Below are 288358 nucleotides of genomic sequence, written 5' to 3'. Positions count from 1 at the left end.
TCAACATTAGTGTACCAAGTATTGAACAAGATGTTGCCTGGAAAGTCTAATCCAGACAAACTTGTAGGATATCTGTGTAGTGTGCACTGGCTTTCTACTGCATCTCAGACAGTCATGGGTGAATGATATTCATGACTAATTTAAAGCACCTGTTACAGGCATAGTATCTTTAAAAAAAGTTACAACTTCAGAGAAGTACACACTGAATGACTAGTCCTCAATGAGAAGTTGAGTACAAGGGGATTGAGATGCAACCAGTAGTCTTAAACATAAAAACCACATTTTTAAAATCTATTTCTTTGTAGGAGGCAGTAGAGAAATATGATGAAGTAGTACACAACTTAGAATTTGCCAAGGAGCTTCAGAAGACTTTTTCAGGACTTAGCCAAGATGTAAGTATAAAATGCTTTTCCTGTTATTGTCAGGAGGTAATTGGAAGGTTTGTGCTACTCTTCTAATGGCCACACTTATGCCAATACACAGAATACTAGGAAGTTTCTGCCTTGGTACTTGGGGGAACAATGTGCTTAAACTGTCTGGAGTAGTGAGTAGAGCAGAGTAAATGTTGACAATTTTGTCTACCACTCACCTCCACAATATAGTTATTCACTGTGTACTGCTGTAAGAGTTTGTGCTTAAGTAAATTGAGTCACTGGAACTCAGCTATCTGAGATGGCTCCAGTTTGTTTAGGTTTGAAACTGTTAACTGTCTGGCTGAGGTGGACTCATCCCCTGCATAGCTGCAGACTAGTGGGGGAGCAGCTCTACTGGAAAGGTCATGCAGGTCCTTGTGGGCAGCAGGCAAAGTAAATTAAGTGCACCTTTGGACCAGTGAAGGTTAGACTTAGGCTGAGGGCCACTACATTAAGAAGAACTGATTATTTCGTCCTTGTTAACCAGTTGTGTCTATTTCTGGTCACTTGGTACACAAAGGCTGTAGGTAAATTTCAGTGAGTCCAGTGGTGGGCCTTTGCATGGCTGGGGAATGAGACCTGTGAGGAGAGCCTGGAAGAACTGGGCTTGTTGGGCCTGATGAAGTGAAGGCTTGGCGGGAAGTGCAATATTGGCTTTCAAATACCAAAGCAATTACTGAAAGGATGGAGCTAGGCTTTTTGCCGAGAGATGTAGTAGAGGAAGGAATGATTGTAAGTTGAAATAGTAGTTTCTACCTAGATAGGAGGAAAATGGTCACTCTGAGCATAACTGAGCACTAGGGTGGGCTCCTAGAGAAGTAGTAAAGTCTGTCCTTGGATCTTTTCACGACCTGACTGCACAAAGCTTTAAGCAGTCTGGCCTTGATTCAGTGTAGCCTTTGTCCTGGAGGCTGGGCTAGGTGATGTCCCTTACAAACGGAATGTTCTGATGTTTCCAGTGAGGGAAAGTGCTGGGGTTAAATCACTTTGGTTTCAGTGGGAAGTACAGCTCTCAGTATAATTTTACTGAAGCTTGTGGAGATTACAACTTATTCGGCTGTAGTTGCCTCTAATTATGGCAAGTCACAAGTTTAGTGCTTTATTTAGGTCTTTATTCAGAGTTTAAAGCACTACAGAATTTTTCTGTAAGCAAGTGTTTTATCTTTGGAAAAACTGGTCTCTTGGCTCAAGCAAATACTATCCTTATGAAAAGATCTGATCCAAGGTAGTGCTGGGTATGCTAAACATGATTAGTCACTGCTCTGGCATTATTTCTGTCTCTTACAGAATGCTGAAGGACTGGTAAAATAGCTTGTCTCGGTGCTTCCTGGGACCCAAACAATTTTGCTAGAGAAGCTTTTCTTGTATATGTAGTATTTCCAGCTAGTACAGTACATTTCTCAAAGCACTATGAGCAGAGATATAAGAGCCTTTTCATCAGTGTTGCTGCTTTGGGTTCCCTCAGTCATTGTATGTTGAACACACAAACTACTGTGCTGAATGTCAAAACTTGGATTGCTTCCTATTGCTTTCCTCTGTGTAGCTGCCCATAATATCAGAAATGAAGCATTATGACCCAGTGTATACTTCTGTAGGTGTTTTTAATAATCCAGCATTAACTTCTACCAGTTCATGTTTGTTCTTGAACTTATGCTATATTTGAAGGCTAACCCACTTTGGTTTTTCCTTGGCTCTACTTCTACCAGTATGAATTCTACAGCCAATACACATTACTGGGACACTAGGGGACATTCTGGCAGCAACTTCCTTATATCCTTTACAGTGTGTTCTAGTAAACTAAATTTTCATAGATCTTGCAAAGAAACTTAAGATACCCCATACTGAGGCATTTTAAATTCTGCAGTTACTTGGATAGCTTTTGCTGCATAATTCTATTAGTACATGATGAGAATTTTCTCCTCGAATGCTGTGTATGTTCTGTGACTTGTATTGCTTATCTAATGAGTGCTTCAGTCTTCTGCCAACAGAAGTAAGAGTAACTGTAGGATTCTGCTGTATCATTTAAATTGGAGTATTCAAAAGTGAAGAGGCAGTTGTCTTACTAGGAGAAATTTGAGACAACTTCTACATTACTAACTTCATGTGACTGATGTTGAAGGTCAACTAGGCTTGGATTTGTGCATTGGTATAATAACTTCTGCAACTGAATATAAGGAATTTATAATAAGGCAACTAACAGGCATAATCAGGATCTAAGTATCATAAAGGCATATCACAAGTGAAGCTACCAGTATCCAGTTTGACTAAAAGCTAGATGTGTACAGTAGATAAATGGAGAACTCACCCAAGATCTTTCAAGCTCCTCCTCTGGAAATCTGTGGGAATAATTAGGAGCTTCTGTTATCTAACCAAAATTAATGGTGGTTTTGATCAATGTGGGATGATCAGTACTAGAACTCAGAGTGCTTTAGCCTAAATCCTGTTACTAAACCACTGTGTTTAACTGAATTCATGTATTGAAATAGCTGCTGAAAGCACAGAGGAAGGCTCAGCGAAGAGAGAGTCTACTGAAGCTTGAAGCAGAGAAGAAGAAACTGCGCACAATACTTCAAGTCCAGTATGTGCTGCAGAACTTCACTCAAGAGCATGTTCAGAAAGATTTCAAAGGTGGTATGAATGGTGCAATATACTTGCCTTCTAAAGAACTAGACTACCTCATAAGATTTGCAAAACTGACATGTCCAGAAAGAAATGAGAACTTGAGGTAAGTTGAAGATTTTTGTCTTAATTGGTATGCTTCATTCATTATAGTAAATGTCCTCTGTTTGACACTGCCATGTCTTGAAATATGTTTTGGGACACTAATTAAAATTCTATTCAGTACACTTGCTGTAGTCTGAGACTAGGAATGTAGCAGATTTAGCTCAATGAGCATTAAAGGAAAGCTGCAGTAATGAAAGCCTCAGTTGTGCAAGTTACACGCAAGCCCTGCCATCTTATGTCTCCCTGTGTGTTATGGGGAGATAGTCCAATACCACCATAAGCGGGGTGGGTGGTGGTGTGCTGCTTCCCTGAGGTCTCACTGTTCATGAAATGAAAAAAGTGTGGTAAACGCAGAACTTCTATATTCTGGTCACATGGGTGTGCTGGATCATGGATCGCATGGATGATCCTCATGTGCTGCTTTATTCCAGAGGAATGTAAGGGTAGTCCTGAGGCTTTCTTGCTGTTAGCTTCAAAGTAGTTTTAAAAATTTGACTGAAGGTTTTTATACCTCTACACTAAATGTCATACATTTTTAGGTAACAGGTTGTCAACAGATATAATGTATGTCAGTACTAACTTGGGGTTGTGCTTGTACTATGATGGCTTATGTTTAGCATGACAGCCTACCTGTTAAGATCATGTAGTAAGAATTATATTTAAATCTGGTAAAAGTACTTATTTATTAGGTAGTAACATGAAACACTATGATAAGAGTAATTATTTCCATATTCAAACATGACTTAAGTTCCTAAAACTTTGATTCACTTGTCATATACTAACCTTGACTAATCTTTGCTCTTAAGTTAACTTCTAAAGAGCAGAATCACAGAATGGTAGGAGTTGGAAGGGACCTCTGAAGGTCATCATCTCCAACCCTGCCTGCTTGAGCAGGTATACCTAGAACAGGGTGCACAGGACCAAGTCCAGGTGGGTTTTGAGACTCCACAAAACCCACCTGGACATGGGAAGGAGACTCCACAACCTCTCTGGGCAGCCTGTTCCACTGCACTATCACCTTCACAGTAAAGAAGTTTTTTCTCATATTGAGGTGGAACTTCCTGTGTTCCAACTTGTGCCCATTGCCCCGTGTCCTGTCATTGGGCACTATTGAAAAGAGTCTAGTCCCATTGTCCTGACACCTACCCTTTAGATATTTATAGGTATTGATGAGATTCCCCCTTAGTCTTTTCTTCTCCAGGCTGAACAGACCCAAGTCTCTCAGCCTTTCCTCATATGGGAGATGCTCCAGCCCCTGATCATCTTTGTAGCTCTCCACTGGACTTGCTTGAGGAGTTCCCTGTCCTTCTTAAACTGGGGGGCCCAAAATTGGACACAGTACTCCAAATGTGGTCTCACTAGGGCTGAGTAGAGGGGGAGGATAACATCTCTCAACCTGCTGGTTACGCTCCTCTTTATGCAGCCCAAGACAGCATTGGCCTTCTTGGCCACAAGGGCACATTGCTGGTTCAGGGTCAGCTTGTTGTCCACCAGCACTCCCAGGTCCTTCTCAACAGAGCTGCTTTCCAGTAGTTCAGCCCCCAAGCCTGTACTGGTGCAGGGGGTTGTTCCTCCCCAGATGCAGGACCTTGCACTTGCTCTTGTTAAGTTTCATGAGGTTCCCCTCGGCTCAGCTCTCCAGCCTGTCTAGGTCTCATTGGATGGCAGCACAGCTTTCTGGTGTACCAGCCACTCCTCCCAGCTTGGTATCATCAGTGAACTTGCTGAGGTTACACTCCATCCTATTGTCCAGGTCATTGATGAATATATTGAACAGGACTGGATCGGCACAGACCCCTGGGGAACACTGCTAGTTACAGGCCTCCGTCCAGATTCTGCTCTGTTGATCATGGTTGAACAGTTGCTTACAAAAAGCCACACAATAGGAGTCTCTTATCCCAGTGAAAGAACTTTATTTCTAGCTTATATTTGTATCATTTTATTACACTTCTACAGGAAGCATAATCCTTTCGTTTGGGATACTAAATTTCATCATGGTGGACTTTAAAACTGATTGTCTGGAGGGGGTGGGTGGATAATGGACCTATATCAGAGTTTCTCATAACTAGCAGAGTGGCAGGAGGTGTTGGTAGTTGCCCCTGCACATGTGCATCCAATAAACAAGATGATCAGCTGGTTAAACAGCACTCGTTTTCCTGTCTGTGAATCTGGGCTTGGAATGAAGACCAGCCATATTGTCTTGTGGGATAGTACTAGACTGTCTAATCTGTCTTAATTACCAACAGAAGAGTTTACATTTGCTAGATTAGGTCATGTACAAACAGATACAGATGAATCACTTTCAGTAGTGGATAATGGGCTTAGGATTCACTCTGTGTATACAGCCTTAATTTGGAAGGCTAAACATTAGTCAGGGTCTTAAAATGAGGGGTATTTGGATACTACAAGACTTGATGTTGGCTATGAGTCTACCTGGTAAATGTCACTTGTTTTAGTGTGGAAGACCAGATGGAACAATCATCTCTCTACTTCTGGGACCTTCTAGAAGGAAGTGAGAAACCTGTGGTTGGAACAACATGTAAGTGTCTCATCTAGAGAAATAACCTACATCTGAAATTCATTTGTTGTTTAAACATCTCAAATGAATATACATGGAAGGCTACTAAATTAGGCACTTTCAGGTGCTGTGTGTTAACACAGTTATCCAAAGATGAACTGCTGTTTGTTCAAGTTCTGTCTTTAGGTACAGATTAAAATGATAAAATAAATCTTCCCCTGGAAAAAGAAAGCATGTTCTCCTACCAATGTACTAGCACCTTTCTGAGGAACAACGAAGGTAGAAATTCAAAGGCAATGCACGGGTACCTTATAGAACCAGCAGCGGGAAGCTTTTGGATAGTTACATGCAAATGGATTATGGTTGGAACACTGTTCCCAGTCATTAAATGCTTAGTTGGGTATCCTGATGTGTATTACAGATTTTCTGTTGCCCCAGGCTGAAGTCCCACAGCACTGAAGGTTCGTTCTTGTTGTAGGAATTCCAGACTCATACTCACTGCCTGACTACACTGCAGGATACCACACTGAGGAAGGATAGTCATTAATGGAACTTACTGTGATCTCTAATCATGCACAGTGCGGTCTTGCTTTAACCTGTGGCAGATGTCCTCATTTTCAAGCACACAATATGTGGGACTGCACATATTTTCTTTTTTTGTGGCTTTTAGTTTCAGAAACCCTGGTTGTAAGCTAACATATGTTCTGTGTTCCTGTTTAGAATTTGCTTATGAGGGCACTGTCCTTACTGAAGCTGTAGTATCTTTCCTATTGCAAACAGACCTTGCTTGTCCCATTTACTCCAGTCTTGTAATGGCTGTGTGGCAGTGATCTTTTTTTTGTCATTGACAACAATGTTGTTGAAACTGTAAGACGAGAGTACTAATGTACCCTAACTTCCACTGTTGAACTGGTAACTGTTAACTCCTTTCATAGTTGTGGACAAAGTGCAAGCTGGCCTTGTAGAGCTACAAGCTGGTAACTTCAGCCTTGTTATCAGTTGATATGAACTGATAGCTGCCTGGCTACCTTGGACTTCAAATTTCTGTAGCTTTTTTGGCTATCATCTAAACTTTGACTATTTTGTCAGTATCTATATCCCTTCAGTGTCAGTCTTCCATCCTTTTATGTGCAAGCTAAAGTTCAGATAAAGCTGTTATGACTTCTCATTAACATTCATTGCCTTGGATGGCATTTTAAAAATATCTTTAAGTTTTAGCTATTGTTCTTGTTTACATGGTTGTCACTTGTAGGAGTAATCTTTCGCTGAATGTTCTTCCTGTCCTCAAGGCTGCCTTGTCTCTAGCTCCTCTGAAACAACTTCTAGTATCACTCCTAGTTCTGAGGCCTTTCTACTCTAAGCTGCTGTCTGGGGTTTTTTTTTTGTGTAAAGGGCACTGGACAATGCTCATTAGAAAGAGTACATAGTGAAGTTTTTCTTAAAACATGTCAGATTCTCCCCCCCCCCACACCCCCCCGGAACTTCAGAGGATGAAGTTCACTCTGAAACAATCTCTTGCTGTCTTCTCCCCACTTGTTTTTGCAGTTCCTAACTTTTCCTTCTGAGATTTACCATCCTACACTGGGAGGAGAATCTTGTTAGGGTAGTTCCATAGTGAATATTTTAGCTTTACCTATGCTAGAGTCTGCACAATGTGCTTTCAGTATCAATGTTGGCTAATTTATAACAGTAAACAAACCCCTTTCTAAGCATGTGGGAGACCAGGTGGCTCAGTGTTTCCTTGGGTGCATTTAAACACAAACTGCAGTCTTACCTCTGGATTGCAAAGATGTTTTCAGCTGTAATATGTAAAGCAGTTTAACATACTTTCCTTTACTAAAGCATTTTATTGCTGTAACTCAGTAAGATACATGAACTTGGAGAAGTTGCAATTTATATAAAGGGAGGAAGTAAGGAGTCTTGATCTGTAATCTAAATAATCTAAATACTCAATTTCAGATTTTCATCTCTTTATGTTTTTTCCTCTTCAGATAAACACATGAAGGACCTGTTATCCAAACTTCTAGACTCTGGGTACTTTGAAAGTATTCCGACTCCTCGCACCACTGTGCCAGTAAAAGAATTGGAAGAAGTAAATAGAAACTCTGAGAGAACAAGACAGATGTCAAAGGGAGAGTCTGTCAAAGAACCAGGTGGAATATTAGAGGGTTCAATTTCTGTAGCATAATGTTGGGATAAGTTTGAACTGAGCACTGACTTTGCATAGCTTCATGCGAAATCTAATCCTCTGCTATAGCTTACTTGCAGTATAGTAACTAAAACGGAACCTGCAAGGCTTGCAGCCCTCTTCTGGTTAGTGTTGTAGAAAAACGCCTAATTTGTAATGCTTTTTTGCATTCTGAGCAAGCCTCCAGGCTGAAGATGTGATAATTGTCTGGTGTAGGGAACACTACGTATTACAATAACAAAATTATGGATACCATAAAATGTTTCTTGCTTAACTCTAAACTTCTGCAAATGTAAAACCAAATCAGAAAGTAAAAGCTTGTCTAAAAATTGCATGTTGAAGGTCAACCTGAGCTTTCAGAATATCTGGTTTAGCAGTTGGCACTACTCTTTAAATATCATTAAAGACTTGCTGCTATTTGGTCTGCCTTTCTGCATTTGATCAGTTGAAACAAATTAACATCCTTTCTCTAGAATCCATTATGGAGCTTATGAAGTCTGAAATACAGCCACAGGAGGTAAGATACTCCACCACTAATTGCTTTCCTTTAGTATTGTGATTTGCCAGAAACATAACTGCACTTCTGCAGCCCTTTTAACTTAAAAAGGGAGTCTGAACAGCAACTTAGGTGTTGCTTTATGTAGGAAGCATTAAAGGCTGGTTGCATTTCTGTTTCTAACCCCAAATTCATAGCTTCTCTGGGGTATTTTGGGATAAATCGGGCAGGATTACATGAAGCAGTATAGTACTTTAATGCTCTGGCACTTTCCTGAATAAACCAAAGCATCAGCCTTTAGAATGGAAACACACTGATTTTTTTTTTTTGTGTACTATGGGATAGAGAAAATACACATCTACTAAAGCTGTCTCTGAAAGATAAGTTTATTCAAGTAGACTTGATGTTGGTGGGGTTGAGAATGATGTAGGCCTTGCTCTGATTTGACAGAAAAGTAGGGATCCCAAGACAGACTTGTGGGGACAGGGGTGTGTAGATCTGTTTCAACAGCCCTTCAGACTTGTGAGTGAAATATTCAAGCTTCAACTGGCAGTAGCATAAAAAAAATTAGACTTGGTCCAAAAGATGGGGAGGGGTGTCCTTTTGTAAGTGGAAATTATGGTTCTTAAAATGCTGAATCCCTATTTCCTAGGTACCCCACTAAAGGGTGTAGTGTAGAACAAGTTTTTGTAACCTACTGGTAACACTGTTACCTGACTCTAAAGCTTTTCTGGTGACTTGTCAGGAAAAATCTCAGCCACTGAGCCTTGCACATTCTTTGCTTCATATTTACTTCCTGTTTATGACAAAGTAGTAACTTGGGAAAACTTTAGGACATCTCCATTGAACTCTCAGACTTATTGACAGTAAACACAGCCTGGAGCTGAAGTCCAGTGGTACTAAAACTGAGAATCCGGTGGCTTCTTAGTATTTAAACTCCATTAAGAACGATGGTTATCCTTGGTTACTGGAGTTTGAAAGGGTCAAATTTTGGGGGAGATGGTGCCGCTACACTTAGCGGAATGTCTGCTAATACAGTACCACAGCATTTTAGATGCTTAGGGGGAGAGGTGCCTTTATAAAAATCATAATTGACCTTGATATTGTCACTGCCTAGGAACATAGTGAGCATTGAGGATAAGGGTAATAGATTGACTCAGCTCAAGTATGTGTCACTTGTGCTGTTCAGGACTGTTTCATGCTTCTCTGTGGCATGCCAAGCAAAGCTAGTCTGCAGTGTTGTAGGGTAAAGCTGCCCACATAGTTTCTGTGGCTAGTGTGTAAACTGTTTAGGTTCTGCTTCTAGTGAGATACTTTCAGTAGCTGCGTGACCTAACTTAACTCACCTGAACTGTAGTGGCAAAATGTTTTCTTGGGAGCCATTAAGTTTCTTTGGTCTATATAGTTTCTCAACAGGCGTTACTTGCCTGAAGCAGAATACTCTGTCAAGAAGAAGCCAGAAGAGCCCAAATCTTGGGAAGCTGAGTGTGCTAGAAAGCAAGAACCTCCAAAGTCCTGGGAAATGCTTGTTGATGTTGAAGAGCAGGAACAGAAGCAGAAAAGAGAAACCTTAAAGCCTTGGGAAGCTCGTGTTAGGCAGCAAGAACCAAAAAGACCAGATTCTCCAAAGCCTTGGGAAGCTCGTGTTAAAGAGGAGGAACAGAAGCGTGAGTCTACAAAGCCCTGGGAGACCCGTGCTGAGGAGGAAGAACAGAAGAAGCAAGAAGCTCCAAAGGCCTGGGTAGCACGTGTCCGAGAGGAGCAGGAGTCCCCCAAACCTTGGGTAGCAAAGGTTAGGGAAGAGCAGGACCAGAAGAAACAGGAATCACCTAAGCCATGGGTAGCAAAAGTTAGGGAAGAGCAGGAACAGAAAAAGCAGGAGTCCCCGAAACCTTGGGTAACAAAGGTTAAGGAAGAACCAGAACAAAAGCAGGAATCTCCAAAACCTTGGGTAACCCAGACTAGGGAGCAACCAGAACAAAAGAAGCCAGAGCCTGTGAAGTCATGGGAAATGCCTGTTAGGGAAGAGCCAGAGCAAAAGAAGCAGGAGCCTGTGAAGGCTTGGGCTGCACATGTTAGGGAGGAGCCAGAACAAAAGAAGCAGGAGACTCGAGAGGCTTGGGAAAAAGCTGACAGGCAGCAGCAAGTCTCATCACAGCAGTTACAGAACCCTCCGAAGCCCTGGGGAGCTGCAAGTGTTGGGCCAAAGGAGCAGATGGGGCCAAAGAAGTTTGATATGGAACCCAAAGAAGTGAGTTGGCATATGTAGTATTACCTGTCATAAGCTTTTCACGCTAGTGTATTGGACTAAAGCTACCTGCTAGAAGAGGCTTTATAACATGCATTTTGTAGACCTCTATTTAGACTCCTATTTTATTCTTTCTTGGGGGAAATAATTCTGGCAATTAAAGTTTATATGTGAATAGCAAGATGGTCTGCTTTGCTTTTTACATCAACACAGTATTGCTGTGATTGAGCCTTGAATAACTGCTTTAGGCATAAGACAGAAGAATTAACCTAGTTTGTCCCCAGCTATTGGCTCTGTCCACTGTTAACAGTACAAAAAGCAGGTATGACTCACTGAGGGTTCAAATACTTTGTGTGTGGCTGCACGCAAATAGTACTTGAGTAATTTTTTTAGGCTTTTGATTAAAATAGCTGCCTATTCAAGAGAGATCTAACATCTAGATCAAGCAATACCAACTGCACTGGGACTTAAATATGTATTTTCAGATGAATGCATAAGCCATACAGCTGTCCTGGAGAGTCTAGCAATTGCATAGTTTATTGTAGAAATATAAAATGGAAGTTATTGCAGTGCTTACAGCTGAGCAGGCTGCTAGCCTCTGGTTACATTACTTTTTCTCACCTGTGCTTGGGTAGTAACAAATCTGATACTGTGAAAATAGCTAAGATGGTAGGCAGAGCAGAGTTCAATTATGTCATTAAGAGCAGTGTTTAATTTAGAGTTAGACTTTTGTCTTTTGTACACAATGTTGTTAGCACTACGACCTTGTTTCTCCAAGAAAGGAGAAATCAATTCATTCCATATTACTCATAGCAAATGATTAAGCTTAAATTTTGTCAGTAGACTTGGCATAACTGAATTTTTTGTGCCTAGAGGCGGGAGCGCAAACTGAAGGTTGAACATGAAATTAAAAGAGTAGGTAACATGCAGCACTGGGTAACAAAATGGGATTAAGGTGTTCTAACTTGATTCATCTTTACACTCAAGCTGAGTAGAATGTTGCATCCACTGGTGGTGGTGGTACAAGTACAAAACCTGGTTGCCTCACAGTAAGTAGCTCTGAGCACAAGTAGGTGTTGTGCACCCAACTACACATAGTATTACTGTAACTGAAACATCATGTACTGGAATAGTCTCAAGCACTTCAAGGTGCCTTGGAATTTCTGGTGTCAGATTAACTTGAAGCTTGAAGGCAAGATGCTTCCTAATGAGATGGGGCTTTTATTTTTGTATAGGATGGAAAGATGGATGGCTTAAGTGGTGGACAAAACTTAGATGCAGTAAGGAAAAAGGAGGGTCTCCAGTCAGTTGGAGAAACTTGCAAACAGCCTAGAAATCTTCAGAGTAATGTGCAGGTGTGTGTGTCAGTCAGACTAAACTAAACTGAATGTTGGAATGTAAGCTTGCTTAAGCTGGATTCCTGAAATAAGTATACAAAGTGTATTTTTAAAGTATTCGAACTTTGATTTACATAGCAGACCATAGTGAAACACCAGCTGGCTCTATTTCTGCTTAGTAGCTGTTGACAAACCCTAATATCAAAAGTATATTGAATGACTAAAAATAGTGTACTGTCAACCTAGCTAGCTTCCATAACCACTTTAAAAAAAAGTCTTAATTTGATTTGAGATGCATATAAAGAAAAATTAAAATTATATTTTAAACTTACTGGATAATGAAACTTGCCTTGCCTTTCTTTATATGAAGAAAGAAGAGGCAATGCAATGCTATAGCTGGATCCATTTCACTCCCAGGGGGAACCTATAAATGACCTTGTGCAAGGATCTGGGCATGGTAGATAAAATGTGTATGTCACTGCTGCTTTCTGGAGCTGAAATTAACCTTTCTTTACGCCCTGAAATACCTGTTAGAGCTCTGAGACTTTTTTAATAAATAGCTTGGTCCTAAGATCTTAAAATATACTTATTTAACTTATGGTACTATAAGGTGCAATACCTAAGTTGGGCCTAAGGCAGCAGTGAGCTGATGTGCAAGCCTGTTAAACTGCTACTGTATGTAAATGTTTGTGCAACCTGTGGACTAGCAAATGTGGTTAGAGCTGACTTTGTGGCCTGCTATGTGAAAGCAAAACAGTTTGGCTTTTGCTGTCATCCAGTGCCATTTAATTAATAACTGCTGTGAATGCTGCTCTGTGTAGAAAACAAATGCTAATTGTATATCTACATGGCACCAGCTGGTGATCACTGTTGTGATTACAGCTTAGGTATCACTGCTCCAGCTCATTTAGTACTCCATGGCTAACAAACCTGAATTGGAATTGAGGTCGTGTGTAATAGGATGGAGTGTTACAAGTATATGAGCTGGTTGAAATGTGTGTTAGTGTTATGTATAAGTAGACCTTCAGTCTCCTAAAAAAAAAATCAAGCTTTACTAGGAGTACCTAGTATATTGGCACTTTGACTAGTAAAACTCCAAAGTGGTCAGTGCGCCTTTACATTGGTTTATTTGCAATGGTTAACTGATCCTAAAACAAATTCTAGGTTTTTCAACTGCATTTCTAGTTAGTTCTCTGGATATGTCAGAACAGTTTTTGCTGAGTGTATAAGTAGTGTTGTGTTTCAGAAACATTCAGAAACATTGTTATGACAAATTAGACCCTGAACTTGTCAGTGCTCTGTAAAACTAACCAAATGTTGCTTGAACCACCAGTGTTAAGTGATCTCAGCATCTGTAAATTTGGTGTGAGCTGGCCTAACAGGTCAGAATCTACTAAACTCAATCTGCTCCCAGCTTGTAATGACTTCTAGAAACAGCATTTAACTGTAGGCTAGAAAGAAAACTTGGTTTAAAACCATCTTAAGGATGTCAGGTACCTCCTGTGTTTCTTTGTGAAACTCACTAAACCGTGCAAGCTTCTTCCCTGTGCGTGCTATTGGAATTTCTGCAAATGCTAGTGATCAGTTTCAGGTAACTATTGAAAAGGAAATGCAAGAGTGTATTTGGGCTTGTTGTCCTAAAACTGGATAAAGAGCATTTCATCAACTTGTTTTTAATTTAGTGTGACAAGTCAACGTCATGACATTATATGGCAGAAATGTATGTCTTCTAATGACTTTATACAAATACTCAACTATACTGCCATACAGTGTATGCAAGTAGTAACCTCCTATTAAAAGACAAATGTTTGTACAGTAGGAAAATAAAGGCTTTCACGTGTTCCTCTGTCTCTCAACATTTCGGCCATTTGAAGTAATGAAACTACTTAATGTCTTCAGATTTGCCTCTAGCTGTGTAGATAAACATAAGAATAATTCTTTACAGAATTGCTAAAAAACTTTAAAATATGATTTTTTAAAATTTAGTTTTAAAACAAGCCTACCTCTTCGTCAAGCTGCTTTCTGAAGATGTGTTAGACTATCTAGACAGTCTAATATTATTGTCACTCTGAATAACAGGGCTTCTGCTATTTAAGGTGTTCACTATCATGACTTTTCTGATACCTTAGACTTGCCTATTCTCTCATGAATTTCCCTCTTCCAAAGTGAAGTGAGAACCAGTTGTGATGAACTGTAAAGAGACCATCTGAAACAGTCAAGGAGTTAAGGCCCTGCAGAGGTCTTTATTTAGGTACAAGGTTAGGCTCCTATGTGGGAACACAAGTGTATTTTTCATGCCAAACTTTGAAAAGTTTAATGTAATATTTTCTGCAGGAGCTGGTGCAGTAAGAGTACCTGGCTCATTAGTGGAAGCACTTTGGTCTAATCCTGAGCAACCTACTTTTAAGGCATCTCCTAGGTGCAGTTTCTTCAAAATGTTTGGGAATGCCATCCTAATAAGATCTGTATTCACTAACAGGGGCTCTACTGTGAGGAAGCATGTGTCAAACCTTGAGTGACACAGCTTTTACTTTTAAGTTTGTTCTGGCCTTCAACTTAGATATGTGGGTTTCCTTAGATGGTGGTGCCAATTTTGCATTAAATCCAGGCAACTTCTGTACATTTGACTGTACAAAGCTGAATGAAGTGAATTAATTCTGTGGCTTAACTAGTTAACTAGTGGCAACAGTAAGCTGATATTTTTTTTTTAACAAAGTGAAAGCTTGATTCAGCAAATATCAATAACAGCACAGAATTCCTTGGCCCATGGTGTCTGACACTTACAGGTTGCTCTGGAAGTATATTGGGTAAGGCAGCTTGTCTTGCTTCCTGTATTAGATTTAATATCTCTTCTCCTTATTAGGTGCCTAAACCTGTCCATCAGTCAGCTGCAGAGTTTTGCTCTACTTCAACTCTTCCAAAAGATCCAGTATTGAGAAGGGAAAAACTTCAGGACCTGATGACTCAGATACAAGGGACGTACAACTTCATGCAAGTATGTTTTTCTCTGCTGTTGTATCACAAAGCTCCAACTCCTACCGAGTTAGGGAAAACTGTGCTGACAACGTGTGTTTGCACTGAATGAAGGAATCTAGCTCTAACTAGCTAACAGCACCTTGTCAAATGAGAATGTTTCATTTGTATCTTAGAGTTTAATTTTTTCTGTCAACTGATGATTTTTTTTCAAAAGGAGTCCATTCTGGATTTTGATAAAGCTTCACCAAGTGCCATTGGTTCATCCCAACCACCTTCAGTTACTCCAAGTAGTCCCGTAGGTAGGTAATGCTGTAAGTGTAAATTGTATGTATCTTTTGCAAACACTAGCAGGGTTTGCTTGGGCTGTAGATCAGTAGGTGTGGTGAAAGCAGCTCGTCTTGTTATAAAGAATGCCAATGGCTGGCTTTAAAAAAAGGCAGCTTGAGCCACTTAACCTGCTTATTTGTTGCTGGAGGTGGCTTAAGTTGGTGCATCTGCTTAAAAATAGAATGCTTGTATAATCACTGACTGCCATGTGCATCTGAACCCAGCTGCAGAACTGATGTGCTGTATCTCTGTAACAAACTTGTCTAGAGGTGGTATATATAGACAGAAGCTGTGAATGCAGAGCAGTTATCTAGCTACACTTGGAAAACTGAAACTTTCTATAATGGGCCATGTCAAGAAACAGTTTGGGTGGCTCTTGGGCTATAAAACACAATTACCCAGTTTAATAAATATTTAAGTGCTGCTTTTAACCTGTAAAGTGGGTATCTCTATTGTGGTATAAATATTTTTCACTGACATTACCTGTCCTCTTTTACAAAAAAGAAACTGAAGTTTTCAATTTGGTGTAGCTTACTGATGCTAAGTCTAAATATTTGCAGTGCATGCACTAAAAATAGTGTGCATATTCATACACCAAATGTTTTCAAAAAGTAGAACTGAACACTGAAACTATATGTAGTGTTTGAATTTAAAAGTAAATGTTGCTTAAAGCATTCTTTTTTCCAGCTTCAAAAGAACAGAAACTGCCAAGTCAGAGTGATTTTCTTCAACAGCCCCTTCAAGTAAGTTGAAGTTAAGACTGCCCTGAAGAGGCAGGGCTGTAGAGGTTATTCACTAGAATTAGTGTTTTAATTGTTTTTCTCTTTGTCAGTAGCTTTGTAACATTTCATATAACTTACAGCTTGCAAGTCTAAGATTACTTAAATGCTGACAAAGTTGGCTGCTCTGGTGCTTGAAAAGCAGCAACAAACATTTGAATTTTCTTGAAGTAAAACAGTATGTCGAAGGCATGCTGAAATAGTTTGAATATTTAACTCATAGATTCAAGTAATAGCCAGTAATTGTGTGCAGGAGAACATGCTGCTTCTTTACTAGGTAGTGCATGTCTTCATCTTTGAGATCCTCACTTATGCCAAAGATAGTGTCTCAAGCTCTGGCAGCCATGGTTAAGTGAACCTTAAATTCACTTACTGTGCCTGCATGTCTTGCTACTTTGGCTTTGGTTTTCGTGCCACTAACAAGAATTCCTAGGAAACTTGGACTAAGTGGTCAAAGCACTTGGGCTTCTGCTTCATGTGAAGTTTACTTGGAAAAGCCCAGAGTGAGTTTCAATGAAACCAAATGTTTAAGATAATCTTTCAAAACCTTATTTCAGTTTTCTCTTCTTGCCAGGCTGCTGCTGCTGCTTCTTCATCCATGACGCTGCATGGTTCAAATACTTCCCTAGCATCTGCTGATCAGACTCTTTCTGGCTCTGAAACTGAGGACTTGGTGACACCACAGGTAATATATCCTGGGGTTCTCTGGCATTCAAAGATCTGTGCGATAGCCATCCCTAACAGAAAGCTGTGGTGGGGCCTCTCCTGAATAACTATTTTTGAACAACATACAGGGATAGAATGCAAATAGCAGCAATATTATAGTCTATGTTCTGGAATACTTAAAGATGGTTGAAAAAGTCTTCCTAATACTGCATGAATGCAAGGTGAACAGTCTCTTGAGATGGGAAGGGTGTGGGATGAAAGTGGGCTAGAAAGTGTTGTGCATGTTCTTGTGGGAACATAGGAGCAGCATAAATATTTGCTTTGGTTAGTGTAGAATATTCCCTCTAATGAAAATATAGAGGATGCATTGATTGGGACGGATATTGTCATGAAACAGCAGACTTCTGTGTAAGCTGAAGACTGAGATGTGTTCTCTTGAGTGCTAATGGAAGAGATGCTGGGAATCTGACTTTGTGATGTTAAGCCAAGGCCTCAAACTTTGCTTTAATTGTATTTATGTGCAGTTAAATCTTTGACTAGCATTCAAATATTCTTTAGAGCTCAAAATAGTGTTTAAATTTATGCAGATGACTGTCTTAAAGATCTCATTAAGGGTTCCTGTGTTCAGAAACACACCTGGGTCTTACCTGTTGGACTCTCTAATACAGTGCATGTAGATTATAATGGGGAAGTGTAATGCTTTTTTGCTGATGTACTTGCTATCACTATATTGCACACGTGTCACTTTACTCCTTAATATACTGTGCTGTTGAATATAACAGTCTTGACAGGGATATTAGTCTTGCTGCCTCTTGAATCAGCAGTTTTGGCCTGGTTCTTGGCACCTGCTTTTGCTTCTACAGTGTCATAATGCTTCTTGTGCTGACAAGGATTATATAATTTTGCTGTGTAATATGCATCCAAAAGACATTACAGTACAGCATAAGTGGAACATCTGATTTAGTAGAATGTTCTGAGGCTTTTTGCGAACTTACTGTTTGGAATTAGGGTTGCTTGTGCCCCATTTCTCTCTAGTCCCTTAGGCTTGAAGTGTGGTGTCTTTTCCAGTCCTGCTTTTCATGGAAAGCAGTAGATAAGCTTTGTTTGGTTCCAGCACAACCAAGGAATACACTCCATGGTGACAGTGTGCTCTTCTGGTATGCCAGTGCAGTTCTGTCTGTGCCTGTGATGGTGAGAATGGGACTGGTAGTCTTTAGTCCTAGGCTGTGTATCTAAGTATAAGCAACTCCTAAGCTTAGTATTACAAGCATGAGCAAACTATAGAACACACAGGTTTTGCAAAAGCAAACCAAAGTTTGCCGCTGAAACCTCGTTTGACAGAGTTTACCGTAAGTTTAACATCAGACATGTCTTTCCATTTAATCCAATGAGATGGGTGTGTATCACAGACTTCATAGTAAATAACTGCTTGAAGCAATCTACAGTTCTTAAAATTATCTGACTTTGCGGGGTTATTGTACAACCCGTTGTGTAAGAACAGTAATCTAAGGCTGAAACTCTAAAGCTAATTACTTGAAGCTTTTGGTTAAGATGACTATTTAGTACATTTACTTTGGACTTAATGCTTGTCATAGTTTTTCAATAGCCTCTTGTTTCAACCTGCTGTTTCATAGCTCAACCAGAACCTCCCGCTTTCTGCAATACTTCATATAATAGCAGGTGCATGTATGGCTTCTTCTAGGCATCAGCACCGCTTTCTCAAGATACTGAGAAATATACTTCCCAGCCACTGTATCAGACAAGTTCACGTATTTCTGAGCCACTGATAACTAAAAAGATTGAAATTGCCCAGGTGAGCTATCACAAATGGGTAAGGTAAATATATTGGTTGCTGAAATGTGTCTAGAGCCTTGCATTCCTTTTGACTTCTGATTCCTATAAATATTGGTATTCTAAATCAACACTTCGTTTTGCCATTTGCACGGATGAGACTTAATGCTGGTTAATACTTTGTCTGGACTACTCAGCATTGTTTCTAATCGGAAACATAATTGATTAAGTTGGGAGGAGAAAAAACCAAATCCCCTAAACTTCCTGAGTTCCTCTGGAAAAGAGAAGTCACTTTTAATATCAGCCAGAGAATCACCTTCCAATAAATGGAACAGAAGGCATTCTGTTTCCTTAGTGGTAGGGAAAATACCTAATTCCTCTTTATTGTGGAATTTTTACAATGAGTGGTATGTATAGTAGCTCATAGGCACATTTCACTTAATCAGCAGAGACTGCAATAGAAGTACTGTTTGCTGAGGATGCACAGCAAGATTTGAAATTGTAAGCAAAAGCTATTTTGTAGCGCTATGTCCAAATGTCGTCCTGTAGAAACTGCTGACTTCTGTCAGTCTAGGCTTTAGAACAAATTAACTGCTTCTGTTACTGCCTGATAACTATCAAGTGACCTTTCATTACATTTGTTCTTCCCTCAGGCAACTATTCCTCTCCCAAGTGAGCCACAGGCACCGTTGCCTACTTCAAGCACCTCCATGTCGTCAGTACCACCAGCGCAAAGCTTTCAGGCTCCTCCAGCAAGTAGCAGTTCTGTCACAATAACAGCAGCTCCCTTTCAGGCTATGCAGACTGTAAGTATGCAACTTGAGGCCCCAGAAGAATAACTGACAATAATGCGAACAACTTTGCCCTAATACTGGGGAACTGGCTCCTCTTGATATAGAAGAGAACCTGATAGATCATTTTGATGTTTTAATGTTAAAAACCTAGATTAGAACTCTGCTTCTCCAATGCCTTCAAAACTTAAAACAGATAATCTGAGAACAGAGATCCTGGTTTTGCTTTGTATAGTCCCAAAACCTAATACTGGGATATCTTAGAAGCCTCAAGGAACTAAGAGTGAGAAGTCAGACATGAATCAACAGATTTATAGCTGTACCCCAAGGTAAAGTTGACTCTAAGCTGGTCATATGCCTAGATTTCAAATAACGAAGACTGCAGAGGAGAGAAGGAATCCTGAAGTACATAGCTGTTAGGACTAAAAGCGTTCTGAAGCCTGAACCAGTCTTGTTGCTTTTTAAAGTGTTTGCTGTAGTGGAGTAAAACTCAGTCCACTAGAATCATGGAAAATGTGTCCTTGACAAAGACTGGTGTAGCTCATTATCCTACCTTGTTAATAAGTAGTCAATATAGATGTGTAGGGAGCAGTCCGCACAGACTGAGTGGTGCTTCTTGTAAATTGATACTATTTTTTAAGGCTGTTCATCATTACTAATGGTCTGCAATGTTACTAATGTTGCTACTGTCTGGTAATCTGCCGTGCAACCTTAGAGGGTCTCAGGAAAGGTCTCCATCTAGTTTTTAGTATTCCCTTCCCTGTACTTGGTCATATTTACTCCTCTGATACCTTCTTCAGAAGATGCTGGTGACTTTCATTTAATGTTTCTGCTCAAAAGCAAGCTTAGGAAAGAGGTCACTGAGATTCTCCAAAGGCATTGTTCATTTCAACAAATGTACCAGTGCAGTTCTACAATTTGCTGAACAGTCTGCATCTTGCTGTATTGAGACATACTTAGTAGGATTTGGTGGAAGAAGGTAGCTAATAGCCTTCCAAAGCACAGGAATTAATGACTAAAATATCTATGACATCCTGGTTTGGTCTGTAATAAATCACTACCGTTACTTTTTCCCTTTGTTTTCTGTATTTGGAAAAGTTCAGGTAGAACCTTCCTCAAAGGTACAGAATTCTAATATGCCTTACAAGTGGTGGTAGGAGGTAGTTCTTTCTAAGCCAGATTATTTAAATTATGCAAAGTGACTAGGTGGTGGTTTTTTCACAGAAGTGGAGAAATAGCGGCATGTTATGCAAGGAATCCAGAGTCTTTCTGGGAATCCAGTCTGAGATAAACATCTGTCATGATATCAATATAGAGTCTTGGCTCAGTCATTCTGATCATATCTGAGCCTAGTGCCTGTGTTCAGAGTGCTTTTGATCATAATGATACTACTGAAAGTTCACTTGAATTAATACTGTGGTGTTTTCAGAGATGTTAAATGTTCTGAGATTTTGTATTTTTTGGATCAAACTGGCAAGCATCTGTCACTATTGCTAGAATGTTAATTCCTCTTATAGTGGTAGCAATCTTTAACTCTGCAGTGTAGGGTTTTCTTCTTCCCTGTATTGCTTAGATTCTCATTGCTGCCAGGAAAACACAGCCATTGGATTTCAGTAGATAGCCAGGAGTCAGATGGTTCCTTGCCAAATAGTGGTAGTAGAGTGACAGTAATGGAAGCATCTGATTACATGTCCTCAGATGTCTGAGCATCCTGTTGCTGCCATTGTACTCATGGAAGCTTAAGGGCAGATCCTGCCTGTAGCCCTAGTTTTTATTAGAATTCCACTGGTAACCCTCACTGTAGGAAAAAGTAGGCCACTTCCTACAAATACTTCAGGATGTGTGTGTTGACAGCCTGACAGCACAGCATCCTCAAGTTTCTTCTAGAAAGAGGATTGCTTTGGATCACTTTGATCACTTCATCTGGTAAAATTAACACAAGTTCAGGTGTTGGGTTTATTTTATAATTGTTCAAAATTTATACTCAACACTTAAGTATCGAGGTGTTTCTGTGCTGGCTTCCATTTAGAGGCAGCACTTGGTTTCTTGACCCTGGAAAAAGTGTTCACTTCCTGTTTTAATTTTAGAGGCTTCTGCAAATGACAAGAATTATCAAGCTGTGAAGCTGTTCCTTGTATCTAGCTGTAGTTTTGCCCTGGTCTATCTTAAGACTGTTTTAGTCTTGGAAAATTCAGATATGCCTTGACTCAGTAGCAGTACTGCTGACAGCTCTTTATGTGAAATTTAGATCCTCTTACTCAAAATAGACTCCAATTTTTGTCTTGATACTAGTCACTTTTGACAGCATCAGTTCTGTTAATTTTGGGTTATTGGCTGAAAGCAATATGGTCACTGGAGTGACTGAACTCTGGCTGATTAGATTTAACTAGCAGCAATGTCTGCACACCACCCTACTGTCCAGGCTATAACATTAAAATTTGAATTACAAGACTGTTACTTAGGTTGCATATTTACTCTGAAGGAACTTAAAATGAGTAGAAAAATTGAGGCTCAATTTACTAAAGGGGGTGAAGGCTGTCTAATATGGTATTTGAGTGGATAGTAGTGTTGCATCAGGTTCCAAGACACGTATAAAGACCCAAATTCTTCCCAAGTGTGAATATCTCATCTTGGTATAGGCTGTCCCAGCTTCAGGTCAAAAGCTGTAGGACAGGCAGTCAATGAATTTAACAGATTTAGCTTATTGTACGATGGCTGTTCTGTTGATCAAATATGGTAGCTGTGGTCTGTCAAGCTATGTTTCTTGGGTAGCAGCTACATAAACAGGAGTAAGTTTTGTAAGTTTACTGAGAGGGAAGAGGATGGCTTAAAGAGCATGTTCTTGATTATTTCTAAGAAACAGTTGGTGTTCTAGAAACTGATCTAGGCATATGGATTTAAACTGTGGCAGAGAAGGGTGGTGGCATTAGGCAGAGGCTTTAGCTGGTAGTGTTAAGCACTTGTCTTGAAATATGTTGTAGGTATTTAAAGTGAATGCACCACTGCCTCCACGTAAAGACCAGGAGATTAAAGAGGATTCTTCGTATTCGGCAGGATATAACCAGAGTTTCTCTACAGCAAGTACGCAGACTCCTCCTCAATGTCAACTGCAATCTTCACATGTTGCAGAACAAACCTCTCTTTCACAAGAACCTGTGTCTTCAGGTGAGAACTGTACTTGTATCTGTATTTCAAGTAGTCTTTAAAGATCTTCAGGTTATAGTGGTATTTTAATTCATTAACATGTAAAAAGAACTCACAGCACTTAGTGAAATTCTTAAACACTTATGTAGCACCTGTTAACATTAGGGTTACATCAACTCTAATCTAGTTGATTGTATGGTATGGAAACTTAATTTCAAAACTGCTAGCAGCATGAAAAGCTGCTTCAAACTAGTTTTTATACTAGTTGCTTAGACAGTGTCACTTACTGCCTGAATTTTCCAGAAGGTGGGAAATTCAAGTACGCAGTGGTACTTGTCAGTCAATTGTTTGCTTGGAATTGAAGCAATGATGAAATACCCTTATTTAGGACCGTTAACTTGGTCTCTAGTAATAGGCACTAGTGTTGTCCAGTGATGGGAGTTGCTGAATACTAAATAAGAAAGTTGGGATAAGTTTTCAGTCTGACCTGAGGAAAACTAAATTTCTGATAAGTGGGGTCTTGAGTTGCCTTATTCAACACAAAACTGACCTGCTTGACATTCAGATACTGTACCAGATAAATTTATATAGCTGACACTAAATCTGAAATGAAACTAGCCCCTAAATACGCCTCATACAGGTTCCAGGATGAAAGGAAGCTGAAAACTAGGGATCTGGATTTATAAGGCTAATCAATTTACTCAAGGGCATTGTAGTAGAACTGTTGGTTCTAAGTGAAAATTCTTAATCAGGTGTTACTTGACTTTTTTTCCTAGCATGGTTATTTTCTCGATGCTGCTAACAAGCTTTTTTTGACCTAGGCAACTGAATCTTGTTGAATGCATTAGAGGCTGACACTGACAGCCTGGGGCTACCTACACTATGCTTGAACAAGTGTTACACTCTACAGAACAAAGGGGAGGATCCCCACTTATCTGGAGTAATGAAGGGGCACAGGAACAGGATATTCAGAGCAGCTTAATCAGTCTCTGAACTTCCTAATGTTGCCCTTGCTTCTAGGTGTGGTAACTTATTACAGTTATAACAGCTTTTGATTCATCTGTACCTTCTATTTTAAGCAGTGAATTATCAACCTGATGGAGCTGTTCCTGTTAGCAATGGTAGCCTTGCCTTTTATCCAGCACAGACTAATGTTATTCCCAGACCCCCTCAGCCTTACCTTAACAGTCGTGGGTCTGTCAGAGGATCTGCTAGAGGTGGAAGGTCACTGGCTAATTCCTATCGTTCCCCTAGTGGGTACAAAGGTATGTATGTGTCTACTACCACCTAAAGAAAAAGTCTAATGTAGTAACACTAGAACAGGATTTAACATGTGATATCAGATTTAGGTTCTATAGGTGAAACTTAAAAGCAAGACTTTAGGAGAGTGAGGCTTTTCTCTGTAGAACTTCAGCAAGTTCATTCTGACTTTTTATTTGTACTTTGGGTGTCAGGTGAACTGGCAGAGTAATTTCACAGCCTTCTGAAATAAAGTAGAAACTTCCACTAATAGGTTGTTAAGTTACTGACTTGTATAAACTTTTCTCCTTCCTATTTCATTTACCTTTCTGGACTTTTTACCCCCTTTATTCTTCCTCTTAGCATCTGTCTTGTGAACATTCTGAGCAGGTATTATCTCTTCAGATGTCACTTGCAGTATTTGCCCAAAACAAGATAGCCTTTGCTTAGCACTCCTGGCTTTAATATTACGAGCAGAAACTGGGTCTGGGGGAGAGGTTCTCAGTAGTGGAGAACCCTTCTGGATTAATAACGAACTGAAGGGTTTTAAGAGAAGGGTTGTCTGGTCTCTGCAAATTAGTTGCTATTCTGCTGCTAGCTGAAGTACTATGGAAAGCTTCAGCTGACTCTCAGCAGATACCAGCTGAAGATTGTTGATAGCCAAGATCTGTTCCACTTTGAAGTGGAAGGGCACTTAGTCTGTGATAGAAGTTTCAGTTACTGAGCTCAGACTGCTCAATGCCTAGTAGGAACATGTACCGGAAAGTGAGTTATGTAGTTTTAACTTACCAGCAGTTAAGGGTTTGGTAGTTTAGTAGCAAAGGTATTAAATATTAGAGTACTTAAATGTGTAACAGTCATAGCTAAGCATCTGTAATAGCAAAAGAAAGCATTTCTTAGTTCTGCTAAATCCTGTCTCTGGATCTAGCAAGTTTCTCAGCTGTTCTGTGAAGTCCCATTAATATCAAACATGCAATTGTTAAGGTCTGGTAATACTTCTGAAGATGTAATTTTGATGCATACACTGGGTAGTTCAGAGTAGCTAATGAAACGCATTCTTTTTAGGAGTAGTGAAACTCTGAAATAAGGAATAGATGTGTAATTCATGACATAATACATGTGATAATTGCCAAAACGAGCTCTAGTTGTATTCTGGACTTGTACTTGTAAACCAAACCATAAATAATATAGAATAATCAACCTTATTTGAACAGGTTTTGATGCCTACAGAGGCTCACCTTCAATAACTAATGGCAGCTATGGCCAGCTGCAGTTCCCTGGTAGAGACTATGCTGGAATGCCATATTCTCAGAGGGTAAGCATTGACTTTGTTTCCAGGAGCCTTCTTGAGCACTGTATGGGAAAATTTTTCAAATATGGTAGCTCTTCATCATCTTAATAGGTGCATTATTCTTTAAAAGCTAGAGTTTAGTTTTGTTTCCTAGATGAAACCCTTTTTTGGGACGGTAGACAGCAGTTGAAATAGGAACTCGGTTCAGACAGCTAGCATATCTGTATCACAGGCTGAGTTTAGTCTGAAGGGAATCTCCAAATACAAACATGTCAAATAAGATGTGGCATAATGAGTCCATTTTACTGTGGATTTTAAAGCTAGTCCTCAATGCCTCTGTAGTATAAAATAAGGAACTCTAAATGGATTACTGGGGGGTGGGGGTGGTGGTGAATCCAAAAAACCAATGTGTAAGAAAGCAAAGGTTCCTGGTGAGAGGAGGGTTTTCAGCTCTGAAATGAAATATATTATTTTGTTCAGACTCAGACTTGTAACAGACCTCAGATTTGTGGTAATGCTTAATGAACTGAACGACGTATAGTTCAGAAACTAACTTGCTAGAACTAGCATTGAAATAGCTCTTACTTTTACAATAGCTTGTATGAAATTAAACAGCCTTAGTAGAAAATTTATCTGCATCTTAGTTCTGAACTCATCGTTGTCTAGTCTAGAGCTTGAATTGTGCAAATGAAAAAATACTGTATTTGGTAGTCCCACTTGTCTTCAGCTCATAGCAATCTTACTAATACTTATGTCCTTTTTAGGATGTTAATTACCAGCAGTGCTATAAACGAGGTGGGATAACTACTGGCCCTCGAGCAAATTCAAGAGGTAAGGCTAACATCAGGTTTCCAGTGGTATATGTATGTGCTTGGGCATCTGAAGTGAAGTGTTGTTGTTAATAGCGAGAAGCAGCATGCTATCATAGATCAAAATTGGTATAAATTAACCAAGATAGGTGAAAGCTTAAGTACTGTTCTTAGACATTCAGCATTGCATAGCAGCAGATTTAATGTCACTTTCAATTTAGTGTCTTCACATGCCAAAGTTTTGACACAACAGTACCTTACTGAACTTGCTTCACAAATACCCTGACCAGGAAATACGCACAGGCTGCTTGCCTTGTTGGATTTGGCTTCATCCCTTAATTGTGTGGTCTCCCTGACTCTGGGTGAGCTACCAGATCCCAGAAACTTTAAGATACTATTCTTCATAGAAAATTTTGTTTGGGAATACAGGTTTACTTTGTACTTCCATGCTGAAAGAAATACATAAGACTAGCTGTTTCGGTCCAAACATGAACAGGCATGTGTTTTGAAAAGTTGTAAACAAGATGATTTAATCCTGGAAAATCTGCTGGGGAAAAAAGCTGGACTTGCAGTGCTATAGGTGAAAAGAAAGATGAACAGTAACTACAGATCACTACTTTGAAGAACAAAAGGACATTATGGCATATCACGGAAACTGTTTTAGGATAAAGCAGGTCTGCTTTGTCAGGACTCATAGAATATACTTCAGAAGAGAATTAAAAGAAATGTGAGATTGTGGCAAGTTAACAGTAGATATCAGTAAGTCATCAGTAGCAACTTTAGTTTTGTTTTATATCCTAAGGTATTCCTTTCCAGTGGAAATAATAGTGCCTTTGAAACTTGAAGGTGACTGCTTTAAATTTCTTACATCTGTTAATGTTTTCAAATATCCAAGTTCAAAGGGTCTAGAATGAAAAGATAAACAGCTTCATTTTAGGGAGTGGGGTGCAGCAAGCTTAAAAGCAATTCTAGTTTTTCAAACTTAAAATATTCTAGCATCATAAGTTGATATGACCTACTGAGAATGCAGCTCCAGAAGAACAGAAATGAGGTAGCTTGAAGTGCAAATTTGGGTCTTGATGGTGACTAAATGACTACTTGGGTCTTGGTAATCCTGCCAGTTTTTTCCAGAAATTATTTATCTCCACTCAGAAGCTAGCACATGCTTTTTTATGGTAATAGATGTATGTGGTAAATACTAAAGCTAAAACTATTCCAAGCTAGTGCCCTCTCTTACTTAAAAGTATGAAAAGTCATTGCTCATAAGTTATGGTCTATCCTGCTGAATGCTGCAAGTGTGGTGAATTTAAACCAGCTTCAAAGTTCTGTTCTCACAGGGGTCCTCTGACAGCTTCCTGTAGCTGAAGGACAAATCTGTTGCAAAGCTCATATGTTTACTGCTTAAGGTTATGTCTGCGGGTTTAAGGGTCTCCTTCTGTTGTAATAATTATGTATCATTGCTAATGATCTTTAACAGCAGGGTGGAGTGATTCCTCTCAGGTGAGCAGTCCAGAACGAGACAATGAAACCTTTAACAGTGGGGACTCTGGACAGGGAGACTCCCGCAGCATCACCCCTGTTGATATGCCAGTGACGAGCCAAGCTGCCACCATACTACCAGTGCATGTCTACCCCCTCCCGCAGCAGATGAGAGTTGCCTTCTCTGCTGCTAGAACATCTAACTTGGCCCCTGGAACTCTAGACCAGCCAATTGTGTTTGATCTGTTGCTGAACAACCTTGGAGAAACTTTTGATATCCAGCTTGGTAGGTTCAACTGTCCAGTGAATGGTACATATGTCTTCATCTTCCACATGCTGAAACTGGCTGTAAATGTTCCCCTGTATGTGAATCTCATGAAGAATGAAGAGGTCCTAGTGTCAGCGTATGCAAATGATGGGGCTCCTGATCATGAAACAGCTAGTAACCATGCGGTCCTGCAGCTGTTCCAGGGAGATCAGATCTGGTTGCGTCTGCATCGTGGAGCCATCTATGGAAGTAGCTGGAAATACTCGACCTTTTCGGGATACCTCCTTTATCAGGACTAAAATCCAGTGCGATGTTTACAAGAGCTGCTCCAAACACCTTGGTGGAGGGGGGTGGGACTAGCTTTGCACTTCTGACTTTATAGAAGATATGTGGTTCCATTATTATTGGGGGAAATGATGGTCCTGTGGTGCAAGGTGAAATCATGGAGTTGGGGTACTGAATCAGCACTAATTTGGCACTTTATCAGTTGTGATGTAGCCTTGCTAGTAAAGCTGTGAATGTATATTGTTTGCACTTACCCTAAACTGTATTAATGTCCAGCTTACTACACTATTGATTGCCTCAAGTATGGGCTATTCACAATGCCTTGTTGTGCCTCAATAAAACAAGTTAATATGCATTTTAGTATTAATCTTGCCAGTGGTCTTTATTTTTTAAAATACATCAGAGTTTATTCCTGATGTGGGGAGTACCTGCATGCTATTACATAGAACTGGTCTTCGAGTTTCAATAATTCAGGGTAAACTGTGTAGTTTAAACGGAATTACTTGTTTGTTCAGTTCTTGCTTGATGCCATTGTCAAGAGTGTGCCCTTGATCAAAACACAGTCAAGATTTAGTTACCTACCTGCTTCCTTACCTGAAAGATCAAGAAGTTAGAAGTGAAATGCTACATACTTCATTAGGACTAATTATTTTAAATGCAGATCTGGGCAAAGTCTAGGTTTGTCACATTACCTGTCCTTCAGTAGTCATGTAGTTGAAATTCTTAAACCTCAAAGCAGTCACTGAAGGGCTGGTTCACATTGCTACTTAGCTGCAATATATTAAGTTAAAACTTAAACCCTGTGAGGCACAAACATGGATGGCTTCACTTCCCCCATAGGATGGATTGTAATGCAAGTTATCCCCTTCTTTTAGAGAACTGTTGTAAGACTTTGTATTTGTAGTTGAAGCCTGCTGCTTTCATTTTAAATCAAACCTGAATACAAATGCTAGGAAGCATTTATGAAATTCCTTTCTTAAAGCTGAAGGGCTGTGTGACTGGTCTTTGGCAATCTCTTGTGGCCAGAGAAATGAAAAGCTGTGATCTATGTCCTTGTTTAAGCTGCAGCATGTCAAATACTGTAAAGTGTTTCAATATTTAACATGGAGGTATGAACTAGTAAGACTGTAGGTCACTGGGTCTTCCTACTTTTAAAAGCTTCGAGAGCTTGTTTTAGCATAGGAAGTACTCAGTATCTGAGCATGCTAAGGTAGCTAGTGCAAAAACCTGACTGGTGTATCTAAGGCTGAACTAGTACTATGCAAAGTAAATGCAGTTCAGCTATCTGCGTATTTAGATTGAAGTAAGAACTTGAATGGAATATACTTCAGACCCCATATAAAGCTGCTGCTTCTTGGTGACTGATTTCACAACTTCCAACTTTAAACAGCTCTCCCCTGCTACCATGCAGATGCCAAAACAAGTTGTCTGGCATGACTTCATGAAGTTACTGCCATAAAGATCTTTAGTTTTATTCCAAGCTCAGATTTCTTTTGCATACAAATTTCTAGAGGGTGATTGTACTTCAAGTCTTGGTTTAATTCCTTTTGCAAGTTCCAAGATGAGACATTTAAGATAAAGCTTTAGGAAACCTAGGTTTTTTACCACTATGGACAAAAATATCAAGCCTTAACCATTGAATACTAAGCCTGTATTTTGTGTTTTTAAACATGCTAATTCTGACTTTTGCCAATGAAGAGGCTTATTTCTAGATCACTCAAAGGCTAAGTGGCAGGTGTTTGACTAGCACTTTTTTGCTTAAACTGTTAACTCTTCTCGTGTATTAATATGGGAATACAGTAGATAGGCCTAAGAGCTAGGATAATTTTCAGCTTGCAGTAGCTCTGCAGCTGCGGACAAACAGACTTAATAGCTTTTCTGACAAAGCTGCCACTTCTGATTTTTAGATGCTTAGAGCACTGACCCCGTCACTCCTTGCATGCTGTCTGTGTAGGGACTAGTAAATAAATGAGCCTTATTCTGTGTGTAGTAGCAGGGTATCCCTTGTGCTTCACGCTGCTGTAGTGCAGGCTGCTTCATTTACCATACAGCTTCTCCTATGTAGTTTTATTTTATGTATTTGTATGGGGGATTTCTTAGTTTTAAGAAGTTGTTACTGGTACTTCTAAGCGTTGCTAATAAGCTTGGCCTTTGGCAACCTCTGATGTGATTGTTGTGCGCGTGTTGCTTTCTAATGCTCTAGTTCAATCAAGTTTGGACAATTGCTTGGTGGACACATTTGGTTGAGACTCACCTCATTACTTACTGGCAGATCTAGCAAAGCCTTCATGTATCTCTAGCTTGTGTGTGTTTAAGATATGAGGTAAGCGCATCTCAATTTCAGAGCTGGTTGCCCATCTGTATAAGATGGATTTCTTAAATTCCCGGCTAAAGGAATACACACTGTCACAGCAAGAAGCATGAAAATATGATGAAGCATGCAATCTAATCATTACACCATTTCTTGATAGTAAACTTAAATGTAAATTATGTAATGGATGGATGTGTTGTGGTTTAACCCCTGTCAGCAACCAGGCACTACACAGCTGCTTGCTTACCCTCCCCCCTGCAATGGGATGGGGGAGAGAATCACAAGAGCAAAAGTAAGAAAACTTGTGGGTTGAGATAAGAACAGTTTAATAATATAAATAATTTAATAATAATAAATTGTAATGAAAATAAGAGAGAGAAAAACAAAACTCAGGAAAAATGAACGATGCAACTCTTCACCATCTGCCAACTGATGCCCAGCCTGTCCTTGAGCTGTGATTGTTCCCTGCCCCGGCCAACTCCCCCAGTTTATACACTGAACATGCCGATATATGGTGTGGGATATCCCGCTGGTCAGTTGGGGTCAGCTGTCCTGGCTGTGCCCCCTCCCAGCTTCTTGTGCACCCAGCAGAGCATGGGGAGCTGAAAAAGTCCTTGACTAGTATGAGCGCTACTGAGCAATGACTAAAACATCAGTGTGTCATCAATATTATTCTCAGGCTAAATCAAAAGCGCAGCACTATACTGGCTACTAGGAAGAAAATTAACACTATCCCAGCCAAAACCAGGACAGGATGGCTTTAAAAGACGTCATACTTTTATAAGCTTTATGAGCCTGAATTGGAATCACTTCTACAGTACCAGCTACTTTAAAATAAAATATCTGGTTTTCCCCTGATATTTGTTATTTAAAAAAACATAACTGGACAAGTGTCTTCCATACAGTAACTGAATATATGATCAATTTTACCCTGTAGCATTCTTGATTAGCACCTCCTTAGCCAGAACTGTTGGCTTTCACTGCATTTCTAGTTGGAGCTGTGAACACAGCTCTCGCTAACCTGGTACAAAAAGGAACACGGGTACAATTGAGCAGGTGCTGTCATAAAAAAGTTTTTGGACTAGATGTGACTCAAAAGGCTAGTAACTGAACCTTCAATGTTAAGGCTACATTTAAAAAAAAAAATACTGCAAAAGACCAAGCAAAACACCTGTTTTTCATGCCAATATCTGGCCAAAATCCACTGGTAGAAAATTGCTGTTCTGATCTTCAAAATAACTAGAAATATGACTTCACATGGTTTCCCATAATGATAAACACTAGGATATTGAAACCTCAATCCTCTTTCTTTATGTTTCTAGGTTAACACTTGTTTTGAAAGCTTCTCAAAGTATTTCAGTGCATTATTATGAACTGATACAGTTTAGACTACCTCAGTATGTCCAGACTAAGGACCTAGATCCATATTCTACTTCTGGGTGAAGCATTTAACAGGTGAATTTCAAAACTTGAAAATATTTGAGGTAAGACCAGTATAGCCTTCACGTAAATACTGTCTGCCAATACTTTTTGCCTCCGTAGTAGTTACATGAAGTTGCGTGCATTCACTATATAGAGATGATAATCAGATCTAATTAATACTTACAAAGGGGCATTGTAGTTCTTCTAACTTGCTGTTGCTGTCTTTTGCTGTGCAAATGGAATGCCACCTAAATTCTCTCCAGTTCAGTTACCTTGTGCAGTCTGCTGAAGATAAGCTATAAGGATAAGGAACTAGCACTAGGTTTTGATTTGGAGTGAATTTCCATGTTTCTTTCTCCGAGTTCAGTGAAATAATTAAACGCTCCCGAAATAGGAGGGTGTGCTGGTTTTGGCTGGGATAGAGTTAATTTTCTTCCTAGTAGCTAGTATGGGGCTGTGTTTTGGATTTGTGACCACAATACAGTTGATAACACAGGGATGTTTTCATTACTGCTGAGCAGTGCTTGCACAGACTCAAGGCCTTTTCTGCTCCTCACCGCACCCCACCAGCGAGCAGGCTGGGGGTGCACAAGGAGCTGGGAGGGGACACAGCCGGGACAGCTGACCCCAACTGACCCGAGGGATATTCCACACCATATGATGTCATGCTCAGCATCTAAAGCTGGGAGAAGAAGAAGGAAGGGGGGGATGTTTGGAGTGATGGTGTTTGTCTTCCTGAGTAACCTTTATGTGTGATGGAGCCCTGCTTTCCTGGAGACAGCTGAACACCTGCCTGCCCATGGGAAGCAGTGAATGAATTCCTTGTTTTGCTTTGCTTGTGTGTGTGGCTTTTGTTTTACCTCTTAAACTGTCTTTCTCTCAACCCAGGAGTTTTCTCACTTTTCTGATTCTCTCCCCCATCCCACGGAGAGGGAGCGAGCAAGCGGCAGTGTGGAGCTGGTTACCAGGGTTAAACCATGACAGAGGGTTTCTTAAAATTTTCAAAGGACTAACGGACTTGTGACTTTCGTGTTTCTTACAGGTTACGGAAGTGAGAGGAAACCATGAATAATCTACCAGAATTATGATGGCTAACTTCCTGCAGCTAAGGAAACCTCCAACCTGCAGGCTACAGCGGTGCCGCAGAGAATGTCACTGCTCTGTTGTGCTGGTTCACTTTACGTACCTCTTCCTCCCTGACTGCTGTAAATTATCTACAGCTGCTCCGGCAAAACAGTCAGCGGGGGAGATGGCTTCAGATATTTTACTCTGATCAAAATCTTGTATCTGGAGGCCTGGCATACATTTACCTGCTGCAGATCATCCTTGCTAGCTCTGTATCAAATCTATATGTCTTTTGAGAAAATTAAGTTTGAGAGCCTCGTGGAGGATACAAAAAGTCTGTTGTGTATTCTAATTGGAGATGTACGGTACCATACCTTATAAAAATTAATTAACTCTCCTTATGCACTTGTTCACAAGTCTCTGAGCAACTTAATTTTGTGTCTTGTCTCCCAACTATAAACAATTCTGTTAAGAATGGAAAAGCTTATAAATTTTTATCTGCTGACTGAACATTTCCAGGTGGTGTTGTACCTGAAAGAAAAAATATTGTGACGTACTAATTTGGCTGGAGAGTACTCGTTCATACAGCTCATGGACTGTTTGGGTCTTAGATGAGTAAGGGCTGTGGCTGGAATGAAGGCTTTACGCTACATACAGACCCAATCGCTTTGGCATTAGTTTACTACAACGAAGTAAACCCTGTGTTGAAAGCGGTGGATTACTTTTAGCTTGTAGCACATCACGCAAAGGGACGTTGTTGTCCTTCTCATACTTTTCCAGGAGTATCTCTTATTAACTACAACTGACAACCAGATGCTATCCTAAAGGAACTTGGTCGGCAGGATAACGTAGCAGTTGTTCTATGCCCGTGGAAGGTACGCACGGCACTCAGATGAAACACTGCCTGCACTTCAAAACAACCAAAAGTCAAACAACTAATTCTGAGTAACCTGCAACACATAAGGCTTTTCTAGGTTTTTTCCCCATCTCCCAAAGTTCTTCAACTTAACCAAGTTATCTTGATAGCAACTCTGTCAGGAACTTGGACTGATCTTCCTTGAAGTCAAACATACGTTGCTTTAAAAAATCCTTGTTTTCAGCAACCGAGTTTCAAAAATGATTGCTTGTTCTAAATCCTTCATAAAACTGTTGTTTTACTGCACCAGGAGAGTTTTGGAGCTTTTAAAAAAAAAAAAAAAAAAAACAACTTTGCTTTCCCCTATCTCCCCACCTCCCTTTTATTCTCATCTTTTTTTCTGTACTTGCATGCTGGTGCAACTTGGATTTCATTTACTCGTTTCTAGTTTCTTTGTATATCACTTGTCCCATGCACACTGGGTCTTCTCTCAGCAGCAGTGTCAGACAGCTGACAAGAAAATATCAGAATTTCACCTCAGATTCTTTACTTGGCAGAGTAGCAAAATAGATTTAACACCCCGCCCCCTTCTAATTCAGTTCCAGATCCATTATTTTGAAGTAGATGAAGCCCAAAATATTAACAGAATCTTTGCTCTAACAAAAAGCCTTACGAGTTCTTGCTTATAAGGAGTAACTTTCATCCTGAAGTTTTTAAAGTTACACGAAAACATTTCAATTAATGACTAAACTTATTTTTAGAATAACATAGCCACTGCTATCTGTGGAAGTTCATGTTTTACAGAAAGAATTATCAGGCATACATCAAACCCAGTGCATAAGTAGACTAAAATGTTTTGTGTTTAAAAATGCTGTTTTAAATACAAGTGGTAAGTGCAATAAAATTATGAAAAACATTTTGGGAAGATGTTGAAATAGCCTTCAAGCATATTTTGTTCTTTATTGATAGGTTTTACATCCACAAGACTAAAGTCCTTCAATGAACAAATTTCATAACTTTTAAGTTCTCCTGCCACAGATGAATACACAGAAACGGAGTAAAACAGAGCTGCTTTTAAACTGTCCATAAAGCACTAATTTGGGAAAAGGAAGTAGAGATGTAACACTAAAAGTCTTTAAAGTAATTTGGTTTTAGTATGATGCATGATCCAAGATCCCTAAAATGGGCAGTTTTTCACTGGACTAGTCTTATTTACTATCTTAACCAAAATGGGAAAATGACAACAATTTACCATTGTTAACAATACACACTTTTTACACTTGCATTGTTTTTTGTTTATATTTTATGATTACTGAACACACTCTCACCTGCTTTTAAGAAGAAATGAAATGGCGAATGAAAGTACCTACAATTTCTTGCTAGATGCTGGACAGCTGCGTTACTGGGGAACAGGAAGATAGTTCTTGAGTAATAATGATGAGGTGCTCTGCACCACTTCAAAAAGTGATGAAAACCATGAGAGCGCACGATCCCCAAATGCTATGAGGTGTAATTAATTTTTACAGTTATTTATTAATTATAGGCAAACTTATTAAGGGACAATTTTTTAAAAAATGAAATCGGTATAGTATTAGCTGCTTTAACATTTCCCTTGTAAACAAATTAGGAACTTAAGTTATTTACTGGCAGTAAAGATGATGTGGCAAGCATCGCCATATAGTCCCCTTGGTTAGAGAAGGGTATTCCTACCATAAATGGCACTCTTGTGCACTCAGCGTTGTTAGTAAGAGTATTCTTCAGTACAGGTCAGGTAATATTGAGGGAAGTACTGCTGTTTTCTTAATGGAGGAGCAGTAATGAGAAATTATGTTTTATACCGTAATTACAACAAACAAACGATATATTGTCCAATTGTAATCTTAAGGCATCTATATAATGGGTTGATCCCGTAATTGCCCTTGTGTTTGACCCTTCCAAAACACAGCAAATAGTCATTCTGTTCTTTCTACTGGTTAATAACATGCCTCGGGTTTGTAAAGTTATGTAAAACATCACCTGCAGAAGTAACCGAAGGATTTGGCTCACTAAGGTAATATTAGTCATGAGTTTTTTCCGGCATGCTGTTGGTCTGGGAACTGCACCTTTGGTAGTCATCTTACACCTGCATGGATGTTTGAATCTTCCTTTGGTTCACTTGCACATTCTGGGATTTAAGGGGGAAAACAGGAGGACAGGTGTGGAGAATCACAGCGGGGTAAATGTTTGCGGTTTGAAGTGGTGTTTGTATACTCCTGACAACCTGAGTGGTAAGTACCCGTTTTTACACACAAACACCACAAAGATAAGCCAACCGTTTTCAGGGCCTACTAATCTATATGACGATGCCAAGCATCACAAAGAAACATGCTCAGAAGCATAGTAGGAATTATGTGGTCCCCACTGCATGTCTTAAGAAGCTCCTTGCAACAAACTTCTACCTCCCTGCCTGTTACGAGTCTTTCTTGCCCAGCTGCGCATACCTTAGGTACTGGATAACTGTGAATAATGTCAGTTCTCCGCCACAGAAGTGACCTGCCACCAGTGTCGGTGTTCTCGTGCAAACAACACGTGCGGCAGCAAACACACAACAGTCACGCCTGGTACGCAAGTTGGAAAACTACTAGAAAAAGGAGTAAACTACTAAACTTTTTTTTTTTTTTTTTAAGAAGCGCAGTGAAAGCAGGTGCTGGCAAAGACGGATGGCACAGCGGGTCCGGAAGCATCCCATGGGCTGGGCAAACGCCTGCGGGCCTGGCGTGCCTCAGCCAGCGCTGCCGCTCGCTGGAAGGTGCCAAAAGAGGCCCCCCTGCAGCGACGGGCGGGGGTACCTCACCGCAACAGCGGCAGGGGTGCTGCCAACAGCGCTGGGCCCCGGCGCCCCCGGCCCAGCCCTCCGCCCCCGGCCCCGCTCCCCGCCGGGGTCCCGTGCCGCAGGGGACGCCACGGCAGCGGCGGTTCGCTGCCAGCCGAGCCTCCCGTTGGCGTCCTCAGGGTTGAAGCGGGGGGCTGCAGGAGAGGAGCCGGCAGCCACACACGCGGCCTGAGGACAGCGGCCTCCCTGCCCCCGGTCTCTCTCTGAGAGAGAGGGGCGCGGCGGACCCCGTCGCCTGCGTGCCGTACCGCGACATGGCCGCCCCCAGGGAGCCGCGGCCCGATAGCCGCGGGCCGTCCCGGCGGGCTCCCATCCGTACAACAAGATGGCGACTGCCTCTTGCCGACCTCCGCACCAGGCCAGGAGGAGGCGCTGCCGCCGTAAAGCAGCGCCCGCTTCCCGATACCCAGCTGTCGCAAACCGGTGAATGGCTCTGGAGAGGGACGGGGGGGGCTGGGGGATACGGGCCTGTGACTGTGGCACCGGGGGGGCAGCGGCGCTGCTAGGGGCGGCGGCGGCAGCTCCTCGTCCTCCTCCTGCCCCCGGGGAAGCGCTGCCTGCCGGCGAGGGGAGCGGAAGATGGACCCCAACAGGATCATCCAGGCTCTCAAGGGCACCATAGACCCCAAGCTGCGCATCGCCGCCGAGAACGAGCTCAATCAGGTAAGGGGGGCGGACGGCCCCGGCCGGGACCCGCTGGCCGCCCGCCCCGCCCCCGCCCCGCCGAGCCGCGCCGCACGGGGCCGCCCGGCCCCGCCGGCAGGGGCGGGGGGGTGTGTGGGGGGGTCGGGGTGCGCCCCCTCCCCCGCGCCGGGACCGCCCGCCGGGCTGTGGGGAGGGGGTCGTTCCGATGGCGGCGGGAAGCGGGGCCGGCGGCGGCATCAGCCTCCCCCCCACCCCAGCCAACCCCGCCGGTGCGGGCCCTTCCGCGCCGGCTGTCAGCGGCTGCGGGCGCTGCGGGGGGCGGCCCGGTAGGGCCGCCCGGCTCCGGCTGCCGGGACCCGCGGGGCGGGCTCCGCCGCTGCGGGACCTGCCGGCTCCGGCAGCCGCCGGGTGGCGGCCCCGCGCCCGCCGTGGGTGTGCCCGGCGGCCGGGCGGCACCGCCGCCCTCCCTCAGTTCTGTCCTTAATTTCGTGACCCCGGGAGCAGGGCGTCCCCGCGAAGGCGTGACATGGAGCTCCGCGCCGCTCGGCGCGCTGCCCCGCTCCGGCAGGTGATAGATGGCGGCGGCTCTCGGGGGTTCCTTTCGCCCCCTTCAGCCGCACGCCGGGTAAAACTTGGAGAAAGGCACGTTAGCTTTTTGCGGGTGGTACTTACCGCACCATCCCGCGGTTCGTGTGGCGGCAGTTCGCGCCGAATCAGAACCGTGACCGCAGCTGTCGCCGCTGCCCACACCAAACGCTTACAAACGTTTGGAAAAAAAGAGAAGGTCCCCTTGCAGAGCATTAATGAAGATTTAACCTCTATGCTTCGGTGGGATGTTTGCTCGGTTTTATTGGAGGGCTTGGGATTTATTGATTGCGTTGGTGTGTTAACAAAATGGCTAATGAGAATTGGCTGTCAGAAATTACTGCTACTTTAGGGTTGCTACTTCGGCTTGATTCTCTATTTAGGCAACGTAAAACTCCTTTTGAATTAGCTATAGCTAATCCTTGCTTTAGCAGTTGGCAAGTTCCTTTAGTGAATCAGTGGATTAAGTGCTGGGCATTGAGAATGCTTTTGAGGATAGCTAGATAAAAACACAGAACTTTTTTTCTTTATTTGGCATAGTTACTTCAAAAATTCGTCATACCTATTTTTATCCCTGCTATTAAGGACTGAGAGGGAAATTATAAATACTTGTCAGCAGCCTGTTGCACAGGGATCAAAACTACAATAATAAACTGCTATGTTTGGCAGGCTCAGAACAAAGAAGCAGCTGTCTGGATTCCTGGGTCCTGCTCCTAACGCTGTCGTTTTAACATCACCAATAAACACTGTGAAGCTCAGGAAAAGTTTTGAAAGCATTTTAAGACCGAGATCTGTAAAAGAAGTTTTGAGTTCAAGTGACGGGTAGTGCAATTCTCATGAAAGACACAGGTTTTAGAATCAAGAGGGCAAGTATATTAAGAACAGGTTGAGATACAGATTTTTATTTAAAGTAGCTGACGCATTTTCTCTTTTCTAACTATGATAACGAAAGAATCTTGAAATTAAGGCATAGCTATTATTGTGTAGGCTTCCTGTTCCAAAATGAAGCATGGTGTATTTGACTGACATAATGTACTGATGCAGTGCTGGGTTTGATATGATGCTTTGGATGAGTGGAACAGAAGTCCTCCCAAGGAATGTTGATTAACGTGGGCCTTTGACATCTTGAGGCCTTTTCGGTGCTTTTGAAGCAAGACTTCAAAGCGATATGTCAGAATCCCATGTATCTAATGACAGTGTTGACATGTAACTGTGTTCCTACAAGTACCGGAATCCAGATGCTGTTCTAGCTTTTATCTTGCTCTAGCAAAGGAACCAATCCACCAACCAAACAGGACACCCTCCAACAAGAAGCACTTGAAGTGGTAGTACCACAGTTGGCCAAACAGAGCAGAACCTTTATTCTGTGCACTGGTTACAGCGATGCTGCTCCTGATGCATGCGAATGGGTATTGGGGTGAAACTTCTCTTCTCTTAGCCCATCTGCAGTGTACGTTTGCATTTGAGTTTGAATCCAGGTGCTGACAGGAGCTTTCCAGAGAGTATAAATCCTACTAAGCTCACCAAAATAGCACCTCTCTGTTGGCACCTCAGTGCTTGTACAAATACAGAGAGTCCTTTAGAACAGTATCGTAATAGTCCCAGCTCCATAATTTGCTTACAGTGTAGAGTGTGGGGAATGGAGTTAAAATGAATGAAAGCTTGCCTACCTGTAAAAAGTCTCAGCATGTTTGAAAATGCTTCTTTCTCTTTCGTGTGTTCCTGCACCTGTGTAAAGATAGAGGTAAATCACTGAAGTTGCTGTCTGCCTTCTGGGTTATCAACTAACTGCATTCAGAAATGGAATCAAGATTCTTTTTTTCTTTTCCCCTTCTTATATCTACTGGAAAGCTGTTTGTGAATTTTCTTCCTCCCGTAGCTAGAAACATGTGTTACTTTCCAACCTAAATTAATTTATGGTCCATTTATATCCATTTGTGCCAATCTGACTTCTTAACTAGAATAGATTTCTCGGTACCTGCTCTGACATGTTTGTCAAAGGCTGATCCCTACTGGCCTGCTTTCCTAGCCTCAACAGACTGTATTTCCTTTACCTTATCATAAAACTGAGTTTATGAAATCAAATAATATGAGAGGACAGCTTTTCTCCGTTCATGTGTCCCTTTGATTTAATCTTTCCTGTGCAGTCTGATCATTTGTGCGTGCAGCGTTCCAGAAAGTCTCATGCTCAATGCCACCAATACCTCATTTGACACATCCTAGAAGTACAATTATCTTCTTTGTGTCCAACACCTACATGTTTCTTATCACTTAGTATAGCAAGGTCCTTTTATCCTATGGTTGTTCCTCCCTAAGAAACCTTAATCTTTTAGGAGAAATTCCTGTTATCCTTGAGTGTGTGACCATGTACTTTGTCCTGTACCCCACTCCATTTTTGTTGGTGCAGTTCTAAAGATCGTTCAGGTCTTTGTAGGTTTTTTCTGTTCTTTTTTCATGGATGCTGCGTGCTACTTCTGAGTCGTCAACAAACTTCACTTCTCTTGGTGACCTGAACACAGACATAAGTGTGGGATTTGTCTGAAATGTGATTCTTGATGAGCTAAAGCAGCGATTTCCTGCCAGGTCAGTAATCTCTATCATGCAGCTGCTGTCATTTCCCTTTAGCCGGTAGATTTTCTAAGTGTGCACATCTTTCCATCCCCCTCTTTTTCTTTCATTTTTTCCCCCTCATTTTTTTCTTCAGCTCTGTCACATCATAGTTGGTGTGTGCCTTGGGATCATATTTATCAATCACACTGTACTTATTAGAACAGCCAATTATCATACCAAGAAAGATACTCAAATTCTGTGCACCTTTCTTTGATATCTGTTCTAGGCTGTTACTCTTGTTAGGGGTTTAGGGGTGTCTCATGGACTTTGGGACTTTTGCTGTTGTGTTTTTTTTTTTTGTTGTTTCAATGGCTAAATACTGCTTTCATCTGCCAGTTCTTGGAGTGTAGTGGAATGTACTGTCTGATTATGCCAACATACAAAGTCATCTCTGACTCCAGATAAGATTACTGTACAATATTTATGCATTAATCTTTGTTGGCTCAACCTGCTGTAATACATTTCTTTGGCCTGTCACAAAGGGGAAAATAAGAACACAGTTGCAGAAATACAGCTGTTTGTTTAAATATTGAAAAGGAGTTGCAGAATTTGGCTTTGATGGGAACTGAGAAGCAGTGCTGGAAGAAGAGAAAGAGGTGTGGTGAGAAGATTGCCCAAATGCAGAATAACCCGGAATAAAGTTGGCCTTCCTTTCATACCTTCCACATCTTTGTTGAGCTGGCTTCTGTAGTAGGCAGGGGTCTTAAGGCCACTCTGAAAGTGACGATAAGCACCTCGTGTTACCTAGAGGAAGGAATATCAGGTATTTGTATTGAAGACCAATTTGACGAGGAAGTTGACTTGCTTGGTTAAAAGTGCTGTGAAAGTGGAGTTTGAGACTGGACAAGTTGGGCAGCAGAACCCGCAGAGGAAAGAAGGTCAGGTAGATTTCTGTAGGTGTTTATTTTCACTGTGTGCGAAAACACTGTCCATTTTCCCCTCCGTAAACGATGCTTTGCCTGTAGGCAGGGAAAGAAGAAAGTGTCTTTTGAAGTTCTAGTTTGTTATAACAACCTGTCTCTGACTGCCAGTGTGTCGTGGTTTAGCGGCAGCTCAGCCCCCCACAGTCGCTCGCTCGCTCCCCACCGGTAGATGGGGGAGAGAATCAGAAGGGTAACGCTCGTGGGTTGGGATAAGAACAGTTTAATAATGAAAATTAAAAGAAACAACAGTAGAAATGCAATGTAAAGGAGAACAACGAGAGGCGCAAAGCCCCGGGGGAGGGGGGAAGGGAGGGGAGAGGGGGAACGAACCGCCGGAACGAACCGCACGCGCCGCAGCCGCTCGCCGCTCGCCGCCCGCCGACCCAACGCCGCGCCGCCTGCGCGCTGCCACTGCCCCCCCTCAATATACTGGTCATGGTGTCACATGGTATGGAATGAACCTGCCATTGGCCAGTCGGGGTCAGCCGCCCCCACCATGGCCCTGCCCCTCCCAGCCCCCCCTGCCACGCCACGCGGCAGAGCGCGGGAAGCTGGAAAGGTAGCTGACCCCCACAGTGAGGAGAATTAACCCCTTCTCAGCCAAAACCAGCACATTCTCCACCCCTTATTCCATACCACTTACACCATGCCCAGGTCCCATATGATGCAATACAACCGTACCAACCACCACCCCTCCCCTTCCCATCCTTTAACATAATACACAGACATCATTCCCTTAGTTCATGGATCTTCCCTGTAAAATGTCCATTAAAATGTCCATTGAGTTCACGCAGTCCATGACTCTGGGCTCCATCTGTTGTATCAGTCTTTCCGGGTGGGAGAGATGGTGTGTGGCGTTGGGTTGCTGCATACCGAGTCAGTCATCGTTCCATCACTGCTGCACGGCTTGTTTCATAGTTGACCTTCCATGGGTTGGGAGGCTCGTACTCTGATATCATTGATACAACACAGAGGTGACACACAATATTATATAGCAGTTCACATTGTGCCATTCAGTTCATTGACTGTTTTCACCCAAAATCAAATCCCCTTGAGGCACACATCGGATTTCTCCATCCTCCCGCATCACCCACCAAGTGCACCCAGGTCCTCGAGCAAAAACAATCCCACGAATGGGTTTGCCTTTGCCAGAGGCAGGAAGAACCCAGACTGTTTTGCCCAGCATACTTTTTGTGTGCACTACAGGGACTCTATCCCCTTCCACAGTATGTAGGATTTCTGACTGGGCAGGGCCAGCTCGGTTGGCAGATCCCCTCGTGTTGACTAACCACGTGGCTTTTGCTAAATGTGTATCCCAGTGCTTGAATGTCCCACCCCCCATTGCTCTCAGTGTGGTTTTTAACAGTCCATTGTACCTTTCAATTTTCCCAGAGGCTGGTGCGTGATAGGGGATGTGATACACCCACTCAATGCCGTGCTCTTTGGCCCAGGTGTCTATGAGGCTATTTCGGAAATGAGTCCCATTGTCTGACTCAATCCTCTCTGGGGTGCCATGTCGCCACAGGACTTGTTTCTCAAGACCCAGGATAGTGTTCCGGGCAGTGGCGTGGGGGACAGGATATGTTTCCAGCCAGCCAGTCGTTGTTTCTACCATTGTAAGCACATGGCGCTTGCCTTGGCGGGTCTGTGGGAGTGTGATATAGTCAATTTGCCAGGCCTCCCCATATTTGTATTTCAGCCATCGTCCCCCATACCACAGAGGCTTTACCCGCTTCGCTTGCTTGATTGCAGCGCATGTGTCACATTCGTGGATAACCTGTGCAATAATATCCATGGTCAAGTCCACCCCTCGATCACGAGCCCACCTGTATGTTGCATCTCTCCCTTGATGGCCTGAGGTGTCATGGGCCCACCGAGCTAGAAATAGTTCACCCTTATGCTGCCAGTCCAGATCCACCTCAGCCACTTCAATCTTGGCAGCCCGATCTACCTGCTGGTTGTTTCGATGTTCTTCAGTGGCCCGACTCTTGGGGACGTGAGCATCCACATGCCGTACCTTTACAACCAGTTTCTCTACCCGGGCAGCAATATCTTGCCACAATGTGGCAGCCCAGATGGGTTTGCCTCTGCGCTGCCAGTTGCTTTGCTTCCATTGCTGCAGCCAGCCCCACAAGGCATTTGCCACCATCCAGGAGTCAGTATAGAGATAGAGCACTGGCCACTTTTCCCGTTCAGCGATGTCTAAGGCCAGCTGGATGGCCTTTACCTCTGCAAACTGGCTCGATTCACCTTCTCCTTCAGCAGTTTCTGCTACTTGTCGTGTAGGACTCCATACAGCAGCCTTCCATCTCCGGTGCTTTCCCACAAGGCGACAGGACCCATCAGTGAACAGGGCATATCGCTTCTCATCTTCTGGCAGTTTGTTATACAGTGGGGCTTCTTCAGCACGTGTCACCTCCTCCTCTGGTGATAATCCAAAATCTTTGCCTTCTGGCCAGTCCATAATCACTTCCAAGATTCCTGGGCGACTGGGGTTTCCTACTCGAGCCCGCTGGGTGATCAGTGCAACCCATTTACTCCACGTAGCATCAGTTGCATGGTGTGTAGAGGGGATGTTTCCTTTGAACATCCAGCCCAGCACTGGCAGTCGGGGTGCCAGGAGCAACTGTGCTTCAGTACCAACCACTTCTGAAGCAGCTCGAACCCCTTCATATGCTGCCAATATCTCTTTTTCAGTTGGAGTATAGCGGGCTTCAGACCCTCTGTATCCCCGACTCCAAAACCCTAGGGGTCGACCCCGGGTCTCCCCAGGTGCTTTCTGCCAGAGACTCCAGGTAGGGCCATTCTCCCCGGCTGCAGTGTAGAGCACATTTTTTACATCTTGTCCTGCCCGGACTGGCCCAAGAGCTACTGCATGGACTATTTCTCGTTTAATCTGTTCAAAGGCTTGTCGTTGCTCAGGGCCCCATTTGAAATCATTCTTTTTCCGGGTCACTTGATAGAGAGGGCTCACGATCAGACTGTAATTTGGAATATGCATTCTCCAAAAACCCACAACGCCCAAGAAAGCTTGTGTTTCCTTTTTGCTAGTTGGTGGAGACATGGCTGCTATTTTGTTGATCACATCCATTGGAATCTGACGACGACCGTCTTGCCATTTAATTCCTAAGAACTGGATTTCTCGTGCAGGTCCCTTCACCTTACTTTGTTTTATGGCAAAACCAGCTTTCAGAAGGATTTGGACTATTTTCTCACCTTTCTCAAAAACTTCTTCTGCTGTGCTGCCCCACACAATGATGTCATCAATGTATTGAAGGTGTTCTGGAGCTTCTCCCTGTTCCAGTACAGTCTGAATCAGTCCATGGCAAATGGTAGGACTGTGTTTCCACCCCTGGGGCAGTCGATTCCAGGTGTACTGGACGCCCCTCCATGTGAAAGCAAACTGTGGCCTGCACTCTGCTGCCAGAGGGATTGAGAAGAATGCATTAGCAATATCAATTGTGGCATACCACTTGGCCGCCTTTGACTCCAGTTCGTATTGAAGTTCTAGCATGTCTGGCACAGCAGCACTCAACGGTGGAGTGACTTCATTCAGGCCACGATAGTCTACTGTTAGTCTCCACTCTCCATTAGACTTCCGGACTGGCCATATGGGACTGTTAAAGGGTGAGTGGGTCTTACTGATGACTCCTTGGCTCCTCAGTTGGTGAATGAGTTTATGGATGGGGATCAGAGAGTCTCTGTTGGTGCGATATTGCCGCCGGTGCACTGTTGTGGTGGCGATTGGCACCTGTTGTTCTTTGACCTTCAGCAACCCCACCACAGAAGGGTCCTTTGAGAGACCGGGCAAGGTAGACAGCTGTTCAGTTTCCTCCGTCTCCAAGGCAGCTACACCAAAAGCCCACTTGTAACCTTTTGGGTCCTTGAAATACCCTCTCCTGAGGTAGTCTATACCAAGGATGCACGGAGCCTCTGGGCCAGTCACAATGGGGTGCTTCTGCCACTCATTGCCAGTTAGGCTCACTTCGGCCTCCAATACAGTTAGCTCTTGAGATCCCCCTGTCACTCCAGCAATGCTGATGGGTTCTGCCCCTATATAGTTTGATGGCATTAAGGTGCACTGTGCGCCGGTGTCCACTAAAGCTTTATACTCCTGTGGGTCGGACGTGCCAGGCCATCGGATCCACACAGTCCAGTAAGCCCGGTTATCCCTTTCCTCCACCCGGCTGGAGGCAGGGCCCCTCTAGTCCTGATCATGGCAGTCACAACTCACTTCCTGTAAATGTGAATCAGGAGTCCCTCTATTACACTTAGAAATAAAATCTGCGCTTCTACTCCTCTGCCTGGGGACTTGCTCGCTGGAAACTGGAGCAGCAGCTTTCCTGGAAGAGCCTCCCTGAGTGACTGTTCTTCCTTGCAGTTCATGTACTCGTGCCTGTAGGGTCGAAGTAGGCTTGCCATCCCACCTCATCATGTCCTCTCCGTGGTCACGCAGGTAGAACCATAGGGTGGCCCGTGGTGTGTATCCCCTTCTTTGAGCCAAAGGACGCTTATTCCTAACAGCTGAGACACTGCTCTGTCGAGGTGGGGAGTAGGACAGATCTTCTTTGAGTTGCTGGACCTCTTGGGATAGTTTCTCCACAGCAGAGACAAGCGAGGAAGAGATATTTGTGTCATAATCCCGGAGTCTATCTATCACCTCTGCCACCGTTGGTGTCTCGTCATCTTTCCAGGACATCACTGCCAATGAGTTTGCATGCGAAGATGGTGCGCTCCGTACAAACTTCCGCCACATGGGTCGTGTGCACTCGGCTTCATCTGGATCTTTGGATGACCGTTGATCATCCAGGTCACCATAAATCACCTCAAACACAGCTAATTCCCTGAGATACTGGATGCCTTTCTCCATAGTTGTCCATTTTCCTGGGCGATATGTAACATCTTCTTTAAAGGGATACCTTTCCTTCACTCCAGACAGGAGTCGCCTCCAGAGGCTGAGGGCTTGTGGTTTTTTTCCAATTGCTTTGTCAACGCCCCCTTCCCCAGAAAGGGATCCCAATTGTTTGGCTTCTTTTCCCTCTAGTTCCAGGCTACTGGCCCCATTATCCCAGCATCGGAGCAGCCAGGTGGCAATGTGCTCACCTGAACGACGGCTATAATCTTTTCGCATATCTCGCAACTCGCTTAAGGACAGGGATCGGGTGGTCTCTATTTCATTTATTACTTCTCCCTCCTCTCCCCGCGATGGCCCTGGTTCTTCATCATCCCGTTCTAAACGAGTTGATGTCCGCTTCCAATATTTCGTCTTATGTATGGGGGCAACTGATACTGGTACGGGTTTATTTTCTGAGCTAGCTCCGGTACTTGTTGTGGGGGTTTGAGTGGCTGCAGTGCCTGTTGTCAGGGCTGGATTGTCTACAGTGCCAGTCACTTTGCATTTCAATCCAGAGACATTCTCTTCCCCCTGGGGGCACTGAATACTGTTGAGCAGGGCTCGGTATGCATGGGCCAGACCCCAGCACGTTGCAGTTATCTGTGTCTCTCTGGAGTTCCCAGCGTAACAACATACTTTCTCCAAATATTCTACTAGTTTTTTAGGATTCTGCACTTGCTCGGGGGTGAAACTCCAAAACACTGGGGGTGCCCACTGCCCTAGGTATTTGCCCATGCTATCCCACATGCCCTGCCACTCGTAACTATCAAGCCTCGGGGCAGATTTCTGGGTGATATTCTTAAGTTGCTTAGTCAAAACCAAAACAACATGCCCAAAAACTAACAATGACTGCACCTTAACCACCCAAGGATGTTCAAGATACATAAAGGTTGTTGTAACAAAGGCACAGACATCATAGAACAAAGTTGCAAAGGTACAATTCTGTATTTCCTCCATGTAAAATCTCTCAGAGGAGGAGGTATAATTGCTAATTGCCTCAACAAGGTGGTATCCGAAGTACAGTAACGGTTTCAGCAAAAACCCCAAATACCAGATAAAGCTGAAAACGAGTGTTTGTATAACAAATCTCGTAGGCAAAACATTACTAATCACAGCAGAACACAGCAGACTCAAACAACCAACACCGATTTTTAACACCAACTGCAAAAAGGACAACATGGTGCTGGGACCAGCAGCTGTTGTTATCTCCAACCCTCGTGCCCCACGTTGGGCGCCAAAAAGACTGTCGTGGTTTAGCGGCAGCTCAGCCCCCCACAGTCGCTCGCTCGCTCCCCACCGGTAGATGGGGGAGAGAATCAGAAGGGTAACGCTCGTGGGTTGGGATAAGAACAGTTTAATAATGAAAATTAAAAGAAACAACAGTAGAAATGCAATGTAAAGGAGAACAACGAGAGGCGCAAAGCCCCGGGGGAGGGGGGAAGGGAGGGGAGAGGGGGAACGAACCGCCGGAACGAACCGCACGCGCCGCAGCCGCTCGCCGCTCGCCGCCCGCCGACCCGACGCCGCGCCGCCTGCGCGCTGCCACTGCCCCCCCTCAATATACTGGTCATGGTGTCACATGGTATGGAATGAACCTGCCATTGGCCAGTCGGGGTCAGCCGCCCCCACCATGGCCCTGCCCCTCCCAGCCCCCCCTGCCACGCCACGCGGCAGAGCGCGGGAAGCTGGAAAGGTAGCTGACCCCCACAGTGAGGAGAATTAACCCCTTCTCAGCCAAAACCAGCACACAGTGTAAGAAAAAAGAGAGAAAATACTAATCACAACTGCAAAACTATTCCCAAGTGTGACAAATACTGATGGAGTTTCTAAGTAACATGTTTTCAGTGCACAGGAATCGGAAATAAAACTTAGTAAACCAGGTAGTTGAGCATTCAGATCGAATGCATGAAAGCCTTAAAATAATATTTGTAAACAATTAATTGCATACATATTCAAGGTACACCTTTTTTTCTGTACGTTTATCTTTGCAAACAAAGATGTAGTGCCTTGATTTTTCAGCAATTTTTACGTGCCATACATGGATTCAGAGGTACAGAGAAGGAGATATTGTTTACTGCTAGTGGTGAAGGATGGTCTTAGCTTCGCTTGCAGAACCCAAGGGAAGGCTCCAGTTTTCCACGTCCATTGTACTGTCCTAGATTGTCCTCTTGTTTTTCTGCAGAGGAAGAAGCACTTTCCTGTGCCATTCTGCACTCAGCCACTGTGGTTGCTATCACTGCGGTGGAAAGGTTACTGACAGACATGATTACGGAGCAGTTACTTGCTGTGGGCTTTAGATGTGACAGCAGGCAAGACACAAGAATTATACTTGCTGAAATGAGTTTAGTAGTAGCGCATGATAACGTGGAAGCCAAATCTGAATGTTAGATGTGAAAAGTATTTGCTTCAGTTGGATCCATTTGGGGAAACTTTTATGTATTTTTCCTGCTTATCTCTCCTAGTATTCTAGTCCTTTACATATAATGGTGTTCATCTTGCTGTTTTTCAGTGGCCCATCCGAGGCTTTCTTGGATGTCATCTGTTCTATGCCTAATCAAGTGGAAGAGAAAATAGGCAAAAAAAGAGATGTGTTTTCTGATGTTTTGAAGAGTGGAGCTGTGATGCTGAGGTGGGGAAGAATGTCTGTTAGGCCAAAGGTGAAAGGACAGAGTGCAGAAAGCTGTACAGCTGCAGTGCACACATCCTGAGACGGTGGACGCTGGTGGAACAAGATGTGTGGGGACATATGCATCTCCTTGGGCATTGTTGTAAATTTTACTCAGTTGTATCTTACCAGTGCTGGATGCCTCTTCAGTTTAGCTGCTAGCCTTGCACATTGCTGTACCCCATCCTCCTAATCCCAATGGAAATGAAATGAGATATTCCTGTGATCAGTCCTGTGATTCATGCAAGAGTAGTCAGCACGTGTTTTACACAGCTTTAAAATAATTGTTCTTTAGAAGTACTCAGTGAAAGTTTATCTTTTAAAAACTTGTACTTTCTCCTTCAAAGTAAACATATGCCCCCGTCGATCAACACCTTCATAGGAAGTTTTACTGAATCACAACAATGTGAATGCAAGGCAGTGTAATTATTCACAAACCGCACAAGGCACCGTGCTGCGTTACGGGAGTTGCGCTGAAGGCCTTTTTCAGCCATCCGGTGCCTCCCTGTGGCTCCTGGGCACGGCTCTTCAAAATCAGCAGCTAGCTTTCCATTCCTGCCGTGGGACTGAAGGTGTTCCCACTCTCCCTTTGTAAAAGTTCAGGTGCAGCTGTAACAACACAAATAGCTGTCTTGCTGAACTCATCCAGCTCTAAGGTCTCTTCCTTCTCTTTCCGTCTACACAGTGCACACCTAACAATTGCTCTGCACCTGCACGCGAGATATGTATAGCTTTACTTGCTGGTGTCCAGGAGCCTGTTGTATGGTTTCCTGAGCAAGGCAGGGAAGGATACATCCCAAGATCACAATTAGCATGACAACTAAACCAACGAGAATGTGCTGGTATAGGAAAAATGTTGCTGTATGCAGCTTTTTAGAAAGTCCTCTGTTCCAAAAATTGCAAGCAGCGTGTAGTTTTCCTGACTGGGTTTGTTGCTGCACAAGTGAGCAGGGTGGTATTTGAGCTTCACAAATACAACAGAATCGGGTGTCTTGTTTGTAAAATAGGCCCACAATCTCTGTCGATGTCTGCAGCGTTTGTGTTTCTGATGATGAGTAGAGAAGGAAGCTATGTAAAAATGTGAATTATGGGGTGGAATGAGGAAACTAGGGCATTGTTCAAAGCTATGATGTAAAGGTAATGATAATAGTATGGAGTGAAGGATTTAGTGGGAGCTTGATACTGTGTCTCTGTGGCCTCTTTAGGGTTGTCAGTATATGAAATATAAAGGAGCCCTCAAAGCAGAGTGCTGGTAGTGATGGGCACCCCCACACACACCCCGAGACACTGTGCGTACCTTCCACATAACATGTCTTTTATCACTCCAGGTGCTTGCTGAGAGCATTTGCTCTGCAGGCCAAGTAACCGCATTTGTATGTATCCTGGCAAAACTTCAGGGACAGCAGTTGTGCACCAGCACAAGTGGTACCAATAAAGCTTCCTGGAGTAGCAGTGGCTTTAATGTTGATTCAGTGAAGGCTGTTTGAACAGAGAAAGGGAAGTAATTTACACTGTTATCACTGTGTCCACCCTAGATGTGGTACTGATAGGATTACTGCAGGAAAAAACAAAACACCCCCCAAAAGGTTGCATTCTTAATCAATGTGCTTTTAGTAGTAAAAGCTGTTCATAGACTGCGTCTGAGGACAGCATATTGGCACTATTTAGAAGAAAAAAGATGATCAGCGTTCATGCACATTTCTCCTTTTCTGTGGTGCTGGGATTCCTCGTGCTTTCCTTATCTCCGTAGGAGTCCGGTGTTGAGTGCTGGAGGCTGCTGCAGCCTACTGCAGCCCGGTGGGTCAGAACCCACCAACGTTGTACAGATTCTGTCCGGTAGCGACTGAAGGACAAACTTTGGACTCAAGTATACTGGCTTTAAAGGTTATCTTTGGAATCCAGTACGCTTCAGCCAGTTGATGTTGAAAGCTGGTATATCAGAGTGTCCATAACTAAATGGAGTTATTGTGCCGGCTGTTACAGTTCTTGCTTTATTTGGAGCATTGCTTATGGATAATTAAGGTTTATAGGGAAGGGAATTGCAGGAGAGTATGCTTTTCATTTGCCATTACTGCTTTTATCTGAGATCTGAGATTACTCTATAAACATCAAATGCGTCTCTGAGCACAGAGTAGGTTAGAATTACACTATCATTATAATGAGCAAAATGAGGGCCAGAAAGTTAAGTGATTTGGTAAAATTACAGAATGATAGGATTGTGGTGCAGCTGTTACACTTAGGCGTCATGAAAGCAATGTAACTTTACCTCATTATGGAAGTGCTAGATCAAGGAACTGGGTGGATGAAGAGCAGAACGTACCTCTTATTTCACAGCTTTCAAATGAAGCAAAGAGTACAGGAGGATGTAGTATACTTGTACTTAAAGCACAACTCTGGAAACAACCACAGAACTGCCACGCATAATCTAGCTGGGAAGAAATACTCTAAAAGGTGAAATAAAGCTTCTGCCATCTAGCCCCAAGAAACATCTTTCTTTGAACATAAAGCACATGGATCTAAGTGATGAAAGGTCTGACCTACTAGTAACTACTGATGTTGCCAAAGCTTAGCAGTAACTGCACCATGCTGAGTCAACAATCCTTCACACTGGAGGGCCGCTGTTGAATGACAGCAGTATAATGCTATCAGATTTTCCTATCTTTTAAATCTGGCATGCTTTGCTCAGAAGTTCAGTGAGCATTGTTTTCTCTTTGAAATTCTTCAGCTGCGTGGCTGATGTAGTGTTTGAAACGTTCCCAGGAAGGCTGTGGGTTTTGAAATGTTATCTGTCTATGCATGATTTTAATTAAAAATGGTTATTCCACTGTGTTTCCCCAGTTTTTATTTTTCTGTTAAGATGCGCTATACATCTAGTCTGTTAAAAGATAGCTGTGTAATATATGACTACTGCAGATACTGTTTACACTTGAAAATAATTTAAAATGGTTTTCTTAATCTCTTCAAAATTCAGTATTGCTGTTATGCCACAATCTATTTTGGAAATAAATGGTACGTATTGATGAAACATGTCAGTGTCCATTTGACTTATGAGGTTAAGTTAAATAATTCAAAGACAGATCTGTAGTGCTTTGCATTTTGCATTCTGTGAATTATTTAAATATTCAGTATCACTAATGTCTAATAGAGAGCTTTGTCACATTACTTCTTCTACCCGTATGCCATTAGATGCTCAGCTTTTACAAGTAATTATTTGGATTGCAGCAGATCTGGGTAAATCCAAGGGCTAAACCTTTCATACTTAATGAGGAGAGTCAAAGAACACTTCAAAATCCTTAGTTTGTATTTCTTATAAAGCTTTTGGTAATACAGACTTATTTTAACATAGTGATTTGCTAACTGTGTTTTATATGTGTTTCAGTCCTATAAGATCATCAATTTTGCTCCAAGTCTACTGCAGATCATAGTATCAGATCAAGTTGAATTTCCAGTGCGTCAAGCAGGTGAGATAAATGCCGTATTTAATTTTATTTCAGTAGAAAGTCAGTCTGTTAGTTTTTCAACAGAGAGTTGAGCTGTTGTGATGTAAGTTCATGTTTGTTCTGAATGTGGAAATGAAAAGGATCTGTCTTTGCCATTTCTTTCCTACATGAGGGTCAGATAAAAGCATGGGTATAGTGTTGAGTCCTGCTTTGGCTTCCCTGTGTTTGTAGTGATCCCTGCTGGATTGCTGTGATACTGATATGAAAAGAGAGTGTTTTCTGCTCAAAACTGAGTACCCAGGGAGCCTTAGGTATCCTTTCTTCTGGTGGTGAAGTAGTAGTGATGCCAAGACAAGTGGGAATTTAAAAAAAAACAAAACTTGGATCTCATTTGAATACATGTTTCTCTGTTTGAATTCCTTTTTCCTGGAGAAAAAAAAATCAATCTTCTGAAAAATGAAAAAAACCTGTAGTTCCCTAAGCCAAGGGTAGCCACATACACTTAGTATCTATGGTGTCTGCTCACAAAAGTAGATATGAAGGAAGGCCGTATCAGTGGGAAGTTATACATTTATAGTCTGAGAATGTCTAGAAAGATTGTCTGACTGTGTGTGTGAGTTCAGGTGTGGCGATGCAGGTAACTTTAAGGTATATGTGTAAGATCGTATTCTAAATTCTCGTAATCTATTTTAACTAATCCTATAGAATATTTTTGACAGATAAAGGAAGTATTCAGCTTTTTCAAGAAACTGATGAATACTGTTTCGTTCACAGCTCTGTTTTTATCCTATGGAACAGTATTTCCCATAGAAGCACTGTTGGTTTTTTTGTACAGACGCTGTTAATCCCCTGAGTGTGTTGGGGCATGCTGACATATGCTCTTTGTCATGCTGGCGTGTATTTTTTCAAAGATAATCCAACTTTGAATGGCATTGTTAAACCATTCTGTAGTAAAGTTTGATGCTTAATCTAGACTCCATAAGGTCATTTTTATAAACCAATCTTTCATTCCAGTATCATTCATGAAAAAAACAAAGCATGTAGAACACAATTTTTAAAATTTTGTTGTTTTTTTAATTTAAATTATTTTTTACAGAGTAAGGGTATAAAATAGAAAAGCACATTTAAATTATATTTGTAAGTCAACAGAATTCCCTTGGAATTTTTTAAAAGCCAAGAATTTGTATAACAAGATCTATGAACAAAGTAAATTAAAATCTCGGGCTGGTCTTTTTGGACCTGTTTCTTGTCTGAATATTTTGGCACATCATAGACAAAGCACTTTTATTCCTTTTGTGCCTATGAAATATTTTACAAACTACATGTTTTCATACTTTGTAATTTGTCATCACCAACAAAAAATATTGTACCAAAGGATATCTTATTTATACTTTACAACCCTAGCTGGTAATTGACCAAAATAGTACAGGGGTAAGAGTTTATTAAGAACATTCCTTTAATGTGTTATACCATATTTTGTGTGTTTCCTAAAGAATGCCTACAGGCATTTTAGTAGTGAGGCATAAATGCTGCTTTATTTTCAGTTGAAGATTAACTTTATTTTTCATGGTTTTTCATGTGAGACAGAAGGGAACAATTCTAAAGGATTATGGGAAATCCTAATCGTGAGATAAAGCTTAGGGAATTCATAACAAACATTTCTGTCTGAATAGAAGGCAGGCCACGTGCCAGTTTCATACTGGGCATTTCCCCAAGCAGAGTGTCCCATCTGGGTGCGCAATGATTTGTTTACATGAGCCTTCCAAAACTTCACTTACTGAGCTCGAGTAGTTGGGTTAGGGATGAGTAAAAATGCAGATAAGTAGTTTTGTTTGCTTGTTTAGAACAATGGAATATTATGTCCATATGGAAGACTGCTGTAATAAAGAATGTATCCCAATAGAAGCTGACTGAAATACTATCCTCTTCTGTTTAGAACCAGGCACTTGGGTCTGATCTCATGTGGAATCACAAAAAAAATGGTTTTCTGACTCGGCTGTGCTTCGTGCCTGTAATTGTTAAGAGATCATGCAGTCGTTTTCAGTTGTCTGTTCTACTTTCAGCTGTACTACATGTGGAGCATAGAGTACTGTGGAGATGTGTTAGAATTAACTTATTATTTCCCCAATGTTTATACTTAGCTGCCATTTACCTGAAGAACATGGTGACACAGTATTGGCCGGACCGTGAGCCACCTCCTGGCGAAGCAGTATTTCCGTTCAACATTCATGAAAATGATCGTCAGCAGATTCGCGATAACATTGTAGAAGGAATAATTCGTTCTCCTGACTTAGTGAGGTACTTTATATTTTGCAGAGATATTTCTATAGCTCAAGTTTTCAGACCTACCAGACCAGATGTAGTTAATGTGAGAATCTCAATTTCTTGGCAGATGAAGCAAGTACTCCTTTTGAAAATGTAATAATAATCAATTTTACCATATTTATTTGCACTTGTTTTTCAGAAATGTGTTAACCTGACTAAGAGCTCTGTGATGTGATTTGTCCTCTTATGGTGTAGTTTAAAGTGTCTTCTCACACTTGCTGTAGTGACAGCCTGTCTATTTGGCTGATTTAGAGCAGAGAGTATAGAGGGTTATCTGCAATACAGAATTACCCATTCAGAGAAATACTGCCCAAGATATTTTTTGGTTTTTTTTTGTTTTTTCTTAGTAGCCCTAAGAATGTTAGCATTCTTGGTTTTATGATGTTAAAACAATGAAGAAATGCTGTTCTCTTTTTGCTGGAAGAAGAGTTAAGATTCACAGACATACTATGATCTATGATTGTTCGCTACTCTAATTAACGTGAGGTTGATAGGATGGGGCTAGGCCGTAGTGTATAGATGTTCATCTTTGAAAAACAGAAGAAAATCTTCCTCTCCCCTCCTCTCCACCAGCTATGTTCCCAAAGATGTATTTTTTGTCAGTAGTCATATCCAGAGGAGGAGTGATTGTCTATAGATTGAAATTTGGATTAGAGAAAACACTTTAAAAAAACCAATGAAACCCCAGAATGCATTAGGCTGCTGTAGTGTTGCTGTCACTGGAGGTCTTTATGAATAGATTAGACAAACACCTGCCAGGACTACTTAGATCCTGCACTGAGACAGGAAAATGAACTGAAATGTTGTTTCCAGTTCAGCTTTTCTAATACACTCTGACACAGACATGTAGAATTCTCACTGAAAGAGATAGTTGCTCTTTGCCAAGGTTGAGCTACAAGGTAAGGAAGCTTGTGTTGTTTCTGTGATAATGTAACAAGGGCATGTAGTTTCCCCTGCCGTCATGTCATAAATACCAAGGCTAAGTTTATACAAAAGAACACAAAATAATGGAAGTTTGAGGAGTTTTTTTGCAAACTAGTACAGGCATAATTTCATGAGCTGATATTCAAAATGCCCTGACATTACAATGACAATCTACATCTAAACGGATTGTTGAAAACTCCGGGACACTACAGCTCCATGAACAGTAACGTCACCATCAGGAAGGCAGAGCTCAAATTCCTCCAGAGGCCTCTGTCCGGCTGCGGGGAGAAAAACTCCGGGACAATCCCCTGGAGTAGAGGGTTTCTAAGTATTGGTTAAACTTGTAAATTTGTCAAAGATTAAAAAAGTCAAAGAAACTTTACTAGAACTAGTCTGATGCTGTAATACTCACATTTTCACTGTTTGATTGTGAGAATAAGGAGGGAGGAGGAACGAAATCAGCAATAAGCACAAACTCCAAAGGCTTGAGGGGGAAGGTAAGTTTGTACAGAGCTAAAAGAATCAGTAGGTGGAGGGTACCTTATTGAACTGCTTTGTAATAGTGGCTCCTTGACTGCAAGAGGATACCCAAGGAAAACTAAATATAGAAGAACCAATATTTTCTGCAGGCTTTTTTTTTTTTACATTCCTTAGCAGAGCCAAGAGTATTTATTTACAGCTTCTAGTTCAGAGCCTCCCAGCTTTTTCAGTCACACCTTACCTTGTCAATTAACAGTCTTGTCTTCCCTCACCATTGTAAGTGGCATCTAAAAGTGTGTGGAGGGAGAGGGATGGCAAGGTGTTTTTACCTAATTGGCTCTGCCATATGCTTCGGAGGTTGAGAAGTGCTGTTCTAGAAGATCCCAGGAAAACTGTAATTTCATGAGGAACCTCCGGCTTGGATCATAACACAAGCCAAAATTGTTTAATAAAAATGTACAAATTTCTGTTTTTGTGGTTGCTTTCAGCCTCATAAGCATGTAGAAGTATAAACATTCATTTTCAGAGTACAAAAGCCATCTGGTTTCACAAGCAATTAATTGTTTTCAAATATTGCCTGACAGGTGTGGAGAGGGAGGAAAAAGGGAGAAGAGTAGCTAAAATGTTCTGAAATCAGTTTCTTCCTTAAAGTTGAATCCCCTGGGATTTTTTTTCTTGCTTTTCCTCTGCCACGTCCCAGAACTCTTTCAGTGCTGTCAAAATGTGTAAGATAACTGTCTAATATGTATATTGTGGCCAATTAACCAAGATTTGGGATCTATCCTTTAATATTAAACACTACGTCATGATCTTATTTACTTGTAATGTATTTCTTTTTCCCTCCTGCCATAGAGCCCAGCTGACAATGTGCCTCCGTGCTATCATTAAACATGACTTTCCTGGCCATTGGACAGCCGTGGTAGACAAGATAGGCTATTACTTGCAGTCTCAAAACAGTGGGAGTTGGCTTGGGAGCCTCCTGTGCCTGTATCAGCTGGTGAAGACTTACGAGTAAGTTGATGTCCATCAGTAGATGAGGAATCGGTACTTTTAGTCTCAGCTGATTACTGAGAATGACATTCTTAAGAGCACTGGCTGTTCTACAGGAATTCAGATGGAAAATGGGAGTTAATAGTTGTCATATGCTTCCTTTTCTGCAAATAAATGAAAACTGTTCATCTTCTTTATATCATCAGTGAACTGAAAGCAGAGATGCCAGCAATAATTTGTATGAATTTACTGACATTTTTTCATGAGGCTTTGTACTTTTGATCTGATTTAAACCATCTCTGAAAAATTGCTTAAATGTTTATAACTTCTTTTGTTTGAAGGCTCCCCAAATGCTGGATATATGAATGCAAGTTATCTTCTACTTCTATGTCATGAATACAGTACTGTTGTCTTATAGTCCTATTGCATACTGTTACCTGTACCATCCTCCTGAGAGTCTAAATCCACAAAGCGTAAATTAGAAGTGTAGTGTGCTCTCTCACTCATTTTTTTAAAATTGTCTGTTGTTAGAAACATAGGTGTAAACAGCACAAAAGAAATGTACATGGAGAAAGAAAGAAAGAATCTTTCAAAACAAAGGAATCATCTTTCCGTTTCAGTTGCTGTTACTCCTATTTTTTCAGCACCCAACTTGGGTTTGGCATTGGTACGAATGTCAGGGAAATTCAAGTTGTTGCTCCTCTGAGCTGGCAATTCAGTAATAAAGAATATTAGTTATTCCTCCCAATACCTGAATTTATATAAGGTAACATTTGTTGTTTTTCATTTCTCTGTTTATACGTTAGAGAATTTGCACAAGGTGTTGAGGTGGTGGCTAGAGGAGGGGAGAGTGAATGAGCGATTGCTGGATATTAATTAATATTTTTCTTAGGGTACAGAAATTAAATTGCTGGTGGGGAATAGGCATTAGAATCTCCAGTGTGTAAATCCTGGACCAACATTTTTGTTTCCTTTGCAGATACAAAAAAGCAGAGGAGCGAGATCCTCTCATAGCAGCAATGCAAATATTTTTGCCTCGGATTCAGCAGCAAATGATCCAGCTTCTACCTGATAACTCCCATTACTCTGTACTGCTTCAGAAACAAATCTTAAAAATCTTCTATGCTCTTGTTCAGGTTGGCATCTGTGTAAAAGAAACCCAAAACTTTTACTTTGCTGGGCACAACCACCCCCTTCAGTACACTCATGGGTGTGATTGACTAAGAATACCAGTTTGGATGGGAAGAGTCATGTACAATAAACAGGTTTTATAAAAAGATGATATTTTAAAATTTTTCTACCTAAAAACTGATCAGATGATTGGCCAGATTAGATTTTTAAAGAACCTAGGTACTTTGGCACATCCTATCTGTAAGCTTACTGGAGAAGTGTTCCTATTTTTATACAGTCACACATAACTTCCTATAAACTGTGTGGGTATCTAGACTGTGCTGGTTGGCCTCTGAAAGTGCCAGTAGTGCATATTGTAGTATAACTGTCAAATAGTTCACTTCAGTAGGTGATGTTTCTCATTATCTTCTGAAGATCTGGCAGCAATTATTTATCGAGGCACATGCATTTTACAGAGATGAGTTTGGCTTTAACAGGGATGAATTTGGTGAGGAAATACTTCTAGAGAAAGAGAAAGAAAACAAGATCCTACATAAGGGGTAGCCTGAAAATTCTTAATGGGGGTCAAAAAGCTAAAATAGTTTGTTATTAGTTGGGGGAGGATGAGAAAGATCCCAAGATCCTATTTTATTTTTCAGTAGCTTGCCTGAATATTGCCACTTTGCTTTGGATTTCGTAGGAAGTATGATTCACTGGATAGTGGCTAGGTGGTAATTAGGAGTACATTTCACTGACTAAAATGCTATTGGTTTACCCAAGCCCTGTAGTATAACTACGGCCATGGTCCCTAAAATTCAGCTGGGCTATTGTGAAGAAGAGGAAAAAAAAAAAAAAAGAACTGGCAAGTTCTCAGACCAAGGAACTTCCCTCAAATTGTGTCTGCTCAGAAATTCCTCTGTAAACTGTACTTTACTTAAAACCTCATCTTCCTCAGAATTTAACTACTGTAGAAACATAGTCTACCTTTTTCAGAGAAAATGATGATTTCATAACTGTGCTTTGGGTTTTTTTTCTTATTTTAGTATGCATTGCCGCTCCAGCTGGTGAATAACCAGACTATGACTCAGTGGATGGAGATCTTCCGTACTATCATTGATAGAAATGTACCTCCGGTAAGTTTTAGTTTTGTAAAGACCTCTGATACTTGTGTGTTGGCATTTGAGGAACAGTCAGTGTGAAGGTTTTCTAAGTGTTCTTTTGTTTTAAGGTGTCATCTATTTAAGATTCTTATCCTTGGAATAAGTGGTGTTTCTGACAGAAACATGTTTGAGGTAGTGACGCCATGTAAACTCCAATCTGGGATATTTTGGAAGTTGCCAAATATTTTAGCCAGTTTCTCTCAAATAAGAATCAAAAGCTCATCACAAACCTATAATTTTTCTTCGTTCCTCTTTTTCTTTCATCCCTCCTTCATATTTCCTGAAGAACACAATAAAAATAGTAATTAAATTCATGTTTGTGTGTGTGTAACATTAACTGGCATTTCCTAAGTTTTTTTTGAAATCTATTTCACAACCTTAACATTGTTTTATTAGCTTTTGCATTAGTGTACGATTAGGGTGTGAACATTCGGAGGAGTTAGTATCATGCTTAATTTTTATGCTAGAGTGCATGCCACTGTGTAGTGTTCAAGTGTATGTGAAAGTTTCCACTTTCTAAATATGCATAATTTTGAAAATTAAAGTACAGGCATTGTACAAGTATTGCACATATACAGTTATATTGACTGTTGTAATGACTAGTTAAGATATTTGAAAGTTCCTGAATGTTATATAACTGTTAACAGAATCAAAGCTTTAGTCGATGCTGTGCATTTGTATTAATTTACTTGGCAAGGAATGTTTAAATCATAATTTCTTTCAACAATACAGCTAATTTAAAATAAATATATTTATTTATAGGAGACTCTGCAAATTGATGAAGATGATAGGCCAGAGCTGGTGTGGTGGAAATGCAAGAAGTGGGCATTGCATATTGTAGCTCGCCTTTTTGAACGGTAACAAACTAACAAACCGGTTAAAAACTGAGTTGGGGTTACAAGTCTGTAACATTACTTGAGGTGCAATTAGACAAGACAGTTTAGTTGGTTTAACGGCTCATGGTCACTGAGGAGGTATTTCTGCTGCTGTCCTCTGCGTTGCACTGACACAGCCATTGGTCTGAGCTCTTAGTGGAATGATTTGACTCTCTAAGATGGCAAGAAGATTGCCCCACAGGAAGAGGTTTGGTTTTGTTTTGATTTTTTACTGCATCCAGCTACAAGTGCTTATAGTCTCAAATATAAAGGCAGGGGAAGATCTGAAAAGAAATCCATAAACGTGGAAGTTACAGAGCTTGTGACAAAAAGTTGGCTATATTTATTTGACTATAGTATTCTACCTTATGAGAATCTAAGAAAAGTGGGGCATTATATGGGAAATAATAGCTTAGAAAGAACCTGTGGGAAAGGATTCCTTTGGGGGTGGAAGACTCAGGGGTTTTTAGTGTTTTAGAAAATACTGTGTTTTCCTAACACGGTAGTCTTCTCACAATGTAAATAAGTGTCCTCTTCTTTTTAAAGGTATGGGAGTCCTGGAAATGTAACTAAAGAATATTTTGAATTCTCAGAGTTTTTTTTAAAAACCTATGCTGTGGGCATACAACAGGTAAGTACAGTTCATTTATTTCTGAATTAGTTTATTTTGGCTGAACAAATGTGTTGTTTTCAACGGTGTGCTTGTATCGAAGTTCATTTATTAAACAAAAATGAACAGTCAGGTTTTCCTTTTAGTGATAGAGAAGTTCTTTAGAACTCAGTGCCATACAACTCAGGTATAATAACAGACATTTTCAGCAATTCAAAAGGACCCTGCAGGAAGGTTCTCAGAAAAGGTGAGCGCTGATAAAACAGTGTTATCATCATGTATAAACATTCTAGATATAGCTGAGAAAAAAACCTATTGATGCAGAGGCCTCATGTCATAGAAGGGTGTGTTTTCAGGCCAGTCTTTAGTAAGTGCTTCTGCAGCAAATAACTTAGGCACAGTAATCCAATGATACTGTTTTATTTCAGGAAGATACAAGCAGATTAGAAAGTGTCTGGAGAACAGCAATAAGAATTATTTTATACCTGGAAAGCATATTTTATGAAAATACACTGTAAATTCAGAGTTTACAAGAAAATTATTTTTGTTGGGGAATGCTCATTATTTGTGATTAACATGGTATTGTTGAGGCAGTTCTTGTCAGTTTTCTGTGTTTTCCTGCCAGCCCAGCTGTGGGCCTCTGGGAACATGGACTTCCAGGCTTTCAGCATCTCCCTGGTTTGGTGGAATGGCTAAAGCAGTTGGGTCCCTGAAAGCCCCAAGAGTGGTGGCTCCCAGGTTCAGATGTTTTTGGCACAGTTCCTCCCATTTCTCATTCAGCCTGCCATATCCTTGATGACTAGGAGCAGTAGTTCCCAGGCTTTTGGCTCAGCTAAAGCTCTTGGGTGTCCAGGCTTTTGGGTTATGTATTCCAAATAGGCTCCTAAGAAGCCAGGAGAATGCAGTATGCTTTCCTGCGCATGATTCTGGGCTCTTGATTCCCTTTGGCCTGTAAACTTTGAAAAACACCTGGAAATGCTGTTTTTCAAGTGACAGGTGTTTGGATAATATGTATTTCCAGAATATGTGGCTCCTCAGCATGCTGCCAGATAAAATAACCCTGACATGGCTTCTGCAGGCTTCATACAGTTTCAATTTCCAATATCTTTGATGCAGGCTGTTGTCACTTCAAGTCAAATCTAAACTAGATTTCAAAATACCAGTATTGCCTGCAAAACAAAATTACTTTTCTCTATCCAGTTTGGTGACAGAATAGTTTATCCATCAGCATATTAGTTCTCTGTAAATATGTAAATGTTAAGAACTAAAGAGAGGAATGGTTGTGTTAAGGCTGTAAGCTTTAAGTGAAAAGGAAAACAGTCTAGTGTCTGTTCTAAACTCCTTGCAATGTTTAACTCCTGAGAGGAAGAATAGAATCCCATGAGCAGTTGTCATTTGAAATACTTGAAGTTTGTCTGTTAAGAGATTAGGCTGTGTAGCAGAGGGAGCAGTTTAGTTTTCAAGATAAATGAACTAGGCAATCTGCACATTTCTCCCATTTCTGGCTTTTAAATGCTGATTTGTCACCTTTCCTTGCAGTGTTAGTAAGAATTCTATTGTGAATATTACATTACTAAGCCTTCATTACTTATTCATCAGTTGTTAAGTGATGACATCGTGCTAGGACCAATATGAGATAGACAATTCTTGCCCAAGGAGCATATTCTATAAAAGACTTGAGATCAGACTTAGTACTCCTAATGAAGGAGTTATGTTCAAAAAAAGATTTATTACAATGTTGTGAAGAATTATGAAGTAGAATTCTCCTTCTGAAAATATATGGCTTGATATTTTGTTATGAATTGCCCTTGATTTATATTGTTTCATGTACATGTCATGTACATGACAATTCTTTACACTTACTAATAGTTCATCCGCCATAAGTGCAGATCAGTGGCTTTGACTGTAGGTTTTTCTTAGTAGAGCGAGCCTTTATATTAACGAAGCTTTGTGTGATACAGATAGTATCATCTAGCATGCTGTCACTATCTGATGGTTACAACGGGTAATTGACGTTAAGGGTTTTGCACCTCTTCTGATTCAGTGTTTTAGGTGCTAACCTATTTTTCTTTCCCAGTTTAGTATTTCTATTCTTATCACTGTTCTTCCAAAGTAATTTGTCTTCTTTAGGGGCCTGTCCTTAAAAAGTGAACACAGACACTGCTAACAGATTTAGAAACCAGTTTGAAAATCTCACTGCGCCTTTTTCTTATCTAGTGCAAGTTTTACTGAGGCCTGTGTAAACTGTGAGCCTGTGAATACTGAAGTGATCACATGGTGGAGCTAGTAGTAAAGGTAGACATGTACATAAAACGCTTGCAGGACTAGGTCCTTAATATTTAAATGATTTATGATTTTTGGATCAAAGGCATTACAGTGATTACTAACACTAGAACCTCTGCTGCAAAACTAATTAATCTGACCACGTACATTCACTGAAGAGGCGCTCTGCATGTCTATGCATGAGAGAGAATTTTCAGTTTTCATTAAAAAATATCAATTTGTCATTTCTTTAGGTTCTCTTAAGAATCTTAGACCAATACAGGCAAAAAGACTATATTGCACCACGTGTTCTTCAGCAAACATTAAATTATCTGAACCAAGGGGTTATTCACTCTGTGACGTGGAAGCAAATGAAGCCACACATACAGGTCAGTAAACCCAAAAAACTCCACCAGTTTTGCAATTTTAAGAAGGTTTCATGAATATTTCATGCAGTAATCGATCTAGGCAAAAAAATTGCATTTCTACGTGATGTGGTTTTTTTCAGTATTATGACTACCTTTTATTGCAGATATTGTTAACTCAATTAAATATTCTGTTCCTTAAGTGTTTTCATTTTTTAAGTCTGCCAGACAGTCATAATGTTCTGGGTTTTATTAGTTGCTAGTGTTCAGAACTGTCTATAGATTTGGAAATTCTTAATTGATTATAGTGCAAAGATAGCAGGCAAAGTGAATATGAACTATGAGGAACTGAACTCTGTTTCAAGGTCATGCTTTATAAGTGAACTAAGAACAGGCAAAAAGTGATTTTCATGCTTTTATTTTTTCATATCATAAGATCCCCTGCTGTAGTTAGTTAATCCCAAGACTGTTAAGAGGAAGGACTCTGAAATCCGTTCTCATGTTAAGTGCTGCACTGGTGAGATCCTTCTGCAGAATGCGATGTTCTGCTGTTCATAGACTATGTCCTGAAGTATATTTTGTGCATGGTACTCTAGATTATATAATTACTGCTGCCTGGGACTGTTGCAGAAGGAAAATATGTATATTGTAGGTTTATTTCTGTTAGCCAGAATAAAAGAGGACTGGTTAAAAGAATTTTACTCTTCAGAAAAGCAGGTCTAGTAAATAAGTGCATAGTGGAGGGAAGCTGTACTGGAATTTGATTTTATGTATACTTATGTGTATTTGACTTCTAATATTAGAGTATAACAGAAGAAGTGATATTCTCTCTAATGTGCTACAAAGATGAGGATGAAGAGCTCTGGCAAGAGGATCCGTATGAATACATTCGCATGAAATTTGGTAAATGTTTGTGTTTAGCATTTATTTTCTGCTTTCATCATAACTGTACACTATAGTCTCAATTAACAGCATGGCCACTGTAACGTGTCTGTCTTCACCAGCGTCCTGAACAATAGGAAGAACAACATTATTTTCTTAAATCCCACCCATCTGTAGTTAAAAGATGATTCTCTTAATGTTGTTTTTTCTACTTCACATGTGCTAGTGCAGCCCAGATGGATGGGCTTGCTCACTTTTTAATGCCAGTTTCAGAATCCTGAATTGCAGATGTGCCAGCTGTCTGCAAGTTCTTGCAGCTCTCACTCTGACCAGAAGAGGCCCAACTTGCTCTTTCCCTATTGAAAATTGTTAATGTCTGCAGCGGTTTTTTGCCAGTTATTATTATACAATTGCAAGATAACGAGATATACGTATTCTTTCAAAACATGCAGTGCAAAATCTTAGGAGCATCACATAGGACCATATTATGAATAACTACTTTTATTGGAAGAGTCATGTCATTGAAAAAGAGAAGAGTACTTTAAAAATGTAGGAAATTTAGCTGGAAAACTGCGGTAAGCTGGGCACCACAGAGCTATGTAGCATTTGGGAATTTTTAATTAGCTGATTTGGGATTAGCATATGTGAAAACAGAATATAAATGTTCATAGAATAATTAAAAAAATGTGGAGAATTGTTATGCAAAAAATGAATCACTATAGTGCTGATATCTGGGGTACAAATACGTTGCTGGTTTTAGTATATGAATTTAGTTCTTTCTGTGTAAGCAGTGAATCCTATTTTTATAGGTAGCTGAGATAGTTAAATACATGTTTAAATTGTATTGTGGAAGGTAAAGAAAAAAAGGAAGCATGAAAATACATTAAACTGCAGTTTAGTGAGGCACATCTGTGTTTGGAACAAGAATTCCAGTAGTCCGGTTGTATTTCTTAATCATGTTTTATCTTCATGTTCTCAGGAAAAGTTAGTGTATAATTTTAACTGCATTTTAAGGTTACTTTTTAAGATCTTTTTATCTAATTCTATTTGTGTAGGGATGTTTGGATTAGAACGTGTTTGGCCGCACAGGGTTGTGTGGTTTTTTTGTTATAAGATATAAATTATATTTTCAATAGGATTAAAGGAGTTTTACTTGTAATGAATGAAGCTAAAATGCTTCAACTTTCAGTGGATTTAAAACCACCCCAGATCCAAGTAGTTTTTGCATACAAAAAGTTTCCCATGAGGTTTTAATAAAATCAAGCTGAAAATGTGTACATATGGTATACAGATGGTACTGGAATGTATTGTTGTTCTTCCTATAGTGGTTTTAATTAAAAAAGAGCCAGGATTTTTCATCCCCTAACTACATGGTCTCAAAAGAATTAATGAATAAATAACGCGTTCCTAATAAAGCGAATTACGAGTGGTCAGTAGATTCGGAGGCAAGAAGTAAATGCTTTCATAAGCTACGTGACATAAGCTTGGGTCTGACTCTTCGACCATGAAGCAAACACAACCATATCAATACTTTTGAAGTTACAGATTGACCCTGATTTTGTGATATCCCACAAACAAGATGGTTTATAAAAATTTTATGTCATTCAGAAAAGGATTTTTTTGCCTTTTTTTTTATTTTGTTAGATGTATTTGAGGATTATGCATCCACTACAACAGCAGCACAGAATCTCCTTTATACTGCTGCGAAGAAGAGAAAAGAGGTATGGAACTAGTGTTTTTTAGTTATCTGAAGTTTCCTTAATTATGTAATTTTCCCTTAAATTTGAAGATGCTACAGGAACCTAGTCACGAAAAATCTACTTGTTAATCCATAGTCAAATGCTTTCCTGGCTGAGTGTTATCAATTTTGGGAAAATTAAAATATGTGTGTATGTATAAATAAATAAATCAGTGGATTCCTCTTGCAGCTTTAAAATAAACCTGCCAAATACAAACAGGGTTGGAATAGATGTACTGGTATTTTCCCAAGTTTACACACAGCCTCTGTCATGGGTATTCTGAGCTTCCCAAACTGTAGCAGGGGAAAAGTGAACCTGATCCTTATTAATTTTCACTGATGCTATTTAAAATCCTGTTGACAGCAATGAAATTAGCAAGAATTGAACCAATGTCGTACAGCTGCTCTTTAAATGAGGGCATAATTTTTCTGTAGATCTTTCTATACTTAGAGTGATCTGTACAAAAGTACCTGGTCAAACCCTGGAAAGCATATGTCAGTTTGCTAAAACAGCGAACTTTTTTCTGGGTACCATTTTAAGATCCAGTAAACATGGAGCTCTGTTTCCAGCTGGGTTTTCAGAGAAGAGCATAGTCTTTACATCAGGTGGAATAGCCTGTGACCTTTCTACTTCTTTATTGTCAAAACAGTCCTTGCCCACAGACCTCATTTTCATAACTTGTACTGAGACTGTCAAAATGACATAACATCTGAAAAGCACATAACGGGTGTGGGAATGACATGAAACAATTGGTTTTGCCAAGAAACCTTTCTAAGTCTAGTCAACTTTAGAAGTTACTGCCCAAATCAAACAATTAAAATAAGTCTATGAGGTTTTAGTCCAAGCTGTTCTTGAATATTTATATATTCATACATACATGTGCACACACATGTATTTATATAAGTGTGAGACAAGCCAGAAGAGAAGTTAAGGAAAAAAAATGGGTGAGGTACTGTTTGAGCTTCTTGCCTTTTCATGACTTTTTTTGATTTGCCTCAAGACAACAACAAAAATACTTATTTACCATTACTAACAAGGAGTTTCAAAGAGATTAATTTAATTTTGACAAGTTTGCCTGAAAAGTTGAAAAAAGAACCTTCTAAATTTTAACTATGGAAAGATGCTACACACAGTACCTCACAGTTGCTTTGGCCAAAATAAAATTTCTTCTTAAAAAGGTCATATGACGTTTTAACTTAAACAATGCTATTAGAATAATTCGACAAAAGGAGATCATGTGTTTTCTGTCTTGCATAGGTATTACCAAAAATGATGGCATATTGCTACCAGATTCTGACAGAGCCAAACATTGATCCAAGGAAAAAAGATGGTGCTTTGCATGTTATAGGATCCCTAGCAGATATTTTACTGAAGGTAGGTGGGTAAAGCAGTAAAAAAGGTTTGTAATTCTTACTATCAACAGCCATTTCCAATAAAAAAGTCTTAGCATATAAAGGACGGCTAGCCCTTAGCCATATTTATAAAGTCTGTAGAGAGAATGCACTATGCAATAAGAATCTGAAGGTTTGTTTCTTTAAAAATATTAACATTCTTTCCTGGTTTTTATATTCCGATTTTATATGCAGATTTTTTTTCTCAGGTTTTTCCAAAGCTCTGTTTGTTTGCTACAGAACAGTCCCTTGGTCCTCTCCTGCTTTACTAGTAAAATAGAAGGGTGTTAAAAAAGCAAACATGCATTCCAAAGCCTGCACTATTGTGGGCTGCTTCTGCTTCCAGAAAAATGTTTACTTAACATGTTGCAGGAATGTTTTGTCTAGCTTTCCAGCTTTCTTACCCTGTGATGTGTGGCTTTAAGTTTTATTTCATCAGCCAGTTGGGAGTTTTGAAAATAACTGGAAAGAGCACAGAGTTTCTATCCTTCCTCCATTTTTTTGTAGATAGTATCTTCAGAATTTTGATGATTTTTCTGGAATTTGAATACACATTTAATCCACACTGTTGCTCTCTAATGTAATATTGATTATGGTTTTCCTTATGCTTTTGTAGACAGTGGAGTCCAAAGTATGCCCTCTTTCCATGTCAAAAGTAACTGCCAAAAAGTTATCACTTTTAGCATGAGAACGGTGGCCTCATGCTAGAAGCTTCCTTTTAAAAGTAATTTATTTTATTTTATGTGACTTTTCTCTCTGCGCAGGATGTGTCTTTATGTTACAAGCAACATCCTACCAACATATACTATCTATTTTTCACTAATGTACCAACCCATGATCTGATCTGAAATCCTGAAACATCAGTAACTTTTGCAGAATTTTTGTAGATTACGTTGGATTGTAAATGCCCTCGTCATGCTGGAGGAGGATATTGCTTGTGTTGTTAGGAGCCTTTCATACTGACTGGTGGTTTCTAAACTCATTTATACCTGTTCTGGGGATAAAAAAGGGATTTATTCCAGTATACTGCTCCTATTTGAAATTTTCAATCTTGAAAGATGAGTTTCTAATATACTTTATAAAAGAGTAATAACCCCCAAACACTGCAGACTCCTCTCAACTCTAAATTACTTGTGTTTGGGATTTGGCACATTGAAAAATTCCATGAACTCTTTCTGCATAAAATACTCGACTTGTAAGTGCTTTCTGGCTGGTGAGCTGACTGTGCTATAGATTGTCAGGAGCTCGTAGATGCAATGACCCTGCCTTAACCACCTGGCTCTCCTCAGTGGCTCCAGTTTAATACGCACAAACCTCTGGCCTGTGTGCGCAAGGAGAAATTCTTTCCCATTCTCTATGGTTTTTTCCCTGCTCAGTTCTCCATCTGCCTCTCTGAAGGTTGAGGAATCAGTGTGGGGAAAAAAATGTTGTATGCATTGGTGAAGTAGAAGTGTAATCACCAAAGATACATTTTGTATTGAATGTCCACTTTCATCCTCTTCCTATCTTAGCCACTGAATCATTCCTTTAGATGGTAACACAGTCCCCAGCATATATCTTTTCTAGTGTCCTGGGGCTACAAGTGCTAGGAAAGTCCCAAGTCTCCATGCTGGTGGTCCTGGCTTCCTGTGGATATCTTGGGATTTGCCAAGGCTGGAATAATGAAGGATAATTTTCATCAAATATCCTTCTCCAGCAAAGGAGAATTCTCTCACAAAGGAATTACCATAATGCATTAATAAATATGAAAAAAAGATGTGAGTTACTCTTGTAGTGTGTAAAATAATTAATTTTGATGCTTGTAGTAAGAGTAGGTCATTTGAAACTCAGATCTGTTTCATACTAACCTTATACTTATCTTCAGGTGTGTATGCACTCCTTTGAGTGGAGGTACTAGGTTATTGATCCTAATTAATTTTCAAGAAAAATCAGCTTGAATCAATTGCCTTAAAATGAAAATTCCCGTTTACAGTATTGTAATGAATATTATAGGTACAGTTCTTTCACTTACCTGGCTTTGAACTTGCTATGCTTACGAGGTTTGTTCAGTTCAAGGTACGAGATCCAGATCTCTTTGTGAGAGAATACCTTTATTACACAGACAAGTAATTGTATTTCCCATGGTTGATAGTTGAAAGCGATTACTGGCTACAGTGAAGTATGTAAAATGAATGGTCTCCAAAATTAATTTTTATTTACCGCAACAGAAGACTGTCTTCAAGGATCAAATGGAGCTGATGTTACAGAATCATGTATTTCCATTGTTCATGTCTAACCTGGGGTACCTCAGAGCTAGAGTAAGTCCACCAGTTATATCAATTTCAGTATTTGCCACGATTCTTTCCTTTGCAGTTTGACTTCATTCTGAATGTTAATGAAAGGAATAAAGCAAACACATAGTAAATTTTCAAATAACAACCTTGTACAATAATTTTTCAGCTTTGCGATTTAAAAAATTATTTGTCAGTTAAATGAATTGTTGGAAAGTCTGTGTCGTACTATCGCTTACCTCTTCAATCAGACTGGAGAATTGGAGCAGTGGTTCTGGCCCTTTAGTGAACATTTTTCATCAGCAGATATCAGTAACTAGAGTGGCTGGATGGCTGTGAAGAATGGGTAGTGTAGATAATGTCAGTTTCAGTGTAGCTTGAAGAAAAACCAGAGTGCCCGTATCAGTCATAAATGAACAGTTAATTTTCTTTAATTTCTGTTCTGATTTTTTGTCTTCAAGAAGGACCAAAGCTATGAATGCCAGTTATGGGCATACTGAATTTATTGGAATTTGGGAAAGGAAAATAAAGAACTGCTTGAGTGCAAAAACTGTGTTACATTTACTGTATGAATACACCATAACTAAGAAAAAAAAAGGCAATACATGCAAACAGAGAGACAGTTAGCGTTGAATCAGTAAAAAAAAAAAAATGCTAAAAATTGCAGTAGTTCCTAACTTACTTTTCTTTCTGTCATGCAGTCCTGTTGGGTACTTCATTCATTCAGTGCTTTGAAATTTCACAATGAGCTAAACTTGAGGAATGCAGTAGAGTTGGCAAAGAAGAGCCTGATTGATGATAAGGAGATGCCTGTCAAAGTAGAAGCAGCCATAGCTCTTCAGACGTTAATAAGCAACCAAGAGCAAGGTATCTACGGTGATTCACCAGTTGTATCACTTATTTCCCCCCCCCCCCCCCGCCTCTTGTAGAGATGACGAGGTTGGTGCAGATTTATCTAAACAATTCTACCATTTAAAGACATAGATTTCAGAACATGTCATCAGGGTTCGACAGCTTCACTTCCTCACTAGTTACTGTATATATTCCAGAATCCTGACTTCAGGTTTTCACAGCGGGTCTCTGCACAAAAGAAGTTAGAATCAACATATTTCTATTAGTAAAGTAAATAGTACCTGTCTGCTTTTTCTTTAGTGAAGTGAAATAGTGTGTATGTTTAAGAATGAATGCTGCCTGCGTATGAGGGCATGTAGTCCTCCAAAACAATGGATTTCTGTTGTAGCTGGCATTTTAGTATTGAGTGTGGTAAATGTACAATTTTTTTACTTTGTTAGTCTACTAGTTACGGGCTGTAGAAGTGCCTTGGGTGGGTTTTTTGGCTTCCTTTTTTTCCCCTTTTTTTTTGTTAGTGAATTAAACTTAAAAAAATTAATTAATTTGTTCAAGAGTAGTCAGTTACCTAGTAGTTTTGAGATACTATATATTTGTGTTTTGTGGCTGGTTGATTTCACCTAGTTTCAATTGGTTTTTTTAGCCAAGGAATATGTGAAGCCGTATGTAAGGCCAGTTATGCAAGAGCTCTTGCACATTGTTAGAGAGACGGAAAATGATGATCTTACTAATGTAATCCAGAAGATGATCTGCGAGTACAGTCAGGAAGTAGCTACTATTGCCGTTGACATGACTCAACACCTGGTAAGAGACAATAGTAAAATAACAGTCCGGTCAGAAGCCTAGTTTGGTAAACATTTAACAAACTTTGAAGTTCGCATGGTTTAAGGTAATCTTTATAAAGGTTCACCTATAGTATTCACAGGTTTTTTTTTTTATCTATGAAGTATCTTTAAAACCTATAGTTTTTTCAAAGATACTGAATTTTGTCACTGGTTCTAATGAGCCAAGCTCTAACTATTTAACATTTCAAATGACTTAACATAGCCAGACTTCTCAAAAAGAGAGGAGTTTTTAATTTTCTGTACTTCCCTTTCAAAAGTAAGGAACATATTTTGCAATGCTGACAGCCCTTACAGATAAGGCATTGCTGCTGTTGCGTTAGCTGTCTTGGTTTTGAATGACAAATTAGAAGTATGAGTTTGCTCTTGACATTCAAGTTTGTTGTTGTTTTTTTTTTTCAAAGGCTGAAATATTTGGTAAAGTACTACAGAGTGAGGAATATGAGGAAGTAGAGGACAAAACAGTTATGGCCATGGGCATCTTGCACACAATTGACACTATCCTGACAGTTGTGGAAGATCACAAGGAGGTGAGATTTTCTTTTATACATCTTTCCTCCTGCTTTTCCCTCATGGCCTTCACTGATGACAACAAGCACTTCTATGTATGTTGCATCACTTGAGTCAACATGAATGCGCATTTACTATAGCAGGATGGTGAATGAATACCAAGTGATGTTTGACAAGTTCAAATTTAAAGCCCAGTTTACTTTTGTGATTTCTTCATTGTTTGGTCTCAACTTCGAGGAGGATTTAGATCCTGAGGGAAAATCCTTAGCCTTTATTCTGGTAAACACTTCATTGGCTAATTGTATTACAGACTGTTAAAGTAGATTTTAGGGAGAAATATTTTGCATAAGGCTAAACAGTGATGATTCATATTTTGTTGTTTACCCAGCAATTTCTTGGATAGAATTGCTAGGAATTCGTCTCCCAGTTGTGGTGCAATGTAAGTCTACATTTCACATGTTCAGGGAAGAGAGAGATTCTTTCTGCTCACACCACCTGGGCTGACTGAGGTAGGAAGGAGTTCAGTGACTGACCAGAGAGGCAAAGTCAGTCAGCAACTTTAAGCTCAGTAGGCATAAAAGTGCTTGTCCTAGATTGTTTTGCTTCCTTGATTTACAATGAGAATGTTTCATTGCAAGTGTGAAATCTTTTTATGAAGCTTACAATTTTAAAAATATATTAATTAAAACACTAATTAGTTTCTTGTAAGACCATTGTGTTCATTTGGAATTCAAAACATCTTTCATTCCTTTACAAGACCCCGTTGCATCTTTTGAAAGCTAAAGTGAAATCTGGTACCTAAGCTGAGCATCAGGAATGATAGTCTGAAGTGGATCTTTGAGTTTTAGCCTGGGAAAACCTTTGGGGTTGGGGTATTTTTGGTATCAACTTCGCAGCTTGCTTTTCTGTGAAGCACAAACTAAAATATTGTGCAGAGTGCTTTTCATCTCAGGATCTTAAATCGTTTTAGAAGTGATATAAATTATACAGAAATGATCTATGAGGGTGAAAACTCCTTAGCACCATTAAGTATGGAGAGAGTTTAGGGGATGATAACTTTTGAGTCAAGTGTCTGAAGGTAAGTGGATGAATCTGTGGTCACATACCTAATCCCTTTGCTAGAACAAGCCCAGAAAGCCTGACAACCTGCAAGATTATGCCTGTAATGAATGACCTGTGGTAATAACATGAAATGTGTGTATTCTCTGGTTTTAATTAGACTTATAATGTGGCCATATAGTTCTCCTTGTAATTTAGTTTAATTTATAAATGTAGTCTCTCTGTCCAAGGTGGCAAGGCTGAATCCTGACTTCAACACAGTTGTATGCCTCCAGTTTCTGCATGTGTTCCTCTTGCTAAGCCTGCTCTGGGAAGCTCTCCATAGACCTTAGGCAAAAGCACCTCTTCCTTTCTTCCTTTAACCCATTCTACTTCAGAGATTTTGGACAGAGGCTTTATCTCAAACACTTTTGAGTACAGGGTTACTTTATATCCAGACAGGACAACAGGCAGGTTTTGGTAGGATCTATAGAATAACCATAAAACAAGATTATTTTTTTTTTTTGATAAAGAAAAATGCTGTCAGTGACAAGTTTTAAAGCAATACTGTTTATTGAAAATTTGAGAACTTACATCAGTGAGACCTTATTTCATAATATTGTGATTGTTAATGCAGCATTTAAAGTGTTAAAAGCCTTTTGGCTTTGAAGAACTTCTTAAACTGAATTCGTGAAATACATTGATTAAATTACTGTATTTCTAAGTTTTTAAATAAACTGCTTTATGTTTTTATTTCAGATAACTCAACAGCTCGAGAGCATTTGTTTACAGATCATAGGCCTTGTTTTGCAGAAACATGTTATAGGTATGGTTTAGAGATAATTTTCAGAAAAACATTACATGGTTTTACATATAAAATTCCTAAATTATTGAAAACAACAATATCTTCCTGAACAGCACATCATCTTCTTTTGTGTATTCTTCTTTAGAGAAAAAAAAGGTATTAATTTTCAGTTATGATTTGTTTCTCCTGATCTTCTCTGGTATAGTAGTCAGGCTGATTATTTTGTTTTGGAGGTCAGACTCAAAAGCAGATGATGTGGTTCTGATTATAGTTGTAGCTAGCTGTGATAAAGGACAATGTCTACAATTACATTACTATTTTATGTACATGGTCTGCAATTACTGCTTTATCGTTACCTTTCACTGAAGAGCTACACAGTTTTGTGATAAGGCCTTTAAGAAAACACAAAGGTTGAGAAAATAAAAATAGTTTTCAGTAAATCATTTAAAAGCAATGTCTTTGATGTGCTGGTAATATATTTTGCTGGTGTGTATTTATAATGAAAACCTATGCATATTGTTGTAACTATAGCAAACATAAGGCCCGCCTAAAAGAGTCTTTTCCAGTATGTATTATTTTTCTGTGTATTGATTTAGTGACTAATTGCTGTCTTCTAGTTGTTATATGACTTGGGGCTTGGTTTCAGATTTAAAGGTATTTGCAGGCTAAATTCATTTTTTAAAGCACCCTATTTAAAATTGTTTGTCCTCTCCAGAGTTTTATGAAGAAATTCTCTCCTTGGCCTACAGCTTGACATGCCAGATGATTTCACCTCAAATGTGGCAGCTTTTAGGTGTTCTATATGAGGTTTTCCAGCAGGATTGCTTTGAGTACTTTGCAGGTATGATCACTTCTGTTCTTTTAATATTCCCACTGTTTGGGAGTTCATCTCAAAAACCCACCTTAATAAGGGTCGCTTCCATTTAGTGTCTTGGTTTAAAATGTATGTGTATTTGAGTCATGCCCTGACCGTCTGTTTAGTGTGGGAGTATAACAGGAGCATATTTAAGTAGGAGAAGCATGTTCAAATCTGTCAGTGTGATCAGCTATTGTAGGAGGTCCTGAACTCGAAGAAAGCTGAAATATACAAAGTTAATGTGAAACTACAAATTAATTGATTAAAATGTAGTCCTATTCTATTTCCTCTCCTGCGAATACAACCTGCATGGTGCACTTTATGAAGAATTCTGCTAGAATAGACTTTTGCAGAGTTTGAATTTCCAATCATATCCAAGAATCTGAGCTAATGAAACCCATTATAGGACTACAGCCTCACTGGTTGGCATTTGCATGGTTTAGTTTGTGATTCTCTTTTGCTCTCCCTGTTCTGCAGATATGATGCCTCTCTTGCATAATTATGTGACCATTGACACTGATACTTTACTGTCTAATCCAAAGCATTTAGAAATCATTTATGCTATGTGTAAAAAGGTAAGGCTTCTGGTTCTTACTGTTGCGCTTATCACCGGTACTTAACAGTCAGATTAGCAGAGTGACCTGAGCATGCCAGGTGGTGGCCAGTCATTTCAGAATGAAACGAAATTTGATCTTGGCTCAGTGCCAAGTACATATAGCACCTTCACACTTTTTAAGTGACATGCTTTTTTAAAAATTACATGCACAAATCTGTGTGGGAGAAAGTTGCTGTTTGCCTTGACTCTCTTCTATGAACAGCTATTTTGGTAAGTAGAGGAATTAATGAAGCCTGATTTCCTTGGGTTGTGTATCTTGCAATTGAATTGTCAGCTAAGATGTGAAGTCATTTGAAGTTCTGCCTACGTTTATAATGCTTCTCTTTTATGCTGATTCTCTTACGTATAATAAAGTATGAGATCACGCTGCAGTCTTTCTCTGATTTTGGGTGTTGTAGAGTGTTAGGCATCTAGCTACCTGCTTATTTTTAAGAAACTTACAGAAATTGAATGTGTTTGAGAATTCTGCTTCTTTGTCAGGTTTGGTTGATGCTGACCATAGGGTTGAAATGTACTGAGAAGCAGCAGTCAGTTTCACATATATGTGCATGTACACAGAGCGATTGTTAAAGTCTTGTTTGTAATCAGAAACTAGCCTAGAGATAGGACTTCATTTGCCAGGCTGTTAATCTGCCAGTGTCTATTAGAACTGAAGTCAAAAAAAGGGAAACAGAATGTGGAAAACATCAATGATTCTTATAAGTAACATTTTCTTTAAAAAAGGGAAAGAGATGACAGATAAAGAATACTAACATTCACAAGGAGCTATAGCAATTTCCTCTAAATTTTAAAATTCTTTTTTAGCCACTTATCTTGGTTTATGTCCTGTAGGGATGGTTTTTTATGTGTATTAATTCCACACAAAAAATAGCATGAACAGATATGTATATACCATGCAGAGGGTTTTTGATGCAAGCAGGTACAGGAGCACTTGCTTTCAAAGTTGTCAGTGATTAATACTGATAAACTAAATTGTCATTCTGGTTGTTAGGTATTAACAGGAGATGCAGGAGAAGATGCAGAGTGTCATGCAGCCAAACTCCTAGAAGTAATCGTTCTTCAATGCAAAGGACGGGGTATTGACCAGGTGATATACATTGAATAGCTCTTCTCTTAACTGGTTTCCAATGATACGTGTATGATTCCTGAGAAAAGTGGTTGGAATTAGAGAATTTGAGGGAAATGTGAAGTGTAGGAATGAGGGGAAATACAGAAAGAAGTAAATGATCTCAGGAGAATTTGTGTGGTTGGTTTTTATTTTTTTTTTTTTTTGGGGGGATTAGAGAGTAGAGAGCGTGACCAGAAAATGAATATGGACTGAATAATAAGGATATAGTATAATATGCAGGATTGTGGGGTCTGTGGTTTGTTTTAGTTTGTTGGTTTTGGTTTTTTTTTGCTTTCTCCTAATAGGATTTCCCTTTCCGTGCAAAACATATTGCTAAAACTGTTGTGGCTGAGAGGTTAAGTATACATATCCAGCTACTGAAGTTGTTTCTCCAAACAGTATGAACTTGGTCCTTTTTAATATTTTGAATTACTTGGTGCATTTGGAAATGAAGAAATTTTAGCATGGCTAGATTGTGATTACTGGGAAAAATGTAATCACGATTTTCCAGAGTTTCTTAGAACATACTTTGAGGTAGTAGTCTTTTTCCTATTAAGGGTTAAATTCTAGGCTCATGTTTTACATAATGCTCCAGCCTAAATTACTTTAACATACCACATTTGATGTTGCCACAGTGTAATCCATAGACTTCAGTGATAGATTTTCAATTAATTTCACTGAAACCTATATAACTTTACTAACATAAATCTGAAGTCACTGAAGATAAAAAGATTCCCTGAAATATTTTATTTTTAAAAGAAATCTGGAAGGGATTAAAGTGAATTCTATGTATTTGCATTAAAATAAGTATGTGGTGGAAGGCTTAATTGAGCTCCACAACTCTGTGAACTGAAGTGGTTGTACACTGAACTGAAACTGTTAAACCAAAACATTTATAATGCTTCCCAAATTATTATAAAGCATAAACCTGAACATTGAAATATATGTAGGTGTTTATTTCATTGTGTAGAAATTTGTGCACACTTGCTTTTATCTGAATAAACTCACTCATTTCAGACTTTTATAGGAAATTTAACATCACTTTATATTTATTAGGAAAAACTTACTTTTCTTGCAGATTTAGGTAATTACATTTTTAATGCCTGCTAGTTTTGAAACTGTTGGATGTCTTTATTCAAAGATGAGGATGTCTTTGAGTTCTTTTCTAAACCTTTTATACACGCTAGAACAAATTCCACCAAATAGCTCCAAATATTCTCCTCTGTGCTGAGAATAACATTTTAGCTCAGAGAATAGCTGTTTTGGGGAAGATTTATAAGCGTGTAATTAGAGGCTTAAAATGCTTTTATACTAGGAAGCGAATAGAATGCGTTCCTAGGTTATACCTGGACTTCAGTTAACTCTGGAGATCAGTTCTGATAAAAGTACTTTATACTTTTATATAATCTGGCAATTTGTACAATGCCTGGTTTGTTTGTTGTTTTTTTTTTTCTTTTCCCTTATATTTATATGCCCAGTGTATTCCACTCTTTGTGGAGGCTGTTCTGGAGCGGTTAACTAGAGGAGTTAAAACAAGCGAGCTTCGTACCATGTGTCTTCAGGTTGCCATAGCTGCACTCTACTACAATCCTGACCTACTTCTGCACACCTTAGAGAACATAAGATTTCCACACAATCCTGAGCCCATCACTGCACAGTTCATAAACCAGTGGATGAATGACACAGACTGTTTTCTTGGGCAAGTACTGTGGTTTTTTCTTTTAAAAGTCCATGGGTTTGATTTTTTTTTTTTTTCTTCACTTCCATCTGTATCCCTCGTCAAGTTGATAAAAGAGTTCTCATTCCTTGGTTAGTCTAAATAATAGTAATCTACACCAGGCCTAATTGCTATGATGCCGGTAAAGGTGACCTATGTCCGTGTAACTTTTCTGGGTCTATGGAGCTATGTTGCTGAATTTTCTGTGTTCTGAGGATACAAGGGTACAATAGATATTTCAGAATTCTTTGAAGTTCCTTAATCACAAACTATCTGCTTTTCCAAGAGATGGTTCAGCATGCATTGAGGGTAATATTCAGAGCTGACCAGCATGATTTTAGTGAGATGTTACTTTTTTTTTTCTGAAACACTGTATATGTATTTTTTGTTCTATATTTTAACTCCATTTAATGTTAAAAAAAAAAAACCCAAACATTATTCCACCCAATGAATCCTGCACTCTGATTTTAATCCCTGCAAGTTGTTCCTGACCAACTTGCATATTTATCATTATGCCATTGGTGTACTGACTGTTTAGCATACTCCTGAACTTAAACTTCATTCCGACCTCCCTTGAACATGTGTGTACACTGCACTAGTGTGCACTTGGGCAGGAGCTGATTATTTGTCAAGTAAATTAAGGTGGACAAAGCCTGTCATCACATAGGTAAGCATGCACTTTGTGCTGGGCAGATGTGAAGTCCAGTGCCTGACAGTCAGCGCTTGCCTCTCAGCTGCGACGCGGTGTCTGACTGTGAGATTCAAATCCGCTTAAGGGCAAAGCAGACAGTGAGATGTAGTTAACAGCTACCTCTCACCTTCCTGCTGTGAGTTATGTTTTCTCATTGGAGGCTGACATCTGACTGCAGGTGTACGGATAGGCTTAGAACGTCTCTTCTCTGTGCATAGCCTATGCCAGCAGACTTAAGTGAAGTGTCAGTGTGTTAAGGGTCATGCCCATGAGCATGGGCCGAGGCAGGCAGCTCCTGAGCCATAGATGCTTACCTTATTTTAGGTTGTCATTCTTTTCCTACCTGTTTTTTATTGGTACAGTCTTGTCTTTCCAATGCTAAGCAAGTCTCTAGAGGGCTTCTTATAAGATGGTTTCTCCACTCCCCAGTCACCCAAATAGCTTTTCTCCATACCAATTCTCGTTGGAGTTGATCTTCCCTGAACAGAATTACATGCCATCTTGGTATAGCTGCATTATTGCCTCAGTGTCCATCTTGAATTTAGAACTGTGTGGTGCATTATAGCACTGCGTTACCTTTTTTGTAACTTTAATAGAGTCGTGACTCCCTATCAGTCAATGACCAGCTGGTGTATGCGGGTTTTGCTCTCAGCATGTCCTTTGTTGTATTTTTAAAATACATACTATATGTGCACAATAAAAATTGTTTTCCTACCTCCTCCGTCCTAAGTACACAGTTTAGAGGGATGAGGATGACAGTGCAGTAGTTTGTAGAATTGCAGCATAGACTACCTTATTTCAGGTCTGCATGTTAATTCTGTCAGTTTTACTGGAACAAAGACCACTTGGGGATACAAGAATAATTACCTACTTTGGTGTATACAGGCTTTGTGCAGATTCCCCATTCATGTCTGTATTTGAAGGTGTTACCATAGCAGTCTGTCCTTGAAGAAAAAAAGATTAAAAGTACTAAATTAAACAGATAAAAAGGGGGGGGGGGGGATCTCTTATTCACTATAACAAAAATGGGCAGCTCATCACAAGCATTCTGACTTCTTCCACCTGCTGTGTATATGAAATGTCTACAGTACATCCTGATCGTAACATAAATACACATCTTATCAATTAGAAGGGTTACTTGAGTTGGTTAAAAAGAAAGCATAAAGGACCCAGTGTCCCTCATTTGGTTTTGGAATGCCAGTGGCTGAAAAATGGCACCTTTAAGCCTACCTCTCCCTCACCGTGTGGTAATATTATTGTTAATCCCTAAATTTTTTTTTATCTACTGACTTGAGAAGAGCAAGACATTTTAGGTTTTCCATGTACCTTTTTTTTTTTTTTAAATGGGTGAAGCAAAGTTCTTGAGATTCAGCTCTTTATGCTGTCATTTTTTTCTATTGCATATCAAATGCTGAACATACAGAGACAGAAGGAAAGAAGATATTCCCTACAGGTGGTAAACTTGCCATTCCTTTTTTAAAAGAAATCAAAAATCAAAGAGATTTATAGCCTTAAACAGTTCATCCTGGAGCATTCAGTGAGAAACTAGTGAGATTCAGGAGGGAAAAATGCTGCAGATCTGAGTAGACTCCTACCTCAAGTACTCCTGTGAGCTACAGCTTAACTTTCAGTTCTTTTGTGTTGCTTTTCAAAAAGCATCAGCTACTGCAACTGCTGTTCAATAAACTGTTCTTCAGAGCTGAGACAAAAGTTGACAAAGCCTATGAAAATGAAACACGGAGATCGTGATGCTAGATTCTGCTCAGACTCTGCACTTGAATGGCAGCAGAAGATTAAAATGTATCTCTGATCTGCTGCTACCAGCAGTGAAATAAATATCTGTAATATTGCTTAAATCTAAAAATCACTCTTCCTTCAGTGCTGTCTCCTCAGTATGTGGCTTCCAGGTTAGGGCTTTTGCTATAGTACTGCGTGTCAGGCACTGTGATGTGATGTAAGAGACTTCCTCCCTTTCCCTCAGGACAGCACTGCTTCTAGAAGACCATGTTTTTTAGTAAGGGTCATCATCTGAACAGCAGCCAGGTACTCAGAGGCCTAACTGAACAGGAGGAGACAGAAATGCAAACAGAATCTGGCTTTCTTGAAACCCTTCCTTCGGTTCACCCCTGCAGACTTCATGTCTTCATCAGTGAAGACAGCAGTAGGCACCCTGATTTGTACAGTCCTTTTTCTCACTAGCCACCATTCACTGCTGCTTTGGTTTACAGTTAGATTGCTTTTCAGCAAGAGGCAGTTTTAGGCTTAAATTCAAATCAGTTGGAAGACTCTCAGATCGTAGAGAAATTGGGGAAGATCAAAGTAGATCCACCTCCAGGTATGAAGGACCAGGTGAATCTTACTGACATTTCTTTGTCAGCCATGCAGGAAATCTGTGACTTAGTGGCAACAGTGGCTCTTCAAGATGCTGAGTCTGTACAAATCTCACAACCTTCTCGCTTTCTTCTGCTTCTGTGAAGTCTTAGTACTCATAGATGCTGCTCTGCCAGCAGTAGGGTTGTGCGTGTCTGCATGCTCTCTGGCGGGAGCCAACAGTGTTTGCCAAAAGAATGCAGTATTTCTTGAGCAGCGCTTGTGAACGCATGAGATAGAATTCATGGGAATAATATGTCTTGGGGAGGAAAAGCAGTTATGGTAAGATAAGTAACTGCTCTTCCAGGTTATTAAAAATACGGAAACTATTTGAAACTGATTAGAAATTTGAAATATTAAAAATGATCCAGGCAAGGAGAGCTCGGAAGTCATTGTAAGACTGTGCATAAATCCAGTATGTCATTGTAGATATTACATATCTGTGGATGTGTGCCCATAATGCCCATGTAGCACAGTATGTTGGCATTTATTTATTTCTAAATGTTTTCTACAATAACTTCAAACTGGGAAGCCATTCGTAGAAACATTTGTTCCTTACTGCTTTCCACCTTTTCGCTGACAGCTGAAATTTGGGTGAGATTTCTGTGTCACTTATGCTTACTCTCATGCTAAAAATTATTCTGTGGAAACTAGGGTGAAAGGACAATCTAACTTGCTTCAAAAGAAAATTCAGTAAGTGATTTTATTATTTTTTAGGAGCTGAATGGGGGGATTTATTTGTCAGGAGTTTAAGTAGTTAGAAAACCTGGTTTTCTCAGAGTTGTATATAAAATACTAGTCTTATACAGGAAAACAGGGTTGGTTCCAACTCTGCACCTAGAAGGAAAAAGCTAATTTTTTGCATTTGTCCAGGAACTGGATCGATGTAATAGAAAGCAATTTGATCCTCACATAAAGGAGCACAGCAAACCAGTAAAGGAAAGGCTTAGTGATTTCCCTTTGAAATACTTTTAGCTTGGTTTAAAATGCAAAAGATTGCTAGATGTTTTTGTCCTGTATTGGAAGGAAGTCTATTAGCAAGAAAAGGTCCTGCAGATTACGAAGACCACATGCAGCTTGTTAAAAATAGACTTTCCTAGGAGTTGTCCATTGCACTGCCATGTGTTGCACTTTTAGCACTCCAGGCTTGATATACCATTAAGGGAGCAAGCAGAGTCCATGACTGTTAGGGAGGACTATTGTGTGTGCTGCTTGAGCAAATAAGTACAGATCTTGAAGCATGAAGCACTGAGGAGAATCGTACCCAGGCTCCCTCGTGCAGACGGAAGGGTGCTGAAATAATGAGCCTTCTGATAGCAAAGGAATGGTTCTGAAACCATCCTTTGCCATTATGAAAATATGTAAATTACATAAAACTCTGTTTTGCTTGTTCAGTCCTGTGGGTACTTGACACAGCTGGGGCGTAGTAGAACGATGAACTTCAGGCAAGGCAGATGCTTATCCTGCTGTTTGTCTCTGCTGGCAGGTGGAAGAAACAAGTCTCCTTCTGGCTCGAGTTCGCTAAAGATGGCTTGGTGCCTGGATTTCTGCTGTCCTGCTGGGCCTCCTAATAACATGCATATTCTGAAGACATGTATTCATTCTTGCAACTTCTGTATTTAGAAGCTTGAAAATGGAGCATGACAAATATTCTGTAGTTTTTGGCCGTTTGGGCAGCTTCCTAATGATGACACCCTTTTAAACAGCAACACTTGATTCTTGCACTTTTGTTTGCTGTGCAGAAAAAATAATTTAGTATAAAGCTAAACCACTAATTACTAAGGGGTTTTTTTTACATTTTACTGTGTTGCATTTTGCAGTTGGCATTTTGTAACGGTAGCTTTTTCAAATACATTATAAAAGGAAGTGCCAAGTGTCATTAACTACTCTGGTGCATGTACACTGAAATAGCTTCATTATACATTTGGGGCTTGAAGAAATTTCACGGCTTCCCAGTGTCAAGATGTAGCACAGAAGTCTTATGCATAGGTTACAGAGCTTTGGTCAAACTTGGAGGAAGGTGCTGGCAGACAGAGCAGGTAGAGAAAGTTCTTTCCTTTTGTACTTGCAGTAGGGACAACTCTCCCCCAAAAAGCTATGCTTCATTCATATGTAGCATCATCTTTAGCTTGGATTTTGGTCCTCGTAGTGTTGGTGTGAAAGCAAATGGTGACAAGCTTGTTTTCAACATAGATAAACTGACAGGAGTTAAGGTTTGGTTTTTTTTTCCCATGAAAGCAGACCCTGTTCCCCTGACTGAGTTTCCTTGGTTGATTTGTATGCCCTCTTTTGTGCCCCATTCTTTCTGAAAAGACAGTGTTGCAGTTAGCAGTGATGGAATGACTCTCTTCGCCTACTTGCGTTTTAGTACATTTTTCAACATGTGTAATGGAGCAGCCAAACCCAACATGACAAAGCGTGTCATTTGATACGCTAGTTGACTTTGTTTTTCTTGGAAGGTCTTCTGTGGTCATAATGTTATGCATGGTCATATGTAATTTATTGTTGTCAGCTACTCTGAGAATGGAATCAGTTCACTAAGCCCTAACAGGACTAGCAATGTGGGAGGTGTAATGAAATCCTTCCAGATCCCCAGCCTTGTTTAAGCACTTGTAAAGTTCAGAAAGCTGTAATACATGATCACTTGTATTACTTAGAGAATATTATAGTTCAGTAGCATGCTATATGGGATCTTTGGTAATGAAATTGTAAGCACTTTTAAAATTGTATTTCTAAGCAATTTTTGAAGTGGTGGGTTGAGCTGGCTGTTCCCCTGTAAGCTTTATTGCAGTCTGTGGTGCACATCTTATTAGTTTCTTATCTCTCAACTTGTATCCTCTTCATTCCAAAGTAAAACTGATTCAGTAATGGAAGTATCTACCAAGAGTCTGGAGGATGGCCATTTTCTGCCAGCTCTGGAGGTTAGCTTGTCTTGCTGAACCTTCTTGCTGGAACTACTTGTCCCGCAGAAGGCTTGCGCAGAAGCTGCTGGCATCAAATTGAATAGTTCAAACAAAACAAGTTCCTCCCAAGCTCTTAATACCAAAATACCGTGATGTTAGAGAGGAGTTGAATACTATTGGTGTTTCCAGTAAAGGAGAACCAAAGAGTATCTGCAGAGGCTGTTAGAGAATTTTCCCCTGTCTTGTTTGCAAATAACTTCTATTTCTGGAAGTGAAAGTCAATTCTTATTTCTAAGAGCATACGCTCTTACCTAGTTTCCTGGCTATGGTCACATAAAATCTTTCTGCTACTAATTAGTAATTTTCTTTTCCTTCAGTTATATATGTAATGTGTCTCAAGTTAGTATCAGAAATTGGATGTATAATACAGCCGTTCTGATGGAGTCTTAATAAACATGTTTAAATACAGCTAGCCCTGTGGCACTCCATAAATGCACCGGGCAATTCAGTGCATTCCTGCTTATCATTACGCTTCACTAATAGTCTTTTTGCTAATTTCAGTCCCTGCAACAGTACTGCTGTTGAAGCCAAGGCAAATTAATTTTCCATCCTATTTAATGATGATAATCTGTATCAAATGCTTTATTAAAGACAAGATATTCTGCATAATTATTAATTCTATTTATTTAGCATTACAAACTTTACATTTGGTCATCTGAAACAGTTGTTCCAGGAATTTGACCAGTGCTTAAAAGGTATTTCATTGTTATTGGACAAGTACTTTCCAGTGGGGAGCTCTCATTCAGAACACGGGAAATAATGTGTTTAGGAGCTTTGAACATAGACTTTGAACATAGTCTCTTGTGATGTTGTCTTCTGCCATGTCAAGCACCAGGACTTAAGTGCTCTGTACATACCCTTGCAGTGAAAATCTGGTTTTTGTCTAACAAGTGTGTGTGTGTTGTTTCAGACTCCATGACAGAAAGATGTGTATAATAGGACTGAGCATCCTAATGGAATTGCAGAACCGACCGCCTGCAGTGGATGCTGTGGCTGCCCAGATTGTCCCTTCAATCCTCCTCCTCTTCCTGGGTTTAAAACAAGTTTGCGCCTCACGAGAAGTCACAGAACATGAAGATCATGCTAAAGATGAAAAACACGTTGCAGAAGATAATGGTAAAATCTCCCCTTTTCACATTGTGGATTTTGTCTGGATTTAATTTAAAGGGGGTAAGAAATTGCAGTTCGTTTTTAAGACTCATTAGTCTGCTGAAAATAGATCAGCTTACTGGGTGCTTGAAAGATCATCTTAGGAATTGATTTTTCCTCCCAAAATGTAATCAAAATGTCTAACAGCTAACACTTTGTGAAAGGGTAGTACTGGTATAAGAGTAACAACAAAACCTGCAAGTCTACTCTCCCAGGTTGTGAACATGCTCCATCTCCTCACACAGGCAGCAGGAGTTTGCCAGGACTGCACTGGTTATATTCTTCATTCCTGGAAAGAAGCTGTTTGTAGTACCCAACTATTTGAAAGACCTGTTTGGTTGAACTTTGAAGGAAACGCTAGGAAGTCTCCTTTGTCCAAATTGAAAGTGATTTGCAAAGTGAGGTTTGAGACAGCTGAAGTTCCTGGAGTAGACAGACCTCTTACTGCTGTGTCTGCCAGAAGAGAAAAAACATCAAAGAATGCCTTGCGGAAGGAATTGTGGGGAGTGAATTTTAAACAGCATTGCAGGCAGATTTGTGTGGCTGTATTTCACTTGGAACAGGAGATAGATGGTTTGAGGTCTGATAATTAGATTGGATGTAAGCAGATTATGTAATCCACTCAAATTTCACACATGATTGTTCTGTAATGGAATTACAGAATTCTTCTCAGTGCATGGGAATACAGTATGGAAACAGCACAGTGATTTTCAAATCTCTGTCCTGTGGTTCAGTCCCTGCTTGTTGCAGGTATAGTCATCTTTATTCTTTCTAACCTGTTAACACAGGAAGAGCTGAAGGTTTGGAATTGGAGGGGGGATTTCTTTATCTTGATTGTAAGTCAGAAATATTTTTCCTTCAGTAAGAATTAGCAGTGTTTAGAATTGCATGTTGGAGTTGCATTTAATTCGGGACGTAACAGTTGTTTCATAAGAAAAATGGAAGGTAAAGCTAAGTGAAAGATGCTGTTTCAAGTTTGTTCAAATAAAGGAGCACTCTGAAGAACAGCAGGCACATATTTGGTCTACATCTGGTTTTCTCTTTTGTTTTGTGTCAATTTGTGAAGTCGATGCAAGTCTCTTTGTTCATCATTTAAAAAGCACAGTGATGGAACACTTCGTCACATTTCCTCAAAATTTTTGGATCCTATAGTTGCACAGTGACTGCATAAATGAAAGAAGAAAAAAAGATGGCAGTTTCACATTCCCCAGGTGTGCTTAGAAACAAAAGTTTAACTGATCTTGAATATAGAAAACATTTTAACATCTTCATTTTTCCAATTCTTCTGAGATTTTGGGGGAGGGGTGTTAACAGAGGATCCCTTTCCAGCCAAATCCTAGATTTATTAATTGTTCGTCATTCATAAGTCATTGTTTCCTGATACTTTTTAAACTTTGTTTTACAAAACATATCAATGCTTTTGCAGAAGAGATACCGAGTGATGAAGAGGAGACAAATGAAGGGAGCCAGGCAATGCAAGAGAACCACGGTGGTGGTGGAGGAGGAGGAGGTGGTGGTGGTGGTGGAGGTGGGGAGGAAGAGGATGAAGATGACGATGATGACGACGACTGGGATGAAGACGCCTTGGAAGAGACTGCTCTTGAAGGGTTCAGCACACCTCTTGACCTTGAAAACGGAGTTGATGAATACCAGTTTTTCACACAAGCACTTTTAGGTATGTCTTTGCTGGTTGAAAGAATGATACGATGAAATAGTTTGGAGAAGTTTATGATCATCACCAGGAAAACCCCTTTTCTTTGTTACAAGTAATAATATAGATTATTGAAGCTGGAAAATGTGATCTTGCTTTCTAATGTTAGCCCTGAGATTTTTTTGGTTTAGAAGTACTGCAAAAAACAAGTGGTAGCACATACAGCCAGAGATTGATTCTCTTCGTGTTCTCTTTCCAACTTTTTAATCACAGCCCAAATAAGTGGGACTCAGTCACCAGAGGGACTCCTATATATAGAAATATTTGTCACTTTCTAGATGTTAAAATCATAATGGAGAAATTATTTTCTCCCTTTTCTGTTTGACTAATCCTGTTGCTTTTAGTTTTGATACGAGTTTTAAATGAGAAGATTCACTTCATCATTGTCCATGAATTATAGCCACGTGGTTAGATTTCTGTTTCAGAAAGCAGAGGTTGTAATCGAGTTCCCCAAAATGGATTGCCTCTATTGCAGTTGGGATTCTGTGCTAAGAAAACTGACAGGAATATTGAATCTGTTTTGCAGTGCAAATTCTGTTTTAAAACCAACCAGGGCTTCCATGTGTTTCATTTTGTTCTTCTGAAATTAACTTGCAACACAACCCGATAATCGCCTTTCATCCATTCCTGTTCTGACAGCGGTGCAGAGCCGAGATGCAGCCTGGTACCATTCGCTGACAGCACCGTTGAGTGAGGATCAGAAGAAACAGCTGCAGGAAATTTACACATTAGCAGAACACCGGCGAAATGCTGCAGGTGAGTTGCTTCTCTGGGGCCTTTTTACCGGTTGCAGGGATGTTGAAACCACATCTAACCTGTAACAACAGAGAGAATAAATCTCTGTGCTAATTAACATTTCCTGAGAAGGGTGAGTAGGATATTGCACTTATATTATCCCTTATCTGGAAATGTGTGTTATTCAGACAGATTACTGTTGCTTCTAATTAATTGCCTTCTCATTGACATGTGCTGCTCTTTGAACAGGGTACGAATTAGTTTTGCACAATCTGACTTTTGAAATGAAGAGCAACTTCAGGCAATATCTAGCCATTTGATGAAGGTTACTGTAGATTATCCTGTGTTTTACAGTTTTGTACCTTTTTAACGGCTAACACTGCCTTCACAGTCAGTGTAGGGTTTTAGATGTTTAGAAAGCTTGCATCGTGGAAAATAAATTCAGATGTAATAAAAAAGCATGCAGAATAGTGTAGTGTAGAGTGACTCGGTAGAGGATTAATTTCTCAGCTCTGTTGTAGAGGTGTGTGCGTTGATGTATTTAGAGAAAAATCTGAGTGCATTTAGAGAAAATCTGAGTGTAATTTATTACTGTAACTGCATTTAGGGAATTAAATTTTGACTCAACAGAGAGTTTCTTCCACAACTTTGCATTCTTAGCTGAGCTGTACTGTCTCTGGCAAAAGCGTTCTCTATAGACTGTTTTTCATATCCTTTCCTTTCTTTGAATTCTAGAGACTAAGACAATAGAACAACAAAGTGGCTACACATTTGACAGCAAAGGACTGATCACAGCATTTAATTTTGCTGGAAGTACTCCTGGTGGCAACTGAAGGATCAACTGCAAAGGTCAATGGGAAGGGTCTCATCATTACATTTTCTTGAAATCATCGTGACTTCTGAGTGATAGGGGAGGGTAATTTAATGCTGCTGAAGGTTTCCTGGAAAATAGCAGTGTGCTTCCCCCACCAGAATGCTCTTTCTAACCAGCTACTGTAATGTACAAATTCTTGTGGTGTTTTTATAATTTGATGGACTGAAAGGAAACATTTGTCCTCAAGGAACATGAATGACTGGGAGGGGCCAGGCTGCATCTTACTGAGTTGCACTTCTCAGGTTTTTGCTGTGCAGAATTGATAGATTCATATGGATAACAGTGCCTTCTGTTGTACATGGATTGCCTGAACAAATGGATTTTGGAGTGCATTATAATTTTCTAAGTGTAAGGACATTTCTTGATACACTGTAAGCCTTGGTTCCATGTTTTCCAGTCACCTGCTTTTTACTACTCAGTTTAATTGGTTGTTGGTTGCATACACATTGCTGGATTCAGAATATTATCTCATCTTTCCTATTTGGTGCAGACCAAATGTGTAGAGGGAGGTGTCTGTTCGAGTTGCAAAGCATACACTGGTTACATCAAAGGGTTTTAACAAAATTGCAGATTATCCCTTGATGCACTAGTCTTAAATTATTTCTCTTAGACATGAAATCAAGTCTCTTGAGTTATGATGGCATGTGTGGCAGGTGGTTACCCTAAATCTACATTGAATTACCTCCTGCCTGGACAAGTGGTGTGGCCCTCGCACGTAGGTGTTCTACGTGACAACTTTTTATTTCCACTATTTTCGATGAGTATTGGATTTTACTTGGGATTCTATAGAATTATTTTCTGTTTTTATTCATTCATTACCATTCCAGTGGTAGTACTGAATAATGTGGTACAAAATATTTACAATATTTTATTTATCTTGATAGAAGAAAAACAGCTCCAAACTTACTTCTTACTCTTCTGTGATTGAATTTCTGGTCTGCATTCCGTTTGGCTGTTCTTGTCCCATGCTGAAATTTCTTTATCTTCCAGACTTTTTCCTGAATTTCAAAGGCTGGTTGCTCATAAATTGAAACACATATAACAAGGTGTTTGTGAATATGTTCATTAAATGAGAAACTGATAGCAGTACTAATTTGAATAGGTGCCCCTCCTTTAGATCTATTGGGATCACAGTGGTGTAGCCAAAATAAGTAGGGGTGCTTTAGAATGTGAAGTTTGGACTGGAGATAAAATCTTTAGACCAGAATTTGTCTCTATGTGTTAATTTCTTTATGATGTAAAAATATTTGCTAAGTGATTTTAAGCACATACTGATAATGTATTTCTTTAGAGCAGTGTCCCAACTGGAAAGTCCCCATCAAATTTTAAACGACTGCAGCAAATTGCAGATTGCTGGCCCTGCACTGTGCTAAAGCTTTCATTTTTTTGTATGTCAGAGTAATTATAATTCAGTCTGATAAATCTGAAGCGCTCTATGCCTTGGCTTCTGGAAAAGGCCAGAGTGTCTCTGCCTGTTCCTTGCCCCATCCCCTGAAATATTCGCAGCCTGGCAGCTGCGGGGCAGAAGGTTCCTCACCACTTTGCTTTTCCCTGCCCCTTTGTGTCAGACTCTCTGGTGCTGTTCGCTGCTGCTGCTTCCCACCCCGCCCCCAACAACTGCAGAGTAAAGTTGGCCTGGTTTGTGTAGGTTTTTCACTGCTGCGACAGTGAAAACGTCTCACTTTTAGGTGTGGCGTACATATGGAAAACTGAGAATTCCTGGGTCTGTATTTCCAAAAGGGAACAGTGCACTGAGCTGCATTGGACAGGCTCTTTAAGCATAAGCAGCAGAGTGCTGGGACATCCTTTATTTTGAACGTCAGGCCATGAAAATTATAGGTCACTTCTGCTAATGTAGGCCTGGGGGTGTATTGACTGAGATGGTAGGAAGGCATTACATCCAGTTTGTTGGTGAGTTTCTCAGAAACCGTAGAAGTTTTGAAATCCTTCACGAATTTAAAAAATGTTCGGAAGTTAAGGACATGGACAACTTCTCTCTTACCTGACAATTGAAGTTAAGCATTAGGCAGGTAAACTGTTTAAGCCCTTTATTATTTTATTAAAAAATAAATGAGATTGTTGACTTGGCTTTCTTCCACAGCCCATTTGCCTTCTCTTCACAGGCATGCAGAGTAGAAGTGGGATTTATTTTTCTTCTGCTAATGAGGTTGCTTGCACAGTCACAAGCTAATAATATTTAGGAGTTAATGTGTACAAGGCAAAATCTGCTTTTGCATAGCATCATCTTTGTGTCACTCAGCTGAACTATGGCTGCTCCCGAGTTCTGCTTCTTGTATACTTTTCAAATCAACTGCCAAGAAAATTTCATCCAGATGTTTCTTACAAGGGGTTTAATCAGCAGCATGGAGTCGGGATTCTTTGTGGTCTATTTTGTAGTGGGGGTCAGAGATGTCTGAGGGGATGGCATGTAAAAAGGTTAAATGCCCTTCCCTTCCCAGGAGATTCATGAGCAAATGTTTCTACTGGCAAAAGCAAATGTTAATTATTTTATTCCTTTTTTTGAAAAGGGTTTTCATCCAAAAAGATTTATTGGGCTTTAGCCTCCACTTTAACATATGGTTCTCTTTTAACATGATAAATATCCATTTGTACATGATCATAAATAGGTAAATGGATTTTAGGGATTTCTTTCTGAGCTGTGTCCAGCTTTGAACTACATTAAAGGGAGAGTAACACAAATGTGCATTACTGTCTCACTTTGAAGCCAAGGTAATCATGGAATGTCAGATACCAGCATCGGCCAACCAAACATGATGTATTTGCCATTGGAAGTACAGAGAATCATGAATGTAAAATAAAACAAAGGCTGATAACTGGTGGCCTATGTTGCCCCATGCCCATGTTCCCAAAGTGTGCAGGTGACTTGTATGGGCACCATGGGGGGCTTTACATGGGAAATTATGTAGGTTATAATCATAGCAAATGTAAACTTACACGATAAGCTGCTTTTTCAGATAAAATTAACTGATCCGGAGTATTGATATGCATATGCTGTTTTGTCACTCTTGAAAGGAAAATAAGAATCACCGCATGTTTTGGCTACTTCATTTTGCTCTCTCTTTCGAAGTCGAAGTACTTGGTTTGCTTTCATTACAAAGCAAAATCTTTAATCAAAATGGCCGGCTCCAGGAAGAGTGCACAATATGAAAGCTAAGGAAAAAGCTAAAAAACCCCAAGCCCCAACAATCCCCCAAAACCCACATGTGCACAGTCTGATTGAAATAAATGTGCTTTGGGAGCGTAAGTCAAAATATGCAAAGAATGTTACACAAAATGATATTGTGAGATTCTTTGCTTTAGGGGGAAAGGCTGCCTGCGGGGTGTCAGGGAGACACGAAATGAACTGCTTTAGGACATGCCCTTTGCTTGTGAAGTCCAGGCAGTTCGTGACTCTGGATTCCATCATACATTGTAGAGGAGAGAAGGTAGGACAGCAGAGGATTTTTTATTACTATTATTTTTTACTATAAGGCAAGAGTCTGTCTTGAAACTTTTGTGAGCCAAAGGAATTGTAGACAACATCAATGATTAACTGTCTTTTGTTTCCAGAATACTTTTAAACCTTTTTTCTTCCCTCCTTTCCTTCCATTTGCCAACTACTATGTTATCAGATATTTCAGGGGATATTCAAAATACCTGAAAAGGTAAAAAAATGAAACAATTTCTTTTAAAAATCCTGTTCTTGAAGCAATGCAACCTATCCATTGCATTTATATCTATAGAACGAAGTCTCCCATTTGACATTTGCAGATGATACAGAACTACAAAAAGCCTTCACTTGTGCCTGCAGTTCGATAAGCCTTTCTGTGATTTACTTCTTAATATGGGTACTTCAAAATCCTCACACCTTAACTGAAATTTGCTCAAAGGATAGGCAAAAATGCCTTACGTAATGGAGTACTCAGTCGTAGTTCTGAGGTACTCCCTAGTCAATCTTTTGATATTTAACAGTCTGGTGGTCAGTACCTCGAGGGTCTCTGTCTCTGATTGAGGACATTCTTCAAGTCCCAGAGACTCTGTATCTTTGCGGTTGGAGAGAGAGAATCGTATTTCACAGAATCACAGGCTGGTAGGGGTTGGAAGGGACCTCTGGAGATCATCTTGTCCAACCCCCTGCTTGAGCAGGTAGACCTAGAGCAGGGGGCACAGGACCACGTCCAGGTGGGTTTTTAATATTTCCAGGCAAGGAGACTCCCTGGAAAATATTTCCCTCATTGCAGCAAAGCATACAGCAGGCATGGCTATTGACTTCCTAACCTTATGAGTGAAAATAGCACTCTTTTCTCTCAGATGTCAAATCTTACCCCAAATGGATGTGATACAGTAGAGACGGGTGTTCCCAGTGTGTTAAAGGAAGGCAGACGCTATTCCAGATACCAGAAAGTCTTAGCATAAAGTCATATCATAAAGAGAATATATGAACTGGTCAAGTGTCTTGCTTTTGACACCTCCTCCAGTGCTACTACTTCTGTAAAACCAACAAAACAAAACCAGTGTAAAATGAGAGAGAACTAAAGCCGTACTTGTCCACTAGACAGGTAGAAAATTCACTGGCCCGTGGACTAATCCCAATACTGCAGATGCACTCAGATACTTTTCAAATAGAATATGTAACATCTGTATGGATATTAGTACCCTAAGCCATTAATGAGAGGTAGAAGCTTCATGTGATTTTTCTCTGGCAGAAAACAAATGCATCCCTTTAAAAACTCTGGGAACCTCTTGTCCTGGCTGATGTGCAGTCACCAACAGAAGACACTCACTGGGGCTACAGCCTTTCTTAAAGATCGTCAGCATACCTCCTATAAAAGGGCTACCTAAAGTGCTCCATGTCTAGGGAGCTAACTGATGAACCACTCCTTGACTAAAGAGTTTTGGGGAACAGCAGCTGAGAGAGAATCTGCAGGCGTATGTAGCTCTGATGAATTGGGAAAGCATCCATTAATTGAGGTGATGTGTTTGATATGATCTCAGATCTGCAGTGTTCCCGATGTTGCCTTGATCTTCTAGAGGAGCATCCAAGAACTTTGTCCCATGCCTTTCTCCAAGAAGAGAATGTGCTTGGGCAGCCCCAAATTTGGTACAATGCTTTGGACTTAGGATCAGAAAGCAATTTAGGTTACAAGCAGGTAGTTGTCCACATCAGAAAAGTGATGTCAAAGCAGCATATTAATGCTAGGATTCTCTTTATAGCCTGTATAGAGGTTCATAATTTTAAGTGCTTGGATATGTGCATGGTGGGGAAGGAGATGAACTTTCCGATGCATTGATTTCTGCAATGTGAATACAACAGTGTCAGCTCCAGGATTCACCTGAGGTGAACGGAGAGTGTTGGTCAGGGGCTGCCTGCTGGACCATCCAGGTTAGATGAAGTGAAATGCAAAAACTGAAAAATTACTTGATAGTTGAAGCTGTTGAGCAATAAAAATGAGTGTTTTCGTGAAATTAGATTTTAATATTATGTTCAGGTATGTTTTAATTCACAGGTTTCTTGCACGTATGCAAAACAAAATTACCACATAACATGGAGGCCTATTGGTTTTTCACAGACTGTTTACCATTGAATGTGTTTATCTAAGAATTGCTGCTTGTTTTTAGATATTTTCAACATGTTTTTAGTAAAGTTGCACATATCCCTCTTTCACTACTTTCCATGCACAGAGATCTTGTAAATGAACTTCACAACAGGAAGAACAGTGCTTTGAAAAGAGAAGACTCTGCGTAAGCAGGTTATTTTTAGAAAACAGAACTATGGCCTCTGAAGAAAATACGAAACAATAAATATTTATACAAAAGTGCATGAGGTAGAGAAATGAATATAGGACAATATAAGCAAGATTCCATTCTTTGATCACAGCTGTAATTTTTTTTTCATTGTCAAACAATGTGTGAAAATTGCTTTTGATTGCATGTGCTGTTGGTAGTACGCTTAACGTAAATCACCTGAAATGTTTTGCGGCTCAAAAAGAGACCAAAGAGGCCATGCAGATTTCTTTTGATATTATAAAACAAAGATATGAGCCCATGCCTGCAGTGACTAGAGGGAGACCACTATGTGCTACATTAGCTGACTGAATTGCAGGATCATCACCTCTGTAAGATGCCTAAAATACTAAACTATGGGTTGGCTTTGAGGGCAAGAATTGACAAATGCAAAACATGCGTCGATGACAAGAATAACCTCGTCCTAGCTTAAAGAATTCTGTACAGTGTTCTCTTAAGCTGTGCTGAATTTGCTTTAAAAATAGTAATAAATCTTATTGCTTAGGTCGAATGTTACATCTGTTGTGCGTTTATATGGGAGGAATAATATTTCTTAAAAAAATGTAACATGCCACCTACCGAGGAGCCCGATCTCATTTTATAGCCTCTCTTTATACAGCCATAAAACTTATTTGCAAGAACACCCCAGAATTAATTTTAAACAAATGTGTGCGTTATCCAGAGTTACTATGCGCATTTGTGTAGCAGTGTGTTTGTTAATCTCGGACTTGTGAAGGCAAGTGTTCACATGCATGCTTTGCCTGCGAAAGAACATAACTGATGTTTGATGTAGATAAGATTGTTACAGATCATCCAAATACAATTCTCAAAATATCAAACGAGTGAAGATTGTCATCTTGCAGTCCTGAGAGAGGGGATTGCACTAGAGCTTGGCCCACTCTTCTGTGCATGGAATTCATAAAGAAGATAGTTTTACCAAGCCTCCACAGGACAAGAGATTAATCCTGCTGAAACTGCAAGCCTGGTATTTGTATCGGTGGAGTATTTCCCTGGCGGTGAGTTGCTGAAGTAGCCTGTTTGCTAAATTGCACCGATTGATAATGCTTGCCCTTTTCTGTACGGGGCTCTTCTGTGAATCCTCCACGGTATCTCCAAGGGCAGTGGTTAGTGGCCCATTTTTATAACTGGGGAGGTTGAGTTAGTGTAGTTTGCCCAAAGCCATAGCAGTGTGTTGCAGCTGGCATGAGAAATTAAAATTCTGGCTCTGTAGAAGTGCCTGGGAGTTTTGCCATTGGCTCTAATGGAGCCAGGATTTCACCCAAGAAATTTGCTAGGTCCTAGTTTTTGGACCACTGCTAATACCTTCCAGAGAAGCTCTGCCAGAACATACTTGATTTATGAAATTGCTTAGTAACAGTGAGTTCCACTATTGAGCTGCAATTTTAATCTGTCTAGCAGTGACATTGTTTAATTGTATCCTGTGTGGGTTGCTTGGTATGACGAGCTCTTCTGCAGAAAAATAGTTCTCGGCTAGGTGGTGAATGACATCCCAATTGGTAATTCCTCTTGAGGCTTTGAAGTGAACCTGATGATGTGGGAGCAGAACTCCAGGTGACCCACCGTATCATCTATACCATGTATCAGGGTGGTGGGAAGCTTATAGCCTCTTTGCAGGTATTAACAAACATGCTTGATCGGTTGTGACGGCCAATTTTAACAGGCTCTGAAGAGTACTTTTTACCAAAGTAAATATATGGCTCCTATGTCACCTCCTGCCCTCTGAGAGAGCGTTGATCATCATCTAGCTAGAATCAATCCCCAGCGAGGGTGAAAGATGATCAGTGTTTGCTTTATCTTGTTATTAAGTATGTTAAATGAATAACTTGACTAATTTAATTGCCTGTTTGATTAAATCACCTGGACTTTGACCTACCCCGTGCAGTTTCCTACTGAATTTTTGTTTTTTTTTCTGGCAGAGCTCAAGCTACATGGATTTGTGTGCACACCAGGAAAACTCTCCATAGTCATATAAATGAGATTCAGTGTAAAACAGAGAGTCTGCAAAGGTCATATCAGTATATGAATAATGAATGTTTTCTTTTTTATTAAAGATATTGGTCTTCTATTTCTCAGCTCCTTGTAGAGCAGAGTATGCAACTGCAACAAAAAAGGGTGCCTTAAAGAGTTTCAAAGTCTCCCTACTCTATTAAATATAAATAACCTGTACTGTCCTTTTTAGCACAACATATCTTGCCTTGCACCTGACTGCCTCGACGGGTTGTTGTGCAAAGTGCAATAATGGAGCCAAATGGCTGCTCCTTGGTGTGGGGATTTGACTGCAGCTGTGGGGCTGACACTCGGACCTCGGCAGCAGTTGTGGCCGTGCTCTGGAAGAGCTACATCTGTATGGAGAAATCATACACTGTGTCACGTTTTCTTCCTGCCATCCATCCTTCTGGAGGATGCGGGGGGTTAAACAAAACTGCAACAAGAGTAACCAGAGAACACCGCAATGCATCTGAACGTGCACGGGGGAGAACCAGCGATCACCATCCATTTCTACGTATAGACCACTCAGAAATATGTCGGCATGAAGTGAGATTGAACAGATAACTGGAGTCTGGTTCCTCGGTACAACAAGGATCATAGTTGTTGAATTCTGCCAAACAAGAATCAGCTCAGTTAGGGTGAACTGCGTGATTATCTCAATTTGTATTGTTGTTTTCAAGAAAGACTGACAGGATCTGTCTGCATCATTGTGGGGTAAAAGAACCCAACCTCGCCAAGAGAGAGCCTATGCACAAGAATTCCTCTGAGCATTGATTTCACTGGAAGAGCAAGCATGGAAATTGCTCCAAGGAAGAGTTATTACTCCTGATGTTCCATTACAAAATATTTATCCCATTGTATTGTTAATCAAATGGTTTACCGATCTCATGAAGGTGGGACTAAGGTAAGGAGGTTGCTAATACTTTCCCATTGTGCTCCTCTGATCTGTAAGTACGGCTGATATCAGAACCCAGGGCTGTCTGAGCCACCAGGCTGGAGGACCTAAAGGACTTTCCTGGCTGCCAAAGGTTGGTCTGCCAAGAAAGGAGAATTCTGCACATCTCAGGCTGCCTCACTTCTTGTGGTTGCTTCTTCCTAACTGTTGCAAAGGCGCATTTGATTTTTTAATGGGACTTTCTATTACTTAGTGATTTATATTCTTCTAATAAAATATACATACTGAAAAACCACTGCCACTGCGTGGCTGAAGCAGCAGCTGTTTGCGGTTGCAACTCACGCCTGGCTGCCTGTCACGAAAGGGCGGGGAGAGTGCTTGTGTTGGTCTCCCATCTGCTCTGATTAGGCTTTGTTACCCTCTCACTTTGGCTGTCTGTTCTGTAGCTTTAGGATGTGGTGGTCTTCCAGGGTGTCAGGATCTTGCCTTAGATCTTCAGCTTCTGCTCTTTGTAAACAAAAAAATATTCCCACTTGATCGTGATTCTGGATTCCTCTGTCTTCCTCCTCTCGCAAGTGCACCTCTTGGGGGGTTTGTGGCTGTGATCTGCTGAATTAGGAGGAACTGTGGAGTGATGCCAGGTTTTTCTGTCAATAGATATTCCCACAAAGCATGGGTTATTAATCATGAGATTCTCTTACTATTCTGGTTTTTTTTTTCTTTAGATACAGTATTGTGTAAAAGGTTTTCAAAGAGATTGGGTTTTTTCCAGCGTATTGGGGCCCAATTACTGAATCGGGGCCCAAATCCTGGTTGAATGAAATTCTGTAACTGTACAGCCTGTTGGGGAAGGTACAGAAAACATGAAGCAAACAAATTCAAGGTTAACTATGACAAGAAAAAAGAGAGTATTGCTTTGTTTATAAACTGTAAAAACTCAGTTTATAGCTTCATATTTTTGCTCTGTTCCTGATTTTAGGAGGGGGAAAAGGTGTAATTTTCTTGTCATTTGGGGATGGACTTGTAGTTGACTTAACTCCAGATTTTACTTTATGACAGTACTGCTGCAGGAAAAAAACCACACCGGCTACTTAAACATAATGTCAGAGGACATGTGCTAGCTTATTTTGTTGCCATCTTTGTGGCGTTCATCCAAGGTCAGTTGTGTCATGGGGTGCCTGAGTCCAAGATTTATTCTGCGGGAGGAGACTGCCTACCAGGACACTAACAGCTCGTAACCTAATGACTTGCCCAAGCCATGTTAAAGAACTGGGAAGCATTTCATCCTTTCCTGAATGATTTCTGTTTCACAAGATAATTTTGTACAATATAATTTTTTACTGTTTTTTATAACATCCACTTTTTGGTTAAAAAAAAAAAAAAAACAAGGGGGAAAAATGACCAACTGTGGGTGTGACCTTCAAAGACGCACAGGGGAGCACTAGTATGTGTAGTGCTAGTGGGGAGATAAGGAAAAAAATAGGCACACTGCCTGATTTTAGGCACCTAATTTAGCTTAGGAGGCTTATCTTGTTAGGCTATTGTAGGAGAGAGGGGACAGCCAGAGTTGTGGTTCTAAGCCATTGGATGCTCTAAATCAGCCTTCGGCAAAGCCTGTTTCCTTTTCTTCTTATAAAGCGAGCTCAGGGAAATGAACCATCCAGGTTGGGTGGGTAATTCCGCTAATGTGAGTACACCTCCGCTGGGTTTATTTGGAGGGGAAAGAGAAACACTCAGGAGGATTATAACCAGCAACAATTAGAAAATAAGTCTCCACTTCTTGCTTGCTGATTGTGTGCAAGTGTATAGCCAGTTTTGCTGATGCTTGTAGGTAAGAGATACTCTGAAACACTGGAGTAATTTGATGCATATGCTTTGTTGCTACAGTAAATTACAGCCTTCCCTTGCCCAGGAACTGAGCTACAGATTTTTTTCTGTTTTACAGTGTGTTACATTGCCTTAATTGCACCATCTATCATGACATTTGTGGTACTTTTCATTTTTGTCTTTTGCTGTGGATGCTCCAAGCCATAAGTGACACTACAGCGTTCAGGAAACTTGTCGGGCTGCATTCAGGTCAGCAGTTCATCAGTGAGTGCTATGAAAGATGATCTATGAAACTCAAAAGTTGTAGGACCTTGAAAAAAGGCAGTCAGCAGGAACAGCTTAGAAAACTGCTGAACCTAAAGGTAGTTGAGGTCCTGATTATGAGGTACTGAACGTGGTGAGGCCCTGGGCGCGCGGTGACTGTTAGCCTATCCTTTAGAATTAGGGGAAAACCCTAAAGAAGGGAAACGTAACCCATGCGGGAAGTATGTTACGGAGCTGGATTTTCTATCAATTTCTATTACTGTCTCTGCTTGGAAACTTAGAACCACTGAACGGTTCAGGTTGGAAGGGAGCTTAGGAGGTTTCTAGTTGACCTGCTGCCCAAAGTTGGGTCAGCTCAGAGATCACACAAGACTGCTTGGGATTTTATCCTGTTGGCCTTGCTGCTCTTTCTGCGGGATGGGCAGGGGGAATTCAGGGTTAGCAGTGGCAGAGTAGCTTGGCTGCGCTATGTGGGCAGAGATGATCAGGAGGGCAGGTGTTTGACTTTCAGAATGTGATAATGGCAATAGTCTTGAATGACGTGGCTCTGCTTTAGACAGTCAGAGGATAATTAGACTCTGCATTTGAACAGAAATAAGCAGAAAAAGAAATAAGTGTTAGGCATGAGTCCCACTACCGTACAATTTCTAACCCAGGAAACTACAGCTTGCTTCAAGTAGCATTAGCTTCAGTTGCAGGAGTATGTTGCTTCCTCAGAGCAGTCCAAAAGCCGAAGCTTGAACTATAGAGTTCTGTGGGAGGGGAAGGTATAAAAGGAGAGCCTGCATAAGAAATTGGTGTTGTCTTGGATTGCAAAGTGTCAACAGTTGTCTGGTAGGTTTTACTTGCTAAGGAAAGCAGGGGGCTTATTCACAAGAGAAGAAGGATCTAAACATGGGAGAACCAGATGAATGGAGGGATCTCTGGAGGTTTCAAGGACGTGGGTTGTGGCCCCCATGTTCTTAACCTTTCCAAGATGACAAAGCATCTTTGTGAAGAAGAAAAGGCTAGACAGGGAAATATTGGCCTTTGAAGGTTGAGAAAGGCTCCTGCAGTCATTTACTTTTGAGTTACTGCAGGGGAAAGTAGAGGCACATTCCTGAGCCTGAAACTATTTGCTCAACCCCAGTACAGAGATAGGCAGCCAGCACAGCTGTGCCTTCCAGTCTCGAGCTTTGCCATCAAGCTTTAGCTTCTTTGCAGTGATCCATCAATGAGGGGTGCAGATGTACTGTCTCTTCATGGATGTACTGGAAAGCCAGATAGGAAGACCAGGCTGTGGGAAGGTCTAGATAAAAACGTGGCAGTGAGGAAGAGAGGGTGCGTAGGTACGCGCAAGTTTAGGGAGCAGATGCAGAGCTTACAGGGAGAGTTACAGAGCCCGTGTTTTCTCCTTCGCGGCAATTTAGAACACCGCTGTAACTCCCCTAGATTCCTACTGTCACTTGTGGGGGAAACGTTTTTCCTCTGGTACCAAACCCAGGTACGGCTCTGCCATGAAACACCCAAGCTCAGCAGCTCCCCCCGCCGCCCCTCTTCATCCGGGTGTTTGCCTGCACCTTCTCCAAAGGACACGCGGGGGGGGGGGGGGGGGGGGCACTGCTCTGACACGCGTGACCTGGGCGCTGTGCCAGTGTCGCATTCATCCTGCCAGCCGTGCGGCGGGGAGGGCGGGCGGGCCGTGGGTGCCGGGACACGCGTGGGCAGGGCGGGAGCGGCCGTGCCGCTGTCCGTGGTGCTGACCGCCGCTGGGCCGCCCCGCCGGCGTGGGTTGCGGGGTGTGGGTCCCGCCGCTCAGCGAACGCGAGTGGAAACGCGGAGGGGTGTTCTGGCTACCCCTCCTGCTTCTGCTCGGGCAGGCGCCTCCGGCTGGGTGGGAAGCGCAGGTTTTCTCTTGGCTTCTGCTTGGTCTTAAAAAGGTGGGCTGCTCTATAATCTTTCTGTCGATAATTTCTCTGAGTCATTTTTCAAGTAGCATGGCTTCATGGCCTGCTAGAACCCAGAGATTTTCACCATGGCAGGTAACTCTGAATATCTCCAACCGGGGCTACCTTTCCTCTTTCCTTGCAGAAAGCCACTATTACTGAAATAACTATCCACTAAGCTGAGCACAGCCGGGAATTCTTGGGCAGATCATTCTTCTCAAAATGGCTGTGCTACACCAAAGCAGGGGGCAACTCTGCTCTTACGATCCCAGCACATGGACTGTCAGAGTTGCAAAACCTGAATCCTTAAAATCCTGACTGAATTGATATAGCTGTATGCTCTTGATTACAATACTTCATTGCCTAGAACTGCTTACAGTAGCTAAAAATATCTGATATATTCAAACTATCAACGACACATCCAGCATATAATACTGGATGCCACCCACTGGCTTGAAACATTTTTTCACCATGTGCCTGACTTGCTACAGGAGCCAGAAGGCAAGGAGAGAGGCAGTCGGGGTGACATTGAAAGAAAGAGGCTCCCTTATTACTTATGTAACTTGTTAGATCATTTGTAGTTCAGAGTTTTGTAGTACTAAAAGCTCTTTGTGAAGTGTGATTATTTAAGTTGGTACAATCTCTCTGATGTTGTTGGAGAGCTGCTTCAAGTCCAGCATTTCCTAGGAAAGCTGATGGCAAAAGACATTTCTATAGGTTTTATTACATACTTCTGACACTGTGGTTTGGTCTACAGCAACCTTTGGGTCCATGAGAAGATCATATTGGGCTCAGCTGTACCATTCTGTGGATGAATATCATTTAAAGATTTAACATTTTTAGAATAAAGATACATTTATTTTTCACTTTGTTGACATGTTCACGGGTTCCTTCTGACAGACTGTGTATGGCAGTCAGGCTCAGGGAAGAAGAAATCTCAATGCCAACCATCACCTTGATTTCCTAGGCCAACTGAGCGCCTAAGGAAGGAGTATCTGAGAGGAGAAGATCCTAGATCTTTACACACATGGTTTCTGGTGCTCTAACCTCTATCAAACATCCCTTTTAGCAGTTTTCTGAAAAGCCCTTGTTAGCAGCCTAGGACACTTTTTCCTGCTGCTCCTACCTTTATCTTGTATTTGGCCCCATTTCTATTTATTTCTGGGAATGATAGAATGTCTTTATTCAGAATGGCAAACCTTGGTTGTAAGATTAACAAAGGTGCTTTGCAGCTTTTGATGCACAAGAGCTTCTGTGCGTGTTGTTCTCTTCACTTGCAGGCAGAATGTAAAGTTTCATCTACAACAATCTTGCTTTTAGCATAAGGGCTTGTCCTCAGGATTATTGTGAGCATGGAACATTTTTATGTTACGTATTAGAATTCATATGATTCTAGAAATCTCTGCTTCATTCCTACCTCATGTTCAAATAATGGCTGTACAAAGGAGGCTGCTCATCGTGCCTGTACTGAGCAAGAACTCGTTTCTGCAATTGATGTACCCAGTCTTTGCCTGCAGGACTACGTTCCGCATAGGAAGAGTCAACTGTAGAGGAAAAGCTCCAAGAGAGGAGTACAACCATTTATAAACCTGCAAAAAACCACAAAAAGTGTTTCCCATGAAATGCCAGAAGTCATGCCTTGGGATTTCTGTCATGTATGGGTTTTTTCATGCCATGATCTTCAAGAATGATGTGCATATAACTTTTGAATTTTTTAAATAGCATAGTTAGGAAGATCAGGTCAGGCAGAGCTCAGCTAGCCATCAAGATGGTTTTCATTCTGTATGTCACCAATTTGTTAATTTGTCATTCCCAGAAGGCTAAATTTTTGGTTAGTTTTGATTTGCATGAGATGACAAGTGTAAGTTTAGCTTCCCCCTTCTTCTCAGTATTTGAAGCTTAATTGATGGCGGTTGCAGAAAGATACCAGATACCTTAGACACCGAAACATTTAAATCCAAGTAAGAAATTATTCTGTCAGGTCATCATATTTTGCCAAGTGGAACAGAGCTTCATTAAAGCAGAGCAATGTCTGTTATGTCCCTGTTATAAAATACTAGTTTTCTGTCCTGATTATTCACATGGAGATTTGAGAGAGACGTGGAGCATGCCAGTTGCTCTGTGAACTATCTCAACATACCATACCTCTTCCAGAGGCATTCACCTAGTTTCCCTGATCTCTGGTGTGACTAGACCCCAGGGAAACATAATAAGTGTTTTTCTTCCCTGTAAAGCAGGAAATTGCCAGTTTTGCCTTAGCAAGGGAATGAGAGTTTGATGGAGCCCTCTCTGTGCTCCACTGTGATATAAGGTTATGCAGTAAATTTACCAGTGGCTTCTGCTGCCCAGCAGGATCCCCCTAGGACCATGTCGCAAATGTTCTGGTTTTGGGGCACACATCTCAGTAATATGTCTCTGTGATTAAAGAGGCAACAGAGCAGCTGTGGCAGTGTGTATTTCATCCTCATGAACAAGGGCAAGGCCCTGACCCACCTGATCTAGTTGGCCCTGCTATGAGGAGGACGTCGGACTAGATGACCTGCAGAAGTCCCTTTTGCTTTAAATTATTCCATGATTCTAATACAGCTGCCCGAGCACATAGCCAGAATCAAGGGTGCTTTATACAACCAGTGCTGGAGCTGTTGCTGCTGCAGCTGCTCTTGGGCAGAGGTTTGCCTCCAAGTGCTGCCTTTGTTTCTCCCGATGAGCATGGAGGCACTCAGAGATACGGTTTCTAGGACTGCGCTGTGGTGTGGCCGACTGTGCGGTCTGAACACTCTAGCACATGGCAGTCCTGACACGCCTCTGCCTCCCTGCGTCCCGCGCTCGGTCCTCTTCCTGTTGCCATGGATGTGGCTGGATGACTGCCTTTCTGCAGTACTTGCACTGAAGAAGAATCACTTCAGCCAGACAGAGTCCCTTTGAGCAGCTCTGGTGCTTTGTGAAAGGCTCAAGAACCTCCAGATGTGAAAACCTAAGGCCATCTGCCACCCCACCTGGCAATCCATTGCTCTTCACTGCGAGTAGGTCATTTTCTTGTGTTTCTCACAGGGTTGCTGGTTGTACAAGCTGGAATAAATTTATTCTGTGGGCAGTCCTGCATCTTTACTGGAATGCAAATTTCACATGTCCCTTTTTACTGCTTCCAAACAAGATAAATCACCCAAAATTTTAACCTTTATTTTCTACAAATTGCCTTTTTCAGTGCTGTGTGCTATGAAACCTCCCTATAAACAGGCAGGAACTGAAAGAAGAGGAGTTCCTTTGAGTTATACATAAACCAAGTTTGAGCCCAAATAGTGACATTTATAGAGGCAGGTGGCTTGTTGAATAGTATGCTCAACTGCAAGCCATGATACTAAATGTCAGCCCAGGAATGCTATAAATCCTATCTAAAAAGTGCTCAGATTGTTTTATGTTTCAACATGCTAGCCCAAAGCTCCACACATAAGAAAAGAATAAACAGTGTGGGTGGCATAATCGTTACTTTTTTATATCCCAAGCATACGTTTTTAGCAATCAGGACCTCATAAATTTTCCTTCGGTGCTTATCAGCATTGCTTTGGTTTCTAACCAGGGGCTTTGAACTCTGGCCCTTCTCCAGAGCAATGATCTTGCCTGCACTGATGTCTGCAATTTTGGGGGCTAGTAAAAATGCTTCTGAGAAAAAAGCGTAGCTTCTATCAGTGAAAGACAGAACTTGGCAGGTAGGAAAAAGACTTGTTCCCATTTTTAATGGGCCCCCCTTTACTAATCACCCTCTCCTTTGTACTCTCATCCCTGCCTCAAGCTGTGGCTCTCCTACAGTTCGGTCCTTATAGGTTTAGCCTTTTGCAGCCTGTGCTGCTCCCATATCCATTTCCTCTGCGAGTTTCCCACCTGACTGGCATTTGAAAATCCTTCTTACCTCCTTAACAGGATCTGTGTGAACAGTGTCACCAGGTTTTGAGACTGTTCGCTTCAGCTGCCATTATTGACCTGCAGATAAGGCTCTGCAAAGCCTGTGACAGTGGCTGCTGGAGGCAAGCTGCTGCAGGGCTTGCAGTGTGCGGGAGTTCTCAGAGAAAAAGGTGTGAATTTATTTTCTTTTCATTTCATTTGACTTTCTTGCTTGTTTTGCCACATTTATTTCTTTGACTTTTTTTTTTTTTTTTTTTTTTTTTTTTTTAGCCTCCCTGGTATGGCCCAGTAGTCAAAGCCTTCTGATTAGTGTCTCCTGTAGATTGAGGTCTGATAGGTTCTCAGCATTGGCTCCAAAGATGCCTCCTACAGTGTGACTTTTGCTTTCCTCTGTTCAGGCCCTCATCGCTGTTCTCACAACAGGACCCTGAGCACAACCGCAACGCTGCTCGGAATTCACCCGAAGAGCTGGAATGGCAACATTCCCCCCCTCCCATGGTGTGAACTGATTTAATGCTTCAGACCAGGATGAAAGTGCCAACCCGTGAACATCTGCTGCCCATGTGGACTCTGCTGCGAGTAGCAGGTGCACGCTGGGCTGATGCTTAGGCAACACATGGTGGGGATCGCGTGGCCGCTCAGCCTTCCTCTGCCATTGCAGGCTACAGGGCTCAGCGACTGCTGGCTGCTCTCCTCCTAGCCAGATGCAGCTTGGCCTGGGGAGGTTTCTGTTTGCCTCACAGCAAGGACCCTTCCTTGGGTTTCTGGGAAATTATTTTCCCTTACTGAAACTTAACAAATGTGACACTTATTCGGGGTATCTCTGATGACGGGGGGGGGGGGAAACTTGGGGTTGTTTGTGCAACCATAAACAGACTCATGCTGAAATCTTTTTTCCTCCTTTTGCTGAAAGCAGATTTCACCTTGATAACTCTAACCCTTAACTATAGCAGACGCACCACAGGGATGAATGTCATCTTTATAGAGTAAGAAAAATTACTGGAAGAATTATGTAGTGCTGCAGCTTTTCAGTGTAGTAAATTTAAGGTACTTAATTTAGACTGTTATAACTCTACAAAATCATCTAAGAAAATCACCTCTGAAGCCCAAACTTTGCTTACTTCTCAAGTGCAAAGATTAACCTTTTGTGAAATGTCCACGTTAAACCTAGCTGCAATTTGGCAGGAGTTTAGGGAGGAGAGAAGGAAACGGTCTGGAAAGACAATCGTGATTTAAGAAGCTGTTCTCAAACAAAGCGGCCTCGCTCTTTTATTTCTATTTATCTAGCCTGTCTTTCAAGAGCATTTTTTGGCTATCAGAACACATGAATTTAGATCTTTCTTTTATGTGACTAAGACCTTGTCAGCCAGTTTCTGGCTTGTTACTGCTTGATTCTGCAACCTTAATATTATCTTAACATTGGTTTGTATATCATTTCCTACACTTGGCCTTAGGACCAAATTGAAACAACCAGCCTTCCCACCATATGGAACCATATGTACCCTCACAGGGGTCAGCAAAACGGCTGAGCTATTTAGACTGACATTTAGCAGAGACATCCACTTGAGTTAAGAGTGTGCAGCGAGAGCACTGAAGAGCTATTCACTCTGGCAGGGTGGTCTGCAGTCCATGACTGTCAGTGGCTGCAGTCAGTGGTCAGCAGCTAGTCTGTAAGAGTTGCATTAAACATCAGAATAAACGTAAGTTAAAGGTTAAACGCCCTATTTGAAAAACATAGGGTGTGCTGTGGGTTTACTGCGAACCACTGGGCTGCAGGGTTTGAGAACTGCCGGTCTGTGTGGCCAACTGCTAGAAGAAGGTGGGCCACCTTCTTTGCTAGGGAGTTTTTCAGGTGGTTGAAGAACCTGGGCTTTGATTCGCATTGCTGTGGAAGAGTACATGCACAGACATCCCTCCTGCCTCAGCTCCTGTCTCTCGCTCTGTTTGTGAAGGTGGTTGCTTCCTTCTACCTGCACAATCTGGGTGTTGTCACTGAGAGCAAGGTGACAGAAGAAAAGGTGCCATCTGTGCATGTTGTTGCTCTGTCTTATGCTACAGTGATTCCCAGCAGCAGAGAACTGCAGCAAAGCTTGCTTGGTCTTTGGCCACGCTTTAAATTGGTGGTGGGGTGTTGGACCTTTTAACTGCAGAGCTCTGGTCCACCCTAAATTTTTCTGTTTCTGTGTTGTCTCAAGACCACTCATGCACCAAGAAAAGCAGTATTCTCTCTATTTCCTTAGGGGTAAGCAGCTGAAATTAATATAGCCCTGCCTAAGCAAAGACAATAGCAAGGATTTTTTTTGGCGATGGTAACGAGGGCGTCGTCAGTAGCTGTTTACAAAAAATAAGAACCAAACACAACCCTAGCTTAGGGCAGCTTTCTCATACCTCCTTTCTGGCCTTCTCTAAATTTGCTGCTTGCCCATGTATTGCCCAATAGCTCTCTCTGTGGCCCTCTGAACTGAGCCAGCCTCCATGTGCTGAAGCCTGCAGAGCAAACACAACGTAGCTGCGTAGCAGAACACTTGTGGCATTGATCAACTCCTTGTAAGTGATATTATAACTATCTACTGCGGGTTTGCTGTGTGCCTTGTGTGAGCGCAGAGATCTCCCGTTGCGACGGAACATGGCAGTGCAAGCACACATGGGTAACTCAGGGCCTGGTGCAAAGTCAACAGCTGAGCATCAACTGCTGGCTTTAGGCACGACTCTCTTGGACGTTGGACAGATTTCCAAGGCAGCAGCACATCCACTTCTGGGATACAGCAGACTACTTCCTTTCAGTGTTTTGAAGCCTTGCTTCAAAGCTTCAAGAGCTTCTAAATAAGGCAGTTGGAACCTTTCTTAATATTGGTGAAACACAGTGGTTTTCCCTAAATTCATCTTCAAAATGGCTGGACTAATTTTGCTGGAACTGTCTGAAAATATTTAGCCCGAGCCAAGCACATTAGAAAGGAAAATTTCTGCCTGAACACTGAATGTTTGGCAGTTGCAAGCAACTGAATTCAGGGTCTTATAAAAGGGAGTATGAGGCAAATTCAACTATTGTCATCTGTGCCAGGTGTCTGCCAATACTAACGTTTCTGGGTGGATACACAAGTAATATATGCAAGTTCATAATATATCCTTTCTCTTTAGGAACGAGCTTTATTCTGGTAAAACTCATTCAAGTCTATGGACTTACAAGATCATAAATCTAACGTAACACTGAAAAATCAGGCCCTATAGATGTGCTCTGTGTGTGGTATCTATTTGCAGTGTATATATAAATAAGATTTGTGGTGAAATGAGAAAAACAAGCTGCTTGTATATCATCTAGGAATGAGCTCTATGTTGTGCTTAATATTTTCCAGAGACAAATGTGGTGACAGACTTATCAGAGACACTGGCTGAAATGAAGCTGTTGATCCAAACATCCTCATCATCCTTTATCCTAAAGCCAAAGCAAAAATGAGACGTCCCAGTGGGTGTGGGCCATGGTAACATTACTTTTTATCATTATTATTATTATATTCAGATGTTGGTTGTGTTTACAATTACAGTGCTGGCAGACAGACTCTGTTAGAACTGCCAAAGCTGATCATCTAGCCCCAGATCTGATCATATTACTGAGAACACAGTCTGGGTTTTTACAGGGGCCGGAGACAAATTGACTCTTTCTTCCTCGCCAGCTCGTCTTGCCGTATCTGTTTCAGAGCACAACGTCTATTTTATTGAGCCTCCGCCACTTGCTTTGGATCCTTCTGGGTGGCTGTCGGACACAGACCGAGGAAAGTCAGTGGCTTTGCACTAGCAGACGGAACAAAACACAGGTTCGTTTGCGGGTTTGGCAGGTAAGTGAGCTCATGTTTCCTGCACGTGAAAGATAAACAAGGGCTTTCTTTCCCTTTTTCACACTTTTTTTTGTAACAAAAGGAGTTATGGGGGAGGGGAAATGCCTGACAAGCCAATATATGTAATTTCGCTGTGGTTAGGCTGATTATTTTTCTGTCCCACTGATAACAAGCCAACAGCACTTGCATGGTTTACATTGCATCCAAAGAATAAAATGGGCCTAGCAGCTAAACTGGGACAAAAGATATCCTTCAGGCAGGTCTGTCAGCCAGCACTTCAGTGAGTTTCCACTACACAGGCTCTGTTCCCTGGATTTAATGGCTCACTGAGTGAAAATGAAGAAACAAGCAGGTTAGCTTGCCCTCTGGACAGAGAGAGAGATGCTCTTTGGAAAGCAAGGTAGATATTCAGATTATATGCAAGCAGAGCCAAGGAAGCAGGAACCCCAAAGAAATGGCCATGCGCAAAAGGATTATTGTGAGGAAACGCTCTAGGGTAAACAGCGGCGCAAAACTGCTTGATCTTTGATCCTGACTCCAACAGAAGCGTTGTTTTCTACCATAGGAATGAATCCCTGCAGCTGAATATTAAAGACTGTCTCAAAAGACAGCACAAACCTTCTAGATCCTGCTTATTAAATCTCAGGACAGGAGCTCATGGGGCTTTGTGACAGCAGCCTTCTCCTGTCCCACAGAATAGGGAGACCCCAAAAACTCCTCCATTACCTGACAGGTTACAGCCAGGACACTGGAGTCAGTGGGTCCAGTCCTAATTCAGGGAAGGGGATTTCCCATATCCCAGCTGACTCTGCCAAGCACGTGGTCACTGAATGGTCTGTGGCAGCAGCTCCTTTCTTTACCACTGGCAAGAGCTGTTGCAAGTGGAGGTCCTCTAAGAGAAAGAGTTTGTTCTGATGAAACGGAAATTTATGTTTTTTCTTTGGTGGAAACTGCTTGCAGACATCCTGGGGTTTCAAGGAAACTGGAATTGCCGTTTTAGTGGCAAAATTATTCATTCCATCCTACCCCGCACCATACAGTGCTGCTGGCATGAGGTGCCTTGGAAAGGGGATGCGGCTTCAGGCTCAGCAGGAAACAGTTTCAGGAGCAGGCAGCCAAAAGTATCATCTTCTCACAGCAGAGAGATGCCAAGGGAGGCAGGAATCTGCTGAATCCTGAAATCAGTGGGAGACAGATGTCAGGAATCTGCTTCTTGCAGAGACAAGATCTGCCTTGGATGAGAGCAAAGGTCTGGACATGTAGCTTGCAGGATTTCCCAGGTGGCTGAGCACCGTAGCTGGTTGTCCCTGCCATTTGTGGAAGCAAGGCTACCCAGTGGAGCTGATGCAGTTCTGTCACTGCTCTCGCAGCAGTAAGATTGTGGATCCAAAGTGCCTACTCTGTTTTGAGCTCAGGAAAAAACCGTGCTTTTAAAAGTGGCAGGATTTTCCTGCCCTATTCAGCTCAAAAGCCATGGGAGAGAGAGAAGACTGGGGAAGGGGAAGAGAGGAGGATGATCCAGAGTGGTTGCCCCCCCACGGTGATGTCTGGCTGCCTCAGCAATGTGCTGCAGCAGTGAGAGGCAGTGAGTCCTGAACCACTACCCCACTTCCAGAGCCCACAAGCTCTGACCAAGAGCAATTACCGAGTTCCTGCAGTCATCCCCAGATGGGGAGTCTCCCCCGCAGCTCTGTATCCTCTGGGAGAGAGCAAGAGAGAAAAGAAAGGGCAGTGTGGAGTAACAGTGCACATGACCCACTTCAGGGACTGGCTGGGCATTTATCAAGTTAAGAAATACAGGTCCTTCCACATACCATTCCCCTTTCTAGTTGGTACAATATTTCCCTGTGCCCTTTGCTTTATGAAACAACCCTTCTTCAAATTGCCAAGTGCTTCCCTTCAGTGCCCTGCTGCCTTTCTCTTTCTCCCTCTCCCTCCTAACTGCATAGTTACCACCCTCAGCTCATTCCCTTTCCTATCTGTTCCTTATCCTGCACTCGTGGTGAATTTGAAAAACATCTTTCCATAGAGCAGAAGCCTTCACAAGAAAGTCATAACACTCACCCAACGCTGACCCCAGCAGTGAGGTGTTCAGAGCTGGCCAGGAAGAAGTTGGTGTTCTGCTCTGAGCTGTAAGCCCAGTATGGGTTTCTGAGCCCTTTAGGTTTGGGTGAGGGAGGGAGGAGGGATCCTTGAGGTTCCTTTCTCTGAGTTCTTATTTTCTAGTTTATTTGTTTTTCCCAAATTCAATTTTTAGCACCTCTTTTGGGAGTTTGTGGGTAAACAGGAAATAAGTTTAGCCTAACTTGGCTAGTGTTGTTCCAACAGCTCTTTGCTGTGGACAGTTCAGGCACATCTGTGTTGGTCATCAATCCAGAAAACTTCTGAAATCAAACGAAATGGGTTTGGGTCTCCTGGCTTAGAGAAGCTCAATGCAGAAGTGAGCCCTTCTCAGGAGAGGACCATCTATTGAATGGACAATGCCAGTGGGAACCTCCATCCTTTGGACAGGCTGTCCGCCGGCTCCTTCAAGATGGATGAGTCCTCACAGTTTCTCTTCCTGCCGTCCAGGTCTTAACATGGGAAACTGCCCCATGTTTCCCTTCGAACTGGTAAGTTTCTCCTAATTTTCTTTGGATTTTTCTAAGCATACACTTGACTTTTTCTAATGGATTTAAGAATTGATTTGCATTGACTTACTGCATGGTGTTTCAACATGCTGTGATAGATAATCCAAATGGGCCAAGTAAAAGCCACTGCTATGTGTGCAAGAGTAAAAACAAGAATAGGAAGGTGCAGATATGGCTGTCAGCACAGCTGTTCATGGAGAGGAACCATTTCCCCCTTCACTCTGAGCAATAGGTATTTAGGTTTTGCATGATTAAGAACAAAGCGTTATCTGTTAACTCTTGCTTGTTGCTACTTAGCTGTTGTCTTATTTGAATGAATAAGCAGCTGTGAAGAGGAAATATAGCTGTTTTCTGGTTTGTTATTTTTTTCCTGTGGACAAATGCCTATGTAGGGGAGAAGTGAAGCTCAGCTTAGATGTTATTTTAAGCAGCTCATTTTTGCTGCCTGACCTATATGACTGAGTTAAGGTCACAGCAAAGTGCATCTTTTTTCCCAGATTAGATGATGTGCTTCATGCTTTGGGCTGATGCTAATAATTTTGATTTCTGGGACTGGAGGTAGAGATAAAAAGGCACCTTAATTCCGCTAGTCCTTGCTAAATCTTCTCAGAGGAATTCTGTAAGCTCCCTCGGTAAACTGCATCATCCTTTGGTTTCATCTTGAAAAGTAAGGGCACCAACTGCTCCGTGAAGGACAGCAGCACTGGGTGTTTTCCAGTAGAAGGATGAATACGGCTTAACTGCCAGTCCTGCTCCATTTTTAATTTATACAGTACCATTATTCTGGCTATAATCTCTTTCATGATGTTGCTTCCAGTTGTTTTGTATATTTGGAGTAGTTGATATGCTGGAGGATGAGGCTGCTGTCATTCAGGAGGACATGAACAAGCTGGGAAATAGGATGACAGAAGTATCATGAAAGCAAGAAGGCAAATGCAAAGTCCTACACCTGCAAAATAACCCCATGCAACTGTAGAAGCTGGGGACTGAGCTACAAATCATCAACAAGGACCTGAAGGTGCTGATGGACATGATGCCATTGCACCGATGAGAGCCAACCGCACCAGACACGGGGTGCGTTAATACCGGTACAGCCTGCAGGTTGAAGGAAGTGGTTGTTCTCCTCTGTTCAGCGCTTGTGAGGAAGAAAAGTTACTCCCCCGGAGGGAGGAGCAGGGCCAAAGAGGTGCCCAGAGGGGCTGGAGCCCCTGAATATCGTCAACGCTTGACTGTGCAAAGCCCTGAGCAACCTGAGCAAATTTTGAACCTAGCCCTGCTTTGCACAGAGGGGTTGGACTAAAGGTTTCCCCCATTATTCTATGCTTCACTTTTATTTAGTGGTCCTGTATTTAGTCTTTCTCCAGCTCATCAGATTTCTCTAACAGGCTATTAGATATTCAAGTTATAGCTGTTCATTGTACCTTACAAAGGAACTATTTGTGGCCTACAACTTTTGAAACATAAGTGTTGAACTGAGCCTGTGAACACCTAGGTATGTCGTGGTGCTATGCATTGTATGTCTATTCCTGTGCCCACTGCATGCAGTAGTTCAGTATTCAGTGGCCTCAGAGAGGTTGGGTCTATTACCCTTAATATTTAGTTTTTACTGATGTTCATCGGGGCTTTCTAACAGAATAAGAAATTAACTTGTTACAGAAATGAGAACTTTCAGACATGATCCTTTGCCTTACAGCATTATATGGCTGCTCCTTAAATGTACATTTCATGAGAGGTTTGTTCATTTTGCCTTGTTACCATAACTTCCATTTAATTACCAAAACTGATTTTGGGAAAAAAATACCCCTGTTACCATTCCTGTTCCTTCACTAGTGGTTGCCACTCCTTCTCTTGTCTTCCAGTCCCTGGAATAGTAGACACAACTGTGGTACACGTCCACCGAGAGGATCAGAAGTAGCTTATTAGGAGCAGGGCTGTGGAACTGTTCTGGCAGGTTCCCAGTGAGGCACTGTGCCCCGCTGCATGCCCCTGCTCCCCTGAAAAACCCTCTCTTCACCTCACCTATGCCAAATGTCAGATTAACCGCTTGTGTGGTCCCGATCCAACCAAAAGGGCAAAGCCCTGTGGTGAGGGCCAGGTGTGGATGGCTGGAGGAGAGGTGGGAACACGTTCAGACTACCGTGAAAGGAGAAACTGATGAATGCTTTCCTGCAAGGGCATCAGTAGGCAGGTTAGTGGTTCACAGCTCTCGTCTGTATCAGGCAATCTGTCATTTACAAAGGCAATTAAAAAGCGCACTGCAAGAGCCTGCTTTGCTGAGCAGAGGGAGGAGAGCTCTCCGAGATGAATGTGACCAGGAGCTGTCGGGAGGTGTTGGAATTAGTCCCCTAATGATGTCAGAGGCAGAGCTGCAGCAGAGTTGCCTGGAGAACATCAGGCTGCTTATCGCATCCACAGCTCATCCTTGCTGTGATACGGGAAAGGTCATGCTCATGACTACTGCGCTGGGCTTGCTTCAGACCCTGCCCAGCAGCTGCGAATGAATACGGAGGAAAAAAAGAAATGAAACCCAAAGCCAGTAATGAAAAGATGGGGAATGCAGCTGTGATGTGTTACTGCATTGATAACATATACGTTTGCCAAATACATCCTGCTCCTTTTCCCTTAGCAGATAATCCATGGGGAAAACAAGCCTTTGCTGTTGCTGTCAGCTAATGAGGTTATTCCTTTGGTTCTCACTGATGGGTCTGAGGCTGGAATTGCTGGAGTCTCTCCTCGCCAGGGGTGTAGCAGTGGCTGTAAGCTTTCCTTGTCCCTGCACTTGCCCTTAAAAATAGCAAGGCTGATCACAAGGAGACAAAAGAGAGGGGAAAACATGACAGCTTTGTCACTTTTGCTTCCTTGGTAATGGTCTGTGAATTTTCTTGGAGGAAGTCATGTAACTCAGGGATCCTGAGGGCAAAGTTTCATGAGGTTCTTCACAATAATTGTGTGCTCTGCTATCCCTTTGCAGGGCAAGGGCACTCTGATTTCATACTAACACAGCACTACAGTGCTTTATATTCACTCCATTGCCTGGTGTATTCAGAATATGCCTTTTCTAATAAATAGGGGAAAAAACGGAATTAATTTTCTCCCCTCTTAGAATTTAGATGATACTTTCACCAATGCCTCTTTCAACACAGCCATTTTTATGTAACAGAAAATACCAAGATTTTATTTCTCTTTTTTCTGATAGGATACATTTTGACTACATAATAGCATGGCACAGCAGTTGCATTTTCAATGCTGGTGTAAATTGTACCTATATCATATTACCGATGATCATACAATACCTTGACACATCTCTGTAAAGCTCATCTGCAATCTCAGGTATTTTCCTGTTCCCTTGTAAGAACTGAGGAGGATCACAACCTAATGGAAATGCATTTGAGGGAAAAGCGTCCTGGACATCCATTTGTTTCCTTTACACTGCATTAGAGTACAAAGAGTAGAGTTAAGCTGGGAGCAGGGTAGAGCCTCCACATCCTCGCGTCTGAAATGCTTGCAACCGAATTGCAGTACTGATCTGTATATTTTAACTGGGTCACTGAGTAAGAGCCATTTGAATGCTTCATGCTCTGCATCTTCCAAGTAATTGCAGTTTAAGGATTCGTTTTAAAGTTAATTTTCCCACTTACATGTTTGAAGCTGAGCTTGGCGTTATGCAAAAAAGAGGCATATCTCAATCTATTTTGAATCTGAAACCAACTTAGTGTCAGTATAAAACCAACCCTACATTATAACTTTACACATTAAAACTTTTTATGTTATGCTTTTGAGGTGGTGAAAGAGAAAGGACCTTGCCTTTTAAAAATGACCCCGTTTAAAAAAAAAATGGAAGTTGATAAGTTTTCTGAAGAAGTGCAAAACACGATGCTGCTTCATGCATCCATGTCTTTGAAACACTGGTTGTTTCAAAGCGAGGAAAAGACTGGTTGACCCATATCCCATCCAGCCTCTCGGTTCATTTATTTCTGCTTTGTAATTTTTTTTTCCTATTTTTTCCAGAACATGGCTCTTAATCAGTCCTATTACCTCCAGACACTAGGATTGACAGGACCTTTAGGAAAATTAAAACCAAGAGAAGGTTTTGATGATTGAATGAGATTTAAAGCTGAGGGTTGGGGCTCCTGGGTTCTTCTCCTGACTGCACCCACAGCCTTCACCATGGCAAATTGTTTAAAACGTCTACGCTTCAGTTTGCCCAGATGCCTCAAGGTCTTTGCTGCCAGAACTGGTTAGAAAATAGTATTCTTTTAATGGGAAATTCTGACTTTGGTAGTTTAAAAAAATAAAAAAAACCAAAAGAAAATTAATTTCTGTCCAGACCCTCAAATTTGTAGCTAAGAGCTGCAGCAGGCTGAGAGCTCTGGCTGGGGACCGTCACTGCGATGTCTCTGAGAGCTGGCTTCAGTGCATCGTGCCACAGTCTCCAGTATAGCATAAAGTCAGGGCCTGAACAAACCTCCCCTCATTCACCAGCGTCCTGCCCCTTGCTTAGCTGGCATGGGGTGCAGCTAGTGTGGTGCATCCTGGCAGATGTAACCCAGTGGGAACCCTTGGCCACCTGAGGCTTCAAAACTGCAGCTCATATGAAGAAATTTGGAAGAATTTCCAAATGCATGGATTTTTTGCTTCTGACTATATAAGTTAGCAAAACAAATGATGAAAAATGTTGCTTACTCAGAGCAGTGCCTGTGCGTCGTGACTGATGTTACTGGCCCTTTATTGAGGCAGCTGTATTTGTTCTAGCCTGCAGCTAGCTAGCTGGTACCCCAGCTGCCAGCCTAGCTGGTAAGGCTCTTCCAAGCCTTGTCCCTTCCCCAAACCCAAAAGGGGCAAAAGCATCCAGCCCAGGGCTTCCTCCCCAAGTTCGTCCCATATACAAGAGAAAATGCAGCTAAGAAGAACTTTGACAAACATAATCTCTTGACTTATTCCTCACAGCAACCAGCACAAGTTTCAGGGGCTCTGTGTCCCTTCAGTAGAAGACTTGGAGGCCTTCAGGGTCTGAGAGCCCTGAGGGCAATGCAGATCCAGGTTGCACTTTCTTGTAGAGAGTCAGGCAAAGCTCTGGGGCAGAGTCTTTTGCTGGGTGGAGATGGTTACTCTGCTTTGCAGTAACCTTTGCAGTGTGTTAAACCCCATGAATGCTCATAAGGGAGCACAGAGACTGCCCCAAAAGAAGAAAAGAGGAAAAAATGTCATCAACAAAAGGATTTTGTTATGTAAATAAGTGCTTTTGGCAGCTGGCCACTGGGAAGGCACTTGCTGGCATGCTGGTGGAAGTGGTACTTGAGGCCATGGGACAGCTTTACTGAGCAGAACGATTGAGAGTGAGTTGAAGTGGTCACTGATGGCAGGGACAGTGGCTGGAGGCATGACTGGGGCTATTGGGTTGCAGAGAATGAGGATAAAAAAGCTGAATTAGATTAGGGCTACAAAGCAAATGGCATTCTTCAAACAACCAGGCAGGAAAGGCAGCTTCAGAAGCAAGGCAAAATGATAGCTGGACAGTAAAGAAGGCTAATAAGCGAATGATACAGATTTTATTGCAGAAATATGCAGCAAAAGAATTTAATTACAGTAATGATTTATTAAAATGAGCTGGGAAGCATCCCAGTTCAGAGTAGCTTTTTATAGAGGAGGCAGCCCACATATTGCCTATCCAATTAGCAAGAGAGATCTGTGGACATAGGATGTGGAAACTAGCAGCCACAGGGTGAATGGAAGAGTGTCGGTAAATCACATTTTGACAAACGAGGGAGAAGACTGTCTTGGCTTTTCACAACCACTCCCCTGTCTGCCTCTTTTTTTCCAATCCAGAACTGAAGTATTTGTCCCCTCCAACAGCTGTCCTGCCTTTGCTTCTTCTGATGCCGTGAAGTTCATCAATATTCATCAAGGCTGGAGAGAGAGAGAGACTAATTTTCAGCAGAGGCAGCTGGGTGACTCACTGTCAACACCAACACTGGCAACAAGGCCGGATCCTTTGCCTTTTGGCATCTCCCACCATCCTACAGTAGGAAATCCACCCTGCCACCGCAATGCTGCCGGCTGGGGAGGTCTGCCGAGAACAGCAAGGATTCAGACATGACACCCACACTAATTCTAGCAACTCCAAATGAAAGCATAGGAAAATCTAAGCAAGCTTGCAAGGTGATGGGCAGCAGCTTTAAAGAGGGTGTGCTGGTGTGTCTAGCTCATTGGCAAGGGAAAGCCTCCACAATTCTTGTGAGAACTTTTCAACCAGCTAGTTGGATTGTCTTTTATTACTATTATTTAGTTTTTAACTAGGAATGAAGTTTTTTAACCTGTGCACTGCTTTTCCAAAGTACTGGCCTGAGCAGAACAATTCACATTTTTCTTGTTTTGTAAAGTGGCTTCCTACTTAGTATATATTATAAAGGATCTACACTTGTTTTAGGATTCGCTAATGTTGTTCATGGTGGGGGACACAATTAGCATAACTGTGTTTCGGGATGAGAGTCTCAAAGGAGCTTAAATCCTGTTTCAAAAGTATTGCTGTCACTTAGGGCAAAGGCAGATGTTATAGATCTGCAAACATTTGCCACACCTGGGAAAAGAAGTCGTGTGACATGTTGGGCAGAGACACCTTGTAAGGCTCTGCAAGACAGTCCTGTCTCAGCTGCAGGGCTGAAAGCAGAGTCTAAACGAGCTCCAAAGCTGTGGTTTCACCGACACGCTATGTGCCTCCGCTGAGTAGCCCCGGCGAGGTGGGATGGTGAGTTCAGGGGCAGCATGATTCTGTTGATTTTCTAGAGCTGATACCTAGGCTGTGCCAGCATCCTTGGAGGTGTCGTGCCGTCTCTGTTCCTGTGGCAGCACAGATGCACCCTGCATGACTTGTGCATTTCTGAAAAAGATACTTGTGGTGTTGTATTTAGCAGTGTCACCCCCACGTGCACAAGTCTCTTGTTTCTCATGATGGTAATGCTGGCAGGAAGGAACAGCAGCAATGGCTATTTCCTACCACCTCTTTTGTTAGTGTGCCTTGGGCTGATACTTGCAGTGGTTCCCTTAGGATTTGAGACCTGTGACCCTGTTTAGACTTTGGTGGTGTCTGTATTGGTGGTGGCAGGTGCTACAGGTGGGTGTCTACTCATTAGTCCCTGGGGGATGACAAATAACTTGGTTTTTGCCAGGTGTGGCTGTGATCCATGCTGGCTGTGGCAGATCAGAAGTGATTCCAAACTTACCACATCTGTTCCTTCATCAGATAGCCACCACAGAAGTAAATATTGCACCCCACTGAGGAGAGTAAAATCTCACAGCTGAGCCAGGAGCAAGATGGACACTTCTTGTTATTTCTGTACTAAGAGTAATGTTTTTTTTCAGGGGGCCCTTCACACCAACCAAATTAAGACATATCTTCTATACAGTCAGCGGCACTCCAAAAATTCTAATTTACTCTCTGGAGTTGCCATGGAATTTGTGGTGGCCCCCACGCTGTGACTCAGTGATCTCAGGTAGATGCTGTGGGTACCCCAAAGTCTTCAGTTTTACATTAACTACCTACTTGCTTTACTAGATTGAAACTATTCATGGAAAAAACAACATTCTTCTCCACTTGCAAATCTTCATCTGGAGATTTCCATAAATCTGCATCCATAAATGCAGAGAAAGAAAACCAGAAATGAAACCCCAAATGGTTAGGTACATCCTTTTTGCAACTGTCTGGTATTCAGGAATCTCACATTGCGAAGGACATGCAAAGCTTCTGCGCTTTTTTTGTCAGATGCATTTACCAGCAGTCCAGACTTGCTATCAGTTTGTGATGTAAATATGAAACTGACCCAGTGTCACTGAGATTTGCTTGATTTCGTGTCTGAGTTGGACGTGCTTTTGGCAAACGGGCGCTTGCAGCGGATCCAAACTCATTCAGAAGCTCAGCAGACGCTTCTCTGAGCCTCTTCTATGTTTAAAAACCAAAATGAAGCATGAAACCAGGTGCTTTCTGTGCTGTCCTGAATTACAGATTTTATTCTTCTTGTTAAAACACAGTTTACACATCTTCTGGCTTATCATTTTCAAAGATGATATGGTGTAAAATACCAGGTTCTACCTGACAAATGGCTGTGGGACTCCAGGAACAGCTCTCTTTAAGGCTCGGCTACAGTTAACTTGAATTCAACAGCAACCATTCCATTGACATCAGCTGGGGGGAGTGAGGGCTCTGTGGGATGCAAGGACCCAAGACTGCAAATAAAACTGAAATCAGTCATGGACTTCGCTGAAATTCCCCACCCTCTGTTATGCAGGAGTTCAGACGAGAAGGTCTTAATAGTCCCTTCTAACCTAAATCCCGGTGAAAAAGGGACCCACATCTCTGGGAATAAGCATCAGAGGGCTTTTTTACAAAGAGTTTTCTGAGGAGGCTGTAGTTTTCTGGTCTGAAAAAATCAACAGTTTGTTTTATTTTGAAAAAAAGCCATGAGAATGGTCAAGCCATTGCCACCATGCCTGTAGGTTTGCAAAAGTAAAGGGAAAATAGGCTACTGTATCTTAGACATTCCACAGGATGCTTAGACATAATCATGTACTGATAGATTTTGTGTTTATCAAGAGTGATCCACCTTAATTCTGAGCTGAAATGCTAAGTGGAGGAAAAACTGTTATTGTCGTGGCTGACCTGAATCTGGCAGGATTCTTTGTTGTTTGTGGCTTATATTCTTAAATTGTTTTTCAGCTACTAAAGCTACAGCTTCTCTGTAAGCTGAGCTCAGAAAATGAAGGTCAAGAACGGGAGAAGAAAAAACTGCTGTGAACACATCTAAGGGTAAAAGTTTTAAGCCTCTGGCTCACAGTAACTTGCAGGAAATCCACCATCATTTTGTTTGCAGTGATTAAAAGTGAGCAACTTAGCCCTGTGTGGGATTTCTTGCCTTTGAAACACGTTTAGGTAATTATTACATCTTAATTTATTTTTTACTCTAGAATAAGCCTTGCTATGGGAAGCAGAGCATAGGAAACACAAGATGGTGCTTTTTCAGTGGCAAAGCCTCAACTCTGGTTTAGTTTTTCATACTTGCAATATTAAACTGCAGTATCCACAAGGGAGGTACCATAATAGCAAAATGCTATTAAAAATGATGGTGTATTTTATAAGAGCTTCCAGTGTCTCTCATAATATTTGCAGATAATCTCAGTTTGCCAATTTGTCAAGTCATTATTCTCCATCTGTGATATCCAGTGATAATCAAATAGACTTTTAAATTCATTTTTATCAACATTAGTGAGCTCATCATTAACCTGTTAAAAAAACAAAATGCAAGCATTAAAAGCAGTGTAAAGGCAATATGTTGTTATTCTAGCACGCACTCAAACCTGCGTAATAACTGCTAATTGAAGTGTTAAAGTCTTAATCTTACAAAGGCTATCTGCCTTTGTACCCTACCAGCCACACATCTTTTTTGTGATTTGCTTCCTAGGATGAGTGACCAAGGGCTTGTTTTTCCTGGCACGAGGCAATTTTACCTAATCAGGCGCATGCATTAAAAGCCAGCAGCCACAATTAGGCGTTCACTTGTACCAAACGTACTACCCCAAACCAGTATGTGCACGTGACCTTAGATCCCCAAACAGCAGACATTTTGCTGTCTCTGGAGAGGAGCACAGTAAAATTTTAAACCCGTTTTTCACGGCCTGGATGTTGGCAGATGTGCACACACATCCTTGCCCCACGGACCAAGCAGGAGGCACTTCAGTGCAGCGGAAGGTCCTTTAAAAAACCAGATGGAGAAAGATAGGTGGGAACGAATGAGACCTCTGCACCGTGCCTTAAAACTTTTGAGTACAGTATTGGTGTCGGTGATTGTGATGTTTAAGTAGCACTTTGCACGTTATGCATTAGCACTGAGTACCTAAAAGAAGAGACCTAGGCCTTCCAGTAGCTCTGCACAGCTGTTTGATTAGGCTGTGTGCTCGTAGCATTTTCTTCCTGAACTGCAGTATTACAACTGGACACTAGAGAGCTCCTTTTGCCAAAGACATCTCAGCAATGCGAGGGCAGCCTCCCTGAGAAGTGCCTTCCAAGCATTTCCCCCTTTTCTAGGGGAATTTTACTCATTTTTCATTTTTATGTTAAAAATTAATATTCTCAAGGGAACGCTATCTTTGCCAGAGCGATGGATGTAGCTGTAAGTCCACATCTCCTACCCCCAACAAGGCAGAGATTTTGCAGGAGTTGTAGCTTGGGAACTAATTATACAATTTCAGAGAGAGCAAAAAGTAAATCAAATGCTGCCAGCTTGGAAATTATAATTAAGTTTTCCTCGGAATAACAAACATGCTCAATATGTGATTTATTATGACTATTACTGTATTAATAATAGTAATAGTGTATGTCATGCACCTATGCAGAGTACGGGTTTTTGTCTAAATTGCTGGATTACAGTCACAGATGCAGGATGAATTCTAACTAGCTCTCTGCAGTCACTCTGCTGATAACCTTAAACCTTACAACACACAAGCTATTGCTAAACACTACTCTATTAGCAAGTGATATAACAGGATGACGACTGGGTCTACTTTTTTCATTAGCTGTGTTTGACCTATTCCCCCCAGTTGCCTTTACCCTATCAATCATTTGTTTAAAACCAAAACAAAATCTCCTATACTGTCGCTGTAAGGGCATATGCATTCCTGCTTCTCAGACACCAGCACTGGCTGCTGCAAGATGATACAGCGGTGTGACATCCTATCATATTCCCCATTAGGGGTTTTGCTCTAGGGCTGATTTACAGATAAGCATGTCCTGAGGTCAGCAGTGGGAGGGCATGGGATTTTGCCCATGCCTCCCACTCCTATCTCAAAATCCCGAAGTGCAAAGACAGGAAAAATCTATATGACAATTTCAAAAAGGTCAGGGAAACCTTGTTCCAACCTGTGCACTGTAGTAGTGCTTGGCCTGGGCAGAGAGACAGCTGGCTCTACTGAGACTTGTAACAACAGCTACTACCGAAGCTTTACCCAGAGGCAGCAGCATGCTGATGCCACTTTCCTCGTTCCTGCCTCCTCGTCCCAGCATGAATCTGAACACAGGAGCGAGTGAAATCTGGAGCAGAGAGCTTTGTGCTGTATTTGGATCTTTCTCTTCCCAAACCTTGTGCGCCCTCAGGGGGAGATGACGGCCTCCCAGCCAGGAGGTGTGTTTTCAGCTCCTGCCTGTATTTTCTGCCAAGCTTCTTTGTAGCTTTGGGCACATGTCTAAGCCTTCCTATACTTCTGTTGCTTCAGATTCGTTCAATGATGAAGCTAAGGCTTGCTTTCTTCCACCATTTCTTTGCCTTGTTCCCCTGCCCAGATTGGCACCAGGAGGCTTTCACTGGTCAGATGTGAGGAATTGCAGCTCTGCGGGCAGTCGTAATAAGGGCCAGGCCTGGGTGTAGGTGCCTCTTGAGTCCTGGCTCAGTGTCTGTGCAGCTGATGGCACAGCTGGCAGGATGGTCCAAACAGTTGGAGGATATTGCAGTTGCTCAATGATGCTTTCAGCCGGATGGACCAATTCATTATGAATTAAAATGTTCCCGATCTGATTAGATTACTTGTAGGCAGCCTGACAAGGTGAAAATGTTTATTGTTGTCTCTGCCTGGATGTTGAGGAGGATATTCTGTAGGAGGGAGTCAGATCTGACCAGTTTTACCTCAAGAGCCAAAAAGCAGTGTTCTGAGTTTTTGAGGAGGCTTCTCTTCCAGGACAGCCCGACTGTGTTAATGACAGTGAGCTGAAATGTGGCATTAACATCTTGTCACTTAGTTTCCAAAACCAGCATGCGACCATGATAGCTGAGAGCTGAACGCTAATGTTTCTTTGTTCTTTTCACCCATGGTTCTCTGAAAAAATGTATAGATAGATGTAAAGACAGACAGAGAAGACCTTCAGTGTAGGGCAGCTCCAAAGAAGGTCAGTGTGGGAGGGGAGAGGCTGTCTTTTGATTCGCCTGAAATTCCCCTCTCTTCCAAACTGCTCTGTATGAGCCTTGGCTGTGTTGTTACACAACCCATACACTGGCTCCTATACATGTAGAGCAAGTCCCCAGCATGGCACTCATCAACTCTCTACCTAAATGACCTTGAGAGATTCCTCTCCTACCTTTGAGAACAGAGGGCTCACAATGATAGAAAATCTAACAAAATCCAGCCATAACTTGCTGAACTGGAGCTAACAAAATGAAAGTGTGTGGTGAAGTCAGGCCTAGCAAGTCCCTTGCGAAACCCCATTTCTCAGAAAATTGTGGTTTATTGTTTCCAGCCCTGGGAGCTCACATTACACCCTAGCCAAACCTAGCAAGGCCCTGTCATTCATCAGTCAGTTTTATGGCATGACAGGAGTCTGCAAAGTTAGAAGCCAGTTAAACAAATTAAAAAATGTAATGGGATTCTCTGACTGTGTCTTGCAAAAGAAAAAAGGAAATGCCTTGGGATATCTTTTCTTCATAGGGAGGATCATACAGGCCCCCAAAAGGCAACAACAGCAAGGTGGCCACTGCTGAGAGAGAAAAGCTTGCAAAATTTTACAAAGGAAATTAAAATGTAATTCCTGTCAAGTCACCTCTCATGAGCCCGTCTTTTCTCATCAACATTTTGGACCACGTGATATTGAGAAAAAATTGAAAATGTTAGCTGTGGCTGTGAACTACTTTCCCCCCCTAATTTTATTTTGCTTCAACTGTCCAGAGAGCAAATCTTTTGGGAGGTATCCAAGACCTCAGCGTCTGAGGAACTCTTTCTAGAAACTAAATATAATAGCTCTGCCAATTTAGCTGACAGATGTGGTTATTTCAGTGACAAAGCGCTCTGGGACCTTATAATCCCCTTCTCAAAAAAAAAAAAAAATCCCCCACTATCGCTTTATTCATCTCCCCAAAATATTTTGGTATGTGGTCTTAGGAAAAATGGCTCATTTAATACCATTTTTATAAACTGTTATTGAACGGATCGTGATCCAAAGGCTATTCTTTGCATCAAGTTGTCACCCACTGTCAAGTCTGCCTAATAAGAGTTTATAGACCAGCAGTGAGTATAAGCGGTCTCAGTGACACGAATACAAACTCAGCAGCTCAGCTTACTGCAGCTTAGCATGGATTAATTTCCCATGGCAGACACCAGCCTCATGCCAAAAAAGACTAACCCCATCTTTATGACTTCTCTCTTCTTCACAATTGTCAATCTATGTAAATACAGAGATAACTAGAAGTAGGCCCAAATTACAAAGTGCGGATCTCTGTAGCACTAATATGAAGTTGGGCTGTGCCTGAGTTTTCTGTCAGGCTCCTCTCCAGTTTTTTCCCTTATAAAACTCTTCAGAGCAAGCTTGATATGTTTTTACCCTTTTTGTCAACAGGTCTGTTTAAGCAGTAGTGATATAAATGATGTTGACTCTCAGGTAATTATTTTTTTTCTCTCCATCTTTTCCCAGGGAAGGATTAAGAGTACAGAGGCGCATTGTGGTTTGATAGAGTGGTTTGTTTGCTATTATTATCCTTTTTGTTTGTACTGGAGAGTGTTGGCCTTTTTGCACTGAGATGATGATGATGAGGGTCACAAAAATACTTGGGTCTTGCAGAGAATCGCTCATTATTCTCGAAGCAGCTTCCAGGGAAACTCTGTCTCAGCATACGTGACCCCTCATCTACAGAAGAAAAGGTTGCCTTGTGCCTGAGGAACAGAGCTGTGGCATGAGCTTAGTAACAGTTAAGATATGCTGGGCCACAGAGCATCTCTGAAAACCTCTAGACAGCCCGCAGGAAAAACTAAGAAGGACCTAGGATGTGGCAGTGAGGTCAGATGAACCTCGAGCCAGGCCCTTGAATTTGATGTAATGTCCCAGGAATGGAAGAAAGGGGCAGGTGTAATGTGCTGGGACTGGTCTACTAGAGGTTACACAAAACCCTACAGAGGGGTGCTGCCGAGCAGGTTTAGTAAGAGTGAGCACGCTAAATTCGCTCTCAAACTGTGGCGTGTTTTGATTTCTACACCCTCCAGGCTCTAAATGCTGTCCAGAAAGCTTCCAGACTCCTATTGCAGGGATCCTAGGAGTGTTTCAGCTGAACTGCAGATGACTTTTGTCTTTGGGCTGAAGCCATGGGAAATTTTTTAAGCTCCAAACTAGGCAAAGCTCAGTAATTTGTTTTTTAAATTGTTTAACAATAGCAATTCAAAGGTTACGAGTTCCTACCAACTGAGAAGAAAGCTGGAATGGAATCAAGCAGGAGAAATCAGCTGAAACACATGAAGGGAGTGTGAGTGGGCATAAGAAAGCAAGACAGACTCATCTCCTTGGAGAGAGACTCTGAAGGGAGGGAGTCCTGTGGTCCCCATTAGCAGGAGGAACTGAAAATCCTGATCTCTTATGCGTGCAGTTGTCTTGGGGAAAACAGAAAAATCACCCATATGTCTCCCCGGAGTATTTCAGGCAAGCCAAGAGTTTGCATTCATGCAGACAAAAGGTATGTACATATTGTTAGCACGTATGGCTCATAACTCTAACATTGCCAGGTTTGTAGACCCAAAACTAATTTTGCAACATGTAACAAAGCTCAGCGTGAGCTAATATAGGAGAGGAAGGTGACTTTACCCAAAACAAACCAGGATTTGTACACGCTCTCACGTCCTCGTGTGTTCTTCATCCTGTTCCATCCCTGGATTAGGATTTATTTTTCTCCCCTTATCTGAGTGTTTAATGGCTCTAAGCCTGTCCTCTTCTTCCTTGCATCACTTCTTTAGGGCTTTGGTTTATAGGCTGTCCTCTGTTTTACTCTGTGTGTAGTCTGTCTTCAGTTTAGGGAGGTCCTGGTAAGCAGCACATAAATGTGCTGGCATCTTGATCACCTAGGTGCCATCTGCACCTACCGTTCTCACAGCACTTCTTCTACTGGTCCTTCTGGTGCTTCCACACCTAGGCAATCACTTTCGTTCAGAACGGTCTTAATATTTTTATTAAAAATTCCTTGAGTATTGTAACTTATTTTACCTGTCCACAATGGACCTGCAACACTGCAGATGAGTGCTGAAAAGCAAGAAGCACTGGGGAAGGTCCAATTTTTCCTACCACCAGTTTGCCGGTCACTTAGATACATGGGCTATGGAAAAATGGAGAGAGAAAAGGGAGCACTGAAAAGCTACTCCAATCATTCCCAGCTGCTTCCTTCTCCATCCCGCCTCCTCCTGACACTGCCCATCTCAGTTGGGCTTTCAAATTGTTTCCTTTGAGAAGCTATGCAGGGTTTTATTGCTTTGATTTTTAACTGATCTATTAGCTCTCTGTGAACTTCCCAGACAATTTGGGAAAACGGCAGCTGGCACATGGTGATGTTCGCAGGTGAAAAGCAGACCTGCATGATAGCTTTCCAGCTAGCGTAGCACTGGTGTTGGCTTAGGTGGTTGCAATTGTGCTTGAAAACTTATTTTTGCTTTAACACAGCTAGAGCCCCACAGTACAACTTGGGGCAAGAGGAATAGTGAGAAGAAGCAGTGTCCAGAGTGGCTGATTGATGCGTTGTTTTATCTGGAGTGTTCGTTCAACATAAACACTAGAAAGTTAAGCACTGTAAAATAAAACCGTATCTGCTTGCAAAAGTAAAATCCAAAGAAGTCACCTGGAAAAAAAGAAGTCGTATTCCTTTCTCAGTAGCTTTTATGGAAACTTTCACCCTTCTCCAATTACAGTGACTCCATGTGGCTTATTCTACAATATAGATTTTAATATTTTTGCTAAAATTTATTCCAGCTGTTGCTAATCATAGAGATATGAATAATATTATTATATAAAGAAAAGTCTTGACTGGACTTGGTGCAGATTTATTAATTTGTAATTTTTCCATCTTAAACCCAAATACTAAAAACTAGATGAAAGGAAAGAAAAGTAATTGTAACCACTGGCTTCTACTTCACCAGGATGAAATTGAGCTTGCTCAGTAATCAGAGAATAAATGTGGAGATTTCCTGATTTTATCCGACTGTCTGATTTTATCAGACCATTTGCAGTGACTGCAATTCAATCGAAACTAGGGATGCCAGAAGATCTTATATATAAATCAGTTACTTTTCGGAGAGAACTGCTACTGAATTCCAGCTCAAAGATGCCCAGAAAGCAAACCTACCTGAATCAGAATAAGGGACAGACTTGGGGTCTTTAATCTTTCTTCTTATTTTGACATATAAACTTCCAAGAGACAATTACACTGAGGAATGTACAGCCAACTCTGAAGGCTGAGTATAGGATCAAATTAAACTGATTCAGAGCAGTCCAAGCTGAAAATGCCTCCTTTGGTTCGCCAAAAGCAGATACTACTTCTGAATCCTGTGCCTCCCCGCAGGAGCAGTATGAATCCCAACCACTAAATATTGATCGGAGTGCTGTGCCCAAACCTGCTTCTCATGCTGCGTTTGACTCCGGTGCCCTCAGCACCCAACTTTACAGCAATGTGACAATTTACACGTGTCCTTGCACAGCCTCATAGGAAGCATACGGTGTCTGAGTTACTAACGTCACCTCTCAGAAAAGTTATTCTTCTAAAATATTTTCTCTCTATCAAGGTCCCTACTTTAAACAGCCTCACACCCTTTCTGACCTGCTTTTACTCAGAAACAAGGTTCCAGGCAGAGCAAAAATGCAGTCTGGGGCTATTGCACTGTAAGTGAAAAAAATGTTGGGTTATCTAAGAGTCCCTCATTCGCTCACCCAGAAATGGGACTAGCTGGAGTTGGGTTCTCCTTTTTTCACTTTTGTGTTCTGAGCCATTAGCTGATTTCAGTGAAGTACATAAAAAAATCAACTTAAACTGTCTTGTACTTGATCAACATTAAATAGATGAATGTTACAAGTGATAACTCTTATGACTCAAGCCCTGTAGGCTGCACTTTTCCCTTGCTCCAATGCCATAAAAAAGATCTGTCAGGCAAGGGCAAGACTGAGAACTCTCTTTGGCTTTGGGAAATTTCTGCAGTGCTTTTAGAGAGGGAAAAGTGCAGATCCATGCTCAATAAGGAAAGAAAAATGCTTTCTCTCCTCCACTCCCTATTCCACCATGCGGTTCCAACCATCCAAATCAAGCACACAAAAGCGGAAAGTACTAATGTCCTCAGCTGATGAGTGGGACCGCTGGAGTAGACGACTTCAACAGCCTATGCCATAGTCTGCCTCCACTCTGTAGGCAAAGAATCCCATTATTCTCATTAATGGGACTTGTCCCAGCTTTGTATTGTCCCTGACACTTAAACTACGACTACCAAACCCAAGTCACTCCGTACTGTTTGTGGGATGCCTCTCCCCTGTGAAATCGTGGATGTCCTACCCACTGTGGGGGGTCAAAGACCCTGTACAATCCTGCCCATAGACTAAGGCTTATGCTGGGTCTTTTCGAAAGCAGAAGATGCATTTGTTGTACGAGCTGAAAAAGAGATTCCCTCTAATGCAGTAACAACTATGGCAAGCTTTTTCTCAGCTTGAAATCTCTCATTTTACACAAGCATATGAAACAGGTGACAAATGGATCTAAAAATGGGTCATGGAGGATTCTGTGTTACTTGCCATCTGTTTTGGGGATAGGAAATGTGCATCCATGGGGATCCACCAAGCAGTGCTCACCATGTGGTACTTCTTGCGCATAGAGCTTTGTACAAACTGAGGGGTTTGAATTTTCAGGGCTAATGTTTAGCACACTCCGTGACTGCCACAGGGAGAAGGTTTATTAAGAGGTTGTGGACTGAACTTGAAATACTACATCCCTATTGAAAAGGAGAGCTCATCGTGAGGATTGCTTTGTCTCCTAAGGATTACAGGACCAGGTTACAAAGGGCAAGAAGTTGTCCTCTCCTGCTTGTAGTACTTCTGGCTCTTGGCCATGGTTGAAAGTGAAAGCAAAACCAAAGGAACTTTCACTGGGCTTTGGGAAGAATTCACCAAAGAGAAACTTTCTGTAGCCTGCATAAACCTAAAAGCAATTTGGTAACAAGCAAAAAGAATAATAATTAAGATTTTTCCAGCCCAGACTAGTACAGTCTTTCACTGCACCGTTGCAGAGCTCCCGGTAACTCCAAAGATCAAATCCTGCTTGGCTAAACAGAACGATGCCTGTGCTGAACTCCTTGGAGGGGCTCTGGACCATATGGATCACTCTCTGTCTCACCAAAGCTCTTCCAGCACAGGTAGCACCCTGGATTAAAGATGCCAAATTCGGTTCCAGGTTTTGCAACACTCCTTCATTTAACATGGCAATTTCCTTTAATAGCTGGCAGAACATGGTGGCTGGCTCTTTTCTTTTTTTTTTTTTTTTTTTTTTTGCTTTTATCCATATGAACATAATCTGTATCAACCGAAGATTATATGCACGGCAGATACAGAGTTTCATCCTGGGGCTACTAAAATGGATTGCAAAACCATTCAGTAACTGACTACAAGCAGAAATCAATTGTACCAGTTACCAAATGACTTAGTTTAAATGTAAAATTATTTGTTCCGACAGCAAGAAACTATTTACATGTGCTGCTTTTGAAATTTACCTCTAGCTATGACCATATGGTAATTTAACTTTTAAATTCTATTTACCGCATTCTTATACTTTAATCAGTCAACACAAAGCTAAACTCTTCAGAACTCCATGTTTAAGCTTGAAACTCAAAACTTTTGCAGTGTCTCTCTGCCTTTGAGCAGTTGCCATCTTCAGATAATAACAGATCAATAAATGCTCAACCCTTTGAAGTGTAGCAGTTCAAATGTGTCTACTGCCTTGGATACCCTGCCGTATGTTTTACTCTGAGTAGAGGCTAAACTTTCCTACTTCAGAAGTAACGAGCTCTGCTCAATTAGCAGAGCAAGGCTTTTTTGAGCATCGCACATAATTAGTTTCAAGGTCTCTAGTTTTAACAGCCATTTGTTAACAATCTTTTTATATTGCTGGCACTAAACTTGTGACTCAAATACAAGCAGGCAGTCAAATAGCTGGAGTGCTTCAACTACACACACGATTCCAGAACTCAGCTAGGCTTTTCTGAGAGGCAGTTTGGCTTTACATTTCAGAAGCAATGACATGGCTACTTTGGGTAGAGAAAGAATTGAGGCTTGCAGGAAGAGGAGATACTTCTTATTGGACCAGGTATTTTTGGAAGTGGCAAAGCATCTTTGGAGGAAACCATCCCACCACTGGATTATCTTCTTTCTCTCACTCTTTCCTCTCCCTCTATGTATATGCCTACACGTATATGTACAGACTTAAGCCCCAATATACAGCGGTGTTCAATGTGTGTTCTGCTCTCTGAATTCTGACTTTTTGCTGTTAGCTTCTTTATAGGTGGTCAGGACTTCTAGCAGTAGACAACACCTTGAGTTAGTCTGCGACGGTGACTGCTGCATGACGAGTTAATGTTTCCCTTTGTGGATCGAAAGGAGAAGACTATGTGCTTGTATTTCAGCAGGTCTTGGTGTGAAGAACAGGAGGTCTTCCTCTGTGGCTGACTGGAGCATTGCTATATCTCTTTCAGATGTTTGCCTGAGGGAAGGAAGGGAAGATCTGGTCTATCTTGGAGAAGTGAGAATAGATTTTCTTCTCATAAAAGAAACTTGACAAATCAGTGTTAACTATACTTTGTGTGTAACATTTCGATAAGTGCATAAGAAAACAGAGGAGAAAATAAATAGTGTTTTTCTCCCTTGAAAACTCCAGGCTTCTGTACCAGATGAAAGCCAATGGCCAGTGTTGGTGCACTCCTAAGGAGAGTGAGGGCAGAAGGAGTCCTGAATGGGCCAGGACTGCCATCTCTTTCCACGCTTTTTGGTGTTGTTAAGCATGGTGGGTTATGAAAGTGAACGGGAAATTGTAGATCTATATAGGAAGCAATGCTATTTTTTCCATTGAGTAAGTTTGTTGTTATATGGCTGTGTATGTTACTGTCATAAGATGTTGACAGGAAATCCCTTGATGAGAAAATGATTTTTTTATCACCTCTTCATCATTTACCATTTTAGAACTCTGCATTTTTTGTGATCTTTACATGATTAACTAGTTAAGCTCAAAGGGTGGACAGCAGGACTTGTGACACAGCTGGGATATGTACCACAGTCCTGGATAATGAATGGAGAGATCTGTCCCCTGCCCCAGCATCAGCCTGCCTGATGGTAGCCCTGGGCGCTGTTTTGTGGCAGGAATGGGCTATCGGCTGGCTGCGCCCAACCTGTGATGAAGGAGAAGGACAGAAGGCTGAAGGGCATCAGTGAGAAAGGCCATGCAGACCCTGGTCCACTGGAGATGAGGTACGAGGGTCTTGTTGGGAGGGACAGCCTGCTGGGCTGCCAAGTGCATTGGGGTTGTTGGGGTCACCTCAGCAGTGCTGCTGACCCCCCTTTAGGCTGCCTAGCTCACCCATGTGCAGTACATCTGCCCCAGGGAAGAGTTAGACCCTCAGCTGCCCATTTCAGAACAACAGGGGATTGCAGATTTTGTCTGGTAATTTAGGGTTTCAAATGTTACCTGGAGTCTACTGTAAGGCAGTTTCAACTTTTAAGTCTTACACATGTTGTTTTTGCTTTCACCAACATTACAGTCCATCCCCTCATTCCTCCTCTCAGTAATTGTCACCATTTTAATTTACGTGAACAAAAAGTCCCAGTTCCACCTTTTAGGCAGGTCTGCAATAATTTCCAGAGCTGCTGGACACTTGCGGACTTTGGTACTTCAGTGCCTCTAGATACAAGGCTGTTTCGCTTTCTGTGCCCAGGCACAGATGTTGCAGCCTACCTTTACGTGCCCAAGCTTCAAAACTTTGGTGGAAATGAATACCAATGCACCACCACGACCGGTCTCCCATGCTGGGGAAAGCTCCGAGGAGCTGACTGCCAAAATTTCATCAGCCACTTAAAAGGAAAGTTTGAGTGATGGCCTTGCTTCTGGTGGAGTTTCCTTCTGTCCCGGATGTAAACATGCTGTCCTAGTTGGAGTTAATGGTTATTTTTAGCTATGACAAAAGTGCATCTGAAAAGCCTGTGCTGTTGCACTTGGAAAATACCAGATCACTCAAAGTGCCAAATATGCTGGGGAAAAAGCATTCCTGGAGAGGGCTCGCCCTGAGCAGCCTGTATGAACTCTTACGGCTTCCGCTCCCCTCGTTTTCCCACACACAGGCACACACACACACGCACACACAGAGCAGCTTGCAGCTGCACAGGCTGGTGCTGAACCGTGCTCAGCATATCTTTTTCGAGGAGCAAATTCAGAGTATGTCCAGTATCTTCATTCAGCTAATTGAATCTAAGCTGCTTTGCTAAGCGGTGTTATTTCTTTGGTTATAAGCAGAAGGTTTTATTTAAACAGCAAAAAGCATTAAGAGAGTATTTTGTTTTTCTGTTTTCCAAAAAAGACATGGCCACATACCTTTCACACGTGGCTGAGTAGGTGATCTGAACATGAACTTTCTGTAAGTGAAACTTACCAGGAGTTGTCACTAACACAAGAAAGGTCGTGTATGGTAGGGGATGGACATGCTGCAGTCATCAGAATAATGTTTTGGAGAAGGCAGCTCTCCAGTGATTTCGGAAAAGGGACAGGTGATGGACCAGAGTAGAGAGAACCAAGTTCCATGGCACCAAAACGCCTTCCCCACCAGCAGGGCACGGTGGGGTCTGTTTGGCACAGGTGATGCTGCAGCCTGGATGGCATGAACCAGCGCTGATGCTGTGGACCAGCATCGATACTGTGGGTGCCGTGGAGCCGGCTGGGACGTTCCCACTGCCCAGGTGAGTGTGACCCACGGGGAGGCTGATGCTGGCGCGACCGGCCGTGGCGGGGGATGCCCGCGGCGGGGACGGCAGAGGCGCTGGCAGCGGGCAGCCTCGCACCTGTCTCCCACGAGTGACGGGGGCGACCCGCCGCCCCACGGCTCTGCACCCAGTCCCGCAGCACGGCCGCGCGTGGGTGCTGCCGTGCCGTGCCGAGGGGGGGTGTCTCCCCCCGCGGCGTGCGGGGGCCACCCCGGGCAGAGCCCACCGCGCCGACGGGCTGAGGTGGCGGCGGGGGTGACAGCGCGGCAAGGAGCATGCGTGAGGGGGGTGGGGGGGAGGAGGAGGAGGAGGAGGAGGAGGAAGAGGAGGAGGAGGAGGAGGGATGGCGCGGGGAGGCGGCCGCTGTTTATTTGCAGCCGGGCAGGCAGCGCCTCGGCAGAGCGCGAGTGGCCGGCGGCGGTGCCGCTGCCCGCCCCGCACCATGCGGGCGCCGCTGCCTGCCCGCGCCGCGGCGGCGGAGCCGGGGGAGCCGGAGCCGGGGCAGCCAGCGCGGCGCCCCGCACCCGCGCCATGGTGACGGGCTCGGCGCCGGGCTCCCGCAGCCGGGACCGAGCCGCGCCGCCCCCCAGCCCGTCCCCGTCGGCGGGCGGGCGGCGCGGCGGGGCGGCGGCGGCGGCGGTGCTGGCGGTGCTGTGCGCCCTCTGCTACGGCAACTCCCTGCGGGGCGAGTTCGTGCACGACGACGTCTGGGCCATCGTGAACAACCCCGACGTGCGGGCGGCCGCCCCCGTGGCCGCCGCCTTCGCCAACGACTTCTGGGGCAAGCGGATGGCCGAGAACACTAGCCACAAGTCCTACCGGCCCCTCTGCGTCCTCACCTTCAAGTAAGTGCCCGCCGCCGGCGCCGCACCGGGGCTACCCCTCCGCCGCCCGGCCCCTCTCCCGGAGCTGAGGGAGAGGCGTGACGCCCCCGGGCGGGGTTCAGGGGGAGCTCCCCCCCCCCCCCCCCCCCCCCCCCGCCCCCGGCACCGTCGCCTCCCGTCCCGCGTCCTCGGCTTCGTGATTCAGCATTTCTGCCCGGAGCTGTGTGGGACGGGGTGTGCCCCAAGGGCGGGCGGGGGGCTCGGCCGCCCGCTGCCGCCGGGGCGGTCCCGCCGCCCGGCCCGGCCCGGCCCAGTGGAAGCTCCCCGGGGAAGAGGAGCGATGAGGAGCCGCTCCGGGGGAGCCCGCCGCTCTCCCGGCCAGTGCCCCGCTTCCCTCCCGGTCTGGGAACAGGTGGCGCCTCTTCCCCAGGCTGCCGGGGGAAGGGGATAAAGGGAAGGGATAAAGTAAACGGATAAAAGGGAAAACTGAGCGTTTCGGAATGCTCAGAGAAGGGTGTTCAAATCTTATTCTGCCCGAGTTGCTTCTCTTGCTCATCCCTCCGCTTTATCTCCGGTACTTTTCTCTCCAATGGAATGATCATGCCAGAAACTTCCCCGGTGCTGTTTTGAAGCAGACCCATAGTCATCCCTACCTTTCATTTCAACGCTAAGCGACGGGGTCTGCCTCACGGATAGCGCGGCGTTCCTTGCAGCCAGCCTGGCAGCTGCAAGCCTCTCATGTCAGCCGCGGAGTTCCCCGCCAGCCTCGCCTGCTTCAGATGTTCCCTGTGTACCCGGCAGAGTTGTTGAGGAGGAGTTTCGGTTTTACAGGAATAAAGAGAAGTTGGGTAGCGGCGAAGTAACTGACAGTTATCACTGCTAATCCTAGAAGGAAGACCCAGATGCCTGCCTCTCTCTCTCTCTCTCTCTCTCTCTCTCTCTCTCTCTCTCTCTCTCTCTCTCTCTCTCTCCCTCTCCCTCCCTCTCGCTCCGAGGACAATAATTTGTAGCAGATCAGCTTACTTACGATCCACACAGTCTGTCATCCTTTCCATTAGCTTGTTCTCTTTTTAGTCTGATGAAACATAAATGACAGTGAATGTTTACCACATTTTAGCATTTAAAAATGATTCGGGCGTTTGCAGGAAGCTGCTGAAGAGCTAGTGTAGCTGGGTGATGTTTAGCACTAGGGTCCTGTTTGTAAGCGATCGGTAGATGCTCGTTACAAACCTACGGCAGGCATGAGGAGCTAACTGTATAGACAGTGCTAAATATGCCAGGAGGAGGTGTTACTGGAACCTGGTTGACTCTGCTAATTGACTAGCTATTCGTTAAAATACCCGATTTATAAATAACATTTCATCAACTCTCTGAAAATAATGTGTTTTTTGTGAGGCGAGAGCAGTTTCAGGGAACGTGGCATCCCTTCGGCACTGCCACAGAGCACTTGCTGCCCTTTGGTGGTAAGGGTGGCCTCGGAGCCGAGAGCAATCGGTGTCGGCTGTCCGGGGAAGTAGGGCGGGGTGGACACCTTGCGGGGAGTGTTCCCGATGAGGCAAACCTGTGAACAGCACAGGTGCTGGTAAACTGGAGTGTTTAGGACGGGTTTTGTACCTTCCTGTCCAAGGGGCCCTTGTCAGGTTTCTGTAGAGAGTGAAGGAGATGTAGGCAGCCAAGGGCAGAGCCAGCTTTGTGTATGTGGAGTGCTTTCTCCATCGGGTGTCCGGCCAAACTGGTGCATCTGATTAATCCATTCCTCCAGCAGTATATCTGGGGGTAATTTGAGAGGTGGGTGAACCTGCCTGTATCACCACTGACAACATTGCATGTGGTATTGGTGCTAGACTTGGCCTCTTAGATCAGGTTGCGGGACTGAGGTTACGTTATGCTAATTAGCAAAAGAATCTTAAACTTTAATAATGGAATGGAAACTAAATACTTTAGTTCTCGTTTATACATCTTGACTCTGAACTGGTTTTACCTTTGCTATTTAAAGGGGGGGGGTGATGTAAAAAAAAGATGAAAAGATGAAGTGCCGTCCCCATCTAGTCTTTTTTGGAAATTAGTGAGTCTAATTTTGTGAGCAAGATTTCATCCTCTAGTGTTTATAATAACCATACAGCTAAGACATAGGGTTAAAGGCAGAGTCATTTGTTCACCACTTGGCATTGCATTTGGAATAGGGAAGGAATCGTTTATCTTCCCTGACTGCTGAGGAAGATTATTTCCACCGTGTCCCAAATAACCTTCCAACCCTCCAGTTTCCACATTCTTCCCATTTCATTTCTACCAGCCAGGTGTCAGAGGAAGACGTTAAGATCTAAGTGAAGGGGATCCTCCAAACCCAGCGCTTCTGAAGAGGCTGCAGGGAGCTCTTGCCAAATGACACTGAGCCGGTGGTTGAGCCCATGCTCTGCCTGCCTGAGCCATCCACCCCTGCCTAGCCCAGCAGGAGGTTGCTGGTTGCTCTCTATCCTCCTGTAGAAGGAAAAGATTTATCCTGATGCTTGTAAAATGCTCAACAGAAATGGACTTTTAACAGAATGGAAATGAATGTTAAGACTTTTGTTAGAATTTAGTGCATCCACTTGGAAAAAACTGTGATGTCTGCTTTGCAGGATCTTGCTGAGGAAGGGAAGTGGGAACCAAGTAATTCTGGTCTTTTAAATTTTTTTTTTATTTGGTTGTTTTATTTTATTTCTTTTTTGTTGTTGTTGTGCTAGTTTGGTCAAATCGAAGGCATTTTAATAGTAGTATGATTCTTTATACCTGCCTGGTGGCTGTTCTTCTGCTGCGTTAAGCTTTCATCTGGAAAGGCTTGTTTTCAGTCTTGCCATGCTAAGATTAAAAATCTGGGAGATCTCCAAACTGCATGCACAGAACAGATGTGAAGGGTGGGCTGAAATTTATATCTACAGATCTATCGATCTACAGAAACTTCTGTCCTTTGTGGCTGCGAAAGTAAGAAGAAGGACTCATGATGCTCTGTGGAGTTTTCGTTAGGCTGAACATATCCTATATATATGTTATGTATTCTTAAAATTATCTCAATTAAAAAAAATTATCACCTGTCTGTCAGAAAAGTCTTAGGCAGACATTGCTGAAATTTTGTAACAGTAGTTCAGTGTCCCTCCCATATTGGAAATATGAAAAGGCAGTCTTCATGCCAGTAGGTGAATGCTCTGGAGCCAAACAGTGAAAAGAGCTCAAGTATTTGACATTCACTCTGGATCTGTCAGTATGAATGATCAGAGGAAAATAAGAGTGGCCCGTGTTACTGGAACTGTTAAGCAAAACTTAAAATATTCCCATTGGTTTGTGTGGGTTAACATCAGAAGGGGAAAAAAGCCAGCACACAAACTGTTGAATTAAATGATGTTTGCTTTGCGTCTTTGAACTTCTCTCACCTTTTCTCCTGACTTCAGTAAAGTAAAGAAGTGTTAAAACTAGTTGGTTCAGAAACATTCCTATTGTACGTGGGTAACTGTTAGGTGACAGGTCTAGCACAACTCCTCATCTGCACTGGAGCTGAGACGATAGGCAACGGTTTCGCATAGTCCTTAGGGAAAAACTTACTTCATGTTCTCTTCTCCAGTGCTGCCACTCAGATGTTTACCTGCAGCTGTTTTCCAAGAAGTGATTCGATATACTTCTTTCTAAAGAAGGTGACTTTTTGGATAGGGTATACTATTTCTTGGTGTCTTCCACCTTTCATGTTAACATTTTATATGGAAAAGAGGAGAAAAAAAACCAGAAAGAACTGCCAGTAAGATGAAAGGTGGAAAAGAGGGAAAAAAAGAAAAAGAACTGCCAGTTCTATAATTCACACAGGATTTTATATTTAAACTGTGTGCTTTCTGTCTTACACCTTGTCTCCACTAACAGAAGTTCAGTGAATCATTTATTGCCTCAGTAGCGCTGAAGTTATTCCTTTGTTCCAGTGGTTTTGCAAAAATGTGTCTCAGCTGTTGAAGCAGAAGGTGCAATCCTCAATGCTGTCTACCTCCCTCTTTCTCTCCCTGTCTGCCAAATCCCTGTTTAGATAGATTTTTCAAGTCCAGAAGCAAACAGGTGATGGACATTTGATGTAGTGAGCAGACTTGGCCTGAAGGTGTGCAGTGGTAGGAGATTGTGAGAACGAAGCCTTTTGGAAAAACCCTAATGCCAAGTTTTAAAGACTCTTAATCAGAGATCAGCTTCCTGGTTTTGCAGGTGGCCAAGAAGTGAAGGCCCTGGCTGCTCAGCCTCTTTGGCAGCGGGATGGAGGGCACTGCCAAGGCAGGTGCTGGTGAGGGAAGTGCCTCAAGTAACAGCTCACCAGGGACAAAAGACTGGGTGAAGAGGAAAAGGTAGTGGCAGGTCTAGGCCGTGTGGCCATGGCAGAGGCTTGGGAGGATGACGCTGGCTGGACAAGCACAGGAGATACCTGGCCTTCCTTGAAGGAGGTAGAAGTGACTGTTCGCTGGGAATGTGCTTGCCTCCATGGAAGGGTGTAAGAGTGCCCACTCCGGCTGCTGCTGGGTGGCTGTGGTGGCCCAGGAGGAGAGGGGCTGGGGGAGACAAGCTGTAAAGGGGAGCACAGCTCTCCTACCAGAAGAGACATAGACACACAGTGTATGCATAGACTCATCCTTCTATTACTCTGGCTGCAAAAAAATGGGGAACAAGATAAATTAAGAAGTCCAGGCCGTGCTCAGCTGCTGACTGCAGAACGGGTGACCCTCCAGGGCTGCCCACCAAGGCTGCTAGCGAGTGATGGCTTTGGTACGTACATGCCTAGGAAGTAAATGGGACCCTTCAGCAATGGTTCAGTATTCTGTGCGGGCACAGAGAGCCTAATGTCAGACTACTAGTGGCTTCGCATCAAAGCCTTAAGTGACTGTGAGCTTGGGTTAGATGTAAATACATAGCCAAAGAGAGAACTAATTCAATAATTCGCTGCCAACCTTCTGATCTATCTAGTTGCTTACAGCTGATCCTTCTGTTTTCTCAGCTGTGTCAGTGGCATGAGTTTCAAGGACAGGGAGCTTAAGAAAACCAAAGCAAACCGGGGAATCAAAAAAAAAAAAGTCCTTAGATTTTATTTGTTCTTGATTTAATGCTACATTTCGACATCACAGGGTAATATAGTGGAGCTATAATGTGTCAGGTTAAATACACTGTGCACAAGTATTTTCTTCACCCTGTACATCTATATTAGGGCAATATCACAATGTTTAAGATTGTGTCAGTATTTCTCCTCTACAGCTTAGTCAAATATTTCTACCCTAGCTATAGCAATCACTCTCCATACTGATACTGTGACACCTGCCATGAAACTGATGTAGTACTGGCGTAGCCACACTGGGAGACGTGGAGTTTGTGAAAAGAGGCAGTTGTTTTTACTAGACTGGTTGTGTTATAGTTGGAATATACGGACACATTCCTAGTCATATAAGCTTTCCTTCTGTCCCAGAGCAGAGTGCCTTGCTGCCATTTCTGGTCTGGGCGAGGGTGGGTGTGCCTCAAAGCTTATTTTTTGCCTAGTTCCAGGTGCACAGAAGTCAACCTGCCTATCTCCCCCTGCCATGAATGTAATTTTTGTGGCAGGTGTCTGATTTTTTTTTGGCTGTATGTTGGACAGTGTTTCTCTAGTGGGACTCACAGGATTGCTTGTACTCCCTGGAAGGAGGGCAGGACTCCTGGGGAGGGTCCGGGGAAGCTCCCTGTCCAGGGAGGGAGGGCACAGACCCTGCTGGAGGTCTGTGCTGCCTGCAGCCAAGCCCAGAGGTGAGGATCTGCCCAGGAGAAGAGGTGTGTGCAAAACACGTTGAACTTCTGCCTAGTCATGATGTTTTCTCAGTCTTTAATAAAATTTTTCTGTCTCTTGAATTAAAAGCCTTTTATTTTGAGGAGAAGAGCTCACTAAAAGGTCCAAGCAGATTTTCCTGAAGGACTTGGCTGATGTGACTCCTGTCATGCCTATATTTGCTGCTTGCTTCAATGGTGTTTTGTCTCTGTTTAACACCTCCCAATTCCTGGGGATTTTCTCTCATCTGGCATCCTATTCCCCTTGCACCAATGTCACCCTTAATTTTCTTTTGTCTTCTTTTACCTAAAAGGCTCAGCTTTGGACCAACCTTCTTCCCCACAGGAGCATCCCTGTCAATACTCTTTAGAGTCCATGAAAATAAAGTGCTCTGGCTGTTGCTGGTTAGCTAAAGGCATTTCTCTGCATTTACTTGCTGTGTTTCTGACTGCTCTCTGGGCTTTCTCATTTATTGTCTCTTAAATCTAAGAGAAGAGAAAAAGAGCTGCTCTCTTTTCACTCATTATTCTTGGGGACGGTGTGTTTTTGTGGTGGGGTTTTTTTTTTTTGGTGTATATTAAAATGGCACTTCCTCTGTGGTCTGCAGCTTGAGCTGAAAGATTACCAAACTTATTTTAAATTTGGTGGAAAAACTCTCTTACCCAGTTGGAAATATTCTCTTCGTAGGCCTAATAACTTTAGACTAAATTTCTGTCAGTGTTGTTTTATTTTCTTGAAGAGCAACCGTTCTAGCTTGGTTCTTCATCTTGTCCCATCTCTTACTCTCTCAGTGCTCAGGGGAGGACTGCTCGATGGCTGTTAGGGTTCTTTGAGATGTTTCCTTCAGTGCATTGCTCTTGCCGAAACAATACTCAAGGATAATTTTGAAGACAAACTCACTTTTCAAAATCTAGGTAAAATGACACCTGGTTTGTCAGCTTGTAAATTGTCATAATCTGGCTTTTTTTAATTTTCCAAGGCTGTTTGTGGAGACATATCTAAAGCTGTATGAATGATGCTCTCGGTATTCTTAACACAGGAGTGATCATTGAACCATGCTTTCTAGGGTTTCACTAGAAATTTCTGCCCTGACTTATTTGCTGCTTCCAAGGTGCTGTTGCTTCTCAGTCTAATTGTGATTTCTGTTTTCTTTTCCTAACTGTGCTGTAAGGCAATAACCTGCTTTGAATGCCAACACTTAACTAGTGCTGTTGGAAGTGATGACTGTTGTGCTCACAGGGAAATGCTGTAGCTTGGGAATTGATATGGTCTCTGTCTTCTCACCCATCCCCGCTATAGCAAATCAAGCAACAAAGCATTAAGCCTTATTGTCCATTTAATTCTGAGGTGTTGTACTATAAAAAGATTATCAACACAAAGTGCTGCTGCACCGCAGCGGAAACTCTGCTCTGCTTCTTTTGGCCATTGCACGAACGCTGCTGCAAAGGGGGCTTATTTTCTTTTTCCTGCTGCAGGTTTTTCATTAATCTTTGAGCTATTTCCACATCGAGCTTCAACCATTATTGAAGCTGATGCAGCTGCACCATTTTTGGAGTGCAAACGCTCATTTTCCTGGCACATAGTAGATGCATCTGTGGAGTTTATAAGGAGATTCCACCGGGCACTGAAATCAGGCATTAGTTTGCATAAAGTTAGTCATTTATATCACACAATTCCAAAAGGAAGGGAAGAACACAGGAAACTTAATCCATCCTTGTATGTTAGATTAATTTATATAAATCTGCATGTGAGCTTTCCTCTTTAAAAACTGTGGGGGTTTTATGAGGTGTGGGATGCTCTGAGACTTTCCATTAAGTGTTACTTGCTATAACAAATTACCATTATTATCCTGTGCATTTCTATTTCATAACATGTTGTGTTTTTTGTTAGTCTTTTGAAAATAATAAAACAGATTAAACTAAACAAGAGCTGCCCAGGGATAATAATGAAGTCTATAAAAAGAGAAACTTTCCAATTATGGATTACAATATTATTAAATCATAAGAGGCTTTAAAAAAAGGTTGAATGAATCTTCATGTGTACAAGTGGATAAAAAGCTCTATATTAGAGCCTGGGGGTGCTGGTGATTATGTACCGTAAATGGATAAGTATGGGATTTTTCGGTGAGCTTGTATTCTTGCAGCATAGACCCCTCTGGTTCTGGGTCTGTGAGGACGAAGTCACCGAATCCTACTCAATTTCGAGGCCCTCTGTATGCGGAATTGCTTGTCCAAGGAGGTACGCTTCTGCTTGACGGCTGATCTAGAAGAGGAGTAAGTGCCCGTGGCTTGAGGGTAGCGTGTTGCATGGTCCCTGCTCTACAAGTGCTGTTCTTTGAATGAGGCAGCTGTGCCGGGGAGAGGGAGGGAGGGCAAGTAGTTAACTGTGGGTATTGGTAGATGTTGCTTTTTCTTTTAAGAGCAAGAGTGATTTGCTTGCTTCTGGAGAGCTCTTTTATAAGCTTTACTCAGTGTACCTTCAACAGCTGATGCCTGTGAAAGTCTTTTTCTGAGAGCAGAGCTATGTAATCCCTTTTCCTGGAGCGGACGGTGGAGGAACGAAAACGCTGTTGTAGGTGGGTGTTCCAGGTACACTGTCGTTCCTGGAAAACATCCACTAGCCTTAACAAATCAAGGGGTTTCTTTGTTAGGGCATATGCCTCTTATTTTGGTGTACCTTCTGCTTGGGCAAGCAGTTTTGGCAGTGCTCTGCCTTGGGTATGACACTCTAAATCACACAGGCTGCAACACTTGGACACAGAGACTGGTGTTGGGACAAGAGTCTTGGCTTGAATACGTGTTACAGTGCAGCCTTCTCCACCCTGGTGGGCCATGTGATCAATGTTGGGATATGTGTAATGAACTTTTATTTTGGTGGTGGCTTGCGTGATGCTGATGAGCTCTGTTAGAAGACAACTGACAATGTCAAGTATCAAGAGTATCGAGAGACTGCTTCTTCCTCTCCTTTCCCCTGGGCCTTTTGAGGACCTTTGCATTTGAACTACCATTCACCATGTCTCAGAAGGCTTAGCACACTCTTTGCCTCCAAGGGCTCTTACAGCAGAGGTGTCGAAGCAATGCAGAGCTCTTCTCAGAGTGTTTTGTGGGCATCTCCCCTGAGGAAAAGCCTCCTTGTCTGAGATGGTGGTGAGCTAGTTTAGATATGGAAACATAAGGACAAACCTCCCCTCCCATAACAGAGTTACTGTGTCAGAGCTTCTGTTCATGAATGAAATTTTGGAGAAACACCACTTCTTAATTTTGAGATTCCTATCTCTGTTCTACTTTGTCTGCTGAGCTGTATACTGTGTATAACAACTGTACAACTGCATGGTAGTACTGCTGCCAGTAAACAAAGAAAAGACTGAATCTTTGTAAGGGTGTTAAAGTTTAAGAAGGGAGAAGCTATTTTTGTTGATTTACCTATGCCTTCTTGCTCCTTTGCCCAGAATTTGCTTTGTAGTTGCTCTGCAGTGGAACAAATACGGCTTTCCATAGTAGGCTGCCTTTTTTTCCCCCGTAGGTAGATGAGTGTGATGGGGAGCTTTTGTAAAGTTCTTATAGTTTGGATTAGAGCTGTTTGGAGCCCCAGATTTGCTCACCTGTTTGACATACAACAAACTGAACCACTGCTAACGTTTCAAAATCATTCTGCTGGGATTGGTTCAGGACAAAAGAATGTTTCCTTCATTGCCATGTGGCCTAATTTCTTATGACAAAGAGCTTTAGCAGCAAAAACCACTGGTGTGAATATAGCACCTGCACACATTCACATTTAGTGTTCATCGATGACCAAAGATGGTATTTAAAACATACACCGAGGCATGCCTGCAGTCAGCTGCTGCTGTTTAATGGAAGGCTTATCTGAATACCATGGTGCTGTTACATGTGTGCTTTGTTCTGCTTTTTTGTTGGTTTTTGTTTTGTTTTGTTTTTTTCTAAAGAATACACAGGGGAATAGCCAAGCTGTGAGGCTGATACTTTTATGTAAGTGTTTTCAATAACTTGCATCAGGTAACTTGCAGTTTACAAGCCTTTTTGACTTGATGTTTGCCTCAAGAACAGATATGAAGAGCACACACTGCCTTTGGGATAAGTGACCTGATGGGGGCAGGACGGTCTATCCCCTACAAGGTTCTGCCTGTCCTGCCAGCAGACCTGTTTTGCAGGATGGGAAGTGATCAGATGTGATCCATGGAGACTAATGAAAGATTTCTTTCAAGAATGTTGTCGGATGTCATGTTTTTAGTGATAGGTCCTCATATCTTGGCCAAATAAATAAATAAAAAAATGAATCTCTCACATTTTGGTGCATGGGTTCGTATCACCTGATAGACTGAGTACTTGTCCTCACTGTCCTCACCTGCTTTCATCTGCTTTCCCCAGAGATCAGGTTGCCAGAGCCTATTTTGGCATTTGGGGGGATGCAGTCGTGATGACTGTGCTCCCTCTGGCTGATTTACAGGCAGAAATTATTTATTTGTATGAAGAACGGGTCCTGCAGGTGGTCACTGCCATTGCACACGTCTGCAGGTGCCTCTGAGCAGGAGCTTTGGCTGCTTTGGGGCAGGGTGGCCCTGTGCTGCCCCTTGTTCCCTGCAGCATGCTGAAAACAGGATTTAGGCCTGGGGGTTCCCACGTATTTACAGCTGAAACTCTGGGTGTGTATTACTGATATTTGTTGTGGTTTGTCATTCTGTGCTGGTAGAAATGAGGGAAAGTGATGTATGCTGCTGCCCTAAAGTGGTTTGCAGGAGAAATGGAAAAAAAAAAAAAGAAAAAGCTCCAACTCTTCATGTATTCTCGAATCACACAGACTGATGTCTTGTCAAAATGTAGCTGCATCAACCCATACTTCAAAGAGAGAGGTCAAGTCATGCTAAAATCTCTCTTTTCCCAAACTCTCTGGGTTTCAGCTATTAACTCCACAAACATTCCAGTGAGAGCAGAGCAGGAATGCATAAGTAAGTCTCCTGGTCTGGTAAAGTTAGATTGGCCTGGAAAATGCAGCCCAGGACAGAGAGCACTCCGTTGCTTATGAGTAAGGAATGTAGAGAGTATTTATAAAAAGCATATGTTGTCTGGCCCTTGCAGACGTACCACACCTCCTCTGTCTTACAAAAAAACCCTAAGGTAGCTTGCATAGTGGCAACAACTCAGTGGCTTTGCTGTTGCATCATGTATGTCATGGGAGACCTGGAGTCTGTTAGTAACAACAGGAAGGATTATTGCCCCTTTAGCATGTTTACAGCTACATACAAAATATTTAGATTGAGTCTTGTTTTCACTGAGTGCTTTGTCTATTTTTTTAAAATGCCCTTTAACATTAGTACTTCCAAATTCCTTGTTCATACATGGAGTCTTCCCTAGATAGTGACACCGTGTGTGTGTGTGTATATATATTTGTCCAAATGTACAGATGCAGTTAATTCTAAAGAGAATCGAGCCATCTTCAACTGCATGTAAGGCAAAGCCTGCCGGCAGCTGTTAAGCAAGTTGGCTGTAAAAAACAGTGACCAGAAAAATGTGTTAATACATGCTGTAAAACAAATGTCATAACAGCTTGTTATATTTGGCTTTTATGATCGACACAAATAATGAATCCTAATTGTCTCATTGAGTCTTGGGTGATGTTAGCTAACTTATTTTAACATCAGTGTCCTTATAAAGATGATGCTAACTATTAAACCAGCTTCTGAGTGTAGTCCTGATATCGGTAAAGCTAAATAAATACTTAACCTTCAGTATGTGAAAATACTTTGAAAGTTACATGGGAATAAATGTGCCTGTAACACCAAGAAGATGCTCCAGTGCCTTACCGAGTCCCTGTCTTCGCTGTTCCCAAGTGAAAGCATCTACTCCATAGTAGAAAATAACTACCCATACTGTAAAGCTGCTACGTGGCTGAGGCAACCGCAGAAGGTGCCAACAGGGGAAAAGGACAAGTGCTATGCTTCTGATCTTGGATGGTGTTATTTGCTGCTAAGGAAGCACAGACATTGTCTCACTGCAGTAAACTGTACTGGGAAGGCACAAGCCTCTCCCAACTTGGTGTCAAGAAGGTTGCCAAATTCAACCGTGTATTTTAGAAATTGGGGAAGAGTGATTTTCTCTAATTAGTTTAATATCACTTACACTAGAAGACTGCAAAGCAGGCAAAAAGCATTGTTTAGAGTATTTGAAAGATGTCCTGCTATTAGAAGACCTCTCCAGTCTGGTAATGGTTCTGATTTGTTTCCTTACAGGTTAAACATCTTGCTGGCTGGTATGAACCCCTTCTATTTCCATGCAGTGAATGTAATTTTACACTGTCTAGTGACTCTTGTGCTGATGTACACTTGTGACAAAGCTGTGTTCAAGGACTGTCGACTTGCTTTTGTCACGGCGCTGTTCTTTGCTGTGCATCCCATTCACACCGAGGCTGTAAGTATGTGACACACACAAAAAAAATGGTGACACAGAAGCTAAAAATAAATGCATACTTTAAAATTATTTTTTTTTAAAGAAGCCTCTGAGTCATACAGAATATGGTACTTGTGATTTTTGCTGTGGAGGAACAAAGGTGGGAATATACTATATTTGAAATAATTTGCAGAAGTCATTAAGAAAAAAGTGTATTCGTACTTGCCATCTTCTTGCTCCGGCACTAAATTCTAATTGGCGGTCCTAATCAGTGATGCCGGGGATAAATGAACAGTCATTCAGCTGATGAAAATGTCGAGTCTTCTGAAACCAAAGACCTTGGTGAGGCTGCTCTGTCCTGCTGGGACATTGTTGCATGCCTTCAGTCATCTCCTATAGTCATCAGTTTAAGGGAGAAAAAATGAAGGGAGCATTAGTATGCATTCTGAGCGATCTCCTTCAGACAGAGGTGATACGACCCATGGATTATTTGGTATTGATTTCAGTTAAAAGCTAGGAGCATCATCTTCAGAAAAAACTTGTAGCTTAATAAATGTAATGGTAAGTTTACAGAGCAACAGTTCATATTGGATGTTTTGGTGTTCGTTATAAGGAAACATTTAAAGACATAGTTATGCTAAAATTGCAGTCTGTTAGCGTGGGGAGGTGCTTTTGTAGATAAAATGAGTCTTGCTGTCTTCGAGAAGGAAATGCAATGTCTAGCTATCCATACTTAAAAAAAAGAAATGCACTCGTTAGCTGAGATGCCACTGACATCACACGCTCTCGTTACGAGCCTTTGTAACTGAGCGAGGGAAACGGCTGCCATGGCTGAGAACTTTTGAGGAGAGATTACCTTAATAACAAAAAGCCACGAGCTTTACAGTTACTCCCTGTGCTGTCTCGTGTGAACTAATCAGCTAGGCTCCTTTTGATAATACAGCTTTATAGTATAAGGGAGGTTTTAGAAGAGGCACTCTTTGAATTTATTTTTGTCTGGGTCAGAACTTAAAAAGGTTAAAATAAATGCCAGAGTGCTGAATATAGCTTAATTATGTAATCTCAAAAGAGGAGAAATTTCAAAGGGCCTTTTATTTGCTCTATGGGCAATTTTTAGATCTTTATGAAATGGAATGTTGAAATAGTTAGTAAAAAGAGTGTTTGTACATTCTTCTTCAGTATTCCCTTTCTTATAAAAAGATTTAGATAATTAATATGTCGAAGAAACTCTCATAAACTCAGATTATTCAGAAAGAGAATAAATTACATACCCCTCTGTCACTTTTTGGTGATTAAGTTCGTTCAAATATTAATTATTAACTCATTCCTATATAAGAAGTCTTCTCTGAAGAGTTGCTATTTTATTAGTCTTTTTCTTTAACAAATCTCAGTTCTGGGAGTTGGATGCGTTTCTTATTTAAGCCTTATTATACAAATTAAAACAGATCCCTGAAATTGGCATTTCTTTATGCAACTGATTAATATTTTAATCAAAAAGAATGACTTAACTGTTGACTTACTCATTTGTTTTGCCAAGTGAGAAATGCAGCAGACAAAACTGAGCATATTCTACACTAACCAAGTAACATTTCACTAAATTGAGGGAGGATAACACTGAAAGATAAAAAGCTTAAAATAGTAGCAGTGAGCATGGATCGTTGAAACAGTCACTGAATCTACATGCCTGTTTACATACATGCTTTTACACCTGTGTGTCTCTTTGCCTTTTAGGTAACAGGGATAGTAGGCAGAGCGGATGTCCTAGCCTGTCTACTCTTTCTGTTGGCTTTTCTCTCCTATAATAGGTATGGATCCTTGCTATCGGTTGTGATAATACAATGAGATGCTCTAGTCTGAGGAGGAGGCAAATGGGAAACCTGTCAGGTTTCGGTGGTTGTTGGCAGAGGTACTTCCCCCAGCACTGCTGTGTGGAAGTGCCCTGGCCCCTGCTTTCAGCCGTGGTGCCAAATAAGTGACGCTTATAACAACAAATAAGCATAAAAAGAGAAGTCAACACTTCAGGTCCCCTCTTCCATTGACATTACAGCTGACCATACACCAGAGGAGGGTTTGTAGAGTTAAAAATGAAAATAAAATGTTTTCAACTGAAGGCAAACTGTCTGTAGGTAGAGTTGAAGAATGGACGGGTGCATGCCTGCCTTTGAAATATATGCTGTGACTGTGGAACTCTGAAATATCTGGTCTGGGAGAGTTAAGGATTGTATCTAGACCATTAGTTATCCTTTTCAGATGAAAACTTGGCACTGTTTGGTGGTCTGTGTCCTAAAACTGTGACTGAACAAGTGTAGATAAAGAAATAGCTTTACCAGGGTGGGGTTTCTGCCCCTTTTGCTTTGTGATTTCATTTAGGAATAGCACTGTGTCGTCACAGCCACATGGAAATAACTGCTCCTACCCTTCTTGGGCTGTTTGCTACAAATCCGTAGCGCTGTTTTCATCAGAAGATTTCAAAGCTGTAAAACTGGTAGTGACCCCACAGGAGTAGGCTTGTTTGATTTTTGGTTCTTTCTTACCTTCTTCCCTCTCATACAGGCTTGCTTCCCAGCCTGTTAATGATTAGGACGCGTCTTTGGCTCAGGGGAGCGTGGGTGGGATGGAGGAATTCTTGCTTGCGTAGTGCATTTTGTCACATAGGGAGAATTAAGCATGTGTGTTCTAGATGACAGAAAGCAGGTGTTTTTCTGCCCTTTTTGTCTTTGTACTTACTCTGTCTTCCTCTGACTGTTTCAAGTCCACTTTATCTTTCTGCTTGTCTTTTTTCCCTCCTCTGCTCAAATTCTTGGTGTGCCTCTCAGTATTTGTGTTTTCCCTTCCTGCCCTGTGTCTAAACCTTTCCTCGTTTATCAGTGAACAGTGTAGATTGTTTATGTCACTTATTACCAGCATCTTAAGAAACTTAGTTTCTTAAGTGTCTCAGGAAAAGTCTTATCAGTATTCGTGTGAATGTAGTAAACGTGAAAATAACAGAAGTTAAAGTATTTATGTTAAATCTATTTTTCAGGAGCGTGGATCAGCTTTATGTTGGGGAACATTTCCCTCCCACTGCCTCCCCATTCTTTTTGCTGCTTAGTTTATTCCTTGGGACGTGTGCAATGCTGGTGAAAGAAACTGGAGTCACTGTGTTTGGGGTGTGCTTGGTTTATGACTTCTTTTCCCTCTCCTGCAATGGACTCAAACTGTAAGTAACTTGTTATGCTCACTGTGCTTTTCAAGTGTTGCCACCTGTGTGCGCAAAATATATATTATTATATACAGCACTGTGGGAGATGGACTTGCCCCACTGAATTAGGTGGCACACATCTTGACAAATTTGGAGGGCATGAAGGCTTCATTCTGTGGTGGCTTTTTTTTTTGTGTAGGTTTTTTTTTTTTCTTGTGAATTTGTTGCTGCCTGATAACTTTTGCTGGGTAGATAGATCAGATGTGAAGAACTGGTCTCTAAAATGCTCATTTCACTCTGGCAAGACTAACATTTATTTTTTCTGTGGGAGTTCTGACTTGAAGCATCAGCATCTTAAAACTTCTCTGAATTAACTCCTTCCATTCACAACGTCTGCTTTGATTATTCAGTCACAATGTCATGGTTGTAGAAATATCATATCATATTTAGTAGTAAAATCAGGTTTGTTCCATTCTGTCCTTACAGAATGAAAAAAGAGGGAAAATATCCAGCCAGTTCTGGAATGATAGGAAAAATTAGCAGCTCTCAGCAGTCACTGGAGAAAAATGAGATTTTTATCCCTCACCCACTTAGTGTTACAAATAACTATGCTATTCTGTATCTGCATTAAAAGTCAGAAGTCTTTTATTTGATAGAAGCTGTTTTTTGTCCATTTCTCTCCCAAACCATACCTGATGCAGATGTATCGATGAGTGAATGTAAGAGCTTACGGCCACCAAGAATGGGGGGTTTCGCTCCTGCCATCGCTTCTTGTGTCCCCGCCGGTGCTGCCCCACAGGCTCTGGAGCCTCTCATATCCCTGCACGAGCTAGTGTATCTAGGTTATAAAGAAGGACACTGAATTCATAGTTCTGCAGTAGTGAATTAAGTCAGCTCCCAGAAGGGCTTGTGGAGTGTCAGAGCTGGCACAATGCAGTAAATGCAGGGAGGAGAAGAGGGACTCTCCTTTTTCAGGAGCATCCTGGCTTCCCTCCCACTTCAGCCCTTCCGCTAGGTCCTAACGTGGGATGGACTATGTTTCAGGCCCACCTGCCCTCCCTCTGGCCCTTCTAGCAGTAATAGCAATCAGAGGGCAGGTAGTATGATGGAGCAGCAGAGGGTTTTCTCCTATTTTGACTGGATAGTAATTCATAATGGTGTAACTGGTGGGCAAGTAGCCAGCGAGGAGTTTTCTGGGAGCTGACAGCTGGCATGCTTTTTAACACTTGCATTTACAGTTTGCCAGGCGTGGTCCAGGAGCTGCCTGGCTGAAGGTAACACACATTAATGAATCGGCCAAAAATCCGTGCCTTCCTACCTTCCCCCTCCCCTCAATCTTCCACTTCCCATAGGTTCACATTACGATGGCCTCTTCAGGTTATTTCTTTGCTCCAGTGGCATCCAGTTGCCCAGATGTGGAAGTTATTTAGCTTGCAGGAATGAAGCTCTGTAGCCCAGATGTGCTGCATTTTCGTATTTGCTCTGGTTGCATGTATTGTGCACTTCTCTGTCTGTTTGTAGTGCTCATGATTTTATGACTGTATTTGACTATTGTAGGAGGCAGCAGAAAACCAGCAGCCTTCTACACGCTGCTGAAACTCATTCCCCCCTGCTCCTTCCTCCAAACTGTACAGATTTGTTTTCTGTTTAAATGAGGCAGAACACCAATTATTTCCTGCAGCAAAAAATTAGGAATGGCACCATGTTCTTCCTCCCAGTGCTTCCAATCTTACCAGAGGTCCAGAGAACATCTTGCTACGGGAATGCTCATCTTCTGTTGCTGTCGGGTCTCTTCTCCTAGCTCTAGTTAGGAGCTAATAAATCCTACCCTCCCGGCACACAAAGACTTTGTATTTTGGATTAAATAAAGTGTAGTCTGTTGTAGTTAGATACCATGCTGTGCTGTATTCATAATGTTTGACCTTTTGATAAGTAAACGTGAAAAATAAAAATCCTTAAATCCTTTTCTTTCCCCTTTCTCCTCTTTCCCCCCCTCCCTCCTTTTCTGTGCATGCATAATCAGGAGAAATGGGGGGATCCACCAGAGACTTGCCCGGCAGCCCATGGCTTCTCCCTCCGCCTCGCTGCAGATCCCTCCGTCTGGCCGGGAGAATGGGAAGCATCGCTTTGCTCACCGGGGCACCTGGAGCTCCTGCCACCCGGCATCACCCGAGGAACAGCGGAGCGGTGGCCTTTCTGTGCCCAGCAAAGCCATATGGGCCATTCGGAGGTACTGCTGGCTACCTGCCGCTCAGCTGTGGTTTTGTTTGCAGCTGATCCTACCTTAAAATGTCAAGTCATTCGCTTCGTTTTAGCCATTTTTATCCTGAAACATGTTGTAATTTTTCTTGTGCTACTGGAGAGGGAAAAGAGGAGAAGGTGGAAGGAGGGTTAAGGGAAGAAGGAGGGAATTGAAAAGTGCATTTCTTCTGCTTGGGGAAGAAAGTATATGAGGACTCTCCATGTCCTGAGACTTTCTATCCTAATATGATATTGGTAGGCAATGCTCTCTTTCCTAGCTTGTCCATGGAGAAAGCCAAAACTGTAATGCTAGTTTGAATGTGAAGAGGGGGAATATGTGCATGTATACAATAATGCCTGAAGAGAGGTGAGTGCAGTGTGAGCAGCGTATTAAGTGATATTGCTGTGTATCTATATATACACATTTGTAGGTATAAGTTCTGCACGTGGATATACATACATGTAGGGGGGTGTGTGTATGTATGTTTATGCGTATATGTGAAAGTAGAGGTGATGCTCACTTCTGCTTTATGCCTAAGAATGTGCCTATAACAGTGAGAGCTGTGCTCAGGCAGTAACAGAAGGATTTTCGCTGGTTGCATCCAGCATTCTCGTCACGCTCCTTGTGCACCTCACTGGGGAAGAAGGGGCTCCCCTGTAACTCGGGGCTATGCTCTGGCACAGGACCAGCGCTTGCTGCCATTATTCCTGTGGAATAGCACCGAGTTAGTGTGTGTAAGGGGGTGTGACTCAGCAGCTGCCCCATGAATCTGTGCCAGAGTGTGGGGTTTTTCTCGTTTAACCTTGATCTTCGTAGAGTCTCCCTGGTAGCCCTTGCCCAGCTTGCCCTGTGTTGCTGACTTTTGGTTGGTTGCTACAAAACACTCACAGTATGATTTAATTTGGAGACATGTAATAATGAATTGTCCCACCCTACATATTCCTTGGAGAAAGTGTTGTGTTCCTTAAATAGAGCAGGAATTACCTGCTGTAGTTCTCTGATCATTTAACAGTTGGCAGCTGAATGAGCCCCATGCACCACTCCTGAAACCTAGGAAAGGGAGTGTTTCATTCCCCCTATAACACCCCTCATTGGGTGTTATATATTACATATTGCTGTTTGGTTGTTGTTGCTGGGGTATTTTTTGTGTTTTTTGTTTTTTGGTGGTGTGTTTTAATTAAAATAATCATCTGGCTGCATCAGTATTGATGGCAAATAGGTGTTATATGAGATCTGTAACCTCAAAACACAGAGTCTGTTTCCTCTACGTGAACTTTAAATTGTTCAGCCTATTTGATAGCTTCTGCCCTGCAGGTGTTTTGCCTGGTTGGTCTGACTTGGGGGTGGTTGGGTTTTTGGTTTTGTTTTTAACAAGGAACGGAGTGGGTTTGATCATGTTGTCTCTTTTGTTTGGGAATCTGTGACACAAAAACAGTAAGGAAGTTGGGGCTTTTTGGAGTGGCTAAGTGCTAGCTGCTCCAGCATGGGGACTCTTCCGGCCAACAGCTTCTAAAGTTGTTTGTTTCAGTTGATTACTACTTCTGTATCCCCAAGTGAGTAGCACAGTTAGGAAGCATGGGTGACCCTGGTTCCTCTGTTATGCCAGGCCAGAATGGGCTGTCCACAAGCCTTGTTAAACATCTTGCCTGTAAAGTTTAGGACCTCATGGGGAGTCGTAACCTGAGCATGGCACTGGTGCGGCTGCTATTCCCGATTTTTGATCCCTCCACATTTCTCTCAATGCTTTTCTTCTCTTTGGTACATGGATTTGTTTCTATTTTCCCTGACATATTGTATGGTGGAGGGTATCAATATAAAAAACGTTCTTGTCTTGCTCCATCTTGTTCCTTGTTTCTTTTACCCCTGTTTGTTTCTTCCTACTGCTCCTTTCCCCGCTCCTTTGCTTTTTACTTTTTCCAGATGCCCTCCCTCTGCCCCTGCTTTTGGGAGTGTCCCTTTCTTACACCAAGGGGAAAGCCTTTGGTTTTCCAGCATCTTCAGGAGAGTCTGCAGAAGTTGTGTTGGAGAGACTGTGCATGTGGGATGGCTTCAGAAGGAAATGATCTATGCTGCCAGTTGGCATTTGCTTTTCAGCAGCTGCTTCTTCAAGTATTATAAAGGATTTCTGCACATGGCAAACCATTGCTGGTTTCTTTTTAAAAGGGGGCTCTCACCGTGTAAGCTGCTCAGCTTCTATTTTCAAGTGTCTGACTGTGTACACACACTTGCAACAACCTGTTGTGTGATGGTTCACTGTGGGATGCCCGAAGTAGAGCTGGCTTGGTCCTGGTGGCTGAGATGGGAGCATGCTGCTGCACATATGTGTGAGAGCTGTGCCCGAGAGCCCTGGGAGAAAGCCTGGGGTGGGTTAATGGATGCTGCTTTGAAAGAAACTTCCCTAAAACACTGTTGGCAATCTTTGCTAGTTTTACCCTTGCTCTGGATTCCTGTTTCCTCTGAAGGCAGGATGAGGCGGAATAACTTCTTGTTGCATGGAATGACAGCCTCATAAAGCCTGGGCAATTTGACCAGTGCCTGCTCGTCCAATGTCAACGTTTGCTAATCACTATAAAAAATAAATGTGCCGCTACAGCATTTGTAATTTCAAGAGATCCTCTCAATTCTCAACCACATGGACTGTGCTTGCAGTAGTGTGGAACAGCAAGATTAAACAAATTGCAGCTCAAAATGATGCCCATGTCACACGGAGGTCTGTGGAACACTACCTGATAGTATGACTGCAGTCTTCTCCTTACTTCCATTTGCTGACTCTTCTCACAGGACAGATTAAAGTAGTTGAAATAGTTTCTGTACACAGTCTTTCCTTAGTGCTATTGGCATATTACAAGACGTGAAGTAGGAAGCTCTCAACTCAATTGCTCCATTAAAATACAATTTTTTTTAAAACAAAAAAGTAAATCCTTGCTGTAGATGAAAAAAGATAGAAGGAAAAAATTTGAAGTTTCTGTCAAATATACAAAATAAATTACACAATTTTTCCTCAGTAATCGATGTTTCTCTGACTTTTGTAGGTCTCTTCCATGGCAAAAGGGAGGGGAAAAGGTTTTTAAATATTTCAGAAACTCCAAAGTTGGAGGGCAGGTTGGGCATAGTGAAGTAGCTTCAGGTACCTTATTTAGTGCACCAGGCTGCTGGTTCTAAGGTCTTCATTAGAATAAAATAGTTGTGCATGGTTTAATCTGTACTTTCAAGTACTTGTAATGTGATCAATTAGGTTTCTCTTTAATAATAATTTATTATGTATCTTGCTACTACAGCTAACTGAAAAAGGCAGGAAAATGTAGTGGAGGGGTTAAAGGACTCCGTCTAATTAGCAGTAACTGGAGCTAGTTATGTAAAGTCTTGGTGCAGAGAGATTTCTGTTCTTTATTGTAATTTGCTCTTATCTCCATCTATCCAGTGAATGTGTGGGTTGCAGTCCTGGGTGCCTTCAGGAGTAAGGAATGAGTTAGCCTGGATGAAATCGTAGGTTTTATCACCACAATTTATTGCAATTTTGGAGGATGCTGGCATATACTACTGAAACAAGGTAGCTAGGGTCTCTTACGAGTTTGATCCATCTCCCTGAGTTTTAAGACCTGAAAGAGGCTCAGGACCATATGTGCCCTCCTGTATGACACAAATGGAGAGGGGCGGACAGGAACTTTCATACCAGGCTTGTACTTCTGTTTGGAATAAGGCCAGAGCTTCAGTGCTTTCACTATGACGGTGCAGTATACATCTATGTGTCCTAGTAAAAAGCAGTATTAGTGCTCACACCTCATTGCTCAACACAGCGATACTCTTAGATCCGTGAATATATTTACCAAAGATGATACATGTAAAACAACAAGTTGTCACAGTCCCTTGTGCAAGCTGTGTCCGTAGTTAGCGTCACTAATTTTTTTTCTTGATTTGTTGAACCCACTGAAAACTGAGATCTATTTTTTGACTTTTTTTTTTATTCCAAGGCTATGTATGAGTCATACACGCCTCACACTCAGCATTGCTAAATGCTGCCCAGCCCATGGACACCCTCATACCACCTAATCACCCTGATGGCGTTGAGCTTTGTAAAGATCCTGTAGCGGACTCACAGTCTAAGCTTGACAAACAAGACGCCTCAATTGCTTGCATGCTCTTGAAACTGAAATTTCTGTTTCTCTTTGGTGACCTAGAATCGGATTTTTATTGCATCTGCGGGTGATGATTTAGCTGGTAAGACTCTTTCCTTAGAATGGACAATAGACTGACGTTTAATGCTGCCATATTCAAGGTACACAAATCGCTGCATTAGATTCTTGTTTTTGGAGGTTTTTGAGTGTTTTTTTTGTTTGTGTTAGTCTTTAATTTTTTGCCAAGTGACAGAATGAGAGAAGAAGCAGGTGTACTTGGAGCTGTACCCAACAGCATCACTTTAAATCTGTGTACATGCAAAAGAGTGAGGGAGCTCACGATCTGTTAGTATTGTGGGATCCAGGCAGAAAATCCCATTGATCCAAAATTCAATGAAAACCTTAAGGCTATAGCAGTCGTAAATGTGATCTGATGACTAAACCAGCAGCAATGTTGTTTCCTTTTGCAGTAGTAGGGGAAAGAAAATGGAAACGCCTTGCAGAATGTGGTGCATTCCAGGGATGGCTGTACTGGCCCTAAGATTGATATACTATGAGGAAAAGTATGTTGAGGTCATAACATATCTTCTCTGAGTCCCCGCGCAGCATGCACGGTCAGTGTTTGAGCTGAAACAGATGCTGTTCTCCAACGTGAAGGAAGAGCAGAGGGAGAGGGGAGGAAAAGCATCAGCACACATGATGTGCGTCTACGTAGTAATTGCTTGGTGTTGATTTGGCTTTTCCTCACTGGGTGCTTCTATTTCCAATTCTTGTGTAGCAATGATTTTTTTTTTAAACTGATTTGACAGTGTAGCATATTTCTGCTTTAACATGAAATTCCTCTTCAAAAACCAGAAGTCTCAGCTGTGTTTTTAATGCTTCCCCTTGTCACACGGTATAATGCTACTTCCTAGATTCATAACTGATTTAGGCAGAATAGTGTGACTGGTCTCCCAGATATGGGATTTCATGTGTGCAAACTTCACCTTTTCTTGAATTTGTTAGAGGGAGATTTATAGGAAGGTGTGCCTCAGAACATGGAACTGCTTGCGTAATAAAAGTGTTATAACACTTTGTGTTAGATTTGGTACAAATTCCTTAAACTTACTGAAGTTGTTTGTTGCACTTGCACACCCTGAAGTCAATGGTGGTTGTGTTCATACACAAAGCACAATGGTAAATCGCACTGCACGCCTCTGAGAAAACACTAAGGTAACTGTTACCAATCTATTATTTTGGCTGGGGGCAAACATACAACAAAAGAAAAACCTGGATACTTATCGCTGGCCTGAAAGGTCATTGCGGTGCAACAGCAAAATAGCGAGGAAGGGATATAGGGCTTTGCAAATAGCACAGCAATAGTTAGTGGAGAAATTGCAGGACAGTGGCCTGGTTTGGGATTCAGCCTGTGGTGAAAAAGGTCTGGGAGTCTAGCAGACAAAATGTTTTCTTCTCTAGGAAAGCAAAATGAGTAACCTGCAGCATTAAGCAGTGGAGCCAGCCTAGGCTTTTCCTTTCCTTCGTCTGTTTTAAGATTAAGATAAGTGTCAGTGTTATCCTGGTAACTGTGTGATGCTTCTTCTATGGTGCTGGAAGCTTTTCTTAATTGTAGCAGGTTTGCTAAGGTTCTGCCATTCTTGCTTTTTAGTAAGCTTAAGCTAAGAATGAAGTTTGGCCCCCTTTGGGGAGGTGTATTGCAGAGGTGGATTTGGCCTGTGGTTTACTCTTCTCTGAACTCAGTTCTTTAGACCATTTTTCTATTGTGAGTCTGAGCAATAGCTCCAGCCACTGCTGTGCCTGTGTCCTGTCTTTAGGAAATGTTCGCTGGCAATAATATATGAATCTTCTCCTTCACCTGCAGTCAGTGATGGTATTTATTTTAATATTCAGATGGTACCTGGGTCCACCAGAAGAATGCTACTCTAGAAACACGTGAGAGGTGGGTGCCCCTATCCTTAAAACCTTGGATTCAGCCAAGGATTTACGCACTCTGACCTGTGACTGTCTTCCAGAGAACCCTTGTAGTAATCTTGGGAAAATAATTATATCTCTCTCTTCCCATGCTCTGCTGGAAGATGAGGCACAGCAATGCATGCTTCTTTCCCACCTCCGTTTGAGCAATGTGGTGGCTTTTTAAGACTCCCCCCGCAAAAAGCCAAAGACTGTCTCTGTTACACATGCTTGTGGCATTATGTGTCTTAATCTTTGAAATCTAAGTAACAGAACTCATTGCTTGCTAACTAAAGTTTATTTAAAAACAGCACCGCTTTAGTATGGTGATGACTAATGGTGCATGCACACACAAAAAGACATGTTTAGACATCATTAGGCTGCAAAATTATGCACTTACCAGGTAAGAAAGGCCTGATTTAATTTTGGCCCTGTTGTGTGTTTATATTATGACAGTCTTTAATTACACTATCACATACCATTTTTTCTGCATGATCCCTGCTCTATTCATTGCCCAGAACGGATGGTGCTCACTTAATGAGCAACTATTCAATATTTTGTTTCTTCCTTGTCCAGAGCATGGCCCCATGCCCTATTTACTTCGTGTTATTCAAGTCCTGCTCTGAGACAGATTAACAACTTCTTGATAATTTCTCTGTGTACAAACTACCAAGAGCTGGTATTTCCTCACAGTTTGTTGCTTCAGTCAGTAATCTTTTAAAGTACTTTTAGCATAGTTTCTGGATGTGTAATTTCCTTGCTTTTCAAAACAAGTAAAGTGAACAGCCAGAAATTTTGCAGTGGGGAGCCGTGTGGGTGTGAACAGTTGGATTTAAACCTTTGGATCCAGTGCATCAACGTCTGCCACTTGAGCAAGCAGTGCTAGTGCCAGCTGGTGCTGGTCGCAGCAGTAAATTGTGCTCTGTAGGAGTCAGTATTAAGAGGTGGGGGACTTTTCCTCTTAGATATTTTCTGACACAGAAGGCACAATGACATGATGTTCCCTTCCAGACTCAGAAAGGAATAAACCCTGGCATGTGCAGCTTCATGTGGCAGCCCCTTCCTTCCTCTCTCCCCAGTTTGTTGTCCTGCCTCGTCTACTCCAGCCTGCACTCATCTCTTCCCTTGCTTGCTTCTCCATAGTAATTTAATTGCTTCCAATCTTCGCTCCTCAGGCTTTGCCTTTTGGCTCTTGTTGCTTTCCTCAAAAGCTACTGTGATAAACTCCCTTTCCCAGGGTCCTGCCTATAGGCCTAGCCCCAAAGTCCTTGCCCAGCCAATTCAACCGCCCCCACCTATGTCCTTGTACTGTGTATAGCATCCTCCATGTGCTCCCCACTCCTGTCTTTCAGGTTCCATCTCCTGCTGTGGGAGCTTTGCCTAGCTAGGGGCCAAGGAACCTCTGGGGTTTTCCAGCTATCAGCATTCTGTGTCTCTTTGCTTATCTCCTCCTCCCTGCTCAATGGGTTTCCGCTCCCTCGGCTGCAAAGCCCAGTTTCTTTTTGACCCCTTTTCTCCAGCTTTAGGGGTTTGGCTCTTCTCCACCCTGTACCTAACTTGGGAGTTTTGCCTGTGCTTATTGGCTGAGTTTGAGGAGGAGGGAGCATGGAGAGCCAGGCAAAAGCCAGGAGCCTGCTCTGCTCTGGTGCTTGGTGTGGCGCAGAGCCACAGTCGCTTGCGCTTTTGGCTTATTTGTGTATGGAAGAGCAGGCACTTGTGCACGCACTTGTTTGGATAGAAGAGGCTTAGTTTTAAGTTTGACTTCCTTCATTGGATCATTTTAGCTGCTTTTCTGGATAGTGTGGGTTTTTTTGTCTTGCAGTACAGAAAAACATATCTCTCTCTCTCTTTTTAAATCCTTCTGAAAAGAAAGTAGAAAGTAAATAATATTCCCTGGACTATTAATATGTGACAGTATCAAGAGGCCCTGTTTATTTCAGTAAGCAGCAGATAAACTGAAGTAGTTTGGCTTCAAGCACATTAAATGTCGGAAGAAAGCGGCGAGGTTGAGTCTGATGTTATATTTCTTAGTGGACGATGACTTAACATGTTTTAGCGTTTGGTGCTCTTTTTTGGGGGGGGGGGGCGGGGGGGAACGGGGGATGAGACTTTTTAGTCTTCTAAAGAACCTTTAGACTTTCATTTTGTCCGTAAAAATCCATTTTTGTGCATTCCTAAGTGGAACCTATGCCTGGGACAAAGAACCACACTGCGCCAAACAGAATCAGGAGGAAAAGTTAACGGCTGGTTTTGTTTTGGGTTTTTTTCCCCATCTTCTGAAAGACCTTGATTGCTAATTCATTCATGTGCAGAGGGAGCAGGGTTTTTTCTCTCATTAATAGGAGTTGCATTTAAGCCCTGTAGTTGCAGTCACTTCATTGTACGGTCTGCCTCTTCTGTTCCCTGTGTCGCTAATTGGAAATCCCCAGTCTGTAGGTGCAGTCTGTGTGTCCCAGAGCTGACTCACAGGAGACTCTGTTCATTCCCTTTACTTCACAGGACTGCCTTTCTATTCACAGTTCATGGCAGTCTCATTAAACCAGCGTTTGAAATAGCAGCGTGCCCGTGTTCATTGGCTTTCTCTGAAAGCCCTGTAAACCAGTGTCAAGGAATTAAAAGTTGCTGAGAAACAGAAAAACCTTAATGGCTTGCCAGGTCATTTTCCTTGCAGTAAATCTCGGTTAGTTTGACACAGAATGGTATTTTAGTCACCTAGGAAATAAAAAAAACCCCAAACAAAGAAAAAACAAAACAACCAAAAACTGAAAACAAAACACATCACGGCACCTGAAGATAGATGATACTCAGATTATTGTAGGTATTTCCCCAGAGTTAATCTAATTGAACAGTTTCTCTCTTATATCTTTGACTTCCAGGCACATTTTTGGACATTCAGTGGAAACTTGCAGGCTGTTCTCAAGAGTGAAGGACTCAGCTGTAACTACCTACCTCATTAATGACTGATGCTTTCTGAGCTGGTCCTTGTCTCCTCTGTGAACTGGTAATCACAGCATGTATTAAGCGAAGGACAGCTGACTCTCAGGACTAAGTTATGTGGCTTTAGGTTTTCACAGGCTGATACAAGTAATCATTTGCTCAAAACCATGAGGATGCTGATCTCATCAAATATGACTTCAGGTGGTTGGTTCCATTTCTGTGATGAGTGTTACTTCCTTTTTTTTTAATGTGAAGTAGCTGTTGAGATTTAATATTTGGTTTAAAAAACCAAACCAGGAGTTAGACTCTGATCCTTAGAATATTCTATGATTCTGTTAGCATGTCTAATGCTTCTCCTATCCTCCCTGTATGCTTTCCAAGATTAATAGATCCTTCCCTGATTAGAAACTTAATCTTCAACTTAATCTAAAGAAGAAGAGTAGTAAATCCACCTTCACATTTCTAATTCAGTTATCCCAATATTCTTTTCCAACTAGTGCATTAAAGCTTAATCCTTTACTTGGCTTGGAAATGCTGGAACGCACATTTCTCTCTCAACTGCAGAGCTTTGAAATGCAGATTTTTTTGTTGCTATTCTTTTAAGCAATTTCCAGAATGTGAATGTCCAGGAAGCTGCAGTGCAGAAGGGAGTCTTGTAAATGCATTCCACATTCCCAAACATCCGTGCTGAAATTCAGATACTGGCCAAACTGAGCCCTGAAAGACAAGGTTTGCACTTGGGCTGTTGAAACGCTGCTATTGTGTTTGCTTTCCAAGTGTGACAGGACTCGCAGCATCTGGCGATGTTACGCTTTGCCTTATGAATTCTCGCTACCCGCCACACCTGATCATGGAGTGGCTTAAAACAAAAATGTTCCACTGAAATATGTTGTGGTTGTGTTACTTTATTTCTTTTTTTTTAGTTTCCTTTCTCAAAGTTAGGTTTGGTTGTCCTAAGAAAGTATCATTCTTTTGCCTTGTGGGTAATGCAGTTTTTCCCTCTGTTTAAAGCTTTTGTAGGCAGCATGTTTGCTGTAGGTCTTCTCTTCAGGCTGGGGGCTGAAAGTCTGCTCAAACCTCTCCATTTGTGACCTATGAATCCCTTGTTTTTGCAAATCAGATGTAGAATAAGGCATTATTAAGCATGAAGTTTGTATTTTGAAACTAACTATGGTTGCACTTCGGTTGTACTAGTACGAAAAAATATGGAATTAAATACAGTTTCTTTTAATTTGTGAAAGATGCCAACAACCTTGCTGGGTCTTCGTTTCAGAAGAGGAAAATTAGAAGGAAAAACTGTCTCTTATCTGTTTTGATGGAGGCAAGGACTTTATTGATTATTCACAATAAAATTCAGGGAAAAGAGTAATTATCAGTCGGGGGGAGGGGGAGGGAACATTACCTTTATTTCCCTCCCATCAAATGCAGTTTTATCTGATCATACAACACCGTTACACGTACTGTTCTTGCCAGACCATGTTAGGAATTTCTGTGGAGACAAAGCTGCTGTAAAATGATGGCCTTGGGTTCTCTTGCAATAGTTTGACATTGCTTGATTTAATTGCATTTACCATAATCTCTGCCTAATCTCATGACAGCAGTTTGTATCACTGCTGTGCCTGTGAGTTATCCGTAAATGTTTAAAGAGAGAGGTTTCTTTTGTATTTTGATCATAAGCTCGATTCATTTGTTGTTGTTCTTCTCCCTCTTCTGCCCGGTGCTAATTATGTAATGCATTTATTTCAGAAGATGAATTGCTTAGAGTACAAATGTTTTTGGTACAAGCATCAGGAGTTTTCATCTCTAGAAGGCTGTCACCTGGTCTGTGATTTAAATGGCTGCTAATGCCAGTCTTTCTAATCTATCCGTTACAGATCAGCATTCCTCTGCTGATCTTGGCTGATGTACTGTGGATACAGCATCATGACCCTGCTTATGATCCTGAATGATATCTCCATCGTAAAATTATTCAGTGTGGAAAACCAAATCCAAATTCCTTCATTCCTTGCCTGTATAAACTTTTGGAGATGACAGATGACTGTCCACCCAGAAGGCATTTGTTCATGCATTTGGTCTAGTGCTATACAGTGAAGATATAGGAATTTTTAAACTATATTTCTTCAGGAAAAAACAAAAACTTCTCTTACTTTATATTAGGATTTGTCTACTGAACTTGTATCAGTATATTCCACATAATAGAAGAATATGTGGGAACACTGTATCAAACTAGCGGTCCACCTAGCTCTAGTGTCTGTTTTCTGGCTGGTCATTATTAGATGCTTACAGAGAAGAAAACAATGGGAATGGGGCCAGTACAGGGTTGTCTTTCCTCACCATGCATGCTGAACAGTGCCAGTGCTACTCAGTGATTTAGAGCCTATGGATCTGGATGCTTTATCTGAGGTGCTGTGTTTAAGACTCTTCATGGACCTGTCTGCTGTGGAGTTGCCTTTTTATAACCCTTCTCTCCTCCAACTTTTAGGACACCTTGTTGCAATGAGTTCTGTGATTTAATTACACACCGTATGAAGAAATCTTTCCCTTTGCTTGAAAACTGATAATTTCATTGGGAGCCCTTTGACTTTGTGTGGTAAGAAGTAGAAAGTAATTTGTCTGGTTCACTTCCCCAAGCCCTTCATAACGTTATAGTATCTTTATAGGTACTCCCTTTCCAGGGCAGAGAGCCCTGTTCTGTTGAATATCTCTTAATGCGAAAGCCATTCTGTGTGTCTGATGAGCCTTATTACCCTTTCCTTTACCTTTTTGATCTCTATTAGATCTTTTGAAGACTGGGCAGAGGAAGGGAAGATCTTGGATTAACATGCCGTTTTCCAGATGCAGGGACACCTTGGATTTTTATTCAGAGTATTATTGCTTGTTGTTTCTGCTCCATTTCTTTCTAAATGTGCTGGGTGCTTATGCTATTCACAAGCCGCATTTTCAGTGCTGATTTGTGGCATCACCCTTTTTTTCTTTATTATTTATTCTTTTGTTCTGACTGCAGTCAGTGTAGGTAATTGAAATGTACAGTAAAAACCTGAATGGAAAATCTGAGTATCTTTTATTACTGTGTTTTGAATTCTCTGCACTGGCTTTGGCTGAAGAGCATCCTGCAACTGCCTGGTCTGTTCCCCATTACAGGGGAAAGGCTGGAGCAAGACACTGAACTAAACTAAGATGGGCCTGGCTGATTTCAGAGCCAGAGATGACACCATCAAACTCTGTAGCTGCTGTTTCTGGGCCTCAGTTACCTCAGTATGGGTTTGCAATATATCTTCCCTTTCTTAACTGCTATTTAGGGATGAATAACTCAAAGTAACCTGGCTTGGGTAAAGCTTGTGGGCTTCCTCAGATACCCACTAATGAGACTGAGTCCCTCTCATTGCTTTTTCTTGGCTTCAGCAGTTTTCTCCTCTGCAGTGCAGTCACAGTGCAAAGGGGCTGCAGCTGCTATCTTAGGTGCGTGGGACCAGTGCTGTGCATGTCCTCGCTGTCCGAGTGTCTGTGCTCTGTCAGCTGGGGGAAGCGTTACCCCTCTAAATCAAAGGGCAGAAAGTCTGAGTGTTTGGCTGAATTCACGAACAAAATCTGACATAAAGCAAAGACTTAATCCAGGATTTCCCAAGTCTTAAGGAGATTTACCTCTGCAAGTGTCTTCCAATTTTTGCCAGTAAATTGACAACTTCTCTCTTAAAATTAGCTGGAAAGATAGTCCCCTATCCCCTTCCCTACAGGCCAAAAGCTTCAGCATTTTTTGGCTTTAAGTACAAAGATGTAGACAGTGCAAGCCATGATAGCTGCTGTCCCAGGGTTTTCATGTCACTACTTGTTGCATTATTTACTTTGGTCTGATTTGGTCTTTTGTCTCCATCAAAAGCGCCTTTCAATGTGAATTAATTAAGGGAACTGTATTTTCTTCTTTCAGTTGCCTTTAAAGAGAAACGCTCCCAGATGGCATTACGGAAGGAGGGAGGTGGTTTTTTTCTCGGTAGAAGCCATGCTTTTGTCATAGACCAAAGGCTTTCTGTGCCTTCCCATTACACTTTGGAAGTCTACCGTTTTGATGGATTGAAGGTGCTTTCTCCTGAGAGTTTGGAAATGCCAGAATCGAATGAGACCCCCTTGGTGTCATCCCAGCCCAAATGAACAGCTTTCCAATAATGAAGATTACTTTAATATTGCAGCTCTGCAGAGCACTCAGTTAATTATGAGGTGTGAATAAGTAATACATTTCACAGTGCCTTGGCAGTTTTCTGAGTTCGCTGATCCGTAAACAAGATTATTCCCTAATAGTCCTTCATCTTTGTCATTATTACACGAGGATGTTCAACTTTGAATTCAAACTTCAAAGATTATCATTTTTATTTTAGTCATGGCTAGTCTTTTGAGAGTGTTTCCAGGATTAACTATTTCAAAATTGCTTAGTTATGTGGGGAGGAGAGAATCTTTTGCGGTGCCTGCTGGGCCATTTTTGTAAAGACCACACTGTAGAAGCTCTCCACTGGGGAATGCGAATTAGACCCACTTTTCTTTCTATCTTTTCAAAGTCCCTGATGCCGTCAAGCAGCTGGTGTTTTGGGGGGAAGTGGCTTCATCAAGGTACGTGAAGGTTTTTACAGCTCTTTCAGCTGCTGCCAACCCAGGAACGAGGGACTAAATTTGGTACGTGAATGCCCGCTGTCCAGCCTGGCTCTGTCCCTGTGCTCAGACGGTTTGTATGGGATGGAAATGACACAGGCTATTGGCGCAAAACTGTCAGGCAGTTTGCCATCTCTTGGGGTTGTGTAGAGCTACAACTCCTCAAAGACATTTTACCATTACTAGGAGTGTCACTGCAGATTCTTAAGGTCGAGAGGGACCATTTATGATCATCTAATCTGAGCTGGAGCATGGCGCAAGAGACAGAGCTTCATCTAAGAATTACTGCATGAAGCCTGCGTTTCTCTGAGCTGTGTCGCACATCTGTCAGCAGCCCTGACTTTAAAGACTTGAAGTGATGGAGTATTTGAAATATCCTTAGGTGGATGGTTGCAGTGGTATGCTATTCTCGCTGTTAAAAATGTGTGCCTATTTCTAGTCTGATTTATCTAATTTCAGCTCCCAAGCACTGCATCTCATTATGTCTTTTTCCGCTAGATTAAACAGGGCTCTCCTAGCTGAAAGTTTTGCAGTCTCTGATAGTTGTTTTATCATTCTTCCAGGCTGACTGAAAGGCTGGGCTTCCTCAGGGTATGTCTACCCAGTAGTTGCTGTTGAGAGGCAGTTTATGTACTTGAATCTGAACAAGTCTCAGGTTAGATAGCTTGGGTCCTGCTAATAATATGTCTGCAATGACATGAAGATCAGAATAGGTGAAGCAAGCTTTCTAAGCATTTGCCAATTTTTAAAAATTTTTTTTTTCCTGTAGATGTCATGCTAAACTGTTTCAAAACTGTAAAATACAGGTAATTTTTTCAGTGCAAAATTTACATACTGTGAAAGGCAGTATTTTGCTGAGTAAAACCAAGTAGATTAGAGTAAAATTAGACTATCTTTGGTAATAAATCCCTATGGGGCAAGAATGCGATCTTCCCATGTGTGTGTTGTGTTTCTAGCGCAACAGTGTTTCAACCTTAATTGGAAAATTAGTCATATGAAGAGGTGCACTTGATACTGCACCTGCACACACAGATGACATTTGGATGGTATGCTGATCTTGATCTTATGAGCATTGCCACGCATTGACGAACGCAAATGCTCTAAGTCTGGAGCTGACATTTTTGTCTGGAAGGACCACAAGTGAACATGTGGTCTTCAAAACGGTGTGCTGAGCCCTTGTTCACAGTAGTAAAGTAGGAGAAAAGGGGATGGAGGAAACTTGAATACATCATCCTTTTTAACACAAGATTGTACCTCACAATATAGTCCCTAGCAGTTTTTATTGAATCTAGTTTTGGAAACAAGAAAAGATATCGATCGATATCTTTATTTCACACTCAGTATGTTGTATAGTTGGGAAGTATAATTTCAGAGGGGAAAAATGCTTTCTGCTGAATTGCTAGCAGCCTTATGTAGAGTGCATAGGAAGCTGTCAGGAAAGCAGGGGGTGTCAGGTGTTGACCTATGCTGATGATGCTTCATTTGTGAGATTTAGCCAGATTAAAGCACAAAGTAATACGATTAATTCAGCTCCAGGTTCAGTGTTTAAGAATACATAATACAGAACATCAGCATCGTTCCTTTATACCAGCTGAGACTGTGACCCAGCTGGCAGACTACTCTGTGGGTACCATTATCTTTTACATAACAAGTTTCATATTCTCACATTTCATTTTTTTTAAGCATCTGTCATTACCTCTTCAGAAACCCCTTACAAATTAGAGGTGCATCTTGCATAAGTGAAGAGCAATTATTGTTCCATTACTAAGTAATAAAGTGCACACTTGCATGGAAAGAACAATGACTCCGAATATGATAAAGTTCAGCAAGACTCCCAAGATAATTTCTAGAAGTGCCTTCTACCTTCAAGGCTTATATTTTAATAGGTGTCAGGTCGTATGTCCAATATCTTCTTTAAAAAAACTATTAAGGAAGAAAGCACATATATGAGAGTTTGAAAAAGGGAGCTGTTTCCATATGAAAATGAAGGGTGATGTTTTGCATCATCATAAAAGATGCCTCTCTGCCATGGCCCAGAGTTTGAGGTTGAGGAGTTTGATTTAGTGTGGTGGTTCAGTGTGCCGTTGGCCCCTTGGTAGTTCTGCCAGGACACAGAGGAGGCTTCTGGGGAGGCAGGAGTCATGGGAATTCAGTATGGTGTGGTCATCCCCCAAGTTATGTTTAAAGAAGACTTCAGTTTTCAACTGGATAAAGTTGCAGGGCTCTTGAGTGAGTCCAGATGGTGCTCCCAGGGCCTGCTTTTGAGATGTGGGAGTCCCGGTGCAATCACTTGAAGTGGTAATGCTCTCTGCCAGTTAGGACTTGCCTTCTCTCAGGCTCCCAAATATTGAGGTACTTGGGCAGGAAATTACTTTGAACGTTTAGAGTCCTCATATTTAATGCTTTTTTGAGTGGAGCTTAGTGTGATGATCACGACCTGTTAATCCCTCTAGCAGAGTCCCCCAGTAACTGGGACACATAATCATGATGATTACTGGGTCATTGCAACCGAACAGCTGGTGTCGATTGCTGTAGCTCTGTTTGTCTTCAGTACAGCTGAGGTTTCTACATCTCTGGTATCCTCATGACAAGACTCAGGCTCCTGCAAGCTTAGTAAATGGGATGGCTAACAGTGCAGTGGCTTCTTAAAGTAATCTTCCTTCTGTCAAAGGAACATTAGATGGTAAGGGACTACTTGGCTCATCAGACGTCGTCCTCTGTTATCACACGCTGCCAGTTATCTAATCCCTTTCGCAGACTGGCTCAGCACTGCCTTGTGTCCAGTTGGATTGTCTCCATGGGTCCCCTTGGAAGGCTGCTCCACGGACTGACAAGTTTGCTTGGAAAGCTTTCCTTTCCCAGCCTAAATGCCTCGATGGCCAATTTATGTCCACTTAATCCTGTTGTTGGTGCATCTCTATTGTCTTCCTTCCTGTGCCTGCGTGTTAATGTGAGGGAACATAAAACTAAAGAGACTGTCAAGTGAGGTGCAAAACTGGTGTTAAAGTGTGAGAATCCTGCAGCAACTCTTTATTTCATAAGTGTCCCTGGGGAGGGCGCACAGAGGATCACAATGGGTTGTTACTAAATAATGTAATAACCTTACTGGCGTTGTCTAGGCAAACTTTCTGTAGTGTCCGCAGCCGAGGCTCTCTAGAGAAGTTGCCTTTGCTTTTGCCAGGGGGAGGGGTAAGTTTGGAGTGCTTGTTTTTATTTTTATTTATTTCCTTTGGTCAAGTGCCACGAAAATCTCAGCAGCTTCAGAAACTTATGCTTTTCATTCTGACTCACAGCCATTTTGAGAAAGCACAGAACAAAAAACATCAGCAACTGCAAATGTGTGCGATAAAAAACATACCACCAGTATCCCCACTGAATATGTTTAAGGTCCCTTTATAGGTGAATGAAGCAGTACAGAACTTCCTGTTGCACCTTGGCAACTGGCAAACAGGGAAAATGAAGTTGAATTATTTTGGATAGTGGCTTGTGCTTATGCCCTGTTGTACACTAGTACAAAACAAGTCTAAGTGAGGTGAGAACTGAAACTTAAACTGGACCTAAAACTTACATATCAACACTTCCCTGTCATGTTAGTCAAGAAACTTGCTTCTTTTTGCTTGCTTCTGGGGTCCCAGGGCACCAGTTCTTATTATATCAGGCCTTTTGGAGACCTCAGCTTCCTTTTCGTGAGCGTGTTGGCTAGGCTTCCTTTGCCACACTGTTAGGGTGCTTCTTGTGTCAGAGACTGAATGATTGTGTGAAAATGATGTAGCCTGAAATCAAAGATAATATGAATCATAGTTTAAGAAAAGCATTATTGTCTTTCCTTTCCCGGTAGCGTACTTCCCAGAGGGACGTCTGTCTTTTTCGCTGTCTTTGCCATGGGTGTCCATCCATGAAGTCCTGTAGAAAGAGTGCCTTTTACTGAGGAGGAGTGACTTGCTCCTTTTTGATTATACCGTCTAAAAGGGCTGCTGGATCTCTAGGGGAAAGGTGTGCACTGCTATAACCTCTGCCTATTTTGGAAGGTGTGTAGGCATGGTCATCCCCATGCCTAGCACAACCCCAGGGCTGACTGACCTTTCTTCAGCCACTAGGTGAAGTTAGGGGCTTTCCTTCATTATAGCTGGCCTCTGGGGACACGTGAGACAATACTGTAGCTGCTGTTGGATGGGTTGTAGTTCAGGTAGCTGCTGTGGGAGGGAAGTCCTCTATGGGCTCAGTTGTTCTGTCTGTCAGCTGTTCAGAGGAATGGCTCTCCAGCTCTGCACTAAGAAGCACCCATCACTCAGCAATGATACCGGCTCTGTTTTAGCTAAAGGAAAAAAAGCTGAAGAGGAAATAAGTTGGGGCTGCATGTATTAGTGGACTGAAGTGTTTCTGGTTCAGAGGAGACAAAATAAACTTTCTGCATGAGCTTGGATGTGTGGCGCTTTGATCCCTCACCATCCTCTGACGGTAGCGTGAGGTGAAGGCATTTGACACCTTTCAGTATTGGCGTCAGGAAGAGACTGAGGCTTCTTAACACCTCCAAGAAGTTGGGTAACTTTAATTTCCTGAGAGCAGAGGAAGGAATGTTGTCCTTCCCTTTCCCTGGCAGGCTTTGGGAGGTGAATTCCTTTGTTTTGGAAACAAGTTTGATCTGAAAACATTCTTCTCCATAACGAAAATAGACTGTGTGGTACAGACTCTAGCCCTGATGTGAAGGCTGAATTGTGACGAGGTGCCTTTGATGTCAGGCAGCAGATGGCTCCATGCATGGATGCCATGATATCTCCTCTGAGTAGCAGCCATGATATCAGTTAAGTACTGGGGTCCAAAGAGCTGAAAATGGATGAGCATGGGGGATTTCAGATTTCCTTTTTAGTCTTCTGTTTTTCTGGTTCAGTCAAATCTTTTCTATGGAGCTATTTACATCAAGAAACAAAGCCTGAACAGCTCTGCTCCTCTGTTTCCTCTGCTTTCCTCCTCCCTCCTGTGCTGTCCTACGTCTGGGTGGCTCAAATGGAGAGGATCTCTGCTCAGGATGTGTGCCGGCCCTTCGGATAGAGATCTGCCACAGTATGTGGTGAATTGCAACACCCCCTGACCTGCTGCCTTTGGGAAAGCATCGCCTTTTTGCTGCTGAACTCGCAGCTTTTCAGGTTGTTTCTTCTGCCTGCAAAACTACAGATCAGTTACTGCTGCCTGAGACACTGATTTTTGTTGTTATTTTTAAGGGAAGGGAAATAACAATTACAAAACCAGCAAACGATGTCTGATGTGAGTGAGCCCCCTTTATTTTACTTTCTATCCCTGCCATGTTGGTAAGGATATATTAATAGCTTTCCTAACCTTAGTTCACTTTGATGGAATGGTGTTTATGTATTATAAAGTAATAAATGTGCTCTATTCAGTAGAAATTAAATTGTCGCTTTAGTTCTACTTTTCTTTTGTCCACAAACGCATTAAGCAAAGGGATGTATGTTTATGGATTAGGTACCGATGTAGGAAAGTGTTCCCAGAAGACAGTAAGAAATTAATACATACAGACCATGTTGCAAATTGCACTTAAATAGCTATTGCCTTAATTTTCCCACACTTGAGTGGGAAGTCATGCTGCAGAGAGAAATAATGACCATGGGATAAATCTTGAAAGAAGTACAGATGAGGTGTCTGTATAATGAGATACAATAATTAGCAAATGCTTTGTTTCAGATGGTGCATTCGGATGTGGCAATTGTGTGGGTGTGGTGAGAAAGAGGAGGGCCTGGATTAAGAAAATTTGCTCTTAAATCTCCGTTTTCAATCTCAACCACCTAATATTACATAGTAGAAGCATAGTCTAGTAAAAGCACTGCCAAGAGAGAAAATGCTGGGTTTTTACTCTTTCTCCCACATCTCTCTGCCCTCCCAGTATCACCTCTCTGCCATCTTCTGCAGCATGTTTTCTTTGGGATGGTTGGCCTGTTATCAATTTTTTTTTTTTACGGTGGTGTTTGACTTGCTGTGAAACAAAAGATCCAGACTCAGCCCCTTCTTGCTGTGTGAATTTTAATTAATGCTTTTGCAAAGTGTGTTAAGATCATTGGATAGCCGTGTGGTTTTGGCAGTGGTTCAGTCTCCTGGAGGAAAAGTATACACCTTGGAGTCTAGGGAAAAAAAAAAAATCTAACAGGTTTTCAGGGTTAGAAATAGGTAAAAAAAAGTTAGTGGGGTTACAAAATTTCTTTTCCTTGATTCCTGTAATCTGAAGCTCTAATATCATAACAGCATATTTTTTTATTAAATGGGGTGTCTTTCCTCCTGGCGTTTGGAGTCATTCCTTTTGAAATCTTAGCAACAATGTTCATTTTGCACTGGTTTATCTCTGAAACAGTATTTCCTTACGCAGACTTACCCTTCACTTCTCTGTTCTCATGATAGAAATGAAAAGGAAACTTTGAAATTTATCAGCAGTTGTCTTAAAGATGGAGCGCATCCTTTTCAAGCAGTCAAAGGAATGGAAACCACAAAATCCCCTGAACTGCTGTCAGTCCACAGTGGGGTAAAGACCCTGAACATATTCCATATCAACTACACTAGGGCTGTCTGTCTGGACCAGACTGCTTTCCCAGTTTCCAATATTAACGCTTTGAAGCAGGTCGTCTCCGTTTCAGTCTGTTACCGCAATGCTGAGTGTAAAGTCAGCAGTGGGACAAAACTGCTGAAGTGGTCACCCACTTCTCAGTGCTAAACCCAAACATAACCACAGAGTTTGCAGTGTGTTACAGGGAGGCTGTTGTGGTGTCCCAGAGTCTCTGGCAGCCAGGACTCCTGCAATGCCCCAGCAGCACAGAGACGATATGGGGTGGGCACATATGCAGTGGATGCGGCAGGTGTTGCAGAGCTATGAAACAGGCATGCAAATTCCTTGTAGTGGCATGGATAGAGAAGTCCTGAAGAAACACTGGTTGGGCAGGTGTTGGGGTTTTGATTTTTCTTTGTTGGTTTTTTCTTTTGTTTTTAAAACTATCATTCTCATAAGGGTGCTGCTTGGGCAGTTGGGGGATTTCTTCTTCATAGTTGACTTGAATGAAGTGACTGCTTACAAAATACACTTAAGGAAACCAGTGTTTGTGTTAGGAAGGAATGTTAGGAGTCACATCTGCAGTTCCTTTAAAATGGTTAGCTTCATTTTGGGAATGGTTCTACATTTTCCACATGCTTGCTCTGAAAAGTGGCCATGAAGCAGCTTGAAGACATCTGGAAGGCTAGAGAACTGGTACTTCTGCAGAAAGCAGGGAAGTCATTTGGGATGGAAAGCTGTATGCTAGTTTGACAAAAATATTTACTTGATGGTGAAGATGTGTTGTACCAACCACACTCACTAGTTCCTCTTTTGAGAGTGCAAGGAATTTCTTATTCTACGTCCTCCCACTTAATTTCCAGTGGTGGTAATGTTGCAGTTTTTTCCATGGTAGGCACTACTATGGATTGTTTGGTTTAATTCACTCTGCCGTTCTGGAGGTGAAGCCTCTGAAACTTCTGATGGGGAGTATGATCATGGGTTATGCATTTCTGGAGAGCTACCTGATAGGTACTGTAGTAGACTGCAGGGTGGGAAGCTTGCTTACATTCAAGGAGACACAGATAATAGTTACCGATATTCATCTCTGAGGAGAAGCCCAGTAGCACAGCTTGCGCTCAGTTCAGCAGTGGTTGGTGTGAGATGGATGCATCTTGGGTGAGATGCAGCAGCTGTGGGGCAGCCGGGCGCTTCCCTCTTAGACCCAAGGTGTGTGGTCCCGAAGAGCCTCTCCGAGTTCAGCACCTTGGGAACTGTCTGGTCTCTGGGTCTTGGCTGAAGTGGATGACTGAGGTATGATTACATTGACACAGATAATCTGGAAGCCATAGATCAAATATACCCACCTTGTTTTTAGAGTTGCCTCTGCAAAAGTGCAATAAGACTGGCTGGCACCTGGGGCTCTGGATAAGTTCTCCTCTGGCGATTACTGATTTTAAACCTGTGCTACCATATCAATGTTATTTGTAGACTTTTTTTTTTTTTTTTTCCCTGTCAAGAGGCAGGCAGCCTGTGTACTGCTACTGTGAGATGACAGAAGCTTTTCCATTTCTGAATCTGACTGTTTGACCCACAGAGAAGCAAAGGAAAAGCTAGCCCCATGCCTTTTGAGGCTTTGCAACATATTTTTCCATCGAAGCTGGCATCAGTTGCCGGGAACTCAAAGGAAGGGTTGCCAATAGGGTGAAAGTATCATGCACTCTTTTGCTCAATAAATACCAGATCCAAAAGGTGTTTTTTCTCCATCGGTAGTTCTAATTATTTTTGTCAGAGCCTGAGCTGTGTCTGGACAGTGTGGGTTTTGGGGGAGCTGAGTCTGAGGGAGGTCAGCTCTCTCTGTAGCTGATGGAGAGAAAGAGGGTCCCCAGAGAGTGACTCAGAGGGAAGGATGGCTCTGCATCAGCCCTCCCTTCTCCTCCCCTTTCACTGCTGATCAAGAAGGGCTCATGGGGATGCTCATTTCCCTTGGCAAAAGTTAGCCTTTCTGAATACCCCATCTGCTGCTGCTACTGTTCTTGCAGGAGTTTCCAACAGCTTTCACCAGGATTTTAGTATGTGGCTTGGAGCGCTTTGTTTTGGGAGAGTAGATCTGTCAGGCTCCCGGTGTATGCTGTCCGGTGATAGTTGCAGGGGCAGAGCAAAGAGCGCAGGGAGAGGGAGCACACCTTCCCAGGAGTGACTGTGGAGGTGTGCTCGCACAAGCATTGTAAATCCCGAGCAGTGGGTTGGCTAGTGCCAGGAATGCTGGCAGGACATGGATGAACAGCACCCGATGGGATTGTCGTGTTCTTCATCAAGTGCTGGCCCTCTACCAAAAGTTGTTTTAAAAAATAATAATAAAGAAGTGGAAAGGAGTCATGATTCCTGCTGTGAAATCAGCAAGAGGCAGCCGTTGACAGAAGTGAAAGTGGGACAGAGTCCGTAGGGTCTCGGCTTCCTTTTCTGTAACATGGTGGATGATGATATTATTTATATCAGATGTGGCCTTGCAGAGTCAGTAGGAAAGATCAGTAAGAAAGAAAAAGAAATAGAAATAAATGAAATATCTGGCACATTTGAGTTTTAAAGTGAGTTTGTGTGCAGTTGGGGGATGGTTGGCTGAGGCAAGGGGTGTGATCTGATATAATACAGTCCTTATTCTGGAGATGTTACTGGAGAGGCATATACAGGATCCCCATTATACGTTTGAAATACTTGCATGCACACCCATCTGCATGGTCAGCCGTAAGCCTTGCTGTGTGCTCAGGAGGTGGGCGAAGGGGATGGAGAGCCTCTGTGCAGCCAGCGGTGCTGTAACATATGCCGGTGCCGGCGGCTGCTGCCAGCCTGCTCACCCCTGCCCGAGCAGGCAGCAGGGGCAGCCTCGGGTTTGCAGTGATCCAGCCAGCGTGGGAGCTGCCAAAATCAGCGTGCAGTCTGTGCCAGCAAGGAACCAAAGCGGACTGTGGCCTGCTGACCTTGGGGGACGGGGGCAACAAGCATGAGCTCCTGTTGACTCCCAACAGGATGAAAATTAATTTATTAGATTCTTCCTAATGAAAAAAAAAAAGAATTGGACATCCTAAAAAGCTTTGCTTAAACCAAACTGGTTTTTATTATTAACCCGAACCACTTGTAAAAAAAAAAAAGCCCAAAACAGGAAAGAAAAGGAAAACCAACCATTTCTCAGTGTACAGCATGCTTTATTTCTATTTTGGACATTTTCTATATCAGAAATATAGAAAAAGAGTTAGGTTTAATAACGGTCACACTTTTCCCAGGGATGGGGTAGAAAGAGGCGGCTATTAAGGTGCTGCTTCTTGTCCCACCAGCCTGTATTGCTGAAGGTTGGTCAAGGCAATGCCACTTGTTTTTCTTGTGGAGCTCGCAAAAGCGCAGTGTGGGGCCGGAAAGGTTGCAAATCTGGGTTGAAATAACCAAAAAAGTTTCAACTGAAACAAACACCCCCTTCCTCTCTGTGCGTTTTGGAAATTTTACTGCTTCCCTGCGAAACTATCAGTATGGCGCATATAATAGCTTAGCCTGTATAATAAAGAGGGAAAACCAAGTAAAGGAGGCAAAGAATCAGCTCCTGTTCCCTTCAGGAAGCGGTATTTCAGCTTAGCAGTAAAAGGTGCCTTTTGAGCTGTGGCACAGTGGGATCAGTTTAGCGCTTTCTGGGGGAATCTGAATTTACACCTCACCTGAGTGCCTGCCCGCTGTGGTCAGAAGAGCTTGGGGTAAACGGTGTTGCTCTCTGGTCCCTCTCTTGATATTGCTAATTTGTGTAAGATATTGCAGAAGATGGTCTGCTTCCTTAATCTGTATTTACATACGATGCAGTAACTTCCATTCCCCATCCATATTCTTACTTCATCCCCCATTCTAATCTCTACACTGAATGTTTGAGAATAAATTGAGGACTTGGTTTAGTGCAATACTTACAGTGCTTGTGGTTGACCTTCAAGAGTGTTCTTCCCCCCCCCCTCCAGTATGTTCATAAGAAAGCCAAATCATTTAAACCAGCTGGAAGATCCCTGAACTGCTACAGTTCTATAATTGTTTCCGTCCCAGCTTATAAAACTGGCTCTCTCCAGTTTACTGCCAGGCCCTTTCATTGAAGATTGAAAAAATAAAGGTCTCTGAGGACCGTGTGCTTCTCAACTCTCCAAGAGATCGATTGGATCAATTTGCCTCTGTGTGTTTCAACGTTTCTGTCCTAATTCTGGAGACAGCCGCTCTGGCATGCTGTCAGGTGGCTGTTTGCAAAGGGAGAGGCTCCTGGATCAGCTCAGGGCACTAAAACAAGCTCATTAGAGGTTTAAAAACCCAACAAGCAAAAAAAGGGAGCAGTGGGTTATTGCTCTGTAATAGGTGCTGGTGAATTGGGCAGAATTTTTACCTGAGGTGAGCAGGGTAATGCAGCATGTATGGTTTGGTCAAGGTTTTAAACTGATGCAGATGATTTGTAGTGATTTTTGTAATGTGAGTTTTATTAAGTTGCCTGAAGCGCAGTATGTTCATCAACTCTTTGCCTTAGTTCACTCCATCCATCTTGTAAAATCTGTTTCTTTCTGACCCTTGTGAAAAGTGCCCTTTTCTGCCTTGTCCATCATAGCCCTGAGCTATCAATTCAAGGAAACAAAACTGAAGCAGACGCAATAGCTTTGCTCAAGTAAAGTGTACTTGGGCGAGCTTGTGCTCTGTGGAGGCAGCTTTGACTGGCAGCAGCCGCTTAGGTAAACTCCACTCCACTGCTTCTCAGCTCCTCAGAAAACACTGTGGTAACCCAGTGCCCTGAGCAGGGCAGGTTAGAGACTCATTTCCAAAGAGGAGAAGCTCTGAACCAGGGCTGGTGTCTGCAGTTTAGGTGCCTCCTACGCTAAGCGCCATGGGAGGGGCGTGTGATGGCCAAATGTAATAGAAATTGCTGCTGGTTTGGAGATTGCTCCTTTCTTACCCATGGGGGATCCACAAGCTAAGTGTGATTTGAAAGCTTATGCTCTCAATGAAGATGTGTGGCTGTCCTCTTCCAAAACCCCTGGCCTCTTGCCTCCATGGGAGATGGCAGTGCACAGGGCTCGCCATTCGCTTGGTTGGGCTGCAGGGTCTTGCCGGAGTCGCCCCCGCTGTCCCTAGCATGGCTTCTGCCTCTGGCTCTTTGCCCTCTGTGAGTCTGATGGCTTTTGGTGAGGATGTTGCTCTCTATTAATTTCTCGTGATCAAATGGAGACTGCTAAATCAGTACCTTGGTTTGGTATTAATCTTACTGTCTGATTTTTCTCAGAATAAGCTTCTTTCCTCAGGGTCTGAGGACAAGAGTTTTACATAGTTAATTCAAGAATGTTTTTCTTCCCATCCACTACACCGCTTAAACAAACTTCAAAAGTAAACCAGGAAGCATGAAAAAGAAATGTTTTCTGGAATAAGTGTAGCATTAGTATTTCAGAAGATTTTTCCTACTGAGACATATTTAGAAGACAACCTTTTTCCCTCTGTATAAATAACATATATGTACATAATTTGAAAGTTTTTACAATGGCTTACAAACAACAGCCTGTATTGACATTTTTCTTTTTGATTTATGTTTTTTAAATCTTGCCTTTGTTTTTGTTCCGCAGTTCAGGTTTCTGTGATTTGTTTTTGTTTAGCTTGTGGGTATATTGGATGCTTTACTTCTTTAATTGCATTTTAACCGCAAGAGTATATGTGATTGGCACTTGGAACAAGTCTTTATTTCTCTGGGAATGTTTGCCGACTAGAAATTCTGATTACTGCTTTATGGATGTTACATTTAATCAATAACTTAAATACAGAAATAACGGCAGCTCTCTCCAGTCTTGGTTGGCAATATTACCTGCACTGGCTGGTACTTTTTTCTTAATTATTCAGCAAGGGCCTATTTATTGTGTTTAATAAGAGGATCAGACATATGCAGTGCAAATATTAAAGGGGAACAAGAAAAGAAAAAAAAATTGGTTAGTTTAATGACAATGTCTGTTTCTTGGGAGCAAGTCTATGTGAGCCTTTAGCGCAGTTTCGTTGCAGCATTGCTTGTCCTGGGGCATCTTTACAAGAGAATTTGGGAGAATCGGTTCTCCTGTCTTAGCTGCAATGGACTGCCACCACGCTGCGGAGCAGAGGCTGTGCTGCTGTTCTTCCATAGCAATTTTTCTGGTGGCCTTTGAGGCCGAGCTCCTGGCTGTGTCTATGCACCTGTGCAGCAGTGGTCCCAAGAGCCACCGCCGTCCCTCAAGAAGGAGTAGATACATTTGTGGTAGCTCCGATACCACTTCTTGCCCTTGCCCTCCTCCGTCACCTGTGTCTTCTTGTCTGGACATTTGCGTTATTTTTGACCAGACGTGTTAGCCAGAGCGGGTGTCCCTCCAGCAGTGCAGAGACGTGTTGAATGGTGGGACTGTGGAAGGGATGAGAGGACCTTGTTAAACTCATCTTGGTTGTGGCTTACCAGAACAACCCAGACAATGGCTGCATCAGAGGGTGACGAAGCCTCGAACAAACTTCACAGTGCGTTTTCATGTATTTCCCTCAAGCCAAACAGGCGATGTGCCTTCTAGGGTGGGGTGTCTGGGGAGGAGAGGCTATGGGTTATGTGGGAAGGTTTGGTTGTCCCTGCAAATATGCACCTGAGCGTTACTGAGTGTCACCTCCAGCCTCACCCTGTAGATGTTTGAGGTGGTTGGGGGGTGCGTTACAAGCTGCTGCAAAATCCCTAGGGCAGAAGTTGCTAAAATTTTTGGCGGAGTGCAACATCCCGTAAGCTTTCCTGTGAGCAATGGTGCAGGATCTTTGATGCTTGCCAGGCTTTTAAATATCAGAATTTAAACCCAGTTCTGTGGAGATGGAGACTACTAAATGATGTAGTTTTCTTGCTACTGCTTGTTTTTTGAAGTTGCCAGTGCAGTTCAAAGCAAATATCTTAGTGACTTAAAGAAGACGAATATTTGTGGGCTTATTTTTCTGGCAATAGATGAGACTGAATTGTGGTCAAAATAGGATAAAATGTAATTATTTTTTCTAATTCTGCCAAGTTTCAGAATTATTCCTTTATTGATGTGCTTTTGGGTTTTACCATTTATTATCTGTTTAGATGAGATATAAAGAATGGCTTTGCAGAGGAAATCCATTTAAAGCAAGCCACTATCTTTACTGGCTATGGCGGATTTTAATTTTTGTTTTTCACAAATGAACCCTATCATAATTGAAACATGAGTGCCAGTGATGAAAAACTGGTCTGTTTTTAATTGGAAAAATTTAAGGATTTGTGTGTAGATGATTGTGTGGAACAGCGACAGAGATAAAAGTTGTTGCAAGTATAGTGTTTGGTATTTCATGCCAACAGTAATAGCACAGGCACAATTTACTTACAGGGCTGCTGACAAAAGAAGTAATTTGCTGCCAATTTTTGAATTGTTTTCTTTCAGATTCTTTCTCTGTTGCAGTGTAACTTTGGCATTGAGTTGCATTTGATTACAAACATCAAAAAGTTTCTCTGAAAGGATACCAGCTCGGAAGAATGTTATTTTGCTTCTTCGCTATATTGCTAGCAGACTCATGTCATTCATATTTAAAAAGAACAAGCTATTTTTGAGGATGTTAAAAATAACAGACAGTTTCTAATAAGAAAAGAGCGAGGAAGGTTTTTATTTTTACCATTTATTTTGTATTTAGAGATTGCTGCGACATATTTATGGATTGCTTTATTTAATCTGACAGAAGCAAAGGGACATGCCAGATCAAATGTCAGATTAAGACTTTTCCGGAAAGCAAATACCTTCTTCCTGAAGTATTTAGCATTGACATCCAGTAAACTGTTTTTTTTTTTAAGTAGCTGATGCATGGTTTTCATTTTGAAGGAAAAGTTTGTGGAAAACAGGCCGTGCTTCAGTTTGAGGACAATACAGCTGAATTTAGTGTCTCTGCCACTGGTGGCTTTTGACAGACAGTCTGGATCCAAACAAGGACCATCCCCTTCCATCGTGTGAATTTGGGAAAATTCTCAGTGTAAATGAACAGGTTACAACCCTTTTTATTTTAGAGGGCATTTTCAGGAAAATCCATGCAAGCTTTTCAGTCTTCAGTAACACCTCTTACAAGCAAACTGTTGCTATTGCAGTAGTGCCCTGTACTCCAGCTCTTGCTTTTTCCTTGCTCCGCTACCTGCTCCCACAAAGTCTATGCTACCATGGTCCTTTAACCCAGCCCTTAGAGCGTGCTGTCTAAGGCAGAGGCAGCCAGGGGAGGAGGAGGGGAGAAGATTATTGAATGCATGAATGTCTCATCATCACTTGCTCTTTGTTTCTAGATGTCCGTAAATTGATTCTTGGATGTTAGCACTGGTTAACTCCCCATACACCCTCTGTTTTAGTGTCCTGAAGGTCCCCAGTCCCTCCACCCTGACATAGAGGTGTGATAACTGCTCCTCTTTCCACCTTCTTATCTCAGTCAAGGTTTCAAACTGCAGATGCGTAATTTTCCTCCCTCTCCAATTAAGTGAAAAATGGGAGTTTAAACTGAATTTGACAAGTATTTTTGGATTACAAGTAAATTATGGAAGAATTAAAAAAAAAATTCAAAACAAATGGATTTTGAAATAAAGCAGTGATCTTCAGGCAACGTTTGCAGGGGGGTTCAGGTGCTTATTTCCTCCCCACACTTCTTTGCAAATTGTGCCCATATCTCCTTCTGAAGCCAGACTTTCACTACCACTTTCACTTGATTTACCAGAAATGCTCACAACTAAAATGTTATGTGCTTCTCCAAGCATTGCAAAAAGTTTCTTTTTGGGCTGACCCCAAATGATGACTTAAAAACTATAACTCAGTTCAGCAAATGTATTTAAGAAAAAAGAAAACCACCAACAGAGCATTTGTCCTGACTGAGAACAGGCTCAGCTGTAAAAGTTTGCTTGCTTCCCCTCCTTCCTCAAGTCAAACTCTGTACCAGTAAGTTATTTAAATTCCTTAAAGAGTTGTTTCAGGAGCTGGGATTGGGACCAGCTGACCCTTACCTGCCCCTGTGCTTCTCATCAGTGCCTATCATTTTTTTCAGGGCTGATGCATGGAGGAGGTGGTGGTGGGCCTTTTCTCTAGGGGAGCTCTTTTCTGTTCCCAGCATATCCTTGTGGTTGTGGTAGGGGCAAATGCATCCATCCCTGCCTTGGGGCAGGGCGCTTGGGCTCCTGCCTGTGCCGGACATATTAACCACTGGACTGTGCTCCTCGCTGTGTTTTCTGGGGGCTGGTTGCCGGTGTGGTGCCATGTGTCTGTCCACAAGAAGTAGGTAGACTGCCTGAATATGGTGGGTTTTCTTTTGTCCTGTTCTCTCGGTTTGGGTTTTTTTTTCCTCATTTCTTGTTTCTCTTTTTTGGCACTGTATTTGAATCCAGGATGGTTTGCAGTTGCTAACAGTGGTTTGTATTATTTCCTATTTTGAGGCGTATATCTTTCCTTTTCTTTGCAGAGTGCAGGAGACACCAGAAGGAGACTGACAGTCTCACAGACACTGATTTCTTCACACTTTTTCATATTTTACTGATAGAATGGATTTATTCCTCTTCTTCCGTCCCATTTTAATTTCTGTCCTTCTGTCCTTTTCAATTTTTTTTTAAGGTTTGTTTACTGGGGTCCCAGGCAAAGGCAACAGCAAAAAGTTAGAGCATTAATTCCCTAATTGTACATACATAATCTTAAATCCACCATGGCTCCTTCTGTAAATTAGCGGACTAGTTGGACCAGTGTGTGTTTACTGACATGGAACGCTTTATGGAGGGCATCAAAGCAACGCAGCAGACCTCCGCATCGCTCACGGCTTGTTTGTAAATTTTTACTACATAGACACTTGATTCCCAGGGTCACCTCAATTTCCATTCACAGTAATGGAGCCTTGTGCATGAGCAGAGGACAACCTCTTCCTCTCTTCCCATAAAAGCTGGCAAGTAAGCTAGTTTTTTATGATTAGGGAGCATGTTTTAGATAACCAGCACACCCCGTGCTCCTTGCTGGCACGTGGTGGATCTGCAAGCAGCGCCTTTACCAAGTCTGGCCCTGCAGAGTGAGTGTGGCCTGTGGATGCTGTGCTTTGTTTTGGGGAAGGCTATTTTTTAGAACTGACAGCTCTTTCCTGTGCAAAGATGCAAAGGCAGCAATCAGTCTGTAGGAGTCCTGGCTATCCTCTGCGTTTTTGGGTCCATCTGCTCGTGCTAGATTTGTTCATTGAAAGCACAGCTGCTTTCTTAAGTGGAGCTGCCCTGGGGAAGGCAGGCTCTTTCCAGCCTCCAGTGCCGCAGTCCAGCTCTTGAGTGCTCGCTGGGGACACAAGTGAATGGAGCTTCAGTGGTGGCAGCTTTCTTGGGATACTGACAGCAGCAGAGGTCTGAATATCTCCATGTATCTCCATCTTTCTCTTCCTTTCTCTCCTTCCTGTCTCCTCTTTGTTCCCATCCCTTTGTGCCTACCTGCCTTTCTTTCTCCTTTATCCTCTCTCATCCTTGTAACGTATACTCACATAGCCTCTTCAGAAACAAATATTCAACCCTCTGCAGTCCAAGCAAATGGTCTCCTCGAGGCTGGATACAGGCGTTGCAGGAGGGAGGGTCTGCTATCTCAAGGGATTTGCCGGAGCAATGCAAGGAGAGTCTGATGCTGTTCCTGCAGGCTCCTGCTAGATGGTGTTTGGTAGGGCTAGGGACCCTGGGGAATTGATACAAATCTCTAGTGAGCATTGCAAATGGAGATTTCTTTTTTTTTTCCCCCCCTGCGGCTTGTCATGTGCCCAGAAGCAGAGTTGTTGCTGAAAAGTAACAACAGGAGCATCTGTGCAGTTCCTCTACTAAATTTCAAATCCCTTCTGCAAAGTATGGAACCGGTGAAGTTTTCCCAATGAAGTGGTTGCACACCTTTGTTGATATGGGCAAATCTCTCTAACTGTTTTTCACAAACAGCCTAACTGCTTTCTTACTTGAAAGTATGAGGTAAAATAATTTCGGCTTGACACAAGCTCCTGGAAGGTAAAACTTTCAGTCTGAATGAATAAAAGCTTGTCAAAAGAGCAAGCAGCTGAAAACAGGGGTTTGTAGTTGAATGTGTAGAGCAGCCAAAGTTGCTATCAGTGCTGCTTGTAATGCAGTTGCTCATTATACCTCTAACGCCAGCCCTTAACTGGGCTAGAACAGGGAATAACGAGCCTGATGGTGGATTTCAATGCCTCAGGTGTGTGTGATGCAGAGGAAATAAAATGGCTGAAATGGATGGAAGATTTAAATTGCAGACATGGTGTTTTGGTTTCTTGAGATCTGGTGGAAGGTAGCCATGCTTTGATGAGGTCTTATTTTTCCTGTTAGCCCTGCTCCACCTTGTGTCCTTGTCATATCAGTGGAATGTCTGGTATGGAGGGAAGCCCTTTTTCATCTTCTTGGTCGCATCTTTGATCTCTTAAGTGCATTTTGCTACTTTCCTGTGGTTCCCCCCCCCCCCCCCCCCCTTCTATTCTTGGTCCCTTACTGCACCTCTCTCGCTTCCTTTCCCTGTTCCTCCCAGTTTTCTTCCTCCACTTTCATCCCACACAGAATGAGGTATGTATTGCCTGAAAGAATAAGGAAAAGCCACGAGTGGGATTGCTTTCTCTGCTGTATAAGCCAATGCAGTTATGCCCTGCTCTGCTTTTCTTGAAAATCCAATAAACAGCAAGAACCCCAAATTTGTGGTCACATCTGAAAATGTACACGAAGAATATATGCCATTATCAGTGCAAATGAGTTAAACCAGCTGTGACTTTTCATAAAACCTCTCTATGGCCCCCTAAAAAGTCTGTAAAACCGCTTCTGTTTGTGTGTGTTTATGCATCTGGGTCTGCGTGGGTAGTTGTGGCTGGGGTTTAGGGCTCTCTGGGGAGATAAGAAGCAAGGATGCCATGCATATGCTGCAGGGAATGTCAAGACTATTCATAAAGAGGGAAGAAGGGCTTGTCTTTCCTTCTGCCTTGCAAAACCTGTAGCTGTGACTTATATTTTATTTCCCTCCATTGACAGGTATTTGAAGTAAGTTAAAAATCCAGGCATGTCTGGAATGTGTTGGTTTTTCTTTTTATTCAAATTTTTTCACTCCTGTTTTCTCCCTGGGCCTTTGATGGTTGTCCTTAGTGAGGAATATAGGCTGAGGTAGGCTGAAACAATACTTCTCCAGTATAAGATGTAGCTGGCTGGACAGATTATAAGGAAGTCATCCTCAAGTAGGAAGGGTAAGGATGGTCTCCAGAGACAAAATATGACTTCCATGAAAATTCTGCATTCTCAGCAGGGGAGTCTGCCAAAGTGGTTTGGAGTTGGATGTGCATTTATCAATGACCTAAATCTTTGAGACTCACTTGAAGTAGCCCCTTCTAAGTCTAAAAATGGCTTGATTAGCGGTGTCTTACTGTTATCAATAATTAAGAATAAGTTAACAGCCTTGCGTTTATACTTATCCTTTTAATGCCTTCCTTTAGTGTAGGGTTTTGAAAGTGTTAGTTCAGAACGCTGGTGGTTGGATCTGTTTCCTGAGAAGAATGTAAATGGGAGCAGTGACCTCCTCGCAGCAGAGGTACCTGGCGAAAACAAGCTCTTGGAATACCAAAGCTTGTTCTACTGAGTACTTATCTTGGTCTTTAGATGTCCCTGATGGGGAGCACCCATCATACTTCTTAATTGTTTGTTCGCTTCCCTTGAGAAAGCCTTCAAAAGGAATACAAGAGTGAGTTAATGTTTTATGCCAAAGCTGAGTCAGCTGCAGTGTGGGATAAATGTGTTGCTGATACTGGTTTGCTATAGCTCACACAACTGTGGCAATGAATGGCAGCTGAGGAGCTGCCCCACTCTTTTCTGTGAACTCTGGATGCCTCCAATGGTACAGGCAAATTAAAAAAGCTGCCTGCTTCTTAGAGAAGTTTGTTTTGATTAACACAGAGTCCATCTGGTACCAGCAAAGTTTACATTCCTGTAAACTGCATGGTATTGAGTTTTACTAGGCCACCTACCCTCCTGTCTTCAATTATAAAACCTCTGAGTGCCCTGATGATGTAATTGATTTCAGGATGAGCCCTGCTTTTCAGGAAGCCAGAGCTGCCAAATATCTGTCTTGGCCTCCGCTCGAACTGTGCGAGAGAAGACCCTGTGCTATTAAGCACGTCTTGGATTTATTGTTTGTTGTGATTCTGGTTGCTTCAGGAAGTATTCCTGAAAGGCTTTTAAAAGATAGCAAGTAGGCAATTACATGCTGGTTTGCTTTGTGGGAAAGCTGGCGTGAAGCAGAGGTGGAACCTCTGCCCGGAAGGGCCCTTTTCACACTCATTTAGCAGACCTGGTGATCTGGATTTCCTCCTCTAATTTTATCACTTCATTATGAAAATCTGGGAGACCCACACCTTGGAATGTTCACCTACTCTGGAAGTAACATTTTGCTGCGCAAAGCTACTATCAGTACAGTTTTCCTACGTACGTCCCACACCTGCTCTCATGTGGGAATGAATATGTGTGTGTTTTGGCATGGGGAGCCACATTAATGCTGGTTGGGGTGGAGCAGGTGATAGGGAGTGGTTCCCATGAACAGTGGGATGTTTGGCAGCCTGTCGTGGTTGGCAAAATGCATGGAAATCTGACCTGTAAATGACTTTATATAAGGCAGCTGTTTAAAACAGGTATAAAACAGTTAAACTGTTGTAATAGTAATTTCTTTGATGGTCCTAGCTAAAGACAAAATAAAGAGCTTTGGCTGATCTTAAGATTGTCTGATGTTTTTGCAAGCTGCAGTTTTACACCTAAAATGCTACTGCACTTCATATGCTGTGTGTCACTGACATTTAGCAAACTTCCTCATCCAGGTCCCATTTGCAGTTCATTTGATTTTAGTAAATAGACTGTGCATTGTTCTTTGCACCAGACAGGAGATGTTTTACTAGTTACCTTTCCTGAAACAAGTAGTAGGCTCAATAAGGTACTCCAGAAAACGAAATGGTTCTTGTAAAGCTTTGATGCATTGAGCATAACCCATACGGTTACGCTGCTCCTACAGGTTGATCTGATGGTCAGTCAGCTGGATTACAAAGCAGTGAACCATGTTATCTCCTGTGGTTTCCAGATAGACTTCAGGGCAGCAACTTTCTCAAAAAGGAGAAGCTTTGCTTCTTAATTGAACTATTGCAGAAAGAAACATTTCTTAACTGAAGCTGCAAAGTAGCAAAAGCATTTGGAGGAAGTTCAGGGTTCTCTGAACTCTCTTGCTTCACCTATTCCCAGTTACCCATTGCTTTCATTCTGGTTCCTTGCTTGCTGCCCATCTGTTCTTCAGCACAGAGTGGTGATTTGCAATTGGTGTCAGTGCAGGGGTTTCTTTTCTTCCTGGAGATATTACTGTTCCACAACATAAACTGTGAGGGGCCCCTCAGGATTTTCTGAAATGCTTTCAGAAGCCCTGCTCTGCAGTAGCCGGATCTACCCTGCGATTTGGTGGAGCACTTCAAATTAACTTTGACTTGCAGATAAACTCATGCCTTGAAACTGTGTTTGGTAGCTTGTATGGTGTTATGCCTGCTGCAAGGAAGGTGCGAGATGTGGGCAGCATTTTAGTTACTCGTAGGCAGGCAAAAAAAGTCAAAATCAAGATGTTTAAAGAGGAAGCATTCCTGCACTGTACTGCCAAGGATGAAAGAGCAGCTATTCCCTTCAATTTACATTCATTTTCTGGCTTTAATTTTCTCCTCAGGCCAGTCTTGAGAGGGAACAGAGAGATGGTAATGATAAGGGTTCCTTTATGGTGGTCTCCAGACGTCAATCAGTGTTTGCAAGGCCCTGAAGCACAGACGTGCTTTCCTGAGCCTCAGCAGCCTAAATTTCTGTTTACCCTTCTTTCTGAAGGGCTGCCTTCACAAACAGCATGTTGTCCCTAGCAGTTGTTCCAGCTGGAACATCTTTGATGCAAACTTGATCTGTTAAAAGCCAGATCCCTGCTGAGCACAGCAAAGCAGCAGGGCCTGCATGTTCCCACCTCCCTGCAGGTGCTGCCCCCCGAGCTTGTAGCTTGCCTGACCGCGGGTGGCTGTTCTGGAGGGTGGCAAACACATGGCCCGGAGATGATGGATGCTTCGTGAGTTTTAGGTCACTGCTGCGAGGTGATGCAGTTTCTCAAGGATGAAGCTGGCAGGCTTCTTGACACCAATAAAAGTGCTCCTCTGTCTCTAATTGAAGTCTTGGAGAAAAAGCCGAACTGTTCTGGCTGATCTTTTCCCAGAATAATTCCACCTAAAACAAATATTTGTAATGGAATACTTCTGCCCAAAGCATTGCAGTTAGTTAAAACTACAAGGGAGTGAAAACAGGATCTCGAAGAGAGTCAGGCAGCGTGATTAATAGAGGGCTCTCCTCCCTTCACCCATAAAAATATAAACAAAATGCAACCCAACACTTCTGTTCCTGCTGCAAATCATGAGGGAGTTGAGTTTCATAAAAGGTTCCAGTAAGGAACAAAAGACCGGGGTTTGATCCAAATGCTATTAAAGTCACCGAGAGTCTTTCCCTTTGGCTCCGGTGGGCTTTGGAGCACGGCCATGGTGAACACTTGAAGGCCAATCTGACCTTTCATGGAGAGAGAAAGCTGAAGGCTTAGTTTCATCTCACTTGTACTTGCTGAAGCCTGATTAAAATCAGTGGGAGCTCAAAAAAACTTTGCACTTTGCGGAGTTCAGCCCTTGAAGACTAGTCTGATATTTAAGTCAGATTCGGTGCTTAAATGTCAACATTTGTAAATAAGTAGACACCAAAGACTCAAAGTCATCTGGCATGCTTTACAATGTATGGTTTGGTTCCTAAGTTTTAGGCATGACACTTAGGGAAAGTTTTCTGAAGAGCAGTTATTTTGTAGAGAGCATCCAGATGTACTTATTTCTTCTTGTTAAATGCTGCCTCCGTTTCTTGCTGCCTCTGTTTCTTGCTGGTTCTGCCCCGGTGCTTTTGTCTGCAGTGTAATCTTTTTGCCATCTTGCCATGGTGACCAGGCTTGTAGACTTCCTACTATAGAAAATTTGAACAAAAAGCCAGATATTAGACTCTTGGCAGCATTAGGAAGCTCTGCAATCTTGTTTTTTTCAAAGACTTGAGGTGGAAGCAATCAGATGATAGACTGTCTCGAGGAATTTGGAGAGGAAATAAGGTGTGTTTTATATGCTAGATGTTCATGGGAGAAATGTATGATGCTTCTATGCTTGGAAAGGTAACTTGCGTGCAGGTGTTGTGATTCATGCAGCAGTTTTCGTAAATCATTTAAATAGGGTATCCCAATACTGATTGTGTGTTACACAGAGGAACCTGCAAATGTTTTCCTTCTGAATTTATTTTGTTTACTTGATATTTATAACTTCTATATGCTTAAAATATTCCTGTTGTCTCTTTCGTATTTCTTTTTGTTTCTCATCTCTTTATTACAACAATGAAGCCTCTGTAAGGTTCAATAGAAACTGAATTATCATTGAATTAATGTCATAGGTGTGGCACTGTTTGTTATATTAAGAAAGCTCCTTAGAATTTGGCAAGTGCTTATACTCTATATTAAAATAAATACATAGTTTTGGCTCGAGATACAGTTTAATTTTATTCATTGAGAAACAGGAAGATTTTTATGAATACTACAACAGTAAGCCACCTGTGTGTTTGTCTCTGTGCAGTTAATTATCAAAACACCTTGTCAGCAGACTTGTAATGAAATTTAAGCATGCAGAATACAGTTTAAAAAAAGTTCAGTTCTGCTAGACACTTATTCCCATCTCTAGAGACTGAGCAGAGAGCTGGGAACAAGGAGTTTTTGCATTTTAATTGTGGCCCAAAATTGAATTGTTCTGTTTGTGTGAGCTTTTAAAAATGTGTCTCGCTGTAGTCTTCTGGGAGTCTGAAGACAGCAACCTTAGTGAGATACACATTGGCGTTTTCTGAGGATTAAGGAGTTAATTGATGATTAAAAAAAAAAAAAACCAAACCCAAACCAAACCCAGATTTTGATGGGGAAACGGCAGTGTGTATTACAGTGTGTATTATTTGAAGTGGTCTTGATATATTACTTAAGTTATGTGGAAAGAGCTTTGAAGAGTAAGGGTGATGTCATTATTACTGCACATTAGTTTAGGGTGGTTAAAACAACGTACAGCTTTTTTCCAGTTTGAAAAACGAACTATTGTTTCAAAGCATTTCAACAAATATTTGTTTCCTTATATTTCAGCTACCTGACTGCAAATAACAACCAAAATTTCTTGTATACTGCAAGGCCTTTTTTGAAGAGAGCTGCTTTGGTGATAAGCTACGTAAGTACAAATGGACTTGACCATGTATTTCTGTGTATGCGACCAGAACGGACATTGAGTGGTGGTATCCCAAAAGACTCAAAAGGCTTAGATGATAGATCTTAATGCAAAGTTAGTCTTGGGAAATAGTCTAGAAAACTTCAGCTGGGCAGAGACAAGAATATTGCTGTGGTTTTGGTTCAAATTTTCTTTTAATTTATAATGATTACCCTTACAACCCAGTAATCGTCTGCAAGTATTTCCTGCCCTAAATACAGGGGGACCCTCTGGCCCTGGGCTGCCTTTTCAGTGGCATGCTGTTAGTTTCAGTGCAGGGCTCTGTAAGAGTCACAAGAAAAGCTCTGCCCGCAAATGCCCGCTGCTTGGCATGTTCCAAGCAGGACTTGACAGTGTTGCAGGGGAGAAAACAAGCCCCTCCGAGGGGGTGTGCTGGGTGTGCAACTCCCTGTCCTGCTCTAGGAGCTGGGTGCCCTTGCTTGTCCCTTGACAAGTGATTCCCAGGAAGGTGGAGGAGTGCCAGCCTGAGAAGTCCTTCCCAGGGATTAGGATTACACAGCACGAGAAGCACTGATGGAGCTTGTCCTTACACCTATGCCAGCATGAGTGAACAATGCTAGCTTTTAAGACATCAGCCATGTGTTTACTCTCTGTATTTAGGTAGAGGTCAGCAGCAAAACTCTGCAGTCTGGGTCTCATCAGGGTGACTGATTTGTCCTTCAAAATGTTGCTTTAGTTGTGGGTAGCCAAGATACGCCAGTTGCTGTCAGTAATGCACGTGCGAAAGGTGGGGAAGACAACAACACAGTGTGCTCTCTGTGCTGAGGATTGGCATGTTTGTCACCCTGCCAAGGGTGGCAAAACTGAATTTTGGCTGAACAGCAGAGCTGACTCACTTCTGAGTGCAGAGCATGGAGAACTATCACAACAAAATATTTGCTGGAGGCCTTAGTTGTTCTTCACAGCGCGTTGCTAACTGAGATGTTCTTCTTTGAAGGTGATTCTCGTGTTGTATTTCCGCCTCTGGATAATGGGGGGATCCATGCCAATGTTTTCGGAGCAGGACAATCCAGCTTCATTCTCACCGTATTTGCTGACAAGGTACAATGCCACTAATCAAACAAAAGTTTTTAGAAGAGTAATCTTGATGTTATTTTTTCCCTGCACTAAAATATCTTACAGATGGCAAATGAGAAGACTTGTTTTGTTGCCTTAACTTAATTACTTCTCCTTATGGCTCTGTCTAGCATAGAAAGCAACCAGCATTATTTGAACCCCAAATACACTCTGGGTCCTGTAGAGTTATGTTACAGATGCTTTCTTACCAATAAATATGGGCTTATTTCTATGCAAAGCCCAAAGGATATAGTTTAATTGCCTGAGCACAGGACCAGGATGCCCAGTCCTACTCCTAAATCTTAAAATGGGCTGCTCCTGAGGTACGGCATGCAAGCATTCAGAGTTTTTGCTTCAGCTGAAGTTTGTATAAAAAGGGAATGACTGTGCCTGTTGGTGGAATATTGGTGGCTGATCAGTGAAGGTGGAAGGCAGGACCTCGGTGGCATGGACTACTGCACAGCTCTGGCCATGGATTAGTTAAAAACCATAAACCTGAAACTTGTGTTAATAGATTTTTTTCTATTTTATCACTTTTTTTTTTTAAGGGTACATAAAAGCTGAAATTTGGTAAAAAAAAAAATTATTCTTTTTCTCCTTGCCTGAGACCCAGTATGTGGTTAGGTGGGCTGATACCACATCCGTTTGGCTTTTCTGGGCCAGGCCAGCAAGGCAGTAGCAGCTGCAACTTAGTTCTTCCCTGCAGACTTAACCAGACCAGTGCTCCGAGAAGGCGGTAGGAAGGTGATGTCTTCTTAAGACAGGGCCATGTGCATAACTGCTCTGGTTAGCTACTGAACTGGCGAAAGGCACTTTAGAGGCTTCTGGAGGAATTTCCTCATGTCTCAAATGAAAGTGGGAACAGTCCTCCTCTGTGTCACTTTCTGGCCTTGCTGGCTCGTCATTCCAACAGTGGAATTGCTGCTGAGACACAGGTTAAGATCAAACACACTTTATTCAACATCTGCTGCAGAATTGGACTGGATCTCATTTGGGAGACCTTTATGATAATGCGGCAACAGCTTCTATTACCATCAAGGCTAAAAGTGCTTCCAGGAAGCACGTTGTCTGATTTGGAAAGCTCTGATCAGTTTGCAGCATTTCTGGCAGTCATTAATACTAGACTCTGTGTGACACAGCGTGAAGGATTTGCTGCTGTCTCTTTTTGATGTGTTTATGCTGAGATAGGGGTCATCAAGTCATAAATGATCCTGGCCTGATTCCAATTATGTATTCTGCGCTGCAAATGTCTTTCGTGCGTTTGTCTCCTTACATCCTGTAATGACAGGGGAAGGTTTTTTTAAACCCAAAAGCCAAGCCATTCTTGGGATATGAAACAGTGACTATTTTTACCACTGGCACTGTGGATTTTATTAACAACCTCATGAAAGGCAAGTGAGAGTGCTGCTTGCTGAGGTCCTCCCTGACCCCAGCAGCAGCCCTGACTTCACCTGCAGTCCAGCAACACCTATCTGCTCCAAACCTAATTAAGGAAACCATTGCCAGTAAAAACCAGTATTATTGTTCTGGAGGGATTCTAAAACCCTGTAGTTATCCCAGCTCTTCCACTTCTGCTGAGCTTGATCTTAACCCTCACTTTAGCCAATTTACCCAGAAGCCTCTATCGTCCATCCAGAAAACCTATCCTTTTGGCAAGCCTGGATGCCAGCCGTTATGTGGCTTTCTAATGCCAGCCGTTATGTGGCTTTCTAATGCCAGCCGTTATGTGGCTTTCTAATGCCAGCCGTTATGTGGCTTTCTAATGCCAGCCGTTATGTGGCTTTCTAATACACAGAGTTAAATTCAGCTGGGCAGTTCCTTCCCAGCTGATCTAGCACCAGCCTCCCATGGCTGACGCTCAAGCATGGGTCCTGACACTAGAAGCTGAAAAGTAGGCTTGTTGGGGAATCCTGGTCAGGGTCCAGTCAGGAGACAGGACTGGAGGCAAGGCTGCAACATTGGCTCAAAGCCCATCCAAGAGAAGGGGTGAGAGGCAGGAGTAAGGACAAGCCAGAGCATGTGTCTGTGGGGGTCCACTGAGGAGACAGGTACCTACAGTACAGGTCCAAGGTCCCTCCAGAAGACAGGGCTAAGCTGAAATGGGGCTCCTAGAGCAATGGGCATCAGGTGTGGGACCAGGTGAGGCTCATCATGGCCCTGACAGAGTGTTGCCGCAGTTCAGTACCTGCCACTTTCCCTGCTGTGGATCTCATTGCTGACCTTCTGTGATAGCCCCTGTTGTCACTCTCTGGGCACTGTATGATATAGAAAGAAGCTGAGTCCTGAGCTTCTGTTGACCTTAACCCTAGTGTGCCTTCATCTTACATGTGAGGTACCTGCAAAATATGTCTATAAATTCTTCTCTGCAATTCTTGTTTCTCTGAACTCAAACCCTAAGCTGACCACTACCTTGAACTTGCAACCAAACAACCTGGAAGAGGAGAAAACCCGGCTGTCCTGATCCTGTGTACCACCCTAAGGCTGCAGGATCTACCTGCCAGCACATTAGGCTTGCTTCTTTCTTGAATCCAGACCCCAACACTTCAAAATAGTCAGTGACCCACCGACAGCCTCAGGGCTAGCTATAGGCCCAGCTGTGCTGCTGGCAGTAGTCTTCATGTTAGACCTGTGTGATCCACCAACAAACAGGAAATTGGAGATGAGAGCTGGTTTTTTTCTTGTTGTATCTTGCCCGTCTTGTGGAGCTGTGGGAAGACTAATTAGTCAATGCAGATGATGCCTCACGGTAAGTTTTTGCACAGTTGGGGCGGCAAATTTTTGCTGAATGGGTGAGTGGTCAATCCTGCAAGGTAGGCAGAAACCCAATGACAGTCTCTGAACTGACAGCCTATGATGCACCCACTGACCACAGCCCTTATCTTGGCAACAAACCTTTTCCTCCTCACCTCCTCTTTCAGACTCAAACTATAACTCTCACCTGAGACTTTATCTTACCATGGTCAGAGCTGAAGCTATTGCTGCAGAACTGACATTGTGCCAGTTATCATGAGTGCAGGACTGGGATGTCAGATGGAGCCAGCAAGGTTGAGTGGCATTGGCCTGGTTTCCAGGAAGATCTGTGTGTCTGGCCAGTGGGAAGGCTAGGTTGAGGTGCAGGGCTGGCACTCACCTTTGGTACGAGGAAGAGGGAAGCTGAAGAGACAGTATTGTTTTTAAAGCTCTGTACTTCCATAGCGTGGAAATAAGAAGTGGCGTTAGCTGAGTAAATTGCCTGAGGGTGGGTTTGGAGGTGATACAACTTGCTAGACCCAGTGTTAGGGGTGACATTAGGTTAGGGTCTAGGACATCAAGGCTAGAGGATGTTCAGCATCCAGTTAGGTCCTTGGTTGTGTGTGGTTGCTTGCCCAGCTGGTGGATGTCCAATCACATGGGAGAGTTTGTGGTTTTGGCCCAGCTTCAGAGAAGCTGCTGAACAGTGTGTGTTCCTCAGCTGTGGACACCTATAGCAGCACCATACAAAGAGTTGGTGTGAGAAGTTTTTAACAAGGTTTTGAAGGCAGTAATTAAGTCACAGCACTGAATTTAAGGCCAAGATGTTATTTGCAATTTCGGTTGAATTGGGAAGAAGGGAGTGGAAGAGCTAAGTTTGGTGGCAAGACCAGAAGGTAGAAGCCCCATGAAACTAAAAGAAAGGCCAGTGTTGGGTGGCGATCTTGAAGTGGTTACTAACACCTTAACTACACCTGAAGCAAGGGTTAGCGCTCAGGCAGCAGACAAGTTCTTTTGTAACTCTCTTGAAGATCATGCAGGGCACAAATGGGAGTTTCTGTTTGCAAGCAGTCATCTTTATTTGTGCTGAGCTGGAAGTGTGGTTATCGTGCATGTCTCACTAGGGTAAATGCTATGATTTTCAACGAAGTTGAAAGTTATTGTAAGATGTGGCTAACCCTGTGGGCCTAGGAGGAAGGCTGATGACAAGTGGAATAAAAACCAGTAGCTTGGAAATGTGTGGCAGTCTTTGTGAATTGCACAAAATTAGATCTGGAGCTGGGGTCTTGGCTAACATAGGATGAACCCAAGGAGTATTGTTAACTTTTGCAAGGTTTCTGCGTCAGCTGGTGAGCTGTACAGGTGCGGTTTTTCCCAAGGCTGGCAAGGGTTATTGGAGTGTGGCTAAGATTAGGGATAGATCTAAGTTATGGGTTTGAAAAAGTGTTGAGTAATGAGGTCAGGTTTTGTCAGCCCCTGTGATGCTTGTAGAGTAAATTAGATTACTGATCTTGTGAGAGCGGTCTGTGCATCCATGATTGTGTGGAAGAGGGGAGCATATAGAAATTAAGGTATCAAATGAATCTAAGAGGAGACAGGTTCAAAGCAAGCCAAGGAGGTGGCTTGCAACAGGTAGTTGAGCTGGGAAGCTCCTTCCTGCAGGATGCTGTGGGTGTGCTGAAAGTTTATGCAGGCTCAAAGAGAGATTTGCCAAGTTAAAAAAAGAACTCCAGGCTACTAAATATGCAGAAACTGCATCCAACTCGGGGACATCATGCTAGCTGGAAACTGGGAAAAATTATCATGTTCTTATATCCTTTGCTTTGCATTACCTTTTGGTCACTGCTGGAGAGAGGATCCTGGTCTGGATAGACCTCTGGTGTGGCCCAGTTTGGCCTTAGAACATGACTATATGTCATCTCTAATCTTGGACAACACAAATGTATAAATTAAAATAGACGGATAATGATTTATTTAACCATTGGAAGATGAAATGTGCTGAAATAGTGACAGGCTTTTTTTTTTTTTTAAAATCATCTGTTCAGTAAGTTCTCTAAATTACTGTCCTTAAAATGACAAGTGAATGAGGATGCAAATAAATGCTTTGGAAGTCAGAATATGAATGCTTCAGTCCCTGCAATGTACTGGATTTTTCTAATATTCCCAAATACCTCAAAACTTAAAGTGACATAAATAAAAGCCACATTTCCATGTCCTTCAGTGTGTTGCTTGGCAAGGGTGATCTGAGAAGGTGAAATCTGTCCATCATTCCCTTTCTCAGTGGAGGCAGAAATGAAGGTGTGGGGAATCCTGCTATTCATAAGCCCTGCCATTAGAGCCTGTCCATACAGGCTGCTGTATGCTGCAGAAGGGACGCACCTTCTCCGGTGACCTACCTTAAAGAACTGATTTCCAGTCGTTGTGACTTGCCATCCCGAAGGCTGCTATGGGTAAGCTGTCATAATAGAGAAACCAATCTCAAAATCTCTGTTAAAACATTCTTGCTTGTATTAGATGAAGGTTGAGGAAGAATGCAATTAGAAAGGTTTCGAGAGCTACCCAGCTTTAGGTAAACAGTGTACTGAAGTGCAGCTCAAGCGTTAGCAAGGCGTTGAGCAGTGGGCTGTCATGCTTCAGATGTTTTGCACAATGTTTCTTTCTTCTGCTATTCTTGAGGGGAAAGAAGTAGGAGGCCTCTAGATAAACAGATTGTATAACTAACACCATGGTAAGACAAGGGAAAAGTCCATTGTACAGCATGTTTCAAGGTGTGTGGAACAGATTAAATCCTAACAGTAATTTCAAACTAAGTAAGTATGTTTTTTTAAAACTATATCTTTGGCAGTCACGTTATATTAATTTCTGCTGGCCTTTGCCATGTGACGTCCCTTGGCTGATCACTCTGGGCATGAAGCAGGCTTATTTGTGGCGTTGCATTAAACAGTTAATGCATTTCTACTAATACTGCCTGGAGATAACATTGTCCTGTAGTTGAACCGCTCTCTGTAAACTGGCTTTCTGTATTTCTTTGCTGTATCAATCAGGTAAATGAGAATTCAGTGCCACAGAAAGCTGAAGAAATGCTTATACGTAAAAACTGGCACATACTCCTTTTTATAGAAATTTGTGACTGTTTTCTGAGCAATGCATTTAATCATTCCAGCTGTATCTTAAAAGGGAATGAACTACTGAGGGGTACATAGTGGACCTGTGCTGGAGAAGTGGGTCCGTGTGCCAGCCAGTTCTGCCAAGGCAATGGAAGTCAAGAGCAGCAACTACTCTGGTATGGGATTTTCGCTGACCTTAGGCTAGGAATTGACATTAAAATAGATCCCTGTGACACACCAGTTCTTAATTAGCCAGGCCTGTGCATGCGTCCTGAGCGGAAAAGTTCTGCCTGTTTTGTCACTGCTTTCTGTGGTGTGCCCAAAAGTGCTTAACTTCAGCCCTACATGTAATCTCCGCAGGCACCCAGCATTCAGGGCTCACTTCTAGACAAAAGGGAGAACAGCAGCGTTGGTAAGAATTGCAGTCATGCCTGCCCGGGGGCCAGACAGTCCATACATTAAGTGTAAAATGTATTCTTTATTCCAAGGGGGCTGGGGGTCAGGGGGAAGCTTATCTGGAAGATGGTGCTACAAAGCAAAGGCCATCCTACAGTAGCACGTTCCCAGAGGAACCAGCTTTCCCAGAGCCATGTGTAGTATTGCAGTATCTCTTCAATTCTCTTGATTTAATGAACAAACCCAGGTAGGTAGTACTGCTCTGAAAATCAGCTTCATAGGCATTTTTTTAATGGGTCAAGGTGCTTGCTGCAAGCGCTGGTTACACAGCAAGCCTTCCCTGCCAAAATCCTGCATATGGAGGGGAGGGGGTGCAGCCAAAGCAGATGCCATTGACTCCTATAGGCAGTGCATTTTCCTTTTCAAAATACTTCCACATAGGAGGGCTAGCCTATGGCCAGTCTCTGAGGCAAAGCAGCATGCCCAGGACATCCCTTTGGCTCCTGCCGATGCGAGTTAGGTAATGATCTGGAGTAAAATGGACTGTTTCCAGAAACATTATCACATCGCTTTTGAGGTCTGTTTTTTAATTTCCTGAGGATCAGCCACCAGTATCTCAGCGGCTGTCCTGAGGACCTTCCATCCCCTGTTGCCTCAGTGAGCCTCTTCTGAAGCAGTTGCCCACCAGTGGCTGGGGGTTTCGGCTGCGTGCCTTCTGGAGCGTGCCGCTGTCAGTGGTGAGCTGAGGATCACGTTTGATCAGAAGGCACACTCCCACCCACAGCACGCAGGGGTTCGCGGAGGGAAAACAATACGAGATCAATCCCAGGCTTTCCTAGCATTGAGACTCTGACAGCAGGCTCAGGTTTCACTGGAAATTCACAGGCTCTTTTGAAAGTTTTTACTCTTCAAGAATTTGATATTTTTCAGATTCTTAGCCACAGAGTTGAAACAACTGAGAGCGAGTTGCTCCCAAGATCAAAGCTCTTCAGGCTGCGATGCTATGGAGGACTACATAGTCTGCCTTTCCTCCTGTGCCCTGGTGCACACAAACCCACCTTCCAGAGGAGTTACCTTGCTATTCTTCAAGCTGCAGCTGCCTGTTTATCTGTATCTTTCTCTTTCTTACTGCTATCTTCTACGGACTGGCAGCTCTTTCCCCCTAGATGCAAAAGTTTTGATGAAAGGGAATACACAGGCACTTTTTCCAATTACAAGTATTTTCTGTCTAGCTGATACTTACATTTGGACATTAAAATGGAATTGGTCTGTCTGTTGCTTGTTTGTAGTCTTACTCTACCATCACTGAATGTGCTGGATAGATAGTGTGATTTTTTTTTTTTTTTTTTCAGGCTATGAAAAGAAAATGTTTAGGCTGACAATATACAGAGCAGGAAAATAAACTCATGTGGGAAGGTATGACTGGACTGGCAGTTCCCCAGGGGAAGTGCAAATACAATTTTAAGACAATATCCTTAAATACCAACACCTGGTTATAATTGCAGCCACATGTGTCCTAGGAGGACATTATTGTGAAGTGGCTTATCGAGCACACTTGGTTTTAAGGCTTTGTAGAGGATGAAGAGAACCTTGAGCTGGAATCAGTTCAGCTGTTAATGCAAGTGAGAAGCTTTTTCCCCTAATAAAGGAGCTCTTCTCACCCTTACAGCAAACTGAAACCTCTCTGAGTCCCTGACAGTGTGGAGGTTGTCTTGCATTAACAAGGTCTGTGACTTCTGGAAGGGCAATCACTACACTTCCTGCTTCTGTTTCAGTACAACCCCTCCTTTTCGCAAATACCAGTTAAGTGCACTGTTATCCTGTCTTCTAGATAGATCCATTTTTTTCCCAACTGGGAGAATATTTTGCCTTTGCCTTGCTAAAATCCCCAGTGCAGGAAAGTCTTTCACTGGCAGGGTGATACCCTGACGGGTAATCCCCCAAAGGAGGGTTAGGTTGTTTGTCAGGAATGTAGTGGGTTGTCCCAGAACTGGGTAGGTTGCAGGTTGCACCGCAGTATGCACCTTGAAAGAATACGGTCACTGGCCCCTGCTTTTCCATGCAGCTTTGGTGGGATGTGGTCTGAGTCTTGTGATCACTTGTGTAGCACAGTTCTGGAAAGAAATCTATAATCTCGGTCCTTGAGAGATGAGGAAGAAAAGCTTAAAGTGCTCCAAAATCAAAAAGCAAATTAAACTCCTCATAAATTTCTATAAATCTTGCATTTTTTTCTTTCAGCTAGTCTCACGATCCTCATGTGCTCTGATTGCCTGGGTTTGGCAGAGCTGAGACTAGGGCTTTTCCAAGCTCGTTAGTCTCTATTACAGCAAAGGGTAACAGACAATCCCTCAAGTATTTTTCTGTCGTATTGTTTATGGCTTAAAGTAGCACCCTTTAATTTTTGCAGCAGAAGCAATCAGTGCAGATAGTTGTTTTCTGCAACAAGTTCTAGATATGAGTCATCCTGTGTTTATCTCAAACAAAGCACACAACAGTACATTTAAACTAAAAAATTTAAAACTAAAGAAACTGGATTGCCATGACAACACCTGCTACCTACAGGAGGAGCTCTGTTTTTCTGAACGTGCCAGAGATGCTGAGAAGTGAAAAGAAACACTTGATACCCGTTGAAACTTGGATTTCCGTGTTCAATTTGCAAATAATAATAAAAAAAAAAAGACTCTGCTGTAATGCCAATGCTGTTAACCAGCCTGGGGGAACACTGATTGCCCTTAAGAGGCAGATTTTTCCAGTCACCTCACTGGTAATACTCTGTCTTGTCTGGGATTAACTGATGGGGGGGAGATGTCACAGGCAGGGGTTGTTCTCCCTTGGAATTCCAGCAAACATGAACAGCAATATAGAGGAGATCATTAATTTAAAATGTAATTCACTTAGTCAACTAATTAAAAGAAAATACTTTTGTTGCCATTTGCAGGTAGGCTGCTGAAATGTAATTAGCTCCTGGAATGATTCCATGAATCTTCAAGTCTCTTCAAAATTTGCACATTATTTCCTTGAGGTGTCAGCTTTGGTTAGAGGGTTCTTCCAAAGTTTGTCCTGCATTAGCTTTCTCTCTGGTCAGCCTTGTGGTATGAGCGCCACACGGACGTGAAGGAATATCATGTGTTTTTGAGAGCCATAAGTAAAAAGCAGCACTGAATTGTTGGTAACTATTATTAGTATCCTGTTATTTTTCTGTTCGTAGGACAGTGATAGTTTGTAGTGCTTTATTTTATACAGCCATCCATTGCATTCAAGGACAGGTTACTAATGCTGAAAGCACATCCAAACTTTTGCTTGAATCAGAGCTTACTCAAGGCTTTCTTGCAACTCACAAATGCCTGCTAGAATCAGGCAACACCCTCCTGGATCCTGCTTCTGCGGCTGCTGTTGGCACGTGCACATTCAGTGAGGGCATTCAGGCTTGACAGCGAGAGACATGGCCAAGGGTTCTCCAGTAGGATGTCTGGAGAGGCAAACCAGTCAACCGTATGTAGATGGTAATGACTGTCACAGGTTTTAAAATAGTTCACTGTTGCTGGCAGAGCATATTTAAGATACTAATTATTGCCGCAATGGAACAGACGATTGTTCATCTCCTCTGGGACCTGCCTCTGGCAGTGAGTTGTGCCTGTGCCTCCTGAGGAAGATGGAAACCCCACAAGCGCAGGGGAAAAGAGACTTGTTTACAAACCTGTCTTCACCAGTGTGTGTCCTGGAGCCTGTCTTCTCATCTTCAACAGCAGTTTGTCCTAACCTTCTATCAGAAATGCTTTAATGCATGCTAATCTGGCTTTCCTGAATTCCTCTTAAAATTTGTTAAACTGACTCAATTTGTTATGGCAGCAAACTGTGTTTGTTTATTCTGTGCTACATAACAATTTATCAGCTCCTGCCTTATCAGTGAAGATAACTGCAATGCTGCCATTCGCAAAGATCCCCAGTGTCGTCTCTTTCCTTCCTGCCTAGCAGCCTAGCCTGAATAACCAGGGGAGGGTTTCTGGTGTACCTTGTGGTTTGCATACAAACTTCCATGAATATTGTGATGCTTATTGAAAATATTAACATGCAAGGGCATAAAAGGACACTTACTCCAAAAACTGGGCTCTCCTAAGGCATCAAGTACAAAATTAACTCAATGCTTCTGAAAATCCTGTCTAATATACGATTTGTAATATCATATGCCATGACATGATTCAGACCGATATAAATGGACGTGCTTTTGATTTTAAAAGTAAACCTCGAAATGGATCTCAGTTTGTCTTTGAAGTAAGTAGCTGTAAATAAATGCTGGCAAGCCTTTCTGAACTGACGTTATATTCAGGCTGATACAGAAGCCTGTTTTGTATTGCAGCCCAGCCGAGGTGGGGCCAGGCCACACGAAACATCACGAGTGAGTGCCTTGGCGTGATTAAGCTCCACCAGATTTTGTGTTGCTGTGTTTCTCTGTAATGTGGACCAGAAAAGATTGGCTTGGTAACTAGAAAAGACATATTTGTTTCCTTAGAAATAGTGAACAATCAAAATTGTAAGAAGAGTTTGAGGAGGCTTAGATTATGTTTTTGAGGATGTTTCAATAGAAACTGGCCTTTTAATCGCTGCATCCGTTAGGAGAGAAAATCAGTTTTCTCTCCCCCACCCCTTGTTTGCTACCTCGGGGCGGGGGGGGGGGGAAGGGGAAGAAAATGGAAGGATGGAAGAGAAATGTACCAAATGGCTGAACACCTTAAAAATGTGGAAATAGTCCATTTTCCATCAGAACTGGGAGCTTAGAAAGATTTGCAGGGAAATGAGAATGTGCCTTTTCCACTGCGTACAATGAAACATTATTCCAGCTATGTAAGCCTTCCTGCCTTTGCGTTGCTTTGCTGCTGGAGATGCCTGTTTTTTTGATGAGAAGAGAAACTGATATCACAACTGTTCGTAGCTATTTAAAAATGTTTTCACAAAAGGTTAGGCCTGTTTCATCCCTGTGTCTTGGCCCAACACCTACCTGTGGGAACTTCTATCCTGCTTGCCTGAAGTCACGTTTAGCTTCAATGTCTTACCTCTTCTGCCATAAATATAGTATAATGTAAGTACTGTTGTAAGGCTCTGCCTTGTGACCCCAAAGAGGCATGTTTCTAAGTGGCAACTAAAACAATCCTCTCTCTACATGGCTCTACATCTCTTGGGGGTCCTTTGTTATCATTTTAATAAACTGCTAAGGTACCATGGCAACTGGGTGTGATAACAACAGCCAAAGTAGGCTCAGAGGGAAGAAATCCTATGCAGGATAGAATATAATTTCATTTCTTTTTGAGTATTTGTCATCTTTGGTGCTGTGTACAATGTGGATTTTTCCATTTGTGAACCAAGGAAGGGTTTGTTTGTTCTAAGGCTGTCACAATTCTGCCTGGTTGACTTAGTGATTGCTGGAATGATCTCCAGCCTCTTGCATACAAAAGTATTTGAACTTTTGTAAACGTGGTTTGGGGGGGATGCACTTTTGGGCAAGTAGGTGTCAAGCAGCAAAAGCCTGGGGGAGGAGAAGGGTCTTGGTTTTATTTTTTTTCTTGTTTTCTTTTTATTTTTCTGTTGTTTTCTTTAGCCCAGTCACACACATGCTGTTCTTGTTCAGTCTTATGAAAGCCCCGCATACTTCCCAGAGGGCTGCATGTTCCCCAAGGAAATGGGGATTCCCCATTAATTTCCTCTCTATTGAGAATACAAATTAATGAAGATTACAACAATTTGAAAGGCTCTCTACTTCTCCATCATTTCTGTGGCACATCTCATGCAAGCTGTCCCCAGCCCTAATAAGCTGTGATGGGATCAGCTAAGAATCACCCTGTGCCTCCTTTCTTCTGTATTTTTCCTGTGTGCCCAGATGCAAAGAGAAAAGACAGAGGTGTCTGACTTTAATTGCTCAATATTGTGCACATAAGAGAAATCCTAAATTGTAAGTTAAATCCAGCTAGAGGGGTATTTTGTGTTGCAGGAGTGATGCAGTAAACTGTGAAAAAGTTCAATATGTGTATGTACCTGCTTAGTTATCATTCATTTATTGTTGAAGCTGGAAGAAAGCCACTTCAAAAATCTAGGATTTGAATGGGAGATGAAGACTTAGTTTTCTAAAGACTGGTGCATAGAAACTACGTAAATATTATTGATTTTATGTAATTTCTTTAAAGGACCTGTTGAAGTGCCCCTCACTGTGTTAGCATCTTTTTATTGACAGAGAGGTATGGTACTGCCTGTGTGTGCAGAGCTTTTTTCTTTTTTTCTTTCTTCCTCCCATATAGTAAGTGGTAATTGCAAAAAAAAAAAAAGTTTCGTGTGTTGACAGTCATCCCATGTATTACGTTACCTGTTTTCCTTTGCAGGTTTCTAACTTATTCCTACCTTCTGGCCTTCAATGCATGGCTTCTGCTGGCACCAATCACCCTGTGCTATGACTGGCAGGTTGGCAGTATCCCTTTGATCGAGTCCATCTGGGATGTGAGGAACTTAGCCACAGTGTTCCTGGTGCTGGTGATGACATTACTCAGCCTACACTGCATAGCTGCATTCAAGGTAATGCTAAAAGACACGCAATACAACGTTTTGTTTAAAATCTTTTGTTTCCTAATCTTCAGATGAAATGGTCGGTAAGTGCAAGTTTTCCTCTCAAATGCATTGGATTGAGTTGAAAAAAACCATACCACTACGTAACTAATGCAGGCAGCTTAACAGATGAAAATGTCCCTCTAGCTGAATGTCTCAGTCTCTAATTGGTCTGATTTGAGGGCAAAACTTGGCCCGGAGTCCTGCATTCAATTATGGTTAATGATCCAAACCCCACTGAAGTTGTTAAGTGTCTCTGCCTCTCCCATAGTCATTAGGCTCTTTGTCACTTGCTTCAAACAGAACTGGGAACTGTCATCTGCAGAGGCATTTGAAAATGAAATCAATTATTGCATTTGTACCTTTGTTTTGCTTCTAAAACCTAAACGTTGGATACATCTTGATGAGAAGATTTCCTGTCAGTGGAGTAATGGAATGTGGGAAATCTGAAATGGTCTGGAAATTGTTATTTAACGTAAATAATATAGTTGGCAAGCAATGCTTCACAATTCAGCATTTTAGATCCACCATTAATCATATTGCAGAAATGAAAGTGAGGTTGTACTAGACTCATCAGAGATCACATACGCACTTATGTGGAAGGGTTTTTTTGTGGGTCATAGAGAGTTAAAAGCTGTTCCTCCTTCAGTTGTTTTGTGGAAGCTTCTTAAGGAAAGGTGTTGGTAATAATTTTTGAAATAGTACCAAAGTTGCTCTTCCTTAAACACATGTATCACTGAAAAGCATAGGAGGGGATTGATGGGTTTTTAATACCTACGTTAGGCTAAAATGTGCAGGTCATGTAGATGCTTCAGTCTACCCTGGCAGTCTTCTCTGTGCTCCTGATAAGAGGTGGAAAATGAACCGAACAGTTTGAGACTGCAGAGTTATTAATTTAGATTATACATTGACAGATGCTGTGTGGGAAATATGGGAAAATACCCTAATAGGTAATCACTGGTTCTACCTGCAGGTTGTACATCATCTTGTATTTCTTCTGCTTTCATTACTCACTGCTAGAGATATCCAGAAGTGTTTGTATTAGACCTAATCCCGTTCCCAGGGTAGTTAATGATAAAATTCTCATTAGCCCACTATTGAACACTTCTGAAAAAATCTTATCCTGTGTTCTTTGAAGTTTCAGTTGCTTTTTATTTCTTCTCCCTGTTGTCGGAATCGGTACTATGTGTAAGATTAATGTTGTTGGTTTGCTGGGGAAAAAAATCTTTCAGGATTATCCGAAGACATTTTGTGTTATTTTATTTTGGGTAAAACAATAATCCAGAAGGATTCCTTTGGGTAACTGAATTGTTTGTCTTCTGTCAAACTGCAAAACAAAATATTTCAAAGCACTTTGTGCATTAGATTTCTGGATTTTATAATATTTTTTTTCCTTCTCTGCTTTTCCTTAAAGTCAAAACAACTCAGTCCGGATTTATGAATACCTCTGTTTGATTTGAAGCTGCAGCTTCTAATTTTTTATGAGAATAAGTTCACTGCTTTGCTCTTAACCACTGTTAATGTTGCGTTAAGCAACATGAATTTCACTCTCCAGGCATTTACTTACTGGATGCTTTGAAATTCATCTTGTAGATTCCTTTGTGTTTATCCTTGAAAACCCCAAACATGGAATAAATTGCATCTGAAGTGATCTGCTTTTGTGTCTAATCCAAGTAAAACTAGAACCATCACCTATTATTGACAAAGTACTCTAATCAGTCTCCTCTTGCAGCCTCCCAGCAAACCTACGGTGAACATGGAACTGGTAATGGTTCCTGGGGGTCAACTTGGATGTGCTTCCCCCAGCCCTAGGTATAGAGGTAGCTGAAATATTCCACTTTTCAGAAAATTCTATACTTCTGAAACTGTTTTCTATTTTAACGATTCCCATAACAACCCTGTTGTGATACTCCCATTCAGTGGTATGAAGTTGACTGTGTTGTGCTGAGTAGTATGAATTATTGAGGAAAGCAAACAGTAGGAAGAGGTACATTTCCTGGAAATAAATTATCCCGTTTGGCTTCAGACACTCTCAGGAATGTCTTCTACAGCGAGGAGAGGGAAGTGTAGGACACATGAACTGCATTATATGAGACTCTTAAGAAAGCTTCTTTCCAAATGCAACAGCAGTGACCTTTCATACAACATTGCTACCACCAAGAAGGACCATCCTTCAGTCAAGCCCCAGGCAGGCTAGTTCTTAGTATTTTGCAGCTTGTAGGCAGCATAAGATGCCTCAGTTGGTTCCCGCCCCCACCCCCGTAAAGTGTAAGATGTTCTGCTTTCTTTTTGAAGCAAATACACAAAACTGTCTTAGCAGTCATTTTTCTCTCCCTTTTCATTGCAAAGTCTAACCTGGAAGCAATAGCTTGCAATTTTCTAAGGAATGGTTTTAGAGTGAACCGGCAAGCAGTTTGTGTGCCTTTCGTTTGTGTAGGTGTGCAGGGGTAAGAGAGGACAAAACCTCATATTCATTGTCATTGGCGCTAACGCTTTGCTTTCTGTCGCATGGAGAATGGAAATGCTATAAATTTTTTTGGCAAAAGTGAAGACATTTGTGCAGTGAACAGTGGACTGATTTTTCAGTGGCAAGAGGCGTTGCGTGTGCATCCAAAAAATAAGCTCACAGGAGACTCGCAGAATATATTACATGGACTGTAATTAGGGAATGCATGTATTGGATTTCTGCCTTTGTTGCCATTGAATTTTAAACAGGGCTAATTTGTTGTTGACGTTTGTGATTAGGGTAATAACCCTTTTGGCATGTATGTGTAGTGCTGAAAAAGGACATCTAAGGCATGAAGTTTTCTTGTTCCATGTCATTTTGTGAACGTTATTATACCTCAGAAGGAGAAGAAATGGTGCTTTGCTTGGAACACGCCTGTTAGTAGATTGGGGATTTTATGCTGAAACCTGCAGAAACAGAGAAGGCAGCTCACCAGTTTGTTATTGTTTGGAGAGAGAAGCCTCCCTCCTCATCCTCCGTGTGTACTTTTGATGTTGTTTTCCTTCTTACATAATGAGGAAGTCACTTGAAAAAATTGCTTTGTTAATTCCTTATATATAACTGTCATTTGCTGGGTCATTTCATGTGCATAGTGCTAATCCCTCTTGCTTATCAGCCAAAGAGCTCTCTATGAGCAGCTTCCCAAGGAGAACTTGTTGCTCTGCACATTGTTAGGTGCACAGCCAGGCTTGTCTTTTGCTGCAGCCAACCCTATCATGTGTGACAATTAAAGTCCACCTTCAGGAGGCCTGATGGGAGTGAAAAAAAGACCTGCTCCTTGGCGTACCCCCTGCTATGGGAGTAAAGGACCTTGCTGTTGTCTCTGGCCAAGATTTTTTTCGTAGTGACTGATGTGGCAAAGTTGCAGTCCATCGTTAAGCAGCTCTTTGAAACCTTTTTGAGCCTTGATTTTTCACCATGCAGATGCCCAACATGCTCTGCAAGCTGGCCTCTTGAGTTCTTTTAGCCAAGACATCGGGAGTCACCAGCGGGTCTTGAAATCCTCAGGTTCTGCACAGCTTTTTGCGGTGAGCTGCTTTACCCAGGCTGGTTGGGCTTCTAGTAGCATACTGGGGATGCTATTGCAAATGCCTGCATCCCAGAGAAATAATAATAGTTGGGAAAAGAGGATGAGATTTATTTACTGTTCATTTTCAAAGACAGCCTCAGCTGCAAGGAATGGATGTGGTCTGTCTTCCAGCTTTGGGACTAGGTAGATTACAAAGGTACCAGAGAAATGGATGAAGCACTCTTTTTGGTTGCCAAGCATGCCAGTTACAGGGCTAGAGAAAGAATCTGTCTGATGCTTCAAATGGCCACTAACATACCCAAGGTCCCATAGCGCTGCTTTTTTATGGTGGAAGAAATGGTGAGCACCCGGTGAACTAGAGAGAGGACAACAATTCTTGGCATATTGTCAGGACAACAGTTATTTCTTTGATATGTCATAATAATTCAATAAGCATGAAAGGAAAACCCTTCAGATGTTTGAAATGCCACTCTGCATGGCATTTTTAAGTCGCTGCTTAATTAGCAGTGTGATTAAAACACAGCTTGTCCTGTAGTTGTAGCTGTGAACATACGTACGGAGCTTATGATGGATCAGAGTCCACTTTCTATGTGGTACCTGATACGTGGAGGGCTGATAGTGGGGAAAACTCGTGTGTGTGATGGGGTAATTCAGAGCAAGGTGATCTGGAGTTTAATTTGAAACAGTAGCTTTTGTGTCTGACCAGTCTGGGGGAATTTATTGCGCCTCTTACTGCTTGGCCCTTGACTGACATTTGTGCTCATGACCAGCGCTATGGAGGTACCTTATGGTGGTTCACAGCACCTTCTACTTGTTCAGCAGAACACATAATGATGTGCAACAGTTTGCTCATGTCTGAGGAGGGAGTGCTACTTATGTTTCACATCAGTTTTACAAAAAAATCTCCAGTGGTCCTCTAGGGCATATCTTTTTAAAGAACATGCTTTGCTGCTGTGTGTGACGTGGCTACATATGGTACAGGAAACAGCGATGATTTTCAGGTTATATTCATTATATGCAACTGAGATATATATTATTATCCTGTTCTTTCATATGCTACAGTTGGTTGTTTTTTACTTCAGGTCTAATTTTAAGATACTGCTGCATCTACATTTCTCTGCATACTGCTTCTTAGCCAAGACAAGGCATTTCATGCCGAATTATTATGACTTTAATTCGTGCTGTAATTGGCATCATATTGCCATTTATCTGGTGCTTTATATGTATGAACATCATCTAAGCATATTCCTTAGTCACTGGCAGACTATATTTCTTAGCTGGCTATGTTTAATACCTTCAAGGAGAGGAAAGCATTTGCGTCTTCTCTTTGTGTGTATGTTTCTGTTGGTTTTGCCAGCGCTCATTATGTGTATTCTGTCATGCTATTTACTTTACCCTGTACTCCCGAGACCTTTGCCTCATTTCCCGGGTTTGGCATTTCATTAATAAATCACAGCTTATGGACCTTTCTGGGGAACAATTGCCTTTGGTAATATTCTACTGTAGTATGAGCACAGTTAGAAAGTACGCCTAGCAAAATTCATATGCCACAACACTTCCAGAACAATACCTGCTTCAAAGGCACGGCGAGATGAGGAAGGGTATTTATCGACAGTCTATCTGATGAGCTGGAAACCACAGTAATTTTCATGAAAGGTCCATTTAAAACAAATCCTGCTTTCATTTTCCTGAGGGCCCACTTGAATTCCTTCCACACAGAGAGAAGGTCAGGACTGATGTCCTTAATCCTTAGCAGTGAGGTTTTTCTATGCTGCTCCTGTCATTAATGTTTGCTGCAGGGAGAGAGTAATAAGCCAGAAAGACTTTGTTTAGTGAAAGCTGGAGGAAGGTGGGGAGCCCCTTGCAGGCACCCTGCGTGCCTTGCCGGATGCGTTTCTGCTCTGTCGAGTGCCGCAAGTGGATCAGCTGCGGGTCCCTGGTGGGGCTGGAAGAAACACAAAAGCCTTCCCAGGGTGCTTGCTGTGCCAGCCAACAAACAAGCAAAAGAAGAAACCTTACTTAGTCTGTTTGTATGCAGTTACCCTTCTGAATTAAAAAAAGAAACACAAGAACTATCAAAATACCTTTTGCATCAGATTTTTTTTTCTTGGTAGATGTTTGAGATAACAGCTTTGGAGTGTGGTACTCTAAGTGAATACAACCATAGCTTGAAGTAGTTCTGATTTGGCTCACCATGAAGATATTCAGCATCTCAACAAACAGGCTTTTAACTCCTGCAGGAGTTTGTCGTGCTAGGTAGGTAGTTTTCATAGGGGTAGGTAGTTCTGTCATTTTCAGCATATTAACACTGAATTACTATATTTTCAAAGATACTCTCTTTGTTTGCTGCCATTTTCTTCTTCTGATTTGAGTTAATATTTCCAGACCCACTCAGAACTGAAAGGTTTTGGAGTGGCACAATAGTAGGGTGAGAAGGAGAGTGTAGGTATAATGAGGACCAAGAAATATACAGCTGAGGGACATGATGGTGCTCATTGTTCCTAGCTGGTCTGAGTTAAACATTAGGGTGCCAAACTAGTGCATGATTTTTGTTAGGACCCTCTTGTTCAGTGTTACCTCTTAAGAGCAGACTCACCATGACAGAGTTCCTTTTACAAAGGTCGTGCTGGTACATACTGCAAGCAGTGCACATGTGTTTAAATTTTACCTTTGGCGGGTTTTTTTGGTGTTGTTTTTTTTTTTTTACACCTTTTGGGATATTTTCCCCATGTAGTGAAGCACCCTGCACTCACAGTATAAAAGGGGAGTGGGAAAAACAACCTCAACGTCAAAAGCATTTTTCTGATTCCTGGAGCAATTTGTTGGCTTTCCTACTTCCTTTTGTAATGTTCCACTTCTCTTTCAAAGATGCATGTGCTGCTGCATCCTGCTCAAATTGGCTCATCAGGCAGAATTAGAGGCTGCAGAGATTAAGGATTGGGAAAATGAGCTTGTACCTTCAGGGAATTTTAGAAACCTGGATAAGAAAGACTGTAAACACACAGCTGAATAGATGGGTAGCTGAGGTCTACAGGGAAAGAGAAAATAGTAGATATCAAAATTTTACTTTAAGATACTAAAATAAGAAGTGAAATGTCAGTAGAATACACTTCCGTGCCCTGCTGTGGGTTATGGGGTTAGGAAAGGACTACTTTCTGCTTTATTTCATAATGGAGAGCCTGATTTCCAGAGTGTTTGAGAACCCACAGTTCCCATCGATGTAAACAGAGTTTTTTAGACACTTGCAGCACTCTGAAAAACAGGCTGTTTCACCTAGTGGTACAGACCAGGATGTATTTCCTTCTGGCAATGGAAAGTGAAAGATCTCATTGGGTGGTCTAAGTATTTATCTTCAGATGATTCTAGGTTAAGAAGTTGATGATACTTCCAGGGGTTTTGATTCAGTCTGACTGGTGCATGTTTGCCCGTACACCAATTCCTGAACAGGTGCTGCTGCTGGTGAACTGGAAAGTAGTTTTCGTTGTTGCCGAATGCTGGAAACAGGATCAACGTGCCAGTTAATAAGCAGTGAGCAGTGGTGGTCAAAGTAGTAGTATAAATCTCCATGGTTTTGGACTACCTGTGGAGTATAAAATTTGCTTAATTCTAGTGAGTAGTAACTGTGGATGATTTTATCAGAACTAGATGATCACCAAGGAAAACTGAGCTATTTTAGGATGACAGTGAGTTGCTAAGCCTGGCATTCAAGCAGCTGGCGCTACTGAAGATGCTGATTTTTTTTTTTTTAAATGAGAAGAAAGAATAAAATTGATAAATTGTAGTGGTTACAGAATTTGTGGCTCTTTTTGTAGGAGCAAGCTGATTAAGTCTGGTATCTGAGCCAGATTTGAAACTGGGCAGTTACCTTTTCCTCACCAAATGTTCGAGTTTTTCAGACCATCTGCTGACACCTGACTTTTGGCACTGTTCACTCAATTGTGGTGGCACAGGTAGCAGAGCAAAACAGCCACAGCTCCACAGTGCCCTCCAGTTTGGCCACAGAAGACAAAGATGTACGTGTCCCATCCTGATTTCCGCTGGTGACCTAAAGAAGACCATGCTGATGGTACATGGATCATGGCACAGCTCTGCCATGGCCTGTCTGTGCCTGCACCAGTGAGATGGGACTGGGGAGCACCCAGTACTTGCCTCTGCAAGCTTTACATCAACAGATTTTTTTCTTGTGAAGGAATGAATCCCTAGGGTTGATTCCTAATTAGCTTAAGCTGGCTTTTTATCACCTTATATGTGAATGCAGAGTGAATTTGACATGCTTCTACACCGTCCCTTTTATTTTTAACACCACATATGTTGGAAGTGCAAGAGTAGATGTTTGTAGATCCTGACCTGTTGTCAGGTGAGATGCTGCCAGTGGTTTGGTGCAGGCTGGTGAGGAGTCATGTTGCCAAGCTGCTTGTGGCTTCACGAGTGGCTGGTACAACAGGAATACATGAATTAAGTTTCTGTGCAGCCTGAACTAAGGGCTTGCCCAAGTGGATGTTAGGAATACGCTGAAGAAGCGTAATCTGTGTGTGGTCTACAGACAGCCACGTATCTTCTTTGAATCTTTGTGTCTCCTCTAGTGGATAATACACTTACCTCCTAGGCCTGCAAACATTTTATACAGCCATGCACTACCAACTTTCCTGGACACCAGCTTTTCTGTGCTTGCAGTCAAATGTTCCAAGGATAACATCTCACTGGCTGCAATGGACCATCCAAAGCTGGCTGGCAAAGGGTGATTTATGCTTTTGGTAGAAAGAAAGTCTTTACTCCAAGGAGCTGTTGGTTCTAAATGGTGGAAAGGTGACACTTGCCTCATTCTCAAAATAAACTGTTAGCAGAAGAAATTAAACCCATTTGATTGCCACCTTCCCATCAAACAGGCAAGGATGTATAAGCACCTTTGGAAACATTGCAAGGTAGAACAGAACAGAATTTCCTTGGACTTGTTTGTCTGGCTGCTGTCTTCCCTGAGGTCAACTTTGTCCAGCCAGGAGGAAGGTTGTCCTCATGGCTCCGATTTCCAATTCCTCAGCCCTTGGAGGTGCCAGGGGATGTCATCACAGTGTGAGACTTAATGGGTCTGGCACATCAGACAATGCTTTCTCAATGAGAGAGATAGGGAATTTACAGCGAGCTTATGCAAGTCCATAGTTTGACAGGTATGTCGAAGTAATCTGCGTACCTCCTGTGCTTGTACTTTGTGGGCCCTGTACTTTGTGATTTAACAGTAGTCAGCAAATATTTATTTGTGGCTCAGGAGTATGTCTTATATGTAATATGGGAAGATGTTTTTCAGTTGTAAACTCAAGACTTTCTTTCTTTTCCCCCAAATTGCCGAGGAAGTCATTTCTGAGATTTATTGCTGTGTTGATGGGTTTTGGCCTCAGAGTGATTCTTTGCTCTTTTGTGTGACAATTTTTTGCCTTGCCTTTGGGAGAAGTAGTGGTGGTCTTCAGTTCTTTGGTAAGTCTATGAAAAGTAGCAGGTTAAAAAACATTTCAGTGGTTTTGGTTTGTTTTCTTGGTTTGGTTTGGGTGTTTTTTTTTTTTTTCTTACAGTATAATGAAGGCCTAATTGTACTTAGAGGTAGATGTGAATTTGAAAACCTCCACCAAACTATCTGCTATAAGGAATGTTATTTTGATTTGAAGTCAGCTTGTCTTTAACAAAAGGAATAATTCTAAGGTTAATTTAAAGGTGCACTTTTATTTTTCCCCCAGAGACCTCTGAGACAGATAGGAAGATAAGTTTTATATTTCCAAAAGAAAGCACTATGTTTAAGAGGAAATATGTCCCTCTGTAAAAGGAATGAAATGACCTATAATTTCTAGTCTTAGTTTTGGGGTTTTTTTTTAATTTTAAGGAAAAAGGGAAACAAACAAAATCGCCTACTACTCTTTAAAAGCCTCTATTACTGTTCCAGGCACCTGGAAGATTCTGGTTCTGCCACCTTTAGCTCAGCTATCTCTTAAGTGGGCTTATAGGACCAGAGCAGTTAAACTAAGTAAATGGTCCCAATATTTACTCTGCACCCCTACCCACCCCCCAAAAAAAAAAAAAGACAAAAACCTGTAACAAGCTACAGGGTGGTTTTTTTTTTTGTTTTTTTTTTAAAATGTGGAGGGCATCTTTTGTGGCTTATGTTGGATGGAAGATCCTGCTGCGTTCTGTTCCTGCAGCCCTACAGTACCAGTCCCTGATGTTCTTGTGCCATTCTGTCCTGCTTGTCTACTCATTTATAAATCTTACCAGCCCCTCCAGTGGAAGGGGGAATAAAAGGTGAATCTGCTAAGCAGATTTTGATAGGGGAAAAAGATAAAGAATATTATGTCCTATGACACCTATGCTGATAGCTTTTAGCTGTCTAATGTTACTACCTGTGGTACACACAATCCTTTCAGCAAATCACTGTTGCATTTCTGTCCTCCTTTTTTTCTGTTTTCTCTGAGCTGCCTAGATGAGCAGATGTCAGCCCTTGCTGGGAAGACAGGGACAGATAGCTTTGCAGGGCTGGGATAGAAGAACATGCAGCTCTCAGGTCAAGTCAAAGGTTGGTTTTGCTCAGTACCTGATTGTCCAGTAGAAACTATTTAGAGAGGTAAGAAATAAGATCTGGCTGTGAATAGGGTAACTTTTTCCTCCAGTATAAATTCCCTGCTGTGGGCGTCCAGTGATTTAGGAATTGCTTGCACCAGAGGCCATATCCAGATTATCTCATTAGTGGCCACAGATTAATCTCAGATGACCAGCAACCCCACCTGCTCATCCTGCTGAGGGCCTCTCCCCAGCCTCTCCTCCTGGGCAGGACCCAGACACAGGGCCAAGGTGTCAAATACAGGAAGTGTCTGTACAAATTTTGGAGAAGTTAATGGCTGGGTAGAGGAGAGGATGCCTAACTGAGCTCTGGAGTGACCGCAGCATACGCTCAGCAGCGTGACCTGCTGGCTCACAGGCAGGACCACGAGTAGCACAAAATCGGCCAAAGCCTGGCCTTCAGGACCAGCTCTTCACAAAAGCCTCTGCCTGAACTGAATGCTTTAAAAAGGGTGCTGCCAGATGTTTCTTGTCTCCTAAATAAGTAGCACCACAGAAGGCTCTGCTGCGCCGTGAGGCTGGTTTGTGAGCGCTGGGCTCCCGACGCTGAGCTCTGCCCAAGGGATGGAGCTGGCAGCCCTCAATGGCATTAGTCTAGAGCTGTGACTTGTTGTGGAGGGAGAAAGGGCACACAGTACCATTTTTTTTCTTTCACTCAAGCTGATTCCCGCATTTTCCTCCTTCCCATTTGATGTACAGGATTTATTTGTCTTTCTCCAGCATTCAGTTTCCTTTGCTTATCTCCAGTGTTGCAGCCTTGAATAACCGTGTCCTTCCTAGAGATGTTAACTATAGGTTGCTTTCCCAATTATTGATTTAATGAACAACAACTGGAGAAATATTTGTTAGTTGGTTCATTTGAAAGCAAGAGCATATCTGGGGGACAGAGAACATTTTATGCGTTAGCAGTACACTCCCTTTGGGTCAACATACCTTCTTTGCTGCCAGGTCTTTGTTGTTGAAGCCCTGGGGTAGAGTGGTGGTAGCGAATGGGCACCATAATTAGGCCAGACAAAGCGGGAAAGGAGTGTCAAATGCTGGGAGAGAGATGAAGTATATGTCCAGAGCTCGGTGGGAAGTTAGATGGAGTTGATCTGGGACTGAAAATCTGCATTCAAAGTTGAGAAATAATTTTTAATCTTTTTTTTTTCTATTCAATTTTCTATTATAATTACAAGCCAAAATGATCATTACCAGGCACCTCTGCTCATCAGCTTTATGGATTGGTGTCAGCTTCAGCTCTGGGAGTAATGCATTTTAGGTGCTGTTGTGACTGCAGGAAGGCACTAGCAATTGTGATTCAACACACTGAAAAAGTAGATAATAGAAACACGTTACAGGTGCTGTTTAAAGCAGATATTGATAAAGATCTGGAGACGTGAATTCTGCTCCCCTCTCTGCTTCATGTTTCAAATTTGAGCCAGGGGAAGCCAGTGTACTACTTTGCCATCCTGTGGTTCAGCTTCTCTAAAGTGACATCAGAGCCTCCTAACACGTGCCCTTGCATTTGCACCCACAGAAAATGTTTGTTGTCTTTCCCCGTACAATAGCATGACTATATCTTATATATTTTAATACTGGGACTTCTGAATTTCAACCACTGACTAGGCCAGTGGTAACTGGTGTCGCAGTCTGTACCTGTGCAAAAGCAAGACAGGTTGTACTGCTTGTCCCTCCATCATTGATCGGCCTCTGTTCCTCTACTCAAAAATCTTGTTCAATGTTTCTAAATTTAGATCTCTTCAGTAAAGAGAAGTCAATTTGCTCTCCGAAGTCGAGAAATTGCCCACAACAATTAGGAAGTGCTGCAACCATTAAGTGATTCTGACTGCGTCTGTTTCTAAGCATGACAAAGCTTCTCCCAATGGCTGCAGAAGGGTGCTGCAGAGGCAGCAGTATCGCAGGGCAGGAAAGCACAGATGTCTGCCTGGGTGATTTAACAGACCTAATGCTACACTTCAGTTAGCCTGATGTCATCCTTTGAGATCATCAACAGAAAGCATGAGCTGATTCACCCTCTTGGGATAGAGCTATATCTGAAACTCAACTTGCCCAAGGAGGCTTGGGTCTCTCTGGCAGGAGTGGCAGCTGCTGCTGATCACTGTGTCCTGTGATGCTTGTGATGGCTGTGCAGATCACAGTTGTTTTGAACTGCATGTGGCAATTCTATTTCTCCTCAAAGAGCAAGCCAACACTAAAGTGAGCTCAAGTGAAAGACATTAATTTTAATATATAGCGTGTCTCAAATTTCCAACTCAGTATGAGTATGGAGACCTCGTGTGCGAAAGTACCATTTCAAGTTTAGATGTTGTCTCAAAAGGGCTAAAATGGCAGCATTAATGTGCCATTTGGGGCTAGTTTTCTTTACAGAAAATGTGATTGATTGAACAGCTTTTTCTCAGTTATAAACAGTTAGATTGAACACAGCAGCCTGTGTGTATGTGATATGCATTTGTGTATTTACATACAGCCACACTGTGGTAGACATGCTAATATATACATTCACACTATTCTATACTTACGTATTACCAATATGGGGTATATTTTAAGTGCTATCTATACCATCTCAAGAGAACTGCATACAATAGATCTGACCTTGGAAAAGGAAATAATACACACTGTGGTTAGTGCTTGTGCACTTCCTGGGCATATCAGAAGCACAAACAGTACATAAATGTGCAAGGACAGTGTCTTGGAATAACTTATTTTAAATACAAACCATATCAAACATTTCTCTAAATTGCTTTTTTAATGAATAAGAATCTCAAAAGGAAAGGGGAAAGTTAGTGGTGAATTAAGTTGGATTTTTTTAGTTGATATTTGTTTAATTTTGTGTTATTGCAGAAACTGGAACACAAAGAAGTTTTGGTTGGCTTGTTGTTCCTGGTTTTCCCATTCATCCCAGCCAGCAACCTCTTCTTCAGGGTGGGATTTGTGGTGGCAGAGCGAGTCCTTTACATGCCGAGGTAACTATTGCAATTGAATTCCTTTCTAATGAGACCACCATCCCATTTTCTAAAAGCAGGCATGATTACTTTTTCCCTTTTACAATACTTCAAACGTTATATTGCTAGTCAGCTAGTCAGTGTGTTCTCTGCCTTTGAGTTTTGGCTTGACAGCATGAGAGATTTTATAGTAGTTTGAGAGCAGAATGATTGGCAAGAGCAAAGCTACCCAAAATCCTTTTTTTTTTTTTTTTAAAAAAAAAAACAACACAGATTTTTTTGTGTTTGTGTGTGTGCTTGAAACAGCTCAATATAGTGATGAGGTGTTGTTTCTTGAGGATTGTCCTTCAGAACTCTTTCTCTTGGTAGCATTATCAACTTATATTGTCCAATGTCTTTACTTTAAGGACAGCATCTGAAAAGTTAGCCTGTCATATTTTTATTGCGGTAATGCTCAGCTTTCCTGCTCCATTAGGTGATCAGTAAAACCAAAGGTAACAATATTGCTGTCTTAAAAGACTGCTGCCTTCAGTTGTGGAATAAGTGCATGACCTCCTGCCTGTATGCTATTACTGCTTATGCATCTGGGAGCGGAGGATTTGCAATTGTTGAAGAGGATGAGGAAAATCCAACCATTCCTCCATCCCTTCAGCCTCTGCCCTGGGATTTCCCTCAGCTTCCAGCCTCTAACAATTGTCATTTCAGCAGTCTGGGTGCTTCTGATTGCATTTACTCAAGAACAACTTTGAGGTGTTACTTCTGACATCTCCACAGTATCCAGACCAGAGGTGGTGGTGGCGGCAAAGGACATCCATCCAAGACACACCAGACCATTGCCCATTTCACAGAATCACAGAAGGGTTGAGGTTGAAAGGGGCCTCTGGAGGTCATCTGGTCTGAACCCCCTGCTCAAGTTACCTAGGACCATGTCAAGATGGCTTTTGAATATTTCCAAGGAGGAGACTCGACAGCCTCTCTGGGCAACCTGTGCCGGTGCAGTTTGCTGCAACCGTGAGCATAAATGGTCATTCTTGGATGCTGCAAGTCAGAAAGCCCAATTCTGCTCTTGGCTGCAGAGGTCAGGTGCTCATTGGTGTAAAACTTAGGCTGTGTAGGAGCTGTTGCATTTATTACAAGCTGCTTATGCAGTTAGGCTGTATCTCTGTGCTGTGCTATATAATGATTTAATTTTTGGATCAAATCCTGCTGATGCTATTCACATCACTAGCCCTGCTTTTGTTTGCTGAGAGTATACCTGTAAGTATAGTGAGTGAAAGTTGTCCCTCGGAGTTATGTTGTAAATGATACCCTCAACTAATGGATCTTGCATCATTTCAAATTAACTTGGAAATCAGATTGCTTTAAATTCATGTAACAGACAATGAGGAAACACATGAAAGCGCAAAGCTATTAAGGAAACAGTCAGCTGAGCACAGCGCTGTGTTGAGTGGTTGCGTTTCTGAATCTCAAAAGAAAACTGCGGAAAATACTTCAGCCATCAGCAGTTCCTCGTCCTCCTCCAGTTGAGACTACTGATATAATGAGAGGAGGGGCAGTGAAGAATAAAAAGGATATGTTTGAGCAGAGAAAATTAATCAGAGTTAACGTGGATGCATATAGTTTGTATAATGCTTTTCATCTCCCTGAGGGCTTTGCAAATATATGACCTACAAAGTAGGTAATTGATAGTTGCTGCTTTTTTTCAGGCAGGAAAACTGAGGCAGAAGGATTAAATGATTCCTTCGGAGTAAGTCTGTGTCAGAGTCCCTGGATCTCATACTTTGCTCAGACCACTTATGTCCTGCTTTCCAATACTTGGTTTTTGCTCTTACCCCAGGCTGGCAGGCAGCTGGCATGAAAAGGGAAGGCAAACCCTGACATTTTGCAGGAGAGGCAAGCAGTTTCCAGCCAGAGGCTCTAGAGAGACCTGAGCTTTTGGCTCTGAGTTGCCAAGAAATGAGCTCTCTTACATCCTCTGGGTGTAAAATGATGTGAGTGGTGAGGGGGACTTCTACGAACATTCATGACTGTGGCAGAACAAAAATAGTGTGGGGGTTCCCCCCTCCGCCCTTCGGAGCATGGCAGCATAATAATAACTGCTTTAGGAAGGGCTCATGTTCTTTATTGAGAATAGCCTTCAGCAGTTTTCTTATGTTACTTCTTGAAAAGCGCTTTTCCTATTCGTCGCCATTACTTCTCTAAAACTCAGTTAGCAAATCAGAGGTTGTCGTTCGGTTTTATTTAGACAAAAGTCCTCAATAGATGGAGAGAAATCAGTGATCTATGTTTTGGGGCTTATGCTGGAAGGTGGTTTTCTATCTCTATTTCAAGTAATAGCCTTTTATTAATATTTATGGATGTGACAGTTGGGTATGTGTGTCACAGCCTGAAGTCCTAATTCTGTGTTGCACAGTAGTTACCTGGGCATTTTCTTTTCAATAAAAGTTAAGTAAGGACAGAAGGATTTGTGTAAAAGATGTTGTAAATAGAAAGGAACAAGGAAATAAGCCTTTTGCTCGATGTCTAATTATATGGCTGGGACTTGCCTTCTGGGGATCGATGGGTATTTGGAACAATTCCTCTTCTGGCTGCAGCCATGCCTCGGGGGAGAGGGATATAAACTAAGTCAAAATGGTTGAATGTTTTCTTTAATTGGCTTTAGCAAAACAGAAATATTTGCAGAAAATATTTCTTATATTTAGTTTTAATTTGAGGGTTAGAAGCACTTCTTTGTTTAAGTCAGGAATTTTTAATAATAGTATTACTTTAGCCTTAAAGATTTCATAGGAAAGTCTTTCAACTTTTAATTTTGTTGTTGTTTTCTTCCTTAAGGGGGGGAAAACTTGTTTTCAGGAGGGCTAAGGGGTGTGAAATACATATTTTGGGAGTGGTGGACAGGCTACGACTCTATAGGCCACCGCTTTCCAAAGAGGCATCCCAATAGATAGCTGGATCAGTGAAAGACTTAAACCACTGTGGCTTTTTTCCCCTTCTTCAAAATGTAGATGTAATTATGCTTACACATATCTGCTAATGCTGCTCAGAACACCGCAGACAGCCTAATTATTTGAAAATCCAGAATGACTATGTGCATCGAGTTATTCTGAGCCGTGAGCAATTTGGACTTGAACAGGAGCATTAGCTCTTCCTCTGTGTTGCCCTCCACCATGCAGAAACTGGAGAGGCAACTTAAACTCTTGGGCCATCCAGGAGCTGCCTGCCCTACTGCTGTACTAGCAGAGCTGGGGTAGCTCTCATGTCATGGGATTGGACCTTTCCTACCAGAGCAACTTCTACGTTTTCCTCGTCTTTCACTGCTACCCTGATAGCAGTGGCTCCTGGCTGGGCCGCTGTATCGTAGCTGGACAATTTAAGCTGTTTTCACAACCTTGTATGAACCAACAAATCAACCAAAACATTGCTATATGGCTTATTTCCAATTTGCTGAAAGCAATAGGCAATGCAGAGGTACCTGCACTATTTTTATGGCAACTCATTCGCGGTGGATATTGCAATGAGCGGGTTGCAGAGTGCGCAGTTACTCTTTCCCAGCACAGGTAATTACGGGTTGCTGCCGTTGTTTTCACCAGCTTCTCAGTATATCAAGAGTATCAGGAGTTGATGTTGCAACCCTAATTGTGTCAATACTAGAAGATGAGATCGCTGCTATATAGAGGACAGCGTTTACTTCAGGGTCTCAAAATTTGCAAGAAAGCCAGCATCCAGAAAAAAGTGCACTTGTATTTTTCAGAAACTTAACACATTGTGTTAAAGCTTCCCCTGTGCCATAGCAAAGCAGGGACCATATGAATTTTTGCCTTTGCATAGAGCATGTTTTTAATTCTTTGTGCTAATGCATTTGAATTAGTGTAATTACGTACATTATTAACTTTTGCAAGTGGGGGGAAAAAAAAAAGAAAAGAACCTGATAGGTAGTGGAATCATCTGTAATTTTTATGAACCTGAATATCCCTGAGCAGAAGTCCCCTTTGCTTACAGGGCAGCCACTTGAGGATGGGACTTACTGGTGCTTCTCTTTCTGGGAGCATGTTATGCTCTCCACATTACCTTCATTCTCTTAAAGACCAGTTGTGTCATGGGATGGTGGTGTATTTTCAGTTTCCTTTGCCACCCCTTTCTTTAATGTTATTTGAAGCTACAAGTTCACCAGGAGCTGAATTCCTGTTTACCAAATCAGAATTCCTTCAGTATTAGATCAGATCCCATAAGGGATTGTCTGATTTACAGAAGAAGCTTCTCTCTTCGATTGGAGTCAAACCCTGACCCTAGTGAAGTCAGCAGTAAAAGTCCCATTGAGTCCATGGAGCCAGTTTATCTGCTCCCTGGTCTCAGTTCAGGAGCATAATTAAGCTTTTTGCCTGCTTTCAAGTTAAATCCACAATTCATTTGGGATTTGGATATGCAATCCAAGTTACACCTGTTCCATTTACTTAAAAAAGCATTATTTCAATGTCTTACTCTTGCTGCTGTTCTCGCAAGGGCCATGGAGCAACCAAAGTTCAGGAGGAGTGTACTGGATTATATTCCTTGTAATTCAGCTGCTGACCTGAGGGCACTGGGAGTAGACTGGGAGGGCATTATGTGATGGCAGTGGGCCAGACCCTGGCCCCAGTCTGGTCCCTCTTTACTGTGAGGGGTGCCTGTCCCTGTTCCAGGGTGTCAATTCAAGCAGTGATCTGCAAAATGGCTTGTGGCTGGAGTTGAGGAGGTTGGGACCTTGGCTGAGGCAAGCGATTCTGGTTATGCTTCTCCACTTACGAAATAGGGATAATAATTCCACTATGCCCTTTGGAAGGGGGCAGAGAGCATTCTCATTAATTAGTGAGAATTAACTGCTTGTAGAAAGGCTAAACGCAAGCAGCTACCTTTCAGATGTGTATCCAAACTTAAGCTCCTAGCTTTTGAAGGCTTGCCCACCCCTATTAAACACTTTAAGAAGAAATGAAAGCAGCCATCCTCTGTTAATGCAGGCAAGAAATTCTGAGATGCTAGTGCCATATATTTTGGCAAAAGGCAGTAAAGACATAGGAATAAAAGCTGAAATGATTCTGCAAAGCTGAAAAAGATTAGCTCATGGCGCTTTTGGTCTAGACTGCAGTCTTGCGTTATTTTAACTAAATTTAAAACATGCTTTTGAGAAACATGTTGCGTTTTGGCCATGAACCATGGTCAGGAAAAAGCTACATTTGTGTGGAGTATGAGCATTAATGGCTATACTGGAAAGATTTTTTATTTCGTTGTGATATATTAGGTTAAAGGAAAACCTTCAAACGCATTTCTTCTGCTCTTGAAAATAGTATAGATAATGTAGAGGATATTGCTTTTTAAAAATAGTAATAAATTAAGTTAATGTCATCTTGTGGAAATAATCTACTTGGTCATGTTGATTGAAAGAGGAATTCTTATTTGCAGGGGAATATGGTGCCCTTAAGAAGATAGGTGCCTTGTAACATTTAGTAGAAAATAGTTTCTTACATGAAGTTTTTTGAGACTTGCGATGGAATTGAATGGGAAACTATGTCCCTGTATAGGATTCCAGGAGTTATTACAGTATTTTAATTAAAACTGCAGCATACAGATCTTTCCCCAGTAACACATATAAGATTTAGGGAAAATTCTGTGGAATCCCCATGGAATTATATCAGATTTTTCATTTATAAAATATTTAATTTCCTTAATGCATATAGTAATCAAAAGCCTGAAAAGTTTCTGTATTACCTGCAAATATTTCAGATAGGAATCTGTTGGAAGTGAAATCTTGGACTCAAATGCTCTAATGAAGTAAATTTGTTTATCACGTGACTTATTGGAAGGGAGGGAAGGGAAATGTGTCCAAACGTTAAATAGCCATCCACAGGTTAGCAAAATCATTAATTTCTTGTCCATATTTTCTCTCTAATAAGGAAAATAAGAGTTCCTGCATTTTCTCTAATTACATCATGTTCTGACTAGAGGACCACATTGCTAGTGGAGGTAAATCATTTTGATAACTTAGCCGATCGTGTCTAAGTGTTTTTAATATAGGCCCACATAGCTTTTAATTTAGAGCCAAGGACAAAGTCTAATACTAACTCATAAGGTACCTTTCCAACTTAGATGTATTCTGCCAGTGTTTATGGTTCTCTGTGTCTTTGTATTTGACTTACAGACCTTATTCCAGGAAAAGGTCTCTTAATTCTGGTGAAAATTTGACGTTTTATTCAGCAGACTCAGTAGTAAGTTAAGTACGCTGCCACACTGATATTGGTTGTCACACTGACATTTCTGAGCTGTGAGGCTCGTTTTTTTTTACGATGGGATTTATTTTGTATACTAAATATTATAGCTTGATGGTGGTCCTGAAGTCTTTTAAAACATCTAGTAACCAAGGAAAAAAAAAAGATATTAATTTCATGTTGTCATTACTGGGAGAAAGGCAATTTACACAATGCTTTTCCCTTTGTCCTCAAAACTCAGTACCAGTAAAGAAGCAGAGGTGCATAGTGAATGCTGCTGGCTGTCTGCACGTGACAGAGACACATCTTGCATCCTCCTTGCCTTTAGATGTTTAGTCAAAATTCTGAGTGTTTAAACAGGTTTTTTCCCTTGTAGTCTTGGCTGGTTGAGAAAATTTTGATACATTTTTCCATGGAAAATATGACATTTTAGTTAACCCAAAACTTTTTGCCAAAGTGTGCTGACTACAGTGAAATGTTAGGTAAAAATGTTGGAAACAAAAGACTTCTCCAACCCAACATGGAATTTTTGGTCAGAAGGACATAGACAACGGAAATGGACAGTTGGATGTATGTGGCCCAGAATTGCCTCTTTGGGGGAACGCTCATCTGGGAGTTGGGACATCAAGGTCCATCTGCCACACACCAGCATTTTTCCAGGATCATTAGTGCTGGATGCGCACCCTGCTGGATCACTCGGTGGTGGCAGTTTGATCCAGACCTGACCTAGGCCCATGCTTGCACTTCTGTCAAATTAGCCAGTCTGTAACTTGATGAATTTAGGCTAGCCTTATATCAGCTGCGAGAGAAAATCTTGATCCAGCAGTAAGCTTGGCAATACAAAGTCAACTTCTCAAAATTTCTGGAATACATTTGGACCAGTGGAATGTGGTTATTCCAGATCAGCACTTGGGCTTTGATGGCTGGAGAATTTTGGGGACCCCAAACTTGGAGCCCTACAAGTGCACCCACTTACTGTATCCCCAGCTCTCAGCCTGACCTGGCGCAGTGGTTTGAATCCGGGTGATCCAGGTTGCAGGGAATGCTCTGATTTCTGAATTTCTGGCTGTTCTGGGTGACCTGGGTGTAAATTAACACGCGCATACAAGTACACTATTTTTCCAGATGAAAACATTTTTTGAAGTCCAGATTTTTATCCTGGCCCAAAACAGCTCCAGCCTTGGAAAACTTGACACTTTCTATAAAACAGCATCTTTGTTACGCTGCCAGCACTGCTCACGGCTGGAGCTCCATGCCTGATAGTACTTTTTGGGGTAGAAAGAGCCGCCCTGGCCATGCGTGTTTCGCCAGCGCTCCCTTCTGCATCTGACTGCTGCGTAGTGAGGCAGGAGCGGCCTACAGGGCCCGCCGAGCGGCTTTTTGCAATGAATTACTCCCCATTAGCGGAGTGTGAGCAGAGCAATGAGTTTAACAGGGATGAGCTGCCTTTTTCCCCTGCAGCAACAACCCTGCCTGGAAGCTGCACTTCAGCTGTTTTTGGCTCTTCCTCACAGTGAGTTTCCTCAGCTCAGGCTGCAGAGCTGGAGCAGCTTGGACTGGGAGCATGAAAAGCATGTCATGCCTGGTAACACATGTGTGGGACTGGGGCTAGGAAGGTTGTGGGGAACTATAAACCTGAGGGAATCAAATGTTTGTGTTCAGCATTTCCACCTGGCAGCAGACACCGTCTTTCTCAAGGCTGTGCTCCCTGCTCTCTGAAGGGCAGCAGCAGAGTATGCACTCAGAGTCAGGCATGCAAGGGTTAAACTTCCTTCAGGGCAGCTTGAAAGTGAGGGTTAGTTTTTATGGAGGGAACGGGAGTCATCTTAAATAAGTGCTGGAAATCAAGAAGGAGGTTTGCAGTCCAGAAAGAGCCTCCGGGGTGAAATGTCAAAGCCAAGTGCATTTTCTGGTCTCAGTATAGTTTTGAGATAATCCCTTTTGTTGCATTAGCCACCCCTGAACAGGGCGGTATTTCTTCCATGCTTTGACAGGCTCCTTATAGGCAGCTCTTTTCCTAACTGGTGTGTATGGAAGTGTGCATCTGGATTCTTATCTAGGCTGAGCTCTGAAATCTGGAGCAACTGCCTTAATGAAATCAGTGGATTTACTCCCAGTTTATGTGCACATGCTTGAGACTAAATCAACTTTACAAAAAAAACAAAACAACTACTACTTCACAAGATTTGATGTCCCCAAAATAGCCATTAAAAAGTGTGAGGAAGGCATCTTTTCTGCATAGTTTCTCCCACCCTTTTTAATTCCTGAGTTTACAGCCCTTCTTGGGTGGATTATAAAAGGCTGGGGATGCAGTGCCGGTGTCCCAGCAGGTTACCTCCTGTGCGGTGCCTCTGAACAGCCGCACTCAGCCTGCTCTGCCCACGCGCTCCTCCGTGGAGTGGAAACCTGCACTGCACAAAGTCGCAGCTTGGAAAATACAGTAAGATGTGTGACTAGAACACACCTCAGTTTTCAGGAGCTTTCTGGAGCAGTAGGTCTCCAAGCAGTTTCTGCAGGAGGTAAGATGGTTTGCAATGCAGGCAGATTGCGGTAGTGGAATGTCCTGATAATCTTGGGCTGCAGCACTAACCACATGTGTCTTTGATTAGATGCCGTCACCAAGAACCAAGTGCAGCAAAGCCATTCCTGACTTTTAGTAAAAAATGAGAAACCTGATCCATAGAGAGAGAGAGGAGCTGTGCATTAGCATGGTCAGTAGCAGCCTTGCCTTGAGAAAGGAGCCATAATGGCCAAAGGAAAGGCTGCATTTGTGATCTAATTACCCAAGAAGTGTTTGCAAATATTAAGTATCTGCTGTTTTGGCTTTTGTTTTAATTGGGCAATACATGTAGCACACCATGGGAAATGGGGTCTGTGTGCCACCTCATTCCCATCTGCTTGTGCCTCCTCTCACTTCACTTCCTCACAGGTGGAACGATATTAACAAACCACAGAAATTATAGATGAAAATCTGTCATTGCACAGCTCCCTGCATGCGATCTGCCAGAAACACATGGCAGTGGCACAGAGGGTTTGCCTGCCAGGTGCAGCCCTGCCCTCGTTGCAATTCAGGATGTCTGAGGTACCACTTCAGTACTGCAGGAGTCTGAGATGAGTCATGAAACCATTCCCTGTTGGTCCATTTGTCGAGCTCTCCTGCAGCATCTTTGAGTTTCTGAAGCTACGGGTTCTCCCTTAATATGTGTGCTCATTGTGAACCCACAGGAAAACTAATACCATGTTAACCTGTCAGGCTGTTCCTCAGGTCCTGCTTCGCATCTGACCTCGGGGACCAAGCTGGCATGGACGTTTCACAGTGGGGAACAGTTGCTGTAGCAGGCTGTTGCTTATCCTGTGGAAGGAAAAAAAAAAAAAAGCTTAACGCTTTTAAATAATCCTGTTAAAAATAGACTTAAAAAATAGTCGTGGTTTGGGGATTTTTCTTGTTTGCCATTGTTTAGTTTTCTTTGCTACAAAGTATTTCAGAAAAGTGCTTGCATGACAGGGGATGACAATGCCAAGAGAAGAGCACTTCAGGAGAAATGGTCCCGGCACTCCCTCTCCCTAGGAAATGCTAGAGTTAACAAGAAAACTAAAAAAAACCCCAAACCCACAACCTTACAGCCCCAATACATATGCAGATAGCTATGGAGATGCCTGGAATGTAGTACTTAAGAGTAAGTTTTTCAAGTGGCAAATAGGTCTTTGACGGAAGGTCCTTTTGAGACCTTTTTTTTTTTTTTTCTGTAAATGCGCATGAGTAAAGTTTGATTTCCTGGCGAGCCAGCGCTAACATTTGATATGGAGTCGAGTGCCCATCACTCAGAGAAGAAAAGCTAATGTGTTTGAAGTGTCCTCTGTTTGTAGGTGATAGCAGGGTCGACAGAGGTAACCGCAAAGGAAGGGTGTTGGAGTCACCAGGCAAGTTATTTTAATTAGATAAGTGCAGTCTCACCTGTATGGGCTCTTCCCACCATGGCACCTCTGCCCAGGCTGCTGCCAGCTTGCTAAAAGTCAATGCAGCTTCACATGGCTTATCTGAAGCCTCATGAGGTTGGGAAGAAGGGAAATGGAATGAACTTGCATCCCATGGGTGAAGCCCTGTAAGGGGCCCTCCAGTTCCAGCAACTGTTGGGGAATGTTGCTGCTGTAGCAGCTCCGCCTTTGCAAGCTGGGTGCTTTACTGGTTCAAAACTTTATGGTCTCTGTACTAAAGCTAATTTCTGTACGAGGACTGTTGAGTGTCATGTGAAACAAGTGTGTTGTGGGGTATGAGAGATTATGCATTTTTGGGACTAGGAAACAACAGTAATATAAATATGGGTTTTTTTCTGAGAGATGCTAAATACATTGGTGTGGACACTTTTTTGTTTTGTTTAGAGCAGACCACAGAATCTGGATGAAGGGTCTGGATTTGCCCTGATTTCACCATAATTATTTGGTCTTAAGGTAGAAATGTAAAGAGGCATGCAAAAATTACGAAGGATAATAGCTTTGGAGACATTGCAGGGAGTTGCTGTTTTGCAAACAATTTGTGGCATGAAATCACAAAAGCACATGCTTTCCTGATGGCAAAGTACATATGAGTACTTTTTGTGTTTCTGGGAGTCCTTGGCCTGCGAAAGACCTGCAGCTGGGAATGTAACATCTGCCCTCAGCCAGGGGATGGGCTTGAAATGATCATGTCATAAAAAAAGCCATGCAAAAAGATGCTGCCCCACCTGACATCTGCCCCAAAATATCCCTGACAAGATAATGCGGGTGTGTCGTCCCCACCCTTTCCTTGATGACCTGTGGCAGGAAATTGAAGTTTTAAGCCAAACTTAGCAGATTCTGCAAATAAAGGTATTCATCTACATCATGCTTTCTAATCCTTTTCCTTTTCTTTTGGGTTCCTGTGCACTTTATCGTGTGGGTACTTTGACTGTAGGCTAGTTAGTCTATAATTGTGTCACAACTACAACTCAATCCTACTGTTGTCATAATTATCTCTAGCTTAATAAGCTTAATAATGTGTAAAGCATGCTTCAGTCCTGCCCTCTTTAGCATCACTCCTTTAACCTTAACTCTTAGGAGCTTCATGGTTTAGGCTTCTTGTACATCAGCTACGCGATCTCCTTCCAGCAGCCATTTGGGAGCCCATTCCTGTCTGTATTCGTACTTAGTGCTGAATCCTGTAGTCTTGTTGCCCTGCTGAGTGTGGATGTAGAGCCTGCCTATGGGTTACTTACCTGTTTATATCTCAGGTAGTCGTGTGGGCTTTTCAGCAAGATACCTTGGTTTCCATTGAGTACTCCCCTGTGTTGTGGGTAGAGCCCTGGACTGCAGCTTGATTACCTTGTTTTCCAGCCCCCTCTCAGCAGAGGAAATCGCTTTGCCATGTTTCAGGTTCCTGCTCTGTAAGAGGAGAATTGCAGCATACCTCCTTTGCAAAGTGCTTTGGAAGCCCCCAATGGAAAGTGCCATGCAGAGCTGGGCAGCGCTAAGTACTGGCACTGTGCCATTGCCAGCGCAGGTGGGATGGGAGCTGCAGTCTGAGATGAACCCTTACTCCTCTGTAGCACCCAGCACCTCTCTGTAACTACTGTGGCAATGCGCTGCAGATGTTCGAGAATAACCCCTGGAAGCAGCACCTTTCCAGTGGCTGTGTAAGCTGTAGTGCCATGCTGGCTGTGCCCCGGACAAGCAGACTCAGTGCTGCTGCAGAAAATCCCAACAGCTGGGGCAGGGTTTGACATAAATATGAAGACATTGATGTTTGCATTTTTTGTCTTATGGACACATTCATGATTCTGTTAGAAAAGGCCTGTTCTTGAAATTGTGAAGGTGTAGGGAAATTCCTTTGAAAACAGCCTTGTGCTAAAGCAATTAAATAATGTTTATGTCAGAGTTAATTCCAAGGGAAGGATGAAATTGCTGAAAGGCAAAATAACAGAGTGAAAACTGTCTGCAGGTTTTTGAGGCATTTCTTATTGGAAAGGGAGGGCTTATTACCAAGATTAGCTTTTCAGAGGTTTTAAAGTAGGGTTCAATAGCTATAAAGTCTGGATTGTTTGGCACTAGCATCTTGGTTTGTAGCTCTAAATGTCTGCTTGCAGTTAATGTAGGTGCAATAAATGTATGTGTGCAAAAGAATTAATGGAAAAAACCAGTGTAAGTGCCATAAGAAATGTATTGCAGCAAAATGCAAGCATAGTTAAGTGAAAAAAAAAATTGATACCCACTTCTGAAAAACGGGAGAACTCTAAACAAGGAAGAAGTTTTGAATGATTGCCAGATCTGATGTTGTTTATACCTCTGTGTGTCCTATATGGCACCTGTACTGTGCCAGAGGCAGCACCACTGCCTGGTGCTGATCAGTATGTGCAACAGAGGTACTTTTTTCCTCAGTAAAGCAAGAATTATTGTCCCTCTCCATCCTTAGGAAGCCCAGACTATAGCAATGTGCCCAGCCCTCGAAGAGGGCAGAGAAACCGTGCTGAGAAGCATGCTTACAGCTCCTCAAAGAAGGGCCATTTTTCTGATTTCCAGATTGACTTTTGCCACATTGCGTGCTTGCTTGCAAGGCTACCTCTGACCTCGTAGCAATTTCACCAGGAAGTTACTCAGATGTCTCAGTACAGGCCGGGGAAGCCTGTAGATCTGTGGCTGGAGCACAGGCAGGTGCGATGAGCTCTCTGCCTGCAGCCTGCCTGTGTTCAAGTGTGCGATTCAGCTCGGGTTCAAGGTGTGCCAGTGTCTCAAGAAGGCTGCTGTCTTGTCCCTGTGTATTGGTAGTCCCCAAGTGTTATTCCAGATCCTTCTGCTCCCTTTTTTCTTTAGTAGGAGCTGCCTGGACTAAGATACTTTTTAAGTGTAAAACAAAATCAGGTGCTAAGTAACCACATAGGAGAGTTATAGATGAGCTAATGAAATTCCTCAGGCAATAGGAATTGAAATTCCTTTCTAAAAATGCCGAGCAGAATTAACAGCAGTTCTAAGTACAGCAACCGAAAGCACCCCATTTCCAACTCAGAGGGGCATCATTGGAAGAATTAACATAACACTTGAATTAAAGTAAATGATTATTGAATTGATCTACAGTTATACAGGAATAAGACTTCAGCTCAAAATGAGTTTTACTGCATAGAAGGAAATGCCTCAGTAGTTATGCGTGGAGAGCCAAAAGCGCTGGGAGGCTGGGCACTGGAGAAGACAACGTGTGGTTCATGGAAGGGCAACAAGGAAGCTCTGCTAACGCATCTTAGCTCTTCTGGACCAGGTGCTAGAGGGGATGGGCTGGCCCTGATGCAGACGTCCAAGACCCGGGCAGGGACTCCTGCCTTTTGACATGGCCTCTGCCACCTGCTCCTGCTGCAGCATTGGCTACAACACTCTCTTCCGCCTCAGCTTCGCAATTTTTAAACTGGAACTAATAGCAGCCACCACTGGGGTTGTTTAGAGACTTCCCTGTGTTAAAATGCTTTTCACTTCCATGCTGCTCCAGTAGTGCTCACTATTACTGTTATTACATGATGCTTTCTTAGCTTGCTGTTCAGAAAAGCAGCTGCCTTCCGCAGGCTGGTGTAAGCTACCATTATGCTGGGTGCTGTTACATACGCTACTGTAGTTCTGGCATCCGGGTCTATCATTTAGATTAATTTGGAAATTGTGCAGTGAATTGAGGAAAACCGCTGTTGAATTGGAGTTTGTTAGCCTGGAAAATATAATTAGTCCAAACCCCCCTGTAATTGTGTAATAAATGCAATACTGAATAGTCATGCATATAAACCAGAGTGCTGGAATATAACTGGTTTTGGTACCTTTTTTTTTTTTTTTTTTTCAGTATGGGATACTGCATCCTTTTTGTCCACGGTCTAAAAAAGCTGTCTATGTGCTTAAATAAGTGGAGGATTACTGTTCTGACCCTCTTTGCATTACTGCTGCTTCTCTTCTCTTGGAAGACCGTGAAACAGAATGAAATCTGGCTGTCACGAGAATCCCTTTTCAGGTATGAGTGATCACGGGAGAATACTGGCATTTTTGTATTGTTTAAAAGTTTGTTACATGGAATAGTTTTCTTTCGTACGAGTCTTGCTATTGATGCATTGCTGTGATTAACAATTTGATTATTATAAAATAACACCTACTTTCTGTTTTCTGGCAACTGTGCAGAAACTGGTGTCAGCACTTTATATGCTTATACACAAACTTTGGTTCTGGCAATTGCATTTTTAAGACACACTGGTTTTAAATAACTTCAGTTCTGTAGATCTACCAGTAATGTAACGCTTTCCTTTTTAAAGACATAGCACAAGTTCATTGCAGCCCTCCAGAACACCATAGTAACGCTATTGAATATACTGAATTTTCTTTAGCGATGTTCTTAATGACAAAAATGAAATGCCATGAAGTGCCAAACTTAATGTACCATATTTCATTTTATTTGATTACTCTTTGCCAAACAGCTCTCTTTACAACCTCATTTATATATTTTTTTTGCACTGAAACAGACTGTTTCATTTTGTGTTTTGCTAACAAATGTATTGCATTTGCCTCCAGCTGCTTTCAGCAGTTGTCTAATTGTGAAGTAATTGCAGAAACGCAGGTGATCTGCACATGGGTTGCTTAGCTTTATTTTCTAACTTATTGGCCAGAGCAAAGTTCAATTTACGCAGTACTAAAAAGTATGAAATTATTTTTTTATATGTACCCTTCAGTCTTCAGGAAACACTATTGAAGTGGTTGGAGCTCTGTTAGTGGGATTTTTTTAAAAAAATCTGGAATAAGGGTTTCTTCGCTCCAACATGATTCATTGCCCATCTCCCTGAAATGCTGTTTGCTGTTCAAACAATAGCAGCCATGGTGACCAGTCTGGGCTCGCGCAGCGATCCCCTTGAAGTGCACCTCCAGTCCAAACCCTTCTGGCTAACGGTGGCTGCTCGGAGGAAAGCTGGACGCCTTTCCAAGTTGGATGGCCCTCTTGTTGAGAGGGGAGTGGGAAGATGGCAATTCCATATGCCGAGCTGCAGGAATCATCTGGTATCATGTTGCATACAGTTGTGGTCACCTGTGCTTAAGAACGATGAAGTCGAACTGGAGCGGATGACAGGAGGACATCTCCTCCCACTAAGGAGCACTCTGGGGACAATATGGGGTGCCAGCGGGTCTGTCGCGGAAGAGGAGGCTAAGGTTATGTCTGCTTAGTTGGACGCAAATGGACTTCTGTCCGTCCTACCTCCATTCAAAGCAGGGTAGCTATCTACAAGTTGGCTCAAATTCAGAAACCATGCCACTGCTTCAGTGCATCACTGAGCTGGAACTAATACACCTTGCCTCAGTGTAGGGATTTGGTGTTGGCCAGGTTAGTATGCAGGGCGTGGTGGCTTGGGTTGAGCTCGCTCACTCTTCAGCTCAGGTCTTTTGGGGACAATTCAAGGAGAGAGATCCACCCTGGCCTTGAGAAGAAGGCAAGAACATAAGTGTGCTCCTGCTGGGTCACCTTGTACCATGGCCTGCCCCTGAGAGCAATCAGCGGCAAATGCCTAGAAAAACAATGTAATAACAGGGCCAGCAACAGTGATGTTTCTCTCCAGTCCTTTCCCAGCTTGCAGTAATCTGCAGTTTAAAGACTTCCTGAGTCAGGAGTTACTTGCTTTTTTTGCTTTTAACAGCCACTGATGGACTTTTCTTCCATTAATGTCTCTGACTGCTTTTTCAAATCTATTTATAGTTTTGGCTTCTGCAGCATCCTGTGCACTGGGCTCTGTCATTAAATTACACAGTGTGCACACTAAGATTTCTTTTCTGTGTGCTGTAAGCCTTCTCCCTGATCATCTTGTTTGGTGTGCTGAATGAGCAGTGAGTAACCATCAGCTCGTCACTTGTCCTCTGCCTTCCTTGCGTTTACCCCCATGCCCTCACCCAAGGCTGTCTCTTTTTTATGCTGGAGTCTGCTGGTTTTGAACTCTCCTCATATGGAAGCTGTTCTGCATTTCTGATCCTGCTTGTCAGTCTTTGCTGAATGCTTTCAAACTCTAATCTGTCCTTCTGAGGACACCAGAATCATGTTTAAAGAGGTATGTGCAGCACAGTAACATAGGACTGCTTTCTGTTTTTTTTGTTCTCGTCTCCTACTAATTCCTGATCTCCCATTTGCCTTTTGTGACCTCTGCTAAGCGCTCGGTGATATTTTCACAGCACTGTCCACATGAAGTCCAAGATATCTATTGTGAGTGAAAGTGTCTGATTTATAGACATCAATCCATGTGCGGATTTATGCAGATTTTGTGTGTGTACACACTCTGATAGTTGTGCCTGAACCAGAATTGCATTTTGTCTGCCATCTTCTTGCCCAGCCTTCAATACTGTGAAATCCTTCTGCAACTCTTTGTAGTTACCTTTAACTCCTGCAGTGTGATTCACATCAGTGTCATCAGCAAACATGTCGCCTCCCTGTTTGCTCCCTTTTCCAGATCCTTTGTGAAGACATGGAGCAACTCAGATGCTAGTGCATGTCTCTTGGGAACACTGCTTGCAGTCTTCTCCAGTTGTAAAAACTGTTCACATACTTGTGCTCTTTGCTTGCTGCCTTTCACATAGGTATTGATTTACAAGGGGACCTTCCCTCTTACTCCGTGATGCCTTTAAGAAATTGGAAGTCTTTAGTGAGGGATTTTAGCAAAAGCCTTTTTCAATGTTCAAGTGCACAACATTGATGCATGTGCTTCTGACTGACTGGGCTGTATTTGGATTTTCATAAAAACTTTCCATAGTTTCAGTACCATGTACCTGTTGAGTCCATCAAAGAACAACAAAGATCCATCCACCTAACTTCTTTCTGCAGAATACAAGATTAATTCTTCTCTGTTGGATTGTAGTTATCCAGAAGTTTGCTAGAACTAGTCTTTATTATGTTTTTCCCCAAATTACCTGGAGTGGAAATCAGAATTGCTGGATGGTGGCCCCCGCAGATCCCTCCCCTGGAGCCAAATGACATCGTGTTCATCACTTCCCATTTCTCTGATGCTGAGCCTCATTTAAATGATAGGTTACATGCTGCAGCTAATAGCAGCTTCATGTTTGATTTCCTTTGGATGCATACTACCAGGCCCAATGGATTTGTAACTGTTCTTGGTGTTGATTTGTTTTAAAGCCTCTTTTTACTGCCACTTTGGTTTGAGACAGTTCTTTGGACTTGCCCCAGTAAGGAAAGGCTTCCGTGTGGCAACTTCCTTCAGTTCACCTGTAGTGAGCACTGGTGCAGATAATCCATTTAGTTTTTCTGCCGTGGCCTTTTCTTCTTCAAGTACTACTTTTAGACCTCCATCATCTATTTTCCGTAGAGGATCTTTGGCAGGTTTCCTATATCTGATGTATTCCATTATTAGCTTTGATGGCGCTAGCAAGTTTTTCCTTAAATCTCTTTTTGTCTGCCTAATTACGGTTTATGTTTAACTTGCTGAAGTTTATACTCTTTTCTTTTTTCCTTCTGTAGCTGTGGCATTCACTTTTTGAAGGGTGTTCTTCAATTCTCATAGCCTTCTTTACAATGCTGTTTAACCATATTGGCCTTTTAGTTGTCCTTTTAAGATCATCTTTGACAGGTGTTATACATCTCTCATGAGTCTGTAATATGGTAGGGCTCTTCTTGTTTATGGGAAGGAAATGTAAAAGAAGAATATTATAGCAAGAAGATAATGTCATCCCAGGAGTGGGAGATCTCCTCTTTGGGGCAGAAGGAGGAGGCTATATATAGGCTGATGAGGAGAGGAGGGAGAAGTGGATGGAGGCATGTGCAACAGCAATAAATTAGAAAGAACAGAGCAGGAGGAGGAGATAAGGAACAGTAAAGCAGTATGAGGGAAAATAATAAGGAAGCAGCAAATCTATAGATGTGAGAAAAGAGACAAAAATCAACCTACTTGGTAGTCTCTGTGTGTATTGAATTTTTTTAAGTATGTGCTGAGAGAATCTTTACTCCCGTTCTTAGTTCTTCATTCTTTTTCCAGCTGCTGCTTTAATTAATTACCGCTTTTTCCCTCCTCTTACTTTTTTTCCTTCACCACTTCATCCATTTGTTCGGATGTGATTCCTCAGGGTTGTTCTGTCTTGATTCCCGTGGCTGAGACCTGTTCTGTTATACACGCTTTCTCTACGCTGGTCCAGGAGACATCGCTATACTCAGCATGTTATCGGTTTTGTGCTTGTACTCCATTTTGTCCCATTCTCAAGGCTTACCCCGCTTTGACATTGTGTGGCAGCGCTGTTGCAATCTCTGGGCCATCCTTACTCTCGGTCTGCAGCCCAGGGGCCAAGTTTTCTGGAGGTAGAAATCCCACCTGGTCCTGGCTGAAAGGAGCAGTGTGGAGGAGGAGGATGCTGTCTGAGGAAAGGAGGCATCGACACATATGTGCAAGGACTAAACGAGAAGCAAACAAACCACAGGTATAAGAAGTGGCCAGATAAATAGAGATCTAGATATTTGAGACATATTATTCCAACAGATCTCTAGAAGCCTCAAGCAGTTTGTCTTACTGTATTGGCCGGTGGGCAGTGAGGGCTTGTTTGTTAAATATTTAAGGAACTACTTTACAGAACAAGTGCACAGGCCAGGAGGTCAGGCTCCAGCCACAGCCAGTGTTAATGTCTGAAGCCAGGGAGAGGGAGGTGAGGGCTGTGGGCTAACCTCTGCATCCGCTGTACCAACCTTTTCAAGGTTCATCAAGCTGCCACGTTTCCTGTTGCTCCTGGAAAGCAATGCACTGCCCACGTTGGTGACAGCGCCTGGAAATGCAGTTGTAACCAGCAAAGGATCTGTATAAAAGTGGCACTTTCTTTGTCAGCAGTTTTCCCTCCCAAGCCAGGTCTGCTGACCTTAGTAATTTGCAAAACCCAACCCAGCCCCAGAGGTGGCTCTGTTTACTGCTGTGTTATTTTGTTAATTCTGAAAGCTAGCTCAGCTGAGGAGAGCAAGTCCTATCACATTTTGTGCCGCTTCTGTAGAACGGTTTAATACAGCCTAACATTGATATCTGTGAAATCAATACAAGGGTAGGAGGCCAAGGAAAGTGGTTGTTTATGTCATCCGGAGAATAATCTGCTGTAGAGAACCTTTATTGATGATAATGATTCCCAAAGCAGAGGAGACCCCATCGGTCTCCCAGGGCTTGTGCTGAGGCAGAAGTGGCCTCATTTCCTTGTAAACTGAGCACTTTTCATATGGAAATCGCAGAAAATCAGTGAAGCCTCTCCCCTGCACCCAGTCACTTTGCAGTGCAAAACATGCACTTAAGAAAACAACAGGGGGGATCACAGGAGACTTTTTGCAACTGAAGTGGGATTTGGGTAATACTGGTATTTGAGGTAGGAAAATGCCAGTGGTATTCTGTTTCTCTGATTTATGGCTCATAGGCTTTTGCCTTTCCATGGAGAGGAAGTGTTACGTAAAAGGGTTTGTCTATTGTTTATTTTCCATTTATGTTGCTTACTGCTGTCGTAGAAGTCAAAAGGGAAGGAAATCCTCTGGAGAAGTGACGTTCAGTCTTGGTGGGCTTGTTTCTGGCTCGAGCCAAATCAGTGCCGTAGGTTTTCAGAAGGGCATGTGTGTGCTGGGCTGGGGAAGAGGGAAACAGGAGAGTTTGGAAAAGCATGTTGGAAAATTAGATTGAAATTGTGAGAGACAGGGTCTTGCGGGAAGCAAGAATGGAAAAACATTGTGTTCTGCTTTGTTATTTATACGCCACCCTTTCCTGCTTGGCTTTCGTTATGGACATTATTGTTTCCTCTGTAAACGAGCAAACAGCGTTCTCGGCTGGTCAAGAATCAATTAGCAGGAGTGTTTGCCTAAAGTCCCCTAAAAAATCCCCTCTGCATCCAGCGCTGTGTTTGCTACTACCTCCCACAGCGCAGAGACTCCAAGCAGCCTCAGTCATTTCTATGTGCATTTGCAAAATGAAACCCCCCACCTTCCCCGCCCGTGCAAGGAGAATAAATAGGTCAGGGAGTGCGAGTGGTGTGATGCAGAAGAGAGCATCGTAAGAACCCAAACGGATTTCTGTCTTTCCTGTGTCACCCACCCCAGCAGAAGCATGCAGATGAAAGAAGCTTTATTAGTGACATTTTAATAAATGGGACCAGCAGGATTAATAATGAATTCTACTTAAAGGGAAACAGTCCAGAATTAAAATATTTAAACGTATGCATCTTGCTGTTAAAACCGTATCTCATTAGAACTGAAGTACTTGTGCATATGTAATGTACTCCTCACCATTAACTCAGTTTGCTCTGTTTCAGCAGGGGCTGTAGCAGAGCCAGCAACTCATTGCACATAGCTCTGAGATAGCAGCATTTTTGAGTGCCTGTCCACGTCTCTGCCTGTAATGCTGGCGCTGATGTAATGAAACCCTCTCTGTATAAGAATTAATATTCCACTAATGCCCAGAGGTTGTAAGTGTGTAGTTAATAGCTCCCAAGGCCAATGGAAATTAACACAGCCATAGCAGTCACACATTACTTGCTGCTGGTGCAGTATATCTTTGTGAAAACTAATATAGAAAATCATTCTCTTAAGAATAGCATCAATTAACTGATTTAATTCAGCGATTAGTCACAAAATGTCTTATTCCTGTAGCGCTCCCAGTAAGTAATTTGGAAATACCTGATGATTAGGAAGTCAAATGCAAGGTGTATTTTTAATTTCAGTAGGCAAACCGTGGCTGTGTTGTGCTGAACTCTGTAAGGCAGCCGTGGGCGAAGCTTTGGAAGCTCTCACAAGTAGGCATTAGTGATGCTTGTTACCACTGGCTGCAGATAACCAAAACGATATCAGATTCACCACTACAATTCTCCGGCACCATTTTACAATGAAATCCCTGACAAAGGATTTCTGCCGTTGTGGGTGCATTCTCCCCACAGGAGAGGGTGTGCACCCCACTGTGGGGGCTGTGTGCGACCCTGTCTCATCATGATCAACTTCCTTGCCCAGCAAAGTTGAACAGGTGAGACAGGCAAGGCAAAGCAAGACGACTTGGGAAATTCCTAATCCCTGCTTTTCCTACCTGAGGTAGGAGGGTCACAGATGATGGGGGGAGGAAAGATAGCAGCTGTCAGGGATCTGCTTGTGAGCAAGAAACAGCGCTTTGTCTCCTTTTACATGAACAGATTAATCCATCCTTATTTCCCATCACCTTAGAGAGTCCCTATTTATGTGCTGCAAAGGATTCCCCTGTTAAACGGAATACCGACTTCTCGGGATTCTTGCAGGGGAAATGTTCCCATGGTGTACGTGCTCCTGTGATTTCTTTCTCTCTTTAACCTTGAAATGGCATTTCCTCTAGCTGTACAAGGTATACCTTGCTCTTTGTGCTCTCAGTTAAGTAAATAAGCATATGCTTGTTCTTCTCCTTTTGTCTTTGTGCCCTCATTATTAATTCCAAATGTTGAGTCCACCCTAAGTGGCAGGGGAGATGAAGGGGAGGAATGGGGTGGCTGTGTAGCCGCGTATGTTATAACGTGAGAGCGTACAGCTTGCCAGCTAAGGGTGAGAGTCCCATTAGCCCTCACCCCCTGGCCACACTCTGCTCAGTGCTAAGCAGTGTGTGCGTGCTGGCTGGGTACTCAGAGTATGCTATGCGTCCCCTCTAGTGGCTGATGCGTATGGAAAAAGCACCTTCTTTCTGGTACCTCCAGCTGACAGATTTAAATAAAGATTTTCATAAGGCGCTTCACGACACTTAAGTTTAAGCAGGGAGTCTGTTATGGCTATATTGTAGAAAGTGCTACATACTTTCCCCTGCAAATATTAGTCTTTTTAGGGTCTTTCAATTTAATAATTCAGATCTTGAAATACTACAGCATCTGGCCACAGGGAATGTTGCAGTGTTGGTGCTAGAGGTGCCTGCAATGCCAGTGGCCAGGACGAGTTGAATTGCTGCTGTATATTTATGTCTACCTGGGGCATGTGGTGTGCCAGTGCATGGAGCAAGCTTGGGGTTATAACATAAGTTATGTTGGCATGACCGCACAGGAGGGGACAGGACACTCAAAATCCAAGCAAGCCTTTCAGAAAAAGGGACCATGAGAAGAAGGTAGACCTCAGGGAAGGTGGGGTAAGCTGGCTGCTAACACTGTCTTGCTTCTGTTCCTCTTCACAGCTCAGGAGTGAAGACCCTGCCCCACAACGCCAAGGTGCACTACAACTACGCCAATTTTCTGAAAGACCAGGGCCGTAACATTGAGGCAATCTACCACTACAAAACTGCTCTCAAGTAAGTCCCTTGAGGGCCCGGTGGGGCTCCTGGTGTGTGGTGCAGCCTGCCGTTAGCCTAGCCCTTCCCCGCCAGGCATGGGGTGAATTGGCTGCTCTTCACACCCTGGCCCCCGGGGGAAGCTTGGCTTTTGGAGACTGGGAAAGTTCCCTGACTCGGGTGTTTGCGTGTCATTAAATGAGGTAGCCTGGCTTCCCTCCGGCTCCACACGTGTGTGTGCGTGTGTGTGCGTGTGTGTGCACGCTTCAATATATGAGATAGAAATGTTACCATAGCTACACGTTGAGCAATGAGGTGTCATTTACTCAGCTGAATGTGTGCTGGTAAGCAGGAGGTAGTTGTCATAAATGCATTTTCAGGTTCCTGGGCCATTTATCTTAGTAAATTGTTAATGGTGCATGCCTGGAAAATGCCGGCACTGTAGCCATCTGAAGTGCAGTAATAATAATAGTACTTACTACTTGTATTGAGACTTCTGTCCACAGAGCTTTGCATGAACACTAAACTAATTGATCCTGAAAATGCTCCTGTGCAGTAATAGGGTAAATAATCATTACTGTGGTTCTGTACAGGGAAAAGCTGAAGCAGGAGGGTGAATTGCCTTGCCCATAGATGCATGGTAAATCTGGGCCCGGGGTGGGGCTGTAATATGGGGCGACATCTGTGGTATCTCTGAAGGACCCTCCCAACGATGTATGGATGGGGTCGCTCCCTGCGAGCAGCATCCCTCCACCTGCCGCTTCTGCCGGTGCTGTTAGCGCAGTTCAGCCAGGGCCTCGGCTGCTTACTGCTGCCCAGGCAGTGCTTGGTGCAGCACGTGGGTCACCCCAGTTCCCCAAACCTCTCCCCTTTGGTTCTGGGGGCTTGGGAGAAGGGACAAGCCCCTCATGGGAATGAGTGCAGGAAAAAGGTGGGGGTGGTGGCAAGGGAAAGCAAACATGGAGGGTGCAGATAATGACTTTGGGAATAAAAGCATATGTGGGAAGGACAGACGATGTAGAGGAGTGCCTCTCATGGTCAGCAAGGGCAGAGCTCAGCTCCATAGGGCGCATCAGGAGGTGCAAGAAGTGTTCTTTCCTGACACATGGTGTGGCAGGGAACTCCAGAAACTACATCTGTAATTTTTCCTTCAGGCCAGCTGACAGGGTTATACCAATGTCCCTCCAAGGGCTCATAACCCACCCAGGTTAAGCTGGGAGGACAGGAGTTCATTGTCACCGAGAAGAGCCTGAACCTGGGTGAAGGTGATTTTTAGCTTTTTTTAGCAGCATGCTGTTCTGTTTTACTGTGCTGGGCATTTAGGAAGTCATTTAGAAAAACCTTCATCCTATTTTTTAATGTTTCCAGGAATGGAAAATCCAGCACAACCATCAATAAATTGTACTGAAGGTTAATTACCTTGGCTGTTGAAAATGTCCTCCTTTATTTTTAGTCTGGTTTGTTTAACGTCAGCTTCCAGTCATTGGATTTGTTTACACCTTTGAATGCTGCACTGAAGATCCCATTACCAAAAGTCTGTTTTCCATAGAGTGATCAACTCCTCCCTTAACCTGCTCCTTGATACAACCCACTGATGTGGCTGCTGCGGTTTTCAGTGTTATGCAAACCTCTGCAGTCCTCCAGTTGTTCCTGTAGCTAGTCTCTGAACTTTCTTCAACTTAGCAGAAAAGCCCAATGCAAGTTAAAAAGAAGAGGGACTACCAAAAATTATCCAAGGCCTGCAGTGAACGTGCCAGTGCACAGAGTAACATAACTGCTCATACTGACATTGCCTCTTCTTGTGTAAATGGGATTTGCTGACAAAAGATTTTGCTCTTCTCTAACTCAGCAGCACCCATTTATTGTAATTATAATGCAGTCTTCTGCTCTGCAGTATCTCAGTTATGAAAGAGTCTGTTTTGAGAACTGACTGCAAACATTTCCTCAACTTTATTACATAGCACAGTCTGTGCTTATGGTATTGTTTATAGAACATCTGAAGCCTTGCTGGGGCTCAGAGCCAGACAGAATCAACCATACTCTTCTCTAGGTGCTTGGTGTCTCAGTGGCACTGGTGCTAGTGCACTTGCTTCAGTAATTTCAGGATTAATTTGGCACTTTTGAAAAGCTAGTTCCTCTCCCCACATTGCATGTTTGCTATCTGACCCAGCAGTGCAGACCAGGATTTGGGAGTCTCCTGCTGGCTCCATCACTGGGAAGCTGCATTATTTGGTCCCACCACCTTGTATCTCTGCACTTATGCTTTCCTTATTTTTACCCCTTCTTCCCACTTCTGTTACAGGGAAATTATTTGGGACCTGTGTAATAAGCAATAAAGCCATGTAAGTAAAAAGTGTAGTGTGTTCTCCTGTGGAGAATTATATTCCATGTTTTCCCCTCAGAGATACCCCTTCTGAAATGCCTGGAGGTTGTATGTAGGCCTTGCAGCCTCTGCTAGATGCCTGCGCATGGTGACTGTGTTGAAGCGGTGAACAAGGTGATGGATGTGGACAGGCAACGTGTTGGTGGCTATGGTGCGAGACCCTAGATGGGTATCACAGATAAGAACAGATTTTACGTCCAAGCTATTTACCCATCCTCACAGATTCCAGCTTTGCAATTGCTGCTCTGTTTGTAGACCAAATACTCTACAATTAGAGAGAGGGAAGTAGTAGCTGTAATACCCTGACCGGATTTTGATGGCTCAGGGTATTTTTGGCCACTGGCCTGACCTGAAAACAGAAGAACTACTGGGAGGCTGAAGCACAGCTCGCTCCATGAATTTCCTCTTCAGGGAGCAGGCAGACTAGCAGCTCAGGTGGTAACACAACAGGCTTCCCTGATTTCCCCCAGGCACCCCTCACCAGGTTTCTGCTCTCCAGGTGGGTCCACGCCCCCCAGATTACAGAAAACACAAGCTACTCAAGAGGCTTTGCAATCCAACTGCAGCACTATCAGAAGTACAGGAGATAAAAATATTGTATCTGTCTAGTGCACAGTGGGCAGATCGATAAGGGAATTAATAAGGAAATAAAGTCAATAAGGACATGGACTGCTGCCACTGCCACCCAGGAGCTCCTGGGAGGTAGGAGAGGGAAAGCAGCATCGCCTCACACTGGCTCCATCTGAGGCACGTAGGTGATGGCTCGCTCATCCATCATTCCAGCTCACTTCTAAAGCTTGTGCCAAATTACAATGTAGGTCTGCTTGATCTCCGGTGAATGAGTTTAACTGTTTGCTAAACAAAAGCGATCTTGTCAGTCTGCACTCAGCTGCTTGAACCGCTTGCAATTACCATTCCGCCAACGTAACGATGCGTTTCCACGCGCTGCTTCTCTGCCAGAAGTGTCTGTTGCCATGTAGCTATTTAACGAAGCAACCCATTGCTCCTGTGAAGTAGGCAGGTGATGTTGTAGCTATAGCTGTGGGAAAGGATGATGAAGTGCACACAGGTTATGCAGTGAAATAATAGCAGTTGCGACGAAATCCTAGGAAAGTTGATCCCTGGTGCTTCAATCACCTGCCCCCATTCCTGCGCTCAAAGGCAGGCAGGATCCTCTGCCGACACGTATTGGTGTATCTCTGTTAACTTCATGGTAGATAAATGGTGGAGGAGAAGAATGTGTTTTCTCTGACAATGAAACTGCAGGGCAGGTTTTGAAGGGAAACTGGGCAATCAATCCTGTCAGCCACCTGTTGATGTCATTGCAGGTTAGCCCATCAAAAAACTCATTCCTCACCTCAGCCCAAAGGCCAGTTACAAAACACCCTGATGTAGGCCTAGGTAATTAGTGCAATCTAATCATGCTGCCCAAGAACAGGGGAAATGAAAACTGAAATGAAATGCAAAAATGGAGAACAACATTTGAGTTGGAAAGGGGAAGAATGAAAAGGAAAAAGAAGTTCTGTGTACATAGGAAAAGCTTCTCCTGTACATTGGGTTCCTAAAAGGTGAATGGAAGCAGAGCCCTTTGAAGATGCAGGAGGAGTTACCTGTAAAGCAGACCTGATGAACAGCTGTCATTCTGCAATTGTGGCAGTATAAACCCTTCAGTTTACCTTTGGTAAAACAAGAAAAACCGCACTGCTGGATTTTAAACTGCTTCGCTGGTTTGCCTGGTCCCAGGAGATACTTGTTCGGTTTGGGTAACCAAAACCCAAAACGTTTGGTTTTTTTCCTGCAAAAAATGAAGGCCAGAAGTACTCCGTCTGAGATGCGAGTTGACCATGGCTACTCTGGAAGCTGGCTTTAACATTCTTACTGCTGCTTTTTCTGCAGATTTGTAGCTATCGCTAGGAATTTTGGAGACCCCCTGCTGCTGGAGATCAAACAGTGCTGGTCTTACCTGAAACGAAAGTTGTCTCGCCACTCCTGTGTTTGTGAGTGAGAATATGAGGTCATGCAACCTCACGCAAATATGAAGAACAACTCCAATGTGCTAATGAAGACATTTTTTGCTGTTGATAGTAAACAAGATTTTGTCCGGCTTCTCCCCAGCCTTGTTTGCTTGACATTGCAGTTGAGACTCTTTTATTGCTCCTCAGGAACACATATGGGCTGACATGCAGAGAGAGAAAAACAGCAGAGCCTTAAAACCCATTTGGGAACATTTGTTATGTCTTTAATAACCCTTTTAACAATGGAGACGGGGGGTGGTGGGGGGGTGGGAGGTGGGGGTGGGGCGGGAAGGGAATTCACCTTCCCTGCTACAGTTGCACTCATCCAAAATTTTAATTCCCAAAGCAGCTCTGTCTTAATCTATCTCCATGTTTGTTGTCAGGGCTGTGCTTCCCATGGATGGCAGATCTATGTGAACATCGGCAGGTGGGACTGAAAAAGGTTGCTGGATTTCTTGCTGGAGTTGTGGGAATAAATGTGCTAATAATAATTCTGTGCTGTTCGAGCTACATTTCTGTGTCCATCAAAAGGTCAACATCTAAAACTTCATGTTTGCACTTTTGGACGTAAAAACATATAGATCTGCCCTTAATTGAAAAATGTCAGGAGAGTATTGTGTTTAAGTTAATAGTAGGGGAGAGTTATCTTCGTGTAAAGGCAGATGCTGTGAGCATCAAATGATACAAACTGGTCAAATTGGAACTGAATTATTTCTTTATAACTGATTTTTGCCAGATGAAAGTCACAGAAATGGACTGGGCTTGGGGGAGTGAAAAAAGATAAGTACTGGCAAGAAAGAAATACGGACAGTAAGTCTGCGGTGCTCAGAGGGAGGCAGCTGGGAGGAGAGAGACTCAGGCTGTCCCTGCAAGCATCAGGCCAGCCCAGGGCAACCTGGAGCGGCTCTCTGGGGTGCTGCTCTTTCCCAAGGGAGGCATGAGCAAGTCTGATTCATACCATCGGTTTAATACCTGATAGTATAGAGTCCTGCAGGAAGTATCCACCGTATCTGTTATACTGAGAGTCTGTGTACATAAATGCACTGGCGCGTGTACATGAGAGTGCACACGTCTGCAGTGTGCCTCTGTGTGTGTACGTGTGCAGCAACAGGTTTATAGCCACAAGCTCACCTTGGTCTTTCCCTCCTAAGCACTGCTGACTGAACAGCACGGGAAGGGGACCAACCTGCAGTGCAGAAACCTCCATTCTCCCTTGTGGCATCTTCCAGAGAAGGGAGCCTCTGGGCAGCAAGCAGGAACCCCCAGGCTGCCTTTCTTTGCGGCTCTTGGAGCTGCCCTGGTGCTCAGCCTTGAGAAGGAGGAGAGTACGGGTCAGGAGCCAGACAAACCAGTACGAAAACACTTGATGCTGCAACATGTGTGGTCTGGCTTTTGCAGAGTTTGCGAATAGTACAGCTTAGGGTATTGCTCACAGCATGGAAACTGGGAACACTGGTTTGTGGCATTAAGAAGCATCAAGAGATCATGCTTGTGTATACTTGGTACTCAAACACAGGCTAGATGGCGGAAGAAGTAGTGTGGGTGCCATATCAATATCCCTCTCTGAGGGAATAAAATTGGTTCATAACATCACTGGAATGGGTAGAAAAGGAGCAAGCAAGGCTGCTCTTTCTCCTCACTCCACTTTAGAAATAAAGCCCTAATGCTGTAAGTGAGACTCAGGTTTCTTGCTAAGTTTTCCTACACACCTACCCACTGGGGTTTTATATATCTTAAATCAACAGTATCTGGGGTTGTTTAAATTTGGTTAAATTGCACTCTCCGTGCAGTAAAAAAATTGTGTTCATACAGCCCTTTATCTGTGTGTGTGTCTGTGTGTGTGCCTTGAAAATGCCTCTCAGCGTGGACTGCAGGTGGCCTTGGATACCATCTGTGATTTATTTCTGGAAAGAATTAAAATACCAGCACCATTTGTTAGCCTGTTTTTACAGTGAGTCAAAAACGTGCAGCGCTGCTTTGCTGTGACTGCCAGGGCTGCATTTGCTCCTGAAACCGTGAGTGCCCTTCTGACACTTAATGTTACTTAGGTCAGGCCCTTGGAGCAAGCCCTCTGGTTAGGCATTTGATGAAATGTCTTCATAGAGACTTCACATAATACCCTGTGTTAGTGGGTGTTACAGACTTGAGGCAGATCATGCCCAAGCTGTCGGAAACATCTTTGTGCGGTGTTCTTCTGAATCACCCTTTGACAATAGCCTTTTGGGGTAATTGGTGCTCTTATGTACATATGTGGTGGCCGTCCTGAAGCTAGACAAAATTGTTAAGTGATTTAATAGTAATTGGTGGCTGAAAAGGCTGCCTGATAATTTGAATCAGAGACTGAATGGCCTTTACAACACAGTGAATGGGATGATGGCCAAATTACTTCAGCCAGTGTGATTTATTCTTGAACCTGTTCTCTATAAAGCACTAATCCCTGCCTGTTTTGGGGTGTACTCCACCTCTGCTCATTTTTTTTCTGCTTTTTATGGACCAAATACCAATCAAGCAAGGCATAGGCTTTTATTTACTCAAAACCAAACTGTTGTAAGTGTAAGCATGAGCCCTGACGGAAAGGCAGTAGGTGTGCAGCGTAACTGCATTGACAGCGATGGAATCTGGGTGTCTCTGCTGGGATGCACAGATGTATGTATAACTCACCCCTGGAGACTGGTATTTACAGGCAGGGTCCTTTCCTAGACCATGGTTTCTGTCATGGGTGCAGGTCCTTCTACACTGTCCTTCAGGGACTTGCTGCCTTTTCAAACGCATCTTCCTGGAGAAGAGCCCTGGTAGCTATTAGAATAACTGCTCTATAGCTTTCCTCAGCCACTGCGTCATTGCTCTGACTACTTATATATTGGGGACTGATGCTAAAAATCCAGGGAATGGAAAATGCTTCCCTCATGAAGCTGCAAAGCTATTGTCTAACTGGGACAAGAGATCTATTTCATTTTTTACATGGGCCATGCAGAGAGAAAATTACAGTTGTATTTTGCAGATGTTCAAGTATACTTCTTACTTTTGGCTAATGAGAACCTCAGATCCAAGGGTTAATTATTTGTTGTTTCCACAGACATTTCTTTTCCCCTAGTCTGCCTTCCCTGTCTTTATGAAAACTTTTTGTGGCCATTTTTTCTCAAAGAATGACCATGTAGCACCGACTATTGTTGTGGTAAATTATCAGAGACTTACCTTTTCTGGTCCTTACCAAGGGGCAGCAGAAAAATTGGTTCCCAGTGTGCTGTCTGACAAGGATAACCTTGAGACTTTCTGTGGAGGCTTGGCAGGGGTAGTTGAGGTGCTCTGCTTATGCCCAGGCATTTGAATGGCCCCTTTGAGCAATTTGGGCAGTGCTGGAATGGGGCTGCTCTGATTTACACTGGAGACTGAAGCAGCCCCCAGACATCTCAGAGACAGCGTGATCACAGTTGGCAGTATGGGGCTGTACAGCTTCCTCTAGCACCTGCGAACCCTGGGAGATGACAGGCATGATTTTAGCCCATCTGCTTAGGCGACAGATATGTCGTTATTTCACCCCCTCATGTAACAGGTTGAAAATCTCACCCGATGGCCTCCTGTTTGCTGTGGTGTCCCTCTAGTTTCTGTGGGCTCTACAGAGGTGCCTGCACTGTTCGTGTGGTCTGTAAGTCAGCCGTGTCATGGATTATTAGTCCTTTGCTGGGCTTGAGTGGTTCCTGGAATTTTCAGGACCTACATGGATGCTGCGTAAATTCTTTATGTGAGAGCATAAGCAGGCAGCCCAGTTTGATAACCTCATGTTGCTTCAGCATTGCAGGGAACATGGGAGTTTAGCAGGAAAGGTTTTATTTATTTATATTTAGCTGTGACATTGTTTGACTTAAAATCCTTTTTTTCTCCTCAAGTCCAACTCTTAAGCTGATATCCCTGCCCAAGCTTGAAAATGTTATGAAAATTCGTAAATCGTAGTATTGTTTAATGTGTAACAAGTTTGTTTTTTAAATGGCATCCTTCTGGATAAGTTTTCTTTTTTTCTTAATGGATGCCAGGCTCAAAGAATTCATGGGGGTTTTGTCAATTTACAGATTAAATCTGTCGAACTTCTGGTTTTTTTCATGTGCCTGTCCTGGAGAGTTTCCCCATGATATTAGGGTGCAGCACGGCTGCCGTCCCCTGTGCTCAGCCCATCAGCCTTGGATACCTACCCTGGTAAAAGGGTGTGCCAGTGGCAGGGCGCCCGTGGGCTGCTGTTCCTGCTGGCTGGGCTGCCGGGTGAGGGGAGAAGCCATACAGCCAGGACCCTTCTTCCTTCCACCCATCCCTGGCTGTGATTCAAGACTTACTATTTTTACCAAATTGGCATCTGGAGGTCCCAGCTGAGATCAAGATCCTGCTGTGCCGGCCACTGACCGTAGCTGGAGGTTGTCATCACTGCAGAGGGCTTGTGCTGTGGGTGGAGAGGCAGCAGTGTGGGGGAGGGAAGTTTTATTATTGTCATTTTAGTGATGTGCCATGGAGACCCTGAGAGACAGACTTGTCTTAGACCATGTGGGCAGAGGTGAGCACTGTCTCTCAGTGTCCACATTGTAGGTGCTCGGTGCCAAAATGTGGGTGACTTCTATCCACTAGAAGCTAGAAGACATTTGAGGCAGATTGGGGTACCCAAGGCATCTGTGGAGGCCCCCACCACTGTTCAGCAGCAGCAGGGGAAGGACACCCTGGACGGGTTTTGAAATAGCCATAGGCACTGGTGATCACACACCCCCTCCTCTGACTTCTTGAGCAGGACTTCCTTCAGGACCTGAGATGGTCCATGTAACTCCAGCAAGGACCCTAATGGGACCCGTAGAACCACTTGGAGATGCTCTGAGAGCCCCTGGCGCTGTGCTGGGGTGGGATCCCTTCCTGCCTTATTCCTAGCGTTGCGTCAAGCACTGAGCCAGACCACCTCATAGCTGAGTACATGGAAAAGGGCATGATTTCATACTCAACACTGGGCTGTGCTGCATACAGCCGGGAGTCTGGCTGCTTTGTCATGCTTTCCCTGAAGAAGATTATGCCTGAGGCTTTCAAAGGTACCTAAAAGCGTTAGATCTCTCACTTGCCTGACTTTCAACGAGATTTCCGTTAAAAAAAAATAAAATACAAAAAATCCCAGCCTGCCGCAAGCCTTCTGTCAAGCTGAAGAGTGCTACCTTTGAGGAAATATTGATGCAACTACTAAAACTCTTCAAGGGAAAACCAGCTGCTGCTTAATATTGCAGGATCATCCTCTGTACAAGGAATTCAAATGCTGCAAATTGAAGGTGTTTTTGAGAAAGACATAGGATCTGGCTCCGTGACCTACACGTCTGTGCATCATGTAGAGCAGCTCTCGGAACAAGGTGCCATACTATCGTGCAGCCATGGCCTGAGTTGTTGCCAGCGCAGGACTTTTCCCTGTAGGGTGACTGGTCTCAGAATTACATCAAGTAAAGTTTAATTCAAGTTGACATAAACTTTATTGAGAACTTAGGAAAATACATGAAAATTAGTGTGATGTAATATTAAAATTGGAAAATTGGCTTGAAATACTATACTGGAGTAAATATAAAATGGGCAGTATAAAAATTTGGCACAAATGAAACCTTATTCACGTAACATTCTTACTTTTGTTGGCAAAATGATGCCAATAAAATATTACAGTATGTGTTGGAATGGGGCAAAACATGCCTCAAAAACAAGTTGCCATGCTGCCAGCAAGTAATTGGGCTCGGGTAATTAAGACCTGACTCTGTGCGCTTACTCTGGCTGAAGTGAGCCTCATGGATGCTGAGCATTGCAGAAGGGTTGTGCAGGCAGCAGGAGAGCTGAGAGTGAGTGGCAGAGAAGTGCCCTGCAGTACAGAGGACTGGTGAGAGGAGGTCTATCCCAGGGCTCTTCAGACCTTCTTCTCTTGTTACTAAGAGAGAGGTAACACAACATGTTTTCTCATGGTAGCGCCACAGTGGTAATTAATCACAGCTGCTTCAAAGGTGGAGCGTTCCCTGCGAGTGCTAGGCTTAATCGCATTCTTTAATCAAAAGATGCGTTAACAAAAACCAGGCATGCTAGATCTCCCCAGCTGAATCAGTTGCTGACTTTTCTCTCTAGCTGAAATGAATACGCTTGGAGCTCCTTCGAATATTGTGCAGGATGATGCTGGCAGGTTTTTAGTTTCTGCTGCTGCTGCCATGGCATGGCTGTTAGGTTAATGATGGCCAGTGTTGCTTACAGCTTTCATAATGGCTTTGAGGTCTCATGTTTTAAGTCACCGGGAACGTGCTTTCAAAAACCTTTATCGTCAGTGCTTGGAGGGTGGTGAGGGGCTGGGCACTGGGCTGGGGCATCAGGGAGAGTCACCCCGCTGTGTGACATCTCATGGCTGTCCGAGCTCTGAGAGGTGGCTCTGGACTGCTTTCAGTAACCCCTTGTGTCAGGTGGTGGCTGTGGGGGGCTGCCCAGACCCCTGAAAGCTGGCACCACACCCTTTTCTATGCTGTTCCTGGTAGTTTCACAGACTAATTGCGCATTAGCCTGGCCCCATCCCCTTTTGCTCTCTGCCCCTGCACAGTGATGGCTGTGCAAAAACCACATAACACTCTTAAGAGCAAGTGGGGAGTTCTTATGGTAATGCCTTTTGCCCCCCACCCCCCAATACCTCCGTCAACAGCCCAAGGGCTGTTTAAAGGCCGTACTGCGAGCAGAGCTTGCCAGTTGTTTAAGTGGTCTCCCTCAATCTGAATTAAAAGAATTAAAATTCTTGATGGATTATAGGTTTGTAGCCATGACAACAAATTCCCTCCCTTTCTCTTTTTTTTTTTCTGGAATTGTCTCGTAGATCAGTAAGTTGCCAAATAAAACCCCTCAATTCTTTTTTTTAACTAGTGTTTCAGGTAACAGCAGCATTAAATTAAAAAGCAAAATAAATGGTCATCAGCAATTTGATGACAGTGTATGTTTTCTGCCTGGTATCTTCTTGTGAAACTGGGAATCTGTTGACTGTGCAAGTCAATAAGGCTTTTGTGCAGTGGTATTAGAGAGAAATTTGTTAGCCTAAAAGAAGTGGGGATAATTGCTAACAGGAGTTCTTGTGCAGTGTATACCTGTAATAGTTAAAGGGAAAGCTGCTTAAAATTATTCTGACAATTGCAGATACAGCACTGGAGGAATCATTTGAATTGTTCATTCTGCAACAAGGAAACATCCCACTTGTCTTCTCTTTAGAAATGAAATCTCAGTCTGATTTAAAATATACTTTTACGGGTTGGTTTCCTTTTTTTTAAAGTAATTTTGCCATTTCAAGACTTCTATTATAATTACCTGTGAATATAGGTTTTTAAAGAAAATTGTTCTGATTTTTAAAAGAAAGGAGAAACTGATTTTTTTACATGAACTGCTTCTTGTAGAATAAGTTTAATGAAATTCAGCTTTCTTTCATAAATAATGCAGCACTTGCATTTGATTAGGTGAAGCCTAGAGGAATTTCTACCTAATCAGATGCATAGCAAGAAGGATATTGCCTGCAGACTGTTACCATTATCAATGGCAGTGGCAAGGAAAATACAGCTCTGTATGTGTCCAGATAGAAAGCTTTGTTTCTTAAGAGAAGTTGCAAAACAAGGTATATATGTTCCAACACCCATTCCTTGCATCTCCGAGTATCCTGGCTATTTGTAAAACAAGGTCTGGCTTCTGAGTATTATCATTATTGTGACATGAAGAGACTTCAGGTTAACTGGAGACCTCCTTGTCCTGATAATGTGTTTCTAACCCTTCCAAGAAATAAATATGTGTAGGGAAGAGACAATCTTTGCATCAGAGAGCTTATGGTCAAAATAAGCAAGGTAGATGTTGGGGATCATTGTGACCAATTCCAAAAGCCTTGAAAAACAGCACAAAATTCTTGAAAACCTCCCAATAACACAAAAATGGAAAAAAAAAAAAGATATGTGTGCCACCATTCATTAAATAATAGATCACATACAGCAAAAAGTAAACCAGTTTGCAAATGGTGTATCTGCAAGTTTTGCAGAAACATTTTTAGGGTTCTTAAGTAAACATTGCTTTAATTAATAATCTGTGGTCATGTTCTATGATGCTCTGTAAATTCAGCCATGAGACTTTGTTCTACTCTGGTTTTATCCTCAGGAAGCTGTTATTAACAGCAGTGGGTGTGCATGAACAGAGGGTAGTTTGAGTAAGGTCATTAGTCCTTTACTCGTCATCCATATTAATAAATTAAAAAGGACCTGGGCTCCAACCTCTAGCCCTGAGGCCAACTGGCATAAATTGACCTGCAAGCATTCAGTAAGTGTTTGTATCCGCCGAGAGACAGTGGCTGAGCCCAGGCTAGCTTTTGGGACCAGACCCTGGACCGCTCCTGGAAACATTTGACGGTGGTGTAAAATGATTTGGGATCATGTTAACAGTATAACAGCATGGATGTTCATGGGCTCAGGCTCTGGCTCTGGTTATTTTATTAGAGGTGATGCTCTCTTAGGGCTTGGTTATGCTCTGGGCCGAACTCAGTTAACTGGCTCTACTGCCATAATGAAGTAATATTGCAAATAAAAGCATAAAGAACTGGACCATAATGGCAAAGCCCAATGACACTGCCTTATCAACCTGTGCTCAGATTTTTTTTCTTAATGTTTGTTCAGAAATGTAAAATTGCAAATGTCGGAAGTTCTTCAGGCCAGATGCTAAGCGGGTTTAGGCTGACAATTTGTGCTAGCTGAGGTTCTGTTTTTTCACTTACATTTCTTGGAAAGGGCAATGAGATGTAATGAATAAATGTAAAACACAAGAAACAGAGCTCAGGATACATGGGAGACGTGCTTGCATCCTGTGATTTGCTGTCAAAAGGTTTTAGTGCTGAGCTCAGAAGTGTATTTATGGAGCTGCTGGTCAGAACTGTGCAATTTAAAGGTGAAATCAGTCTCTTTTTTAATCTTGAGTTTTCATTCCTCTCCAAATTGGTGCAAGCAAATCTCCTGGGCCTAAAATGTCATGGGAGCACTAGAGGCCAAGAACAGAATTAATTTCTGAAAGTTTGAGAGCAAAGCCATCAGGTTTAGGGCTGTAAAATGTTAATCTGTTTCTGACTTTCCCAAGAATTGGCTGAAATACTTTTACCCACTCATAACTCAAGCGACTTCATGTCAGATATTAGAGCTGGTTTTATGTGTGAGTACTGACAGAAGTAGTGCATGGCTTTTATCATAGCCAACTGGGAAAAAAGCCTCACAACTATAACCTCCAAACTTTTTCTGGTCCAAACAAATGCCAAAATCCCATGGAAGAAATGGGAAACAAGGCTGAGCCCTCAGTCATTTACCCTAAGGTAGATAGGACATTCTTTGCCCAAGATCCTGGTCAAGGTATCACACAGAGCTGCGTACCAAGTGCTGAAGAGCAAGCAAGGTTGGTCCTTCCCATCGTTCCCCTGCTGGTGCTGTAGAAAGCGCTTCTTCCAGCCTCCTGCAGCTGGGAAGGCTTATCCTTGATGACCAGTGGATTTTAGGGCCAGGGTCAAGACTCAACACTATTCCCTCATCACCGTCTTGTCCTTTGGTGATGCTTCTCTAAGCACAGGCAGCCTTTCACATCCCCAAGTGCACAGGCTCACTGGGTAGCTTCAGTGATGGAAAGTGATGCTGTCTCTGTGCCAGCTGCAGTCTAGCCTTGGATTTTCTACTCTTTGCTCCTCTGTGACAAGATCAGTTAGGGATCTTTTCAAAAATCAGTTGAGCAGGGAGTGCAGGTAGTGTGGGTGAACGGCCACTGGGCAATGCAGACACCTGAGACATGTAAGCTGCAGCTGAGAGCTTGCAGCAGGGGAAGTGGTTACCTTGGAGAGACGGGATGCTTATCTGTATGTGACGGATGTTGATAGACTCCACAGTCATTAGTTACTGTGAGTTGTGGTCGATACATTTATCCTTTGTCAGTATAATAGGCAAAGTTTTAAAAAACATACGTGGCTGCATCCTTGGACGCTCTGTCCTTGACTATGTGGCTTTGCAGTCGTTGTCCACTAGGCTTGATGTTGGGTGGAAAAAGGATCTGGGGGCTCTTCTCTTACTTAGTCGTAGCAAGTATCCTGGGTCTGTTACTGGAGCACGCCCACACCTCCTGGAGTTCCCTCCTGCATTCCCAACTTCAACCCCAAGTAAGACCCTGCCAGAATCACTTATGTGCAGTGGAGTAAAAAATGTGACTGATACAAATGTTGCAGCAGTGTATAAAATCCTAAATTATTCATGATGCTTAAGCACAGAAAATCCCTGGGCTGAAGTGACATAATGAAAAACTCCAGGCAAAAAAAAACCCATCATGAAAAGTCTTAGATTAAAAACAGTTGCAAACTTTAGAGTCAGACTGCATTATAGAGTCTTAATCCCTTCTTCCTTTAAATGCCCCTCCTCACGCTGTACCCTGGGCTATCATAGCCAACTGCTTTTAATGTCATTATCCACATCAGTTTCCCATGAACAGGGACCTAAGGCAAAGAAATGTCGGATGGCTTGTCCTGGTCTGAAATAGAAAAGCTGTAGTGGCAGCAGGATTTGCAGCTAGATCTTCTCAAACCGCAGCCTTGACCACCTTAACCTGCTTCCCCCTTATCACAAATGAAATGATCATCTGGAGGAGTTCAGCAGGCAAGCACCTGCGCACTGTTTCATACCAGAGCATCAGACCTCCTTGCACAGCTGGTCTCCCAGCTTGCCTGCGACCTCTGTGGACTACTGTCATAGATTTATTTCTTTATCGTAAAGAACCTCAGTTTTCACCCATCTATGACACTGAGAGTCCTGGGTGCTGAATTTTGCCCTGGATCACTTTCACCTCTGGAGTTTTCTGGTGAAAGACCTACAAACCAAAATACTGATGTAGAAGCACAAGTTTGTCTGAGAATTTAAGCAGCTGAATGGACTATGACGTGCTGCTTAATTCATGGAGAATTTTGACAGAGATGCACTGGGCCCAATATGTAGTGTTATAACTGAAACAGGTAGGTGTAAAGAACAACAGATCAGTTAAAAGCCGAACCGAACCAAGTAGTAAAAAAAATACAACTAGAATCTTAGGGAATTCCTACTGTTAAGCAGTCTGTTTCCAGATTTTTTCATAATTTTGCTCAGTCCTGAAAACATTGCTCAACAGCTGATTTCAAGTTTCCTTTTGCACTTTATTACGACTTTTATTGTGGGAAACTGATTTAAAACAAACAAACAAAACAACAGATCCATTTAAACAGTGTTGTGTTGGTTTCTGTATATGGCAAAACATATTTCCATTGGAAACATATTTTTGACAAAGCAGTTCTTGCTTGTTTGAAAAACATTTTGAATAAAGACATCCAAGCTGCTTTAGTCACTTTGCCTTTGCTTGGAGGGTAAAACAGGCTTTCAAAGCTGTTCTGGAGGATAAAGTTTGTCCTGGAGGCATATAGGAACTATAGAAGATCTGATTTGCAATCTCTTTGGGAGTTGAAAAGGTTCCTCAGGATCCCATCATGACCTGCAGCAAATGAAGGGAAAATAGTGTTTCCTAGCTGACATCCTTCGCTCTACCGAGTGCCAAATAGCAGTGGTGGCAGCATTAGTGACCTCAGCTTTTATCTGTCAATTAATGAGTGTCTGTAACTTGATTATTTTTTTTTTTCTAGACTGTACCCTCGTCACGCAAGCGCTCTCAACAACTTGGGGACATTGACCAAAGATGTGGTGGAGGCAAAGGACTACTACAGACGGGCCCTTCAGTTAAACCCTCAGCACAATCGCGCTCTCTTCAATCTCGGCAACCTACTCAAGTAAGTTGAATGCAGAACTGGCACCAAGGAAACTCACATTCTTTCTACGTTCATCACCAAAGTAGTTTTTTCTGCCACCTGGTGAAGGAATGGCATTATTTCTTATTTCCGGCCAGGAGTACCAGCACAAAGGTGAGGCTTAGTTTGGATGACCTTATGCTGTTTGCCACATCACTACACATGCTGTTTACAGTTGTGTTTCAGTTGGAGGGAATTCAGTTGTTCCAAATCAGGCATCAAAAAATGAGGTGCCTAAGCCCAACTAGTCACCTGAGGCTTCCATCTCAACGGAGAGGTGTAAGCTTTTCCAGGGGAATAAGCCATGTTGTTCAAAGACAGGTATCTGATACAGATCAAATAAATAACTCAGATGCAACAAATCCCTCTCTGCAAGTTCCCACTTCTCCTCATTAGCTGTATGGAAGCTCAATGCATAGTTTAGGCATAAACACCTAACTCTGAGATACTCGGAGCTGCAGAAGGTTGCACAGGGGATGGGTATGGATTTGAGGGAAAGCTGGCTTACATCCCTGTAGGGTTACTCTGCTGAGCAAGAAAATAAGTTAATCAGCTCATATTTTGACTCATTGTTATTTTGAGTGTCAGCCTTTAGCAAGGAGAATAGCAGATGATCATAATCATGCAAATTAATTTGACTAACCATATCTAAAGACTGAACTTAAATCTACACAAGAAACTTGGCCAGTATGATAAGAACTGCTAGGCGTGCAATTAAAAAAAATATATATCTCTATTACTGCATTACTATTTTGCATCAGCAATAAAACCCCTTGTTTTTGTGAGGATAGCGTGTTATTTGCTGACAGAACTGCGTAAACTACAGCAGTAAAAGTACATTTTTGCTGATATAAACTGCACCTATTTTGCTGGCAATAGGCTCTGGTAAATCTTCTAGACCAGATTGGGCTTTAGTGTTGGGCTGGTTTTAAAGTGGCACTGTCTCATCAAAACATACTTGATCTCTCTGATTCTGAAATGTGACTTTGTGTGTGAGTTTATATGACAGATATTAAGTGTATTGCTGAATTCCTGGACCATGCAGTAGTGGAGAAGTTACCAGAATAATATTACAAGTAAACCTGATGGTTTGCGGTTAGAATATGGCAGCTGAGTAATTCTTAAATAGAAAGTAGGTGAGTGCTTTAGTGGAAATACTCACAAGAAAGGAAAATGGTAAAGACAGTCTTATTACAAGAGAAGTGGAAGGTCTTTGTATTATTCATTAGATTTGGTTGATTGAAATTAATCTTAGGTGGCAATGCTGTTTAAAAATACATATTGTCCTTTTAACCCATCATGTTTGCCTTAGTTATTATTCTCTGTGATTTTTTTAAAAATATAAAATATTAATGCAAGAGGATGTAAGCCAGAAGCAGCACCAGGACATCCCATGTCAATAATGCTTAAATCTGGCCTGTTGATGGGCTCTTATGACCCAGCAGATGGGTAGAAACTGGATTTGTTGCACTGGAAAAGCACAGAGGAGGCATGTGGGAAAATGTCTTAGAACTGCTGTTTGTTTTGTGTGCAATATGTCAAGTTTTTCCTAACGTGATAGTTAAGATATTATGTGTCTGGTTGGACTGTATGTACTCTGCATCCTTCTGTGGAACCATATATTGCAGTATGTTAAAGCTGTGTGATGCTTGTGTTAAACGTGTTACAAGAAGGCGCTCAGGTTCACCTGCCCTTTTCCCACACCCATTTGCTCCCATTTTCTAGACTTTTTGTAGGCTTCCGAAACAACCTAGTGCATCTGGACACACCAATAGTATTATTTACAATGGAAACTGGGTGTCCTCATCATCCTGTTCAGCTTTAAAAAAACGCTGCTAAACAATAGGTAGGGTTCATGGTGGAGGGATTAGCACATACGTAAAGCAGATGCTGCGCAGGCAGATTCTATATGAATGTTTCCCCTAAAACACTAGGCCAAACCCCTTTTCTGGATCATCCATCAACTTAGCAGAGATCATCAGCCATGCTGGAGCATGCGGTGACTTGTGAGATGACCAGACGAGAACGAGGCAGAGATTTCAAGCTCCCCCTTCCTACAACTTTGTCTTTATTTATGTTTTCTACCTGGGTCTTCAAATTATCATTTCATATATATGTATATAGGGCAAGCAGTATTCTGCAGACACTAAATGCTAGTATAATCTAGGTAATAAATGAAAATCTGCACAATATTACAGGCAGATATTATTTTCTGGCTGTGCTGTAAGACATTATGAAGGATGTTTTGTTTTTTAAACATATGGCAGAGAGAGGATAAATGGTCAAGGCGTAAAGGCATTTTCTGTCCACTTTACAGAGGCTTCAGTGCATGGTACAGATCAGGAAGAGCCAGATCTGCAACACTTAAGGCATGTCCAGTAACAGCACTACTTGTACTGAGGCACGTAACAAAACTGTCTGGCATAGAGAATTCCCAATTGAGTTCTGCTGAGTTCCTTATACCCACCCCTGCTCGTAGCATGGAAATCTGATGGTGGATATTAGGTTTCACCTCCTCTGGAGTGCTGAGAAAAGGCAACTCCAGGATTTTGGAAGGATGAGTTTGCTACTCCCATGTGGGAATATGCCTCTCATCATTCCGTGTAAATAAACTCTTTATTTAAGCATCCATCGCCTGTGATTTAAGCTTGAGTAAAAATCTGTTCTGAGGACCACAGGGTGGAATTTTAAAGTTGTGGGCTTTTTTTTCTGCGCAAGTCCTAGATGAAAAAGGATGTTTCCGTTTTCTGTTTGCACATAATGAAGACAGCTATGTGCCAGAAGATGAATGTTCTCAGGAAGCGTTGCAGGGTAATGGCTGAATAAGCCTCTGGTTTTGTTTACATATCCTAAAATAAAGTTGTATGTCATAATTTTCTTGCCTAATATAAATATTGGAGAGTAGATAATTAAACAATGCCAACAAATTTCTTAGTTAAAGTAGACCCAAAAGATGGCCTACCTAAAAGTACGAAATCTTTCTCTGCTTTCGTGGTCCACGATCAGTGACACAGAAGAGCCTGATATTGCTCTCTTGTGTTTTGTTTCAAAGTTTCCCATTATATAAATATTTCACTCCTCTATATAGATTCAATTTTGTTCAGATACAGCTTGAAAAGCTGAGATAAATATAATTCAGAATAAGTCACAAATTTATAGCCTGTAGGATATTTTGTAAAGAGACAAGAAATAAAATAGGATGAATGTTCGAAGTAAATATTTATCTCGGCTTTCTGTTGCAGGAAGAACGGGAGAGAACTTCTTATTTGCAGTACTGTATCTATCCATACCTAAAGCACTCCAATATTCAGTGCACTATTTCTTATGAAAAAAAAAAAACCTCATAACTCTTACGTGCTTTGAGAGTGTTATGGCTCCATTTTCCAGGGGAAAGTGAAATGCTTAGAGACAATGTCCACTGAAATTTTGAGTTTATTCAAAGGACTGATTCTCTTCTGAATGTAGAGTAACGCACAAGGTGTCCTGTGCGTTTGTTGCCATGATTTAGTCCAAGTTTAGCAAACCCATCTATTCAGAGGACGGAGGACGGTCTGCCCTCTCCGATACAGGCTTCTGGATATGTACGTATGCGAATGTGCTGACACAGGCTTGTGTAACTGTCTGAAGATGCTGAAAAACGTCAGATAGATATTACGTGCACTGAGATTTAAGATCTTTCAGAGAATGAAACATTCCTCTGTTCTATTCAAAGAAGCAAATTGAGCGATAATATTCAGTGATACCGCATCTGGCTTTCTGGATGGTGTCTGTCTAGGATACTCTGCGATGCATGAAGTGCTGTAGTTATCTGTCCATATCACATACACATTGTAGCCTGTTTATAAAAAAAAATCCCAAATTCTGTCAGTGTCAAATTTACAGTGGATTAAAAGAATAACGTAGGTTGGAATGGAGGTCTGGAGATCATTTGGTCAAGCTCACTGCTCAGAGTAAGTCTAGTTAGATGAGGTTTCTCAGGGCTGTGTCCAGCTGAATCTTGAACTCCTCCAAGGACAGAGATACCACAATCTCTTCATGCAACCTGTTCCAGTGTTTGACCACCCTCATGGTGAAAAATATTTCTCCTTACGTCTAATCAGAAATTTCTGTGTTCCTACTTGCGTCTGTTGCCTCTTGCCCTGTCACCATGCACCTCAGAAGAGTTTGGCTCTCTGGCTTCTCTGTATCCTGTGACCAGTAGGTAGTTGCAGGTAGCACTGAAATCACCCCTGAGCCTTCTCTTCTCCAGGCTGTACAGACACAGCTCACTCAGCCTCCCCACAGTGCAATGGGGGCTCTAGCCCTGATCTTCTTTAGTGGCCCTCTGTTGGGCATCCTCTAGTAAGTTCATGCCTTTCTTGCACCGGGGAGCCCAGCTCTGGACAGGCATTGCTCCAGATGTGGTCTCACAAGTATTATATAAAGGGGAAGGATCACTTCTCTCGTCTCACTGTTGGCCTTCTTTGCCATGTAGGGTACATTGCTGGCCCATGATCAACTTGTTGTCCACCAGGACCCCAGTCATCCCCCAGACTGTACTCGTGCATGGGGTTATCCCACTGCGGGCACAGGACTTGCATTTGCTTTTGTTGAGTTTTTTGTGAGTGACGTTCCCATCAGGCCTGATCCCTCTGAAAAGCAGCCCTGCCTTGCAGTGTATTGCCCCCTCCCCCACTTTGGTATCATCCACATAGTATAGATGAATGGCAAATGGGCGCGTCTAAATTATCTGAATCAAACAGGCTTAGAGGCTTCCTTTCAGACAGGCAGAGTTAGGCACTGCAAGCTCCCCTTGGGATATGGTGTGAAACCAAGATGAGATGTTCAAAACAGTTGTGAAGCCCTTGTCGAGTTCCTGGCTTTAATGCAGTCAAACTAAGTTCACAAAATAAAACAAATCTTGAAAGTTAAAAAGTCCTCTAGAGCACTAATTCCTAGGTTACTCTTTCTGTTGCAAATGAAAATTGCGCCAGTGCTAACAGCCCACACACCGCCCTGTGCATCACCAGGCTTCTGCGGGGTGGTTTATGCTGATGCGTCTCCAACTGCGGAGCGCTTGCAAAAATATGGAAGACACGCTCCAGGTGGAAAGAGGTGTTCCTTGCTCTCGGCTTGAGCACACTGATTGTAGAGGGGAGGCTGGGAGCTCGAGTGGAAGAGGGTGTCAGGAGAGGGCATTGTAAGGCAAGGTAATTTGGGGAAAAATTGGATTAAGAGATCAAAGACTCCTTGTGTCACTTGAATTTGTTCCTCTCTCTGTCATAGCAAAGGTGTACATTACCTAGCTTTTTCTGCTCCAGATCCCCGGTTTATGGTAAATTAGTGTATCGGACTGTTCTTCCAATGGTCTGTGCTCTCCCACATTGCAGGAGATTTATATAAGCAATGGTCTCGATCCTGCAAAGTGTTGGCCCTGATCCAGGAAAGCACTTCAGCCAGTAATTAATTTTCGACTTGCGTACATAAAAGTTAAGTATGCGTTTAAGTGCTTGGCCAGAGCGCTGGGTATCTTGCAGGCCTGAGCCCTCTGAGAAACTACTGGATCGGCTTTTTTTAATGTAATTCAGTCTGTCACATAAAAAGATGCCATAATCTTTCCCTCTCTGCGCCCACTTTCAGGAGACAAACATTGTTCTTGGATCAAATGAAAAAAAAGGAAAGGCCACTTTGAAAAAAAGAGTAATTAAGAGGGCTGCCGCATGTTCAGAGTGCATGCTTGTGGTTAATGGGAACTTTTACTGCTGCTGAGTAGATCACTTAATCCTTTTATTTCTGTAGCTGGCATTTCCTACGTTTTTTTGCCAAACATCAATACCTTTAGAAATCAGTCATCTGTTTTTGATTTATAAAAATGTGTCATGAAACTCCAGCCAAGGGATCCAAAAGTTTTATAAATTGACAAGCTAGCTAGTCTTTAATTAGTGTAGGAGAAAAGTGGTTCTTTATTTGTTTTTTGCCTCATTCGTGTAATTTATATGGAACACCACTGGAAGAAGGAAAAGGCTAGCACAACTGGTTTTACTTAGCTTAATGCATAGGCAAAATATTCTTCCAGTTACACAACTAGAAAGGGAAAAAATCTGCAAAGCCACATATATTATCAACTGAAATTTGCACCTTATAAACAAGATCTGGTTACTTGGCCATGTCACTCAGATGAAATGTAAGGCCAAAGCGGCAAGGTGTTCACATATTTTTTGTGTCCCAGAGCCCTTTGTTTCTTTTTGTAAGCTCTGCTATTCATATTCTTTGTGCACCCTACCAAGGAAAATGTTATTCCAGACCAGCTAAACCACCTTAGGTGTTCGTTCAGGAAACTTTCTCGTTTTTCCAAGGAAAGAAATACAGAGTGATACTGGAGAAACTGTAGCTCAAATAAACAAACACCCTTACATTTTTGTTCAGGAAACCATTTCCGTTTTCCATGGCAAAAAGTGCAGAGTAATGCTGGAAAAAAACCAAGCTAATCAGCGTAGCCATCTCGCAACTATCTCTGTTCATAACCCTTAGGATCTGAAGAACAGACTCCTCTAGCCTAATGATCAACCTGCTGAGGAATTATTTAGAGATCCCAGGCAGATTTAACTTAGCAATATTTGAATTTCAAAGTATTAATTTAACTAAGCTGTAAGTAGATCTATAACAGCATTTTTTGTCTGGGAGCATGCAAAGACTTCACAGCGTTTTTTTTTAAGGAAATGCAAATGCTTTGGTGTCTCAACCTACTTATGTGAGAGCAGGGTTGCTAAGAGCAAATATCCTGTTCCTAGGTCAGTCAGTGCCTCAGTGACATGACTGGGGCCAGACCTCCAGAAGCTGACTGCAAACCTGGTGTTACCCCGACAGCATCCCTTCCCGTAGGGCATGCGTCTTCCCAAGGACATTGCTGGGAGGGTCTTCTGCAGTACTTCATGCCTGGAGACACTTTTGCTATCTTGTCCTTCTTGTATCTTTAACTCCTGATGGGATGAATGGGGCAGAATTTGATGTATTTGCCATAAAGAGAAATATTGAGAGGAGTGCAGTAGGACTGGATAAGTTTACAAAATCTAGTGGTTACAACTCAGCAGACAGAGCATGTGGCCCATACTGTTTGCCTGATAGCCAAAATAAAATACTTTTTGCTCTTCAGTGTGTGGGATTGAGGAATGCACTGTTTTGGTGGTGTTCTGTCTTCACTGGGATCATTGCATAGTGCTCGGTATGACAGACACCAGAATAGCAGACTAAACAGCAGATTCATTACAGCCTATGTCCTCCCAGCTCCTGAGAATAACATATGGAAACAACAATGGGCCGAGGACATGCTGGGTACGGTCACTGTGGAGAGGAGGCACAAGTGAATTGTTTAGTCTGTGTTGAAAAGGTCAAGCGGTTTCTTTCACATCTCTTTAAAGTAGTTAATCAGTGGGATGACCTAAACGTGTGCCTACAGGAATGTTTTTTCTCTCCTCTGCTCCTTCCCTGTCCTGCAGGTCCCAAGGGAAGAAGGAAGAAGCTGTAGTCTTACTGCGGGACTCCATTAAGTACGGCCCAGAGTTCGCAGATGCTTACTCAAGCCTGGCCTCGCTGCTAGCCGAACAGGTAATGAGCATCGCTCGAGCTCTTGTGCCTTCTGCATGTGTGTATGCACTGCTGCTGCAGCCGCAACACCTCCGGTGCATCCCAATGAAGCACCCTCACCTTGCACACGTGGTGGCAGGCATGGGTCTGTGGCTGTCTGCAGAGAGCTCTCGGGCTGCTTTTGAGATTACTTTTTCAGGATAGGAGGCAACTTATTCACAGTGAGTAATTATACCCACATGATGTGGCTCTGAATGAAATCACTGTTGAAGTTGTGAGTAAATACCCTCCCTGAAGCTCCCTGCGTCTATGGTGGTCTTAATCCATCGCACCTTGAATGTTGTGACAGCAGAATGGGCGAGTGCTTCCCCCTCAGACACACATGCCCACGTAAATAACCTTGAGATTTCATAGTAAATCACTCCAAAGCTAGGAAATGTCAGAAACCAGGCGGCCTCTGCAGCCTGAATTCTGCGTCTTGCATGCACACATTGGAATAGGGCCCTTAATTACCATGGTAGATGATCATGCACAGGGGGTGGGAAGGCTCGCTAGCTTTATGTTGCTCTTAATGAGCAGCTGTTTGATATTTTATTTAATCTCATTGTTCAATATGTGCCCCCCGGCCTTATTTACTGCGCATGGCCCAGGCTGCACTCTGGAGGCAGGATTACTCATTTCGTCTTGGGCTTGTTCCCCACGCTCATTACTCAGCCTCTCCCTACTCGCTCTAGTTAGGCAATTTATTTCTACAAGGTCCCTGGGAGGTGAAATATTGCCCCCATGGAGGAAAAGGGAAATCGAGGCACAAAATGCTTGAGTTCAGAAGAAGCCATGAGGCATGGGTGCCCACATCGAGACCAGCAAGACCTGCTTTTCTCTATGCCTGCAGCAGCAGATGAGGGATGCTGTGCTTTGGGTGTTGGTCCCATGGACTGCAACTACAAACAGTGGCCCCAGTCTAGGGCTACAGGGGTGGGTGATGAGGTCCTCATAACTGCACAGCTCCAGCACACCTCTGCAAACCTTTTGAAAACGGATTTTATTCTCCCCAAGTTCCAGATCTAAATGTTCCATAGCACTGGGTGCTAAAGCTTTCTTAAAAGGTTGCCAAATACAAATACAGACAAAGCAAGAGAGTATCATCTTTCACTGTTTTCCATTAATCTGGTTAGTGAAATCTTGTCTCTGTAAGGGAAGTGGATAAATTTCAGCAAAACTATAAACAGAGGTCTTGTTCTGGTTTGCGCTTCTCTAACGATGTAGGCACTCTGCAGAACTCGCCTATGATATATGTGGGTTAGTGAAAGATGTGCTATTTTATTTTCCCTTTTAAGTGACTTTCAAATATTTGAATATTATCAATATCAGCTGCTGCAGGGACATAGAAATATACGAACTGAAAGAAGTGCCTCATTGAATGAAACTGTGTTTTGAATAAGCTTGTCAGTGAAGAGTCTCCTGCAAGTATAGGAAATGAGGCCTCCACAGTAATACCTGGTTTTAATATGAATTGAAATTATTAATTAGAACCATCGATTGTAAGGTCAGCCAAGCAATAAAACCATTATAGAGTCCCGAGGCCTTCTGCCCAAAGCAAATGCCATTAGTAAGTCCAGCAATAATTCATCTACTCTTATGTATAGGTTGTTCATCCTTTTGTGACTTGAGTAAGTGGTAGGGAAAAAAGATAGTTAGTACAATTTCCTCAGAAAACAGTGATTTCCTGCAGGCTTTTAACACCTTCTCGTGTTCAGCCACAGCAGATGACTACCTGATTGTGTAGCTCCTGCCTCGCACACCCATCCTGGTGATGGAGTAGGGGCTGTCCTACAAATATGTGCTGCTGCCTGTGGCTGTGGGCTGCAGAATCACACCCTAACGCTGTGCGCTTTCTGGAGGGGTATGGGCAGAAGTTTTGGCATCTTCGGCCCAAAGGATGATGACGGGACCCCATTTTTCAGTTTCGTTTTTTTCCTTTTTGCCCAAGCAATAATGTCCAAAATGGCTAAAAGTCACAAACCCTTTTTATCTGTCTACTTGTGGCCCAGAGTCTTTTTCACAGCTGTAGGGGTATCTGTGATGCCAGGCAGTATGCAGTAGGCTGCATGGACAGCATTGCTGTGGAGCTTTGGGAAGGGAGCACAAACTGGTTCCCCCTCGCTGGGGTGTGATAGAAAGGGGCTGAAGTGCCGTAAGCGGCACGTTAAAATAACTCACATGAAGTGACTGTGCCCATGACAAACTGCTGCTCCTCCAGCTCTGCACTAAGGCTAAGAAGTGGGGAAACAGGTAGACATGGCTCAGTGAAATGGTGCTGGGATTGCCTTGGTTGGTCCACCTAGCATGTTGCCCCCTATCTTAAAGACGATGAATCTGAAATGGGGCTTATGGGTCTTTTCCTCCCACAACTGTAAAAAATGTTACTGGGAAGAATGCCTCATGCACCAGGGAATTAGCCTGTAACTCAATGTAATTGCCCTTTTGTCTCCTTGGTAGTTGACTCAGAAGCTAGAGTTGACATGGAAAAAAAAACCCTGCTGCATTGTATAAAACAGTTTGGCTTGCTTGTGCCTTTTATAAATCCTTGCCCTTCTTATTGCTCTTTCTGCTTGATATTGTAACTCAGTCACAGTGTGTTGTTGTTTTCCATGATCACTGCAGAGGTGCTAGTATGAGAAATCAAACTTTTTTATTTGCCATTTCCACACTATTCCTGTAGCACTGCTTCCCCAGGATTTACCCTGGAGCACTCAAACAGCATCTTCTTCCCAGCTCTTGCAGTTTCATCAGCCATCTCGTGCTACTTGATGCTGCCTCTTTTCAGGCCCTAGTTTCTGGATTCAAGTGATTTTGTGTGTGTGTATATATAATAATATCAGCCTACACTAAGAAAAAGAAACTTTTTAACCCACTTAGCTGAAGAGGAGAGCCTCATCAGGCATAACCAGACTGAAAAACTGAGCCATAAAAAACAGACTTAAAAACCCTGGAGTTCAACTGAGAGATCCACACATGCATAATTTTTTTAATATCATAAAAACCTCATACATTTTTTAAGCCAGTCTTCTAAATTTTGTGAGCTTGATGAATGTTTCATGAAGGTCTGGGAGTGGTATTATTAAGTGTTAATGAGGATCAAGCCTTGATGAACTTACAGCATTTCTCCCAAGAAGAGGAGAGGCTGAGAGGGAAAGCTCTGGCACAAAAAGCTTGGCCTGCTCTTCCCAATTTCTGACCGCCCTTAATGCAAACACTTTGTTAGAGAACTCATCCCAGACTCTGTGCTGAGCCTGAGGCCTGCAGGGTCAGGATGTTAGGTGCCAAAAAAGCAATGCAACCATGATAAAAATGCTCAATATTGTTGAGTGTGAATATTTTGATGTGGGACACTGCTAATCCAGTTTAACATGGTCCTTCCTTGCTTTAAAGATCAGGTTTATGATCAGTAAATCGAGTGAAGAAAACTGACATATGTGCGCACAAAGCCACATTTGTTGGCTGAAAATTAAGATCAGAGAAAAAGAAACTAATACAGGAATCTTTGAAAATATGCTTGTTAATGTCTTGGTGACACAGATGCTTTCTCAAAAAATTGCTCTCCGTTTTAGTCAATTCTGATGATCGCTACACTTTTCCTGACCCTGCAGGGTAACGATGTCAAATTCACATAAATATATCCAATATGTCCAAACTTAAGCACTTTTAAAAAATGTGTTTCTGTGGTTTATCACACACTATCTTTTCTGCTGGCTGACCTTTATCATGTAAATGTGAAAGCACTTAACCATGGCAAACTGTGTGCTTTCATCAAGTCATACCCTTTCAGTGCAATTAATTCCAGCTCTCCAGTTCTGAAATAGGACATGAGAAAGGAGTCCACACATTTAAGTAGCTTGTCCTGGTTTTGGCTGGGATAGAGTTAAATTTTTTCCTAGTAGCTGGTGTAGTGCTGTGTTTTGGATTGAGTATAAGAATTATGTTGATAACACAGTGACATTTCAGTTGTTGCTAAGTAGTGTTTATCCTAGTCAAGGACATTTCAGCTTCCCGTGCTCTGCCAGGTGCACAAGAAGCTGGAAGGGAGCACAGCCAGGACAGCTGATCCAAACTGGCCAAAGGGATAGTCCATACCATATGATGTCGTGCTCAGTATATAAAGCTGGGGAAGCTGACCAGAGGTCCCCAGGTGATTGCAGCTTGGCAACAGGCTGGGCGTCAGTCAGTGGGTGGTGAGCAGTTGCATTGAGCATCACTTGTTTTGTATATTCTTTTATCATAATTTTTTTTTTCTCTTCCTCTGTTGTCCTGTTAAACCCTCTTTATCTCAACCCACAGGTTTTACTTTTTTTGCCGATTCTTTCCCCCCATCCCACTGGGGGGCGGGGGAGGGTGAGTGAGCGTCTCTGTGGTACTTAGTTGCTGACTGGGTTTAACCCACGACATAGGTACAGAGCAAAAGCTGCTGTCAGGTACCCCCTTTAAATCCAGAGGAAGTCCCATGGACTGTGGGATTTGCAGGACTTGTGGCGAGGAGAGTCCTTAGCTGGGAATAGACTGACCTCTTATTTCAACGTGGATTCAGCTCCTGAGCAGGAGGCCTGCCTTGGTGGCTCCAGGCTTTCCTCAGCAGACAGCTGGATGGCTGATTACACTTGGGAGCATCATCAGGAGGCTGTGGAGTTTGTTGCTGTAGGGCTGTGCCACTCCACGGAAGTGGAAGAATTGAAAAAAGCATCTTTGATGCTGGAGGCATGCCTGACACCCCTCTGCACTGTGCTTGTCTCTGCTGTTCATGGCCTTCTTCCGTAAACACACCCAACAGCAAAGCTCTGAGGTTAGGGGGGGAGGAAGACTGTGATAACCCGTGCTAGTGAGCATGCAGGCAGTGGGCACACACTAGCTGGCTGGAGGAAAATAGAAACCTTATTAAGTTGCTATTTGATCAAAACGAGACACCTTATTTTTGTTTCAGGACCAGGCTGCCTGTAACTCAGGCTAGACAGAGCCCACCCAGTGGGACACTTTCCATAGGCAGGGTGTTCCCAAAGAAAAGATCTGTATTTTCCAGAAATGCTCAGCACCAACAAACCTCCTTGAAATCTCTACAAAATGTAAGGGCTCAGTACCTCTGGGAATCAGTGCGGTGGCATGTCCCATTAGTCCCAGTGAACTACATCTCATGCATTGACAATGCCTGGTTTTAATCTGAATCTGTCAGATTTTCCCTACTCTCTCATTATCCCCATCCTCCTCCAGTTCCCCTCATTCCCCTGTACGAGCTCCCTCTCCCCCAGCTGTCACACACAGCAAGCTTTCTTTCTTTATATCTTCCCTGCAGCTTAGGGAACAAACAGCAGAGCTCCAGAGGGGAAAAGTTAGCCAGCGAGATGCTCATTAAACAAATAAATTAAAATATATCAGCTCCTAGATGACAGATATTTCTCAACAGAACCAATACAACGCCTGTTGCTGTGTGTTTCCCGGCTGGGTGCGTGCCCAGCTGGGGCTCAATGATGTTGCACAGGAGCCACCTTTTCCAGCTGTTATTTTTGTTTCACAGGTAGCTCCGATTGCAAATGTATGGGGAAAAGCTGTGGGTACCAGATGGCAGCTATATCGCATCCATGCCATGGGGTAAAATTTTGGCCTCCTAGAAGGCGGTGTGGGCTGGTGCCTCAAGCTCCCTATGCAGTGAGGGAGTTGTCACAAAATGCAGGTACGTGCCAAATGGTGCTGACACCCTTTCTGCCACCGCTAAGAAATCTCCTTCTCTTTTAAGGAACGGCTTAAGGAAGCAGAGGAGGTCTATAAGGCCGGCATAGAGAATTGTCCAGAGAGCTCCGATCTGCATAACAACTATGGTGTTTTCTTGGTTGATACCGGTAAGTGAGAAGGAGCAAGGGATTTTACCTCTCTGCTTTATTTGCTTTGATTAGTTTTATTCAGCAGTACACATCTAAAAGGGTGTCAAAAGCTTCCAAAGCAAGAGATATGCCTCCACTTTAACTTGGAAATAAATATCCCCATGCTGCTGGGATGGCACAGTGTACTGAAATCTGTAATCAATGCAGCCACTGTGCAGCAGTGGCATTCAGCCCAGCTGTTTCCTTCAGTGTTTCTCACCATCCTCTCACAGGCAGTTGTCCTTTTCAGTTTGAGCTGGGCAGCACCCTGACAATACTGCCATTTCTCCAGAAAAGCATGGCTGCATCAAACCAAATCCCATGCACACAAGTGGATCATTATGGTCTTTGGAGCACTTGCAGCTCTACTTGGTGACAAAGCAGCTCTTTGACTGTAAAGGTTGAGTGCCACCACTATAAAAACAAGCATGGCTTTTAAATCACAGTCATCTGTGAAAACAAAACCTAAGATACTGTGGGGTGAATTGATTTCTCAGGAGCTCTATAATGACATCCAAAGCCTTTCTTTTCTGGGCTCCTGGTTCCCTTCCAACTTCCCTGGACTCAGGCATTTCCTGGCATCCACATAAAAACAAAATAAAATGCTGCTGTAATGGCTGCCTTTTATTGACAGCTTTATAAGCAAGGCCAAGTTTGACAAACGACTAGTGGAAACGAAACTACTGTCTCACTCCAGTCCCTCCAGAACAGAGCTGAGGCTCAGTGCTGAAATACTGTAGGCTTAAAGTGTGTGGTTGCTACCCATTCTGCCCTATTCACACTGTGCCTGGCTGCGATGGTGCTTGGGAAGAAAGGATGATGGTGTCCATCAGTCTACAGCTAGCTGTCCTGCCTCTGAGCTGACGCTCAGCCATCGCTTTTCTGGAGTACCAGTGTGAAATAAATACAAAGCCAAAATGAAAACTTGTAATCAAAAAAGGCGTCATGGCATTAGTGACAGAGGTTGAGGTTCTGAATTTGTGCCCTGGCAAAATCCAAGCTTGCAAATAAGAAAAATTCCTCAGTAATTTCACTCTGATGTTGTACTCATCTTTGCTTGCCAACCCAGATAAACTGCCCTATTCTTGCCAAAAATTGTGGTTCAAATGCAGTGCAGTTAACTTATTTTTTGCACTTGTGTATTCTGCCAAAGTCAAAACTAACTTTTCCTGGTTTACTCCTACACTTCCCTACACACAAACAACAGGAAAAATCCCCACTGACTTTTGATACTTCAGGCATGATGTGTAAATAACCCTCCTGGAGACATGACGAGGCGTGAAGGAAGTGGCTGGTAGTGAGCCCATCACAGGCTGCGCTCTTCTCTGGCAGGCACAGGGAGATGCGGTGAAGCACCATGCCAATTAACTTGCAAGATTTTGTGCAACAAGCCTCCAGCAAGTGTCACCTCTGGGGAGCAGTAACTTTAGACAGCTCTGCAGTGGTCATAGACACTCAATGTGTCTCCCTTAATGATGCACATTACCCCGGTGTGCTGAGCAGGGAAGGCACTAGCTGACTTAGGGAATGAGATGCATGCCCAGCTGCTTCCCAGGATGTTTTGTAGATATGATCTTCAAAACCATCTGCCTGCTCAGCGGTGGGAGAAGATCGAGGCTGCTGCTGGATGTTTTGAAAAAGTCCTACCCTGAAAGATACATTGTTGGCCTTGGATGAATCTTAAGTGCTTCTTAATCTCCCTACAGACATACCTCCTCTCTCCTTTACAGGAGACGCTGAGAAGTGTCAGTATTACTTTTATGTTGCGTAGATAGTCTCAGGAAAACCAAACTGGGTCTGAAAAGCTGTGAAAATAAAATGCCCACGGCAGCATATGTTCAGTGCCCCAACATGTGCCGGCTGTTTTCAAGTTCTGCTTTCCAGCTAGAAATGGAATTAAATACATTGTGAAGTGATTTGGCTCAAAAAATGCCAATACTCTAAAGCTTTGTTGGTGGACAAAGCTCTGTGGGTATCTGTTTTCATCAGGAGATTATCTGGTCTAGAGTGTGCAAACCAATTAAATGAACACTGTGGTTAAAAATACGATATTCGTGTTTCTGAAATGTTGGAACTTTATACTGTGTCCCATTAATTTATTTACTAGGTAGTCAGCAGGCCCTGCCTGAGGAAAGCACTGCAAGATCCTTCTTGAGGAAAGCCATTATTCTGCTAAATAAAAACACACTATTAGAAATAGAACTTCAGGCTTTTAGGCTAGTGGTCTGGCACCTTTCTTTTTGCATGGTGTTGTTTTTTGTTGTGGTGCTCGGTGATGTCATGGATTGTGGGACCTTGCACCAGTACATTTTCACACAGCAAAGTGGTGCCACCCAATGGCTCCTGTGCAACACAAAGACGGTGCCTCCGTGCTCCAAAATAGGCAGCTGGACACCTCTGGTCTGGGATTTACTGGCCAGAGGTGGGAATTAGCTGGTCACTGGCGGCTACTCCCAGTCCTGTGGAGCAATGCACAGAGACTGAGCAGGGCCAATGCAACAGAGGTGGAGAGAATAGTCTCTGTCTGGAAAGAGCTGAAACTATTTGCAGCTCTGGTGGGGTTGCGGGGAATACTAGCTGCCTTGTTCTCCATGTCTCCATTGCCTGCCTCTCCAGTGGGCCAGGGTGGAAGGATGCTGTCCTAGGAGGTGGGACATGCACCCCAGCCCCCCATGGAGAGGACTCTGTCCTTAGCACAGGGAGTCCATCCCCCCTGCAGGTGCTTTCAGTCAGGAGTCGTCTTCTGGTGACTGTACCCTCCACTTGCAAAAACCCACCCCTAGAAAATTTATTTCTCAGGATCATCTCTGAATATTGGAGCCTAATTCTTAGTCTGGACAGCAATTTTCATTACAGTTAATCTCGAAAGGCTGAGGCAGGATTTCTTTCTCAAAATGGCTCCCACACATAGAGCAACAGATGAAAGAAAACTCAGAGCATTTCTGTGTGCTGGATTGCAAAAAGATTTTTCTGAGGCACCAGTTTAATGGTTGTTCTCCTCTCCAGGGGCTCCTGAGCGAGCTGTATCCCACTACAAGCAGGCCATCCACCTGAGCCCTGCTCATCATGTGGCCATGGTGAACCTGGGCAGGCTTCACCGCTCCCTGGGGCAGAACAAAGAGGCTGAAGCATGGTACAAGAGGTAAGAATTTGGGATAAGAGACAGAGGTTTCCCTCCTCGCCCTGTATGGCTTGCCTCTGCTAAAGAGCCTCTGATATGTGAATCTGTGAGTGCATATTTGGCTTTTTCTCCCTTCCTTCTCCATCTGTTTGAAAACAGATTTGCCTTTGCTTATTTGGCTATTTTGGGGGAGTGTTTGGAGAGGCAGCATGGACTCAGGCAGCATTGACTTCCCTGGACCATTCCCAAGCCCCCAGGATAGACACACTGCTGCGTTTGGCTGTGGGATGCTCTAATGATAAATTCGGAGGTTTCTCTGTGGCAGGAGCAGGTGCTTAGCACAACTCCCACTCTGCTGTGAGTGCTGCACCAGTAACAGCCATAACTGCCACATGGCCCAGCACCAAAACCTTGGCACCATCAGGAACTCAGGCCCTTCCCAGCAATATGTCAGCCCGCAGGCTCTGACTCCCAGTATGCAGCAGGGTGGGCTGGGAGGGGTAGGGGGGGTTGCCTCCTTTTTGGCATTCAGATTTGTGCTCCCACTCCCAAGGTTCTACCACCATCAGCCATTCCCACCCCTGCTGCATGCTCACATGTACTTCAGAGGAGGCCCTCTCCCCTTCTTGGGTGGCGAGAGGGATTGCTGCAGTGGGCATGCTCATCCCTCCCTGGGACCTTAAATTTGTGCTTCCTGGGGTGGGTTGAGAGTACCATGCAGAGTGCAGAGCTTCACGGCTTGATCCCAGCGCAAGCCACACCCCGCTCTTCTGCTTTGATCCCTATACCACCTGGAAGCATCTCTTGTTCCCAAATTCCAGGGCACTGAAGGTATCTCGGAAGGCTGAAATCCTGTCCCCACTGGGAGCTTTGTATTACAACACGGGGCGGTATGAAGAAGCGTTGCAGGTTTACAGAGAAGCGGCATCACTGCAGCCTTCGAACAAAGAGATCCGACTGGCGCTGGTGAGTGTGGGGCGAGCTTGGCCAGGGAAGGGCCATGAAAGTGGAGCACCAGCTGCTGCATGCAGCATCATATATTAAGGAAGGTTATGCTTTTTAAGATTGTAACCCTTTATAATGTGCTCCATAGGCTCAGGTTTTAGCAATGATGGGGCGGACGAAGGAAGCTGAAAAGATGACAAACCATATTCTCCACGAGGATGTGGAGTGTCTGGAGTGCTACCGCCTTCTGTCAGCCATCTACAGCAAGCAGGAGCACTATACCAAGGTACTGTGGCCACAGGGTACCCTTGTCCCAAGGGCTCACACACAGAGCTCAGGCTGAATTTTATGTTCCGCCCCTCTAGAAACATGTCACATGCCTTAGCACACACCCAGTAGATTTATTTTCTCACGAAAACCTTCTGTTTATCTAGGTACTGGGACTGAAGCTAAGCAGTGTGGTTTTCTTAACCAGTTACTGCTCTGCTGCTGTCAGCCCCACTGCCCATCAGCCACAGGCATCTAAAAACTCATTTCCACAGGTGTTAACAGTGTGTGGCAAACAAGGGAAGGAGGAAGATGACTCTTAGGCTGGGAGACCCTAGTGGTGAGGAGAGCATGAGAAGTGGAAAGGCGCAGAATACAGTAACACAATGCCCTCTTGCTTTTTTCACAGGCACTTGAAGCTATAGAAAAAGCTCTTCAGCTAAAACCAAAGGATCCAAAAGTCATATCAGAGCTCTTTTTCACTAAAGGAAACCAGCTAAGAGAACAGAATCTCCTTGACAAGGCTTTTGAGGTATGACAGCTCTAAGACCTATGGATAGTTTTGTAGGTTAAAAGGTAGTGAGCTTATTGCCTCTAATACTCCCTGTTGCACGCACCCTGGCTGTTGGCACTGGGAGCTTAGCAGTTTACCAGTCATACAGTTAAAGCTATGGGGCAGCTAACTCTGCCAGACTTAGTTGCAACTTTTTGCCTCACTCCTGTGTGGAAATACAGCTCCCTGCTCTGAGAGGTTAAGCACGGAGTTGTGGTGGGACTATGGAGGAGCCTAGGCCTTGTTGCACTGACCAGACCCTTGGTCCGTCCAGCCCCTGCTCCTCTTGCTGGCAATGACCAACTCCAGGTGGCTCAGCTGAAACCTGTGAGAGCCTACTGTGTTGTTATATCTCGCCTCATTACCTAATAGCTGAGAGATTGGCTTATCCTGTGGAACAGCAGGCTTGATAGCTCAGAAATTATGTTAGCATTAAATAATAGCACAGAAAATTGTTATTGGGACAGTTTTGAATACTTGCAATGTCCTTGGAGGTGTCTAATCCTGGTTTGAATCCTTTCCTGCTGTGACACCATAAAAATGGTGTTGTTTGACAGAGTCCAGAAGGTCCTTGTTGCTTCTTCTCCTATGCACAGTGGCAGAAGCAGTGGGGAGGGATAGCACTGCCCTCAGGTCCTTGTGAAACCTCCATGCAGGTCGCTGTACCGTAGTCTGCTGCCATCTCCAAATTAAAGCCTTGCAGATAAGGAGCATCAGAGCCCACACATGCCTTGTGGGTGGCAGGCACCTGCCTGAGGAAATGACCCTAATGTGTACAAGACCCTAGTGGTGCAGGATGGAAGGGAGGGGGTTGCAGGGGTTGGTGTGGCTCCTCATGCAGTGCTGTGGGCAGGGAAAAGGTGTGAGATGAGCTCAGCGGTGAAGCAGTGTGTTGTGTCACCTCTGCTCTAAAGAAATTGAAACTCCGCTTGTGCGTTGTATATGAGAAGAATCTGAAGTTATTTTTTAAATGGATTCAGAGGGAGAGGAAACTTAGTTTCTCTTTCCCCTCCAGTGCTGCTTTTGTTTGAAGACTCAGACTCTTAACCTAAAAATGTTTCATTTTTATTTAGAGCTATAAACGGGCCGTGGAGCTCAACCCAGACCAAGCACAGGCCTGGATGAATATGGGAGGTATTGAGCACATCAAGGTATGACAATTTCGCTTTTCCTTAAGCTGTTAACTGCTGAGATTACTGCTCAGGACAGAAAGCTAAATTTGTTTCAGACTGCCAACAGCTGCACATTTGTGAACAGTGAGTGTCCCTGATGTATTTTATCCAAAAAGGAGAAAAGTCGGTCTACCCCAACTGGAATTTCCCAACCAGGTTGCTTGGGAATATATATCCAGTGATGTAAATCTCATATTTGTAAGAGGACAGGCTGCAAGGAACAACTTGCCCATCTCTAAAGGTTTCCTGCTTCAGTTGTTGACCTGCCTTAGAAAAATGTCACCGTGAGTTGGCTTTTAAGATTCGTCTCTACCTAATTAATTTAATAAAGATGTCTAATGCAGAATACTGTCATGAAATTATGGAAATAGACAGCCTGTCCTGTGGTTGTTTATCTTGTTGAATACTTTAGCATATCATTGTGATTTGGGTCTTGAGGAGTCACATTGTGTGATATCCTCAAGCTATCCTATCGCTGAGTAAAATTATCTCTTCTGGTACAACATAACGGAAAAACGTAAATCTACTTCTTGCCAGGTGCATTTGATCAAATTTAGGCTAGTGGCACTCGGTGATCCTTTTCATAATGATTAGCATGGCAAGCTGGCCTGAGAACTTGAGACTTTTTGATCGAGTGACTGCGTAATAGAAGAAAAAGCAGTGGTGCTGCAGAAAAAAGGCAATGATTTGTGCTGGAATACTCCAGCACAAGGAGTATTCCTGTTACCTACCAATATCAAGTTTTATAAACTCTTTTTCCTTTGTATTATGGTCTTCGCCATTCTTAACGACTGAACTTTCTATGTCAGGGAGTGCAAATGAGATCTGTCACTCATTTTCTTCATAGGGGAGCTACGTCACTGCCCGTGGCTACTATGAGAAAGCCTTACAGCTGGTTCCAAACAGCAAGTTGCTGAAGGAGAATCTGGCCAAACTGGATCGCTTGGAGAAACGGTTTCAGGAAGTCCAGGAGAAAGATCAAACATAGCATTCAGTCACCAGTGGAAAGAAACTTATGCCCCTTGGAGAAGAGTATGGTGGAAGCCTATTTCTCAAAGTGATGCTGAAGGAACTTTGATAGGACTCAGAATTACGGAAGGCAAACTTTGAATGCATGCTTATATTTGACCAAAGTCAGAGGAGACACTTAGCTCCTGTGGGACATGCTGGAGAATGAACGAAAACCTTCCTTCAATCAAGATTTATGTTTAGGCTGAACCCATTTTAAACACACCAGGAGTGTGGGTGGGACACGTACCTTCAATATCTTGGTTATCACCAGGGAAACCATGGAGACAAAGCACTCACCCATTGCAGCTGGGGTGAAGTAATACCTCCTGTTACTCAACACAGGCTCACCTTTTCCACATAAAGTACCACTGATGGGCTTCATTGCAAGTGCTGCCAGGTCCTTCTGAGCCAGGAAAAATGATCATAATGGTCACATAAAAAGGTTTCAAGGGGTTAATGCTGAGGAAATGGTGGCCACTTTTACAGCTTTAAATGTGACTTGAAAATTATTGTAAAGAAAGGGAAAACGGTATCTGAATATCACCCTAGAAGGATGATTCTACAAGTAGGACAAATGATCCTCTGAGGGAAAACCTCACCTGAATGTTTTACTCATATGATAGTAATTTTGTAGTAATTCAGGTTCATGTTGTCAGTATTGTCAACTATCATATGGCTTTACCCTTTGCCCCCTCCCTCCAGGCCAAATATTTACTACTCTGAAATAAACGGAAGCATCCAAAGGCAATGGGAAGCTCTAGGATTACTTGTCCTCCTGTCCGGTCCCCAGTAAAAAAAAACCAAACAACCTATCTGATCAATATAGGAGGTAAAGTAAAGCCACAGAGAGATTAGGGAAGATTTCCTAGCCTGGAAAGGTACTAAGGAGGCTTTTTAATGGGTGTGTAGGGACAAAGCTCATTTATCATAGTGATAACACTGACAAAACATTTTGTCAAAGTGTTCTCACCCCCTCCCCCAAAAGATACAGAAAATGACCTATAGCTGATCAGTCATAAATCTATATTTTTAAATACTGAAGTGGGAAACAAATTCTCTTCAGAATTGAGGCTTTTATTTTTTAGCTTTATTTATTTAACTTATAATAATCAAATAATTAATATATTTTCTCTGTTTTGTATGAATTGGGCAGTATCCTTCACAGCTGGCCACATGGCTGGGCATTGTGGCTTGTATTATCTGAAGTTAGAAAAATGCAGTACCACTGAGGCATGCTTGAATAACTCCCCGTAATGACGTTTCTAAAGCAAATGGCTGCAGAGCACATTGGACCATACCGTCACCTCCATAACAGCACTTCTGCTTCCACCAGGGTTTGTAATAGAGAGGGTTAGTGGGTTCATGCTTGGTGCCACGGCCTTTGGGTTTGGACACCGGGGTAGGTCATCAGTTTGTTCCTCTTGCAGCATGAAACTGCTGTAAAAGTTGCTATATTTGAGCTTGATTGTGGCCAGTCCTTGCAGAAGAGCAGCCCAGGGTTTGGCATTATTAGTTAAAGACAGTTCAGATTAGGTATGTGATGCCTCGATACACATCTGTCAGGAAAAGCCTGTGTGGCAGTGACCCATGTGGTGCTGGGGTTTGGTTGGTGCTGGCCATGGTCCTTCAGCAGGCTCCAAATTCACTCAGTGTGACAGGACAGCCATGTGCTGGTGGCTCTGCTGGCTTCATTTCAGAAGATTGGTGTCTGGCCGCTGCTGGTGGTCAAATTACTGCAAATTATCATCATGACTCCAGCTGCATTTGGAGCTCAGACGGAGTCCAGACTGGTGCAGATGTCTGCCCTGCCAGAGCTTGTGGACCTACTAGAGCCATGGCTGTGTGCCCACTGAGATGAGGCTGGACTTGGGAGTACTGGTGGTCCCCACTGGCCAGTACCTACGCTGGGCAGAGGTGGGAGGGAGCGACCATCGGGGGAGGAGAAGGTGATGACACGTGTTTCTGGGCTCTCTCCCTTCGAAACAGCTTCCCAAGGGAGCAGCTGGGACCAAAACAAGCAAGTCTCTTGCTGGTGAATTTCCCCTTTTCCCCCCAGCCCAAGCAGCCTACTTTGCTTTTCAGGGCTGAGGGCAGGTGTGAGGTCCTGGGGCTGGGTCAGCAACCCTTGTCTTTTCACACGACTTTTATGGCCACAGACTTGCTGACCTGATGTTTCTGCAGGTCCCCAGTGCAGGTGTTCCATGTCATGCATGGAGTAGCTTTGCACAGCCCTGGTGCTGCCAGCGTGGCAGGGAGGAGATAGGGTTGCACCAGCAGTGTGCTGTGGAATGGGGAAACCAAAGCTTAAATGGCCTGTGAGAGCAGTTGGTTCCCCACCGTGCACTGCAAAGTTGTAGATAGTTCATCACTGGGGTATTAAGAGGTACCTGGACCATAAAGGTCTCTGCCTCTCCCCAAGGTGAGCCTGCTTCACCAAAGCCCCGTGTGCCCAGGTTGGCTGGCTGCCTGAGGTACCACCGTGTGGTGGCAAGTTTGGGGGCTGGCAGCCGCGGTGCTTGGTGCGGCCCCTGGCAGTGGTGCCATGCAAAGCCCCCCATGGAGGAGGCATCTGTACAGAGCTCCAGCAGCTAGCTGAGGGATGGGGGGGCAGATACATCTCATTTAAAAATGTGTATCAGCTATAAACTTTGTCTCATAAAGATATATTAAATAAATACAATATATTCTACAAGTCCCACAGCAGTGTGGCTTTAAATTGTGGCCAATGAAAGATATTTTTTCAAATATAAAAGAAGTTGTATTTTTTATAGCAATGCTTTGTGAGGGGGATGACTTGGTTTTGTGTTTTTAACTTTGGCTTAAACCTTAGTTTGTCTTTCCTGAGAGACCTGTCAGAAATTACTGTCTTGTTCTTACCCTAGAACTTGATCAAAGTCATCTTGACCTCCTAAAACTGGTGTGCATCTAAAAGTATAATAGAGTTTTGGGTGCCCCCCTCCCAGATCCTGGAGAAGGATTAGCATTTTTGCAACACTGTCTTACTTGCAGAATAATGTAGAAAGATGAGACCATCCTGCCGGTGAGGGAGATGTTTTCGTTGGAGGGCATGGTGTATGTTCATCCACTCACCTGAATCAAGCAGGTAATTTATCCACGGAGTTTAATCCCAGCTAGAACCAGATTACGTTTATATGCTGAAAGGCCGAGTCTTCACATTTTGGAGCTGGGTTTATGGTAGGTACAGAGAGAGGAGGGCTCAGTCATGAACCCTGCTTTATACCCCATCTGTGCAGGATGATGGTCTGCAAACTGGCAGCATTATTTGGAGAACGATTCAGGCCATGAGCCACCAGAGCAGTTAAACCCTTGTAAAGTTTTGAGCCGACTCCCTGTCTCATTGGCATCCATGCTGAACCACTGTGTTTGTTCAGGACATTAATCTTGTGAAAGGTTTATTGCAGGCGAAGAAGAAGAATGGAGTATGATATGAAATGGCTTACCTCCACCAAAATGGAATGCTATTGTGGAAGATAATTCGAGCGACTTAACCTTGTGATAAACTGGATATTATCTTAATTAATCATAGGAAATGTCCTCTTCCTCTAGCATTGCACAGCTTCTAAAATAATGAGTTATAAATAATTGTTTTCTGCCAACTCCAGTGCTCAGCATGGTTAGCAGAGATTATGAATTAATAAATGGCTGAAGCTCTACCTGGTGGGGGAGAGTTCACTCTCTCTGCAAGTTGCATTGGCTAAACCCTAGTCCTTACCAATATTAAAGTGGAGAATTAATGTAAAGCTGGTTAGGCAGGACTCTTGTGTACTCACTGTGCGTTTTAATCCTGAATAAAAAACATAATTGTGTTGCTTTTTCCTTTCTGCATGAATAATATTTTCAGCTGATGGATTTTTTTGTATTTTATTGCTTATTTAAAGTTCAGCATTCTTTGCTTCAATTCCTTTTCCATCCCCCAGGATAAATGATGCAGTGGGGGGCATTTTCTCTCTCTCGTAGACTCCTTGGACCAGATTTTCCTACAAATGTGCAGGCAGCTTGTTTTGGCCAAACAGTAAGTGAATGCAGCAGCGCAGATGGCCCTCATTCCAGCGATCTCAACGAGGACAGGGGTGTGTACATGCATGCATGTGGGTGGAAGAAATCGAAGTCAAAAAAAAATCCAAAATAAAGAGCCAAACTTGCAGGGGAGGCTGGACACCCCTAAAATTATCTAAAAACTATGAAAGCTTCTTAACAGTTACAGAAACCAGGCCAGATATGGTGTACAATATTTGGTGAAAGAAGATAATTGTCATTCTAATTTTAATAATTAGGCAATTTAGAATATAATTGTATGATCTTTTGCACCACTTGTCCTCCAGCTCGGTGAAACAGTTGGTGTATGCTTAAGTCTCCTCAATCTGTATATGATTAAGTTGACCAAGTGTTCAATTTCTATCTTTCATATATGAAATTATGCACAATCTTTGGAAAAAATTAGCCCTTAGAGGGTTTTTTTTCCCCCAACCTTCACTCTCTTGCAGCAATTTCAAAATGCACCATTTTGCTTTCATGTACATTTAAATCCAGCAGGAGAAAAAAAAAAAAAAAAAAGCGCTTGGCATTCACTAGTGTTTCAATGTGACAAAGTTGCTTCAGGTAATCTCGATAACTTTGTGCAAAAGTTCATTGCCATGTTTGTACTGACTTGCTGAAATTTTTTTCTTCTGGAAAATACCCCCAGTGGTATCCTCTATAAAAGTTACGGCTTCTACGACTGTATTACTATAGAAATCTCTGCCTGAAGTGGATGTCATGCTGCGTGTTCCTCTCATGCAGGAGTTGCTTGCGTTGCCTGTTGTTCATATGGTTCTTATTTCTGTATGTGATTTTTTTTATTCCATTGCGCATATCTTTAAAACAAAACCAATACCAAAACAAAACCAAAAAACAAGAAAATAGCCCTTGGATTAGAAATCTTTTAAAAATAAATTCCCACTTAGCAGCAGCTGGATGTATGTTAGTGGAACAGGAATTTGCGAAGTCTTTGCTTTTTTCACTGTGGGATTTATGGCTAGTTTTCACATAAAGGAGTTATGCTTGAAGTCTTTGCAAAAGAAAATGTATGTAAATGTCTATTTTATATAAAAAGTAAGAAAAGTAAGTGCCATGTCTGGTCTCGTTCTCTTGGCTGTTGGGTCAGTCTTCCTTAGGACCAACCAATGAACAAGGTCTTCTGGAGGTGGAAGGGCCAAAGTTTCTTGCACCGCTTGACTGACTTATGTTTTACTGCCCATGGAGTCCCAGGGATTGCTAATGTAGGAGCAGCTATGTAGCACATGGACTTGAGTCTGGCCACATAAAAATATTGGAGCAGGCATTTTTTGGAGCCTGAGCATGAGAAAGGATGAGGGCTGGTGCTTACAAGGTCTTAATGACTGGACATGTAATACTGACATAAGCTGTTCATGTTAGGCGTTATACATCGGTCGGGAATGTGTCAAATAAACTTAAGTCTACGGAGTGCAAAGAGAAAAACAGAAATTAAAAAGAAGCTAATTTTGTTCTAATTCCTTTCTTCCTGGCAGACATTCCCTGATGCTCTTGCGTGCTCCCAGGGCTTGGGTTCACTCAGGGGATCGTGACAGTGATAAAACCTCCATTGAAAATGGACCTGAAAGAGAATCGAAAGCCCTGAACATAAGCCATGGTGGTTTTTACCATCTTGGTGTGTGCAAAACCCTCTGTAGCACACAGGGGAATTGCACGCTCACTTTGAACTCGGCTAGTACTCCCTGAAGTTCTCCTGGATCCTGACAGTGCGGGTTTCTTAATGGAATTTGCTCTTGCAGTATGTGAATAGCAGCTCTCCCTGTAAAAAAGCTCAAATCGTTGTCATCCTTATGGCAGCTATTTAAGGCTCTCCATAAGCCCCATGTATTGCTTCACAGGCGGGAAGCTGCTGGAGGTTTCGGACAGCTCTCGTGGAGTCCTCTGGGAAGGGAGAAGAAACACACCACCATGCCTTATAAAGGTGCTCCTCCTGTCTGGCTTGGGTGAGAAGAGACCGCAGCGTGAGGAACTTACTTGGCTGGACTCGCCTTTGCCTGTGCTAACCCTCCTCTGCAAAAGCAATGAGATTTGTTTCAAACTTCAAGGGCTGAGGCAGTTCAGGGCTGGTGGCAATGGTGAGGGGGGACGTTAGCTCCTGCCACTCTCCAAGCACAAACAGGAGAGCCCGGGTAGCCCGTGACACCCAGTGAGACATGGCTGGAGAGCCTCCAAACCCACCTGAGTTGCAGCCCTGCAGCCTCACCTGCCAAAACTGATTGCCCCCCATATCTACTAAAGGGACTCGTTAGCTAGAAGGCAGAGTGTTGCCTGGGATCTAGCACTGGGTGCTTCCTCTGGGCTATGGTGGGAGCAGGGCTCCTCTTGCTGCTGGTGTCCCTTCGTGCTCCGTGTGGTGAGTGCTGTGTGTGGGCTGTGGGGAGATGTGCCCTGGTGTGGGAGCTACAGCAGTGAGCACTGGTGTTATCTGCTCTTTTGAGGTACCAAACAAGTTAATGTAACCAGTCAGTTTACACAAATTGTGCCAGGGCTTAGTGTGTTTGCCTCTGGTGACTGATTTTTGGGTTGCCCTTGCTGTGGCTCTGCTGGGAGTGAAAGCTTTTCTTACCCTCTCCATCTAGATGCTACTCACCACAGCCCTTTCCTTGGCTGCTGTGGCAAGTGAGCTTTTCCCCAGGCAGGCTGCTCAGTTGTGGTGTGGCCCCTTGGCTGTGCGAGAAAGAGAAATAGCTTGGTCCTGCTGAGCTTGCTAACTGGTGACCCTGGGGACTCAGCTCAGAAAAGTGTCTAGGAGAGCAATGAATGGCAAAGTGTCCTCAAACCCTTCTTGCACATCCTCTTGCATTGGCTAATGTATTTATAACTCCCTGTCTGGCCTGCTCCCACATGTATGTAAAAATTTCTTTCCTAGGGATGCTTGTAGGTAAGGGAGGGAAATAAGTACAGGGCAGGCTGCAAAGGGGGTCAAGTTGAGCGGAAGAATGGTGACCTTCAGAGTGACTTGCTCCTGGTAATGAAACTAGTCCTAAAAAGATCTGCCCAGCTGGGGCAAGAGATGGGAGCTAATTGCCATCCCTCCCACCCTGCCTCAATATGATGCTGGTCTTTCTGCTGTTGCTAATGTTATTTCTCTCCTCACCTAAGGGAATGGTGTTTTCTCCATCATTTACCTCCCTGATAAAGTCTATTTATTTTCTACTTCACTAGTAGGCTTGCTGCTATAGCAATAATCACCACAGTCTCTTGTTGAAAAAGCTAGTCAGCAGCAGGGGCTCGGGAGAGCTTGGTCCAGGTCAATGGCTTAGAAAATTGTGCCTGATTTTGTGCCTGAGCTTTCTGCAGTAGCCAAATGCTTTGAGCCCAGAGTGTGCCCTGGGAATATGATAAAATGCTATAAAAAAAGGAGGGGGGGGGTGGGGGGGAGAGAGAGAGAGAGGCTGGGCTGAATGGAGCAGCAAGGAGCTCAGTCAGCCCCTCTATAGCCAGGAGTGCTGCAGGAATTGTGCAAGGATCCCCACAGCCTTGTGGGGTGAGTCCCACTTGTTGCTGAGGTCTTAGAGTGGTTGGCTGTCCATGTAGAGGAGAAAGATGTGGACTCCTCAATTCACTGGCACTCAGATAAGGTGTTGTGAGAGACTGGTGGGCTTCCTAATGCCTGTCAACCTGATGGGAAGGTTAAGCAAGCAGCTTTGCTTTCAAGCCTACACAGAGGAGGTAGGACCCAAAGTTAGAGAAGGCTGGAGGGGTGGTCTTGTGAAAGTCAGTAACGTTTTGGATCTAGACTCAGTCTCCTGGTGACTCTAGTGAGTTATTCCAGACTCTCCCCAGGGCAAACATGGTGTGAGTACTTCCTACAAATGAGCATTATATTGCTTATGTTTGCTTGGCCGGGAACTGAACTGTTATCCCAGCCTTGGCTTGGGAGAGGCAGGGGACCCCTCCTATTGGCATAAGAAACACATTGGACAGGAGTCATTAACAAATGATTTTTGGCTGGTGCAGACATGAGGCCAACTGAAGGGAGTGAAGGAAGAGCCGCTGCCGCCTTCTCAGCAAAGGAGCCAGAAGCCTGATGCTACACCTACCCCACAACCACCCAGCCTGGGGAAGCAGACCTCTGGTATGAGAAGTTGCAGTTGGTGCCTTTTCTTTGTGTTCCATGTATTTGAGATCACTCCCTCTGTGTGATCTTTGCTGTGATGATCATGTTCTGGAGCTGACCCAGGGGAGCAACACACCCCTTCCTCCTCCACCCAGTGTGGGGTCTGGCAAGCCTATCAGTGTGTGCATCACTCCCTGCTGGGTGAGGACTGGTGGGGTTTTCCCTAGAAAACATAAATGGGATTGCCATGAATTAATCTCAAACTGCACAGTTCAATGAAGCATCTAAAACTTAATCAGACCCAGGCATCACTAAGTCAAACTTTCCCCTTGCTCATTGTCCACATTTCTAAGGCACAGTTGGTGCCAAAAGTGATGTGAGAAAGCGCTGTCTCCTTGGGATATGTTTCAGACCAAAGCCAAGACTGCGTGCTGGGCCAGCTCAGTTCAGAGACAAAATCTTTCATGATGACTTTGCTTGCTCTGGTTAAGTGCCATGAGGCACTTAGATTTGGAAGCTTTGAAATAATAAACTTTGAATAAACTCAGGTGGCATTGTTATAACCAGTTGCACTTGTTACTTAATTTTGTAAGTCCCGGTTGCCTTTTATTAAGAATAATTAGGCTACTGGATGAAATGTAAATTTGCTTTTTTATGATTGTGCACACACATCATGCAAATAACACACAGGAGACCTCGGCTTTGCACACATCAGCTTCTTATCAAGAAATGCAATTTCTGTGTGTTTTCATTTATCTCCATATAATTGCCTTCAGCTTGGAGCTAAGGCTGGAGTCAGGAAAGCACCTGGGATTTGTCCCATTAGTTCCCTATCTGCCAGAAGACCTGGGGTGATGCATTTGAGCATGTGAGGGGGCTGTCTCACTGCAAAACTCTTGTTTCTGTCTTCCATGTAGGCCTGAAGTGTGGACTTCATCTCATTGACCTGAAGAGCCCAAAGAATGCTCTGCCACTGGGACTCTTCTCTCAAATTGTGGGAAGGAAAGAGTTTGTGGCTGGAGGGCAGCCCTGGCAGGTCTGTGGTGCAGTGTGCTGCCTTCCTCCTGGGAAATGGGGAGGAGAGGCAGCCGCAAAATCTCTCTTTCATCTTCAAGTCACTGAATGTTGCTCACCCAAGAGTGGAATCTGGTCTAAAAGTCCCTCTTGCCCAGCTTCCCAGGCTGATCCCCCTCCCAAAGTGGGAGGGAATGAGCTGATTTAATGATTAAGATAAGATCTCTCACTGGTGTGAGCAGCTGCAGAGCTGTTGTTGCATGCACCAGCTGAAGATTTTGTTGCAGAGGTGGGAAGGGAGGATGCCTTCCTGGTCTCCTGATACAGTGGAAAGTTACCTTGCCTAGTGGCTTGTGTTCATGTAAGGAAAAGCACTAAGCAATGATTGTGGGATGATGCCTTACAAGTAACTGAGCAGGGCATGGCCCTATTTAGAAAAGTACTACTTGTTTGCATGTTGCCAGAGCAAATGCTGACACTGGTGGTAAAACAGTATTTGCCACCTCCCTGCCCCAAAACCCAGTCCTTGCACATGCAGCAGCTTGAAAATGTATGCAGAAAGTAGCATGAAGTGCAGGAAGGCATGGGAGGGAGAGGTGTAGGGAGAGGGTGGGGTGCTGGGGTCAGGAAGATGGATCCTCTGGACCCCTGGCTAGCATCAAACCCTGGGGAAGCTCTTGCAGCAGTAAGAAAGAAGTGAGATGTCTCTCTGTTTCAGGATGCTCCAGGGTCTCATTCATCTCATGCACCACTGGGACTGAAGGTGGCTGCCAAGGGTCAGCCTCAGCTTGGAAACAGCTCCCTGTGCCTCCAGGCAGCTGGGCATCCCACACACTAATACTGGGAGGAAAAAGTTGGGTTTTGGGCTGGGCTGATCTTTGTTATTTCACATTTTGGGAGGAAACAGGAGTCACCTCAACTCAGAATGTACCTGACCCTTTCTTTGAAGGTGTCCCTCAAACTGGGCCGTTTCCATTTCTGTGGTGGCAGCCTGGTCTAAGAAGGTGTGGGTATTACTGCTTCTCACTGTGGTCAACCTGGGGCAGTAAGTCAGCGTCACCTCCTCACTTGCTATTGAACCTTTTGCAGCTGGAGTTCCCCTCAGGACACGGGGAGCTCCTGGGCCCAGGTGTGTGGTCCCCATTTAGGGAGGGAAATGGCCCCTCTGGGAATGAGTGGAGCCAGTGCTCTGCAGCAGTCAGACGTATGGGATGTGTCACTCCAGAGTATGGGTCCTCGAGCAACTTGCACACCCCCCCAGCGCCCTGCTTGCTCCTGTTGGGTCTCTGTGTGTTTCTCCCCAAATCCTGGGGAGAGGTGTACCCCGCTCAGGGAGTCTGCAAATCAAATTCATATGTCCTGTTCAGCGCTCCTGGGTAAAAGCAGCCCTGGCAACTGTCTCATTGCTCCTAGCAGGCACATTGGCTTCTGTACTCTTAATACAAGACCAGCTTCACAGGCCATGCTGAAGACCTCTTAATGGGCAGGGACAATGATATAAGTGGCCCCTTTGCCAGCCATTTTAAAATCCATTATAACGTAATTGCAGATCAGTCAACTTCACATCTCTTCTTGCTCAACTTGGGCATCATTTCTGAGGACTGATGTTGAATAATGAAAGTTTCTATGGTATAAAAATGTCAATGTGCAATAGTAAATTTGATGATGAGGCACCTCCTTTTTCCTCTATTCTGTGCAAAACTAGCCAGTGCTTTTACTCTCCACTGTTATGCTGCCAACGCTGTTCCTGTGTTCCCATTACTGCAGCGTTTGCACCACCAGGCAATCCTGGTGTCATATATTGCTGGGAAGAACAGGAACTTTCCTGTGCTGTGAGTTGCGTGGCTCCTGTGGGCATCCCTTGCAGTGCCCAGTACCAGGTGGATCAATGAACCCAGTTTGTCTCTCCCACTGAGTGCAAACCTGTCCCACCCTGTGCCCCAGAACACTTGCTGGGTCCCTAGAGGACAGTGAATTCCTTTGCTAAAGAGCTGGTTTGCTAAAGGTGGGATCTACTGCCCATCTGCTTATTGGGTAACTCTGCTCTGATAGTGTAGCTGTCTACCTAATTGCTAAAAGAAATACTGAATGGTGTTTTGACTCTGCTGGAGCTGATTGCTCTGAGTTTAACTGTGACATTATATTGCTTATAAAATATGCAGGAAAACCATAATGGGCATACACTTGTCTAGTGTTAATTTAAACTACATGTAGCTGCCTAAAATCATCATAAAGCTCTCAGATGCAGGCCTCTGCTCATCTCCTAAATGCACTGATAAAAACTTAGAAAGGAGGATTTATGGGGCCAGATTGACTTGGCAATCGGTTCCCATTGCTTTTAAGGTGTTTCATGTGCCTTTTAGGATCCCAGACTGCAGGTAACAAGGGCTGAGCTTGATGTTTCAAGGCAAAAAATGGCACAGGGGTTCTGTGAGTTCCAAGGTGAAAGATAAACGGTCCTTTTTGCTGTACAGAGCTGGCTGCAGTGAAGTCTGCTGGCAGTTCTGTGCTGCCCAGGTATGAACAGTGGCTTGATGGATAGCAGATGAAACAAGAAACCTATTCATCCATTTAAAAGTAAGTCCAGCTTTTCCAGCTGGAGGTCAGGGAATCCTCTACATTGCTGCTAATGTGAAATCAGCCTGGCTGAAAGTCCTGTTACTGAAGGCTAGCCCCAGTTCCCAGGACAGGAGCACACTGTGGGGTTGCAGACTCAGTGTCAGGGTTTGCTTTGTGGCAGCAGCCCCCCTTCTTTCATCACCCTGGCATTGTTTTTCTTTTTTTCCCCCACCAGGAAATTCCTGAAGAGCCTGGTGGTGACAGCAGGGGACTGTCAACTCCAGTGGGCAGACATGCAGGAGCAGAGCACCCTCATATCATCATCCATCCCACGTTCGACTGGCTGTACTACATGAATTGTGACATGGCCCTGCAGCCCTGGCCCAGTACAGTAAGTGGGAGCCCAAGGGGATGAGCTGCTGCTGCAGGAGCATGCTTTATGCAGGCAAAGGCCTTGTCGTTGGTTGATTTGGTTTTCTGGCGCTGGTCCAGAAAAAACACCCCTCTTCCTTCCCTTCCCATGCTCTCTGTGCTAGAGAAACATCCCCTCACAATTGGGTTAATTCTTGTCCTAGGCTTTGATTAATTGTCCCAGAAGTTTATCCCTCGGTCAGGGTCTGTGCTGTGGCTACACCCATGCTTTCTTTGTGCACCAAATTCCTGTGTGCCCTTGTGTTCCCCTCACACAAGCGGTACCAGTGCAGTTTCTGTCAGCCCAGTTGTGCCAATGCTAGCTCTCGGCTAGCTGCTGGGAAGCCATCAGCTTCCTCTTGGCTGTAGCCCTGGGCTATTAGCTAGCAGTGGGCTGCAAGGGTCCTGCCCACTGAGAAGCAGGCTTGGTTGAAACCTTCCTGCTCCAGGTATTTCTGCAGGCAAAAGCTCTGAAGGTAATTTCAGGGTGCCAGAGTTAGGGAAGTGGCACAAGTCTCTAACTTCCTAAGCTTTTCAAAGGCAATTCCCTGAGTTATATAGAGCTACGATGGGTTACAGCCAACTGGCCATGACTGCCTGTGACCATCAGATGGCAGATGAGCCAACATAAAATAACCTTCTGTCACTGTCATGTCTCAAATCACTGGCTCAGATGGTGATAGCATTACAGTTTGCTCATAATGGCAGGAATAAGGGAAATAAGACCCAAGAAATGTTCATTTCAGGGCTCAGACATCCTGGCAGCCAGCGTGAGGAAGGCTGCTTCAGGGCTGCCTGTGTGCCTGTACTCTGCAGCTACACAGGTATGTCTCTAGGCATGAACTGGGCTTGACAGCATCTGCGCTGTATGGACAACCCTTGAGGAAACTACAGGGCTCCCTGCTCAGCCCATCTGAAGGCTGGGCGCTGCC

The 288358-nt window shown here is 42.8% G+C and overlaps 3 protein-coding genes across 10 annotated transcripts in view; all 3 read left to right on the top strand.

Moving 5' to 3' along the window:
- CAPRIN2 (caprin family member 2) overlaps nucleotides 1–28132 on the top strand; it is a 35157-nt gene extending 7025 nt beyond the window's left edge. For 2 of the 7 annotated variants that reach the window (XM_075116396.1, XM_075116413.1), the window contains exons 4-19: nucleotides 306–392; nucleotides 2900–3138; nucleotides 5594–5676; nucleotides 7647–7808; nucleotides 8317–8360; nucleotides 9745–10590; nucleotides 14788–14919; nucleotides 15115–15199; nucleotides 15915–15970; nucleotides 16581–16691; nucleotides 19117–19269; nucleotides 22236–22419; nucleotides 23478–23663; nucleotides 24852–24952; nucleotides 25693–25759; nucleotides 27215–28132. In XM_075116396.1, coding sequence (XP_074972497.1) covers nucleotides 306–392; nucleotides 2900–3138; nucleotides 5594–5676; nucleotides 7647–7808; nucleotides 8317–8360; nucleotides 9745–10590; nucleotides 14788–14919; nucleotides 15115–15199; nucleotides 15915–15970; nucleotides 16581–16691; nucleotides 19117–19269; nucleotides 22236–22419; nucleotides 23478–23663; nucleotides 24852–24952; nucleotides 25693–25759; nucleotides 27215–27783 — 3105 coding nt within the window. In that variant the 3' untranslated portion in view covers nucleotides 27784–28132. Of the gene's footprint in view, nucleotides 1–305; nucleotides 393–2899; nucleotides 3139–5593; nucleotides 5677–7646; nucleotides 7809–8316; nucleotides 8361–9744; nucleotides 10591–11460; nucleotides 11503–11822; nucleotides 11943–14787; nucleotides 14920–15114; nucleotides 15200–15914; nucleotides 15971–16580; nucleotides 16692–18374; nucleotides 18486–19116; nucleotides 19270–22235; nucleotides 22420–23477; nucleotides 23664–24851; nucleotides 24953–25692; nucleotides 25760–27214 lie in introns of all 7 variants that reach the window. The other 5 variants (XM_075116429.1, XM_075116394.1, XM_075116384.1 and 2 more) reach the window with 5 other exon arrangements.
- An 8553-nt stretch (nucleotides 28133–36685) lies between these two features.
- IPO8 (importin 8) lies at nucleotides 36686–89481 on the top strand. The gene is made up of 25 exons (XM_075116370.1): nucleotides 36686–36958; nucleotides 51997–52078; nucleotides 54199–54355; nucleotides 56639–56797; nucleotides 57756–57912; nucleotides 58930–59019; nucleotides 59809–59903; nucleotides 60468–60552; nucleotides 63048–63182; nucleotides 63962–64061; nucleotides 65685–65761; nucleotides 67037–67153; nucleotides 69378–69467; nucleotides 70142–70307; nucleotides 70933–71093; nucleotides 71536–71661; nucleotides 73439–73505; nucleotides 74200–74325; nucleotides 74818–74915; nucleotides 75948–76043; nucleotides 77543–77763; nucleotides 84716–84921; nucleotides 86381–86629; nucleotides 87305–87421; nucleotides 88136–89481. The coding sequence occupies exons 1-25, from the start codon at nucleotides 36875–36877 to the stop codon at nucleotides 88231–88233; spliced, it is 3159 nt and encodes a 1052-aa protein (XP_074972471.1). The 5' UTR covers nucleotides 36686–36874; the 3' UTR covers nucleotides 88234–89481.
- Nucleotides 89482–132706: 43225 nt separating this feature from the next.
- TMTC1 (transmembrane O-mannosyltransferase targeting cadherins 1) lies at nucleotides 132707–280429 on the top strand. 2 transcript variants are annotated; one of them, XM_075116359.1, is made up of 20 exons: nucleotides 132707–133093; nucleotides 145974–146151; nucleotides 147862–147935; nucleotides 149153–149329; nucleotides 151335–151541; nucleotides 188978–189059; nucleotides 190054–190157; nucleotides 202774–202963; nucleotides 215974–216095; nucleotides 230136–230300; nucleotides 238444–238557; nucleotides 254609–254752; nucleotides 262246–262354; nucleotides 268116–268218; nucleotides 271246–271381; nucleotides 272182–272326; nucleotides 272454–272591; nucleotides 272982–273104; nucleotides 274199–274276; nucleotides 275145–280429. In XM_075116359.1, the coding sequence occupies exons 1-20, from the start codon at nucleotides 132996–132998 to the stop codon at nucleotides 275283–275285; spliced, it is 2628 nt and encodes an 875-aa protein (XP_074972460.1). In that variant the 5' UTR covers nucleotides 132707–132995; the 3' UTR covers nucleotides 275286–280429. The 2 variants fall into 2 exon arrangements, with proteins under 2 accessions (XP_074972460.1, XP_074972450.1); XM_075116349.1 differs by lacking the exon at nucleotides 132707–133093 and adding an exon at nucleotides 133507–133962.
- The last annotated feature ends 7929 nt before the right edge of the window (nucleotides 280430–288358 follow it).

Source organism: Phalacrocorax aristotelis, chromosome 1 (genome assembly GCF_949628215.1).
Source record: "Phalacrocorax aristotelis chromosome 1, bGulAri2.1, whole genome shotgun sequence".
NCBI classification, from domain to species: domain Eukaryota; kingdom Metazoa; phylum Chordata; class Aves; order Suliformes; family Phalacrocoracidae; genus Phalacrocorax; species Phalacrocorax aristotelis.
The sequence above is the reverse complement of the archived record's forward strand: the minus strand, read 5'-3'. Positions and strand labels throughout refer to the sequence as shown.

What these genes read in the sequence shown, in the direction of transcription:
- TMTC1 (XM_075116349.1), top strand. Translation starts at nt 133,649, where the DNA reads ATGGTGACGGGCTCGGCGCCGGGCTCCCGCAGCCGGGACCGAGCCGCG. An exon ending in ACTGCATAGCTGCATTCAAG is followed by an intron (nt 202,964 to 215,973) that starts GTAATGCTAAAA and finishes GTGTTATTGCAG; the next exon opens with AAACTGGAACACAAAGAAGT. An exon ending in TGTTTTCTTGGTTGATACCG is followed by an intron (nt 268,219 to 271,245) that starts GTAAGTGAGAAG and finishes TCTCCTCTCCAG; the next exon opens with GGGCTCCTGAGCGAGCTGTA.
- IPO8 (XM_075116370.1), top strand. Translation starts at nt 36,875, where the DNA reads ATGGACCCCAACAGGATCATCCAGGCTCTCAAGGGCACCATAGACCCC. An exon ending in TTGACATGACTCAACACCTG is followed by an intron (nt 71,094 to 71,535) that starts GTAAGAGACAAT and finishes TTTTTTTCAAAG; the next exon opens with GCTGAAATATTTGGTAAAGT. An exon ending in TTGTGGAAGATCACAAGGAG is followed by an intron (nt 71,662 to 73,438) that starts GTGAGATTTTCT and finishes TTTTTATTTCAG; the next exon opens with ATAACTCAACAGCTCGAGAG.